This window comes from Macaca nemestrina, chromosome 6 (genome assembly GCF_043159975.1).
Source record: "Macaca nemestrina isolate mMacNem1 chromosome 6, mMacNem.hap1, whole genome shotgun sequence".
Lineage (NCBI taxonomy): Eukaryota > Metazoa > Chordata > Mammalia > Primates > Cercopithecidae > Macaca > Macaca nemestrina.
Genome location: NC_092130.1, coordinates 85,701,639 through 85,989,996, shown reverse-complemented (window position 1 = coordinate 85,989,996; position 288,358 = coordinate 85,701,639). Strand labels below are relative to the sequence as shown.

General features: G+C 37.4%; 4 protein-coding genes, 1 non-coding gene and 1 pseudogene across 9 annotated transcripts; 5 read left to right on the top strand and 1 right to left on the bottom strand.

Moving 5' to 3' along the window:
- The first annotated feature begins 47,860 nt into the window (after positions 1 to 47,860).
- On the top strand, positions 47,861 to 100,189 carry LOC105491974 (family with sequence similarity 81 member B). Of its 3 annotated transcripts, none has more exons than XM_071098700.1 (10): positions 47,861 to 47,955; positions 50,419 to 50,522; positions 53,372 to 53,436; positions 69,880 to 70,123; positions 76,180 to 76,298; positions 84,187 to 84,316; positions 86,563 to 86,669; positions 96,033 to 96,168; positions 98,034 to 98,229; positions 99,897 to 100,189. In XM_071098700.1, the coding sequence occupies exons 3-10, from the start codon at positions 53,393 to 53,395 to the stop codon at positions 100,028 to 100,030; spliced, it is 1,110 nt and encodes a 369-aa protein (XP_070954801.1). In that variant the 5' UTR covers positions 47,861 to 47,955; positions 50,419 to 50,522; positions 53,372 to 53,392; the 3' UTR covers positions 100,031 to 100,189. The 3 variants fall into 3 exon arrangements, with proteins under 3 accessions (XP_070954801.1, XP_070954800.1, XP_011757115.1); XM_071098699.1 differs by lacking the exons at positions 47,861 to 47,955; positions 99,897 to 100,189 and adding exons at positions 48,986 to 49,129; positions 98,898 to 99,076; XM_011758813.2 differs by lacking the exon at positions 47,861 to 47,955 and adding an exon at positions 48,988 to 49,129.
- Positions 88,995 to 90,688, top strand: LOC112428498 (RNA transcription, translation and transport factor protein pseudogene; annotated as a pseudogene).
- Positions 100,190 to 113,737: 13,548 nt separating the features above from the next.
- Positions 113,738 to 205,262, bottom strand: SKIC3 (SKI3 subunit of superkiller complex). Of its 2 annotated transcripts, XM_011758814.3 has the most exons (43): positions 205,178 to 205,262; positions 200,791 to 200,862; positions 198,468 to 198,621; positions 196,966 to 197,056; positions 192,788 to 192,931; positions 191,406 to 191,497; positions 190,900 to 190,975; positions 190,245 to 190,385; positions 186,653 to 186,751; positions 186,427 to 186,535; positions 179,960 to 180,100; positions 178,828 to 178,929; positions 177,843 to 177,982; positions 175,382 to 175,468; positions 175,192 to 175,295; positions 174,255 to 174,381; positions 173,446 to 173,625; positions 173,002 to 173,126; positions 171,863 to 172,116; positions 170,518 to 170,620; positions 166,934 to 167,110; positions 166,699 to 166,843; positions 166,459 to 166,537; positions 166,312 to 166,373; positions 166,141 to 166,197; positions 164,636 to 164,704; positions 163,333 to 163,407; positions 162,233 to 162,374; positions 159,311 to 159,404; positions 156,615 to 156,692; positions 153,507 to 153,631; positions 152,580 to 152,703; positions 147,864 to 148,085; positions 146,918 to 146,990; positions 144,520 to 144,573; positions 144,234 to 144,345; positions 140,827 to 140,955; positions 134,881 to 135,002; positions 132,648 to 132,806; positions 128,476 to 128,628; positions 119,986 to 120,116; positions 117,734 to 117,857; positions 113,738 to 114,544 (listed from the first exon to the last, which is right to left on the bottom strand). In XM_011758814.3, the coding sequence occupies exons 4-43, from the start codon at positions 197,053 to 197,055 to the stop codon at positions 114,470 to 114,472; spliced, it is 4,695 nt and encodes a 1,564-aa protein (XP_011757116.2). In that variant the 5' UTR covers position 197,056; positions 198,468 to 198,621; positions 200,791 to 200,862; positions 205,178 to 205,262; the 3' UTR covers positions 113,738 to 114,469. The 2 variants fall into 2 exon arrangements, with proteins under 2 accessions (XP_011757116.2, XP_024651864.2); XM_024796096.2 differs by lacking the exon at positions 205,178 to 205,262 and having other exon boundaries at positions 200,791 to 203,779.
- Positions 171,179 to 171,285, top strand: LOC112428501 (U6 spliceosomal RNA). The gene has a single exon (XR_003020477.1). It is a non-coding gene; the product is annotated as a U6 spliceosomal RNA (small nuclear RNA).
- A 79-nt stretch (positions 205,263 to 205,341) lies between the features above and the next one.
- On the top strand, positions 205,342 to 254,923 carry LOC105491976 (arylsulfatase family member K). Of its 2 annotated transcripts, XM_071098698.1 has the most exons (9): positions 205,565 to 205,646; positions 211,798 to 212,069; positions 215,867 to 215,996; positions 217,761 to 217,920; positions 232,483 to 232,765; positions 236,169 to 236,340; positions 241,484 to 241,708; positions 250,620 to 250,844; positions 253,065 to 254,923. In XM_071098698.1, the coding sequence occupies exons 3-9, from the start codon at positions 215,927 to 215,929 to the stop codon at positions 253,352 to 253,354; spliced, it is 1,425 nt and encodes a 474-aa protein (XP_070954799.1). In that variant the 5' UTR covers positions 205,565 to 205,646; positions 211,798 to 212,069; positions 215,867 to 215,926; the 3' UTR covers positions 253,355 to 254,923. The 2 variants fall into 2 exon arrangements, with proteins under 2 accessions (XP_011757118.2, XP_070954799.1); XM_011758816.2 differs by lacking the exon at positions 211,798 to 212,069 and having other exon boundaries at positions 205,342 to 205,646; positions 253,065 to 254,922.
- Positions 254,924 to 269,506: 14,583 nt separating this feature from the next.
- LOC105491977 (G protein-coupled receptor 150) lies at positions 269,507 to 271,978 on the top strand. The gene has a single exon (XM_011758817.3). It carries the CDS (start codon positions 270,110 to 270,112, stop codon positions 271,415 to 271,417), a length of 1,308 nt encoding a protein of 435 aa, XP_011757119.2. The 5' UTR covers positions 269,507 to 270,109; the 3' UTR covers positions 271,418 to 271,978.
- The last annotated feature ends 16,380 nt before the right edge of the window (positions 271,979 to 288,358 follow it).

Below are 288,358 nucleotides of genomic sequence, written 5' to 3'. Positions count from 1 at the left end.
ACACTGCAGCCAGGAGGGCAGGATGTGCCATATGGGCAGGTTGGAGTCACAGTCACAGCTGGGTCCCCAAGGAAAATATGAGAGTTCTGTTACCCAAAGAAAGGAGAATGAGCTCCATGAGGCCAAAGTAGTGGAGAACATCATAGTAGCCTAGGGTAATGCCATAGCTTAGGCACCATAATGCAGCAGAAGACCTAAACGAGGATTCTGCCCAGACTTGCAGTGGGATTTAAAAAGTGTGAGAGAGGAATTGGTTTGCAGTGAAGCACTTTGACAGTCAAAAGGAAAATGAATAATAATCAAACAAGCAACATATTGCAAATAAAATATGTTCTCATCCATACCAAGATAGATGCAGGTGCCAAATTCTGGGGGTTAGGCAGGCTTATTAATTTAAAATGCGAGTTTTGTTTTTTATTAGGAGCATGAGAACAAATGATATAAATTTGGGATAATTAAAAACTCAGTTTCTCCATCTATCATAATATTTTCATATGCTATTAGTATCGTTCCATCTGTGAGAAAAGACTTAAAATAAAGACATCTAGTACTAGTATTATCAATAAAGACATCTAGTATCTAGTATTATCAAGGCCACATCATTTTTTCCCTCCTGAAGTTAGTGCCCTTCCTCCTTCTTAACTGGTGGTTTTTAGGTAATTAAATTTGCTTTTACTTTACCTAGCTTAGTACAAAGTTTTAGGCTTTCAATCCAAGTCCTATAGAACATATTATCTTTCCAAATCCTTTGAAAGTCTTGTGCCATCATTTTTTTCTCTTTTTTTCTAATTATACCAGAATGATACATTTACTTCTCTGTTTCTAACAATCTAGCTAAAGTCTCATAACATGTAACCCAGCATACATCTTCCAGAAATAATTAGACAAAGAAGAATTTTCAAACCTAGTTTAGATAAAAACCACAGTATTACTCTTTGTTTCATCATGTTTGCCAGTCTATTTTTTCTTTTTCCTCTCTGCTATTATTAATTCAGTCAAAAGTCCTTCAATATGAATTCTCAATATAGTAATAGGTTAAGTTTGTCTCTGATCTTTCTGCTCTGATTTTTTCTCTCCCAGGCAAATGTGAAGGCCAGTCAATATCTTGATTGCTTCAAGATTATCTCCGCTCTGAATCTCCACGTAACAGTGTACTATCATTTTTTTTCCTTCAAAAAGAGAAAAAAATAATGCATAGTCCCACACATCTTCCTGCTATTTCTAATGTATTACATGAGTACCAACTTCTGTTTTGGGAATAAAGTATTCATAATTATTAAGAGGAAGATCAATTATAAAGACAAAATTTAGATTTTGTTTTTACTAGAGAAATTTGGCATTCAAAATTATTGTCAAATGTCAAGGGATACTTAATCATGAATTCTTTTAACAAATACTTGCTGATTCTCTGAAAGTGCCAGGCATTGGGATCTCAGAGCTGGCAACACATCACTAAAGCAAATATGCTAGGTTCTTCCCTCACGGAGATTATATTCCAGAGGAGGAGGTAGGAAATAAACACATAGACGACCGAAAAAAATGCCACGTTGTGAGAAATGCTGCCAAAGGAATAAACTGGGTACAAAATGACAGAGAACTGCTAAGGAAGTGCTCTCTGAGGATGTAACGTCTAAGCTGAGGCCAAGAGGATAAGAAAAAGACAACCCCACTATGGAGCTGGGTTGGGAAAGCCCTCCAGGCAGAGGGAACACATTTGCAAAGGTTCAAAGGCTGGAGAGGGTTCACCAATTAAGGGGGAAAGGAGGATAGTGTAGCTAGATCATTCTTTTCACTCATCTCGGTGATCATAGTTAAACCCAATTTGGAGACAGTATTGCTTGTATCTAATCCATCATTTTTAGTTTCTTGGTAGTAATTTCTCTTTAATAATGTCTTGTTTTTCATATGCATTAGGTAGTTTTTAGTTCTCTGAATGAGTCTCTTTAACACTTTGAGAACACTACAGATGCACTTCAATAGTCAACATATTATAAGTCAGAAAGAGTTAATACACCTCCCCAAATGCCCAGTTTACTGCCAAGAAATTTCTTATACCCTGAGAGAATCTGGCTGGATATTCGGAGCCATCTGGTATTTAAAGCAAAACCCACTGTGCTGAACTGGACAGTATTTTAAAAACATAATAACAATGAATCTGTTTTAACATAACAACCAATCTCAGCATACATCCAGTGAACCAAGCTGTGCTAATGTTTGCTTTTTAGTGCCCTGATTTCAGTAACATTTCAAACCATCTAACAAAATGTCATGTAGAAAAGTCTTACGGAGCAGGGCTTGATTGTCTCTTTTGAGCACAGCAGCATCCGAGTGTCTGTTCCATCTGTTTCTTGCAGGCACTGGGCCAATCAGGAATCAGCCAGTCTGAGACGGACACAGTGCTGACTGCAGACCCAGCTCTGCTCCAGTTCTGTGGCAAGTGGGCGAAGAGGCTTCCTTGGGGAGGAATGGGGTAAACATTGGGAGAATGGACTTTGACTTCAGGGAGACTTGAAGCACAAATTCCAGGGTTCCACTCATGGGCATTAAGATCCCAGTCCTTAGGTAACTTACATAACTGCTTCAAGCTTCACTTTTAGCAACTGTAGAAGAACTACTTATTTGATTTGTGGTGAGAATGCACATAAAGAGTGTGGCACATCGTAGGTGTTCAACAACTGCAGATACGCTTTTCTTTATTCTAATTCATAAGCTCCATTTCTCAGGTGAGTAGAGGAAGGCCTACCTCCTAAGCATCTTCTCATCCCCAAACAGACATGGCGGGTGTTGAGGGTCTATAAAATCAGCTACCTACCAAGGCCATCTTGTGCCAGTTCAATCACTACATCCCACCCTGGCACCATTGTCTAAGTCTACGGCCTGGTCAGGAGGACCTGTTGGCCTCAGGGCCCCCACTGGTGAGGAAAAGATGTAGACATTTTAGATACTTTAAATAACGGTTCCAACATGACCTTTGTACTGTGCTATGCCTTCTCTCCTAAGGTCTCCTGGATTTTCAGATGGGAGAGAAAAGTAGCTGGTAGCAATTTCCTGTCTCTAATCAATTTGAAGATAGCTCTGTTAAACCCCTGTCTCCTGAGTATCCAGTGATCTCAAGGTTTGAGAGAAATAAAAATAGATGCTTTCCTCACACAATAAAAAAGTCTAGAATGTCCTACCTTACACATAGCAGAAAATACCTGAAACTTACAAATGATTTAAGTTTTACTCACCACTTGATGGCGTTATTTGCTATTCATAACTTAGTAACAGCCGACTAGATTTATAAATTGACTTTGTTTAATCAAATCAAAATAGACTCTATTTAAAATGCCAGATTTTCTTTGAAGAAAGAATACAGGATTTGAAATATTACTTTAAAGTGAGAATATAGAGAAAAATAACTCCTAGGCATTTGAAGATTCCTCTCCTTGGCGCTTCTACCTTCCTGGATCCCTGATGATGGTTGGCAGAAGCCCCATCACCCCAGCAATGGCCCCAGTGGTCCCCACCTCCATAACCAACTGCCCTCTGCCTCCAGATGAGAGCACCAACAGGAAGCCTCCAGTCAGCTGGCTCTCTTCCAGCCGCTTATTGCCTCTTGTTGGCCTGTGATGTAAGGTTTCAGCCCCAGTTTAGGGATGGATTGTCAGAAAAGGCTCCCCAGGAGGGCATGGTCTTTGTGCCTGATATGGTTTGACTGTGTCCCCACCCAAATCTCATCTTGAATTCCCATGTGTTGTGGGAGGGACGCGGTGGGAGGTAACTGAATCATGAGGGCAAGTCTTTCCTGTGCTGTTGTCCTGATAGTGAATAAGTCTCACATGTCTGACAGTTTTAAAAATGGGAGTTTCTCTGCACAATCTCTCCCTTTGCCTGCTGCCATCCATGTAAGATGTGTCTTGCTCCTCCTTGCTTTCTGCCATGATTGTGAGGCTTCTCCAGCCACATGGAATTGTAAGTCCAATTAAACCTCTTTCTTTTGTAGATTGCTCAGTCTCAGGTGTGTCTCTATCAGCAGTGTGAAAATAGACTAATAAGGTGTCACTGAACTCACTTGAGTCTATGGCCACAACAGAGAAGACACTCCCACAACTGCCAGAGCTTCTGCCTCCCTCTGGCCTCATCTCCTGCCACTCAGCTCCTCACTCTTTCCCCTCAAACTTCTTGGCTGTCTTTCAATTTTTCTCATACAACCGATTCTTCCTTGTCTCAGTCTGAGCAAATTCTATTCTTTCTAATCATAATGCTTTTCCCCAGGACTAGCTACATACTTTGCAGGTCTCAGTGCACAGCTGAAATGTGGATGTTCTTTCTCATTATTAAGAATTTCAAGGCGGTGCCAGTTGAGCTTTACAGCAAGCATGACGCCCTGCTAAGTACAGGGCCCTGTGCAATGCCTGGGTTTTACACCTGAGAGACCTAGACCCCCTTTCATTTCTGCTTTTCACATAGCTGCCCATCATCACTGAGATCATCATTTCCAGCTATTCTCCTCCAGCTAACTTTTAAATTTGTCTTTAAAGCACTTATCACAATTCTAAAAATTAACTTATTTATTTGCTTACTTTTCTAGTCTATCTCCCTCATCCAAGCCCTTTTTAGACTGTAAGCTCTGTAAGGGCAGAGACTGTGTCTACTTTGGCCATAGATGCCCAGAGTCTAGAACTATGCCTGGCATATGTAGACATTCAATAAATATATATGTTGCATGAATGGATTAATTTATGTTCCTCTGCCTTCAGCTTGAAGTTATTTTTAATATTGAAGTCTTTAGTGTGTTCAAAAAATAGCTCTAGGCTTGTCAGAAATAAAGCAGGGCCCAACAAGAGTAATCTGTGCTTGAGTGGAATCAGTGTAATGGTATTCTCTCCTAGCTGAGAAATTGCTTCTTGTTTCCTCAGATACAGCTTGCTTTCTAGAATCGTTTAATTGCTTTTATGAGTTTCAATCTACCCAAACCTTCCTTTTTTTTTTGTATAAAGGAGACATTTCAGTGGCTCAATGAGGTGTATTTAGAAAAGAAGATGGGTTTTATGACTTCCTCCCAGATGTTTCTGAGAGAGCAAATGAAGAGTTATCTGACACCAACTGGTATACTGTGGACTGCAGCACAACTCTGATCTTAGCCACCCAGATTTAGTGCAGACCGCAAAAGTTAAAGAGCAGCATCTCCAACAAGACTGCCCCCACTTCAGACACCAGCTGCAAGTGGGGTGCCCTGGCCACCCACATGTTTGACCAACTGGCTACATAATTGAGTTCTCTGGGGAGAGTGGGGCAGGCCTCTTAAGCAGGTTTGAAATGGCTTGACAAAGCCAGGAAAGGAGATTGGCCTGGGTGGGGAGAGGAGAAGGGTTTGCCTGTTTGGGAAGGGGCCTGCAAGATTTGACTCTCCCACCTATGACAAGGAAGGGAATACCAGGCTTTCTTATCAGTTTGCCTAGATGTGAGGTCCAAGGGGATGAGGCAAGGGTGAGGCTTAAAACCTTTCAGCAGTCAAACATCAAAAAATGAAATTGGATTCCTCATCACACATATTAAAGAAGACGAATGTATCTTTAATCTATCATTAGCCCCCATGTAACCATCACAAAGCTTCAAATGTTGTAATATAATTTTTTGTTTCTTCTAAACTCCTTACCACTTCCCCACTCACATCAGATTACTTTGAGGTAACTCCTAAGTATTCGAGTATTTCATCTGTAAATATTTCACTATATATCTAAAATATAGACTTTACTTTTAATAAGTAACAATAATTATTTAATATTATCAAATATTCATTTTGTGCTCATATTTTTACAATTGGCTTATAAATATTTTTAAGTATTTTCTTTGTTAAAATTAGGATTTAACCAAGGAACATAATTACAGTTAGTTAACATGATTCTTATGCCTCTAATAATCTACAGATTTCTACTATATCTAATATTTTTTCCTTACAACTTTATTCCTGAAGAAGCCAAATTGTTTGTCTCATGGAGTTTCCATCTAACTTCTGCTGTTTGCATTCTCAAGGTGTCTTTGAACATGTTCCCCTGTCTCTTTTGTTTCCTATAAGTTGATAGTAATATTTAGAGGTTTGATCACATTCAAGTTTGATGGATGGATGGATGGATGGATGGATGGATGGATGAATAAATAATAGGATAGGTAAATATATAGAGATAAACATGCAGATGATAAATAGATAAAGATATTTTTCTTTTATTGTAGGCAAGACTAATTGATTGGTGGTGCTGTATACATCCATTAGGAGGCACATGATTTCTGTTTGCATTTTTTAAATGTAATGTCAGGAGCTGTTGATGGTCAGTTCACAGATCTGTTAATTCACTGAGGGTTGTAAAATGGTGATCTTCTGATTTTAACATTCCTTCCTCATTAGATAAAACATTTTCTAAGAAGAACTACTCTTTATCTAGTACTTGCTTACCCTCAGGTATAGTTCTTACAGGAAAATTAAGGTAGATGCTTTCTTGTATTCTTTGCCTGTATTTATTATATTTAAAATGAGTTGGTATTCTTGTATCATCCAAAGGCAATCTCTGAGTTTGTCGAAGTCTTTTTTAAAGTCATGCTTTGAACTCTTTATGCCAAAATTCTCTTCAGTGGCAGACTTCTTCACCAATTGCCTTTGCAATTTTAGCCTTGATTTTTTCTTTTCTGGAAAGACTCATTTGCTTAATTATCCAGTAACTCATTTCTGTAAGCTGAACTGAGATAGATACTCGCTACAAGAAGCCTGTGTGATTTCTTAAAGAAACTGTATTCCTTGCAGAAAACATAATTTTGAACAAAGTTTAAGCATGGATGTTTAAAAAAAGACATCTAAATGTCTTTCCTAATAAGATGCAACATTCTTTTTCTCTATTCAGGGATTTTCTTCACAGAATAGCTTATTCCATGGAGAAATAAATGTTTTAAGTTTGGATCAGTTCTCAACTGCAGAGATCTATGAGCCTCGCCACCCCCTCACAACCCCACCTCACACCCATAATTTAAAATGGTCAGCATTATATACTCTTGGTTACATTTCTAATTCAGAAAACTTTCCATTTGTAATTTCTCAGGATTATTATGTAATCAGCTAATTATGTCTACTTCAAACTTTTAAGCAACTTGGGGCTGCCAGGAGGTCCGGTCTGGCTCTCTGTGGTGACCCTGGGAATTGCTCAGCCCAAACAAGCAGATTCTGCTACCAGTGCTTTTGGCTCCATTGCCAGCATGTTTGCTGTTAGCTGACAACATTTTTATCTGACTTCTGCTAAAATTAACCTCACTTGGAATACAGTCTTTCTGTTTCATCAGTATAATTACTGGCCCTAGAACGCCTTCCCAAAGCTGTTGTTTATAATGATTCATGCAGCAGAAAATATACAACGTAGTTCTTGAGAGCCAAGCAATGACAATTCAATCCTGGGATGGGAAATGAAAAAAGACTCAGTATAAAAAAACAAGGATACATTAGATTTATTCCTCTTTAAGTGAATTTTTTTTTTTTTTTTTTTTTTTTTTTTTTTTTGGTGGAGGAAACACACACACACATACACACAAAGCCAGCACTTTAAAAAGTCTCTCATTCTAAAAATCAATGAACAACATCTATTTGGTAACTCATCTTGACCAGGTTGTTATAGACTGGGTAAGCTATATGCAAAGGCAAAATAAGGGACAGCTTCTGGTATCATTTTAAGAGTAATAAGAAGGGCCCATACTTCTCCAAATACTTTCTCTGTCCTGGTAAATAACTGTAAAGTCACCATTAGTGCTTCATTCCTTCAGCTGAAGGATTGGGTCTGGTTGAATTTCTACGACAACTACTTTCCTCTGTGTGAATGGTGGACAAGTTCTTGCCAGCATCAAGTTTAGCTTGAGGAAGCTGTTCTCAATCCTGCTCATTAAAATCACCTAGGAAGTTTTTACAAAACCCAGCCAAGAGGGCTCTACCGTAGACCAGTTGAATTAGAATCTCTCAGGTGGGCCTGGGTGTCCTTATCTTTTAAAGTTAAAGTGTCCCATGTAGCTTCTAATGTGGGACTGAGGTAATGAGGGCTTAGAGATGAGGAAAAAATGGAGCAGATAGAGGCTAGGCATAGTGTGAGGGTACAGTGTATGCAAAATGACAAACTCCACCAGTTTGTCAGGAAAGAAGGAAGAACAGTGAACCAGGCCTGATAAGGCTGTACATAAACCAGAGAGACCTGCTTCTTACTCGAAACATCCCCTTCACACTGCTCTCTGGGTTTATCTAATAGGTGGGTCCTCCTCTTGTTCACAGGGAGGGGAGTTGTGACCCTGATCTTGCCAACTGGAGTGCTGCATCTCTCTAAAATAGTGATTGGTTTGGGGTGGACCCAAACTGGGCCAATCAGAACCAATAGCCATCAGTTCCAGGGCTTTTATTGGAAGTGTTAAGAAAGAAGTTCTTTTCCCACTAAGTTGTTCAAATGGAAGCATGAGCTGCTAGTGGCCATCTGACCATACTGAGGGAAGAAGTTGCCTGAGAACGATACAAAATCAATGTGCAAAAATCACAAGCATTCTTATACACCAGTAACAGACAAACAGAGAGTCAAATCATAAATGAACTCCCATTCACAATAGCTTCAAGAGAATAAAATACCTATGAATCCAACTTACAAGGGATGTAAAGGACCTCTTCAAGGAGAACTACAAACCATTGCTCAGTGAAATAAAACAGGACACAAACAAATAGAAGAACGTTCCATGCTAATGGATAGGAAGAATCAATATTGTGAAAATGGCCATACTGCCCAAGGTGATTTATAGATTCAATGCCATCCCCATTAAGCTACCAATGACTCTCTTCACAGAATTGGAAAAAACTGCTTTAAAGTTCATATGGAACCAAAAAAGAACCCGCATTGCCAAGACAATCCTAAGCCAAAAGAACAAAGCTGGAGACATCACGCTACCTGACTTCAAACTATACTACAAGGCGACAGTAACCAAAACAGCATGGTACTGGTACCAAAACAGAGATATAGACCAATGGAACAGAACAGAGCCCTCAGAAATAATACCACACATCTACAGTCATCTGATCTTTGATAAACCTGACAAAAGCAAGAAATGGGGAAAGGATTCCCTATTTAATAAATGGTGCTGGGAAAATTGGCTAGCCATAAGTAGAAAGCTGAAACTGGATCCTTTCCTTACTCCTTATACGAAAATTAATTCAAGATGGATTAGATACTTAAATGTTAGACCTAAAACCATAAAAACCCTAAAAGAAAACCTAGGTAATACCATTCAGGACATAGGCATGGGCAAGGACTTCAAGTCTAAAACACCAAAAGCAATGGCAACAAAAGCCAAAATTGACAAATGGGATCTAATTAAACTAAAGAGCTTCTGCACAGCAAAAGAAACTACCATCAGAGTGAACAGGCAAGCTACAGAATGGGAGAAAATTTTTGCAACCTACTCATCTGACAAAGGGCTAATATCCAGAACCTACAAAGAACTCAAGCAAATTTACAAGAAAAAAACAAAAAACCCCATCAAAAAGTGGGCAAATAAATGAACAGACACTTCTCAAAAGAAGACATTTATGCAGACAACAGACACATGAAAAAATGCTCATCATCACTTGCCATCAGAGAAATGCAAATCAAAACCACAATGAAATACCATCTCACACCAGTTAGAATGGCAATCATTAAAAAAATCAGGAAACAACAGGTGCTGGAGAGGATGTGGAGAAATAGGAACACTTTTACACTGTTGGTGGGACCGTAAACTAGTTCAACCATTGTGGAAAACAGTGTGGCGATTCCTCAAGGATCTAGAACTAGAAGTACCATTTGACCCAGCCATCCCATTAGTGGGTATATACCCAAAGGATTATAAATCATGCTGCTATAAAGACACATGCACATGTATGTTTATTGTGGCACTATTCACAATAGCAAAGACTTGGAATCAACCCAAATGTCCATCAGTGACAGACTGGATTAAGAAAATGTGGCACATATATACCATGGAATACTATGCAGTCATAAAAAAGGATGAGTTTGTGTCCTTTGTAGGGACATGGACACAGCTGGAAACCATCATTGTCAGCAAACTATCACAAGAACAGAAAACCAAACACCGCATGTTCTCACTCATAGGTGGGAACTGAACAATGAGATCACTTGGACACAGGAAGGGGAACATCACACACTGGGGCCTATTGTGCAGAGCAGGGAGGGGGGACGGATAGCATTAGGAGAGATACCTAATGTAAATGATGAGTTAATGGGTGCAGCACACCAACATGGCACATGTATACATATGTAACAAACCTGCACATTGTGCACATGTACCCTAGAACTTAAAGTATAATAATAATAATAATAAAAGAAAAAAAAAAGAAGTTGTCTGAGAACAAAGTCAACATGAGGAAGCAGAGTCGAGACTGAGACAGCCAATCCCAGTGATACTGGATCTAACATATTGCCTAGACTTTACAGTTGTGTGAATTAAGCTCTTTTGCTTGAGTCATCATTTTGAGTTAAATTATTGAAAAATTATAACAAAAATTCTAAATAATAGACAAATGGACAGGCAAAAATGAGTCAAGGAAATTGTCTGGATTTCAGCATCAGATCTTGTTACAACCTCTACCCTGGAGGTAGACTTGGTTTGTTAGACAGGGGTAAAGGTTACTGTAAGACACAGAAAAGAACTCAAAATTCTCTTGTGTTTCCAAGTCAATATGTTAGACTCTTCATTTTAATTGTAAATAAATATCACAAAGAAGAGTTATAGTTATACATTTAGGTATGCTCCTAATTTAAAAAAATCCACAGTCCTTTTTTTCTTATTGAGTTAATCTGAGCTACATTAGTAATACCATTAGTTAATAACCACCAACACTTAACCTTCTATGGTAAATCAACCTCTCATGAAAAACATAGTTTACAAATGTAAGTAAAAAACATAGTTTTCTGCAACAAATACTCTAATAAATTGGGTTGCTATACATATCACAGTCTAGTCTGGAACTTACAAGTCAACATTCCTTGAAATTACTCAAATCAGCATCTCAATATTTTAAGAAAGCTGAATGTCTTCCATAGTAAACAGAGACAAATATTTGATTTTATGATGACAAGACACAGAATAAGTTTATCTTTAACTATAATTTTATAGTAACTATTATGATAATATTTGTTGCCTTACCTTATTTATCTAAGATGTAATGGTCAATTCAAGACTTATCCTCACAAATTTCATACATCAGCAGACTCCCATTCTTTCCTGGTTCTTTATGAATAATTGCTATTTGGAACTGATAATTTGTGAAATTCAGTTATACTCTTTAACTAAAGTTGATTTAAATAAAATAAGGCTTAAAATTTTCTGATTTTACAGTTTTATACTCAAAATATCCCAATCTTGTGTTTTCTCTGTGAAGCTGATAGTGTGGGATATGGTGTTAGGGGCAAGACCTGTGCTAAAGAGTGAAGGAATGAGCTTAGGACCAAGGTATGAGTCACCAAAATCCCAAATACAAGGCTAAACCATCACATTTGGGTTTCCCAGGTAAAACTAATCATCTGGTGCCCTTTCTAACTGATACTCCTTAAATTTGTTCAATATTTAGTGATGTGTGAACTACCAGCAAGAGGTTTTTGTTTATTGGTTGCTTGGTTTCATGTTGTAATTGTTGCTAATTTACACCTGAGGGTACTGATTTCTTCAGCAGGTATGGGACCAATTAATCTTTCAGGAATTATGTAAGAGGTTGCCTATGGAAACCCAAAGTAACTGGTGCCATAATTCTGACTTATCCCAAATATATATATTTTTGTCATTCTTTCCTTTTATTGTTGCTGAGAATGTTTTATTCTTACTTTTAAACAAGTCTAACACACATAGTATTTTATTTATTTATTTTTTATTATACTTTAAATTCTAGGGTACATGTGCACAATGTGCAGGTTTGTTACATATGTATACATGTGCCATGTCAGTGTGCTACCCCCATTAACTTGTCATTTACATTAGGTATATCTCTTAATGCTATCCCTTCCCCCTCCCCCCACCCCACAACAGGCCCCTGTGCGTGATGTTCCCCACCCTGTGTCCAAGTGTTCTCATTGTTCAATTCCCACCTATGAGTGAGAACATGCAGTGTTTGGTTTTCTGTCCTTGCGATAGCTTGCTCACAATGATGGTTTCCAGCTTCATCTACGTCCCTACAAAAGACATGAACTCATCCTTTTTATGACTGCATAGTATTCCATGGTGTCTATGTGCCACATTTTCTTAATCCAGTCTATCACTGATGGACATTTGGGTTGATTCCAAGTCTTTGCTATTGTGAATAGTGCCACAATAAACATACATGTGCATGTGTCTTTATAGCCTCATGATTTATAATCCTTTGGGTATATACCCAGTAATGGGATGGCTGGGTCAAATGGTATTTCTAGTTCTAGATCCTTGAGGAATTGCCACACTGTCTTCCACAATGGTTGAACTAGTTTACAATCCCACCAACAGTGTAAAAATGTTCCTATTTCTCCACATTCTCTCCAGCACCTGTTGTTTCCTGACTTTTTAATGATCGCCATTCTAACTGGTGTGAGACGGTATCTCATTGTGGTTTCGATTTGCATTTCTCTGATGACCAGTGAGGATGAGCATTTTTTCATGTGTCTGTTGGCTGCATAAATGTCTTCTTTTGAGAAGTGTCTGTTCATATCCTTTGCCACTTTTTGATGGGGTCGTTTGATTTTTTTCTTGTAGATTTGTTTAAGTTCTTTGTAGATTCTGGATATTAGCCTTTTGTCAGATGGGTAGATTGTAAAAATTTTCTCCCACTCTGTAGGTTGCCTGTTCACTCTGATAGTAGTTTCTTTTGCTGTGCAGAAGCTCTTTAGTTTAATTAGATCCCATTTGTCAATTTTGGCTTTTGTTGCCATTGCTTTTGGTATTTTAGTCATGTAGCCCTTGCCCATGCCTATGTCCTGAATGGCATTGCCTAGGTTTTCTTCTAGGGTTATTATGGTTTCTATCCCAAGTCTATCTTAACATGGCTTATAAACTAGTGACTCCACTGACATGTTTTCTTATCCCGCCTTTGACCTGTCATCCTTTTGGAGCAGGCCATTGCATAGACTGAATCTCAGTACGAGGGTAGCTATTGCCCCTGGGCCATAACTCAAAAGTTTATTTTCTCTGGGACTTCACTTTCTGCAGTGCATTCTGCCACTATCCCAAAGAGAGCCAAAGAACTCTGTCCCTGGAACACCTTCATTCCCTGTCATTCTAATATATGTCTTTTTCTCCATCCTACAGGCTCAATGAGGCCACAGCAGGTCCTTAGCCCATCTCTCACCCTGAATATTTCCCAGGAAGGAGTCAGACACCAATTCAGTGTGTCCTCCTAACTTAAGGGGACACATGTCATATTCTCCAAGAGATCCCACCAAAGCCTCTCTCTCTCGACTCAGCCTGCAAGGGAAGTACCCACACACATATAAACCTTTCCTCCTTGAGGACTAGGTGTCCAATGAAATCCTTTTCACAAATTCTCCCTGATCTTCAACAACTGACCCTTCTTTATCCTTGAGGTAAATGAGATGTGTTAGAATCATATAACTATACATATAACTACTTTTGGGTTATTTGCTTGGAAATTCCTATAGGATACTCTCACAGCTCATATTTTGATGTGATACTTATCACCTGAGGATTCAGCCAAAACTTCTATTTTAACTTTCGGTTCCCAGCAAGAACTAATAGCTAGCTTATAGCAGCACCAAAACCCCATAAAGTCTGCAAGATAAAAAAGATCCTTTACCAACTACTTTTAAGACAACAACCCTTCATACTCTCTCACCTGGAGAACAACTACTTCATGACCACCTTGTACACTATGTTTTAGTCTCTGAAGCTACATATCTTTTGGGGAGAAAGCTTGATGAACACCATTGCTTTGACTCATTCTAAACACAAACCACCTTGGCTGCCTGACATACCTCTCTCCTTAATCTACCTGGTAAACAGTGTCAGATTCATTCCCCATGTGTACTGCAGATTAAAAAGGAACCCAAGTTCAGCTCAGCAGCATTTCAAAAGTCAAAACTGCTATAAATAAATACAAGACATCTTTCCACTCTGAAGTTTGGTAATTCAAGACTATGCATCTTTGTGTTGGGGGCCCTCTAAATAACAGGGCAGATAAATCCATAGTTCAACATTAGATGAGGCATGGAGTCTTCTAAATATTTACAGAAGCAGTAGGTTCTTTAATTATTTTGGAATAGCAATTATAAAAATAATACATGCTCACTAATTAAGTACAATGCTGACCAGGATAAAGAACAGCATCTTAATTAAATACTTAAATTCTACCATCTAAAATATCCATGATTAAAAGGAGAAAAATGTCATTTCGGACACGGTTCTATCCACACAAACAAATATATGATAGATAGCTAGTTTAAATAGCTACACAGATAAATGGAGAGAAATACCTCCTTCTTTTAAAAGCAAGAATAAAATTGAAAATAGTATCAAATACATCCAAGCTTCTTTCTGAGCATTAATTACATTATACTGCATTTCATTCATTTAAAATATCAGGGCTCTGTTCTGTCTCTGAGAAGAAAATCAAAAAGGGAATCCCCTTCAGCGATGTCTGGGGAAAAGTTAGATGAGAAAGCCAAGGCAGATTCCTGTAATTTCCACAAAAGCACTGGCAGATACTGGAGCAGAGACAGACTGTGAGAGGCTGAGAGCTGAGAGTGCCTGGGGACCAGAGGAAGTTTGTGGTTATGCTTCATTTGAACAGGAAGATGGTACAATGGTATTTGATCTCTCACACTTTGCTCATTCTTGAGTTGTGGTCTTGTTTATTGATCATTGATCATTTTACTTATATTAAAGATAAAATTGTGTCTGTGAATGAATATCCATGGCCCTATTTTCAATAGCAAATGTTTCCTACATACTCTATTAGGTTCTGGAGAAACAGAGACCATCCCTGCACTTATGATATTTGAAGTTCATCATTGAGCAATGGCAGTAAGATGTGGTAAGTACTATAATAAAATGATTTACAAAGAGCTCTTAGAACAAAATGAAGAAAAAGAAGTTGCTTAGTCTTAGGCACTCCAGGAAAAGGGAGTGGTGTGTGCAACAATATAGGAAGTGATAATACATGATTTATTTCTGGAATGGGAACTAGTTCCATAGGCAGAGGAGGCTGCCTTGTCAGCACACCTGTGTGAGTTTGCTGACTCTGACGCACACACCTCTAGACTGCCATGGATTTTGTAAGTCAAATAACAAGAAAGAGGAAATATGCATGAAGAATTACCCAGGTGCCGATCAAGTAACTGACATCTTGAAACCATCCTGGTGTTTAGGTTAAACATGCACTTGTGAGAAAGCCATTTCACTTTCTTGTTTAATTCCTTAGTCAAAGAAATTATGTGACAGTTACCTACAGTAGACTGGAGTCAACTGCAACAACTTCCTCTTCCCTATTCCACCCTCAGACCCCAGCCTCTCATTAATTCCTTCCTTTGTTTCTACTTAGAGCATTCAGAGGAATAATGTTTTCAAATACATTTATTTTAAAATAAAAAGGTCCTTGAAGGTATCCTCGAATAACTCTCAGAACACTTTTCTAACAATTCTAGGAAGGAAGGGAGGGAGAGGGGAGAGGGGAGAGGGGAGAGGGGAGAGGGGAGAGGGGAGCGGGGAGAGAGGAGAGGGGAGAGGGGAGAGGGGAGAGCGAGATTTTAGAAATGTCTTTCCCTAAGCAGGATATTCTCTTTAGGTAGGTTCTTCCAGACCATCAACATCACCCGGTAACTTGTAAAAATGCTGTTGCTCCAGCCCCACCCAGACCCATGGAACCAGAAACTCTTGGGTTAGAATCCAGCCATCTGCATTCTAAGAAGCTTCCAGGTGATTCTGATAAACACATATGTTTGAGAACTATTATCCTAGAGTAATAAATATGGGCCCAGGACAGCCTACATGGCCACAAATACTTCTCAGGGAAAAAAAAAAACTTCCATTTATGTTACAAAAATGTTTATTCATTTACATTTATTCCTCGGGACCAAAGCACAAGCCTCTTCCAGTAGCCATATCTTACTAGAGGAGTTATAGCCACAGACTCAACAGACCTAGAGGGCACCTCAAGGGCTGTCTCCTCCAAACCTCTTTTTTCCCATCTTTTATTTCCATAGATTATTGGGGAACAGGTGGTGTTTGGTTACATAAGTAAGTTATTTAGTGGTGACTTGTAAGATTACGGTGAACCCATCACCTGAAGCAGTATACACTGCACACAATGTGTAGTCTTTTATCCCTCACCCCCTTCCCACCTTCTTCCCGAGTACCCAAAATCCATTGTGTCATTCGTATGCCTTTGCATCCTCATAGCTTAGCTCCCACTTATGAGTGAGAACATACAATGTTTGGTTTTCCATTCCTGAGTCACTTCACTGAGAATAAGAGTCTCTAATATCATCCAGTTCACTACAAATGCTGTTAATTCATTCCTTTTTATGGCTAAGTAGTATTCTATAATATATATACACATATATATGTATGTATGTGTGTGTATATGTGTGTATATGTGTGTGTGTGTGTGTGTGTGTATATATATCACAGTTTCTTTATCCACTCATTGATTGGTGAGAGCATTTGGGTTGGTTCCATGTTTTTGCAATTGCAAATTGTGCTGCTATAAATATGTGTGTACAAGTATCTTTTTCATATAATGACTTCTTTTCCTGTGGGTAGATACCCAGTAGTGGGATTGCTCGATCAAATGGTAGTTCTGTTTTTAGTTCTTTAAGGAATCTCCACACTGTTTTCCATAGTGGTCGTGCTAGTTCACATTCCCACCAGCACTGTAGAAGTGGTCCCTGTTCACCTCATCCACAACAACATCCATAATTTTTTATTTTTTGGTTACAGCCATTCTTGCAGGAGTAAGGTGGTATCGTGTTGTGGTTTTGATTTGCATTTCCCTGATCATTAGCAACGTTGAGCATTTTTTCATGTGTATGTTGGCCATTTGTATATCCTCTTTTGAGAATTGTCTATTCATGTCCTTAGCCCACTTTTTGATGGGATTGCTTTTTCTTGCTAATTTGTTTGAGTTTGTTGTAGGTTCTGGATACTAGTCCTTTATAAGATGTGTAGATTGTGAAGGTTTTCTCCCACTCTGTGGGTTGTCTGTTTACTCTCTGACTGTTCCTTTTGCCATGCAAAATCTCCTTAGTTTAATTAAGTCCCAGCTATTTATCTTTGTTTTTGCTGCGTTTGTTTTCGGTTCTTGATCATGAAATCCTTGCCTAAGCCAATGTCTAAAAGGGCTTTTCCAATGCTATCTTCTAGAATTTTTATAGTTTCAGGTCTTAAAATTAAGACCTTGATCCATCTTGAGTTGATTTTTATATAAGGTGAGAGATGAGGATCCAGTTTCATTCTCCCACATGGGGCTTGCCGATAATCCCAGCACCATTTGTTGAAAAGGGTGTCTTTTCCCCACTTTATGTTTTTGTTTGCTTTGTCAAAGATAACTGGTTATAAGTATTTGGATTTATTTCTAGGCTCTGTATTCTGTTCCATTGGTCTATGTGCCTGTGTTTATACCAGTACCATGCTATTTTGGTGACTATTGCCTTGTAGTATAGTTTGAAATCAGGTAATCTGATGCCTCCAGATTTGTTCTTTTTGCTTAGTCTTGCTTTGGCTATGTGGGCTCTTTTTTGGTTCCATATGAATTTCAGGATTGTTTTTTCAAGTTCTGTGGAGAATTTTGGTAGTATTTTAATGGGAATTGTGTTGAATTTGTAGATTGCTTTTGGCAGTAAGGTCATTTTCACAATATTGATTCTATCCATTCATGAGCATAGGATGTGTTTCCATTTGTTTGTGTCATCTATGATTTCTTTCAGCAATGTTTTGTTGTTTTCCTTGTAGAGGTCTTTCACCTCCTTGGTTATGTATATTCCCAAGTATTTTGATTTTTTGGCAGCTATTGAAAAGTAGTTGAGTTCTTGATTTGATTCTCAGCTTGGTTGCTGTTGGGGTACAGAAGAGCTACACTGATTTGTGTACATTTTTGTATCCAGAAACTTTGCTGAATTCTCTTCTCAGTTCTAGGAGCTTTCTGGAGGAGGCTTTAGGGTTTTCTAGGTAAACAATCATATCATCAGCCAACAGCGACAATTTGACTTTCTCTTTACCGTTTTGGATGCCCTTTATTTCCTTCTCTTGTCTGATTGTTCTGGCTAGGACTTCCAGGACTATGTTGAAGAGAAGTAGTGAGACTGGGCATCCTTGTCTTGTTCCAGTTTTCGGAGAGAATGCTTTCAACTTTTCCCCATTCAGTATGTTGGCTGTGGGTTTGTCATAGATGGTTTTCATTACATTAAGGTATGTCCCTTGTATGCTGATTTTGCTGAGAGTTTTAATCATAAAGTGATGCTGGATTTTGTCAAATGCTTTTTCTGCATCTGCTGAGATGACCATGAGATTTTTGTTTTTAATTCTGTTTATGTGGTGTATCCCATTTATTGACTTGCATATGTTAAACCATCCCTGCATCCCTAGTATGAAACCCACTTGATCATGGTGGGTTATCTTTTTGATATGTTGTTGGATTTGGTTAGCTAGTATTTTGTTAAGGATTTTTGCGTCTATGTTCAGCAGGGATATTGGTCTGTAGTTTTCTTTTTTGATTATGTTCTTTCCTGGTTTTGGTATTTGGGTGATACTGGCTTCATAGAAGATTTAGGGAGGATTCCCTCTCTCTATCTTGTGGAATGGTGTCAATAGCTTTGGTACCAATTCTTCTTTCAATGTCTGGTAGAATTCTGCTGTGAATCTGTCTGACCCTGGGCTTTTTTTGTTGATCATTTTTTAATTACCATTTCAATCTCTCTGCTTGTTATTGGTCTATTCAGGGTATTTAATTCCTCCTGACTTAAGCTAGGAGGGTTGTATTTTTCCAGGAACTTATGCCCCTTGTCTAGGTTTTCTAGTTTATGCATGTAAAGGTGTTCCTAGTAGCCTTGAATAATCTTTTGTATTTCTGTGGTGTCAGTTGTAATATCTCCCATTTCATTTCTAATTGAACTTATTTGGATTTTCTCTATTCTTTTCTTGGTTAAACTTGCTGATGGTCTATCAATTTTATTTATCTTTTCAAAGAATCAGCTTTTTGTTTCATTTTTGTTTTGTATTTTTTGTTTGTTTGTTTCAGTTTCATTTAGTTCTGCTCTGATCTTATTTCCTTTCTTCTGCTGGGTTTGGGTTTGGTTTGTTCTTGTTTCTCTAGTTTCTTGAGGTGTGACCTTAGATTGTCTGTTTGTGCTCTTTCAGACTTTTTGATGTAGGCATTTAGGGCTATGGACTTTCCTCTTAGCACCACCTTTGCTGTATCCCAGAGGTTTTGATAGGTTGTGTCACTACTGTCATTCAATTTAAAGAATTTTTTAATTTCAACCTTGATTTCATTTTGACCCAACGCTCATTCAGGAGCAGATTAATTTCCATGTATTTGCATGGTTTTGAAGGTTCCTTTTGGAGCTGATTTCCAGTTTTATTCCACTGTGGTCTGAGAGAGTGCGTGATATAATTTCAATTTTCTTAAATTTATTGAGGCTCATTTTTGTGGCCTATCATATGATCTATGTTGGAGAAAGTTGCATGTGCTGATGAATACAATGTACATTATGCAGTTACTGAGTAGAATGTTCTGTAAATATCTGTTAAGTCCATTTGTTCCAGGGTATAGTTTAAATCCATTGTTACTTTGTTGACTGTCTTGGTGACCTGATTAGTGCTGTCAGTGAAGTATTGAAGTCCCTCACTATTACTGTGTTGCTGTCTATCTCTTAGGTCTATTAGTAATTGCTTTATAAATTTGGGAGCTCCAGTGTTAGGTGCATATATATTTAGGATGGTGATATTTTCCTATTCGGCAAAGTATTTTATCATTATATAATGTCCCTCTTTGTCTTTTTTAACTGCCATTGCTTTAAAGTTTGTTTTTTCTCATGTAAGAATAGCTACTCCTGCTTGCTTTTGGTGTGCATTTGTATGGAATGTCTTTTTTCACCCCTCTACCTTAAGTTTATGTGAATCCTTATGTGTTAGGTGAGTCTCTTGAAGGCAGCAGATGGTTCGTTGGTGAATTCTTATCCATTCTGCAGTTCTGTATCTTTTAAGTGGAGCATTTGGGCCATTTACATTCAACATTAGTATTGAGAAGTGAGGTATTATTCCATTCATCGTGCTGTTTGTTGCCTGTATACCTTGTTTTTTGTTTTGTTTTGTTTCGTTTGAATTGTATTTTATTTTATAGGTCCTGTGAAATTTATGCTTTAAAGAGATTCTGTATTGATATGTTTCCAGGATTTGTTTCAAGATTTAGAGCTCCTTTTAGCAGTTCTTGTAGTGGTGGCTTGGTAGTGGCGAATTCTCTCAGCATTTGTTTGTCTGAAAATGACTATCTTTCCTTTATTTATGAGGCTTCATTTTGCTGAATACAAAATTCTTGGCTGATAATTGTTTTGTTTAAGGGCTGAAGATAGGAACCCAAGCCCTTCCAGCTTATAGGGTTTCTGCTGAGAAATCTGCTGTTAATCTGATAGGTTTTCCTTTATAGGTTACCTGTTGCTTTTGCCTCACAGTTCTTAAGATTCTTTCCTTTGTCTTAACTTTAGATAACCTGATGACAATGTGCCTAGGCGATGATCTTTTTGCAGTGAATTTTCCAGGTGTTCTTTGAGCTTCTTATATTTGGATGTCTAGGTCTCTAGCAAGGCTGGGGAATTTTTCCTCAATTATTCCCCCAAATATATTTTCTAAACTTTTAGATTTCTCTTCTTCCTCAGGAATGCCAATTATTCTTAGGTTTGGTCGTTTAACATAATCCCAGACTTCTTGGAGACTTTGTTCATATTTTCTTATCCTTTTTTTCTGTCTTTATTGGATTGAGTTAATTCGAAAACCTTGTCTTCAAGCTCTGAAGTTCTTTCTTCTGATTGTTTGCTTTCATTGCTGAGACTTTCTAGAGCATTTTGCATTTCTTTAAATGTGTTCATTGTTTCCTGAAGTTTTGATTGTTTTTTATTTATGCTATCTATTTCATTGAAAATTTCTTCCCTCATTTCTTGTATCAATTTTTGACTTCCTTAAATTGGGCTTCGCTTTTCTCTGGTGCCTCTCTGATTAGCTTATTAACTAACCTGAATTCTTTTTCAGGTAAATCAGGGATTTCTTCTTGGTTTGGATCCATTGCTGGTGAGCTAGTGTGATTTTGGGGGGTGTTAAAGAACTTTGTTTATTACCAGAGTTGGTTTTCTGGTTCCTTCTCATTTGGGTAGGCTTTGTCAGAGGGAAGGTCTAGGGCTGAAGGCTGTTGCTCAGATTCTTTCGTCCCACAGGGTGTTCCCTTGATGTAGTACTCTCCCTTTTTCCTGCGATGTGGCTTCCTAAGAGCAAAGCTGTAGTAATTGTTATCTCTCTTCTGGACCTAGCCACCCAGCAAGTCTACCAAGCTCTGGGTTAGTAGTGGGGAGTGTCTGCACAGAGTCCTGTAATGTGAACTGTCTGTGGGTTTCTCAGCTGGGGTACCAGCACCTGCTCTGATGGAAGTGGCAGGGGAGTGAAATGGATTCTGTGAGGGTCCTTAGCTTTGGTTGTTTAATGCACTATTTTTGTGCTGGTTGGCCTCCTGCCAGGAGGTGGCGCTTTCAAGAGAGCATCAGATGTGGTAGTATGGGGCAGTGGGCAGGGCCCTAGAACTCCCACAAGTATATGCCCCTTTTCTTCAGCTACCAGGGTGGGTAGGGAAGGACCATCAGGTGGGGGCAGGGTTAGTCATGTCTGAGCTCAGACTCTCCTTGGGCAGGTCTTACTGCAGTTGCTCTTGGGGATGGGGGTGTGGTTCCCAGGTCAATGGAGCTGTGTTTCTAGGAGGATTATGACTGCCTCTACTGTGTCATGCAGGTTGTCAGGGAAGTGAAGGAAAGCCAGCAGTCACAGGCCTTTCCCAGCTCCCACGGAACCCAAATGCCGATCTCACTCCCACCATGCCCCACCTAACAGTACGAAGTCTATTTCCAGGCAGTGGGTGAGCAGGGCTGAGAACTTGCCCCAGGCTACCTGCCTCTCAGCCGTGAAAATAAATAGGGCTTTCATGTTTCCCTCACCTGTGGAGTCTGCACACTGGATTCATGTCCTCCCCCAAGTTCTGGCCAGGAGACTTCTCTATTGGTTCAAATTGTTACAAACTTCAGCTGGAGGTTTTCCTCTCCAGTGGCCTTTTCCCAGTGCCTCTGGCAGCTTTCCTCAAGGATCCCTTTGAGGCAAGGCAGAAATGGCTTGCTAGGGGACCCAGTGAGCACACAGGGCTTTACCCCTGTATTTTGCTTGACTCTCTAGATTGATTCAGCTCCAGGTAAGGTCAGAATCTTCTCCCATGATCTAGACGTTCAGGTTCCCCAGTGAGAGTGTGTGTTCAGGGATGGATGATCCCTCTTTCCCACTTCCACAGTTTTTGGAGTGCACTCACAGTATTTGAGGTGTCCCCTGGGTCCTGCAGGAGAAATTCACTTCCTTCAGAAGGTCTGTGGGTTCTCTTGGCTTTCCTGATTTATTCCTGCAGTCATTCTGGAGCAAAAGTTCATGATGTGAGCCTCCACACACCACTCTGTCTGTCCAAGTGAGAGCTGCAATCTAGTACTGCCTCCTGTCCACCATGATCTTCCCAGACCTTTTCTATTATTGGTGACAAAACTGAGGCTCAGAGAGGCCAGGGAATTTGTCCAAAGTCACAGAGTCAATCAGCAGAGAGCCAAGTCTATTCTCCAGCTTTCTTGACACAAAATTTCAAGTCTGCATGATAGATGTTAGCATAACATCAGTTTGCTGGAGGAACAGAAATAAATTCAGTTCTTCTAGCAACAACCAAGGATTCAAATACATGAACCACAGAGAATACAGTTCTATTATTTTTAACCATTTTCATTTTTTCTTTCTAGGAAAGTAATACACATTCATTGTAGGAAATTGGAATTAATAAAACATACAAAGAAGACAAAAATCAACCATAATTAAAGAGATAAGTGCTATAAACAGTGTGTGTGCATGTATGTATAGATACATGGGTATAGGGAGAGTATTTAGATATAATTTATATATTTTGTGTGCATATATACACACATATGTAGAATACATTAAAAAATAAGTTTAATATATAGATTATATAATACACAGAATTTATATCTTGTTTTTTCCTTAATATTTTTGTACACATTTATGGGGCACAAAGGTAATTTAGTTACATGTATAGATTGCATAGTGGTGGAGTCAGAGTTTTCAGTGTGTCCCTTGTAGAACAATGCACATTGTACCCGTTAAGTAATTTATCATCATCCACCCACCTTCTGTCCCCTGCCACCTTCCTAGTCTCCAGTATCTATCATTCCACAGTCTGCATCCATGTGTACATGTTACTTACCTCCCACTTATAAGTGAGAACATGTGGCATTTGTCTTCATGCATCTGAGTTGTTTTGCTTAACATTTCTTTAGTTATCAAAATATCCATTTAATTATTTATTAGTATTTCATAAGAATTCATTTTTAAAATTTTCTTACCATTTCACATTTGTTTCCAATGTTTTGCTCTTGTGAATAAGGTAGGAGGGTAAGATTTGAAGTTTCAATGACATATAGGAAAGGTGCATTATTAAGCAGGCCAGGGTGGAGTACCTAAGAAGGATCTCTGGGCAGTCAGGGAACTAAAGGGTTGGATCCTGTGGAGTTTATAAAATGGGGAGGGGAAATATTCTTGGAGGGTGTGGAAGTCCCCAAGAAAAACACCATTCACAAATTTTCCCAGGCATGGTTCAGTGTATGAACATGACAATTCCAGAAAGAACACAGAAGGTCATCCAAGGCCCACATATCTACTCTTCTCCCTGTGTCTCATGACTCTCAGAGAGAAACTACTTTTCTTTTTTTTTTTTTTTTTTTTTTTTTGAGACAGAATTTCGCTCTGTCACCCAGGCTGGGGTGCAGTGGCCGGATCTCAGCTCACTGCAAGCTCCGCCTCCCGGGTTTAGGCCATTCTCCTGCCTCAGACTCCCGAGTAGCTGGGACTACAGGCGCCCGCCACCTCGCCCGGCTAGTTTTTTTGTATTTTTTAGTAGAGACGGGGTTTCACCGTGTTATCCAGGATGGTCTCGATCTCCTGACCTCGTGATCCACCCGTCTCGGCCTCCCAAAGTGCTGGGATTACAGGCTTGAGCCACCGCGCCCGGCCGAGAAACTACTTTTCAAGAAGACTTTAGTCAAGTATAATAAATCTGTACAAAGCTTCATACATCTTAGGAAAACTTAATAAAGACAGATCTTCAGAAGAATTCTTGAAAGATAATATATCTTGTTTCTAAATATTATTAATCAGTGCCTACTCTTTCATCAGAACAAAGCCAATTTTTCTAGTTAAATGCAAAAGAATTATCTCAGATACTGATGGATGACCTATTTACATCATATGAAAATGAGAGTATATTGTCTCTAACCTAAAAGGCTATGTTTAGGCTGCTCAGCTAAAATGTTCTCTACTTATAAAATATTTATAGAGTAATTTTCCTATGTTTTGCCCTTTCAACAAGTTTGAGTGGAAATTATATTTATATTTAACTAGTTCAACTATTTCCCCCAAGTAAATAGCAATCTTTTCCCAGTGGGCCCTTATTCAACATAATTTTTATTTTTTTCTTCCATCTAAATTTTAGACACTTAAGACAACAATTGTCTTAAGTGATAAAGCTTCTTTTTAAATTATCACTTGGACCTTGAAATGGCCACTTCAATGATCATATTTGCCTTTAAACCCTTTCCTTGTTTACAACATTTCTGAAAGATGTCTCATTTTAGATCTTGGATTTAAAATATTTGTTCAACAAGAGAAGTCACAAAGATTCAATGATTCAGAGCTCCAATGAAATAAGGTAATGATTATTTTCTGGAAATTCAGGTATTCCAATGTCAAACTTGGGTTTAAGTGGAAGGACTGAATTTTCTGGGCAGTTAGTATTTACACTGCAATCAGAAGAAGGTTGATTGCAGAAGAAGGTTCCATTTTGGAAATTTACCAGTGAAGATGCCATTGACTCTAAAAGAATTTCAAGGACATTCCTTTCTAAGATTTTCACTGGTATTATTCTAGAAACAAACCTTCTGGGGCAGTATTTCTGCAATTGTATTCTATAAGTCACTATATCCCTGAGATGATAACTGTTTCCCAATTTAAAATAAAATAACGTTACTTTTGAAAATAGCTAAACAAATTTAAGTAGTTTGACATGCTAAAGTACATACTGAAAAGAGAGCTAAGGCAAAAGTGTTTTCCAAACTTATTTGACCATGAGGTCTTCCATCAAGGAAAAAGTATTATATCCCAATGAATAATTTGAAGCCACTGAAGCAGCTTCAAAGGCTTCAAAGGTAAATTACCCATTCTTCTATGTCCCACTCCATCCCCCTAGGGCTCTTCAGCTCTGTATCCATCACGTATTCACATCAGCAGGGGCTCATCCACGTGCTGGACAGCGTTTTCTAGAGTGAAAGAGTGTTACTGTTCTGTTTTCTAATTTCTACAAAGGACAGGTAGCTGCTGCTATAGGTTAATATGACTCTTCTTTGCTCCATGGCACTATTTTACCTTCTTATATGTTTTCCCCAGCAGTTTTTCTCACATACAAACATATTTTTAGTTGAAATCAGTGGATTTTTATTTTTATAATTTGATTCCCTCTTCCATATTTTCAAATAGTAATGGCTTCTTCCAACAAGAACTGTGGCATACACTTTGTTTTCCATCAGGAGAAAGACTAAAATTGAATGAATAGCCAGCTTCTTGCTGTGGAGGAGGTGAGGGAAAGAAGAAACCTACTCCATAGCCAGGCATCTACTCCCACCCTCCTCCACCTCATAGTCCTAAACCTTTTCTCTGTCCCCTGAACTTAGAACTCAGGTCTGTTGATCACTGATGCCTCACCTAGCCTGGAGGAAGATTGGAAGTATGATCTGGAACCTCAACAGTAATGACTCTGTCCCTCTTTCCCTGGATCAAGGGCACCTGGAATCCAAATTAAAATGCAGAGAAAAGTAAATCTCCTATAGAAACTATGCTTTTTAAATTTTCTTCCACTGATTCTCTTTTGACCGGTGTTGGTCAGTAATATGGCATCCAAGAGAGCACCACTTCCTGCAAGGTCACTAAACACCAGGCCCAACTTCGCAGGGTTCTAGGGTGACCAACCACTGAAAAGTTTCCCAAGATTTTTAGTACTAAAACGGGGAAAGTCCTGTACAAACTGGGATTGGTCTGCCTGTTCTCAGCCAAATAGCCTTTGGCAGCAGTCTTTCCAGTAAAAGCAAAGAGTCAGAGTAGCAGAACCTCCTTTCCTGTGATTCCCAGAGTAGCAGAACCTCCTTTCCTGTGATTCCCCCTTGAAAGCATTTGCCTCAAGCGGTCCCAGTAACCAGCTGGAGCCTGATAAAGACTCAGTGACACAGTGAGGAGTCTCGCTCCTCCCCTTCCTGCCTCCTCCCCTTCAGTACCTCCAAGCTCCCCCCTAAAGCTTCCTCTTTCTATCTCTATGCCCCTCCAAGTCTTGGTCACAAACGTCCCACTGTGGTTTACTATTTCCTTCGTTATGCCTTATTAGTATCTCATTATAATGAGGAGAGTCACCTAAAGACCACATCTCTCCGCAGTCGGGACATAAGGCAGCACCGTCAGATGCTCCCTAGGGTGATACATCCATAGCTGATACATCCATCTTCTTACAGTAACCCCATGTGGGTCCTCTTTCCATCTACTTATCGTTTGTGACCAATGTGGCTAACAAGTCCTCCTGGTCTGATACAGTTCCTTCCAGAACCATCTTGCTGTCTCACAGCTTCCTGAACCCACCCTTCCACATTTACACAGAGAAATACTTAGCTATGTTCTGTCAACAGATGCTTACTGTGCAGAGAAAACACAATGCACATCTATATCAACTTCTCTCTATCCATTTTTTTCTCTCTTGCTGTATTAAGTCTCTCAGACGAGGGGCAGTAACAGACTTGAGTCAAGAGCAAGATTTCAATAGGACAAGTCACAGCTCTTCAGTAAACAAGAAAAAGAATCTCAAAGGTTAATGAAAGTTGCTGGAGGGGAAATGACTCAGATTCCCAAGACTGCTTCTCCTGTTTGGAGGTGAAAACATCAAAGGGACAAGAAAGATGAGTTTACATGAAAAGAACTGATATTCTGAACTTATTCTTTCACGACAACTTGTGGCATGCTCTTTCAGCCGTATATAATAATATTACAAGCTGGCTAATGTTCAAGTGGTTTATGATTAAATTGCTCTCCTTGAAATAGTAAAATTTTATCTATGTTCTCAGCTTAATAACTCTTGGATTAGTTGAAATATTTTCATTCCTGAAACTTGAAAAACCTGAGTTATTATAAAAGGTACAGGGAGGAAAAATAGCTTAAGTTTGTACTTTGGAGAAATTGTTCCACATCGCTGATGGTTAATATTGTCAACTTCATTGGAACGAAGGATGCAAAGTATTGTTCCTGGGTGTGTCTGTGACGGTATTTCCCAAGGAGAGTAACATTTGAGTCAGTGGACTGGGAGAGGGAGACCCACCCCCAATCTGGGTAGGCACCATCTAATCAGCTGCCAGCGCAGCTAGAATAAAAGCAGGCAGATAATGTGGAAGGATTAGACTGTTTAGTCTTCTGGCCTACATCTTTCTCCTGTGCTGGATGCTTCCTGCCCTTGAACATCAGACTCTAAGTTCTTCAGATTTTGGACTCTTGGATCTATACCAGGGATTTGCCAGGGGCTCTTGGGCCTTCTGTCGCAGACTGAAGGCTACACTGTCAGTTTCCCTACTTTTGAGGTTTTGGGACTTGGACTGGCATCCCTGCTCCCCAGCGTGCAGACAGCCTATTGTAGGACTTTACCTTGTGATCATATGAGTCAATACTCCTTAATACACTCCCCTTTATATATATATATATATATATATATATGTCTATCCTTAGTCCTGTCCCTCTAGAAAACCCTAATACCCTTAAGCACCACAGGTCCAATCCTATTCCAGCTGATTTATACAATAAAGGGATTATATATTCTATAAAACTTGAAAGTCTAAAGTAATAAAGTTTTCAAGAAATATTTGACTTAGTAGCTCAGTGAAGTCACCCAGAATCCTGTATTATTTTCATCTTTTGCTGTGTCTCTCACATTTTGTGTCATCCTAAAACTGAAGTCATCCTAAAGCTGACAGAAGTTTAGTTTTGCCCAAAACTGAATCACGTAGATGGTATTTTTGCACTGTACTGTGTGAGTTTGGGTGAAGGGTGACGATGATAATGTGAAATGATCTTTCCTACCCTCTTCAATACAGCTTCTTATTTCTGTACCACATTCAGGTGCTATAATCTCTCACCTGGATCCCTTAGCTCTTGTGGAGGTATTTTTGTGCATGGATAGTTGTTCAAATTGATGTTTTTGCAAGAGGGCAAGAGTGGGAAGTCTTATTTTCTCATCTTGCTGACAGCACTCCCTGGCATTTTCCTTTAAAAAGTGGTTACCTTCATCTGAGTCATACTCATATCCAATCTGATGAGGAAGATATCCTGAGGGATTAGAGGTCTAGAGAGTGGCAATATTTTCCACTCTGGTCCACCCCTCCCACCAAGTGTGGTAGCAGCTCCAGGTCCTTCCTACTGTGGGTGTGCCACCTGGAGGAATGTTAAAGAACAGAATCTTAATGGATAACTGATTGACTTCCTACGGCTTTCATCATTTGGTCAGTGCCATTATTGTATCTATTAAGTGTTATAATGTAAATGTCTGTTGGTCTCTTTCTCTCAATTTGGATAAAATGAAAACTTCATTATTGAATAGTTTCATTACTTAAATATATAATCTTGTTATTTATTACTTAAAGTAGGCTAATAAATAATCAATGGAATTCCCAGGGACTTTGTTGAGATATTTTAAAATACATACATACATACATACATACATACATACCAGACATATACCCATAAATTCATTTTTCTGACTTTCTTGAAAGTAGCTGAAGATTTTCCTCATGAGTATCTGTAGTATCTTTCTTCAGTTTTGTGTATATCCTTAACATTATTACCAAGATTCTAGAGCTTTTCTTAAAAGGGTTGACAATACTGTCAAAAACTTCAGCCTAAAACTGCATAAACTATCACAGATTCTACACAACCAATTTGAACTAGTTAAGTTTTTCTCCGTGTTATGAGCATAAAAAAATTCATTGATTCAGTGTTACACACCCAATATTAGATTACAAATTTGCATTATCTCCAAACTTTACATTTGTGAACTGTAGTTGTGAATATTAAAAAGTATTTGGGAAACATGGTTTAGAGGTGCCATCGGAGGCAGTGGAGACATTTGGGTAGACAGTGTGCTTTCCCATGCCAGTCACATGCTCACCCAGATCCCCCACCTCTCTTACAATTCCCGGCCCAGATCCCCATCAGATTCACTCACTGCCACACTTTACTCCACCTTGTGCATTTTCCAGCCCCACCGGATCTCCCTGACTCTACTGTGCTCCTTTGCTTTGGCTGAAGCCAGAATTACTACTGGACCCTCTCTGGGACTTACTAATAGCAAATGAAGAGCGTACATGAACATAGGCATTGTTGATTTAACAAAAATTGAGATGTAAGGCAGGGTCTCCCTGATAACATACAGGGAGCACAGTGTTTAATGAAAGTCTAAATGTTGGGAGACTAGGGGAAATGACATTATCTGCTTTGCCCATTTCATGGTCTAAATTTCACTGTTTCTAACCAAGGGGACTTTAGGGTGGACATACTATGAAATCATTCCTTGATTCCTTGAATCATCATAACTTATTGGTTATCATGATTAAAGTAAACAACAGAACAAAAAGGACAATTAAGTTTAGCCCAAAACCACCTTAAGCAAAATGGTAACAAGCAGTTGGAGATTGGCTTGCATCAGAAACAATGATGTCTTATTAACTTGTACCAATTGTTCCGCCTGACCTATATTTGATATAGTAATGGAAGATAGAGAGAGAGAAAGAAATTGAGAGAGAATTGGACTGTGTATCCACGATACCACATCAAGAACTGCCTCCTTCTACATGTTTTGCTACCACCTGAGAGATGTTTGTAGAAGAACAGAGAGCCAAGCCGCTTCTGTAGCAGAATGAGGGTGCAATGCCCACGGCTGCTGACATTTCTTTGAGTGGCGCCTGGTCACCCGCAGAGCCACTTTTTTGCCACACCCTCCCTTCCTAGTCCTTAAGTGACTCCACAGAATAAATCATCTGAAACTCACATGTTACCACCAGTGGAGGAGGCATGAGGACTGTAGTGAAAATAAATATGTAGGTATATCCTTAACATTATTATCAAGACTCTGGAGCTCTTTTGAAAGGATTTCACAACAAATTCCAAAACCCAGAGTGTAAATGAATAGAAATGCTTTTCTCTCATAAACTTCATTTGTGTATAATTTGCCTACAAAAAACTGCATCTATTTTAAGCACATAGTTGGGCCGGGTTGGATAAATCCTCTATGCTCATGTATCCACCACTAGTTCAAGCTCTAGAACATCTCCATCAGTCCAAAAAGCCTCCTGGTGTCCTTCCCTGTCAATGCCCACAGGATGATCTTTAAAGTCACATAACGTTTATTTCTGCATTTTTATTTTCTGCTTATTCATTCATTCATTCATTCATTCATTCATTCTGAGACAGAGTTTCACTCTTGTTGACCAGTCTGGGGTGCAATGGTATAATCTTGGCTCACTGCAACCTCTGCCTCCTGGGTTCAAGCAATTCTCCTGCTTCAGCCTCCTGAGTAACTGGGATTACAGGCATGTGCCACCATGCCCAGCTAATTTTTGTATTTTTAGTAGAGACAGGATTTCCCTGTGTTGGTCAGGCTGGTCTCGAACTCCTGACCTCAGGTGATCCACCCACCTTGGCCTCCCAAAGTGCTGGGATTACAGGTGTGAGCCACCGTACCTGGCCTATTTCTGCATTTTTAAACTGGAGTACCATAAAAAAAAAAAAAAAGAACCTGTTTACCTGCCAGTAACTTTAGGTCTTCAATTCTTTGTGTAAAGTCAGATAACACTTCTCTAAGTGTAGGTTTAGCAGAAGAGCTACTAATGACAATCCATTGCTACAGAGCTTCCAAACCTGGCTAACATTTGAAGTGCAATATCCACCCAAAAATCTGAGTCAAATAGGAGTGTTTTAACCTACTTGACATGTTCTGAAGTTAGAAAGGTCTCCTACCAAGGCTACATGGGTAAGAGGGCTGGAAGATAAAGGAAGTAAAAATAGTAAGAGAAAAAAAGACTCTACTAAAAAAAAAAAATCACATTCAACCATTTATGTGAAATTATGAGCTTATATATGGAAATTGAATGTAACATTTAAAATATAAAAATAATTACAGCAACCTCCCAATTCTTACAAACATTTTAGAGCTCTCCTGCTGAATAGCCTTCAAAACAGTTCTTGTTTTATGCCACATCAAATAATTTTCTCTTCCATCTTAAAAAATAAAAACAAACTGAAATCTAAAATGTATTATTGACTGATGAAAATCAAGGCTGAGATTTGGAGTGAAAAGTGCTTTCTCAGTCTGAAGCTGAACATTCTCCTCTGAAAGTGCTTTCCTGCATGCTTCACAGATCAATCATAGACCAGACAAAACTTCCCCGGTTGCTGCTTTCTAATAGATGCAGAGGATTGGGCAAGTCAGTAATCAAATCGGAATTCCTGATTCTAAACATCTATCTCTATCAGCTAGAATCTGTGAAAGCATTCTGGAATTAGTAGAAATCTTCAGGCTGTTTGTTTACTTCAAGGCAGGCTGCAGTTAGAGTGTTCTTGTGATTTCTATCATGACTTAGCAAAATGTAAAAACTGGAGTACACCATCAGATAAAGAGAAAATGACTGAAGTTTTACACAAAAAGTGACAATGGTAAGGAAACTGGAATAAAAAAGTATAATTGTACAATCAAGGAAGAGTTGTTGTTTACTCACTTTTTAAAATATAAAAAAATCACAGTAATAAAAATATGATAAACAGCCGGGCGCGGTGGCTCACGCCTGTAATCCCAGCACTTTGGGAGGCCGAGGCGGGCGGATCACAAGGTCAGGAGATCGAGACCACGGTGAAACCCCGTCTCTACTAAAAATACAAAAAATTAGCCGGGCGCGGTTGTGGGCGCCTGTAGTCCCAGCTACTCGGGAGGCTGAGGCAGGAGAATGGCGTAAACCCGGGAGGCGGAGCTTGCAGTGAGCCGAGATCGCGCCACTGCACTCCAGCCTGGGCGACAGAGCGACACTCCGTCTCAAAAAAAAAAAAAAAAAAAAAAATGATAAACTGTATATAACATTTTGTATCCTGAGTTTCCACTTAGCATTATAACATATACATTTTCCTACTATAAGTAATTATTAATAAATATTTTTTCATGGTTGTCATATTATAATTAAGTCCTACAAAAGTAATACTTTTCAGATTTCCTAGTGTTCAATTATGCAAATTCCACTTTTTGGTAATTTTAACACTGTGATGAGCACATTGATATATGTCTTCTTCTGTATTTTGCGTTATTTCCCAAGGACATATTTTCAGACCCGTAATTACTGCAATTGGGGATGAAAATTTGTTTCTTGTTGCATATTTTTAATTTGCTTTGCAAAAAATATAATAATCTCTTTTAGAGCAATTTAGCAGTATGTATCAATATCCTCACAAATATTTCTACCCTTAAGTCTATGTATTAGTCCATTCTCATGCTGCAGTGAAGACTGGTGATTTACAAAGAAAAGATTTTAATTGACTCACAGTTCCACAAGGCTGAGGAGGTCTCAGGAAACTTACAGTCATGGCAGAAGGCACCTGTCCCAGGGTGGCAGGAGGGAGAGTGAGAGCCGAGCAAAGGGGGAAAAGCCCCTTATAAAACCATCATCCCCATGATTCAGTAACTTCCCACCGGGTTCTCCCCACACGTGGGGATTATAGGAACTACAATTCAAGATGAGATTTGAGTGGGGACATAGCCAAACCGTATCAGTCCACTATTCCCTTAGAAAACAATAAGAAATATATGAAAAGATTTTGTTTACAATATTATTGGAGTACTATTTCCACAAAAAAAGACCACAATTCAAAGGCCCTGAAATAAAAAAGCAGATAAACAAAATCACATTTTCCATAGAATGTACTTTATCACATTTTCAAAAATATGTAATAACAGGTGAGAAGTCAAAATACAGCCTATCATTAAGGTTAAGTGAAAAAGGTCAAGATATAAAATTATATATAACATGATCTCAATAGATCTCATAGAAATAGAAAAAAACACATAAAAAATGTATACAGTGATTATGTCAAAGGGGATAACTACAGGTGTCCATTCCTGTATACTTCGGAATGTGTTTTCTATATTCAGAATACTAATCCTTTCTGGTATTTCTATGCTATAGGACATTTATGCTTTTATGTAAAATTATATATGTGTGAAAATTGAATATAATATTTAAAACATAAAAATAATTACAGAGATACCCCAATTCTGGGAAATAATTTTTCAAAGTTGATTTTTTTGTCTCTTTATTTTGCACAGTCTTTTCAAATTCATATTTTTTTTTTAATGTCACAAAAATGAAACGGCTTTGTAATTAATAGGTATTTCTCTGACAAAGTGCTGTGAAACTCCTCAGCAGCAATGTGGCCTCAGGGTCCCAAGTTTCCAAATAGTTTGAATGGGTTAAAAAAAAAAAAAACAAACAAACAAACAAAAAAAAAAAACAGCAGTTTTAGACACAAGGAAGAAGTACAACAGAATTTTCCACAAGGACTTAAGTTTTTATCACATATCACATTATTGACTTGAGGTCTTAAGTTTACCTTTACACCAAAGTAGAATCAGAGTTCATACATTTGCCCATGTTTACATTTCATTCGCATCTTTTTAGGCTTTGTTCTAGCACGTAAGGGCATCCACAGGACTCAAGGACTCAGTGAACACTACTTGACAACTCAGTTCCCCATCAGCAGCAGGATAGATTCCAAACTCTTTAACATGCCTACAAAGATAGAAGGCCTTTCAGAGTCTTGCCTCTACTCAGCTGTACGGCCTCATCTCTGATGGTCAACCCTCTGGTCCTGCCACCCTGCACTACCTGTTCTGGGAATGGGCATTCACTGAGCAGAAATGCTGTGTCCACTGCATGAGGCTAATTCTCACAGGGCCACACAACTCCCCTCACATGTCAAAGTTTCCAAGAAGTCTTCTTCCCTCCCTCTTTCCTGCAGGCCTCTCTGTGCTCTTCCTCTCCACCCCTGCAGCTACAGGACTTTCCTCTATAATTGCACTCACCACACTGCATCTTAGCTATCTGTGTACTTATTGACCATTCCCTTCTAGAATGTTGGCAAGGGCAGAAATGTTTTTCTGTTTGGTATTGTTATATTTCCAAGACCTAGAAAAGTGCATAGAAGATACCCAATAAATGTTTGAATGCTCGTATGCCTGAATGAATGACAGAATGAATGATTGGATGTCTTCAGTGGGGAACTTGAGTATCTAATCACAAGGTGCCTGGCAAAGGGCAGACGTGGTGCCATAAAGAAGGGGACAGGAGAAGACAAAGAAGATACAGAGAGACTACAGTGATAAGGTGCTTGGTAAGGTGGGAAGAGCATGGATTTGTCATATTTTGAGAAAGTTTCTCAGCTTGCACCTGTAAAATGGGATAATATACTCATTGAGTTGTTATGAGAATGGTTGAATTATAAATATCTGAATGAATATACACACAGAATGCCTTGCACATAGTAGGCATTCAGTAAAATGTTTGACTTGCTCCTATCTCCTTACTCTACAATTTGGCCTAGGTGTTTCTATACCTATGAAAACCAATCACACATTTCTAGGGAAAGAAATGCATCAGACAAATTATTTTTACTTTGATTTTTAAAAAGATAAGGCATGCTAGACAGCAACAATAATGAATGGAAGATGCCCAAACTCTTACAAGATAAGTAATCATGGCCACAGGGAGATGTGGGTATTTAGCCTCTACTGAAATGGGCCTTTCTTCAGAAGAGAGGGTTCCTCGGGAGTAAGTTTTGTACAGAATAGAATCATCTATTTTAATGGTGGCATAAAAAGGTATTCCCAGAACACAAGAAAACTTCTCTCTCATGGCTTTCATTATTCTTTAAATTGATGAGACAAAACAGATACAATATTAACTTCTGTCTTAGAGCCATTTTAAATGTGTAGATGTCTAGGGCCAAAAATACATCCATTGATTTTGGAATTAGAATCTATTTATATGCATTTTAAACTGATATTTCTGGTCACCTTGAAGCACAGGTTGCTTGTGTCAGGCTGGAGAGTTGGGGACACCAGTCTTGCTCCACAACAAAAATAGGATCTTCATCATTAGAGCAGCAATATAGGATGGCTGCCCACCACCAGCCTGGTCCTGGTGGGCTGATGTCTCAGGGATGCTGACTAAGGGTTTTTCAGAGCAGACTGCTGGGTCCACAAAGGCTTGCTCAGAGCCTCTCTGGCAGAACAAGAAACTTCTCCATAGGAAAAAAGATTTTTGCAGCTAGAATAAATATTCCTACTGCCATATAGTATAGATCTACTACATATAGATCTGCATATAGATTCTGTAAACTAATTTAACAATGAGCACAGCTTTTATTGGCCCCACAAAGGTCTATTAGTCCTATTCCTGGTAGCAACATAATAAATAAACAGCCACAGGAGTGGTCATTGTCTTTGAATTGTTAGCTCACCTATCTTTGTACTGCATTTGCCATCACATAAGATTTTGTCTATTTTTTAGTCATTTTTGGTTTGTTTGTTTTACTCTGCACATGTGAATATGTGTGACAGACTGTGCCAAAGACAAATACATTTCTCCAGAGTATATTTTTCCCTTGCATTTTATTCCATTGAAAATTATCAAGGTCACTATATCTTAATGCATTGCACATCTTAATTTGGTTATTCAACTCATCTGGCTGTTATTAGCCAAAGCCAGATAAAGGGCAATGGGAGTTGAAGGCAGGAAATGAAATGAGAGCTAAGGGAGGTGGGATTTAACGTAGTATCTTGACTACAAATATGTGTCTGGGGAGAAGCTTTTTGTTCAGGAGCAGGGAAAACAGAAGTGATAATAGGAAAAAAAAGAAATGAAAATAAGTACCTCACTGACAGTTGGAAGAAGGGGTAGTAGCCAGGTATAAATAGAAAGAAGGAATGAAAGCAAATTGCTAGTTGGCATAGGAGAGGGACTTCCCATAGGATGTGGTTTGGCCTTGGGAAAGATGCAGATGGTAATCAAGACCAGGGAAATTGTGTTGAAAGGAGAGATCTCCAGCATTGCTACATTATACAATTCATTCAAACACAGAATCTGAAACAGATGATAGATGGATGGGTGGATAAACAGACAAAGAGATAGATAGATAATGATAGAGTTATAGGAATATGGTAGCAATTTTAAGGACATCAAAGATGCCCTCTGGCCAAAATTAACTTCTCTATAGGCCTCCAGGGATACCATTTTAGAAATCCTTTTCTTTGAGTTTTTCAGTGTATGATCCCTGGATCTCTGGATCAACATGAGCTTGTTTAGAAACCCGTGGGGTGGAGCCTACAAATCTACTGTGTAAGCAGTTCTCCAGGTGAGTCTTATATACACTAATGTTTGAAATGCCTGGATGAAGGTACTGTCCCTTGTCAGGTATAAAGGCCGTACTGAATTGATCAGATTCTTTCTAATAGACAACTGGCTGAAAATCAGACAGGAGAGAGAATACGACAACGAATTTTTGGTGGTAAGGAGAGAGGGCTTGCCTCTCTATAAGTGTCAGTGAAGGGTCCTAGGCAGTAAGAGCTACTGGAAGTATCTTTAGGATTGATTTTGGGAGAAGGGAAGAGTCAAGCAACCATGAGTGCCATTCAAACTTTGTAGATCTCCAGCCTGCACATTTTTCAAAGTTCAGGTAAAATGCCAAATCCCCCATAATTCATGCCACATTCATCCACCTGACCTCAGAGAGAAGTCACCTGTGCTTCTGAACTCGCCTGTATAATTTGTCTACACCTTTTAAGGTTTTCATGTATTCAGTCTGTTAAAATATTTATTGAGCACGTACAATGTGCCAGACACCACTCCAGGCATTGAGGCAGAGCAGTGAAATAAAAAGACAAAAATTTTTGGTCTTATGGAGCTTAGATTCTAGCAGAGGAAAGAATTAAAAAGAAAACTAAAATGTATATTGACAGAGCAAGAGCATCACCATTTTGGACAAGCGCCGCAATTTTAAAATTCCCCATTGATCAAAAACTGCCTAAATCCAACCCAAAGGGCATCAGCCTAATGGCTAATGTCCGCATAACCATAAACAACAAATGACATCTCCAACCAGAAACATTCCAACCCTAAGATGAACCCCTCCCTGACCAGAGACATGCCAGCCCCAAGATAACCTCCCTTACTACCAGAGAGATGTCAGCCCCAGGATAACATCCCCTCCAACCAGAGACATTCCAACCCTGCAATAAACTTCTCCTCCACACAGAAACATTCCAAGTCTGTGATAAATTCTCCCACCCTGAACTCTTAAACACTCTTAGTCTGTAAGAGAGAGTGCTCCTAACTGAAATCGGCCAGAAGCCCCTCTTATGCTTATCCTCCAAAATAAACTTGTCTTTGACTGTTGAGCCATTCTTCATGTTTCTTTCCTCCTTCTTTAACTCTTACATATATTAGATAGGTAAATACTCAGAGGGAAATAGTAACAGGAAGTATGTGTCATATGAAAGGAAACAGTGGTTTTAGATGGCCAGGGAAGGACTGTCTGAGAAAGTGACATTTGAGTAAAGTCGTGAATCAAGTAAGGGGGTAAAGAGGGAGGATCTAGGGAAAGTGCATTTAAACAGAGGCAATAGCAAGGTCAAAGGCCCTGAGGCAAGGACCTGCCTGTGTGCTCAAAGAATCATAGGGAGGCCACCGTGGCTGGAGGAGAGTAAGCAAGGGAAAGAGTAGCAGGAGATGGGGTCAGCAGCAATGGGAGGACTCTGTCACATTGCCTCAGAACGTTTTGCAGATCTTAGAAAAGTTTGGTCCTTTACTCTGAGCAAGATGGAAAATCTTGAAGGATTTTGAATAGAGTTTCATATTCAGCCTTAACTTTGACCTCATTGACTATTTTGTTGAGAATAATTTATGAGAGGGGGCAAGATTGGTTTTAGAAATCCATTGCAATAAGAAATGCATTAGAAAGCCATTGCAATCATCCAGAGGAGAAAGAATGATGCCTTGGGCTAGCATAATGGTGGCTCGGACTAGCAGAGGAAGCAGCTAGAAACTTCCCAATTCTGGATATATTTTAAAGGTGGGGTAAATAAGTAGGATATCAGAGAAGGAGAGGGGTGAAGCAGGATTCCAAGGTTTGGGGCTTGAGCAAACTAGAAAAAGGCTATTGCCATTTACTACAATGGAAAACACTATGAGGGGAGCAGCTTTTCAGGGAAGAGGATTTGAGGCAACATCACCTTACAGCCATTAGGTTAGGGGAGATCATCAAGGTAGCGAGTGCAGAAGTCCAAGGACTGAGCTCCAGGGTGCGTCAACATTCAGAGGTAGGGGAGGGGTTTCCAAGGACGTGGGATTTTCAGGAAAGGTCTAGGCAACTGAGATGATGGAACAACCACTCAGAAGTCAGGGAGATGAACGAGAAATCCATGAAAAGGAGTAGCAGAAAAGTGGGAGAGAAGTAAAGGAAAAGTATCAGGGAGAAGACAGCTGTCAACTCTGTCAAATGCTGATAAGTGGGCAAGTAAGATGAGGGCTGAGAATTAACCACTGGATTTACTGATAAACAGGTCATTGGGGACCTTGACAAGAGCAGCATTAATGGAAGTTACAAGGGATAGATAGAAAGCCTCTACCTGGTGACTCAGCATCCTGAGATTCTCTAGGAGTTCTTTAAGAAGTATTCCGAGCACCTCTTAATTTAAGGCATCAATTGTGCTGAGGTCATTGAGAAATGTAAGGAGAAATATAAGGATTAAAAAAAAAAAAAGCCCCTGTCCTCAAGAAACTGAATCTCTCTGTCAGGGAGGGGGTGAGCCCACAGCTGACTCGAAATCAAGGCAGCGAGGGCTACATTACATGGTCAAACGATGTCATCATCCTGTGCGTCTTCCACTTCCTCAGACTTTCTTGACTAAACCAAACCCTGATTAAATCCACCTCTCTGCATACTCCTGCCCGTATCTGTACAGTAGAACATGGCTGGGGAAAACAGTGGTTCAAGAGTGTCTTTGTCTACTTGGGTTACCCTAACAAAATACCAAACTGGCTGGCTCAAACAACAAAAATTAATTTTCTCACAGTTCTGGAGGCTTAGAAGTCAAAAATCAAAGCACTGGCAGATTTGTTTCCTGGTGAGGCCTTCTTCCTGGCTTGCAGACCCTGTGTCTTCATATGGCAGAGGGATAGTGATCTCTCTTTCCCCCTCCTTCTTTTTTATTTTTATTAAATATTTGAGACAGGGTCTTGCTCTGTTGCCCAGGAGAGAGTATAGTGGCACAATCATAGCTCACTGCAGCTTTGACCTCCCAGGCTCGAGCAATCCTCCGCCTCAGCCTCAGCTGGGACTATAGGCACTCGCTGCCACCATGCCCAGCTAACTTCTTAAATTTTTTTGTAGAGATGAGGTCTCACTATGTTGTCCAGGCTGGTCTTAAACTCCTGGGCTCAAGTGATCCTCCTGCCTCAGCCTCCTAAAGCGCTAGGATTATAGGCATGAGGGTGAGCCACGATGCTCAACCTCTTCCTCTTCCTCCTTCTCTTCAGGCCACAACTCTGTCAGACTGGGACCCCACCCTATGACCTCATTTACATGCAATTACCTCCAAAAGACCCTATCTCCACACTGGTGGTTAGGGCTTCCACATAAGAATCAGAGGGGGCAGGACACAATTCAGGCCATAGCAAAGAGGCCACTATGAAGAGAAAAATATAAACAACACTTCAGGGAATGTTCTTGTGCAGAAAAGGAACAAATTGAGTGGTAGCTGGAAGGGGATATATTATAGGATTAAGAGAAGGTGGTTTATTTGTTTTAAGGTGAGTGAGAGAAATAAATGTATGCTTGCATGCCAATGAAAATGAGCCAATAAAGAGGGAAGAGGGGAAAATCCCTGGAGCAATGTCCTTGAGTAGTTGAGAGAGAGTGAAATCTGAGGACCACTGGGGCATTGGCCCTAACAAGGAGCACAGATCGTTCATCTGCTGAAACAGGAGCAGGCAGAATATATGGACACGAGTGCACGTAGGTCACAGATAGATGTGGGGGTGGGGGTGGAGCTTGTCAAAATTTCCTTCTGATTATTTCTGTTATCTTGCGGAAGTAAAATGGAAAGGTCAGCAGGTGACAGGGGAGCTGATGGTAGTTTGAGGTCAGAGGAAAAGGCATGAGAGTCATCTAGGCGAGTAGGAGAGTGATGAACTAAGGAAATCTGATACTATAATTGCCAGGAAGCATTAAGGACCCACTTAAGGTTTGTAGTCATAAATTTGGAGGCCAGTCAACATGGTTGCATGTTTTCTCCCAGCCATGTTCTGCTGTAAAAATACAGGCAGCGTGAGTAGAGAGATGGATTTCGCCTAGGTTTGGTTTAGCCAGGAAAGTTTGGGGAAGCGTGAGAAGCCAGGATGATGGAACTGTATGACCATATAATGTAGCCCTGGCTGCCTTGATTTACAAGTCAGCTGTGGGCTCACCCCTCTCCCCTACTGAGAAATGAAGTTTCTTGAGAAAAGGAGACTTTCAACATTTTCTTAATGTTCCCAGAACAATCAGTTCCTTAAATTAGGAGGTGCTGAGAGTTGTTCTTAAATAAATGATTCTAGAAATCTTAGAGAATTCCTTTGATGCTGAGTCAGTGGTAGAGGTTCCTAGAATGAGATTTGTGGTGACGGGAGACGGGTCAGATCCACGCACTAGGAGGGAGACTGGGGCCATTCAGAAATAGTGCATGGAAACTGGCCTCTGGCTCCTTCCACAGGCTGGGTCTTTCACGGCTAAAGTACAGTCTTACATTTATTCATTTAATAGCTATTGAGTTCCTACTAAGAAACCCACCTAGAAAATTCAATAAAACAGATGTGGTTAGACCTAAGAGAACATGAGCTAAGATTTATTGAGTGCTTACTGTGCTCTAGCCCATGTTTTAACAGCTTTACACATCTGATTAATTTCTATAATATTATATTGTTACAGAATTATTAATATTGTGCTATTATCATCATCCCATTCTATAGGTGGAAAACAGGATTATATCATTTTGCAAGACTATCCAGCTGGTAAGCAGCAGAGAGGAGAGTTGAATTTGGTAGTCTGTTGCCAGAGAACATGTTTCTAACTACTTTACCAGATGATCCATGTCATCTCTCTGAAGACTACAGAAGTCAATCACTCAGCTCGAGGGGAATGAAAATATACCCTGCCTCAAAAAATGCCCCATTCACTGAAATAGCAACCCTAGTCTCTTCACTGGGTTCAAACACAGAATGGAAGAGAATGGAAGTCAAAGCCCCACACTTGAGTGGAATTCGGTGTGATGCATCCTGGGAGGAATGGTACCAAGACTAAGGGTCAGCAGACCTGAGGTCTACTCAGTCAGAGTTTCACCAGTTTCTTCAGTGAGTCACTTGACTTCTCTGAACCTCCTTGTAATCTTATCTGTAAAATCAGGATATTCATACCTGTGCAGCCTCACTTGTAAGAATGATGAGGTGAAACACGAAGAATATCTCCTAAATATTAAGTGCTAAACACATTAGAGATTACTAGAAGGCCAGAGCAGATAAAATCAGAATAGCACAAGGAAAGGTGAGGAGCCCTAAGGGAGACCCGAAGGACACCCTAAGAGCTCTTGGGACAACAGGTAGGAGATGAGGCAAAAGTAAGAAAGAAAGAAAAGAGAGTTGAGGAGGACACAGCCTACCAATGACGACTGGCTGCTTTGGCCCATGACTAGTTAAGGCCAGTTCAACAGAGGACACCCAGGGTACTGGCTGTCAGTGGTCCAAATACAGTTATGTATTGCTTTACAAAGGTCAAACAATGGACAGGTTCTGAGAAATATGTCAAGCGATTTCATCATTGTGTGAACATCATAGAGTGCACTTACACAAACCTACATGGTGTAGTCTACCAAACACCGAGGCTATATGGTATAGCCTATTGCTCCTAGGCTACAGACCTGCACAGCATGCGACAGTACCGAATACTGAAGGCAATTGCAACACAATGGTAAGTATGTATGTATCTAAAGATAGAAAAGGTAGAGTAAAAATATGATATAAAAGATAAAAAATGGCACACCTGTGTAGGGCACATACCATGAATGGAGCTTGCAGGACTGGAAGTTGCTCTGGGTGAGTCTGTGTATGAGTGGTGAGTGAATGTGAAGGCCTAGGACTTTACTGTACACTACCGTAGGCTTCATAAACACTGTACGCTTAGGCTATACTGTATTTATTTAAAACCTTTGCTTTCTTTAATAAATTAACCTTAGCTTACTATAATTTTTTACTTCACATTTTAATTTTTAACTCTTTTGTAATAACACATAGCTTAAAACACAAACACATCACACAGCTGTACAAAAATTTTCATTCTTTATATCCTTATTTATAAGCTTTTTTCTATTTTTAAAACTTTATGTTTTCTAATTTTTAAACATTTTTGTTAAAAGCTAACACACACACATGTTAGCCTAGGCCTATACTGTCTTCCATTTCTTGTTCCAAAATATTTTGTTGAGAATTTTTGCATCTATGCACATCAGGCATACAACAAGCCAAATACAATGACATGTCAAAAAGATCATACACCATGATCAAGTGGGATGTATCCTAGGGATGCACGGATGGTTCAGCACATGCAAGTCAATACATGTAATACATCATATCAAAAGAATGCAGAAAAATATGATATGGTCATCACAATATATTCAGAAAAAACTTTTGACAAAATTCAACATTGCTTCATAATAGAACCTCTCAACAAACTAGGCATAGAAGGAACGTACCTCCACACTATAAAGACCACATATGACAAACTCACAGCTAACAGTATATGCTATTGCTCCTGAAGATCTTCCAGTGGGACAAGAGATGGAAGACAGTAATATTGATGATACTGGCCTTGTGTGGGCCTAGACTAATGTGTGTGTTTGTCTTAGTTTTTAACAGAAATGTTTAAAAATTAGAAAAAATGGGGTAAAGTTGAAAGCCGTTTTCTAAGAACTGGAACAAGACAAGGATGCCCACTTCCACAACTCCTGTTCAACATAATACTGAAAGTTTTAGCCATAGCAATTAGGCAAGAGAAAGAAATAAAGTGTATCCAAATTGGCAAAGAGGAAGTCAAATTGTCCCTCTTTGAGGATGACATGATCTTATGTTTAGAAAAACATAGACTCCACAAAAAAACTCTTAGACTTAATAAATACATTCAGTAAATTTGCAGAATACGAAATCAACATACAAAAATCAGTAGCATTTTTATATATCAATAATGAACTAGCTAAAAAAGAAATCAAATAGCTAACAAAAAAAATAAAATGTCTAGGAATAAATTTAACCAGAAAGGTGAAAGACCTCTACACTGAAAACTATAAAACACTGATGAAAGAAATTGAAGAGGATACAAACATATGAAAAGACCAATGCTCATGGCTTGGAATAATTAATGTTCTTAAAATGACCACACTCCCCAAAGCAATCTACAGATTCAATGCATTCTCTGTCAAATTATTAATGACATTCTTCACAGAAATAGAAAAAAAAAAAAAACTCCTAAAATTTGGAACCACAAACGACCCTGAATAGCCAAAGCAACCCTGAGCAAAAAGAACAAAGCTGGAGACACTACACTATCTGACTTCAAAATATACTACAAAGCTATAATAGCTAAAATAACATGGTATTGGTATCAAAACAGACACATAGGCCAATGGAACAAAAATAAATTCACATATCTACAGCCAATTGATTATTGACAAAGGTACCAAGAATAATATAATGGTAAAAGGATATTCTCTTCAATAAATGGTGCTGGGAAAATGGAATATTCATATGCAGAAGAATGAAAGTAGAATACTATCCATCACTATATTAAAAAAAATCAGTTCAAAACGAATTAAGGACTTAAATATAAGACTTGAAAGTATAAAACTACTAGAAGAAAACATAGGGGAAACACTTCAGGACACTAGGCAAAGATTTTAAAGACTTCAAAAGCACAGGCAATGAAAACAAAAATAGACAAATAGGACTGTATTAAACTCAAAAGTTTCTTCACAGCAAAGAAAAATATCAAAGGGTTAAAAGACAACGATTAGAATGAGAAAATATATTGGCAAACTATTCATCTGACACAGGATTAACATCCAGAATATATAAGGAACTCAAACAGCTCAACAGCAGCAAATCATCTATTAAAAAGTGGGCAAAGGGTCAGGTGCAGTGGTTCATACCTGTAATCTCAGTTCTTTGGGAAGCCAAGGCAGGCAGATCACCTGAGGTCAAGAGTTCAAGACTGGCCTGGCCAAAATGGTAAAAGCCCATCTCTAACAAAAATACAAAAACTAGCCAGGTGTGGTGGTGCACACCTGTACCTCTAGCTACTAGGGAGGCTGAGGCAGGAGAATCACTTGAACGCAGGAGGCAGAGGTTGCAGTGAACTGAGATCACACCACTACATTCCAGCCTAGTCAACAGAATGAGACTCCGTGCCAAAAAAAAAAAAAAAAAGGCAAATTGTCTAAATAGACATTTATCAAAAGAAGACATACAAATGGCCAATAGGAATGTGGAAAAAAAGCTCAACTGCTCAACATCACTAATCATAAGGGAAATACAAATTAAAACCACAACGAGATACCACCTCACCCCAGTTAGGATGCCTATTATCAAAAAGACAAAAGTTAACAAATGCTGGTGAGGATGCAGAGAAAAGGGAGCACCTATGCACTGTTGGTGGGCATGCGAATGAGTACAGGCAATACGGAAATCACTGCAGAGGCTTCTGAAAAAAATAAACATAGAACTAACATATGATCCAACAGTCCCACTACTGGAAAGCAAATCAGTATATCAAAGGGACACCTGGATTCCCATATTTGTTGCAGTGCTATTCACCATAGCAAAGATATGGATTCAACCTAAATGTCCATCAATAGATGAATGGATAAAAAAAAATGTGGTTTATATAACCAATGGAATACTATTTCGCTATACAAAGGAATGAAATCCTGTCATTTGCAGCAATGTGGATGAGCCTGGAGGGCATTACATTAAGCAAAATAAGCCAAGAACAGAAAGATAAATACTGCATGTTGTTACTTACATGCGGCAGAAAAAAAAATTGAGTTCATGGAAATAAAGAATAGAATTGTGAATCTGGGAAGGGTAGTGGGAGAAGAGAATGAGGACAGTATGTTAATGAAAACAAAATTACAGCTAGATAGGAGGAACGAGTTCTGATGTTCTGCAGCACTATAGGGTAAAAATGGTTAACTATAATTTACTGTATATTTTCAAAAAGCTGGAAGAGAGGATTTTAAATATTCACAACACGAAAAAATGATAAATGATTGAGGTGATGATATGCTAATTATCCTAATTTGGTCGATACACAATGTATACGTGTATCTAAATATCATTCTGTATCCCATAAATATGTACAGTTATGTGTCAACTAAAAATAAAAAAGATAAAAAGTATAGTGTAGTAAATACATAAACCAGTAACATAGTTGTTTATTATCATTAGCAACTACTATGTACTGTACATAATTGTATGTACTATACTTTTATACAACTGGCAGTGCAGCAAGTTTGTTTACACCAGTATCACTAGATACACATGAGTAATGCATTGCACTGCAATGTTATGATGGCTACAACATCACTAGGTAATAGGAATTTTTCTCCTCCACTAAAATCTTATGGGACCACCATCATATATGCAGTCTGTCATTGACAGAGCCTCACTGTACACTCTTTGTGCGAGTTAAAAATAGGTGCCCCTTTCTCAACACCCTTTACTACCATGTCGGAAAATTATCCTCTTTCTTTGTTAAAATGAAACATTTTCTTAATATATGCCTGAAAAATTATTGTAACAAATATGAAAATCTACAGTGTTACCATGAGTGCCCCAGAGAGTTGTGTAGTGCACAACCACATAGTGTTTCTGTCTGATGACCCTCAGCACTGACTAGCACCCATCACTGACCACCATGTCAGGATTATGTCTTTAGATCTATATTAAATATGTTATAGTATAAGGCCACTTTTAAGATTGAAATGGAACATTTTTAACTTCTGTGCTTTTATTAGCCCTAGATTAGGAAAGATATATGAAGATTACTGACTTCTCGGAAGGATTTTGCATACACATTTTAGACAAGTGGGAAGGTGTCTTAGTCCATTTTCTTCTGCTATAACAGAATACCATAGTCTGGGGCCTGGCACGGTGGCTCACACCTGTAATCCCAGCATTTTGGGAGACTGAGGTTGGGGGGATCACTTGAGGTCAGGAGTTTGAGACCAGTCTGGCCAACATGGTAAAACCCCGTCTCTACTAAAAATACAAAAATTAGCCAGGTGTGATGGTGCGCGCCTGTAGTTCCAGCTACTCAGGAAGCTAAGGCATGAGAATTGCTTGAACTTTGGAGACAGAGGTTGCAGTGAGCCAAGATCGCACCACTGCACTCCAGCCTGGGTAACAGAGCAAGACTCTGTCCAAAAAAAGAATACCAAAGTCTGGGTATTTATTTGGCTCATGGTTCCGGAGGCTGGGAAGTCCAAGATAGAGAGGATACATCTTTGTATTACATCGTAACATAAAAAGAAGGGAAATAAGCATGCAAGATAGAGAGAGACATACTAATCCAAACTCACCCTTTTTATCAGGAGTCCACTCCTATGATAACTAACTCATTTCCACAATAAAGGCTTTAATTCATTCATGAGGAGAGAGCCCTTATGACCTAATTGCTTCTTAAAGCCTCTACCTCCTAATACTATTAGAATGGCAATAGGCCTCGCGCAGTGGCTCACACTTGTAATCCAAGTCTTTGGGAGGCTGAAGTGGGCAGATCACGAGGTCAGGAGATCGAGACCATCCCGGCTAACATGGTGAAACCCCATCTCTAGTAAAAATACAAAAAATTAGCCAGGCGTGGTGGCAGGCACCTGTAGTCCCAGGTACTTGGGAGGCTGAGGCAAGAGAATGGTGTGAATCTGGGAGGCCGAGCTTGCAGTGAGCCAAGATTGCGCTACTGCTCTCCAGCCTGGGCAACAGTGTGAGATTCTGTCTCGAAAAATAAAAAAAAAAAAAGAATGGCAATTGCATTTCAACATGAGTTTTGGTGGAGAGATTCAAACCAGAGCAGACATGAATAATATACATATATATTATGTGCATTGTTATGTTAAAATTGAATAGCCATTTATGTTTAGAGAACAACCTACTAAAATTGTCCAATTTAGTAGGGCCAATTTTTCTAACCAAATACCATGGATTAAAAGCTGAATTTAAGAAGAGAAAGAATCTCAAAAAGTTGTTAAGCAAGGTTAAATCTAGTTCTTCTTTCTCACACAGACTCTGCTTGTGTCTATTTCTTGGATAATTGGCACCTTGTGAAATAACCACTAATAATAGTTACCTTTTAGTGGATTCCTGGCATTGCTCTCAGCTGAACACAGTAAGTATATTATTACATTTAACCCTCTCAACCACCTTATGGGATCGATATTATTAGCTCATTTCACAGAGGAGAAAGCTGAGGCTTAAAGAGGTGATGTACTTTTGTCCAAAGTAAATAGCTGGTAGGTTGAGGAGTCAGGGTTCCAACACACTCTCTCGGAATCTGTAGTCACCTGCTCTTAGTCACTGCTGTGTATCAGTGTCCCTTGGCACTATATAAAATGATGATTAGGGTAGCGTAATGAGCCTTTTGGACTGCTTGCAAACCATGAACTACTGCATCTTTGAGTTTTAAGGGCTTAGCTTAAGACTAGGGGATATGCATGGAAACCCAAATCATAGGTGTCCTTTATCTGTGGGATCAAAGTTTGTCACTCAGCATCCTGAACATTGTGTGCCTTTAAACAAGGCAAATCTGATACCATAATTTGGACAACAACTTAGCCAAAGCATCATTTCCATATATGGAGGCCAAGTAGTATTAACAAACATTCAAATTCTAATTTTAAAACTCGGACAAACATTTTACAGCTAAAGCCATCCACCCCTTTTTGGCTAAATAACTGAACAAAATTTCCCCTACAAAGGCAAAGTTCAATATTTTTATTTCTGTAAAACTCTGACCCATGTCACGTTTTGTTAGTGCTGCACTATCTGTGAAGTCACCTTGTAACCTAGAAGAGTTAACTTCCTCCCTAACATACTTGGAGAAAGAGTTGGGAATACCGCAGCATTTCATTTCCTCTTGGTCCAACTTGATGATAACTGGTCTCTTTTCAAACTGTGAAGATGAAATCAGGAGAAGAGTGTGAAATATCAGTTTAACAATGGCCACTTCCCACCCCATGAGACAAAGAAGTGAAGGGCTTAGTGATTTGTATGACGATGAGCACTACAGAAAACGCTAAAAGCTTCTAAATCCCAGGGACTTCCTGACCTCAATTGTGAGGGCCAGCCACATTGACATCACAGATCCTTCCTGCAGTCACAATGCTACTAAGTCACCCTTGGGAAGAGGCCCCAGAAACAGCAAGACCTTAGTTAGGATGCACTTACAATTCCTTGGTACTCTGGCTTCCTAAGAAAAAAGAAAAAAAATCACAGAGATTTTTTTTCAAAAATATCAAATCAACAAAAAATAAAGCTGGAAAATCCAAGCATCATGAGTTCAGGTACTTATGGACTACTCGAGGTCTCTAAATTTCTCCTACTTCACTATCTTATATTTCCTTTTACATATAAACAAAATAATGAATCCCAATGAAGAACCTCAGAAGGCTTGGGCACAACAGGGTAATAACTTAAACAAATTTACAAGAAAAAAAACAACCCCATCAAAAAGTGGGCAAAGGATATGAACAGACACTTCTCAAAAGAAGACATTTATGCAGCCAACAAACATATGAAAAAAAGCTCATCATCACTTGTCATTAGAGAAATGCAAATCAAAACCACAATGAGATACCATCTCATGCCAGTTAGAATAGTGACCATTAAAAAGTTAGGAAACAACAGATGCTGGAGAGGATATGGAGAAATAGGAACACTTTTACACTGTTGGTGGGAGTGTAAATTAGTTTAACCATTGTGGAAGACAGTGAGGTGATTCCTCAAGGATCTAGAACTAGAAATACCATTTGACCCAATGATCCCATTACTGGGTATATACCCAAAGGATTATAAATCATTCTACTATAAAGACACATGCACACATATGTTTATTACAGCACTGTTCACAATAGTAAAGACTTGGAACCAACCCAAATGCCCATCAATGACAGACTGGATAAAGAAAATGTGGCACATATACACCATGGAATACTATGCAGCCATAAAAAAGGATAAGTTCGTGTCCTTTGCAGGGACATGAATGAAGCTGGAAACCATCATTCTCAGCAAACTAACACAGGAACAGAAAACCAAACAGCGCAGGTTCTCACTCACAAGTGGGAGTTGAACAATGAGAACACATAGGCACAGGGAGGGGAACATCACACACTGGGGCCTGTTGGGGTTGGGGGGTTAGGGGAGGGATAGTATTAGGAGAAATACCTAATGTAGATGACGGGTTGATGGGTGCAGCAAACCACCATGGCATGTGTATTCCTACGTAACAAACCTGCATGTTCCGCACATGTATCCCAGAACCTAAAGTATAATTTAAAAAATATATATTCCCGATTATTTTAGAGCCGTCTGATCCTAACAAAGTTTCTAAAAGTCTTATAGAAGTATCTGTAAAGAAATGCCCTTCTAGCTAACTATAGATGTTATAGGGGTATGGGGGAGAATTGGGATAAGTGAGGAAAGGGGAAATGTAAAACAAATTGAAAGCCTCCCTTTAAGCTAAGCTGTATGTACAGAAACTTTCCTCAATTAAAAAAAAAAAAAAAAAATTAGCCGCACTGCAAGAATTCACTTGCCATAGTTCCTGACCTGATTCAGCATTCTGGTTACCTAGATACAGATGTAAACAAAAGTGCCTCTCCAACTGCGACTGCAGAGGAACAGCCAGATGAACCTGATGGCCCCCTTCCTGGCTCAGCCAATAACCAAGAAAAGAAAGCAAGTACTTTTCAATATTTACATTAAAATTAGAATACTTTGCTCAGCTTTTTTAAAGCTTAGAGTGCTCAGAGAGTTTCAGACATCCTGGAAGAATAGTTTTCCCACATTTCCTGTTTGTTCTGTCTTGGCAAAATGAGTGCTGACAACACAAGCTGAAAAGAAAAATGGCCTCGATTTACAATTTCACTAATTAGACTGATTTTTAATATATGGGGCTAATATTGTTTTAAGTTGATCATGATGTATGTTTTATGATGATTCAAAAGGAACCATGATAAACTAAAGGTGCAGACTTTATCTCTAACATGAAAAACAGTATAGCTAAATAGAATGTTTCCTTTATTAGAACTTGTCATATCTTCTCCGTTAAAAAGAACATTTTTTTAAAGCAGTGTTTTTAGACTTTTTTTTGTACTTCTCTTAACACCTCGTAATTTACATAACAAGAGGCAGATGCAGTCACTTGTTACGTAAACAACTAGCACAATATCAAACATTGATTTTTGGTATGTATTATATTGGCTGTACCACAAACTAGCTGTGGGACTTTGAAATGATTACTTAACCTGTTTCTTCTTCTGTAAAATGGGTGAATTAGGCTTATCATACAAAGTTATTGTGGGTTTGAATGAGTCACCTAAGTAAGTGCTTAGCAAGTAGGAAGGGCTATAGTATGATTATCATCATCATCTACATGATCTTGGGCAAGTCTAGTACTTCTCTGATCCTGAAGCTCCTCACCTATAAAAAATAATCATCTTAATTTCTTTCCATAATAAGGATTTCAGCTACTTAAAGTAACTAATGTCATCCTTATACTAATGTAAAGGTAATGATATCCACTTTATAGGGCATCATGTCAAATAAAAGTATGTCACATACAAGAAAGTATTTCATAGCCCATAAAACCAAAAAGCTATAATATTTTAAAGTATCATTATGAAATGGCTAAAAACTGATAAATTCCCATAGTAGTCATCAAGTTGTTTGTGAGACAATTTTTATGTATAACATCCTAGCTTATAGGAATGAGGATAAAAGAGAACTGACTCTTATGTTCAATTAGCAAAGATATAAAAATTTAAATACTGTCTTAGATACCTAAAAATTACATTTAAAAAATTGCACCAAAAGCCAACATCAATGGCTTTTGTTCTAGGTAGCAAAATTACAAGCAAGAATTTTTATTCTGTATTTTAACTTTTCTATACTTTTCCAAATATTCCTCCATCATTGTGCTTAACATTTGTCACTAAAAAAGTGTGTGTCGTAGGTGTGTTTTTAAGAAGATGCTACTTATGGTCTTTCAAATAAGACTCAAAAATTAATAAAATAAAAATAAAACATAGATCTACTTGTTACACTTCAGAAGGAGAAAGGACAAGTTAGTGCTCTTGGACACTGTATTCATCGTACACTTTAATCCTACAAATACTGGGAGAGGACTACTGTTTGCAAACATACAAGGAGGGACCAACGGGTTGCTGAGGAAATGCCAAAAATAGATCCCCCCACAGACCAGAGGGAGCGGTGGAAAGGTGATGAGGAAAGAACTGACAATGAAGTAGGTGAGGTCTCAGGACTCAGTACTGTTTCAGTGGGAAACAGGAGTGAAAACACGCTGCACGCTAGAAGGCACCAGGTCCTCTGGGACTTAGGACAGTTTCCACACTTTCTAGGGGAAGACATGGCTTAACAGCATTAGACCCATTGCAGACCCAATTCAGCAATGCGGGGAGGGTAAAAGCTCTCTCCTGGGGGCTCACGGGCTCCCTCATGAGCAGCCTCGAGCCTGTTCTGCCCGCCCACCACCAACAAGGCTGGGTCAGGAGAGACTTTGTCAGGCTTTCTTTATTAGCATCCTTGATAATGGACTTAACATTTTTTTCTTTAAGTTTTTTAGAGGAGGGAGGTATCCAATTAAGTTTCTTAAAACTTAAGAAGTAGTAATTCCTTGGGCCTTTGAAAAAGGAATGCTTTCTGTATGTGAGTCTTAACATATTCTGCCCACCATTACAGTACACAGTAACATAAAGCAAGAAAAAATATCTTAGGAATATATTTTGTTAAAGTTTTTAGCTGAGGTGGAATACCACTCATATTCTCCATATTGAATCCAGTTCAGCAATAGGCTGTTAAAATTAGGATAAATCTGTCTTGTTTTTTAAACTTAAAAGAATTTAAGGCATTTTCGAGATATGAAAAACAGTGAGTACATTGGGCATCTTCTTTCCTGTCATAAAAATGCTGCAAATTATCAACTTTCATGAAAATAGAACTTTCTAGTAGTACCACTTTATTGAATTAGAAGTTGCCAGTTAAGTGTACATATGGCCAGCTATACTTAATGTTAATAAATTATGTATATGACTGGGCTCTGGCTATAATAATCTGACATCCAGATACTTAGATAGGCTAGTTTTGTGGTTCGGGGCTTTGTGTTTGAAAATTAGCTGTTTCTCCTCAGAAATCAGCATGTCAGGAATCATTCACTCTGTAAAGACTTCTTTAGTAATTCAGTCAATAATCATTAGATATTTCATTTTTAAATTATCTAAGAATAATCTATGGCTTTGACTTTTCCAAAAAAGTTTTCTTGAATGTGATACCTAATCTATGAAATTAGATTTCATAGCTCTCTCAGAGCTCTCTCATAGCTCCACAGAACGTAATTCTGTTTTTAGTCATTAGCAGTACAAAGGGGGCATGTATAAGATTAACTGGGCTGATTATCTGGTCTATGGTATATCTTTTGTTTAAAATTAAAACACTTTAAAGATAAACTGCGTAAAAGTAATCTGCAAAGAAGCAGATGATGTATTCTGAATCTGTAACCTTTGTTTTAGGTAAGATTATCTCCAGCCAAAATGTCAACCAAGAATTCTACAGATCTAGTTGAATATGTTGACAAGTAAGTGTGTAAATTACAACTAGTTTTAACTATTAACTGCATTTATTGTGACAAATCTCACATGCAAGAAAGAAAAAATCCTGTGTTTAATTATTCAGTCAGAGATGAATGTGCCTGAATGAGACCTTAAGCTCTCTGCCTTCAGGAGAGACTAAATCATGTCAGAAAGACAAACGTGATCCTGTTCCTTTCTGATTGACAGAACAAGCAGATTTAACTACCTTTTCTTTAAATGACCTCCATAGGTTCCTGTAGATTTATGTGAAAAGCATTTTTACTTAAGTAAAAATCATTATCAACTCGTAAAATGTCCTGAATATATATTACAGGTTTTCAGAGGTTTGGCCTTAAAACCTATATGGGTATATTTACAGGTAATACTATCAGCAAAGAATAACAACTCAAAAAGTAAAAATCCAGGGACTAAAGGGGTAATTCTCAGCCAAGGAGGGAATATCTCTAGGAGCAGAGATACGCACATTCAAGAAACAGGCAGATGGGGTGTGTTTACAAAGCCCTTCCTGCCTCAGGCAGTTGGAGCAGCATCCAAGCATTATTAGTACTTGATAAATGCTAGGTCATAAGAATCCATGGGGCACGGTAAGGAGGGATGCTTTCAGTCTTTGACAGGACAATTATGGTGACATTCTATTAAAGGTAACAATTCAGATTTCCACATTTGTTCATTGATTCACAATGAGCAGATATCCACTAATTTTACAACAGGGTATTCAATGCTCATTTAAGCTTAACTGAGCAGAAAAGTACCAGAGCATTTTTTTTCTGATTCTTCTGCTGCTGATGGTGGTGGAAGGAGCACTAAAAGGACACCAGGACACCTCAGGTCTACCTTGCATCTGCCTCTAATCAGCTATATGACCTTGAGAAAAAGAAAATTTCTTCTCTGGCAATATCTGCCTATGCTATAAAATGGGGTGGGGGTTTCAAGTGATCAGTGATGAGCGCCTGCTACTTCTCAACTCTGCCCACAATTTCTCATCAACATTGTCCTGTGAAATAAAGTAAGCGGTTAAGCTTTAGGAATGTATATTATTTTCCCATGGGATTTAATTTTTAATGTAAAATCAATTCTGCCCATACATTTCTTTTTTTTTCTTTAACTGACTCTCCTGGGGGTGGGGAAAGTTTTTTTCCGTGGAATCAAATACGTTCTAAGGTCTCTTCCATCCTTACAATTCTTTGATCTTCAAAAACTGGTTGTTACCATTTACTTACTTAGTATCTATTTATTAAGCATGTGCTATGTGCCAGGCACATGCTAGGCGCTTGAAGAGACACCTGTGAACAAGTCAGACAAAGATCCTTCAAATGTGATAAGAATTTGACAAGAAGCTCCTTCAGGGAGCTATCTAATAACGCATTTGGAGCCATTCTAGCAGGAAGCAGAGAAACGAATTATTAGATAGCTGGCTGGGGTAGGCCTCATTAAGAAGTTGACATTTGAGAAAAGACCAGGAAGTGAGGATTTTGGCCATGTGGTCATCTGGGGGAAGAGCAAAGTTTCTAAGGCAAGAACATTCTTATGGTGTAGCAGCAACAGAATGGGGGCAAGGATGGCTGGGGTGAAAAGGAGGGAAATACAAATTGGAACTATGATAGCATCTGGGATCCTATTTGGAAGTCTCTAGAGAGAATGAATCCTGAGTTTCTGCTGTCCATGAGGCAAGTTCCAACTTTCCTGAACAAAAAGGAGGCCAAGGAAATGACGTTTTATACTGAAGAGTTTTCCAGGCTGGGCTATAGCCAATATATATCTCAGGAATTCTCTCAAGAGTACATTTTGTGAAGATGAGGGTCTGGCTGACAACCAAAGAGTGATATTTAAAATCTGGATACATAAAACTTTCAGCAAGTCAAATGGGCAAAATAATAAATGATTAATGACTTCCCCTCATGAGTGGAATATGGAGTTCAGGGTCTGAAAGTATTCATTTTCAAGGTTTTGCTTAGCACCATGGCAGACACTTTATTATTCCGTGATGCATTGCTTTTGTTACTACATGATGAACACAGATATTTCACACTACAATGCATGAGAAAGGAAGACAAAACTCTGTTGATTGAACTTTCTATGGATAGATCATATTAGGTTGGATGGTGCTGCTATCAGCCACAGTGCAGTCTTTTGTTCTTTCTCTTTCTTCTTTTCATGCCTCCCGTCACCTGTGATGGGCAAGGCTCTGCAGAGAGTGGGCACAGTTGCAGGGACTGGGCATTACCCATAGGGACCCCCAGTTAGTAAGGGAAGGGGCTGCCCAAATGATGCTCAGTCCCTCCCAGGAGGCTGTCTGGATTCTTGTCACATTTAAGACCTTCTGCTCAAGCGTGAGAACTCCACTGAGGTCAGGCTGATGCTGATCTCAGTTCTCTAGAGCAGAGAGGGAGCCCCCTTCAACCTCTGGGCCTCTGAGAAGACCCTTAGGACTCCAAGGAGAGATGTGAGCCAGACAGGAAAGGTGACTTGGTGAAAAATTACATGATGTTGGCAGCAAGTTACATATTAAGAAGCAGAGAGAAAGACACACCTTTCTCCTCTGAGAAAAGTACGAATGTAATAGGAAGAGCCATTAATTGGCCCAAGTAAAGCTGCTGTGATGTAGGAGAAAGAGGAGAGGCTAACTGGAATGTTTCCTTGCTGAGTGACTCACAGCCTCCAAGCCTCAGTTTCCTCCTGAGTAGAGACAAATTTTACTTATGCTACAGGGTAGTGATGGGAATGCAATGAAAATGATACATTGACTATAAGCACTAAATAGAAATAAGATAGTGTTATAATAAATTCCTTATATTTCTCCTGGGCTGGGAACTCCCTACCAAAAACTGGGTAGCTTTAAACAATACAAATGTATTACCTCACAATTCTGGAGGTTGGAAGTCCAAAATCAAAGTGCCAGTAGGATTGGTTCCTTCCGAGGGCTCTGAGGGGAATGTGTTCCTTGTCTCCCACCTAGCTTTTGGTGATTTTTGGGAGTCCCTGGTACTCTTTGGCTTATAGATGTGTCACTCCAATCTCTGTCTCCATCTTTACATGGTGTCTCCCTATGTTTCTGTCTTCATACAGCCACCTTCACATACATACATACATACATACATACAGCCATCTTCACATCGACACCAGCCATGCTGGATTAGGGGCCCACTCTACTCCAGTAGGACCTCACCTTAACTATTTATATCTGCAAGACCCAATTTCCAAATAAGGTCACATACTGAGGTATTAAGCTTAAGACTTCACCATTTCTTTTGGGGGGACACAATTCAACCCACAATACCATTTAATAATTATATATAATTGTAAGAACACATATATACAACATTGTACAAGACATGGTTACAAGACATTGCAAAGTATTTCAGGTACACATCCTTTAACTTGATCTCATCAGCCGGGTGGGAGGGTCAGGAGTCCCTCTCTCCACAGCACAGAGAGGGAGCCCTCTTCTGGGCAACCTCAGAGAGGTTGAAGGTAGCTTGTGACAGAGATAGAACTTGAACCCAGGTCCTCTGACTCCAAGTACAGCGTTCTTTCCCCTCGAGAGGAGAAAGGTAATATGGTATCTCAAGAGGGCCACAAATGCTACAGGAACTCCCAACATCATCAAAACAATTTGCCACTGCAGTTTGCATATGCTTTACTTGTAAATATGACCCAGACATCCACCCTGTCCTCACTGACACAGGGACTCTGTTTGGAACCTTTGTCAACCTTGACACCTCCACATAAAGGAAAACCTGTACCAGGCACATCACTCATTTTGCAATCTTATTAAAAATTCTACTGAACATGAGGAGTGTGCCTTATAGAGCGCATCACTTTTCACTGGAAAAGAATCACGACCAGTTCTTTCTCCAGTCTCTTCTGGACCGTGCCACTATATGGAGTTCTCCTTTTTGGGCCCTTTCTGGTGCTCTGTGATGGCCTACCCATGTTGGCCTGGTGTACTTCCTCCTGGACTGAGGCCACCAGAACTCAAATTGCCTGCCTCAGGCCCCAGAGCATTCAGCCCTACCTAAAACTCAGCAGTGGGAGCTTCTCCAGCTACAAACATCCACTTGCCAGAGTGGTTATAAACAAGCAACACAGAAACTATAGAAAATGTTTTTTTCTATTTCATCACTCCCCACATACACACTCATAGATTATTTTTGTGAGGCATCAAAATATTCCCTGAGATTTCACTTTAGATTTTTTTTTGTAGGACTCTCTGCACTCAGACCATAACTAGTCATACATTAGATCTCATAAAAATGTAGAAATCTTTCTTCAGTATGCCTTTTTGTGTTCTAGAAAAAGGTTAAATTCTCAAGTTTGATTCTCTGAGTATTACAGGTTGCCAAAATGGTTATCAGAATCTCCTCAGTAAATTTAGGACTCTATTCACAAGAACAGAACAGACAGGGAAGTGAGAGGCTCCATGTACCGGCCGATCTGCCAGCTACAGCACAGCTGGTGTAAGTCACACCGAATTACAGAAAAATAGAACTCAGAGTTTGTGGAAAATCTGTTCGGATTCAGTCGTCAGCTACATAATCAATGATCTATGTGAAGCCCAAATATCTCTCTGAAAAGGCCCCCTAGGAATTTTTCCTCTTGTGGCTGGTGACTCCATCTGTACTCGTCTGGAATATTCAGTTATTTCTTTCCTTTCATGGTTAAATTTAGATCTAGGTTCCACTGACATACATAACATACTAAGAAAGCAGTGAGGTTCTTAAGTTTACATCTTACTACTAGGGAAAGCCCTCAGTTTGTATCCCTTAGGAATACCTAATGATTTGAATAATGGCCTCGTCAGGAATCGCTCTTAGAAAATTGAGACATGCTCATGCGTTTGTTCTTCCATGGTTGATTTAGAAAGGTCAATTGGAAAACAATATTCTCTGTCCTTGTGGCAATGCAAATAGGGAAAAAATATAAGCTGTCTGTTATCTTGCAGGAACCATGTAAATAAAACCAAACAGAGCCATGATTTGGGGCTTCATTAAACCTTAAGAATTAGCAATAATAATAAGACTGCAGTTAATAGTAAATCCCAGGCCTGAAAAGAAATTTCAAAAAGGAAAGCTCTCCATTTAGACATAAAATAAAATTTTAAAATATCTTTAAAAATTAAGGAAACGAAATAACTACAGTCCAGCATTTGCATCCCACTTAATGTCTCCATGGTTGCAGACAAATAGCTTTGCATAGCAGTAGGTGATACCCTCCTAAAAGGCTTCCTTCAATGGGCCAAATAGCCACAGCATTGAAATCAGACCTGACAGACAGGACCACAGACCTGCTGGCTTGGGTCTGCCCCCTCATTGCTCTTTCTGGACATAATCTTGACATTAGCCAACAGCACCTCACCCCCAAGAGTGAGGCACTGGGACCCTCCTAACCCCAGACATATAGCTGTATGGCATTGGTTTCACCACCCTCCCTACTGCATGATTCTCACTTATTGTCTCAGAACTTACAACCACACAGCAAAACAGGCCTTGTTGACCCTGTTTACAGATGAAGCAATTAGAACACTTGGTAGGTAAGTGGTGGAGCCTGTATTCTACCCTCAGTCTACCTTGCTTTCCAACCTGCCAAGCTGCTTCTGGATGTCTGCAGAACTTGAGAGCTCATATTCCATAGTTCACTACTTTAGCACTTCATTATATATCCTGCCTTATATTATTTGCTGATTCACATGACCAATCCTAAACAAATGAGTGGTGTTTAGTCTTTAGGATACATTAGAATGACCTATGCACTTGCTTAAAATGCATATTCTTACTCTCCCTGCCTACCCTAAAATTATGATTCAGTAGGTCTGTGTTGGAGTGGAGTAATCTATATTTTAACAACTTCCCTCCCTCACTCTCCCCTGTGATACCAATTGAAGTATGAGAAATCAGAATTAATCTAAGTTCCTTGAGGAACAGAGCAATTATATTTAAATATGTAGTATTACAGGCATGGACTAGAGTAAACATGTGTATGGACTAGAGTAAATATTGTATATGAACTAGAGTAAATATTTAGTAAGTACTTAGTGTATCTTTATTTGAAATGACACTTTTATTGGTAAGTGACTAGATACACACACAATACTTTCAGCTGCACATAATAGAAGCACTAGCCAAAAATAGTTTAAATGTAGGAATACTGCTTAGCTCATATAACAAAAAAAAAATCCAGAGTTTGGTAAATTTAGTAGCTTCAGAACATCATTAAGCAGCCAGGTGTTTTTTTTATCCTTTCTCTCTACGATTTCCTTTTTCCTCATGATCACAAGATGGCTTTGGTAGTTCCAAGCATCTTGCACAGACAGGACAACATTCAGCAAAGAAGAGGGAAGTTTCTTCTTGTGTATTCCTTCTTGAAGGCAAAGACACTTTACTCAGAAGCCACATAGCAGGTTTCTCTTTGCATCTCATGGGCCAGAATTGCTTCACATGCTCTTACCATGATCAATTGCATCTCAACCCAGAAGAATGGAATCCTTATCATTAGTTTGCCCCCCAGAAGGCTATGGGGGACAGGAAGGATGAATCAAGTCAGGCAGAAGTGGGGGTGGCTGGTGGGAGGGTAACCAATGGTGTCTGCCATACTGAAAACATCTAGGAGAAAACAATTTCTAAATTTGGGGAGAAATGAAGCATAATTTATAAGTGTCTGTACAGGACTGAAAACCAGGAGATCAAATACCTTTGCTGGCAAATCTGGGCTATAGATTGTCTAGAGGCCACAAAGCAACACTGGCTCAAAGAAAATAATGAGCAAATCTGCAGTCCACCGCGAGGCTATGTGTCACCTTCAGCAGAGCCTGGCATCTTCTTCCCTTCTGCCTCTGACTCATACATCCAATCCAGGGTAGCACTGTCAGCATGGTGGGGGTTTTAGGGGAATGGATTTTATATATGGTAGGTACCATTTGGTGATTTTCCAAAAGAACATTTTTGAACCAAATGAGTGGTAAATGCAATCTGACTCACAAAACCCCTTGGCAAAGTCTTCTTTGCACCTCAGATTTACAGGTGATAGAAAAGAAGAATCTCTCTGAGTGTGCAAGTGTGTATGCATGTGTTACAAAAACAACTACCATGTTAATGAAATATTCAATTTGAAAAAAAAGAAAAGAAGAATCTCACCCATGCTGAGACTATTTTATATTGCTCAAGAGAGTAAACTATGTCTTGAGGCTCCAACGAACTGTGACTTTATGGAGCCATTTTGTTTTGTTTTGTTTTGTTTTGTTTGTCCAGTTTTTCAACGACTGAGTCTTAAGGGAACAGTCCAGGTAGAGAAATCAGTCCGTCAATCAACAAATATTTATTGACCGCCTCCTATGTGCCATGCATTCTTCTCAATGTTAGGGGACTGTGCAGAACACATAGAAAAGTGCCTCACTTAGGGAGCTCTCATTCTAGTGATGGAGGATAGACAATAAACAGAAACAAGTAAATAAGATAATTTTAGGTAATGACAAATGCTTTGGAGAAGATAAAATGGGGTATTATGAGAGAAGGCCTATGTGGTTGAATGAGATAAACGAAGGGAAGAATGGGAGGAGATGAGGTTAGAAAGGAGAGATAGGATTTTATTCTGAAAGAATGGATAAGCTATAGGAAGGTTTTAAGTAGTCAAGGGCTACCATTTACACTTTAGAAAGACCACTCTAGCTGCCGTATGCAGGATGTGCTATTTGTTAGGAGGAAAAGTGGAAAAGATAATGGTAGCCAGGATCAAGAAAGGAAGAAAGAACTAAACAAACTGTGGGTTTGGAGTCTAAGAATACTTCTGGGTGTTATTTATGCAGCTACCCTATGAGGGCACATGAGTAGCATTAAGGTCCCCTGCTTATTGTTGGAATGATGAGAAAATGTGGGAGTTAATGTTAACATTTGATTTTGGAATCCATAACTTTCAAATTGTGACCCTGACATCTCCAACTTGTGGACCATTCCTTGTTCTGCCTTGTAAATTTCCTCAGTCTGGTCTTCCAAATCACTAATTCATTCCTTAGCTATTTTTTCTGTTATATTTATCCTACCTTTTATTTTTTATTTCAATTATATTTTCCATACCTAATGGTTCTACTTGTTTACTTTTACATTTTCTAGTTTTTCTTATTTTACTAATACCTTCTATTGTCTTCTCTCTTAATATGTTTATTAGCCTTTTAAAAATTTATTGTGTACATTTTAATATCTCTCTTCTGTGGGAATCTGTAATCTAGTAGGTTGTTAATTTGTAGGTTAATTACTTTTAAAAAGGCTGTGCTCCTCAAAAGTCCTATTAATTTGGCCTTTGAACTCACTTCCCCTGGGCATTTCAGCCAGATCCTGGTCTCCAGTGGAGCCTTGTCAGCTCCAGTGAGTCCAGGGGTGGGGTGTGGATGAGCCCCAGGCACCAGAAAACCCACTCACTATTCCACAAAATAACTTCTCCTGCCAGGTCTTCACCTTTTGCTCCCAGGAAGAAGCAGGTTTAGGAGGGCAGTTGCTTTCCCACCCTGGGGACATTTAGAAGTGGAGCAAGGTGGCAGCAACTCCCCAGAGTCAATTGTTCCCCAAGTCTGTTGTTATTGTTACTGCTCCAACTCCTTACCAACACAGTCTCTCTGCCCTGCCTAATCTTTCTTTAGAGGACACCTGGAACAGTTTGACATTTCACATGAGTCAGAGCAACTGGTCCCAAGGCAACAGAGAAGAAGAGCAGACTTACTTTGTTCCCTTTCCCCATTTTATCTTCCCACAGCCCTCCCAAGCTGTCCCTTGTCCCAGGCCAACGCAGCCATCTGACTCAGGTTGGGTTACCCAGGGAACAGACTCTGAGATGGAGACTGGTGAATAGAAGGCTTATTATAGAGCACACTGGGATCAACACCTGTGGAAGGGGAGGGAAAGGAATGGAACTGAACAGAAGGAATAGTTTAACTATACAAAGTGAGTTGAGCCAACTAATTTCAATTAGTTATATATGGATTTTATATACATTAGGTACCATGGCTCCAATACTTGAACCAAAGAAGACTACAGCCAACTTCACAGGAAGCTCTGGAGCTGGGACAGCCCTTCAAAGTTGTCCAGAGTTAGACCAGGCATGTCAGGCCTTTATACCCACACACTGTCCAATCACTGAATGAAGCTGCCCCAGAAAGTGGGCAGGACCTTGACAAGGCAGTTCTCAGAGAAAGCTAACAGCTGAGGTCTGCCAGCTGGCAGCACTCCCAACAGTTGGGGGGTATAAGTCCTTCCTTCCTGAACAGGGAGCTGGGGGGCACATCGTGGCATCCACAGCACCACCCACACATGCACCAGTTTAAAATAGCCCCCACTACCCCAGGGGTTTTTCACCTTCTCCAAGTCCTTCAGGATTTTGTGAGGGAGAGAGGATGGGAAGCCACATTAATTCAACCTTTTTGTCAAAATCATAGTCAGCCCAGGAGTTTTTTAACCTCTGAATAACTGTGTAACTCATTTCCTTTCTTTCTGAACTTTGTCTGACATGAGCTGTCATATCCCTCTGGAGTCGATTTACTTTAGCTCCCATATTCTCGCTAGCCCTCAGTTCTATATTGCTTGCTCAAAGCTTTATTTTCCCAGGAGGCTGAAGCTGAGTGAGTCTTCTGAAGACTCAGCCAGAGCTGAGCAGAGGTGTGCTGGCTCTGGACACCTCTAGGCAGGGGGGATGGCAATATTTTCCATGGGGCCAAAATCTGCTCTGTAAGTCCCACAGAACCCCCCATCATTTCTCAGGTCCCAGGCCCCCACCCCACCAGACAGTTGCAGTATGTGGGATGGGGTAGGAGCCAAGGCGAGCAGTGATGGTGCAACTCTTCCTTTTGAAAGCTACCTAAGTGATTTCAAAAATGCCTGTTCTCTTTTATACACACACACACACACACACACACACACACACACACACACACACACAGCTGCCAGCTCAGGCAATCTCATTTTCTTCACCCAAGTCTTTAACTACCATTTACTTCTCTGGTAACATCCAAATCTCTATCTTCAGACACATTTCAGACTGTTCAAGGGGCATCTCCATATAGATGCCATATACAAAATCTCAAATTTGTTTTCTTCCCCCTAAACCTAACTGTTTTTTGTTTGAATTTTCAGTCTTGATGAAAAGTGACGTCATACATTAAGCTCAAATCCAAAACATCAGAATCTCTCCCGCTTTCAGGCTCATTTCCAATCCATCTCAAAGTTCTACAGCTTCTAGGTTTATAATATCTGTAGCATCTATCCTCCTTCTTTGTGTCCAAGATCACCATCTGAGTCTCAGACCTTCCTCATTTTTTCATGTAGATTACTGTCCATATTAGTTATCTATTGCTGTGTAGCAAAGTATCCCAAAACTCAGCGGCATAAAACAGCAAATATTTACCTCACAGTTTCTCAGGATCAGGAATTCTAGGATGGTTCACTTATATAGCTCTTGATAGGACACCCCAGACCCTTGCTGGCTATTGTCAGGAGTTTTCAGTTCCTCATCATGTGGACCTCTCCCTGGGGCTATTCAATATGGCAGTTGGCTTCCCCCAAAATGCCCGAAGGTAGAGAGAGAGAGAGGAGGGAAGTGGGGAGGGAGAGAGAGAAAGAGAGAGAGGTATCTGATTATCATAGGGTGAGGAGCAAACCACACATATTGAAAGGCACAACAAAACTAGCTTGCTTCTTCAAGAAGCTGATCTGTGAAGGGAAGGAGTAATAGATTAATGCCAAGAGAGGTAATCAGGATTTTTAAGTTTCTTTGCTTGTACGTGCGTACATGAAAGAGCCCTGGCCTTTGTCTTTTCCCATTTCTAATTTACTTTGTTTACTTTTCGTTGAACTTCTGACTCTTTTGCTCATCTTTGCCTTTAATCTGTGATTTATTCCATCTATTGGTAGGCAACGATCTCCTCAGCATAGAATTATCAGGTATTACATTTATATGGATCCAGAAATCATCCAACTTGGTTTGTTCGAATAGTGGGTAAATTGAGGAGGAAGCACATTCCAGGGGTGATTTGGAGGCAAAGTTTGAAGGGGACCTCTTCTCCGCATGTAACGTAGTATGAACTCCAGACTGCTTAGCTTGAATACTGGTCCACCATTGTGAGCTGAATAAAGTCGGACAAGTTATTCAATCTTTCTAAGCCTCAGTTTCATTATCGTTAAAAATGGGGTAATATTAATAGATCCTTCATGGTGTTATCATGAAGATTCAATAGATGAATAATTTAAAGTGCTAGCCACAAGGTCTGGCTTATATTAAATGCTCAAAGATATTAGCTGTAACTATTTATAAAATGCAGGAGTAGTGTATGGACATGGTGGTAACGCTTTTGACTGCTCAGTGGTGTTTTCCTCCCGCTTTCTGATTCTCAGGTTCTAGAATTATCCCAAACAGTAGCCACTGGCCACATGTGCCTGTAGAGCACTTGAAATGTGGCTAGTCCAAATTGAGGAGTTGTGCCCTAAGTGTAAAATACACACTGGACTTCAAAGACTTATTTTTAAAAAGAATGTAAAATATTCCATTAAAAAGTTCACATTGATTACATGTTACAGTGACATTTTAGATATAATGGGTTAAATAAAATATATCATTAAAAATTAATGTCATCAGTTTTTTGTTTTGTTTTATTTTGTTTTTTGAGATGGAGCTCTGCTCTGTCGCCCAGGCTGGAGTACAGTACCTCAATCTCGGCTCACCACAGCCTCCACCTCGCAGGTTCAAGTGATTCTTGTGCCTCTGCCTCCTGAGTGGCTGGGACTACAGGCGTGCGCCACCACGTCCAGCTAACTTTTGTATTTTTTAGTAGAGAGGGGGTTTCACCATGTTCGCCAGGCTGGTCTCGAATTCCTGACCTCAAGTAATCTGCCCACCTCAGCCTCCCAAAGTGCTGGGATTACAGGTGTGAGCCACCACGCCTGGCCTGTCATCAGGTTTTTAAAAATTGTTCTTAATGTGGCTATTAGAAAGCTTAAAATTGTCTATAAGGTTTACATTATATTTCTTTTGAGCAGTTTTATAAAGATGAAATTACAGAGCTACTAAATTAAAAAGAAGTAATATTTCTATATTTTCTTTATCTGCATAGCATGAGTCCCTCTTCTTCCTTTATGAGCCAACCAGTTTCTGCTGACCTTCACTGGGCAGTTGAAACCTTGCTGTCTGCACACACTGATCCTTGTGAGCAACCATCCATCACTGGGGTAATAATAATGATATCTGTGGCCAACATTTAGCCAGCTTCTGGCACAGCCCAAAAAAATTTAGCTGCAGATTAATCCTAAGACAGCAAACAACCAACAGGGAAGACACAAACTTCTTATTTTTTAAATTCTTTTGGCAGAGATACTTGATATCAAATTAGAGGTAAAAAGGAAGAAAATTGCATATGGCAAATACTACCAGTAGTCAATCCAGGAGACATTTTCTCCTTCCTCTTTGCTAATAAAAGTCCCAGTTTTTTTAAGGCTGCAATGTACCCAGTTCAAAAAAACAAAACAAAAGAAGGTGTAAGAGGTGGCTATATGACATGGCTTCAGTCAGTGAAATACAGACAAAAGTGTTATGGTGAGTCTTTTCGAAAGTCTGTCTTGATTTAAAAAAGGACGGGTGTTGATAAACTCAACAGATGCACACATTTTATTTTATTTTTTGCCTTCTGTCTTTTCTATCTGGAATGGGGACACAACACTTCAAGGTGGAACAACAACCTTGAGACCTGAGGGTAAAGGTCACACACTATGAGTGGGCAAGGAAGCCAGAAGGAGCTGGGTACCTGATGACTTCCTCGGTCAGCTGCTCTACCTCTCCACTTCTTGTTACATGAGCCAAATAAATCCTACTTACTTAAGTCACTCTCTTTGGTTTTTCAAAAACACAGCTAAACACAACCCCAGCTGAAACTTGCAGTCCAGAAAATGCTAATGTTCACAATCTAGCCCTAAAATCTGCTGTCCTGAGGACATTTTCGCTTCCAAGAAAATTTGTCACTATTGGCCTAAAGCAAATAGTTATTTTGGCTCATGCAATGGGAATAAGCATGAATTATTTGGCCTTGGCTTTTTATGATCTAGCATATATAATAGTCGTTTTAAAAATACATATACTATATATCTATACATCTACATAAGTATATAGATACAAATATATATTTCCAAGAGGGCAGGGGCTTTATCTGTCTTATTCATCATTTTGTTCCCAGGCCCTAACAAAGGCCAAATCCCCTTTTCCTTAAGGCTGACTTCTCTTTACAGTGACATTCACAACATAATTTGCTACCATTCAGAGGCGACAACATGGAAAACATCCTAGGCTAGGTTACAGGTGACGTAGAGGTAATCCTGGCCCTACTAAATAAATAGTTCTGGGACATTGAAATATTTCTTCAAATAAAAACTCGTGCAGAAATTCAGTGTACTAAGCAGGTAAGATTAAAGAGAGAAAATGCACAGCCCCTTCTACTGGGTGATAGGATAATAAGAAATCCCCAAGAAATTTAATAGCACTAAAGACAAATTTAAAGTAAACTTCTAACTCAGTTACATAGATTTGAAGGAAGGTTGTCATGTTCATGTATTAAAAATGTGACTTGGTGTAGGGTCAGAAATCAGTACACATAAGGGCTTTGGAAATAACCTGTATTTGGGGACTATATAACCAAGTGTTTTAGTGAATGGGCTTTGGATGACCGAGGACCAGTTAATTACTCCATTAATGGGTTTGGCAATCCCAAAAAACACAATCCTGAATGTCATAATACCAAGTGTGGACATCCCAAAAAGATCAAAATCCCCACAATATAATTCTGGAAAAACTAATTTAAAAGACATTTCTTCACATTTATAAAAGGAGATTTATTTTAGAAGCATATGAAAACATGACAGAGCATTTCACAGGCCACCTTACATAATAAAATAGGCAATAGTACCATGCATTTTTAGAAGCATAAACATATAGATATACTAACAACAGTCATATGGGTATAATGTTATAAGTGGATGAACCATATTCATAAAAAAAATGTCAAAATTCAAAATGTATAAATGCATAATACTATGGATGGTAGTTTTGTGCAACCCAGCTTTATAACTGTAGTCATCTGAAACACCATGACAGATAACCTAAGTCTTTTGATAAGATTGATCCAAAACTTCAATGAGTCACTATGGCATATGCAATTGCACAAAGAGCTGAGATCTTGAGAAATTTTATCTTTCACAAATGCAGTTGTACAAAAAAGGACATCTCTTCATTTATTGGGGAAGTTTAAACATCTTTACATACACGATGCTTACACACGAAGTCAATGTTGTGATAATGCACTTTTGTGGAGAAATTTATAAAATATGCATAAAACAAATTAGAACTTTCTGCAAGTCTTTATACAATTTGTACTCCAGTATTGCAAATGATGTGAAGATGAAATACATAGTATAGCAAATTGTGAAGAGTAATAATAACAATGCTGACAATTTAAGATAGTGGGAAAAAACTAGAAAGAAAATTCAACATTTGAAAAAGTATATTACAGGGCTACATTATGGGCAATTGCATGGAGGTAGTCCATTAGAGCTGGCCAACTTTCACAATCATATTTTGAAGTCTTGCATGGCAATGAATTGCTGCTTTTTTTTTTTCTTTTAAGACATGGCTCTCCTCAGAGAACATGTTCACGTTTCATTGATTTTCCACATAGCACTGCTCTTTTTGAAATTCTGTGATTCAACATACACCAACATGAGCACTCCCTATTAAATATTTCCATCTTTGCATAATTTTTCTGTGCTGTTTTTGGTATACAGAAATTCATTCCACATGCACTCATATGCAGAAGCAATACTGATAATCAAATAGTCACACTATTGTGTGTCTTCTTATCTTACTGTGTGCATAATTATATTTGAAACAGTTGGCAACTTTGCTGGCTTCTCTTCAGGCAAATGTGACTTTAATTCATTAAAATTTCCTAAAATGTCATTAGCTGGGAGGAATGCCACTGCAAACAAATGAAATATTTTTAAACCATATGGGGTGGTCAATCCACTTGTCTGAATTTTTCACCAAATGCATTGGGCTGAATGACAAAAACAAATTTTATTGATGACACCTTGAGATTCACTTTTAGAAGCCTTGATGGGACTTAATTCCAAATCTGTCATGGTTTGGGGATTCTACTAAAATCCATTTTCTTCTGCAAAGTCCACCAAATCTTCAAATAAATGTTTATAAAGTACTTCACTTTTTCCAGTCATTAATATATAAAGAAGCAGGTAAGTTCAAGAATGTTTGGATCCAGCTGGGGCATGATGGCATATAGTTGATAAGAAAGATGGGGATGATTTTGAAAGTGCCATTCCAGCCACAGTGAAGCATGCACTAGTTTGTCTATGTTAGATTTAGTGGCAAACCTAGGAAGTCTATCTTCTTTGACAGTCAAATCCCTAACTAAGAATATTTCATCATTCAATGAGTTTCAGAACACTGGAGGAACCTCTGTATTAGCAAGCGTCTTTGGTTCAGAATGCTGCTCAGTTTGTGGAATTCTTTTTATTCTCTGATGAAGAGTGTTTTTTGAAGGCAAGCATGGCACTATGTGTGAAGGGGCAGAAGTCATACATGATTGAATCATTTGGCAGGGGACATTTGTTGTATTTTCCACCTGTTTTTACTTCTATGATTTTCAAAACATTCAAAACATTGAGGATATATCTTTCTCGTGTAGTGCACTCAGACTCACACACTAATCTCCTTTGGAAACACCCTCACAGATACACTGCTTCACCAGGTTCTAGGTACCCCTTAATCCAGTCAAGAGATTTTAAACTTTAGGAATTTCAATGTTTGGGATTATGTCTTTTGGGTTTATGATTGGTATCATTCATGAACTATTTTCCCTATGTATGAAATTAGAATAATTCTGTTAGACAATATGAAAATGCACAATGGGAATCTCTAAGGGAGAGACATCATATGCGAGGTTTTCTAAGTATATTTGATCATACAATTCTTTTGTGGTGGCCTATCCTCCTGACTGCTATTCCGGGACTCACACCTTGGAAAACTCTCTAACACAGTCACTTTTGTATCTTTATAGTTATAAAAACTTAATTTTTTTCTACATTAAAGTAGAATTTTAATGAGGGGTATATAAAGGCATCAGTCTTGGAAGAAGGCTTCTAATATCTTCTTTCATGAATCCCCCTACCCACTCCTAACTATCACCAATTGGCTTGAAGCATGAAAAAGTAGATCCGCTTCTTAGATGAGACCTTCACCAAACTCTTACCATGACAGGTGCTTAAAATCCTATCAAACTTCTCACAGGGTGAAAAATAAAGGATCAGAAGTGAAGATTCTAGTTCTGATTCCTGGCTCCTCCAGCTCATTCTTGTAACGCCCCTTTTGTGTTTCCTTTTCCTTTTTCTGATCAGGAGTCATCCTTTTCTCCCCATCATTCCAAACACCCAGAGAAGTCAGCTAGAAGACAGACTGAATAACCAGGAGCGTACCATAGCTTTCCTCCTTGAACAAGCCTTCCGCATCAAGGAGGATATCTCTGCTTGTCTGCAGGGGACCCATGGCTTTCGAAAAGAGGAATCACTTGCCAGGAAGTTACTGGAAAGCCACATCCAGACCATCACCAGCATCGTCAAAAAACTCAGCCAAAACATTGAGGTAGTTCTTTTTTTTTTTTTTTTTAATTTTGTTTTGTTTTTGTTTTGTATTTTGGCAGCATTGCTTGATAAAGATTATCAACCATCAGTGTCATTTTTCAAGTACAGAAATATATCACTATTCCTTAAGTTCAGATGATTACATTTTAGTGGTCTAAGAGGGAAACAGTGCAATTTTTCAGCTGCTCATTTATGCCAAAAAGGAGAAGGAATTTCGATTCAAACAATATTTACTGTGTATTTATTTTGTAATAATAAAGACATTATGTCAGACATTGTGCTAAAATGCTTATGTTAGCTTAAATCTCCAAGACTCTATTAATGCAATAATTTCAAATAGAGATTTTCATAATGCACATCGGTAATGCTCCATTGTATAGCCATTGCAATCTGATGCCAGCAATTTCTCTGGCCCCATCTTCTACCCTTCTTTCCTTCACTCTGGCCACACTGGCCTCCCAGCTGTTCCTAGGACACTCCAAACACTTGTTAGCCTTGGGGCCTTTGCACTCATAATTCACTCTGGCTGGATCATCTTCCCTTGGATATTTCTATGCAATGTTCTTCATTCCTTCAGGTCTCTGTTCAAATATAACCTCATAAGAGAGGATTTGCATGACATTTTATAAAATAGCACCTCTACCCACATGGTTTCAATCTCCCTTAAAGCCTACTTTATTTTTTTGTCACATAGCACTCATTGCAAACTACCATGGTCTATATTTGATTCCTGTTTGTTTTTTCTTTCTGAGATATAATCTCTATAAAGGCAAAGAGTTTGTTTTCTTCATACTAAATCCCACATCCCATACTAGACAACAGTGGTGTTATAGTCAGCACTCTAAATAATCCTTAAATTGACGAGTGAATAAATAAATGAATTTGAAGGCATTAAAGTAAAAATAGAGTTTCTCATCAAAAAAAGAAAATTATTTGTCTAAATCAAGATAAACATACTTGTATAAGAGGTCTTTGAGAGTTGTTAGGGTACAAATGTACATGATGAATCTGGGTTAACAACTTTCATGCAAGGGCTGTAGAGAATGCACTTTAGGAAACTGGCCCAAAACTTGTGGAGTTATCATGAGAATCAACAACAATGCTCTCTCACGATACTTGTCTTTTTCTACTATCAGAGAGAATACTGGATGTTATTAAAATTATGGGATTGACCCAGCAATTACTTCTTCATGAATTTGTACTTAAGGGCAAGGATGTTTATTAATTTATTTTTCATCTGCAGGGTTTAACAGACCCCATAATATATCTGAGTCACTGTGAAAAGGTAAAAACCCTCAGTGAACTTTTAAAAGGCACTTTATTGGTATTTAGCACATTTTGAATTGACCTCAATGCCTCAAAGGTCAATGCCAGTCTCAAAGTGATTAAAGGTATTTCCATGTATAATGAAGTATCATGAAAGTGACAAGAGGCAAGCAGCCCTGTGCCTTTTGAAATGACTAGAAAATCAAGTAAGTATAGCATAGTGCTAAAACAAGATTCCAATTTAGGAGTCAAAACTTCTTGGTAATTGAAAAAGCCAATGACATTCTTAGAAACATCCACCCAGATGTACACTTTGACTTGTGCATTCAATACATATAAATTATACACCAGTAAAATGCTATTAGCAATAAGGAGAAAGTCTTTCTTTCAAATCTCTAGAAATCTTGTTGACAGTTTATTCTCCTATGATAATTGACTATCTTAGATTATCTCTCTGAAAAAAAAAGACAAATCCAAAACATTTTCCAAAAGACAAGGACAAAAACCTCAAAATACCTACGATCGTGTTAAGGGTTTGGCATATATAGGAAAATGAAAAGGACTGGACTGAGTTTGTGGAAATTGAACTAGAAAATATTTTAAAGGCTGTAGATAACATAGTTAAAATATTATGAAGAAGAAACTATTCGGCTACCTTTAGTAAATAACTATAAGCACTTTATAGAGAAATGGATGTTATTCAAGTATTTTAAAAGAAACTCACCTCATTAACCAGGTCAGCCCATTTGCAAGTTGGCTAACAAGATCAATTCAAGTGTGAGCTAAAGTTTGACACAGGTCTTTAAATTAAATGAAAAAAAATTTTTTTAATCTACCACAATTGCATCAAAGTGCTTGTTTCTTTTTAAAAATCAAATGATTCCTTTTTTTAAGGAGGCAGTTGATAAAAGTTTTAGAATTAATTTATTTTTAACTCAAAGAAAATTTTATATATATCGTTATTTTATTGTGGGTTTTCCCCTCAACTTACAAAAGCCATACTTGTTCATCATCATTATTTTGAAAGTTTAGGAAAAAAAATTTTTAAACTTGGGGAAATAATATCTCACAATTCTACCACCAAATGGTGATCTCTACAAATACCCAGATGAATCTCCCTCTAGTCTTTCCAAGTATTCCATTTAGGAGGCTGAGACTATGTTTGTAAGCATGATTTTTATTCTAACATTCACCCTAAACTCTATCATATCTCATTAAAATCTCTTTGCATGGTGCATACACCATGGTTTTCTTAGTTATTCTCCTGATGTCAAAATATCACTTTGGGTGGGGGCTGAGGCAGTAGGACCAATTGAGCCCAGGAGTTTGAGAACAGTCTGGGTAATATAGTGACACCCTGCCTCTACAAGAAAAAAATAAATAATTAGCTGGGTAGGGTAGCGCATGCCTATAGACATAGCTCCTTGGGAGGCTGAGGTGGGAGGATTACCTGAGCCCAAGAGGTGAAGGCTGCAGTGAGCCATGATCATGCCACTGCACTCCAGTCTGGGCCCTGTCTCAAAATAAAAATAATTTTAAAAAGAAATACCTTTGTGCATAAACATGTATTTGCATTTGGATTCTTTCCATAGTATCTATTCTTAGAAGTGGAATTACTAAGGTATGAATACTGTGAAAGCTCTTGGTACATGTTGCCAAATTGTTTTCCAGAAAGTTTATACTAATTTACACTTCCATTAGCATTATTTGAGTGCTTTTTTTCACTTTACCTATGCCAGAATTGAAATTTATTACTTTAATTTTTGCTAACTTCATAGAACAGAAATAAGATTTTTTTTCTTAGTGAAAGTGTTGAATCCACTTTTTTAAAGTGACTAATTAAAGTAATAATTTTGCCTGAGTTCTGTGGCTCACACTTGTGACCCCAGCAGTTTGGGGAGCTGACTTGGGAGGATTGCTTGAGGCCAAGAGTTTGAGACCAGCCTGGGCAACACAGCAAGAACACAGCAAGACTCTGTCTCTACAACAACAGCAACAACAACAAAAAATTAATAATAATAAAATTACAGCTTCGTTTCTTCTGCTAATGATTTATGTCTTTTGTTAATTTATCTTTTGGGTTTTAGTACTTTTAAATTTTTGTTGATTTGATGAGCTCTTTTATTTTACATATTAGAAATAATAACTGGTAAATGAGAGTAAGTGTTTAACAATCAGCAATCAGTCCTTTTCTAGGAGAAAAGAAAGCCTGGTTTGTAGTATTTGCCTATTTCTATGGTGTAAATACTCCTACTATAATTTCAAACAACCAGCAAGATGACACTGTACACAAAGATCAGAAGAGATGTATACAATCCACCTTCACAGACAGATCCAGGCTGCTTGCAGTATATCACTGAGACCATTGGCAATAGTATATGATGAAAATTTTTTTTCAGTTTGCTTTTTCTATCTTAATTGTATTTACAATGTTTTTATAAGTTTTAAACAAAGGTAAATATTCAAATATTTAGCTTTGTAATTTCTCTCATTACTGTAGTCCTCCCACCTTCATCTGTGGTTTCACTTTCTGTGATTTCAAAAATTTCCAAAAATATTAAATGGAAGATTCCAGAAATGAGTAATTCATAAGTTTTCAATTGTGTGCTGTTCTGAGTAGTGGGATGAAATCTTGCACATCCTGTTTCATCCCACCCACGGTGTGAATCATCCCTTTGTCCAGCACATTCACACTGTCAACACTCCCTGCCCATTAGTCACTCAGTAGCCTGTTGGTTATCGGATCAACTTTTGAGATGAGGTATCACAGTGCTCATGTTCAGGTAACCTTTATTTTACTTAATAATGCCCCAAAGCACAAAAGTAGTGATGCTGGCAATTCCACTATAGCAAGGAGAAGCTGTAAAGAGCTTTCTTTAAGTGAGAAGGTTGAAGTTCTCAACTTAATAAGGAAAAAAAAAAAATTGTATGCTGAGTTTGCTAAAATCTACGGTAAGAACAAATCTTCTATCCTTGAAATTGTGACAAAGGAAAAAGAAATTCATGCTAGTTTTGCTGTCACACTTCAAGCTACAAGAGTTACAGCCACAGTGTGTATGATGTTATAGTACATTGCTATAATTATTCTATTTTTAGATATTGTCAATCTCTTACTGATAAATAACTTTATCATAGGTATGTATGTGTAGGGAGAAACAATATATATAGGGTTCAGTACTATCTGAGGTTTTGGGCATCCTCTGGGGGTCTTAGAACATATCCCCCTTGGATAAGAGGGGACTACTATACTTCTCAGACTAGAAAGTTCCAAAATAATCTCCTCTATTATCTGTGACTTTTATGGTTTAATTTAAAAAATATTTTAGATTTATTTTTTTCTGAAATCTATAATGATATATGACTTGAGGTAAGGATCTAAATTAATAATTTTCTGAGTAATTAGAGACCCCAACCCACTTGTGAAATTACTCCTCCATTGATCTGTGCGTTGCATATAGAGCATATTCCTTTCTTACACTTGCCAAGGTCTTCATGACATCACAGGTAGCTATGTACCTTTACTACACTGATTTACTTATCCTTATTTTAGAAAATATTTTCGTATATAGTAGAATAAGTTTCCTTTCATCACTAACTTTACCAAAACAGAAAACAAAACACCTGCATACATGCAAAAAGACAAAAACCAAACTCTAGTTAGTGTTGTTGACACTTTTACATCTTCAATTAAGGCTTTATTTGCCCTTGGGTTGTCTCAATCCCAGTTAAAAAATGAGCAAGAGTCTGTCTGTGGTCTTTGAAATTCCTATAATTTATTTGCTATAAAAATTCTTTCTTTCCTAGTAAAATTCATAGCCATAGTTTAAACATAATTTAGGACTTTGTCAAATATAATACTTAAACTGAAATGTCTCCCCAAGTAACAGATTTGTGTTTTCCAAAGGCCTACACAGAACTCTCACTTTTTTCCTTAGTAAATACCAATTTCTTATATGTCTTCACTTTACATTGGAATTTATTTGAATGTCAAGTATAATACAATTTTTTTCTATGGACAAGCAGAATTTTTTTTATTTTTTTAAATCAATACTTATAAATGGGTACAAAAAATTAAAATCCATGGTTCTTGGGACCAATAGCCTGGTGGTACAAGAAAGTCAGTTCTATTTCCAGAACACCAAAACACAATAAAGACATGACTAACAATATTCATGGACAAAATCTGGACACGAATGAGCCAGAAATCTCTCATATTCTCTAAGTAATCTAGATAAACTCTTTTGCATTGTGTATTAAACAGGTTGATTTAGATTTGCCTGCACTATGTTAACTTCACTGTGGTTCTGGTTCAATCCATAAAAAATCTTGCCTGATGCCATATTGAAAAAAATCCTTTTTCAAACTTATGGCACCAATCGTGAAATGCATTTTTGTGAAAAGCTTTTATGTTGGTGATGGTCAATGGCAACCCATGACCATATCAACACAATAAATATGTTCTGTTTGGTCCATATATGGTTTGTAAAAGATCTTGAATAATGTGCCAATATTGTTAATTTGAGCAATTTCATATAAAATCTGGATTTCTAGCTTTCTTTAAAACACTATTGAGATATCTTTCCCACCTGGCAATAATCAGCTAGAATCAAACCACTGCTGTCCCTCAGATAAATTAGCAGAGATCAATTCTCTCTGAGCTAGGACTCTCTCACTCATTTACACCATCAGCCTAACTACAAAATGCATTCAATTAGGTAACCCCTGCTTTGAATGATGTTTCCTTATCATGTGTGATGGGAAATTAATGGGAAATTTGACTCAAAATTACAGATTTTAGAAGACCAAATAAGAGCTCGAGATCAGGCGGCCACAGGAACTAACTTTGCAGTACAGGAGATAAACATGAAACACCTACAAGGAGTTGGAGATCTTCGAGGAAGAGTAGCCAGGTGAGAAGCAGCATATTGACTAATGTTTAATGGTCAATTCTTGGCCAGTGAATTCTCATTCCCAAACAAGTTCCATGCTGTAGAAAAAAGATATTGTCTACACATTAAGCTAAACTAATGAGATGGCAGTTGAGAAAGTGTACCATAGAACTTTGAATGCTTCACGCTACCTGTGAGATTCAAAGTTTCTGTAAAGACCCCTTACATAGTTTGGTACCGATGGAAGTGACCAGAGTTCTGTCTTTACGGCCTCAACTGTCCAAATGCCAACATCCATACATAGACACACCTTCATAACCATGTACGAAATCCCCATATATGTCAAATGCTAATGAGTAAAACTTTTAAAATATACAAGGATTATAATAGTCTGACGGGATTTATTGCCAAATGGATAAAGTTTTGAATAACATCTTTTGTACAGGATTTCTAAATCAAAAGAATTGATGGTATGCAGTTCAGCAAATATGTGTAGGTATTGAGAATGGCAGGACCACTCTGGTGGACACGTCAAAGATGACTTGTGAATGGGTGACTGTGGACACCTTTCCATCTCTACATCTTTTGCCAGTACCTCATTCCTCTCTCCTGTAACACTGCTGTCTCCATCTGGTTAATCCTCTTGGAATTAGATAATTACTACCTAAGACAAAGGTCTCCTAGAGTATTTACCCATTTAATTCAACAAAAATGTATTAAGCACTCATCTTATGCCAGGCCATGTGTTAGAATTCAGCAACATGTTCTCCTTTCTATAGCTGTTCACAGTCTACCAAGGAAAACAAGCTGTATCAATAACTCATGAAGTGAATGCTATACTAAAAGTCTGGGAGGCTATGGAAATGTCCAAATCAGACCCATGCAGAAGAGAGGCTTCCCAGGGGAGGTGACACTTGAGCTGAGTTTTGAAGGATTTATAACAGTTAACTAGATAAGGAAAAGTGAGAAAGACACTTTACCTGGAAGAATAATATATGCAAAAGAACTGAGGGAAGGATCCTGTGACATGTTCATGGGCCTACCTGGGAGAATGGCATTTTGGTTATGGCATTTTGGAGCAGGCATTTTGAGAAAGTTGGGACATGAAGCCAGAGAAGCAGTCCAGACCTGGAAGATGAGGGGTCTTGTAGGCTAAGGTAAAGAGTTGGCACTTTACGTAGAAGGTTATAAATGACCATAGAGGAATTTTAAGTAGGGGGTGGCATATCATGTTTTGTGACATTCTTGTTGTAGCTGAATTGGTAGGATACAAAAGAGGATGTGGAGATCAGAGGAAGGCTGTTGTACCAATCCAGGTGAGAAGTGGCAGGGCCTAAACCAAGGCACTAGCCATGAAAGCCCAGAGCAGACGACAGACAACACAGACATTAAGGAAATAGAATCTACAGGATTACAGGATTAGTGCATGAATAAACATGGAGGATGAATTAAGCAGTGGGAGGTCAAGGATAATGACCAAAGTTTCTGGGCTTGGAGACTGGTTGAATACTCATGTTATTCCACAGAGAAGGAAATATGAAATAAGGAGCAATTATAACAAGGAAGGGGAAAGAGAAACAGGAAGTAATAAAGTGTTTGGTTTCCACCATGTTGTATATGAGACACCATCAGGATATTAACTGGAATGGGCATGGAGCTCAAAGGGGAGGAAGGGAGGAGGTGTCAAGGATGCCCAGGTTTCTGGTTGGCCCACAACATAAATGACTTAGTAGCTTTGGGAAAGACTTTGTAGTTCTGGAGTGTGGCTTCATTCTTGTTAAAAATAAAAGATGCTGTCTAGGAAATAATACGTATGTTTGAAAAACTCTCATCAAAGAAAAAAATAACTGCTGGTCAGTCCAGAGAATAAAGAGGGGAATTTATATTGTATATGAATATATAAATAAAATATATGTAGAAATATTTATTTCATTATTTAATATTTGATCAATACCAAAGAAGTTTTATAATATTTGGGTAAGTTACAAAACAAGATAACAAGACAAATATCAGCAAACCCATAACCCTATTTAGGTGTGCCAAGATTTTGCAAAGAAGATAAAACCAAACATGGTCTCTTTGTTTGTTTCTTTTTTGAGACAGAGTCTCACTCTGTCACCCAGGCTGGAGTGCAGTGGTGCAGTCTTGGCTCACTGTAACCTTGTCCTCCCAGGTTCAAACAATCATCATGCCTCAGCCTCATGAGTACCTGGGATTACACGTGTATGCCACCATGACTGGCTAATTTCAAACATGTTTTAAATGAAATATAATTCAGTTAAATTTGGTGGTATGCTGACGACACTCCTACCAACTATTTCTTCCTGCAAACCACTTACAAACCAATTATTTTATTTTTGTAAACCCTGTTCTATTTACAAGACAAAAGAGCAAATGGATCTCAAAGAAACAAAGAGATCAATGAAATTACATCAAGATGTGCAATTCTTTTTGCTCTGCTAGCTTTTTGCTTACCTTCCCCTTCAATCATAAGCAGTGATTTTAGTACAAGGTCTTATTTTTCCTTGAAATGTCTCCCTTTTATGGAAAATTTCTAAAATCTATTTGGCAATCTGAGACAGAATTTGGCTAAGAGCCATGAGACTTAAATTCACCCTCCTTCTCCTGTTCCTTTTCTGTGCCTTTGCCAGGCAAATGACTAATGGACAAGCTAAGGCAGATTGATTACTGTCTTTCCACATAGAGGGACCTCTATTCCAATTAGCATTTTGGCATAAGTAAAATTAAGTTGGTTGTTTTAACATAATTGCTAGCAAACATTTTACTGCTTCATAAATCAGTCTCAACATTTAATAACTACAATGAGATTTGAATTTTACACTTTATTTCCCATGGCAATACATTGCTGTTTAAAAGTAAGTCCTCCCAATGAGACGAGGTTCTCAAAGTTGCCAGCCTGCTTTTGACACCCTGTCCTTTATTTAATAGACTAGAGGCTTGGGTGTGTCATCAGAGAGAGAGGACATATCCCCTTAGAGATTCAGATGAAGTGCAAAAAAGGAAAAGGCGAGCATGCGAAGGGCACCCTAGGGATACATATGACTTACCATCCGTAGCAGCAGTCTGAGGTCAACTTTCTAGCCCCATTTGGCTCTTTAGGATTCCAGAAGAAACCTACATGTGGGGGGAAAAATATATATAAATTTTGTTGATTTGTGATTAAATGCAAAATCATGTTCTTTAAAGAAACAAATAGTGTGTGGATATTATCGACTTTTGACCACTTAAGAGGAAACAGTCTTGGTTACAGAGGGCAGAATAAAGACCTTTTATTCCACTCCTCTTACTTGAGGCAGCTCAATGCCAGTGAAAAAGAAAAAGGAGGAAAACAAAAACTCCATCTTTAATATAATAAGGAAGTTGCTGTAGCTAGTAACCACAAACAGAACACACTTACCAAATATTGTGACATTTGGACTGATACAGTCCTTCTCAGGTTTTAAACATAATGATTTCCCACTAGTCAACAGTCATCATTTTGAGAGACATTGGCAAAATGGAATCAAGCAGCATTACGTAGAGGCTCGGGTGGGTCATCGGAGAAAGACGACATGTCCCCTTAGAGATTCAGGTCAGCAACACTGAACAGCTGGGAGGTATAGCCAAAGATGCAACCATGTTCTTTATCATTCCTATCATCTAGGACCTCCCTCCTTGCCCACTTATACCTGAGAGAAACTGGCTGAAGTGCAACAGGCTGAGGAAGGAGAGAGATTTGATACTGCAAGCCTGAATAGAGGATGCGATCTACCTGCCACCAAACACACTCACTGATCCTCTGCAGGTAGCAGAAACATTCAAAGACATAATAGTGATTGTTGGAATGCAGTCATGCATATGAATCACCTCCACTATCATCCCCAGATAGGCAGAAGACAGATAGATAGATGACAGACAGACAGATAATAGATACACAAAAACGTAAGCAAAAGACTAGTGAATATACTTCATGAAGGAACTACCCAGAAAAGTATAGGAAGAATTCAAACCAAAAGTTCTCCCGGTTTCAAAGAAATTAAGAATGAAAGACAAAGAATTTTATTTGTTTAAAAAAAGGTTACTTTTGAACAGTCACATGTAATTTGGCCCTTCCAAAAGCCCCACTGAATCTATAGTAGAAAGGTTTTTTCTTTTAAAATATGAACCCATAGGGACTGGGGATATCAGCATAGAAGTCTTGGAACTTAGAAAGCAGATGGAAACATGAAAACTGCCTTAGCAGAATGAAGGCCAATTTTAAAGTTGTAGGATAAGCTGAGAACAACCTAACTTTATGCAACAGAATTCTCAAAAGGCTTCAGGCCCTTGCCACTAGGGAGAGGAACTGAGAGAGGCAGCGAGAGGAAGGGTCAGAAACCACTGTAGTTTATTATCAACTTGTTATTATTAACTTTCAAATTACAGGCATCTTTTACTTTGATAAAATAAATAATAATTTTCAAAGTAAGGTATAAAAAGGTTTCCCTCCAAAAGAGACTATCAGATAACAAAAGGAGATAGATAAACTGAATTGCTCAGGGATAGGTAAAAGAAAAAGTCAAGATATTATGAAGATTAATCTACCTTAGAAACTCCTAAAATAGAACAAATGCAACCAAAAATAATGAGTTATAGAAAGTAAAAACATGAGTAAACCACACTAAATGAAAAGAGATACTTTTCAATATAAAATTTATTGTAGAAAAATTGTCATATGACAGACAAGGAAAACTCATCCAACATAGAACTAATAGAAGGCCCTAAAGAAGAAACAGAACAAATTCTTCAAAAAAAAATCCTGCATATAAGAGAAGAAAGCATTCTTGAAATACAGATTTGAATCTATAGATTAAAAGGAAACACTGTAACCCTGGAAAAAATGATATAAGAACAATGAAACCAAGATATCCTGGTTGAAGTTGCTGAACAGCAAGGATAAAGACTCACAGAGCATCCAGGTAGTCAAAGCAAGTCTCATAAAAAAGGAAAGAAATGTCATCACCTCAGACTTCTCCACCTCAACCAATGCTAGAAAAGAATGGATTGATGTTTGTCATGTTCTGAAAGAAAGAAAAATATGTTATCTCAACTAAGTTACCTTTCAATCACAAGAGAAGTCAGGCATTCTCAAGCACTCAAGAACTTGAGAATTCTAGCACTCCTGAGCCCTGATTTTAAAATCTGGATGACAAACTCTGGCCAACCATGGAATAAATCAAAATAAGGATCTTAGAAAAGAAATCATGGTTTGAAAGGATGATCAATGAACGTCTAATCTACATATAAAGTGAACATTAAATAACCATAGGCATTCTAGTGACAGAACACAGTGCAAATGTCATAAAATTTAACATTTTTAAATTAGCAAGTTATTTTTTTAATGTTGAAGGCACAAGTATATAAACTTATTTATTTTCTCATTTTTTGGCATATGGTCAACGATAATATCTAAAGTTAGTAATATCTAAAGTTGGTATTGAGATGGTAGCTGTGACAAGTATAACAATTCCAATCTATGATAGCTTTTTATAGCTTCTTTTTTTAGAAAAGAAATCTCTCTCATAGTGAAGAAATACATATCTGAAACTCAGTGGTTTCTTCATTTCTCGCTACAATTACCTTTTCTTAGGTTAAAGTAAAATTAAATGTAATATTTTAAAGTTGATGCATGTAATATAATCCCAGTATTCTAAATTATGTTTCTTCCTTCCTATCTCTATGTGTGTGTATATATATATCTATAAGAACACATACATTTTAAGTATATATGTATAATGATGAACAGAATGATAATCAAATATTCATAATGTTACTTTTTAAGCAGGATTTGGGAAGATGTTAACCTTTGTTTTTTAGGCATGATATGAAATTTTTTGTAACAGTCATGTACTATTTTAACAGAAACAATAAAATCATTCTAAAGAAGGAGTAGGCAGAGGAACTCCTTTTGGAATATAGAGTGCAGCTTTGAAAAGCTATGAATCAATCCTTGACTTCAACATGTGGGATTAGGCTAGTGGGTGGTGGTTAGGGGAGGTGAGAATGAATAGGCGGCAACTCTCGAGATGAGTAAATAAATCCTAGCTGCTAATCTTATGTGGGTGCTCCCCCTGTGTCAGGCACTGGCTATATGCTTTGCATGCATGGCCTCCTTCCATCCCTAAAAAACCTACAAAGTAACACTATTCAGGACAGCCACTTACAGTTTTGAAGGCTGAGCACTCCAGGAGACACTATTTGCATTGTCAACCATGTGTTTCTGGCACCCCCGGAGTTGTGTGGTAGACAAGTTGTGCAACTGTATGCAGTGACCATGGCATCATTACCCCTTTGTTTCAGATGAGGAAAACTGAAACCCGTAGGCATTAAGAAGCTTGTCCCAGATCATAAACCTAGGAAGTAGCAGAAGCATGGTCTATCTGACACCAGAAACCACATTTTTAACCAGTGGCCTCCACTGCACAGACCCTGCTGTCCCTGAAGGTGGGAAACAAGAGAAGGATGGAAGGGAGATGGCAGGAAGTAGTGGTAGCAGCAGCCGCCACTCCTGAGTAGTTTTGGGGGCTCTTAATACGGACTCAAATCAGGACATTCTAACTAACCAACAATAGAGGTGCCATTCTGACAGTGACAGTTCGTATATGCAAAGGTGCAAAACATCTTTTGATCAGGAATGTTGTGCCTACCATCCTGCTCCCATTCTTGATCAGACTAATTCCTAGTTTTTTCTCCCAGCAGCCTCTTCGCCTCCACTACAGTCATCTTTAAGGGTGATACTAAAGGGATACCTTCAGGATCTTTTTAAAGAAATGCTCAGGCAAAATTGCCGTCTTAACTCACTTTTGCCTCAAATCTTTTGCACCAAAAACTTTAAGGAAAAAAGATTCATTCTGGGATCCTAAAAATGTTGAAGTCATAAAGCAAACAATATTTATATCACTTAGCATAATAATATGAAAATGTATTTCCTAATTAATATTATTTGATGACAGTCAAAACAGTTATTTTATAAAATGACAAATATCAAAATAATCCTGATAACTCAGATATACATAAGATAAAGTCGTTCAGTGCTCTTCAACCTATTCTTCATGCATATGTGAAAATATACAGAAACTGACCATTAATACACTGTACAACCTGCTCTCTCCCAAGAGAGTCAAGGGTAATGGCTGTGAGGGTGTGGTTCTGTGTGTTATCTTCCCTAACATACTGGGAAGATAATCTTCAGCTCACCTTACTAGCTCCTTCTGACCAGAATTCCTTCCGTAAATTATCACATGCAACTTTATGGACCAAAGCTTCATTCATATGTTAGTGCGAATTGGTTTTGTCTTAACATGGCAATGCCTGACTGAGACCATTCAAGGAACAGGAGTTTTGTTTGAGGCTAAAAGGGTGAGGAATTGGAGAAGATGGATTGGAAGATTTTGGGTTGCTGGGACACCTTTTCTTGCCAAAGGAGAATTGACAGTCCGGGGGCCAAGAAAAGCGGATAAAGAGAGGAAAATGGATTTAGAACATGATATAAAAGTGGAACAAATTTTAATTTTGCCTAACCATAGGCAGCAGCCTGTATTTCCAAAACATCAAAATTTGCTATAACTCTCTATGACTAAGTTAATATCAAGCTTAAAATGTAAAATTTCTCTCAATTTACCACAATATCCCCATCTAAACTATTTCAAGTTGGTGCTCTAGTTTGAACCAATGCATTCAACCTGGTTTCTCTCTCATCAGAAAGAGAAGAGAAAAATGAAGAGATTCCTGAATACACTCCAGTATCTACCAACTCATTCTTCAAATGACTTTAGAACTTTGGCCATCAAATGAATGTGCAGGTGTCTACTCTAGTATTACAAATATTATAAAGATATTGATCTCACACCAATTTCCATCTTGCCATTAGATGTGATTCAAGCATCGTGAAGCTTTCTGGAGACATTCACTTCTTCAGGCAAGAGTACCGGCAAATTGAGAAAGCCATTCAAGAATTCATGCCTGCCCTGGAAACCCTTTCCAAGAATTTGGACATGAAGGTAACTGAAAATAGATGGGACTCATATTATGTGTTACTGCCAGAAGTAAGATCATTATAGCTTATCAAAACGCCCAATCAGGTGGTAATTTTTTAAGAGAACTCTTTTCTTCCAAAGGGTGTACTTCTGACAGCTCACTCATGTACACCATGGGAACAGTCAATTCAATCAACAAATGTTTAATGAATTGTCTGCTGTGTTCCAACACAGTCATCTACTCTAAGCATACACTGCTTGAGTCCACCATTGCTGTTATTGTTTTACTCTCTGGAAGTAGTAAAATGATTTTTACTCAAAGACTATGGAACCAAGGAATATAAACAAAAGAATTTCCTATGGAAGCTATTATTATTAAAAGTCCAACATAAATGTGAATTGTTCATGTTACATCCCTGCTTAAAGCCCTGCAATGGGTTGTATCTCTTACAAAATGACATGTAAGTCCTTTGGTTGGTCTGGATTTTAAAGGCCATCTCTAGACTGACTGTGCTCCTTGACTCACCCTTTATGTCCAGTGATGCTGAGCTCCCTGTAGGTAGGTCCCCACTCACACCAAGATATTACACATCTTCCCCTAGTTTGTGCTCTTTTCTGCCTGAAGTGTCTCTTTTTCATCTTCCCAGTCAACGGTTTCACTAAAGTGCAGCCCAATGCCAAGTTTTCTGTGTTCCACTTTGTCACATATCTTATGCAAAACAATCACTTCTCTTCTCCTCTGAAGTCATCTGGGCAGAGCAAAGTAGAAATCCTCTGGAAATTGGGAATATGAAAGTTTGGCATTTGATTATTTGTTGGTGGGAGCCAGTTAGTCCAGAGCAGGTGTTACTGAGCACATAGTTTCCTCTAGTCTCATCTGTCATCTGGCTTTCCTTATCTACCTCTTACCCATCTTATTAGGCCCAATAATTTTTAAACTCTCTTTGTTTTTCAAGGTACTCAATCATATCAACAACATATTGAAAAAAAAAAGAATGCTGTTTCCAAGTTACATGGTTTGGTATATAAATCTATTAAATACATTTATAGTTTTTATATTTTCCTGTATCATTATTTATATTTTACTTACTTGACCAGTAAAGAGTCAAGAAAAGTCATTTAAAATCACTAATGTATTGTTACTTTTTTGCTCAATATATAAATATTCACAGCTCTCTATTTTCACAATGAGTTTTACTCTTCATTTATAAAGATGACCATCTTTGTCCCATTTTCAAATGTGTTTTGCTTTAAGTGATATTTTACCTAATGTTAATATTGCTCTGCTGCTTTCTTTTCCTTTGCCTTTACCTATAATTTCTCTTTATAATAAATTGCCTATTATTTTATTTCAAACATTTCCATCTTTAGCCTGTTTTAAGTGTATCTTTCTCCTGTAAATAGCCACTCAAGGACTGTTGGTTGCCCACCCAACACTTAACTATTCAAATCCTTCCGTTACTCCCCTCTTTCTTTCATAAGAACTCATTTTATTAAATGCCCGTTCTCCTCCATATGACCACCTTTATTAGCAGATGAATTCTGTTTGACCAAAGCCAATCATGTAGTTTCATTCTGCTTAGAAGTGACTACTTTAGGCATGATTATGGATTGCAATTCTGCATCTATTTTTTAATCCAGTTCTTTTACATAAAGGAACTTTCTCAATGTTTCTAGCAATTTGGAAGGTGCTCTAATCTTAAATTCTAAAACTAGAATTTGTTTTTTTCCTATCCTTAAATGCCCTAAGTCATTTCACTTGGGATTCATTTGTGTTCATGTCAGAATACTATCTGGAAATCTTGGGCCAGTCATGTGTGTTTTCCTCAGAGCCTGATTGTGTATTTAAACATTTATTCAATACGTATTTGTTGATCATTTACCATTGATCACCTAATGTGCACTGAGGATATGGTGGCAGTAGCATAACATATCTTGTATTGTAACTGGAGAGACAATAGAGAAGTAGAGATATAATCAAATTAACAGATTAATAAACAAACTAATGGAAATAGCATGTTTTTGTTATATCATTAGATGGCCTATGATCAAAAAGAATATTCTACACAACAGAATGGAACACTCCCTATTATTCTTTCCTTGAAGATAGCATAACTATAATACTCATTTGAACACAAGGCATTTTCAAGTGCAATCATGCTTTACGTTCAAATCTGTTTCCCGGCTCCTGAAAGGAATAAAGTATATTAATGTGAATGCTGGTGGTTTTGTTCATATGCACACAAAAAACCCTCTTGTACTTTGACTAGGTGATGCAGCTCTTAGGAAAGATAGAGACTGCCAGTTCTGAGCAAACCTCAAAGTTAAAGATGGTCCAGGGGGATTATCGCCACGAAATGAACCTTTTGGAATTCAAGTAAGTGAATAGAAGATTTTTAATTCTGTTAAGTGCATTCCAAAGAGTTTTGACTAATGAAGCATTAGCATGAAATAAAAACCTATCCCAGGAATTTGAACCTGGCCAAGAAATAAAGCAGTGAACTAACACAGAGAATATTCTACACTATAGTAATTTATACATTATTTATAATAAAAGAATTATGAAGATTAATCTTGTCATTCACTTTGACTGCACAATGTCTCAACTGAATTGACACAATCATTTTTGCCCTTCCTGTAATTTTTACTTATTATCAATTTTATATTAAAATGTCTCAAAGTAAAGCACTATGGAAAATAATTTCATTCCTCAAGATTATCAAATATTTTTAAAAATGATTTTGATACACAAGCTTTTCCTTTAAGATTCTTTCTAAGGTCCTCTATTTACTCCTTTACATTATTTCTTTTTAAGACTGGTCTCTACCCCATCTTAAACTGAATTTTTTCCTCCACTCAATGGAGAAAGCAGTAAAGGAGACAGGGCTCTACAAATGTTCAAATTACTGGCTTCCTTATTATCAAATCTCTCTTTTTAAAAAAAAAAAAAAAAAAAAAGATCATCATTTCCCAGGGTCGTGGTGCAGGCAGAGGGAAATTCTAGTCACTTGGATACTATCTACTGTCCCTTACACTCTTATTCTTTTTCCTCTATGTCTCATGCCATTTGGGTTTAATGCCTTGGTCAAATCCAGTATCCTGACAATACTCTACTTTCTCTATTTTTTTCCCATCTGTACTATATTTTATTAAATCTAAGTGCCACTGAATATAACATGCACCATTATAATTTTGTACCTGTAAGACATGAAGCTAACAATTAAACCACAGCATATCATCATTTTAAGATAGCTCTTGATTTTGGAGATGCTAAAATGTGAAATATGTGTGTCTTACAAGTTGATGTAAAACAATTGTCCTCACTAAAATTTGGAGTAGTTGTCGAGTAAACAGAAAATACCCATGTTCTTCATATTCTAAGAAAGCATTCCTACTTTCTTAAATTCTAGCACAATGAGGGTATTTGGTGAATAGCTGTGTGATACTAGATCTAATACCTTTAGCTTGGAATTAAGACAAAGAAAACTGTCCAAAGGAAAAGTAGAAAAGTAATCTGTTTCTAGATATACAGATTAAGAATTGATTGTATAGGGAAGGGATGGGATTTATAAACTGAAATGGGATGAGGTATATTAACAAGTGAAAAAGAGAGAAAAAGGAAATGTTTGAGATCCAGGGCTAACTGCTTCATTACTGATGATGCTTATTTTTTCTGTTTGGTACTGTGGGAATTTGGCTTATGGAAAGTCATCTGAGTAGTTAAATCTGAATCTGGACACTTTTATAACAGTGTAAACTTGAATCTTTTTCTCACTTTAAGTAGTGAAGTCTTAACATTTCAGTAGTATTACAGTAGGTGACAGTGAATCTATAAAGCACGCTTTTCCCCAGGCAAATAATTCTAATAATTCATTTTTACACAACTGACTTTTATATTTAAATTTTCTCCGGTTTTAAAAATTAAAAATATGCATTAATTGTAAAAACAACAACAACAACAGTGAAAAAAGAGGTCAGCATATCAGCCTTCTGTTGTAATCAATACCAGGGATGTAGCCGTCCTCAATTTCCTGCTTGTTAATATAAATATATAATAGAAAGGATATGTATGCATTACATGTATAGAGGAAGCATGGGTTTTAAAAATAATTTCTATACATATTACTCAATTCTTTGATTTTTCTAGTACATACTGGATATCTCTCCAGATCAGTAAATATTCTAACATTTTTATAGCTGTACAATCTTTTAACTTATATATGTGCCATAATTAATTCAACCATTTATCTTATTGCTGAATGGATTATGTTTAGTTTATGATCATCACAAAAAAAAAATGTAGTATGTGTATATCCTTAGATATCCTTAAATACTGGCACTTTTATTTTCTATAGGCAAGCTTGCTAGGTTAAAGAATATATATATATATATATATTTTTTTTTAAATTTCATAAATTTCTTTTTTAAAATGTTGTAGGGTTTTACACTTCCACCAGCAATGTATGAGAAGACCTTTCTCTACATTTTAACCAATGATGAATGTGTTCTCTTTTTAATACTGGCCAAAGGATGCAAAAAGCATCTGTTTTAATTTGCATTCCCTTTTACTATTTGAATTTTCTGTGAATTGCCCATTATTATTTATCAAATTTTGTATTGGGATTTTTGTCATTTTCTTATCAATGTGTAGGATTCTTTCACATTAGAGATATTAACCATTTGACTGAGATATGTATTGAAAATGTATTTTGCTCAAAGAGAAAGTAAGACAGGGTTTTTTTGTTTTTGTTTTTGTTTTTTCCAGAGCACTTCTGTTTCAATCTAGTGTACTGGATTTAGTTTTTAACAAGGTTAACTTTGAACAAAAATAAGAATAAGTAGTTCTACTACTTAAAAAAAAAGTAAATTGTCGCTAATGTTAGGATTTTGAGGTACATATAAATTTAAAAATAAAGTAGATAATGTGTAGAATTTGCTTTTTTTTAAGAAAGAAATTTCTCTGAATAAAGAGATTAACTTTTAAATAAAAGTGTTTTAATAACATTAAAGGTTAAGTTTAGTCAGGCACGGTGGCACACACCTGTAGTCCCAGCTACCCAGGAGGCTGAGGCAAGGAGGATCACTTAAGCCCAGGAGTTTGGGTCACGATGAGCTATCATTGCACCACTGCATGCCAGTCTGGATGACAGAGCAAGACCCAGTCTCTAAAAAAGTCTTTTAGCAAGGTTAAGGTTAACCTTTGTTTGGCTTGAAGACCAGAAAGTTAGACACTACAAGATTGAAGACAGGTAATTTAAGGAACATCCACAGCAGTGACTGGCCCAAGTTCTTTGAAAAGTGTCTCAGAGATGTTGACTGTCCTTTCAAGATTCAAGATCAACAAGAAGCTATTGACTGGTTTCTCTAGCTGTTAGGCTTGAATATGGAGATAATGCTGAAAAATACAAGGACTTACTACCTGATTATGCAAAAACTGCTGACAATGCAACTAAAAATGCAGAACCGTTGATCAATTTGGACGTAAATAATCCTGATGTTAAGGCTGGTGTGAAGGCTAACCTGCTTCAGATTCAATGTCATGACGATTACCTGGCAATGCCTGAGGCAATTCGAATTTTGGCCCAGGAGCACCTGACACAGGGTGCAGTTGCTAAGGCAAATCAAACAAAAGAGGGTTTGCCTGTTGCTTTAGACAAAATATTATTGGTTTTGATGCAGGAGATGCAGTTCTTAATGCAGCTGCTCAAATTCTGCAATTGCTGGATATAGAAGAGCTCAGAGAGCTACAGACAAAAATTAATGAAGCCATAGTAGCTGTTCAGACAATTATTGCTGATCCAAGGACAGACCACAGATTGGGAGACGTTGGAAGATGAACACTTTAGGACTTCAGCTTCTCACCTATTTAGTACAACTGGGAACCATGTACACTTCTGGCATGTTTGGAAATCAAACGTCACATTTTTGGGGGAGGAATCCCAGAAAAGTGACTATGTTCTAGTGCTTTTTTCTCTAATAAAGTTTAGGAAAGTAGGAAAAAAAAGAGCAGAGCTGCTGCAGGCCGGGTCCACCTTCACTCAGGGTACCTCTGTGGTTACCAGATGTCAATCATGGAAAATGACCCAGGTACCTTGAGGGTGGGAAAGAAGAAAAGAGCAATACTGAAAAGGTTTCCCCGTGCCACACCTACTCGCAGGTGTCTTGACAAGGAATCTAGGAGCAAATGCCTTCAAAATGCCGAGGTAATTCCATCTCCACCACCATCCTCATTAGCAAATTGAAATCCAAGATGATGGCTTTCGTGTCACCTCACTTGCCAAGATACAATTAAAACCTGTTAAGGCAGGTTGTCAAAATGATACCAGTGGCCAAAACATACAAAGAACCTTGGCTTCCATAGCCACCATTCCTGGCGGCTGAGCACCAGAAACAGCAGCTGAGACGCCTCAAAGTTGACATGCGCATTTTTCAAAATTAAAACTATGCATCTGGCTGGGCTTGATGGCTCATGCCTGTAATCCCAGCACTTTGGGAGGCCAAGGCAGGCGGATCAAGAGGTCAAGAGATGGAGAGCATCCTGGCCAACATGGTGAAACCCCGCCTCTCCTAAAAATACAAAAATTAGCCGGGTGTGGTGGCGCGCGCCTATAGTCTCACCTACTCAGGAGGCTGAGGCAGAGAATCATTTGAACCCGGGAGGTGGAGGTTGCAGTGAGCAGAGATCATGCCACACTGCACTCCAGCCTTGCAACAGAGTGAGACTCTGTATCTAAATAAATAAATAATAAAACTATGTCTGCAAATTAAAAAAAAAAAAGGTTAAATAGGCAATCTTCCCATTTAGAAACATTTACAAATTCAAGTTTAATGGTCAACTAAACTTATATTGAACTTAAAAGCTACAATGTTTTCTGACGGTTTTCCAGTGAATTGCTGGGATTTGGGCACTCATCACTGGATCCGACAAAGACATACATTGAACCCCTCCACTGTTCCTCCTCCTCAGAAGGATCATCCTCAGAGCTTCTGCTAAGTAATGTCCTAAGCCAACTACTTAGTGCTTACATAGCAAGAGTCTTGGCCATCAGGAAATAAAGCTGTCTTTTAACAAGGGTTTGGCAGGGGCAGCCCTTAATAGTCACTCCCTAGATACCTCTTACTGCTGATGCTTTTTTAGTAGACAGTGATTTGTAAGAAAAGAAAAAGTATTTGGTCAACAAAGCAAATGCATAGACTCAAATAATATCATCCAACTTTGAAAACACTACCACAATAGAAAGTTAAAAATTACCCAGTGCAGAGATAGGTCACATTCACCTTTGTATCTTTAGCACCCAGCACATTGAAACAGAAGTAGATGCCAATGAATGAATGAATGATTTTTGAGCACCTATATTATGTACATTGTGTTTTAGAATATCCAAACATAATCCTTGCCACTTACAGTTGGGAAGAAAAAACGTAAGTGAAAAGCTAAACACAGGAAAAGCAAAAGTTAAGACAATGTTAAATGAGATGATATATCAATAGGCAGAAATAATAAATATAGTAATTGTCATTAATGAATGCCTACCAACCACTAGCGCTGAAGATACTCAATGCACCCAGCTCTGCAGGGTAGCTCTTATTTATCCCTATCTTAAAGATGAGGATATCTACAACCATGGAGATTAATTTGCCCAAAATCACACAGCTAGAAAGTGTCTGATTCTAAAGCTCAAATTGTTCTGATCAATTCATGATGTCTCCATCTCACAATTCTATCTATTGAAAACTAATTCTACCACAGAAATTTTAAAAATGGAAAGACCACATTGACTTGGGTGGCTGGGAAACAGGCTATGAATGTATTGGGATTTGAACAATTTGGAATATCCAAGAAACAAAAGTCTTTCTATCAGAGTAGAGGCAGAATTGATTTTTAGTGTCACTAATTAGAAATCATAAAACATTAAGAAGAAATTAGTTTGAGAGTTCTATCTGTAGGTATAAAGTTAGTAGAAATACAGTATTTCTTGGAACTAATTTTTGGTTTCTGATGTGAAACTTAGAATCTTAGACTCAATCTCTAAAATAAAATAGCATATGGTCTGTCTTAAGCTCTTTTTCAAATATGATTACAAAAAACTGAAAATATCTTCTGTTTATCAGCAAATGAAAGGCCACTAATTCTTTTTACATTCACAGTTGGTCAAAGCCCTATCTAAGTTCTTGAGAGGCTGCCAGCAGTAATAGTTTCCAAGAATTCAAAATCTTGGAAAAGTTCATTCAATAGATTTTTTTAACACAAGACACTGGTTTTGGGACATAAGTGCACTGGCAAAACTGGCCTAGGATAGAGCTACATCCTCATTTCTGTACGTCATCCATGACCAAGGAAGGCAGACCCTGGCTGCCTTCACCACTAATCCTTCACTGCAGCTCTCTTCCTTGTGCTCTGCTGTGTCTGTAGATCTTCACTCAGCTTTCCTTCACTCTTTTGTAACTTTCTCCCTTGCAATTGCTCTCGGTGTATATTTTAATTTGATTAAATCAGCATAAACACTTAAAAACAAAAACATAAAAACAACCAATAGCCCTCATCATCCTAGTGAGGTCTCTAGCTATAATTTAAATGTCTGACTTTTGTGTTTTGAGGAAAAGGAAAGAAAAAGCTCTATCTAATCACCTATCTATCTACATCTAATAGAAATGCTCTTACACCTATTGAAATAGAAGATTTGGGATCTAAAATGTGAATGTTATCTAAGATAGATTCATACTGTTGACATTTTAACTGTAAGTTCTGTAATTAATAGATTATGGCAAATCATGTCCATTATGTCTGGGAAAATCCTATGCAAAGAAAAAGAGTTATACAAACCTTTATTTTACTTCTTCTTTTCATCTCTCAAGGAGATTGCTGTTTCAAAAATGCTTTCAAATTTTAATAAACTACCAACAGAGTCCAACTTCTGAGTGTTACTAGGAAAATTAATTCTCAATTGCAAGCAAATCTCATAATAAAAGGATCATAAGTAGTAATTCATTCTTTATGGCTTTAATTTCAGAATTTTAATTACTGATATGCCCTTCCAGAGATACTACATGGGCATATTTAATGGTTCCTTGGTTTTCAGAGGGAAGTTAATATTGTATCAGTGATAAAAGAGTAGATGCTCTCATTTATTTGTTATACAGTAAAGGTGAGCACTGAAGGCTGGATTCTCAATTGTAAAGCTATCTCTTGATTATCTGGGGATTTACTGGCCCCCTAAACTATGACTATTAATTAATACTTCCACCAGAGGCAGGGAAAGGAAGATGAAAACCAAAATAGATTAGATTTCTAAGTAAATTCACAAATCTATGATTTGTTATTTGTCAGCAATGCTAATAAAAGATACTTAATGAGAAAGAATGATCCATTTGTTCATTTAGCCAACTATTTATTGAACACTCATTATATTCCAGGCATTGTTCTCAGCCATAAACAATGCAAAATTCTTGCTTTCATGGAGCTTAAGTTTCAGTGGAGGAGATAGAACACAAATTAGTGTATGTCAGATGGTGGTGAGAATTTTGGAGAAAAATTAAGTAGGGTAAGAGAATAGGAAGTTTCAAATAAGGAGAAAGAGTTCTATTTTTTAAGGTGGTGTATGAATGTAAATCTGAATGAAATGAGGGCAGGAGCCAATAGATATTCTGAGGAAGAGTATTCCAGATAGATAAAACAATTGGCTAAAATCAGGGAGTCTACATATTCAGTGGCTGGGTTTACTTGTCTGAGATCCAATAGCTGTTAACCAATAGCACAGGTGATTGGAATCATAAGTAGACTAAAGAACACAAATAGAAGCCAACTCCGTCGTCTGCAGCATTGAGGTACTCAACAGTCAATCAAGATATGCCTCATATCTATGTGAAAAATATCACTCTGTGTCAAAAATAATGAGAGAATTCAGAGGACGAAGATCAGAATTTAGCTATTAGACTGTAACTAATACAACTCTTGGAAAATGAACTTACATTTCCCATTCCTTGGTTTCATCATCTGAGTCAGGTTTTCTCAACCTTGGCACTATTGGTATTTTTGGCTGGATCATTCTTTGTTGTGGGCCTCTCCTATGCATTAAGACGTTTCTCAGCATCCCTAGTGTCTACCCACTAGATGCCAGTAACATCTCTCAGTTGTGACAACCAAAATTGTCTCCAGACATTACCAAATGTCCCCTGGGGGCGAGAAGGTGGGAGGGGGCAATTGCCTCCTGTTGAGAGCCATTAGCCTAAAAGCAATGATTTCACAGAACTTGTATTTTCTAATAATTAGCCCAAACACTTTTTCCAAAGAGAAAGAGAGGCATGTACATGCAGTGTATGTCCAGGATGATTTAATCATTAATTTCCAATGATAAACATCACAAACTAAATTATATGCATATAATTTTGTCTGAAAACATCAGAGCAATTATTAATTTAACTGTCTGTACCATACATTGTAAAACAGTCTGAATACTTTCAATAACAAACATTGTTCTTGCCAATCTAAAAGTTTTACCTATTCTAAAAGGGAATTTGAAGCCGACATCTTATCACGAGCAAGTCATATGCAGAAAACACACAGAAACCACTCACAAGTCCCCATCCCTCATCCTACCTCTTCCCAGTCCCATACCTGATTTAATTCAGATTGGAATCCCCTCTCTCCTCAAACCCGCAGCCACTCTACAGTGACTTTTCAACTGATGATATATGATTCCAACCCTTTTATCCACTTCCATTTTTAAAAATCCTTCATTCTCTGTTATTTAATACTTCTATGGTGCAGCATCTTGACAGGTCCCATAGGTCCCTTCCTATACCTCTATTACTTCTGTTTTTGCCCCACATGAGTAATTCAGGGCCTCTTTAAAGGCCCCCTATAAAAAATCCACTCACACAGACTCCTTGGTAGCAATGGGGACTTTATGGAAGATTTTGCCTGAGACAAAGGCAACATAAAGTCCCCCTTGGCGCATTTCCCAGGTTCTTTGGGGGCTTTCTCCCTCCACTTTCCTGCCTCTGACCTTTCTCTCCTCTGCTAGAGAAAGGTCAGAGGCAGGTCCTCTCTGCCCCTGCTCCTCTCCCAGTCACATACTGGCACTTAGCAGGAGTCAGCAAACTGTCACCCTTAGCCACATCTACCCACAGCTAAGAATGGTTTCTATGCATTCTAATAATTAAAGAACTATATTTCATGACATGTGAATATTACATAAAGTTTGATTAGACTATAACCATACTCATTTCTTTACATACTACCTGTGGCTGCTTTCCCACTGCAATGGAGCATTGAGTGGTTGCAATAGAAAACATATGGCCCACGATGCCTAAAATATTTACTATCTGGCCTTTGACAGACAACTCCTAGCATGAGTAATAGTCCCCACCCCAAGTGAACTTATCAAAGTATTTCCTCCACACACAACCAGTGAGCCCCAGGCCATGAGAGCAATTCTGCATGGATAACGCTACATTTCAGTGTGGCTGTGGTTAGCTCCTAGCCAACAGTGCTCCTGTCATGTGTGTATGTATTTTAGGGTATGTAGAGGAGGTGTTAACAGTAGCTGGACTGAACTCAAGCTCAGGACAGGAACCCAGAGTGTACTTGCCTTGCCTCTGCACCTCCCATTATCACCCCACAAATACTTGGCTAGGCACATTGAGTCTTATCACCTCAAAAAACTGCAGACTTTTTCAACACTAATTTTTTACGTTTAAATTCACTTATTAAAATGAAACAAAACATTTTTTCCCTTAGATTTAATTCACTTTCAAGTAATCTGTATGAAGAAGTTGAGAATAATAAAAAATGGACAGAAAACCAATTTCTCAAATATAGAAAAGACCACCTGGGCCATATAAATGAATGTCTGAAGGTCCTACAGGAGAAACTGGTGAGGAGTTCTGTTATTTTGTGAAGTAAACACCTGCATGGTCCTTGTTAGCAGGGAGTAAAAGGTCTGGGAGGTTGCACTTCTACATTTATGGTAATCTTCACTGCTTCAGTCACTTTTTTTTTAAGCACCACAATAGGAGCCCAGAGGCCTGTCTTCTGGTCCTGTTTGCTACTCCCCAACTCTGCAAACCTGTCTTTCTCAGAGTGTGCTCTACCCGTATCAAAAGAATCTGAAGAGGTTTTAAAAAAAAAATACAGGCCTGTAATCCCAGCACTTTGGGAGGCCGAGACGGGCAGATCACGAGGTCAGGAGATCGAGACCATCCTGGCTAACACGGTGAAACACCGTCTCTACTAAAAAATACAAAAAACGAGCCGGGCGAGGTGGCGGGCGCCTGTAGTCCCAGCTACTCGGGAGGCTGAGGCAGGAGAATGGCGTAAACCCGGGAGGCGGAGCTTGTAGTGAGCCGAGATCCGGCCACTGCACTCCAGCCTGGGCGACAGAGCAAGACTCCGTCTCAAAAAAAAAAAAAAAAAAAAAAAAAAAAAAAAAAAAAAAAAACAGATTGCCACCCCAGCCCTAGGGAATCTGACTCTCTAGGGGCCTCCCCTGGGAATCAGTCGTTATAGGCACACTCCCCGGGTGATGTGCAGACAAATCATTTGACTTTTCTGGAGATCTGTTAGTAAATTAAAGGTTTCCAAAACTCCTTTTTCAGATCAGACCATGTAAAGACAGCGGCAAGCTTTGGGGTGAGGCTACCAAGGTACATGAGAAATATACTTATTTCAAGAGTCCCCTGTTCCACTGCAACCATCACATCTTACCCAATAGGAAGGGCAGCACAGCGCCATCACTGTGGTCAATGGCTGCCAGTCCTGCAGTTGACTAAAGATGTTTTGAGAACTTAGGTAGAGAGACTTCAGGCAGAGGCCGCTCAGGAAATAATGTCCCCAGCTCCAACCCGAGTTTGTAAATAGCTGATAGAGTTACAAAGGAGTCCAAGAGTTGGAGATGAACAAAGCTTTATCGCTGGTAAGGCTACTGAAGTATGTGTGGTGAGATCGCAGCTGCCAAGTGGGGCTGCTAGCTCTTCACTCCTGAATTAGGCAGATTCCTTTACCAGTTATAGGCGGCACTAGGTAACCATGGGGTCATCGTGCAGGCAGAAACCTCCCACCATAAGGAACACAGAGACTGGAATCCACCAACTCTTATTCCTGAGGTAGATGGGGCCAAAGAGAGGAGAACCAAAGGGGTCATACCTGCCATGCCCAGCTCCTGCTCCCAGATTCCCTGTGGAGAAGTGAGGAGAAAAGCAGCTGATCATCCTAAGGCTGCCTCTGCAGTCCCTACCTTGGTTGCACGTTAGAATCACCTGGAGAGTGCTTAAATCCTATCAGTTCTTGAGCTCCATCACAGACCAATTAAATCAGAATTTCTGGGGGCGGGGGGTATGGTCCAGGTGATTCTAGTAAATGACTGGAATGACGAATCACTATTCTAGCTGAAGTCTGTCCACATGGAGGTATAAAATTCGAAGGAGGATGTGCAAGGAGCTCAGGAAAAGTGGTATCTAAAATATCTTTGAATATTAGACTAAAATGCCAAATTCTCAAGGAATTTGGGCCACATTACAGCCCTTTTCTTTTATTCCATAACATGTTGAATTCCAGAAACTACAAATGAACAGGGCCAAAGGGATTAACTCTTATACTTATGAACACAGTTTTAGATACAAAGGAACTTGGTTTGAATTTTCATGCTCAGCATGGAAAAATGAATGTTAAAAACATTTTCTCTAAGCTGAAGGATAAATCCATGTACGTTTCAGAAGTTTTATCCCATAATCTCTTTTACAGGAAAAGTCTGAAAATAAAATGGAAGAAAAACTGCTGCAGCTTTCAAGCAAAGTAGAGAATTTCATTAACACAGAGAAACAGGAAACACAACTAAGTAAAGTAAAGCAAATGGAAAATAAATTGTCCAAAAAGATGGAACAAATGGAAAAGCAGATCTGGGGTGAATTAGAGACAATGCAGAATGAATATCAATCAGGTAGAATATCTGTCCTTTCCTGTTCAATCCCTCAGTCTTCCACTTTGAGCTAATGGTCAGGGATCAATCTTGTCATCAGTGACATCCTTATGTATTTAATCCACTTTTCTAAATATCCTATAGAATATGAGTATTATACTGGAAGGCATATAAATAAATTAACTTTCTTCACTCATACTTGGAATGTCACAGGCCTGCCATTGGCGTGAGATTTTTTTTTTTTTTTTTTTTTTAACTAAGATCATAGAATCACGGAATTGTCAGACTTGGAAAATCCTTGGAGATACCCAAGACGTGACTTGTGGGTATGTTATGAAATTAAGAGCCTAAATCAAATGCCCTTCTCATTCAACTATAAGTAATGAGCTTGGACAGATGTCAGACTGGAGACCTGACCTTTAGAAGTGAGAAAGAGGGATGAATTAGTAGAGTCCAGTATAATGACTGCTTTTCTTTTAAAGAAGCTAATGGCAGCAGTGTCAAGCTGAGCTAACATCAAAGAGGATTAATTTGAAAGGCTCTTCTAATTTGTCAAAGAGAAGGACATGGGATAGGTGCTGTGGAGCAGCCATCTGCCTTGAGTCATAATTCTGAGAGAATTACCAGGGCTCAGAAGAATTTCTTTACTAGAGAAAGTCCCAAGTAATTTTTTTTCTTTTTTCTTCTAGATCTCAGAAAAATTCATGTGTAAATTCTACCAAATTTGGTCCTGTAGAGAGATACGTTGGAGGTGCCTTGGGAGGACATGATGGTCTCAATCTGCCAGATGTTCCTGGCATATAAGTAGAATTTGCTGCCTGGAAGTTCAACCCTCACAATATACCCCTCCCACCGTCATATCAAAATAATGAATTATCTGGCCGGGAATCATGTCCCAAACTTAACTGGCCCTTCTTTTAAAGGCCCTGCTTTCTGTTTAACTATCAGAGGTTTAATTGTACTTATTCCATTAGTAAAACTTCATTCCATTAGTGAACTGAAAAGGAATATACCATCTGCAAGTTCTTTCATTTTACTAACGAGGAGGAGTTCTAGAAAGTGGGAACTTCAAATTAACGGTTTGCTGCTTTATGCCTTTAATAAAAATGTGTTGAGAAACGACTATGTGAAAGGCCCCAGTGAATAACAAATGGGTTGTGCCCTAAGACCTTGAGGTTTGATAGGTCTGTGGTCATGAGTGACTAGACGTAAGAGATACACAAAGTGCCAGGAGGGAGGAGGGCAGCAGGGGGCTGCTCTGAGGTCCCTCAAATGGGCGACTTTCAGAGAAGTTTTAAAATCTCCTCTGGGATCTTTACCTTCAATTTGGTAACAAGACTGAAAAAAAAATCACACAAATCTCTTGTCAAAGCATACGGAAAGAATAAAATATTTTAAATTTCTCTCTTGCAATATAGAATTATGCAATGTATTTGCGGAGAGGAGGAGAAAAATAATTAATTTCACAATGAAACCAGATAACCAGATATAAGTTGAAACACTATTGTGAATGAATCTTCATGACATACAAGAAACAGATTATGTACAATTTTTGGCTGGTCTTAATAGAATTTAATGCCCTTTGAATTAAATGATAATCAATTATGGTAGGACTGCCAATCAGCAACTTTTTAAAAAAAAGTTCTAATGCATTGTTTAAGTGTACCTATTCTTTTACCCTCTTACAGGATTTAAATCAATTCATGACTCTCTCAGCTCTCTCCAGCAAATACAGAAAACAAAGATGGATTTAGAGAAATGTAAAGTACAGAAAGACCTGAAGAAATTACAGCGTAAGATAGTGGAACTCCAGGAAGTATAAACCTTTTCAGTCATCTTCTTTTTCACCAGCCAATGGAGTGATTTGTTGGGAAAAGTTCTGAAGAAGAAAGTTACTATCTCTGGGATGTTTACTGCTTCTAATGTCTCCTTTTAAGGAGATGAATGTACCAGAAAAATAATAAAGCACAGAAGCTTTGGATGTCTTGCATTTATTAATGAAAAAACTAAGAAATTTCCTTATATATCTGCCTCTCTCTCGATAGATAGATAGATAGATAGATATGTATATGTGTGTATATATGTGTGTGTGTATATATATATAAATCTAAAATAACGAAAAAGGAATCTACATAAGGTATATGAGTGAAGTAGGCCAGTTGTAATACATTAAAGAATGACAGGAGCTCTGTCAAGTTGGAGAGCACGTACTCTGTCTAAAAATAATAGCTACTATGTAGTGACAGTTCATGACTAACATATATATATATATATATATATATATATAATCCATTATTATCCAAAATTCCATTTTTCAAGAGAAATCCCTCTATTTTTAAGCTTTAGCAACTAGTTCAAAATAGTTCTCAAACTATGTGAGATGCCTGTGGAGCAGATATGACCTAGTGGTCAGTTTGCAACTTCTAATCTCAATGTTTGTAGCAAGTTTAACTTATGCATATTTAAAATATATTTCCCTTGTGCTCATTATGTACCAGAATTATAAGCAATTAAGAGCCAAACCATGCAAAATAAGAGAATACAACAGCTTCCATGAAAACATATCCAGCGTAATTTGACCTAGGCGCTAAATTCAGAAGTACTTCATAAATGCTAGTTTCCTATATAATTAAAAATTGTCGGCCAGGTGCGGTGGCTCACGCCTGTAATCCCAGCATTTTGGGAGGCTGAGGTGAGTGGATCACCTGAGGTCAGGAGTTTGAGACCAGCTTGGCCAACATAGTGAAACCCCTTCTCTACTAATAACACAAAAATTAGCCAGGTGTGGTTGCGTGCGCCTGTAATCCCAGCTACTCAGGATTGAGGCAGGAGAATCACTTGAACCCAAGAGGCAGAGGTTGCAGTGAGCCGAGATCATGCCATTTCACTCCAGCCTGGGCAACAAGAGTGAAACTCAGTCTCAAAAAAAAAATTGTTTAACTTTTCTATATATAAATATTAAATGTAGAGCCTAATATTGAGCAGTAAATTCATGAAAAATAAAAACGAACTATTCATGATATGCACTCTGCTATAACAAGGACTAATTTCTAATCACATAACTTTTGTAAGCTTGGCAATGGGACCTTTGCTTCCAACTTAGGCTCCTTCCTTGGCTTAGGGAAGAAAAGTGACAACTTCTCCCCTAATACAGAACAAGTTTACCTTCTAAGTAAATTTTTGACTAATGGTCACTTCTATAATTTTTTAACTGTATGAAGCATCCCCTTTTATTGCTATTAATAACCCACATGCAGCATCATTGAGTCTATAATTGAAGGGATTTTCATAGCAGAATTTCACTTAAGAGTTTAAAATGCAGTATGTTTAGTGATGATATGGTATCCAATGAAAAAGTAAGAAATATTAAAATAATGCAATAGTAAGTGTCCTTTGTAACCAAGTATCATGCTAAGGCAAAAGGCTAATATCCCAAGCAATCCCAAATAACTCTTACAAGTAAATAAGAAAATAATCAATCAATTTTTTTTCAAAATGGGCAAAGGATATGAACAGGCAAGCCATAGAAGAATATGATAATATGAAGGTATGAGATGTCCAACTTTACTGTTAAATAAATAAAAATTAAAGAAACCTGTAGCTACTGTTTTCAAGACTGGCAAAGAGTAAAGTGATTGATAATATTGGGCTGGCAAGGGTGGAGAAAAAGTGCACTCTTATACATTATTGGCAAGTCTATAAATTGGTACAATGATTTAGATGGCAATTTGAAAACATCTGTTAACATTTTTAAATGTAAATACCTTTTGATCCTGCAATTCATGGCTAGAAATTTATATTACAGGGGAAAAATACTCCCCAAGTGTGCAAAGATATATGAATAAGAAGGCTCATTACAGCATCATTTGTTACAGTTTAAAAAAAAAAAAAAAAAAAAGGAAAAGAAACACCAAAACCAGAAAACACTCAAATATAAGGAATTGATTGATTAAATGGTATTAACCAGACCACTCCCTCCACCACCCAATGCTGGATAGCCCTTTAAAAAGAACACAGAAAGATGTCCAAGACACACTGTTAGGTGAAAAAGACAAGTTTAAAAGCAATATGGATATGATCCACTTTTGTGATAAAATGTTTTAACTAAGTTAAACATAATATGCATATACTGTATACCAAAAAAGGTAAGAATTTACAACAAACCTATTGGATTCTATTTTTTAAAAAACTTCTGTTGTCTACATTAAGGATTTATGAAAGCTTTTATATTTTTATATAATATTTTTGTTTCTACTAAAAATATTTTATAAAAACAACAACAAATATAATAGGCTGAAAGAGTCTTTGTAATAAATAAATGATTTTAGGGAGTGTTAAATTAGGAATTAATACAGACTAACAGTCAAGTCATCTCACTCCCTTTTTGCTCTACAGACATGGCTACAAAAGCAGATGACACACAGCAACTGAAAAAAATATATATATTTTCTCCTTGTTCTAAATGTTCTAAATTAATCAATCAATTAATGTTCTAAAATGTTCTAAATTAGATTGTAGTTCATATAATAGTGTAAAATCAGGCCAAAAGTTTTCCCAGAATAGATCTTTCATTGTTATTGGCCAGGACAGTAACATGTGGGGCAGTAAATCAAAGGATCAAAGAATCCTCTACCACCACTCTCCTACTTGGGATGCCAAATTGAGGTGTTCACAGGTTTGCACAGACTCTACATAGTCAAAGAACTATGCTCATTGAGTAGGTGGACCCAGGTTACTCAAGAGTCTAAAGCTTATGATGTTTCAGTTTGTTATTGATGTACTGTCCTGATGCCAGATGAGTTAGCACAGAAGTCTGTAAGAATATTCCTGGAAGCCCCTGCTACATCAGGACAGCCAGTAGTAACTCCATACAGAAGTGACTGTGAACAACATGAATATATCCCTGTAATCCAAATGTATCCCCAACTCAACTTCTCTTTGTCCACAGCCACTCCAGCACCACCTGACATCAAGGGAAGTGGGAGTGAAAAGAGGCAGCAGTCTTAATAAGTGGTATTCATCAATTATGTTTAAAATGTCTTACTTCTGTAAATTTGACAATGATCTTGTAAATACATGGCTAGGGCTAATGCAAGCAGGAGCCCCTGAAACTTAAAAGCCATTGTTTCACAGTAAATTCACCTCTGTTCAAGGGACCAGTGGAGCACTGGGCCTCCTTCCCCTTGCATTTATTTTGACAGAGATCCAAAAAGATAAATAAAACTATCCTCCTAAAGAAGCTCAATATACATGGCACTTTATTCCATATCAAGCAATATTACTTAATCCTTTGGGAAATGTCAGACTTCTTTTCCCACAAATATAGGATGATTGAGCACTGGAGAATCTGCAATCCAGATCCACACTACAGACTTGAGGCATATGTTAAAATATTCTCAGTTTTTACTTTAAGTACAAACACCATTTAAACAGTCTTGGATAGTCAAGGGTCCTGCTGCCCTTAAATTTTCTGTTGTTTCCTTCCTATTATCAACACTTGCTCTTAGAAAACATAGAGGAAAAGCCCCTTGACATTAGTTTTGACAATGACTTTTTGGATATAACACCAAAAGCACAGGCAACAAAAGTAAACAAGTGGGACTACATCACATTAAAAAGTTTCTGCACAGCAAAGGAAACAATCAGCAAAATGAAGGAACCTATGAAATGGGAGAAAATATTTGCAAACCGATTATCTGATGGGGAACTAGTATCCAAAAGCATATAAGGAACTCAACAACTCAATATTGTGCCAAAAGCACAAATAACCTGATTAAAAAATGGGCAAAGGACCTGAATAGACATTTTTCCAAGAAGATATACAAATAGCCAACAGATATATAAAAACTCAAATGACAACAGGTGTTGGTGAGGCTGTAGAGAAAAGGGAACCCTCGTGCACTGTACGTGGGAGTGTAAATTCTCTCTTTTTTTTTTTTTTGAGACGGAGTCTTGCTCTGTCGCCCAGGCTGGAGTGCAGTGGCGTGATCTCGGCTCACTGCAAGCTCCGCCTCCCGGGTTCACACCATTCTCCTGCCTCAGCCTCCCCGAGTAGCTGGGACTACAGGCGCCTGCCGCCACGCCTGGCTTATTTTTTGTATTTTTTAGTAGAGATGGGTTTTCACCGTGTTAGCCAGGATGGTCTCGATCTCCTGACCTCGTGATCTGCCCGCCTCGGCCTCCCAAAGTGCTGGGATTACAGGTGTGAGCCACCACGCCTGGCCCGGGACTGTAAATTCTTACAGCCATTAGGGAAAACAATATGGAGGCTGTTCAAAAAACTAAAAACTATCACATGATCCTGCAATCCCACTTCTGGAAAATAAAGTGAAAACAGTATGTCACAGAGATATTTGCACCCTATGTTCATTCACTGCAGCATTATTCACAATAGCCAAGATGCGGAAACCACCTGACAGAAGAATGGATAAGGAAACTGTCATCTATGTATATACATATATATATATATATATTATTCAAGCTTACAAAAGAAGGAAATCTTGCCATTTGTGACAACATGAGTGAATGTAGAGGGTATTATTCTAAGTGAAATAAGCTAGGTACAGAAAGCCAAATACTACACAATCTCACTTACATGTGGAATAAACGGAGAATAGAATAGTAGTTGCCAGAACTCATAGAAATAAACAGAGAATAGAACAGTAGTTGCCAGGGGCTGGGAGCTGAGGCAAATGGAAGATTCAGTCAAAGGATACAAACTTTAAAATGAATAAATTCTGGAGATCTAATGTACCGCATGGTGATCATACTTAATAATGTACTATCTATTTGAAATTTGCTAAGAGAGATCTTCAGTGTTCTTACCACACACACAAAAATGGTAACTATGTGAGGTGATATGTTAATTAGCTTGAGGTATCACAATGTATATTAAAAACCACATTGTTATATCTTACATATGCAGAATAAAAAATTTTAAAATTGCTCTTTGGGGAAAAATCATATAAAATTATTCATACTGAGGACTAGATGGTAATGTCCAAAGTCTTTTACTTCTGCACTAAAAATTAAGGACAAATCCCTCCCCTTCTGCCACACAGGTAACTGCTTTCGTAGCCCCATTGTGAGGTATATATGCTCACCATCTGGTAGTCAGGAGAGCAGCAAGGCCCAAGACCTTGGTCAAAGAAACAGCATTCCCAGAGTACTCTAGACACCAGCAGCACTCCCGTCTTCTAACTTTCCAAACAGAGACTCCCTTCCATTGGCTTCACCCATAGTAGCAGCAAGTAGTATCCCAAAACACCAAGAAGGAAAAATTTGATCTATAGTACACACACACACACACACACACACACACACACACGCACAGTGCACATTGTTGCCTTACAAAGGGGATCTCTAAACTTTTTGTGAAGTATTACTTTTTCTATCTTTCCAGCTTCCATACATCCATGGGTTAGGCACTGTGGATACAATATTGAACAACCTAAACACAAACCCTGCCCTTAGGGAGTTTATAGTCTAGTGGAAAAGACCAACAATTAATATTGCAAATACATGGGAAAGTAGAGTATAATGGGAGAACCAGGGAGAGGAAACACATTCCCTGTGTTTGCCAGAAACACAGGGAATCAGGAAGAGGGGTCTTCCAGAAGAAAGAATATCTAAATTGAGACCTCCAATGTATAAGCAGACATGAGTCAAGGGAAAGAGGCTTGATTGGTAGAGGTGAGGGCTCAGGCAGATTGATCAGCCTGAACAAAGGCCTGGAGGCCAAAAGAGAATGGGATATATGCCAGAAATTGCAAGCAGCTCAGTAAGTGTAGGTCAGAGCCTACACTGTGTGTTAGTGGAGGTGAGGAGTGAGAGAGAAGGCTGGAGAAGTTAGGGAAAGTGGGGTGTCTAATCACAAAAGGCTTTGTAACTCATATTGAGAAACTTGGGCTGTATCTTAAGGATCCAGAGTAGCCTTTAAAAGACCTTAAATAGGAGAGTGACAGATTTGCATTTTATAAAAAGATCCCTCTGGCTGCAGTGTAGAGAATACATCAGACGCAGTGTGGGAAGCAAATTTGGGCGGGAAAGGAGGGAAATAATACAGCAGAGAGGGGATAATGAGATGTTTTAAACTAATTGATTTTGAGGCATCTATGGGACATCCAAGGGGAGATGTCCAGTGGTTAGTGAGACAGCTGGGCCTGGAGCATGAGAGAAAGATCTGAACTAGGGATTTAGCTTTGGAAGTCACCAGCAGAGAAACGGTTACTGGAATTACTGGGGAGGAAAGCATTGCCTTGGTTAGGTGGGATAGGGGTCGGGGACATGAAGACTACAGTGAGAATTACAGACCAAGAACAACCTAACACTGAAGATACCTAACACTGAAGGAACAGCAGAAGAGTCCTGGGTGAGTATGGAGAGACGTGCAGCAGTAAAGTAGGAGAGGGAGTGTAATCATTTGAAGGTTTCAGTGTTCCTTGGGAGTTCCTGCTGGCAGATGGTGTCAGTGATCCACTGGGAGTTCTACTAGTATTACCTCAAGACCCACCATTAGTTTTCCATTTATCAAAGAGGACCCTGACCTACAGTGTCAAGTTGAAAGGGTGTATTACGCAACTCAGTGAAGAATAGTTACAAATGCTTTCGAGTCCCCTTCCATGCCATAAAATAAACATGCTGCATCTTCTCCAACGAGAGAGGGTGGTGAGCCCCCCTGAAAGAGGAAGGATGGTTGCCAGGAAAAACATTAGGCTGTTTTGGCCTCTTCCTAGTTAGGCATTTCCCTCTTCAGATTAGAGTTACACACACTTGTGGTAAGGGTTTACTATTATGTCAAATTGTTCCCTTGATGTACGGTTATAAAAATTTGACTTCATTGACTGAATTTCCATAACTCTCCGTTCTTTTGTAGAGTTTTGCTACTTCATTTCAGAAGATATTTACAAATGTGATGTTACAAATCAGAAATGATTGAGGAACTCAGCAGTACATCATAAACCAGGTCTTCTTCAACAGTCTCAAAAGATGAACACGGAGAAAAAAAAAAAAAAAAAACCCCAAACTTCTATGCTGAGAAATCTTGAAGGGCCTTGTGGTCTAACAAGCCTCAGTTTAAACCCAGTGCCACCACTCATTAGCAGTGTGACTTTGGATATATGTTCCTTAATTTCAGAATCTCAGTTTCCTCATCTTAAAATGGGGATAGCAATACCTATCTTGTAGGCAACCGAGGAATTAGAAGAAACATGTATTGAGCTATCATCATATATTAGAGACAGCTCAAAGTACTTTCCATAGATTAATGCATTTAATCTACCAGATGCCTATGACCGAGGCAAAGAAAGGTTAGATAACTTACATAAGGTCATACTGCTAGTAAAAGATGGGCAAGGATTTGAACTTACAAGAGCAGAGAACTTGTTCGTAAACATTATGCTACACTGTTTCTGTAAACCTATGTAAACCATCTAATACTAGTGTCTGATACATAGCAGGTACTGTACTTGATAAATGGTATTGATTAATACAAGTAGACAGACCTTTTTTTTATGGTAAAAGAAAGTTCCATGGTGCGCTGTCATATAACTCTGATTCAGATTAGTATCTAAAAATACTTGAGCTTAAAAAAGGTCCTTTTACTATGCATGAGAAGAAATACCTTGGCTTGCAATAATTCTAGCAATGGACAAAAGTAGAGGGAAGTACAAAATACAGATTTCTCCTGGAACAAATTATAATGAGGAATTATTCCTCTATTTTTAAAATACAATGGAAAGACAATTGAAAGCTCTTCTTTCAATTGTGCCTGGAGAAGGAGGCTAACAGCTGAAGCAACATTTGGAGATTGACTGGAGGTGCACAAGGTGCTGATGCTAATGTCCAGTGAAGGATGTTTCCTCCAAAAGTCCTGGCCATCAGAGCAAACCCAATCGCCATTACAGCCAGGTAAAAGTCATTAGTACTCATCTAGCAGATGCCTCTACAAAAAAGTAACACACTGTGTTCGTAGGCAAACATTCAAGGATGGGCTTCAAATGGGGTGGGGCCTACATGGTACCAGACAAATCCCCACCCCTGAAACCCAAAATGACTCTTACACTAAGGAATCCATCTAGTCTCTAGGCCAAAATTCTATCACTTAGCACTTAACAGCTTTTAAGTATTCATAAGAGCAATATTAAATCTTCAAAAAATGCAGGATGGATGGACAGGTAGAGGAAGAAAGAAGAATGAAGGACCCATGAGCTTTTTACCAACTATCTCCTCTACAGGAATTAGTTGATAAAGAAAAAAAACGTAAGATCCTTTGTACCTTAGACATGGATGGCCAAAAGAAAGGTGAACTCTGGGAAGAGAGGTTAGAAAAAGCCAAAGAGAAAACCAAGGGTTGGCATTTGTGACGTTATCAAGGATTAAATGATTAAATGAAACAATATGCTCACTTCAGCTGGCTTGTATCAACTTCAAAGTGTAACAAGAGTAGAGTATTCTATTCTCTATCATTACATAGGCTTAAATTTGCAAAGTTAATCCTCGGGAGGAAGTTCCCTTCTTCCTAAGCTTCCTCCTATTCAGATAGTACCAAAAGGTAAATGGCAGCATCTGAATACAGGTTGGTAGGATAACTGAGTCAGTCTCAAAGATGCACACCTCAACATTTTTACATTTCTTTGAGTTGACAGCAACCATTAACAACATTTGACAACAGTATTGGAAACTAACTTTGGGGCCAGATTCTAATTGCCTAAGAATACAGATAATTTTAGTAAAGATCATCTCTCTGAGACTTCTTTATAAAAGTTTTTTTGGTCTGTAAAATAACGATAATAGCCACTATAAAAAAATAACGTGAAAATTAAATGAGGCAATAGTGTAAAGAGCTTGGACCATGGTGGGCATTCAATCTATCCCTGGATGCTGAAGCCCTGGTGGGTAATGATTACTACCTCATAAGCACAAAAAAACTCCTCTCCTGAAACAAAGGGTGGGCTGGTGCAGCATCAAGATCCTTTGCAATACTAGATCTTATTTGGGCTTTCTTAGAAGCTACTTGACTAACACAAAAACTTTATGCTGCCTACGTATTTCCCAATATTCACAAATTATTCACCACTGTTTATGTAAATCTGGGCCCAGTGAGTTAATTCTTTACGCTGAATCTATTTCTTAGAAAAACCGTCCAACCATATATGTAACACTTGTTCTGAGGCACTGGAAGGCTGGCCTCAGGCAATTCAGAAATATATTTATCTCCATCTAATAGAAGCTGCTTATAACAATGTAATTTTGCTTTCTCAGCAATGCTTTTTCTCTCTGCCTAACCTCCTCCTTTTTTCCACACAAAAAAACCTTCTGCTCCATCTGGCTTTTCTCCTGTGCCCAGAGACACTTGTGTCCCAAACACAAGAGAAATTAGCACTGCCAGGAATATGTATAGGCAAGAAAACACATAACTCGCTCTGCAAAGATCAAACCTGTACTTGTCTTTTATTTCATGCCACTTAACTTCTTCACAGGCTAATTTCCAAACTTCTGAAGCTAGCGTGTATATAAAGACTATTTGCACAGTATTCTCCCTTTATTTATTATATTGAACAAATTAAGATTAGAACTTTTAAACCACTGTTATATAGATGTTTTCCAGAAACACTCTTGATTGTTTGATACTAAAATATGTAGGATTTCTTCTCTGAAGATTAATGACCATATTTTATATGATCAAAGGGAAGGAAATGGCAAAAGGCAGGGTCTTAGAAACTAAGTTATTTGTCACCTGGGAGTCAGATAATAAAACAATGCAAATGTTGTATTTAATGTGGGTAGTCTTTCCGTAAGAAGTATAACCTATTTGGCATACAGCAGACACCTGTAATTACTTTCAGCCATTCATAGATGCTGGCTTCCATTGAAGTATTCTCTGAGTGTAGAACAACTTTCCTTCTCAGAGTTTTAGCACCAAGAACCAAGACCTGTTTATGCATCTCTTTCTACAGTATAGGTTTCTTGGCAAAGGGGTTCTACCCTAAGAAGGGCTTCAAGTGCAGGGAGCCCCCTTGTTCAATGGAAACCAGGGTTGCTGCTTCACAGGTGCTGTACTCAGCAGTTTATTTCAGTATTTTATTTCAGCTCACTTCTGACTTGGAAAACATTGATAGCCTTAGAACAACAGAATGTTGCCATTAGAAACCTAGCTCAAGGCCTATTTTACAAATTCAAATAAAAACCAAAGGCCAAGACTTATCTAGTCTCATACCCATTCAATATTGAAACTCAGCTTGAAACATACCACTTACGTTTTGTGAGTATAATTTAATGTGGTTTATTTTAAAGAGAATTAGAGTGAAGTACTTAAAAATGGTGTTGGTGATACTATACTGTAAGTAGCATGTTGGGTGAGAGTAGTTCATACATTAGCTATTATACAAAAGAACAACTGCATTCCTTATACACGTCTTCACAAACTGGGAATTAGGGCATGAATATCTTTGTGAGCCATTATTCTGCTTACTGTAAGAAAAAGGTGCAAGATAAACATTTTTTTAATACCCACCTTATCCCTAGAAAAATTAATATAATTTAAATATGTTTTTATAATAAGCATTACATACAGGGAAAGTATATGGTGAAGAATGAAGCCCAAAATAAACTTTTTTTTAAATGATTTGAACCCTCATGACATGACAATTATTTCAACAGTCCAGTGATATAATATGAAATCCAACTCTTGTTTTGGTGGATACTCCAACTTCAGTCATCATTCTGTTGGTGCCGTTTCCCTTCCCTAAAACAGGTATTTTCAATTCTAAGTTTATAACTAATAAGAAAAAATATTTCGAATGTTTCATAACAGTTCTTGTTAAAGAGATACTAACCTTCATTTTCCTACTTCAAAACATTTTGAGGTCTAAAGTTAGTTTAGCACTTATAAAAACATGGTTGTATAGGGTATTTAGGCATACTAGGATTTAAAATACTGCTATTCAAAAAGTTTCTAATCCAAAAGAATGAAAAACCCACTATTGTAGCATAGGGACAGCTAGACACCATGAATGGTCTGGAGTTACAACAGATCTTATATGACTAACTACATTTTCTAAACCAAAAATGAGGCACATACTCTAAATGAGGAAGTTTTTGGACTTTCATTTCATCTATATAAAAAGTCTTTAAAAACACAAGTGGAAACATTATTGTACCTGTATAATATATACAAATATATCTTTTTAATGTACAAAAATAGACACAAAACAAAAAAAACCTCTCCTGCAAACTGAGGGTCAATTTATAACCAGCAGCTGAGTGCTATACCTTACAACAAGCAGCATGGCAGCCTGAGACTTTTTCTAGCCATTAACAACTAAAGTGAGTGAAAGGAAGACCTGTAGAGAGACAAGAGTCAACCTTGTCAAAACAAAGTTTCTACATTTTTTAATGTGCCATGACAAAAAGGAATCTGCAAGCCACATTCACTCATACTCCAAAATATACTTCATTTTTGTGTTCCTATAAAACTTTCCCAAAGCAGGTATCAAACTTTTTATGCAGCAACCAAATATGTATGCCTTCATATTCATACATTACAAACTAGTACGTATTTACCTTATGTTTTATACTGTTTCAAATAACCACATCTTTTAATTCCTTTAATGTGTGAGTATTTCTATCTAATCCTGTTCTGTAGAGAATTCTAAATTAAAGGAAGTTTAATAGCTCCTTTTTGTAAAGTGAAAAGAGAGCACAGCATTTTAGATTGCTTTTTCCTGACCAGAAATTAAAAGGGACACTTCATAAAAAATGACAAGTGACCCCAAACAAACACATTGTGTTCCAAAAGTTTACTTGGAAGCTGAAACATGTTTTTCCCATGGGAAATTATCAGATGCCAAACGAGTGTATAAATATCTAATTAATCAATAAAAAATGGATAAAAATAGCAGAAAATTCACTACAATTCCCAAACAAAATATAACAAAAGTAATGAAATACTAATATGGAAATTAAATACTGGTCCTTCAGGAAACAATTTTTAATCTAATTTCTCTAATTAAATTTATGTATAGAGCCAGGCGCTGGCTCATGTCTGTAATCCCAGCACTTTGGGAGGCCAAGGCAGGTGGATCACCTGAGGTTGGGAGTTTGAGACTAGCCTGACCAACATGGAGAAACCTCGTCTCTACTAAAAATACAAAAAAATTAGCTGGGTGTGGTGGTGCGTGGCTGTAATCCTAGCTACTCAAGAGGCTGAGGCAGGAGAATCACTTGAACCTAGGAGGCGGAGATTGTGGTGAGCCAAGATTACGTCATTGCACTCCAGCCTGAGCAACAAGAGCGAAATTTCATCTTAAAAAAATAATGATAATAAAACAAAACAAAAAAAATCATAAAAAAACCTTTAAACTTCCAAAAGAAATTCTGGCCACTGTTTTAGAGTTTCTGGAATCTTATAACACTGATACATCTTGAATTTCCTTTGCTTTAGGCATATTGTTTAACACCATTCACCTTTATTAATTAGTATTAAATGACAATGTTAAGAACACTTAGCTTAGCTCTGGCACAAAGTAAGCTCTATAAAAATTATGTGAGTAGAAATGATCTGAGGCTCACGGTAACTGGGCGGTGGTAATTTGACAAGAAAGCAACGAAAGTTAAGAGAGAATGTGTGCACATAAATGCAAAAAAGAATGACCTGAGACAGCATCAACTCAGGTGTTTTTCCAACCCTCCAGTCTAGAAAAACCTGCATTTGAGGTCTCTGGAAGGCAGAATTTGGCAAGGAAGTCAAAAACCCTTTGATTATGGTCCTGAAGCAAAGGGTAATCTTGTGAAGCAAGTGACACTCCAGAAAACAGATAAAGGGCAAGAACTGAATACAAAGCATTTAGGTGGATGGAGCCAACCCATTCTGGAAGAAAAAGCTGAAGTGTTCTCCTGAGGAAATGGGAGCATGGAGACGAGGGCTACGCAGGCAGTCTTTTGAAGTGCATCTGTGGCTAAGTCTGTGGACCAGGTTGTTAAAATCACTGAATCAGATTGACAGTTATGAAGATAAGGAAGAAATGAGCAGAGAATGGCATGTGTTGAACCTTGCTGAAGAAATAAAGGGAAGAATCATCATTGGAGTAATATAGTAGTTTGCAAATCTGAATAAACATTAGGATTTCTTTGGCATACCTTTAAAATGCAGAGTCCTAGGCCTGTCCCCATCCTTAAAGATTCTGATTGCATAGGTATGAATGATTATAATGTTCAGACAGATTTGGGAAATACCAGATCAAAGTTCAGTTCAATTATTAACCGCTGAAGTACAACTATAGAATATTATCAATTTATATTATCTTAAAAAGTAACATCCTGACGCCACTGCTTTTGAAAAGTCACATACATAAATCATATAACCACATATTTTCTGTGCAATAAATAATATACGTAAATGTCTGAAAATATTTTTTAAAACCACAAATCCAAAGTGACTTTCTTCAAATATGTAAAGAGCTTAAAAAATAGATAACTGTGCTTTCAAGTTTTAAAATTTGAAATTTAGAAATTATGTCTGATATTGATATTATAAAGAAAACAAGACACTGTATTTTTGTTTTATTTCAGAAAGTTCAAGTCTTTCCATCATAATTGAAGGAATTGCATGATCAATTAATTATCAGCATTATTTTCCATTAATGTTTTTAAATGCATTCACATACTTCAGTGTTTGGAATTATATAAACATATCCATTAGAGTCTAGACTCATCAACATTTATATTATGCTTTTTCAATAGAATTTGAGATGAATCACTAGATAAATAGGTTACAAGATTATCTGGATTTTATGATGAGTTGGTTTGCCGAACTTCAGAATTCATAGGAGGAATTAAATCTTTGAATTTGATTTTTAACAAAAGAAAATTGTGCATTGTGCTAATCTACTTTTGCATATTACATAGAAAATGGCTATTAAGGCTTTATTGTAAGGGATTACAGTAAAAGATATTCTATTGTGCACCATGCAAGATGCAGAAAATAATGGTTTACAAATAATGTTAAGCAACCAAGGCAATAATGGTTTTCCTTTCATTCTGGTTTTCCCAATTTTTTTTTTTTTTTTTTTTTTTTTTTAGATTAAAATCAGGTTTGGAGTTAACGGAAAATTGCATTCCTAACTTAAAAACTTCAACTTCTTTAGATTCCTTTAGAAAAGGAATAAATATAGTTTAAAAAACGTTGCTTTGGGAAGAAGTCTTGATTCATTGCTTCATTCTTACAGCTTTTTCTTTGCTTCCTTACTAAAATAATCCAATGTTATTGTGAGGACAATCTCTGATTCAGTTCCAATGCTCTTGTATCTCCATGAGTTTTGGCATTATTTACCAGCACCTATGGGAAATCACATACAGGAACATTAGCATTTTGTTTATTAACAATATCTGTATTTTGATTCATTGAAGCCAAGTAACCCAAGAGCAGCAGTCTTGAAAAGGCAACATTAAACTACACTAGGAAAAGTGACTCTGTGCAGTCTTTCAGTCACTTTTGCAGATATAAATTGTTCAAACAAAGCTAACATCAGAGAGATGCACAATTCATTCAAATTAGTATAGATGCCAACATTCCGCTTTTTTTTTTTTTTTTTGAGACGGTGTCTCGCTCTGTCACCCAGGCTGGAGTGCAGTCGTGCAATCTCGGCTCACTGCAACCTCCACTTCCCAGGTTCGAGAGATTCTTCCACCTCAGCCTTCCAAGTAGCTGGGATTACAGGCGCCCACCACCATGCCTGGCTAATTTTTGTATTTTTAATAGAGATGGGGTTTCACCATGTTGGCCAGAGGCTGGTCTCAAACTTCTGACCTCAAGTGATCTGCTGGCCTTGGTCTCCCAAAGTGCTGGGATTACAGGGGTGAGTCACTGTGCCCAGCCTGATTGCTATCATTATCAGCACCGTATAAAATTAAAGGTTTTGTTTGTTGGCTTTGTTAATAATACCATCACCTCTAAACGGTATAATAACGTCACCTCTAAAAAGACCACTTTACGCATAGAACTGTTCAAATGAAATTGCTCCCCTTTGAAACCACAGCTCAGGATCTAAGCTATAGGTTCTAGGCTTTATTAAGAACTTTTCCATGATTTCACCAATTTCACAAACTAGGAGATTCAATTTCAGCTGATCCTTCATATTAAAACATTTTTTGGTTGTTCATCGTCAAGCATTGTGAAGGGTCTGAGGTTCTGCTCTATTTGCAAGCTAACAAGTTAGCCTGCCACAGTTCCATAGATACTGCCAGAAGACACAGGATTTTCAGGTCACAGAGAAAAGTCTTCATTGCTCAAGGTATGGCAAACAGCATGAGCATCAATATATTTTCCTCTGTTCTTCTTGTCCTCTCAGCCTGCGATGTGGACGGACTGATATAGTTTCCCACATATGCAGTTGGTTGTATTTATGAGATAGGAACCCTAAACTTAGGATGCTTAATCTTTTATAATGGACAGGAATATCTACCCTTTGTTCTGGAGGGAGACACTAGCTCTGTCTTCCAAGGATGTTCACTATACGAATATCTTTGAAAAGATAGATTAGAACAAAGAGTTAATCAGGCCTCCTGCTCACAGGATATTTAGAAATGCAAGAGACCCATGCTGAACTGTCTCCCAACATTCATGAATGTTCTACCTTTTTGGTTTGGCTTATGTTGATTATAATGCCTTTCTCCAAGCATTGTTTTCTTTACTATTTCTTTAATGTAAACAGTATTTCAGAATGCTGTAGGCAAACAGTATTTCAAAATGCTGTAGGTACTGAAAAAGCTTTTCAGTGATTTTCATTGTGTTTTAAAAATTGTTGGCTAAAGCTACGAAAATTTTAACCTAATACATTTGTATATTATCTACATTATTTGAAATAATTTTGGATACATATATGTTTATATATTCAGATGCCAGAGCCATCCCATGAGAAGTAGAGTAGAAACTGTCACATGTATTTCATAGTAAAGTCAACAATAAGGCAAATAGGATAACAGAAAATAACAGAAATAGGATTCTGTTACCTCTAACTCCATCCTATCTGCCTATTTGCCTCCACTGCAATGGCCGCAAAAATACAACTAACACCTAGCAGACCAAGGATGCTGCCAAATATCCACCATTGCACAGGACAATACCCACCCTCGACCCACACCCAAGAAAAAATTGTGCATTCCACAATCTCAGTAGGTTGAGTTGAGATCTCTGAAGATGAGAAACTCTGGGTTAAAAAGACTGTAAGGCGGTGTATCATATCCCGGGTTCAGGAAAAGAGAAATATAGGCAGGCAAAAACAGTATAATTGTTGTGATGTTAATACAAGACCAGTGACAATTCATGCATGGACATTCTCTCCTTTGGTTTACCAGTTGGCCATTTTTACTTAGCCTTGCTTCTTGCTTAAATACAGTTAAAAACTTCAACTTCTTTAGAGTCCTTTCTTTAAAAAAGAAAAGTATGAATAACTATAGCTTTAAACAAATGTCGCTTTGGGAAAAAGTCTTGATTTACTGCTTCATTCTTATGGCTTTTTCTTTGCTTCCTTACTAGAAAATAATCCAATGTTTAGCAAAAACTGGATAAAATATTTTATCCATCGATTTCTAAAGAAATAACAAAGGTATATAAATAATATGAAAGAAAGTGTAGTTAAGTTGTTCCTTTCTGTCCAAAAAAGGGAAAGAAAACGTTGATTTTTGATACTGCTTTAGGTTGGATTTAGATGGTCATATATTTGTATTGTTATAAACTTCACTAGGTAAGGGCTTTAGATCAGCAGTTCGCAACTTTTTATAAACCTCAGTACATTTAACGGATGACTTTTAAACTTGTGATGTTCTCATTGGTTCAAAGATAAAGTCCTGCAATTAGACAAGCTCCTTAAAATTCTACCTTTTTCTTTCAATTAAAAAAGCTTATAGGGATGCATTAATAGAGAGATATATAAAAATATCCATGAATCTGTTATATTGTATTACTGAAAATAAAAAAGTAAAACCATTTGTCACCTATGGTTAGTATCTAATTACTTACAACATGCTTCACAACTGATCATGACCCCAAGGTTGTTGGTACTCAGAAAGTGTCAAATTTTGGAGCATTTCAGACTTTGGATTTTTAGGTTAGGGATGCTCAACCTGTACAGTTTCCCCATATAAAGGCATCTTGCACATATACAGGTTAAATCCACATTAAACTTTTTTAAAACACACGTTTTAACAGTTCTGTTATTTATGCCAAAAAGCCCCAGCTTTTGATATTCTAATATCGAAAGGAGAATTTCACAACTAACCCATGGTAAGATACAAGCTATATATTTAACCTTCAAACCATGTGCATAAATATTTCTCATTTTCAACAGATGTAACAGTAGATATTGTAGTCTTTTATTAGACAAAAAATTACACACTCAGTTTTTAAAAATTCAACCATAAAAGTGAGGTAACTTTGAACAATTAACTCTAAAACCCTTAGATCAAAGATACAACATTTTAAATAAAATCAATGCCTTAAACATTTTAAATAAAATCAATGCCTTACGTCAATAAGCTCATAGTCATCTTTGGCATATAAGTGTCTCAGCAAGTACCAACGTGCAGTTGATGCAATAGATTTGGGATACCCAGGCTGATATACCACTCTTTCCAAAAGACGCCGTGTCTCTCTGGAAAAAAAAGTTAAATTTAGTCCAAAGCATGCAAATTACCATAAGATATCTCCTATACTAATCTCACATACACATTGTCGTTCTCATATTTTTGCAGATGTGGTACCTGATTATGATTTTTTAATTCAGATAACAATAAAGGTAATAATGGCTAATATCTATTAAGTGTTTATCATGCACTAGGTACTATGCTAAATATGGTTGTATTTAATGTTCACAACCTTATTAGGTAGATAGTTATTATTCCCATATGGCAGATAACTAAATTATTCCAATTTATTCTCATTCCAAAGAGAATAGGGAGGCAATCCCTATTTTATAATCTACTTTGAGTGCTCTACCTCTAATCTTTTTGAAAAGTAGGCAGAAACTACTTAAGTCACTACTTAAGTCACTAAATAATACAAGGGTGATACAGAGTGGAACAAGAAATATTCAGCGTCTACATTACAGGCTATGTATATCATATCAGGCTTTTAGCATATGTTTTCAAGGATGTGTATGATAACGTAAACCCATGTAATAACAGGCTGATTTACAGCTGTGTTCTAACTTTTTCTTTCCTAATTTACTAGCATCTATGACTCCAAAACTTCTGTACTGCTAAAAACAACATAAACCATAGTATATTCAGAACTGCTAACCAGAAGGATCTTCTAAGTAGCAATTAGTTTGAAGCAGGAACTAAATAACTTGTCTTGAAGATGCTTTTGCAGAGGGATCACGTAGTAAGTACGTTGTTATTTTTCTTAGACTACATCTTTATTTGGGCTAGGTTTTGAAGGTGATAAAAACTATGGGAGGTGTTAACAAAGATTATTGGGATAGGGAGCGAAAGGGGGATAGTCCTCTCTAAGTTACCAACACTGAGCATGAGCAGAAGTAGTTCATTAGGAAGTTTAAATTACAGCCTAAAACATTTCTTAGTAACATTAGTCACACATAAAAATGACCCAAAATAGGCCGGGCGCGGTGGCTCAAGCCTGTAATCCCAGCACTTTGGGAGGCCGAGACGGGCGGATCATGAGTTCAGGAGATCGAGACCATCCTGGCTAACACGGTGAAACCCCGTCTCTACTAAAATACAAAAAAAATTAGCCGGGCGAGGTGGCGGGCGCCTGTAGTCCCAGCTACTCGGGAGGCTGAGGCAGGAGAATGGCGTGAACCCGGGAGGCGGGGCTTGCAGTGAGCTGAGATCCGGCCACTGCACTCCAGCTTGGGCAACAGAGCTAGACTCCGTCTCAAAAAAAAAAAAAAAAAAAAAAAAAAAAAAAAAAAAAAAAAAAAAATGACCCAAAATAAATAAATGTTAATAAATAGTGCTGGAGTTGTTAATCAGCCATATGGTCTTAATCTTCCACCATCCCTATTTTGTGATGTGTCTTTTGCTACATATTTATATGTACTAACCTCCATTTCTACCATACCTATTCTGTTCCAGTAATGTTTGCTCCTCTATCACTGCCTTACTTACAGATGCTTTGTATTATATGTAATATACATTAGAACTAGATATTTTCAAAATCTTAAAGTATTCTTGCCTGTACTTTTTAGCCATGTGATCTTTAAGTAATGTTCTTCAAATTTAAGTGCATTTCTTCCAACATATACATTGCTATAGAATTTTTATATTTTAATCAGAGCAGCTTTTGGATTTTCTAGATAGGAAACCACATCATTTATAAAAAACATGTCTCTGCCTTTTCAATATTTATTACTTTTTTCATAGCCTATTACATTAGCAAGAATTTCTGATAATGTAGCCTTGAACTGGGGTCTTTTGGTTTTGTTTGTTTCTAGAACCCACATCACACTGTTGGCGCCTCCTAACACAGTGAAGAACAAAAACTCCAAGACCTTCTTCACTGGAAATGCTATCATGCCAAATCCCTCATGCCCTATAAATATGTATCAAATTGCCTTCTTAAACAAATATAAGGCTTTATTTCTCCCTTACTGGATTTCTGGAGCCAGTTCTTCCAAAGTAGATACAGATATATAAACACCCCTCAAAGTTTGTTAAATTGATCTGTTATAAACTTTAAAGTTTATAATCTTTCCTTGTTTCCTAGAAAGATTTAAAGTGAAGAAGCGTTTATAAGAAAAAGATGAAGATTCTTCATACCTTGCCCCCATTTTACGTTTGAATTGTAATAAAGCTTGTAAAAGAACAGCCAGTGGACAAAAGCAAAGTTTTAGGGCCTCAGTTGTAGCCTCTTGAACCAAAGATGGCCAGTGATCATTGGAAATGTTAGCCTATAAAAATATAAGACAAATATTAACTCAAAGATTTGGTATATTTATTTGAAAAGTATGCAATTCAATTCTCATTTATTGAGTACCTATTTGTGCAAGTCACCATAGAAATAATACAAGGAGTATAATTACTACAAAATGATTTAAGATCTGATCCCTGCTCTTAAGGAGCTACAAAATGGGGTAGACTGGGATAAAGGAGGTTTTCAAAGAGGAGATATTTAAAAAACACTAAAATATTTGTTCAAAGAAAATGCACTATTATACTACATAGGGGAATAAAATCTATCAGTCTTGTGTCTACCAAATATACAAAACTCAATTTAACATAATTGATTCTTTAACTGGTAGTGATAAAGTTCTACATTTAAAAAATTATCTAAGGAGAGAGGAAAGGCTGAAATAAAGTATTTTAATAAACTCCCAATATAAAAAAGTACAAAACAGATCAGAGATAAAGGTATCAGAGATAAAAAATCTTTTAAAAATTTCACTTTATGGCTAAGATATCAATGCATATATTACTTGAGTTACATGCTTTATTTTCACATTAGGTACTGACTCAGAAATAGCAAAGGTAAGTATTTCTGAAGAAACAGTAACAAACTAAAGTGATGAACACTTTACTGAATTATGTAAAGAGAAAAAAATGCATTAGAAACTTTCATTTAAAAATCTCAAATTTTGACTGAGATTTCATAACCACAAGTATCTAAAATATATATTTTAATAAAGTCAATATAATGAGTCAATATAGTCTATTTCAAACACCAAATTACATAACAAAAATTAGAGCAATTATCTGAGTGAAGTATAGGCAGTAGCAATTTATATAATTAAGAGGAAGCTATAATGAACGTGAAAATAGACAACAGCGGTTATGATGCATCATCTATAAACAGCGGCAACCCTGGGATACATCTGACAAAGAAAGTAAGGCAAAGCACATTCTAATACAATTATTCTTAACATATTATTAAAAACCAGTAACATAAAACTCTCACTGGATGCTTTCAATAATGCACTCTCTAAATTCTATGAAATCATATAAAACACTCTGTAAAGTTAGCCCAAAGATGACTTTGTAAGGAAAAAGTCGCTATATATACCTGGCATATTAAACAAAGTGATCAGAATACTTCTATTTTGTTTTCCCACTACCTCTTTAACATTTATTTGAGAGATACTTTTTCTGTGTCCCTGGATGTAAATTACATTAGGCCCCATGAGTCTTATTCCTTTTTTCTTACATTCATCCACAAATATAGTCTCAATTAGAATGTCCTCTTTTTTTCTCAACACTCAGTCTTTGTTGAAAAGTAATATTTGCACATACTTCCCTGCCCCGCCTCAATTCCCCTCGGCTCCCAGGCTAGACTATGGTTACAGGCAGTAGCAGGTAGCTGGTTCCTCTTCCCCAGTACTCCCACCTCCTGTGGCTAATTGTAGCTTCAGGGCCCTACTGAAACACTAGAAGTTTGTATTTAACTGGTGCCATTGTAAGGTGGTGCCAAGCTCTCCAGGGTTGACAGATATTTAAAGCTCTTTTCCTCAACTTGGCTTTAGCAGAGACTCCCAACTTCATGGGTAATCTCTCATCAGCAGGCCCAGCAACATAACCTGTGGGGCCCAGTGCAAAATAAAGTATAGGGCCCTTTGTTAAAAAAATTATCAAGAATTCTGGCCGGGCGCGGTGGCTCAAGCCTGTAATCCCAGCACTTTGGGAGGCCGAGACGGGCGGATCACGAGGTCAGGAGATTAAGACCATCCTGGCTAACACAGTGAAACCCCGTCTCCACTGAAAAAAAAAAATACAAAAAACTAGCCGGGCGAGGTGGCGGGCACTTGTAGTTCCAGCTACTCGGGAGGCTGAGGCAGGAGAATGGCGTAAACCCGGGAGGTGGAGCTTGCAGTAAGCTGAGATCTGGCCACTGCACTCCAGCCTGGGCGACAGCGCGAGACTCCGTCTCAAAAAAAAAAAAAAAAAAAAAGAATTCTAAGATAGCAACTACAGAACATTAAATCAAGTATGACGCCCTGTGTAACTGCAGAGGCTGCATGCCCATGAAGCCAGCCCTGCTCACCTGCAGTTCCACTAATCTAGCAAATGTATTCTATTCTTCTCACTCTCTCCACATCCTCTAGCAATGTGGAAACTTCAGATTCCTTTCTGCTGACATCCCATCATCCCTCTAGGTGGCCTTACTGAACAGGATCTAGGATAACTCCTATATCAACCCACTCTCACCACTGGCATTGCTCATTTCTGGATCTAACAAACTCTGAGAGTGTTGCTGATTCCGTCTGCAGCAACTCTCCTTCATTCTTTCCTCCCTATAGCACAAACTGATACTCCTACCTACCTTTGGGATGAATCTACTGTTGACCACTCTCTCCCAGAAACATGTGATCACTTTCTAAAACGCTAGCAACTCTCCTCTTCTCTGTCCTAACACCTTCGACTGAGTGCCACAGTCTCTGAAACATGTTAGATACCCATTCATATGCTTCTAGACACATGCTTCCAGGACCCCAGAGGACACAGATTGAAGCCTCCCTCTCTCTGGTAGCACCCCTTTCCTCAACTTTGTGTGTATCTGTCTACAGAAACATGCCCGGGGGAAAATGGGCGAGGCAACAGCCCTCTCCGAAGAAATGTCTTCAAGAATCCTTCTCTAACTCCACTCTTCTGATGCTTTTTTCTTTTTTTTTAATTTCAAGTTTAACTTTAGATACAGAGGGTACATGTGCAGGTTTGCTCCACGGGTATATTGTACCCAGTTAGGGAGCATAATACCCAATAGGCAGTTTATCAACCCCTGTCCCACTCCTTCACCTCCAATGGTCCACAGTGTCTGTTGTTCCCATGTTTATGTTCACGTGTGCTCAATGTTTAGCTCCCACTTGCAAGTGAGAACATGCAGCATTTGATTTTCTGTCCCTGTGTTAATTCACTTAGAATTATGGCCTTCAGTTCCATCCATGTTGCTGCAAGGGACATGATTTTGTTCTTTTTTTATGGCTGTATAGTATTTCCATGGCAGATATGTACCACATTTTTTTTAATCTAATCCACTCTATGGGCACCGAGGTTGATTCCATGTCTCTGCATTGTGAATAGTGCAGTGATAAACACACGAATGCATGTGTCTTTATGGTAGGATGACCTATTTTCCTTTGAGTATATACTCAGTAATGGGATTGCTGAGTCAAATGGTAGCTTTAAGTTAAGAAATCTACAAACTGCTTTCCACAGTGGCTGAAGTAATTTACATCCCCACCAACAGGACATGAGCATTTAAGCATTCCCTTTTCTCTGCAGCTTCACCAGCACCTGTTATTTTTGTTGTTATTGTTTGTTTGTTCGTTTGAGACAGGTTCTCACTCTGTGGCCCAGGAGAGAGTGAGAGGGCAAGATCTCAGCTCACTGCAGTCTCAACTTCCCGAGCTCAGGTGATTCTCCCACTTCAGCCTCCCAAGTAGCTGGGACTACAGGTGCATGCCACTATGCCTGGCTAATTTTTTTTTTGTAGGGATGAGGTTTTGCCAAGTTGTTCAGGCTGGTCTTGAACTCCTGGGCTCAAGTGATCCACTCGCTTTGGCCTCCCAAAGTGCTGGGATTACAGGCATAAGCCACCACATCCAGCCTATTATTTTTTGACTTTTTAATAATAGCCATTCTGACTGATGTGAGATGGTGTTTCAGTGTGGCTTTTATTTGCACTTCTCTGATGATTAATAGGGATGTGCATTTTTTCATATGTTTGTTGGCCACTTATATGTCTTCTTTTGAGAAGTGTTTGTTAATGTCCTTCAACTATTCATTAATAGGGTTATGTTTCTTGCTTAATGATTTAAGTTCCTTATCGATTCTGGATATAAGACCTTTGTCAGATGCATAGTTTGTGAATATTTTCTCCCATACTGTAGGTTGTCTGTTTACTCTGTACATAGTTTCTTTTGCTGTGCAGAAGCTCTTTAATTAGGTCCCACTTGTCAATTTTTGTTTGTCTTGCAATTGCTTTTGGATGCTTAGCCAAAAAATTCATTGGCAAGGCAAATGTCAAAAAAGGTATGTCCTAGGTTTTCTTTTAGAATTTTAATAGCTCGAGGTCTTGCATTTAAATATTTAATCCATCTTGAGTTACTTTGTATATATGCTGAAAGGTAAGGGTCTAATTTCATTCTTCTGCAAATGACTAGCCAGTTGACCCAATGCAATTTATCGAATAGGGGAGTCCTTTCTCCATTGCTTGTTTTTGTCAGCCTTGTCAAACATCAGATGGTTGTAGGTGTACAGCTTTATTTCTGAGTTTTCTATTATATTCCAGTGGTTGATGTGTCTGTTTTTGTACTGGTACCAATGAATTCCCTCCGTATTTGCTTGCCCTTCACTTATTTAGTTTAGTTTGGTGGGATATGAAATTCTTGGTCAGAATTTCTTTTCATTAAGGATGCTTCAGAACAAGAAAATAAAGAAAAGAAAAAAGAAAAAAAGGATGCTGAAAATAGGCACCAAATTATTCTGCTTCTAGTTTGTAACATTTCTGTGGAGAGGTCTGCTGCTAGCCTGATGGGATTCCTCTGCATGTGATTTGACCCTTCTCTCTAGTTGCCTTTAAGACTTCTTCTTTTGCATTGACCTTGGTAAATCTCATGACTATGTGCCCTGGGGATGACCATCTTGTATGTCAGTATATAGCTGGGGTTTTCTGTATTTCTTGGATTTCTATGTCAATCTCTTTAGCAAATTTAGGAAAATTTTTGCGGACTAATATACATTTTTCAAGTTGCTTATCCTCTCTCAGGAATGCCAATGAGTTGTAGATTTGGTCTCTTTACATAATCCCATATTTCTCAGAGGTTTTGTTCATTTTAAAATATTCATTTTTCATTATTTTGGTGTCTGACTGAATTGATTAAAAGAACCAGTTTTTGAGCTCTGAGATTCTTTCCTCAGCTTGATGTATTCTTCTTTTAATACTTCCAATTGTATTATGAAATTCTTGTAGTGAATTTTTCAGCTCTAGAAGTTCGGTTTGGTTCTTCCTTAAAATGACTATTTCACATTTCAGCTCTTGGATTATTTTACTGGATTTCTTGGATTCGGTTTCAACTTTCCCCCAAATCTTGATAAGCTTCCTTGCCATCCAGACTCTGAATCCTATGTCTGTCATTTCAGTCACTTCAGATTAGTTAAGAACCATTGCTGGGGAACCAGTAGGCTACATTTGGAGGTACAGGGACACTCTGGCTGCTTGAATTGCCAGAGTTCTTGTGCTGATTCTTTCTCATCTGGGAGGGTTGGTGATATGGCTTGGATCTGTGTCCCAGCCCAAATCTCATGTTGAACTGTAATCCCCAGTGTTGGAAGTGGGGCCTGGTGGGAGGTGATTGGATCATGGAGTCAGTTCTCATGAACGGTTTAGCACCATTCGCCCTTGGTACTATACGCTGAGTAAGTTCTCATGAGATCTGGTTTTCAAAAGTGTGTGGTACTTCCCCCCTCTCTCTCTTGCTCCTGCTCTGACCATGTAAGATGGGCCTGCTTCCCCTTTGCCTTCCACCATGATTGTAAGTTTCCTGAGGTCTCCCCAGAAGCAGAAGCCACTATGCTTACTGTATAGCCTGTGGAACCATAAGCCAATTAAAACCTTTTGTTTATAAATGACCCAATCTCAGGTATTTCTTTACAGCAATGCAACAGACTAATACAGTTGGTATTCCCTTAACTGTGGTATAAATTGAGTATAGTCAGTTGGCTTACTTCTGGATGCTTAAAAAGAGTCAGGGCTCTGTACAGGATCTTTATGTGTAGGTGAATTCCTGCACTTGGTTTCACAGGTGTATATGTTAGCAAGATAATTTTTGGTGTTGTAATTTGGGCTGCAATCCAGTAGATAGTGCATAAGAGTAACAGTGGGTACCTAGGCTAACACTTAGCCACATGGCTCTTTTGTACTTCTTCACATTCACAGGCATTCTCTTCAGCAGTGATGGCGGGGACAGGATAGAAATGACCACCTCACCAGCTCTGTTCCAGGGCCTTAGGGGAAGCCCCCTCTGATCATTTGCTCCATGCCCACGTTACTTTTGTTAGGTGATTTGGGTTGTGGGGTCCCCTTGTGCAGGGGCTATGACAGGGAGATATGCCAAAACCTTTCTGGACTGGCCCTGCAAAGGGAGGCATGCCCCACTCTTGTCCTTGCCCAGGAACCCATGCGTCTCACCCCTCTCAGCTCTTGAGGGTAGGGACTCCTCCCCAACTCAAGTGTCAGCCGCAGATTTCAGCTCCGTACTCCTGAGTTGCATGCCACAGCCCTGGGGGCACTGGAATGTCCCATGGCTCAGGGTTGAGTTCAGGTTATCCTGGAGGATCCTATATGCTACACAGCAATCTCTCTTGATCTGATATCTCACTTTGGAATCTGATATGTAGTGTCTTAGCCAAACTGTCAGTTTTTATATGTGTCACATTGTATCACATATAATAAAACTTTCAAATAAAGACTTTTATAAATGTCTTATTTTAATATATCCATCCTCCCCATACTGCCAGCTGTTTACCATAGAAATATGGCATACCTTTTATTCCTTTATAATTACTGGATGTCAAATGTTTTTTCAAGAACAGATTGGATTGATAGCACTTTAAGGTTTACAAAGGCATGTGTAAACATTACTTCATTATTCAAATAACGCCACAAGAATGTAAAATAGGTATTCTGATCTCCTCTACTACAGAACAAGAAAAGAGCTTTAAACAGTTTAACTGGCTGAAGGTTTCACAGGTAGTAAATGGTAGAACCAGAACATGGGATCTTAGAGAAAATAATTCTGTGGTGTAGTACTGGTAGAGGTGGAGTGGGGGAGTGGGGTGGGGGGACAGGTATACATGGGTATTACTGAACTGCAAGCTAATTTCTTCATCTGTCAAACAGGGTTATTATTATTAAATAAGTTAATAAGAGTAAAGCACTTATAACAGTACCTAGCATAGACTAAGTGCTATAGTTTGCTATTATTACAACTATTATTAATTTGTTCTATTCCAGGTCAGATTTAACTTCCCAGCATTAATAAAAATCAACAAATAATATTGAAAAGTAATCCATAATAAGTTAGGCGAAAAGAGTGTCTACTTCTCCAGTTCACAAACTGTAGGGCATGTTATAGGTACTATGTGTGGCTTCTATGGCTCACTAGTTACCAAGATCATAAAGACCTTTGTTATATATAAAAATGGGGCAAACAAAACAAAATAGTGAACTATAATTAGTTGGCCACATTATTATTATTTGTCCATTCATTCAAAACCATTTATAGAGAACCCCCTATGCACAAGGCACACTGACAGAGCAAGGAAGCAAAAATGAACAGAAATAGCCCCTGACATAAGAAGCTCTTAAATCTGCTCTACAGTAATGGCACCAAAGCCAAAAATAAGTCCTAATTCTATATTTCATTATCAAAATGCCTAAAGTGAATAACTAACATTCTCATGGGTTACTATGGTAAAAACAAGAGTTACTTTAGCTGTGTAGGATAATTTCTTCTAACCATATAAAACTGAAATAATAACAGTTTAACAAAATAATAAGGATATGATAAAAAAATCCAAACACCATCGAAAGATACAAAATGAAAAATTATCCTCTACCATCCCTTAAAACCCCCAGTCCCCTTCTCCAAATAACTGCCATTATATTTCTTATATATCTTTCCATATAATTATATCTTTGTGCTTTCAAGCATCTGCACAAACACATATGGTGTATTTAGAGATATACATTCTTAAAAATTCATACCACATATATGAACACTCCATTAGAATTATATCATACATCTTGTTCTGCAGTTTGCCCTCACTCTCACTTAAACATGTATCTTCACAAATTTTCCCTACCAGCATGTAAAATTTTCAGATTGATATATGTAAATTGGTATCAGAAAATAGCTTGTTAGGTCATAAGTTACTAGAAATCCCTCTTAAAGAATGCTGAATTGAAATGAGAATGACTGAAATGTTCACTATTACCATTTTTGTCACAGTTGAGTAGCTAAATTTAATTCTAATACAATTTGTTTCACCAAGAAACAAAAATGTATATCCTACTATAATTCAACTTTTAAAACTGTAATCCTTTTCCCCCAAACATTGACAATGTTCTGCTGTAGTCTATAGATTTATGTTGCTCTATGTCCATCACAAACCCAAAATACAAAGTGTATCAAGAAGCCACACTAGAAGACAATGAAACAACAGGAATTCAATCAAATATTACTATGTAAAAAGACTTCATGTCAAAGAAAGATAAAATATCAATTTTTCATGATCATAATTATAACATGATCTTACCATACAGACTTTTAATGCAAGCAGTGCTAGTCTCAACAGACTTGAGAGCTTCCCACTCCAACTGCCCTGCTGAGATGCCACTTGTAGACTCTTTCTGTAACACATCTCTGCAGCTCTCATCATTCCTTGGGACTGATACACATGTGCCAGCCACTAAGAAACAAAACGGGAGAAGGAGGCAAAGGATTTTAGTTTACTATGCAGTCTGTAACCCCTATTCCAACAAATTCAATAAACTTTGATGTAGTAAAACTATGTTTTTAGTTATTGGTAAGTTCTGTGCCCAAAAAACAATTACAGGTCAAAAAATTGTCATATTGTCAATTCTTTTAACAACAGCTATTAACAAATCAATTCCAGCAATATATAAACACAATAATATATAATGATCAACTAGGGCTTATTCTGAGAATGCAAAGTTGGCCTAATATTTGAAAATCAATGTAATCCACCGCATTGACAGAATAAAGAAAAAGATTAATAGATGCCATAAAAAAGTTTTAATAAAATTCAAGACCCATTATTTTTTAAGAAAAAACTCTCTTAGCATATTCAAAGTAGAATCTTCTTAATCTGATAAGGATATTTATACAAATCTCTAGCAAACACCATTCTTAGTAATGAAATAGTCAATGCTCTCTACCTGAGGTAAGAAGAAACAAGAATGTTTACTTAGCACCACTTTTAACATTGTATTAAAGGTTCCAGACAGTACAATAAAGCAGAACAAATAAACAAAAAACCTTAATATGTAAATATTGGGAAGAAAAAGGTAAAAGGGGCATAACTCTCTATATACAAAATCCAAAACCTTTCAAAGAATAAGTGAATTTAGCAAGGTGCTCGAAAGTCAACATATAAAAATCAACTGAATTTTTAAATGTTTGGAGATAATTTAAACACACACACACAATGGAACAACAACAAAAAATACCAAATACCTAGAAATAAATTTAACACAAAAGTATAAAAGACCTCTAGGTTGAAAATCGCAAAACAATGCTGTGAGAAATTTCAAACTTAATTAAATAGAGGAATATACCACATTTGTGGACAGAAAATCTTCAGTAGAGTATTACTTCATCAATTGTCCCCAAATTAAACTGTAGATTCTAAACAATCTCAATTAAGGTCCCAGCAGAGCTTTTTTGGGTGAGAATTAACAATTTACCATAGACTCTCCCCTTAACTGTGGTTTCAGTTACCTATGGTACAATACAATAAAATACTCTGAGAGAAAGAGGGAGACCACATTCATATAACTTTTATTATAATATATTGTTATAACTGTTTTATTATTATGGTTGTTAATCTCTTATTGTGCCTGATTTATAAACTTTATCATAGGTAGGTATGTATGTATAGGAAAAAATAATAGGTATTTATATACACACACACACACACACACACACACATATATATAGTTCATCACTATTTGCAGTTTCAGGCATCTACTAGGGGTGCTGGGACATCTCCCCTGCAGATAAGGTGGGACTACTGTATTTGGCAATGCAAAGGACCTAAGACAAACTTGAAGGAGAACAAAAAGTTGGAGGTTTTAATGTTACCACATATCAAGACTAATTATAAAGCTATACTCAAGAATAAAAAACAAAAGAATAAACAAATAGACCAACGGAAAATAATGAGGCCTGAAAGACCCACACATTGATTTATGACAAAGGCATCACCGTGATTCAATGGGGACCAAGTAGTCTTTTCAAAGATTGGTACTATGTTACTTATGGGTAAAAATAAATCTTAACTCCTGCAATATTCACAAAGATTAATCCAGGATAAATTATAGACCTAAATATGAAAAGTAAAACAATAAAATTTCTAAAACAAAACATAAAAAAAAACTTCATGAACCTAGAGTAAGCAAAAAGTTCTTAAATAGAATATCCCAATAAAGCATTAACCATAATCAGACTTCATTAGAATTAAGAACTATTCATCAAAAAATAACATAAATAAAGGCAGCCATAGGTGTAAGAAAATATTTTCAATATAAATATCCAAAAATGTGCTTGGATTCAGGAAATATCATAAATTCCAATAATTCAGTAAGTAAAAAAATGAATGGTCCATTAAAAATTATGCAAAGCACTTTACACAGAGGATATCCAAAGGCTCAATAAGCATATGAAAAGTTGTATGATGTCATTAGATATCAGGTAAATACAAGTTAAAATCACCAAAAGATATTATTACCTACATATTCACCAAAATGGGGGAAAAACACAACAATCTGGCAATATCAGCACTTGGAATTCTCATGCACTGCTGGTGGAAGTGTAAACTGGTGTAACCATTTTAGATAACTCTTTGGCAGGATCTACTAAAGTAACCGTACATATACCCTATGTCCCACCAAAAAGCATGTCCAAGGATGGTCACAACAGCATTCTTCATACTAGACAAAACCTGGAAACACCCAAATGCCCATCAACAGTAAAATGAATAATTATAGTATGTTCATAAAATGAAATGAAATAATTATGGCTACACAAAACCACCAAATGAATCTCACAGACATCCTGTTGAGTGAAAGTAACCAGATACAAAAGAGTACTACTCCACTGACACAAAGTTCAAAAACAGAAAAAACTAAATAGAAGTCAGAATAGAGGTTTTCCTTGTATTGGGGTGGGGGAAGTCAAGCAAGGAGATCAACTGACAGAGGCCTGGGGGAGGCAGTTGGGTTGTTAGAACTGTTCTGTATCTGGATATGGGAGGTGTTAAACAGACATGTCATATTTAATGAGTAGTACTTCAAACATTTTTACACTTTATTCCTTGTGAATTATATCATAACATAAAAGAAAACACACACATACACACACACATGCAATCTCTTAAGACTTTACTTACTGATATGGTTTGGCTGTGTCCCCACCCAAATCTCATCTTGAATTCCCATGTGCTATGGGAAGGACCCGGCAGAAGGTAACTGAATCATGAGGGGAGATCTTTCCTGTGCTGTTCTCATAATAGCGAATAAGGCTCACGAGATCTGATAGTTTTAAAACGGGGAGTTTCCCCATACAAGCTCTCTCTCATGTCGGCCACCATGTGAGACACGCGTTCTGCCTTCCATCATGATTGCAAGGCCTCCCCAGCCACAGAGAACTATAAATCCATTAAACTTCCTTCTTCTGTAAATTGCCCAGTCTTGGGTATGTCTTTATCAGCAGTGTGAAAATGGACTAATACACTTATGATATAATTTATCCTTCAATTTTTCCCTTTTAGTTTGACAATGTATTTCTCCCTTTGATAATGAATATGAAATCAACAACATCTAGCTGTTGATTAAGTATCTAAGGTCAACTAGATGTTCTAAGGTCAACTAGATGTTGATCTTAAATCCTAAATCTCATATGGAAAACTTACTCTAAGAAAGTGGAAAAAAGAATTACAGTAAAATGGAGGCTTAGTTTTCATAATCTAGTAATTTTAGGCCAAATAATTTTTTCAAATTATCTAAAGCAGGGATATAAAAAAGCTGGCATAATAAAAGATCAGAATAAAAAACAAATTATAGTAAGATAATAAGCTTCTATAAATCTGTATCAAAAAGCGCCTTTGATACTTTCTCTGGGGCACAGAGAAAATATAATTGTATAAAATAATTATGTGCTTCCTTGTATTTTAATATCAATAAGAACAAAGTACACAGTGATCATTGTACATTTGTCACTGTGGATAACCAGAGCCACCTGAAAGAGCAGATATCTGTTGATTCAAGCATCAGTCCTGAAAATAATTATTTCTAAAAGCACTAAATACAGGTTATCTGTAAAGTAGCTAGGGAGAAACTATACGCATCCCCTCTAAAGGCAGAGTTAAACACCATTATGATACCCTTATTATAAAATGTCTATAACATATCAACTCATATAAAAGACAGTATTTTCATCACTGTTTTAAAGTGAGAAAATTTATAATCAATAACTTAAGAAGCTTTAAATCATCATTGTAGCAGATTCTACATTAGTATTAAACTTCCTTAGCTCCTCTAACCACAATACCTTTTTTAGACCTTGAAACTGAGAGATAACATGGTGAGAATGACAGCAAGTCAAATAAAGATGGAGCATAGCCCTGACATTAACTAATATTATGAAGTGCTTTAATTGAGGACTCAGGAAAGAAAGGAGAAAACTTACCTGCCAAGCTGAAACAGAGGTTGAGTTGGACATGACTGTTTTTTGTAATTCTTCAAGTACAGCATCTGGGAGTGGCTTTTGTGACTCCAGGAGTGGTTTACACTGAACTTGTCTCAAAAGTAAGATAACGGCTGGCTGATCAGGGTTACTTTTTAAATTCTAGAAATCAAATCCCAAATAGGAATACATCAAATAGGTTCTTAAGTGTTAAAAGTAAAAGGCATATTCTCTAAGTTGGGAAAATAAAATTCTGAATGTTTATACCTTTTCTTATTAAAGAGTAAACAACTGCAAAAACTAAATAAAACAATGAACAGCTTGTAAACATCAAACTTTACATTTAAATAACCTTTACAATCAGTAACACTATTATTGTAGTCTACATATATTTCCCTTTGACTTAGTTTACTCTTAAGTGATATCCTGAAAAATTTAGGTTCTGAATGTAAGTAAATAGTTGAACTAAGAAAATATAAATATAAAATTAAGTGGGAAGGCTATCACTATTCCATACTGGAAAAAACTGCACTATGTAATAAGAAAAGAGGCATACATTTTTTTTCTTTCTTAACTTAACAAAGATATTCACTCTACATGTCCTTCTTCTAGGCACAGCCTTTTTGAGTACTTCGAGTAAGAAAAATGACCTATTTTCCCCATTTCCTTAAGCCACTATTTATATCTTAAAATACTTACCTACATACATACATAAATGTATTGTATATATTTATATCCTCTGTGTGTGTATATATTTATATATATGAAGAATTTCTGTAAACAAGTCCTCCCACTATTGTTTCAAATGTTTATCGCTTGTCCCTCAACAGCATACTTTTCTGTTTTTTACTCATTAGATCTTAAATGTATTTCTAAAATGTATTTGATTGCTTTCTTCTAAGTAAGAGATTGGAACAACAAACTGACAAGGAAAGGTTCATAAGGCATCACTTATGCTATCAGAGAGCACATAGCAACTGTCAATTTATGCTTAGTAAGCACTTACTGAGTAATACCCTGTCCTGAACTTATCTCAGATGGAATTTAAATAAAAGAAAAAATGTATTACTCTGCTTTTCACAGAATTCAAGAACCAAAGAAATCTTCAAAAGTCCATTCTTCTTTCTGTGTAAAATGTATACTGATCTTTTAAAAAAACATTACACAACCTCCATGGTAAGCAATTATGAAATATGATGTTTTCAGGAAAAGCTATGTTCAAAACTCTCTTTAACCATTACATTATTTCTAAGTGAGCTTTGGAAACTCATTCATTCATTCAGTAAATATTCGAGTCCCTACTATATTCTAGGCAAGGTACTACACATTTATTCACAGAGCCTGCAAGCATAGAGCCCTACAATTCTGACATGTAAAAACAGACTACTGAGTAGGTTCCAGTCACCCACTCGACAATCTCCACAGTCATTCTATGTGATCCAGAACTTTGGAAAACTGAAAGGATATTGGAAAATATAGCATTAAGATGGAAGCAATCAGAAATTAAAGGAAAATGCTGTCTCTCTAATGGCACCCAAATAAAAAAAAATTTTAAAGACCTTTAATGAGAGCTTGAGTCCTAGAGTCAGACAAATGTGAGTTCAAATCACAACTCTATCCATTCCTAATTGTGAGCTCCTATGCACATTACTTACCCTCTTTAAGCCTTAGTTTTCCTCAACTGTAAAAATGAGGATAATAATAAATACTTATATCATAAGATTGCTGTGAAGTTCAAATACAAAATGCTAAATGCAGTGACTGGTTTGTGGCAAGTAGAGTAATCAATAAATTTTAGTTGTTAACATCATAATTGTCATCACCACCACTACATGCTCTTTAAATAATATGCATTCCTCCTTTTTTTTTTTTTTTTGAGACAGGGTCTTGTTCTGTTGCCCAGGCTAGAGTGTAGTGGTGTGATCACAGTTCACTGCAACCTCAAATTCCTGGGCTCAAGTAATTCTCCTGCCTCAACCTCTCGAGTAGCAGGAACTACAGGCATGCATCACCAGGTCCGGCTAATTTTTTAATTTTTTGTAGAGACGGCCTCTCGCTATGTTGCCCAGGCTGGTCTCAAACTCCTGGCCTCAAGTGATTCTCCCATCTCAATCTCCCAAAGTGCCAGGAATACAGGAGTGAGCCACTGCGTCTGGCCTCACATATTCTATTTTTGAAGTTATTTTCCAAGTAAGATAAGAATCCATGAGTTTCAATGCACATTCCATAATAATACCTTTGTGCAGAGAGTTTCAGCTTCAGATATTCTTCCTGTGTCTATTAGACCAGTGACAGCTTGTGACAGAGACCACTTTTCAAGAGACTGGTTGTAATTTTCAAAGAATTTTTTGTCTTTAACTGTAAACAAAAAATGTCAATGTTACTTTATTCTGCAATTTATAATGTGTTCTCAGAGGAGTAACTGGTTCCTAAAAAGTTACCATTAGACTTATCATCCATACACAGTTTTTCAGTTACATGTGCCACATGTACCATAGACTATCCTGACAAGAGGCAGGTTTCTGAAAAGTTTCATGGCAGGAGTATTTGTGGTTAAATAACTCAAAGCCTCTTATAATTGTGACTTCTAAAGAAACAATAAAATAAGTTGCTGAAAACATGTAAAGATTTACTGTGATATAACTGATGTAAAGTAAGCTGTACATTTTCAGTCTATACAATTTGATATTTGACATGTATATCAGTGAACCATCACCACAATCACGATAATGAACATATTCAGCATCATCAAAATTTTCCACTTCTCCCTTTGTAACCACTTTTGTCCCCAACCTACTCCATCCTCCCCTAGCCTCTGTCCCCAGTCAGCTCCTAATCTGTTTTCTGTCACATAGACCAATCTGCATTTCCACAAATTTCATATAAGTGGAATCATATGGTATAAACTCTTTGGCATCTTTCACGGGTGCTAATATGGCAAATTACATTCATTTTCAAATGGTACATCAACCTTGCACTCCTGGGATAAACCATAATTGATCATGATGTATTATTATCATTTTTATGTATTGCTGGATTTGAATTGCTGAAGTTTTGTTATGAATTTCTCAATCTACCTTCACAAACAATGTTGTTCTTTGCGTGGTTTGGGTATTAGGGTAATGCTGGCCTCAATAGATGTTAGAAGTGTTACTATCTTAGATTTTCTGAAAGAATTTGAGTAGAATTGGTATTATTTTTCCTTAAATGCTTGGTAAAATCACTAGTAAGTGAATTTAAGATAGCTATTCAAGATAGCTGATTAGATGCATTTGGTGCTCGCCTCATCCATGGAAAGGAACCAAATAGCAAGTAGACAATCACATTTCAGATATATTATCTGAAAAAGCACACTGGACCTCAACAGAAAAGTAACAGGAAACACCAAAAGCAAGGAAGGAGAGGGGAGTGAGGTCGTCTGCTCAGCTGGGATCATGTCACGCTGAGTCCCACAAACCCCTGAGTCCTAAGCAGCTAGAGTGAGGCACTATTTTGAGAGCCCAGCCCTCTACCAGGCTGTGTCTTGCCATGCAGCCCAACAGCCCCTGTATCTCCACAGCCCTGCAGCCCCACTGATATTCCCTGCCCACAGCCACTGCTACTGGAGCTGAGGAGAGCCACTGTGAACCACCATGAGCTGCCAGTAAGGAGCAGCCATGCATATTCAAGTGCCCTGAGAACAAATTCCACTGCCCTGTAGTTATCACTGCATTGGAATACAGCAGAACTGAGGCATGACTGAAGCCTGTAACCCCCACAACCAGCTGCCTATGGCTGCTCACACTGAAAGCAACCCCACCCTACCCAGTAGCAGGGTCACAGAACAGCAGCTGCTGCTCCCAACAAAGTATTTCCTGGCAGCCCAGCATCACTCTGCCCCTGCCTATCACAGCCAGGGCCTGCATGCACCACCAGGGAGCCTAAGGACAGGTCTACCTGGCCTGGCTCCACTCCCCAGAGTACCCAAGCATGCCCTCCTGGGGCCTGGGGATTGCCCAGCTTAGACCATCACCATTAGCATTTGAGCACTCCTCTGGGGTCTGAGGTCAGGCCCATCCAATCTGCCGCTAACACCGCAGCTGGCACTCACTCACATGTACCACACGTGGGCCTGGGGACTGGTGCGCTCAGTCCATTGCAGCCACCACTAATGCCAGTGTGGACTGCTTGGGTCCCAGAGGGTCAGTCCCACTGCTACTGCCATCATCCACACCATGCCTGCTGCCCAGGGACTCAAGAACATACCCACTTACCCAGCCTAATTTTGAGGGTTAATATTGAGTGTCAACTTGATTGGACTGAGGGATACAAAGTATTGATCCTGGGTGTGCCTGTGTGGGTGTTGCCAAAAGAGATTAACATCTGAGTCAGTAGGCTGGGGAGGGCAGATCCACCCTTAATCTGGTGGGCACAATCTAATCAGCCTCCAGCAAATATAATGCAGGCAGAAAAACACGAAAAAGCGAGACTGGCATAGCCTCCCATCCTACATCTTTCTCTCATGCTGGATGCTTCCTGCCCTCAAACATCAGACTTCAAGTTCTTCAGTTTGGGGCCTGGGACTGGCTCTCCTTGCTCCTCAGCTTGCAGACAGCTTATTATGGGAACTTGTGATCATGTAAGTTAATACTTAATGAACTCTATATAGATATAGATATAGATATAGATATAGATATCTATATCTATCTATCTATCTATATATCTCCTATTAGTTCTGTCCCTCTAGGAGAACCCTAATACACCAATGCTGCCATTCCTAGAACCTGGGCAATCCATCTACAGAGGCACAAGAATGGGCCTGCCTAAACCCACTAACACCAGTGCCACTGTACATTGCTCTGGTGTCCAAGGACAGGCAAGCTTGGCCCACTGCTGCCACCACTGGGTCCCAAAGACTGGCCTATCTGGCATCCCAGGCCCCACCAAAACTTCACCAAGCCTCCACTAACAAGTGTATCCTAACAAACCAAAGAAATCACAAATATCACTGATGCTGTCTACAGCCAAAGAAATCAGAGACTACATTCAGAATCAAAGCCAAAGTGACCTACCCAAACAACACCATGGATATACATCTTCAGGAAAAAATGCTCCCCTATGAAAGAAAATTCCAAAATTGGAAGGGACTGTTAGACTAGATGTGCATATATCAATGTGAGGACAAAGAAAACAAGAAAAAGCAAGGCAATATGACACCTCCAAAGGAACATCATAATTCTACAGCAACAGATCTGAATCAAAAAGAAATTTATGAAATCCTAGGGGAAAAATTCAAAATACTGATAGTAAAGCAGTTCAGTAAAATACAAGACAATACTAAAAACCAGTACAAAGAAATTACAAAAAGCAATTTAGGATACTAATGAAAAATTTACCAAAGAGATGGATATCATCAGAAATAACCAAACAGAAATTCTAGAAATGAAGAATTCATTGAACGAATACAAAATCCATCTCAAAGCTTCAACAACAGACTAGATCAAGCAGAAGAGCCTCAGAACTTGAAGACAGATCTTTTCAAATAACTTAGTGAAACAAAAGTATAAAATAAGCAAAGCCTACATGACATATGGAACACCATAAAACATCCAAATATTTAAATTTTCAGTGTCCTAGAAGGCAAAAATAAAACATAATTATTTTGTTAAGAAAAACTATTTAACAAAATAATAGATGAAAATATCCCAATTCTAGCAAGAGATTTACACATCTGAAAATATGAGGAGGCTTAGAGATGCACAAATATTTACAATTCCAAAAGATGTTCCCCATGGCACACTACAGTTAACCTACCAAAAGTCAAAGACAAAGAGAGAATACTAAAAACATACTACTTATAAATGAACACCCATCAGACTAACAGCAGATTTGTCAGTAGAAACCTTCCAGGCCAGTAGAGAATAAGATAATATATCCAAACTGCTGAAAAGAAAAAAACTGTCAGTCAAGGATACTATGCCCAGCCAAGTTTTCCTTCATAAATGAGGGGAAAATAAAGTTTTCCCAGACAAGTAAAAGTTGAATATCACCACTAGTCCAGTCCTATCCTAAAAGAAATGCTCAATGGAATCTAAACCTGAAAGAGAACAGACAATATTTACCATCATGAAAACACACAAAAGTAAAAACTCACTGGTAAAGCAAACATACAAATGAGGAAGAGAAAGGACATGAATGGTACCACTACAGAAAAATCACCAAAATACAGTAACATACAATAAAGAGAGAAAGAAATAATGCATATACAAAAAAAAAACTAATTAAACAACAGAAATAAGGCATCACACATCAATGATAACCTTGAATGTAAATGAATTTTCCATTGAAAATATATAGATTGGCTGAATAGATTTTAAAAATTATCTAATATATGCTGCCTACAAGAAACTAGTCTCACCTATTAAGACACATATAGGCTGGATGTAGTGGCTCACACCTGTAATCCCAATACTTTAGGAGGCCAAAACAGGAGGATTGCTTGAGCCTAGGAGTTTGAGACCAGCCTGGGCAACATAGCAATACCTCATTTCTAAAACAAAAAAATTAGTTTGGCATGGTGACTCCTGCCTGACTTGGAAGGCTCAGGCGGGAGTATTACTTGAGCCCAGGAATTTGAGGCCAGTCTGGGCACACAGCAAGACTTCATCTCTTAAAAAAAAAAACTAAAATAATGATAGCAACAACGTATTTGATTATGTGTGCTTATGTGTGTATGGATGTACACAGATTTGTATGCTTATGTGCAAGCAAAAGAGCAATGACATAAAGGACAATAACTAGGATTGTTTTACTCTAAGGACTTGCACTATCCATAAAGCAGTACAGTGTTAGTTGAAAATGGAGTTGGATTAATTGTAAATGTATATTGCAACCAGTAAAAAAAGGGCAACCAGTAAAAAAGAAAAGTAAAAAAGAAAATATGACTGACATGCTAACAAAGAAGAGAAAATAGCATCAAATAAAACACACAATTAAAACTACAAAACACAGAAAAATAGTTGGACAACAATAGAAACAAAGAACAAGGGCAACAAATAGAAAATGGTAAAATACATGATAGATACTAAACCAATGATATCAACAATCACTTCAAACACCTATAGTCTAAACATACCAATGAAAGACAGAGATTGTCAATGTGGATAAAAAATAAAAATAGGTAGTTCTTTCTTTTAATCTGAAGAGTATGGCTTAAAAATAACTATGTTATAGGTATTTCTGATTTACCACTTAATAAATTCATTTTATTAAAATATTTCAATCTTATATAATCTAATACCATTAAACAAAAGCCTACTTTTCTTAATTTGCCCTAGTAGTCAAAAGACTGGCAGTAATGATGCTTAACATTTACTAAACAATGTTTAATAACCTAAAATTAATTCAGTGAAAAGTTAAGGTCCCAAGACAAAAGTAGGCTAATCTATTTATTAATTTAAGTAGATTAATCTATGTCACTTTTCAGTGAAGAAATTTATAGATTTACAATACAATGTTAACTAAATTTGATTAGATTAACAGCTTATTCTGACCAAGATTCCCAGGAGGAATCATGGGACAATTTCAATGCAGGTTTCAGTAAAGGATTCTTTCCAGGTCGCCTCTATCCTAAAATGCTGGTAAAGTCTCAAAGTAAGTAATGCTACAAAAGAAAGATTTCAGCTAACAGAACCTATTGGGCTTTTAAGCTATCTGGAAGAGAAAATACATATGCTTATCATACTTTTGTACAAATATTATACTATGGATTTTTAATGAATATATATATATATACACACATATTTTTTTTTTAGACGGAGTCTCGCTCTGTCGCCCAGACTGGAGTGCAGTGGTGCGATCTCAGCTCACTGCAAGCTCCACCTCCCAGGTTCACGCCATTCTCCTGCCTCAGTCTCCAGAGTACCTGAGACTACAGGCGCCCGCCACCATGCCCAGCTAATTTTTTGTATTTTTTAGTAGAGACAGGGTTTCACCGTGTTAGCCAAGATGGTCTCGATCTCCTGACCTCATGATCCGCCCGTCTCGGCTTCCCAAAGTGCTGGGATTACAGGCATGAGCCACCGCACCCGGTCTAATGAATATATTTTTTATAACAATATGTGCTGAAGCTGTTTGTATTCCGGATTTAACCATTCAAGAAATCTGAATTAAATCATGTATAAAGAAGCTTTTTAAAACTTACTTGAAGCAGAAATAGCAGATAACAGTGCCAAGTATAAATCTATCCTCTTTGGCTGAGTCTTGTTCACTAAGGCCAGTTTATCATCAGCATGACAGGCTGCCATTAGCCCAGCCCAGATAGCAGGATCACCTAAAAACAGGAAACACACAGTGGTAAGTCTTGTTAAAATCAACATGTTGCTTAAAAACTATCAAAAATGAGACTAAGAGTTTACAAGTTAAAAAAAATTGTATCTAAAAAAAAATTTCACTTTCTCAAAGGAAAACTAAATTGCACTTGTTTTCAGAAACACATTGCTACATTCATCTTTCAAGATTTGCCAATTTTTCCAAACATATCAGAGGATGAGAAACATCCTATTAAGTTCTTCTTCCATGGCTGGTTAGCTCAGCTGCCGAGAGTGCTGTATTACTGTAGAAAGGGCAATTAGATTCACTTGCACTGAACACCAAGGATAAGTCTCACTCATCTTCGTCACTTAGTAGTTGCCATTTTAAAGACTCAGTCCTAGGACAAGGAAGATAACACCAGTTCTCAAGAAAAGTTTAAGCCAAAGGAAAGACTTAAGATTTTAATTATATTCTAATAGGCAAGCATGAAAGTAACTTCATCATTCCAAGTGAAGCATTTATATGACTATATATCCTTCATTCATTTGATCTTTCTTTCTTTCCTTCACCCTTCACAGCAGCTTCAGGGGAGGGAAAAGGAGAAAAGTCCAACAGCAGTGAGTTGGAAGGTAACTTTCTATGCATAGAAAAGATTATGTATAAAGACTTCTCTTTTTAAGAAAGTTGTGAAAAAAAACGTGAAGGGGATTTGGAATTTAGAAGTTTTTTCTTTTCATTTGTTTGGTCATTTATTTTTATAAATCTTATTTTGCCCTTTACTTCAACAAGTTAGTATTTTAGTCCTGCTACCCTTAAAAAACAAATGAACGTTTTCAAAATCTCACAAGGGGGTGCTAGTTAACAATATAGTCACTTGATCATACTTTTTAGCTTTAGTTTTCTATTTTTTTTTATCTGACCACCCCACCCAATATGTTTCTTATCAAATATCTGAAATATATATCTACTTCAGTTATAGGTGACTAGTATTACTGCTAAAAGTACAAAAATCAACAAAATTACAAGAATCATTAAAGTCTTATGCAGATCAAATACTTTTACAAAAAGTTCAATACATACCTCCATATAATGAAACAATTTCCACTCCAAATAATGACTACCTTATTTTAAGTAGCATAGACATAATCAAATTCCAGAATACACAAATGGGGACTATGTTCTAGAATTTATGATAAAATCTGATTACTATATAAATAAAGGCACATGACAGCCTTAGATGTGGGTGTCAGGTCTAGCCATGCCACTAATTAATGTGTGGCAGTTCTTCCTTTAGGATTCATTTTCCTATAAAACAAGACAACTAAACTAGATAATAGCTGAGGTGCCATAGGGTCTTAAATTCTATGATTCCAACTGAAGTGGACTCAATCTCTGAATATTAACTTAATCCTAAGATTAAGGGGATAGCCCCTTTAGGGATCTTACAGTATTGTATAGTTTGGATTTCTGATTGGAGAATGGACAATAGCTGGCAGCAATTTTCTCTATCACAACACAAAATAATTACTGTTTCCATGAACTCTTCCACAGATGACCAGCAAACCAAATTCCCTATAAAACAGAGTGACTCTAAGATAATATATAAACTACAAACCCCAAAATTTTAAAGTACAGCTTGCTAAAAATACCTCTTAGTATCACAGAAGCACTAATGTAGCAGAAATTGGAATTTTTTCCATTCAATTCTAAATTCTTGGAATTATCTTTAAATTCCTGACAAGATCCCCCGGAATAACATCTATCAAAACTGTGCTTTGTTCATCCAAAGATCTACAAGGACTAGGTGTACAGCCACTACACATAACGACAGTTATATTCATTTTCATTGGACTCTAAGGACAAGTCTCAAACAGGCACTCATCTTTGCCACTAAGTCACTGTTCTAGCATCTTATGTGATGTCTCTGCTTCCTTGAGTATGTATTTATCCAGATAATCCGGAAACATCAGAGATCATTAGAGAGGACCTAATCTGGGCAATCTCACCTTTCTAAAGTTTTTGTCCTTGCACAATCAAAGGCTAATAGATCTTTTATCATTCTGGATCCACAATAAGAATTATTGAGAGTAAGTTTATCTAATATCTGCTTGAGAACTCCAAAAATAAAAAACCTACCAATATATATATAACATAGACAAATCAAAATGTTTAGTCTCTTTGTTTCTATGTCAAAATGAAGGAAAACATAAACAACAGAATATTGATTTTTTAACTTAGTTTACAAAATAATCCCTGAAATGTTAGATATTTTGCAGCTTAATGAGAGTCTTTACAATTTATTGTCAAGGTAACACTGAACTTGTTCTTGGTATAATTTCTTTCCCAACAGTGCTTAGCCAAAAGCAATAGCATTCTGATCTAACACATCTGAAGAGTTAAAGGAGAATAAATTTCATGCATTATTTCATATTTAAAATACTGTATTATGTAAAAATATACCTTACAACCCTATAATGCTAGACATTCCAGTCTTCTACGGCATTTTTCCAGTAGTAGTGATGGAACACGCTTAAGTAACATTCCTCAGTACCTTTGTGATCAACAGCCTATATATGACACAGTTAGCTCAGGTGAGGCCATAACTGTGGCATTTCTAACAGTTACCACACAAGATACATCCCCATCCTTCAAGAAGCTAACTACACATAAAAATATCTAAATATGTATGTTAAATAATTTAGCAACTATAGGTGAAACTCTTTAAACCATATTGATGCAAAATGGAAATAAAACTGTTTCTTGAAAATACATGTATAGTTCAGATTTTCAGTAACAGGTAATAATAAAGAATCATTAAGCAGACATTCCTTTAGGCCTATTTCGATAATTGATGCTCTCTTAATTATCAGTAGCCAAAAGCAGATAATCAAATGATATGCAAAATCTTGAAATATTTTCTTAAAATTCCCTTTTGACTTATTTCATGGAAATATAAACTTTGCTCCTATAAATCACAAATAAATGCAAGATTGATAGAATCCAAATTCAAGAATATAAATGTACTGAATTATCACATGCACCTTGAAACTATGTGAATCTATAATGCATTATTTAAAAAGTCATTTCTGATAGCATTATATATTGCATTAAACACTTACATAGTGCAAAATACTTTAATCACTCAAACTCCTGTTGTAGAAGATCTAAATTACACACATTTTTGTCTGGTATAAACAATGCCAATAAAATATATATTGTGTGCAAGATTTTTCCCCCACTTACAAAATATGTATTTAGAAAAAAAATTGGAATTAATGAAATAGATATTATATGCACCTGGAGAAAGGAGAGCTGCCTTCTGAATGGTCTTTAGTGCAATATTTTTTTCATCTTCTCCTGAACTGCTTCCCATAGCCAACTGATTTACTGCAGTGTACAGTAACGCCTTCTACATAAGAGAAAAGAAGTATGTTAGCCAATTTTCCTTATAGCTCCCTCTCGTTCAAACTGACTAAAAGACTCCATTTGATATGATATAATCACTAAGGCTATGAAAACTATTATTCCTTCATCAGTATTATTTAATAAATTCAACATTTCCTTTGTACTAGGACAAACTAACCTTTCCGTGATTTGAGTCCAGGATATGAGCCACATTTCCTGCTACCACACCTCCCTAGAACAGAAAATATTGATGATTTATACAAATGCAAAAACTTTCATGAAAAAGTAAATTTAAGATTGATAAGGCCTTTCCACTAAATCACTGGAAAGGTTCAGTTTTACCACTTTCATAACTCCTAACCTTCTTAAAAGTATCAATTTATTATTACTGTTTGAAAAGACTAATAATCTTGTGAAAGGAAATCTTTTCTATTGTGACCAACTCTTCTTTCAAAATATTGATTTTATAGGCTCACAAGTTACGTAATTTTACCAACCAAATGTATACATTTTCTAATAATATAAAAGATTATAAAGACTGAGAGAGATCACAAAGATAAATTAACATGGCTTACTATATGAAAATACATAGTATTTTCAAAACTTACATACTGCAGTAAAATAAATAAAGTTCAAGGCACCTCATCATTGCTTCAATAATCAACTCAATACTAAAAATAAGAAAAATACGTGTAGCATCACAGGGTTTTCATTAGCTCAATTTGAAATCTATAACTTTAAATAATTGCAGCTACTTCATATGGTTGTTGAGATTATAAAAATGCTGATAGCTGACACATAATAAAGCACTTCATTCAGGTAATTTTGGAGTCGAATAACAATGGTCTTCCAGGTCCTTTGAGCCAACTCACTCATTAAAAATAACAAAAAATGTGAAATAAAACCCTGCTGCTCAAACTGCGGCTTGTGCCTCTGCAGTGTCCACACTCTCTAAGAGGTTGTTAGATGTGCAGAATATTGGGTCCCGTCTCAGGCCTACAGAATTAGAATCTGCATTTTCACAAGATCACCAGGTGACTTCAGTTGCACATTAAAGTTTGAAAAGCACTGAGATAAAAGATTTTAAAAACATACTCTTAAAAGCACTGAAAGATTGACACGATATTAAGGACTTACCAGGTCAAAATTGAAAGGGAAAACTGGAATTCAGAGAGACAAGTGAGCAGGGAAGCCGCTTCGGCCGTTCGCAAATGCTAACAATTTCTTTTCTTTTTTTTTTTTAGATGGAGTCTTGCTCTGTCGCCCAGGCTGGAGTGCAGTGGCACAATCTCAGCTCACTGCAACCTCCGCCTCCCGGGTTCAAGTGATTCTTCTGCCTCAGCCTCCCAAGTAGCTGGGACTACAGGTGTGTGCCACCATGCCCAGCTAATGTTTGTATTTTTAGTAGAGACAGAGTTTCACCATGTTAGCCAGGCTGGTCATGAACTCCTGACCTCAGGTAATCCACCCTCCTCGGCCTTCCAAAGTGCTGGGATTACAGTCATGAGCCACTGTGCCTGGCCCAAATACTAACAAATTTTAATTTTAATCCTGAAGGACGCATGGGCTGGTAGGACAAAAATTAAGGCCCAGGTTAACACAAGGAGGGGAGTATAGAGGAGACCTACATCAGAATAAGCTGAGACCCCAACAGGCCACACCCTAAGATTCAACGTGAATCAGAATTAAGCCAGGTCTCAGGAACTAGCAACCCAAGCACAAAGTAGCCTGCTTGGTCCAAAAACCCCAAGTTCTAAACTTTGTATAATGTAGTCCCAGATTGGTGGACCTCCCAAGCACCCAGCGGAAGCAAGTACAAATTACTTCTGTAGAAAGGTACCTTAATTCTAGGCCTCAAATTATTCCTAGAAATAATTTTCAAGTACACACAATTGGGTAAACAAAGAAACAAAGCCACCAAGAATGAAATTCCGTAGGAATAACAAACAAGACTCACAGACGTCAAACAAGTGTGTGGGTCTTGTAGATTTCAGATACTGGAATAATTAGTCGTGGTAAGTTGTTGAAAACATTAGCTATTACCATTATGTTTACCAACTTGTGAAGTGAACTATGAGAGGACATATTAACCACAGAAGTTAATAGAAGAATACAGACTCCTGAAAATATCTGGCTGTTAGAAACTAAAATGTAGTGTATAATCCTTTATAGAATGTCAATGACTTCATATTTATAATTACATAGTTGTATATTAGCAGTGTTCTAGTTCTTACTGCCTTATCTTTAAGATGATTTTAAATAAAATTATCTTTTGGGATTCAAAAACACATAGCTAATGCTTACTATTGGCAGTGTTACATTATTTTATCACATATCATTACCATAATCTGTATGTGTTCAAAAAGATCTTCCTACTTCTTTGTAGCTCCCACAACATCTGGAGAAAACTCAGTCTAGTATTCGTTGGATGACTAATGGAAAATTTAGCTAATAACAGAACTTTCTTCATTGTATAAATTATCTTTCAGAAGAATAGTGTCGTAGTTTAAAATTATCATATTTACCACATCACAAGTTATTTTATCTTTTTGCTAGAATTTGAAACATTACTTTACCTTTGCATTTCGTTGAGCATACTGTGCAACAACTCGAGACAACAGAGACCAAAGAGCAGGGTCACCAGGGTTGCTAAAGAGATCATCAAAAGTAGCAGGCTTAGGGACAAGTTACTTTAACCACAAAATGTACAAGCAACCAACAATTTATTAAGTTTAAAACCTTTTAGACATCTAAAACAAGTTCATATTAATTGTGCATGTTTGGTTGAAAGTATTTTTAGAAAACATACTTTATATCACTTATATACTCCAACAGTCTTTATGAAAATAAGAAGAAAAAAATCAACAATGGATGATTATAAAGTCATGAGATAATTAAGAAAAGTTAAGGAAATTTAACACACTGTGTTCAAACACAAAGAGATTACAAATTATAGGATAAGTAATATTGCATGGCAGGAAGATGACTACTAATAAAAATGACATAAGGAATAAGCTTTATATTAAAATAACTTTAAAAAACCCCAGCAGATTGTTAATAAAAATGAACTCCGAAAGGAAAAGAGACTACAGACACGATACTTTACTGCTAAAAATAAATATAATAATTAACCACTGCTGCTAATGACAGCTTTCCTTTTTTCAAATTTTGAAGAAATTAATGAATCTTTAAATGGCTGAAAATTACTAAAACCATCAATCTAGACAGTACCAGACAACAGACTAAGAATATTACAAACTTGGGAATTAAGAGCTTTAATAGCAAAACAAAGTTTGGGCCTTAACCTGACTAAGGGCCAAACTTATCAATTGAATTAAAAAAACACAATCCTTATAGGTAAAATAATATATATAGTCAGGTCCTGCGTAAAATTGCATAAAACCAGGGTGTTGTTTTCAAATGTATATTCTTACCTTATTTTATAGTATTAATAAAGTCCAAATGTCAAATGCAATGATATCAAGTATAATTAGGTTCCAAGTTCACAAATACAGAATTTACCTGTGAACAGCTTTAGATACTTGTTTTTGCACTGCCACACTGCGACCTTGGAGTGCATAAATCGCTGATGTAAGAAGGCACCTCTGATAATTACTGTCTTTGTGTTTGGTGTGCTTCAGTAACTCATTAAGTGCTGCTTTTGACAGTGTAGCATCCTGCATTGCCAACCCTAGAGCACACAGGGCTTGAAGGCTTTCTGTGGTTGGTTCCTTTAAGATAGAGCTGTAAATATATTTTAAAATTACCTATTAGTTACGACTAGAGTAGTCTTTTTTTGTTTGTTTGTTTGTTCGTTTGTTTGAGAGGGAGTCTCGCTCTGTCCCCCAGGCTGGAGTGCAGTGGCGCGATCTCGGCTCACTGCAAGCTCCGCCTCCCGGGCTCACGCCATTCTCCTGCCTCAGCCTCCAGAGTAGCTGGGACGACGGGCACCCACCACCATGCCCGGCTAATTTTTGTATTTTTAGTAGAGACAGGGTTTCACTGTGTTAGCCAGGATGGTCTCAATCTCCTGACCTGGTGATCTGCCCGTCTTGGCCTCCCAAAGTGCTGGGATTACAGACGTGAGCCACCGCACCCGGCCTATGACTACAGTAGTCTTTATCTGTAACTATTAAAACATTATTTAGTATAAAAAGCAATTTATATAAAGATTCACCAAACTAAACTCAATTTTAAGATTAATATAAAAGCAAATTTCTTGGTGTTTACAGATAGCAATTTCCCTGATTGAAGCAGTTAAAAACATCAATGACTTTTCACAGAGCAACAAAAGCCAAACTTATTTTCTAGTCATTATATCTAAGTGATATGGTTTGGATCTGTGTCCCCGCCCAAATCCCATGTTGAATTGTAATCCCCAGTGTTGGCAGTGGGCCTAGTGGGAGGTGATTGGATCATGAGGCAGAGTTCTCATGAATGGTTTAGCACCATCTCCATTTAGTACTGTATAGTGAATTCTCACGTGATCTGGTTGTTTAAAAGTATGCAGCGCCTCCCTCTCTCTTCCTCCTGCTCTGGCCACGTAAAACATGCCGGCTTCCCCTTCACTTCCTGTCATGATTATAAGTTTCCTGAGGCCACCCCAGAAGCAATGCTGCCATGCTTCCTGTACAACAGCCTGCAGAACCTTCAGCCAATTAAACCTCTTTTCTCTGTAAATCACCCAGTCTCAGGTATTTTTTATAGCAGTGCTAGAACTAACTAACACATTAGGTTTTAGAAACAAATATAAATTAGCTTCTTTGAGTTTCACTTCTAGGTAAGTAATTAGCACAATTTTGCTAAAATATTGAGTTCCAATAATATATTAGAAGGTATAAATAATAAAAAACTCTTCAATTAAAATATGATTTTTATCATTCCGAAAAAGATTTGTCCTATTTGCTCTATGGTATTGAAACTAGCACTTTACATAATAAGTACAAATTGTCTCTATATCCACTATACTCCAAATGAGTATTTTTATAATTTAAGGAGAATTTAGATTTTATAGGTAAACATCTAGCATTTTTTTCCTCTTTCAACTACAATATCTGACTTAGCCTTATGGAGGAAAATCTATTAATGTTTAGGAATCCCGGTTAATTTAAATAAAGAAAATCTTAGCTCTCCACTAACAATCAAACTTATAAGAATTATTATGAATTTTATACTGCAATAAAAATAAAGGAATTTTTTTAAACTTTTTTTTTTTTTTTTTACTTAAGTGGTTTTATTTTATGTGCAAATAATGAACAGATCTACTTTCCAAAAACAGGAGCTTTTTAAAAGAAAACCACATAATAACTTTTAAAAGGCACTGGAATTCCTCTGCTTCTAGATCATTGCTAGGCGAGAAAAATAAAGTTTGTTGTACCAGGAATCACAAGTTAGGACTGAGTATTCTCCAAAGTGGAAATTCTAGAGTGTAATGTCACTCCAGGCAAAGACTATTCAGTTCTCATCCCCAAATTCCTATCAGAAGGGTTAAACCAGGTCAAAACAGTCCAGCATAATTAGGCTTCATCAAACAATGTCATTATGCTCTTCTAAGATGCAAGTAAACCAAAATAGGAAATACTAAAATCAAAATAATATTTGACACTGTCATACAAATTGTTAGTTCTTTGTTGTATCCCTCCTTCTATAACATTAATAAGGGGAATATTTTACTCAAAAAATATTTTATTTTATACATCGCTAGCCATGAATTTTTGCCATTAGTTATTATACAGATGCTGCCTAGTGCCATTATCCAAATGGCATAACCATTTTACGTTCACAATTCACTTCTATAGTTACAAATAGAATTTTCATGATTTACCTAAGTACATCTATCAGTGAAGATTTAACACGGAGATGCAATCTAACATCCATAATATCTGATGTTGTGTAGATGGCAATGCAGGAAAGATATATTTTAATTACTTTTCATTTAAGTGATCTTATATAAAAAATAAACTAATAATTTAGCAGGTCCAAGTTTTAAACAATGCTCATTGAAATATAACAGAAATATTTATAACATTATAAAATGTCACATATCTACCATTACCTCTTTGGACTATTTTTGGAAGGGGGAAATTAAGAGTTTTATACTTCATTTTGACAAGCAGGTATGAAATCATGAATTTTCTGAGGCAGCTCTGAAGTAAATAGCTTACGTAAAGTATCCATAGTAACTCTTTTTACAATAAGAGTTAATACATATGTGTCCAAATATGGAAGTATGTCAGTCAGTGTCATGTCTAGCAAATAACCATATGGCTAATGGGTACAACTAAAAAAGCCAAAAAGCAAATAGTAAAATACAAATTTCAATATTGATAACAAAAAAAGAAATTCTAATTTGTGCCTTGCTCAATGGAAAAAAAAACTACCTAATTTAATACTTATTAATAAACAAAATCTAAATTATGACTGAAATGACTACATTCTAATATTAAGCAAACACGTGCTGAATGCTCAATACCTGTATGTTGTATTTTACCATGTTCTCAGGATTTTACACATGGTTATTTACTATCATAAAGTGTATAAAGTTGGTAACCAGATTTTTTTCCCATAATGAACTAAATCCTGTTCCTCTTAAATCAGTGCCTAGAACACTGCTCAGTTCCCAACATATGAATGCCAAACAGCAGCAATATAGGTTAAGTAACTGAACTTTTCATAGAAAGAAAATCAAAGAAAAGAGTGCCAATGGGCAGAGATGGAAGCAGTTGGTAGTGTCAAGCTTGGGTGAAGACACGCAGAAAATCAAAAACAAAGAAAGAAACATAAAAAACAAAAAAACTAGGCTTGGATCCAACAACATAAAACGTAGGGGTAAAGGTTTTCCTTCACATAGGTGAAGGGGAAAAAAAGATTACATTGTTATTTTTTCTCCCACTTCCATTTCCTGTCTTAAGCAGTAACCAAAGACAAATCTAATGACTCTAATATGGGGTTACTTTTGCCCTTGATAACTGCAGTCATCATTAGTATCTATGATTCTTGTCACCAAGCCATTTGCAAATTTAAGTTCTCAAAACATGTTATATATAACCATAGATACATGTTAAAAGGATATAGGCATGTAAAGTGACAGGATTTTCTTTTAAATGGGTTGGTTTTTCCTAACCAGCAAAGAGGAAGAAAAAAAAATTGCTTATTTATTAGACAAGGAAATGACTGTAATGGCACAGGATAAGGCAAAGGCATTACATCAGATAAACGCATGTCAAGTTTATCCTATAGAACTGGTTCTCAACCAGTACCATCTAACCATCTCTATCCCCCCACCTTTGGAGATGAGGTAGTTACAGAGGCAATTTTTTTGTTGTCACAATGACTGAGGGGTGCTAATATTACCACTTAGTAGGTGGGAGGCAAGGATATAAGCTTTTTGCAATGGGAGAATATCTCTGTACCATGAAGATTAGTACCACTCAAAAATGCCAATAAAACACTCATTGAGGCCACTGTTCAATAGCATGCATTAATTACTACTGCTTGTGAAGGAATTAAGGCCAATTTTCTAAAAAACTAATCTTCAAGAAGTTAGAAAATATTATATAAGTAACCACAAATAACACAGGTCGTTATTTTATTAACTTACTCCAAAAACACAGAAATAATTTTAAGTTTTGTTACTCGTTTTTAAAAAGATTCACATTTTTTTTTTTTTTTTTTTTTTTTTGAGACAGAGTCTTGCTCTGTCACCCAGGCTGGAGTGCGGTGGCCGGATCTCAGCTCACTGCAAGCTCCGCCTCCCGGGTTCACGCCATTCTCCTGCCTCAGCCTCCCGAGTAGCTGGGACTAAAGGCACCCGCCACCTCGCCCGGCTAGTTTTTTGTATTTTTTAGTAGAGAAAATGAACCTTTTAACAGGTTATCGTGAAAAGGAAAGAAGAAAACATCTCTTTGGGAATCCAAGAAGCCAAAAAACAAGGCTTCATTACAACTATCTTCATTAAAATTTTAGGATACTACTTATCAGGTGATCAGATTATCTTTAAAAAAAATACGCAACAGAGTATAGGACAGTTTTGAAAGATCCAATAGATCAAGGGCTAAGAATTAAATTACAATCTGTAGCTCCACCTGTGACTATCAATTCAGAACCAGGTGGGCCCAATCCCTTTTGTTCACCCAGAAGTTCCTAAAGCATTAAGAACTTCATTTTACATTACTCCAAATCTCAACCCAAATATTTAAGTATCTGGTCATGTTAAATGTTGATGTCAACTATACATACCATTTAAATAGCAATGTCTTGGCTACATCCATTTTTCCTTGTTTATATTCAGTTATTGCCAGAGCTGTCAAGATATGCGCTTTGTCTTGCTCTGATTCAACAATAGACAAGGCTCTCTCATAGGCTGTTACATAAAATTGAAAACAAACAAAACAATATAAAAGCCATCCTGATTGATGAAGCATGGGATTTTTTCTTTTCGAATCCTATTTTTCAGAAAGGTCTAAATACAATTACATCTTTGTATTCTCCTGTTCTCAAGCAGATAGAATAAAAATTTATAATAATCTAACTTGTTTTCAGTGTTCCAAGGTGATTCTCAGGTATCATTAGGATTATTATGTGACAACCTCTAACTTCTACCTTCAGAATCTATATGGGAATCTAGGTCACTGTCTTTAAAGGCCAAAGCAGAGGCCTGCAGCCACTGAGATATCACCAAAATTCCCACGTGCAGCCAAGCAACTCCATCAAGCAGTAGATACTTAAATGCTCTATACACATGTGGGCTAAGCCCATACATGTGAAAATGCATCATTTAACATATTTGGAGAAATCAAAATATATTACTAACATGGTTGAGGTCTTCATTTATCAGAAATTATTATCTAAGTAGTGTAGAGCAGTAAACATTTGCTTTCAAATGCTAAGTCACATATTTGTCATAAGTGATCTTGGGCCTCAGTAGCCTCATTTGTATAATACTCAGCTCATAACACTACTATAAAGACTACTCATCATAACAACATTCTAAATGAGGTAACAGATAAAAAGTGCCTAGTATTGTTCCTGACTCCTAGTCAGATTTTAATAAACATTGCAACCCCCACCCCATCTCATTATTACATCTTTCTGTATGTATGCTCATCATGATTAAACTCAACTCCAGAAAAGACATGTCCTTTAGCTTCAGGGCAATATTCTTACCTTTGCTGCTCTCTTTATAAAGCCCCTTCATGAATAAAGCCAAAGCAAAACCTATGATGTCTTCTAACTCTTCAAGGGGTGTTGACTTAAAAGCCTGGATAGCTTTATCATATTCGCCAATGGAACTAAGAAGTAAAACACAACTTACTTTTAATATCAAAAGTAATTCTGGCATGTATCATCAAAATACAGAGATACAATTACACTAAGTTGGGCTGGGCGCAGTGGCTCACATCTGTAATCCCAGCACTTTAGTAGGCTGAGGGGGGCGGGGGTGGATCACAAGGTCAGGAGTTCGAGACCAGACCGGCCATCATGGTGAAACCCCATCTCTACTAAAAACACAAAAATTAGCCCGACATGGTGGTGCATGCCTGTAATCCTAGCTGCTCAGGAGGCTGAGGCAGGAGAATCGCTTGAACCCGGTAGGCGGAGGTTGTAGTGAGCCAAGATTGTACCACTGAACTCTAGCCTGAGCAAGACAAAGCAAGACTCTTCTCAAAAAAAAAAATAATACTTTACACTAAGTTTCTTCTGATAATTTCATGTGTACTTCCTTTTTTATAGTGGTCTACTAAATTACAAATTGTCTCTCCCTTTTTTTTTTTAACAAACTTTAATTAAAATCCCAAATTATAAAAACAATTTCAAGTTGACTTTTATATGGATCTCTAATTTTTTTAAGCTTAATACTTAATTAAATATTACCCTATGAGTATGGTTCTAGTATCTTTGCTAAGCTTAACAAGTCATAAAATGCCTAGTCAGAATCAAACCTATCTTTTGTGTAAACTGTTTATCTGCACATTTTTCTTTTTTGGAGGGCATATAGACACACTAAAATTCCATGAACAAAAATATTATTCTTTTTTGTGTTTAAGAGGGAGGAGGCCGGGCGCAGTGGCTCACACCTGTAATCCCAGCACATTGGGAGGCCGAGATGGGCGGGTCACTTGAGGTCAGGAGTTCAAGACCAGCCTAGCCTGGCCAACATGATGAAATCCCATCTCTACTAAAAAAATACAAAAGTTACCCAGGCGTGGTGGTGGGCGCCTGTAATTCCAACTACTGGAGAGGCTGAGGCAGGAGAATCACTTGAACCCGGGAGGCAGAGGTTGCAATGAGCCGAGATCAAACCACTGCACTCCAGCCTGGGCAACAAGAGAGAAACTCCATCTTAAAAAAAAAAAAAAAAAAAAAAGGGAGGAAAATATAAACTGTAATATATACTAAAGTGCAATACTTATTAATAACAGAAAAATAACTTGTTTTTGCTTAAAGATAAAAGGAACTTGTATAAGCTCAACCGCCATCATCTGAAGAGATTTAAGATTCTTCTTTTTGGTATCCATCACCATAATCTGAATCTGTTTTTATTTTTAATATGTTGTGGAAATCTTTTTACAAAATCTTTTTAATCTTTGAGGATATGAATGGGGGCTAAAAATATAGGCAACCTTCACTTATAAATAAGTTTTTAAAAAGTGAAAGAACTTACAAAATCAATACTTAAATTTTGATAAAGGAAAGAGGACTACCTTAGATTGTTTATGGATACATACATATATATTGAAAGTATTTCTTTAAATGAACACTATCTTCTAAGATGTGCGTGCTTTTGTGGAGAAAAGAATGGAACTATGGAAGGGAATGTGGGTGCTTCAATGAATCTATCTGAATTTTTTCTGGAAAAAGTAACCTAAAGGTTGGGCGCGGTGGCTCACACCTGTAATTCCAGCACCTTGGGAGGTCAAGGTGGGCGAATCATAAGGTCAGGAGTTCGAGACTAACCCGGCCAACATGGTGAAACTCCGTCTCTACTAAAAATACAAAAAATTAGCTGGGCGTGTTGGTGGGCACCTGTAATCCCAGCTACTCAGGAGGCTGAGGCAGGAGAATCTCTTGAACCCTGGAGGTGGAGGTTGCAGTGAGCCAAGATCATGCCACTGCCCTCCAGCCTGGGCAACAGTGCAAAACTCCATCTCAAAAAAAAAAAGAAAGAAGAGTAACCTGAAACAAGCTGACAGAATTTTAAGATATAATTTGATTGGTGAGTTTTTATTAAATTATTCTATTATTCACTGCATGTTTGCAAATTTCATACATTTCATAAAAGTAAATTTTAAAAAAACAGATAATCTGTTTTCAATTGAAGGTATACATTTTCTTCTAAAATACTTACATTAGTACTTAGATTATATAAAACATCAAAACTAAAAAGAACAGATACTTTATTCCATACAATATATCTGTCCTCTACTTCAAGAAAATCTTGGAACTGACAGCTCTTTCAACTTTTAAATATTTTTTCAACTTTTAAAAATTAACAGTTTAAATGATTAAAAGGAGATGCAGTCAGAACAGTATAATTTTCCAATTCTGGATATTTTTCAAGTACACAGTTATAAAAGAAAATAACCGGCTACCTAAGGTCTACCATGTAGCTCCTTAAAAGATGTGGCACTAATCCTAAAGCATCAAAGTATAGTTTTAACAGTGTTTTGCAAACTGCACCATTCAAGTTTAGAGTACGCTAGGATGCTGCCTTAACTTGAATCAAAAACCTTCCTCCTACAATACTTCCATCCTCTGGTGTTAGTTCTACCCTCTAAAACAATTGGTTCTTAATCTTTCTTTCTTTTATTCTTTTTTAGAGTTAGAAGTCTCTGAAAAACTGAGGAAAGATATAGAGCTCCTTCCTCATCCCCAAAAGGTACCCACACAACAATTTTTGTGTACTATTTCAAAGGGGTTACTGGACCCCTAATGTCCATCCCCAGTTTAAGAATATATAGCAAATTAGAATAAATCTAATTCCTCTTCCAATTAACTAGACTTCTACTATTACAGATGGCCACTACCTCTCTTCCAAATGTTCTCATCTCCAGTCAACAAACCATGAGTTCTAAATCTGCTCCATATAAAGCACACCGGGGTTAGTTAGCATTATAGGTACAGGAAACTGTTAACGGAGCCTGTTTCTGTGGAAATTATGTATCCTACATGTCCCACTGTTCTGGGAACTAGTCAGCATATCACCAGTTCTATAGCTTTCACCAGAAAAATACAATCAATTGATAGACTTAATGGAGAAAAAAATATGCTTACCATAACAATCTGCCGTAATTTCTTACCGCAACATTATAAGTATCTTGGTCTTCTGCACTCTGTAACAACAAAATTGCCCTTAAAAAAAAAAAAAAATCAAGGTATTTTAATTTATCTCTGTGCAATAGCATTCTGTTACCTTCCTCTTTAGCTGAATCCACAGATATTTGTTCATTTAGTTCTACTAATTCTTTGGTGCTAGTTATAATAGCTTATTCATATTTTATTAAGTTGGTACAACAAAAGAACTTACAGATATTTAGATTTTAAACTGTTGGGAAAATAATATCTAAATGACCTCTTAGTAAGTGAAATTATTTATTACATTTGAGCTCTAAATATTCCAAAAATCTAAATATGGGAAATAACTATGTCACAGTTTAAAGTTTTGACATATTTGGAGTTCATAGACAACACTCTTGAAACTATTTATATATTAGTAGTTTGAGTTAGGAAGCCAGGAAATTGAATGCTTTCATGCATCCTTGCTTGTACATACAGAAAAAATATTTAGAGAAAAGTAAGTTAAGGGAAGAGGACTAGTCACTAGAAGTCCCTCAAGGATTGGAATAAATAACCTGCTGACAACGTGTATTTTCTTCTCATGCTCAGTTCCCTATGGGCAGGCAGGGAAATGTCTTAACGACTAAAAAGGGTTAGATATTTAACAAGATTTTTGGTTTTTATTTTCATTCCCATTTAAAGAGGACCGGCAAGGGAGAAATAGCCAATAAAGACTTTCTATCTCCCTGATGTTGCATGAAAAACAAGAATTTGCTAGAGAAGCCTAAAGACAGTATTACAGAGATGAAAAACTATACCCCTATTTAGATTTATGCCTAATTTGTGGTTTCAACCATCAAATACTTGTTTAAAGCAGAAAACAGCAGTGATGATCAGTCAAGAAAGTGGTACACACACCCAAGTGACTGTGGAGATGCCATTTTAAGCCTAAGGTGCAACCAATGTTAAATTCACAATATCTGCAATAATAACGATATGTCGTTTTTATTTATGTCATTTATATATATGTCATTTGCTATTGCAAAAAAAAATAGCAAACACCCTAGCTGCCTAGTTTTCTCTGTTTAAAAATCTTGCTCACTGTTGCAGTCTGTCATATTTATAGTTTACTGTTAAGTTTGTTGGCTTTGAAAGAAGCAAAATAGTGGTTTTTCATATACATTTATTTTCACATACTTCTTTCCATACACACCTGGAAAAATAACTTCTTGATTACACAAGCTCCAGTACCATCTAGTGATTACTCCTTTGAACTACAGAGAGATCCATAAAAGGATATGGGAAAGCATTCAGGACACCTCAATTATTTTTCACTTGACAAGGCTTCCTGTAAATATTTATTTAGATTTAGGGCAATAATGTGCCTCAGAGATTAGGCAACCAGGTCTTTTTACTTTTCATCTAGTAGTTGGTCATGAGATCAATAGTTATTTTCTTATCACCTATCCATTAATTTATATAGAAATTTATGTAGATTTCATTTCCTACCACTCTCCAGCTGGTCATTCCATTGTAGCACACTGGCTTTCTTATTCTGTAAATATGCCAAATCTACTCCTCCACTTCTCCACTTCTCTTGCTGCTCCTTCTGCCTAGAATCGTCCTGCCCAGATAAACAAGTGGCTTGTGGCCTCAGTTCACTGAAGTCAGGCCTCAACTGCCTCCTTAGTTAATCTATCCATTCTTAAACTCACCTGAAATGTCACTTCCTGCCCTGCATTCTCTGGCCCTTTACCCTACTTTAATTTTCTTTCTTAGCAATTATTATCATCACAGATGTTTATTAGCTCATCATGTCTCTTCAGCCACAGAACACACGTTCCATGAGAACAGGGCCTTTGTCTTTTTTAATTTACTGCAAAATAGCCAGTGCCAAGAACACTGCTTGGCACACAGTAGTCAACAAATATTTATTAAATGAATAAATACATAGTAGATATTAAAGTCATTCAAACAAACACATCACAATGTTCTTATTTCTTGTCTCACTGAACACATTTTCAAATCTAATAAAGTTAGATAAGTTCTTAAAAGACAGACTTTTCTAAAAATCTGATACTTTTTTGTTTTGTTTCTTGTTTCTTTTCTATCGATTTCTCTCTCTCAATTTCTCCACCCCACCTCCTTAAGATGAGCAACAAAAACCAAAATATAGCTGAAAATTTGGGATCACATCTTTTCACCTTCTAAGATGTAATAATAGTATACAAGGAAACATCAGGAAAGGAGTCAAAACAATTATTTAGTACCTTCTTCCTGAGAATGAAACTAACATTTGAAAAGCTAAATGATAAACAATGATTGCATTGCAACTGAAGTAGAACTTTGTTCCTTAGTTCCGCTAAAACCAGGTCCTTGTCACACAAGCAGGAAAAGTTAGGCATGCAGACACACTGAAGGGTGAGGGGAACGGATTTATTGGATGAAAAGGAAAAAAGAAAAAAACCTCTTAGCAAAGCGAGAGAGGTTCCTGCTAACAGACCCCCGTCTCACAGATTGATTCCAGGCCACACACACAAGAAATGAAGAGGCCAGGTTCCTCTCTGCCTGCAAATGGCATGAACTCCCCCAGGCTTCACTCCGTTCTCCCAATGCAGAGGCCAGTCAGAGATTCTCCAGGAACCCCTCCCCTCATCTTCCTCCTGCATCTATCACAATTAAATGTAGTTTACCTTTGGTATGCATTTGCTGCTTCCTTTTTGAGTTGCAGATGTTCGTTTAAGTAACCCAACATTGTGAAAGCTGGAGCATAATTCTGAATTCTTTCTAGAAAATGAGAAATATCTTCATTTTTACATATGCATACTGATGGCATTAACAAAATATTAGTTTTATTTTTTCAGTATCTTAAATACCAGATTACCTCTTGAGATCACTCACACTGTTAAGAATAGTGGCCTGATTTTATCTTGAATATAATATGGCAGTAAAAACTTTATTAACTCTTCTAATCACTGAATAATGTTTAATAGTTATATTTGATTTTAGTTGTATTAGTTTTAGTTGTATTTTAGAATTTAAACATTTTTATGCCCAAAGGTATCATAACTTGAAATTACAGTTCTTGTTAAAACCAGTCATGAGATTTATAAAGAAATTCAGTTCTTTGGCTAATTACTTAAGCCTTCCTATGATTAAATTAAGCAATAATTTCTCTTGGTGGTTCTGTTCCAACACATATGTATTTAAAAAAAAAAAACAAAGTCAGTATTGTACACTAGAAACAGAAGGTAAGTTTAGTAATTTCAGTGCAGTATTTTGAAATTTGAATGTCAAAAAACATCATGTATCTGAAACCACCATTTCAAAATTATAACTGAAACAGTGACAGAAATCTGACCTAACTCTATCTTGCTTCTAACCTCCATGCTGTCCTCATTCATTCCTGGGTGTAGGCTAAACTAAAAATAGGAGGAACTTGGTTTATAGTTTATAGATAGAAACAAAGATGACAACAGCCCTTTCCCAAAACAAACTCCTTGCCTGGGGACTAGACCTGCCTTTGCAGGACCAACGAATTAGTCAAAAGATTAATTATGGTTTAGGAGTCCTGCAGCTGGAGGCTACAAGATTCTGACCCTCCCCAAATTGCTCCTGGGGATAACATCACTATTCAGAGCCTGCACTTGATGGATCAGCTGGCATCACCCAGATTGATAAACTGGCTCATCTGATCTTGTGGCCCCCACCCAGGAACTGACTCTGCGCAAGAAGACAGCTTCAAATCCCTGTGATTTCATCTCCGACGCAACCAGTCAGCACTTCCAACTCAGGGCCTGTCCACCACCATCCACCAAATTATTCTCAAACATGCTGATCCCCAAATGCTTACTCGGGGAGACTGATTTCGGTAATAATAAAACTCTAGTCCTCCGCACAGCCGGCTCTGCATTAATTACTCTTTTTCTATTGCAATTCCCCTGTCTTGATGAATTGGCTCTGTCTATGCAGCGGGCAAAGTGAACCCGTTGGGTGATTACCTATCGAAGAAGGTGAAATGTAGAAAAAGAAACATATCTGATATAATCTACTTAAAAGCAGTAGTGGAAAGTAAGCCTTCAAATCCTTTAGATTATTTAACAAAGTACACCGTAACCATATCTTATGATTGTTAGGTTCTAAGATCAACAACTAAGGTTAAAATCATATAGTCATAGTTATTCTTGAAAAATCCTTCAAGTCACAACAGAAAGAGTCAACAAAACTGAGTCAAAATAAGCATGAGGGCCAGGCACAGTGACTCACACCTGTAATCCCAGCACTTTGGGAGGCTGAGGCAGGTGGATCACGAGGTCAGGAGATTGAAACCATCGTGGCTAACACGATGAAACCCCGTCTCTATAAAAAATACAAAAAATTAGCCGAGCATGGTGGCATGCACCTGTAATCCCAGCTAAACGGGAGGCTAAGGCGGGAGAATGGCTTGAACCTGGGAGGCGGAGGTTGCAATGAGCCGAGATTGTGTCATTGCACTCCAGCCTGGGTGATAGAGCGAGACTCCGTCTCAAAAAAATAAATAAATAATAAATGAGCATGAGGAGATCCATGCATTCACATGCCACACCCACCCTAAGGCAAACCTACCCTAAGTGCTGATGTTTGTAAATTAATTGCCTAGTCTACTGCCTCAGGCTAAATGAATGCAGAGTGCCACAATCCCCACAATATCTACAGTGAGGCATTTTCTCTCCTGTTTTTCACAATTTGTCTGATTCTTTATATTATTTGATTGTCAATATTTACTGTTTTCAGTATTCCTGCTTAAACTCCTTGCTTCTTTATTAGTATTTTGTCAAAAGTTAATGAAACTAACATTTTCTTGAGCATCTAGGATATGCCAGGCACTCTGCATAACATTTTGTACAAATCACCTTATTTAAACACTAAGCAATAAATACTTTCCTGTTGAGAATTTTGGTAGCATGCCCAAGGTTTCAATCAAGGCTACTAATTGGTGGAGCAGAGATTAATAACCAAAACCAATGGTAGTTTTATTTTAAAAGGCAAGAAATTATTACAATAGATGGTTAATAAAACTTCATCACTCTGTCAACTTCCTAAACCTAAACGTATTTTTCCAGTATCTTCAAGAAAAATTAGGTGTTAAGTGGGGAAGCTACAGTCACTGGGTTTGGTACTTCATTTATATTTTCTCACCTAGTTCTCACAACTCTACAATCCAGGTATTGTTGTATCCACTATCCAAGCAGCAAATAGAAGTTAAGGGAGGTAAAACACTTGGCCTAGGACTGCAGAGAAAGTAAAAGGCAAAGCTAGAACAGCAGCAACTGTTCTAGTGTATAGTGTATAGTGGACAGTGTATTAATACACTCCACTATAATACACTCTCCACTATAATAAGGAAATTACTTTTATCTTGCATCATTAGGTAACAATTATCTTTCTTCAAAAGCCTTTAGTAAAGTTTACAAAGTAAAGACTGCTTCGCCACTGCAAAAAGGCAAATTCATGTCTTAAAGAACACCAATATTGAATTTGAAATTAATTAAATTAAAAAATTTTACTTTTAAAAATTATTTAAATTATTTCAATAGTTATTCAAATATCTTGCTATTATATAACAGGTAACTTACCTACGTATTTATTCAAAACAACTTGTGCTGCTGGAATAGCATTCATCTGGAGGATGTTGTACTGGTACAGCTCTGTTTCTCTGTTGCTTTTATCTTGTAATGTTGTGCAGACCCAATATGCATAACCTAAAGCTCCTTCAGTCTTTAAAAAGCCAATGTTAACAAGCAGACATAGAATAATAAATATGTCAATAAAAATTATAATAAATAAAACAATGCACTTCAATACAATAAATATCCTAGAACACATCTCAGTGTTAAGTCAACTATTAAAAGTACCTTTAAATGAAGAGTCTCTATGATAAAACACAGCAAAGAACATATTGAAATTACTTGTTCCAATCCTAACTAGAAGAATGAAAGAGGATAAAATGCAGAAAACAGAGCCTCGCCTGATGGGTTGGCTTTCCCCTCCTCAGCACCATTGCCAAAGGTCAAACCAAAAAAAAAAAAAGAATTCTAAAACATTTTCATAAATAATCTAGAAATGTCTACCATGCCTACTCCTTATCTCATGTCTATCTTTTTCCTAGAGTCTCAGTTTCTATTTTATTAATATATGACTGCTACTATATCTATTAAATCTCAATGTCATGTCATTTCTTCACCAGCTCTTGAAAGTTGGAGAAAAAAGAAAAATGGTAGTTCTTTAATTCAAGACAACTGTTTCTAAGAAAGAATAAATAATTAAAACAACTGATGTCATTAACATCTAATACCACTATCTATTCATTTTCTTTTTCCTTTTCTTAGAGACAGAATCTTGCTCTGTTGCCCAGGCTGGAGTGAGATGGCATGATCATAGCTCACTGTATCCTGAAACTCGAGGACTCAAGCAATCCTCCTGCCTCAGCCTCCTGAGTAGCTAGGGCTACAGGTATATACCATCACACCTGGCTAATTTTTAATTTTTTTTTTTTAAGACAGGGTCTTGCTATGTTGTCCAGGCTGGCCTCAACCAATCCTCCTGCCTTGGCATCCCAAATCACTGGGATTACAGGCGTAAGCCACTATGCCTAGCCCAATATCTATTCATTCCCTTAACAAGGATAATACTTTTCTCATTAATGAATACTCAAGAAGAATGTTCAGATTCTTACATGCATATTTAGTTCTGTAGTGTGCCTGAAGAGATCCATAGTGTCATAACTTCCAACTGCCTCAGCAATAAGAGCCTACAAAAGGAAAAAAACAGACTCTTAATGTGTTTAAAAGAAAATAACAATAATAATAAAAAATGAAACTGTCTAGAAGAACCAAAGGTTTACTAGCAGAGCTTAAAAGCAAAGTTAACCAAAGTTTTTCACTTCTATTGTTATTTTAACTAAATCTTCCAGTTACCTGCTAAAATAAATTATTTTTAAAACCAAAAATACTTTTAAAATTTAAAAAAAGTGATTCTGATAATCATCTAAGATCTACTGACCTAGAGCAGTACTACGCGAAGTGAGGTCCCTTGGACCAGCCTCACAATCATCACTTGGGAGCAGTTAGAATGCAAATTCTTGGGCTCCCTGGGTTCAATGGTTGACATAGAGGTTAGCATAGCAATGCCTCTGCTCCCAGATGCCACCACAGTGAATGGGAACAGGAGTTTGCCTTTCGAGCTCTGCTTGCTTCACCAATTAACTAGAATTAGGCCCAAGAGTCTAAAATACAATAAAAGATCTCTAAACCCTGATTAATAATTTTCTAATATGGGTGATGCTCCTACTCTCTGAACCAAAGCAACTGACTGCTTACTAATTCATTATAATTCCTCAACCAGGCAAGAACTTTGAGGCCACTCAGTCTAATCTCCTTCTTTTTCAGGTGAGAAAATTAAAATCCAGAAAAGTGATATGCAAAGGTAAAAAAAGAAAAAAAATCAGTAGGTAACAGACTCAGACTAGTAACAAAGTATCCTGATTCCTATTTGGCATTACAAAAATCTAAATTTTGGGGGAGGAGAGAATACTCATAAACAAGTGACAAATCAAATATGAAGATTTTACAGAAACCTAATACTCAAAATAATCTTTGTAAATGTGCATTTTCTTTGTACATGAGAGTTACACAATACAGTTATGGGTTTATTTTTTAGGCACAGTAATGTCAGACTGCTAAGTGTTCAGAGGCCCCCCCAAATCAGAGTTAAATCCTTACAAGCTATGTGGCCTTAAGAACGACACTTAGGAACTCTGAGTTTCCATTTCCACAACTATAAAGAGAGTATAACATTAACCATATTTCAAAGAATTGATGATAGATTAACTGAAATAGTGTATACAAAGAGCTAAGCATAGTGACTGGCACAAAGTAAGTCCTCAAATGCTATCCGTTACCATTATTATCACTATTATGTATATCAGTCAGTTACTTATATCAACAAGCTTATTAGTAACTATATGTTATATATCTTACTTGTCCAATCCAGCACATTAAATAAGATGGATCAAGGGACTGGGCCATTTTGAAAGCTTCATGAGCTTGCTAGGAAAAAAAGGCAAAAAATATTACAGCAAGTCATTTTATAAACTTATTAAACCGCTTATGTTTAAAAAGCATAAAATAAGAGAATAAGTCAAACCTCTCATCATAAATATGTATGAACATAAAACTTCACTGTTTAAGCATAATTAGCTTAACTGCACAGTTCTAGAACTCCTAGGTGCAACAGATTTCTCCCCAGGTTAGGAGTTCTGAACCCCAGCAAAAGGGGGTTCTACCTTGTAGTCTGCAGAACTTTTAACCAACCAATCATGTGCCCATTAGCTAGCCATAGGTTTGAAGGCAATGATTAAATAAGGCTATCTATTCCCCTTTCTTTTAGCTTAACTGGGAGGATAAGAACTCACAACTAATGAAGTCCTAACCAATGAAGTCCCAGACATGTATTATACTGCCACTAGAGAAGGAGTGATCAACAACATAATTCTGCATTAAGCAATGAGGAAACTTCAAAAATATCTAACTTGGACACATTAACTTTGATGCTTTTTTTTTTCTGCCACAAAAAATAACTTTTTATTACATACTGCTTTATATTATTTTCTCAATAATCTATGTATGGCAGGAAACAGTCTTATTTTTCCTGTTTTTAAAAAGTAAGCTCATGGGTAACAACTATCCCATGCTACAATAAAACCACATCCATAGCTTACTAAGACATTGTTTTATTTAAAATTTTTAAAAATTTTTATTTAATTTTTTTAAATGTATTTTAAAATCCAAATTAATATTTTATTTAATCTATTTACAATTTTCTAAATCCAGTCTTTTTTGCAGTGACTTAATGTATCCTTGAGAATATTGTGAAAGCTTTTTGGAATGAGACTCAATATACTGGCTGAAACACAAAACAGTTCAGACGTGGTATTACCTATAGATTTGTGGAAACTTTCCAAACATGACCTATAAACATGCTCCCAATCACTTTAGTTGTAATTGCCTAATGAATAATTGCTCAAGTATGACAAATTACACTTGCTATTTAAAGAGATTAACATCTACTAAAGCCAAAATGTGAAGTACCCAAGCAAAGGTTAAATTTAAGCTTCTAGAGATTACTGTCTCCCTTGCGCTTATCCACTCCACCTCCAACACTATCTACACAGGACTTCTCTTACATGTGTACAGATAAAAAAATGCCAGATTGATTCAGAATAGAACTGTCTTAATCTCTAAATGAAAAACCAACATAATCATAAAACCACAAGTTTCTTGAAGGTCATAAAAAGGAAAATAAATCTTACACATTAATTATTCAACATAAATTGAGTATCATCAATTAACTAGCATACTGGAGAGCATACTGGCTAGGTAACGATATGCAAAAACATTTCTCCACAAGAAGCTGAGCTATTGGGGAGATAATAATATAGAAAACATTTTTTATTTTAAATATGACAGACAGGCAACATATTTACCTCAATATTTTCATTTGTGAGGTATAACACTCCCAAGTTGGTCCATGCAACAGCATTCTAAAAAACATACATTTTTTTTCTTAAAATATGCCTCTTGTCTACTTGAAAGTCTCAGAAAATTAGTAATACTAAATTTTGAAGTTATTTTTTATAGACGCATAGAATACTCACAATTTGTTCTGACTGGATTGATTTGATGAAACAGTGCTGAGCAAGGGCATAATTTCCAATACCTGAAAAATACAGAACTTGATGAAACTGAACTTTGTTTGAAATACACAATCTTCTAAAAATATTGAAGTGTTACTCAATTCTCACCACTGTAACATGCAACCACACCAAGAGCATTCCAGTATAAGTGATTATTACTGTCGAGTCTCACTGCTTTTTTCAGACACTGAAAAGAAGTTAAATTAGATTAATTTTTATTTCTTGGAATAGCAGCATGTATATCAAGATATATGTGGTTTTATGTGAAAACACTATTTACTTCAAAACATCTTTGAGAAAAGCATTTAGCTTTTTAAAAAGTTTACAAAAAATTTATATAAACCATACATGTAAAGCTTTCTCCAGCAACTCCTTAAGATCATTCATGTTGCTGCCTGTTTCTGCTAGATGTTTTGCTTGGCGATAATAATTAATTCCAAGATCACACCATGTATGAGACGTAGACATCAGTTTTAATGCACGACCATAACACCTATGGGAATACAAAAGTGAATGTTATGGTTTTTGTTATAATGCCTTAATTCAATTCAAATGTTATTAATTGGCAATCTTTGCAAATTACCTTCCTCCAAGGTGGAGGAGCTCATTTTTCTTTAATACTTGTTTTCCTTCTTTCTGACCTAGAAGGACTCCTAAAACATGAACATTCACTTTAGATGGTGAGACAGCATACAGACAGGTACAAGCATCCCCAGCTAGCTTCCAGAGGCAGGACACATCAGCTCGATGCTGTAGAGCACTAAAAAAAGAAACAGTGTGATTCTTATAAATTATTTATAAAAAGTATGAAGTTTATCTCCTTGATTATTACTTAAAACAGAAAAACTGTACACTAAGCACTGCAAATGCTTTACTAATCTCCTCTTAACTGAATTATATCATACCACCTCCCTAATAGGAAGGGAAGAAGAAAAGGAGAAAGGGAGGGAGGAAGGGATTACTTTAAGTCCCAGAAATTTTGTGGACACTTTTTTTTTCTTACTCTTCACCATTTTTATTAGAAGTAGCAGCAATCACACAAATAAATAAATAAGTTTTCCAGGACCAATTTTCTTTTAATATTAAAATGTTAAAACTATGCTTTTTGTGTTTAAGCAATGACTAAGGCAGTAAAGTTCGTAACTCTCTTACAACTGACCATTGTAAACTCAGGTTTTTGCTTTTAGATCTTCTCTCATGCTGTGTAGTTTTGACTACGTCCCCACAAAGTTCATGAGTTGAGAACTCAATCTCCAGGGCAACAATGTTGAGAAGTAGGACCTATAAGAGGTGATTATGTCATGAGGGCTCTGCCCCCCAAATGGATTAATACTGTTATTGTAAGAATGGGTTAGTTGTCACAGGAGTGAGCTCCTGATAAAAGGGTAGGTTCAGTTCCATTTTTTTTCTCTTGCATTCTGCCCTTCTGCCGTAGGATGACCCTCACCAAGATGCCAGCACCATGCTCCTGGACTTAGCAGCCTCCAGAACCAAGTCAAATAAACTTCTATTCTTTGTAAATTAACCAGTCTGTGGTATTGTTATGGCAGCAAAAAAATCAATGAAGACACCTCAAATAAAATGTACCAAGTATATTTGGTAAGATCTGAAAGATTTTTATAAATTTTATTTTTTAATTGGTATAACTATATATATTCATGGGGTACAGAGATTTTTTGATACATATAATGTATCGTGATCATATCAGGGTAATTAGCATATTAATAATCTCAAACATTTATCATTTCTTTGTGTTAGGAATGTTCACTATCCTTCTAGCTATTTGAAACTATATATTATTGTTAACTACAGTCATCCTACAGTGCTACAGAACACTAGAACTTACTCCTTGTATCTAGCCATAATTGTGTGTCCTTTAACAAATACTACCCATATATCCCTTTCCCCTACCCTTCCCAGCTTCTAATATCTTCTGTTCTACTTTTTACTTCTATGAGATCAATTTCTTTTTTTAGCTTCCACATATGAGTAAGCACATATGGTGCTTAACTTTCTGTTCCTGGCTTATTTCATTTAACGTGATGTCCTCCAGTTCTATCCAAGTTGCCTTAAATGATAGAATTTCATTCTTTTTTATGGCTGAATAGTATTCCATTGTATATAAATACCACATTTTCTTTATCCATTCATCTGTTGTTGACTATCTAGGTTGATTCCATATCTCGACTATTGTGAATAGTGCTGCAATTAACATGAGGGTACAGATGTCTCTTTGATATAATGATTTTCTTTCCTTTGGATAAGTTCCCAGTAGTGGGATTGCTGGATCATATGGTCGTTCTACTTGCAGTTTTTTGAGAAAACTCCATACAGTTCTCCACAGTGGCTATACTAGTTTGCATTCCCATAAACCATATGAGTTCCCTCTTCTCCACATCCTTGCCAGCCTTTATTTTTTGTCTTTTGAATAACAGACATCCTAACTGGGGTGAGATGATACCTTACTGTGGTTTTGATTTGCATTTTCCTGATGATTGGTGATGTTGAACATTAATACTCTGAGACCAAAAAAAAAAAAAAAAAAACCAAAAATCTAAACATGAAAATCTGAAGAACTACATTTATTGATACAAGAGCAGACTGAATGAACAAGCTCAAAAAGCAAAGAGAAATATTAATTATGGTGACAGAGGGCAATTCCTTTTAGAACGAGAAAAACTTCAGCTATACATTTCTCTTCATTTTTCACTTCTCAAGATCTTATAAATAAAACATGGCAATTTCATTTAAGCCAAGTCTCAATAATCAGCTATCACAAGCTGCTATGTTACTGGCAGATGGATAAGCAGATGGAACATTTTTCATAGCCTTTTCTACTCATGGAGTCCAGCCAAAAATCATTTTCCAATGTCTTCCTAAGAAATAATATTAATTATTGTGGTCATGACTGAAAGCCTACTGAGAATCAGAAGGAAGGGCAATATGATTTGGAGTTCCTTTGCCTAAATATCTTAGCAAAATTTCTAAGATTGACAGCAAAAAATGAAAAAAGAGGGGAAAAGTAAAACAGAGGCAATTTTAACAGCCTAAATTCTTATTTTAAGTTCAATAAAAATAAAATATCTATAAATTGAAGTAACATATCACTCTTACACAATAATTGTGATAGTATTAATGCCTTGTAATTCTAGAAGTAAATATACATTTGGAGATAATAACTGTTTTATATGCCACCTTCTAATGGGTTATGTTACATGTTATCCAGAATAATATATCCTAGGCTCAGAAAGGCAGTATTTGTGTAGCTAAGGTACTGTCACCCAAAGGTTCACATTTACTGTTAAATACCAGTTCAAATAAAGCATGCCCTTTACACAGTAACCTTCTCTTTAGAAAGAACTATATTATGTGAGACTTGAAAAGAAGGAATAAAATTCAGTGAGATAAAAAAGGGTTAGTTTTCATTTCATATTTGGTTCATATGAAAAGCAATCCTAGAACAACCAATAAATAGAAAACAGAGGAGAAACCAAGCAGGAAAGTAGGGAAGGTAGAAGATTTTTAAGAGTTACAAAAAATTCAAATGTACATCTAACTTGTGGACTTTTGGAAGTCATCTACCACATGTAACACTTTTTCTGACCTAACGAATGAATTCACACTTCTATAAAATGCCAAATCTACTCGAAATTTTCTGATTCCTTTCTTGTTATTAGACACATCACTTTTTTCCTTCACAGTTTCTCTTCAGAAGCAATCAGATTGTCATTTCCCCTTACCTTCAACACCTACTAATAATCCTACAATTGGCTCTTACCACTGAATGTAAAGTGTATTGAGCACCTACAGCCCTATTTCCCAATTGGTTCCAATTAAAGATACTCATTTCCAGGCCTACTGAAAGAGAACACTAACACATGGTGTCAGAGCTGCTGTTCCACAAGCAGACTGCTCCTTCCTTCCTATTCTTTCCTATGCATCTAGGATGCCAGCCACTACTAAGAGCAGAAGAAATTACATCTGTTTCCCCAAGTGCAAAATTAATACAACATGTATGTTACAGAATGAATTGGCTTGTCTGTTATTCTTTATGTTTGACATTCTGAGTAATTGCTTTATCTAGCAGAATACACAAAATGATCTTCTAAATTTGGCTTCATTATAACATTACAAAAATAAACAATAAATAATAAGAATAATACGAACCAAGTAAAATATTCCAGTGCTTTTTCTATGTAGTCTACAGCTTTTCCATCAAGATAATCAACTAGAGCTTCTTTTGCCATCATAAGATGGCATTCACCCAAACCTAAAATCAGGTAAGTTTGTCACTGTTATTAAAACACATAAAACAAACACTTAAAATGAACTTCAAATAAATTTATTGGTGTTATTTTAAAGCACTTTCCAGAAAATAAAACTTAATGGTATGTTATAAAATTATCTTAAAGCATGATCCTACATTGATTCAATAAGAAATTCAAATGGAAGAGTTCTGTTGGCGTAAACATGCACTAGAAGTTATTAAAAAGTTATCTATGGAACCCAAGAATTTCCTTGTTTTTGGGCAAGTTACTTACCTGGTAAAACTTTGGCTACAAAAATGCGGATATTATCTGTATGTTACTCTCCATCATATTACTACTTATTAACTATTGTGAAACAAGATATGATCTTTTTATATTAAAATCTGTATAGCAAGCTATACTATAAGAATTAAATGAAATAGTGATTTCCTAAAGTGCCTAGTAAAGATTTCATAAATGTGAGTTCTCCTTCTCTTGAGGAAAGAGTTTTACAAAATTAAAAAAAAAGTTTCAAGCCCTAAGTTATTTGTCACTTATAATATACTATTTACACTATTTATGTGCTCACTTCAGAGGCACATATACCAAAACTTGAATGATAAAAAGAAGATTAGCATGGCTACTGAGCAAGGATGACACAAAAATTCGTAAAGTGTTCCTTAAAAAAAAAAAAAAAAAAAAACAAAATAAAAAACAGTTTCTTTAAAAAAAAGAAGGAGGAAATGGAGGAGAGTAAGCACATATAATGAGCTCCCAGTTTTTTAATACAATCATTAAAAATGTAGGTTATATATGGATGGTGGTATTTTATTTTATACTACCAAAAATAGATAACTATAAAACAAAGCAAGATGTCTCTAAAGTTTAAAAAAATTTTAATGAGCTTATATAACTTACAAAGTAATGAAAGGTATTAAGATATTCTGGAGACATAATGAATTAATTATCAAAATGTAAGAATAGGGAAACATGTTTTAGAGATCGTTTTTTAGATCTAATAGTTATACTGTTTGTCTACAAGTTAAATCTCTATCATATTACTATTTATTAACTTATGAAACAAGATTTGATCTTTTATATTCAAATTTTTATAAGTTATACTGTAAGAGGTTCATACTGGATGCTTGCTGTTGACTAAAGAAGTCCTTTTTTCACATTATTCAATACATTTAGGCAGGAAATCTACTCAAAGATTTTATACTTCAGGATCATAAAAGTCAAAGGAGCTATTAAAAATTAATTACCTTTTAAAGCAGGCACATAATCTTCTGTCTTTTTAACGATCATCTGGTATTGAGCTACAGCCTCCTTATATTTGCCTAGGATCTGCTGTATTGCTGCAACCTTAAACACACTGTATGTGGATTCTGGGTTCAGCTCACTGGCTTTCGTGAAGGACTTCAAAGCTGTTGTGTAGCCTCCTCTGCTTAAGTATGCCTCTCCTAATGATTCCCAACAATTGAAGTCCTTTGGGTCTGCTCTTAATGCTGCCTGTAAACTAAAATTTTAAAAAACCGTAAGAGAACTCAAAGTTATAGAACTATCTCCAAATCTGAAAGGAAAATATAAAATAAATAATTCAAGTAATTGAATTGCATACATATCTGTGGCTCCTTCTACTTATAAAAGTGCTATTTAAAGTAGGTAAATCTGTTCCTTTTATGATTAATTTTTTTAATACTAAGAAATGTTAATTTTGGAACAAATAAGAATAAAATGCTTTTTTTGAAAAAGTGCTGAACAAAATTTCTTTTCCTTGATTATCTCGAAGAACTCGAGTTTTCTATCCTACCAGGACAGGTGTCCATCTCAGTTTGTCTCATCAGTCCATAATCCCCCACCAGCAATCCTTTTATCAAACAGAAATACCACAGTTTAAATACGGAAACAATAGGCATGCTTTAAATATCTGATCAAATTCCATTTCCGTGAAAATGCCTGTACTCTAGATACTAACATAAACCAGAAACAACTTTATCTTGATCCAAATACATTTATTTACAAAGTACTGTTCAAACCAAATGACTCAAATTGATCATATATGAGCTGCTCCCAATGCCCTTTAGGCAGCCAAATGTCTCCCTTGCCAAAAACAATTTATGTCAGCAGAACAATAAAGATATGTACCTCAGCTTCTCATCACTAAAACTTCTATTGAGAACTACTATACATATTTATTAAGACTTCAATTCACTAATCTGGCTATCTCCTCAACAACAGGACATCATGTAATCCATCTCTGCAGTTCCACTGCCCTATAGACAATAAACACCAATCAATCATAAAGAGACAATCTGTAAAGTTCATTTGGGGTATAAATAATGCTTAATTTAAGGAACGTTATGCTTGTCTAACATAGTTTAAATACAATAAGGTGCCTTACTCAGCCACTGCTTGAGAATGCTGACCAGCTTTCAAATAGTATAGTCCTCGCCTAAGCCAGGCCCATTTTGCCGTTCCAGCACTTGCCTTTTGAGTTACTGTTGTTAGGATAGCTAAAGCAGTTTCCTAATGAGAAGAAAATACTAATATTAGATATTTGAACATTATAAAAAGAACGCTCATGTAAAGTACACAAATATATTTTCATTTCCCACTTCTGATTTTTTAAACTTACACTGGTATACGCCAAACTACAGTTTCAACGACAACTGGTTAGTAATTTAATATCCACCAATGGAAAAAAATTTTACTTATAGAAGTGAAAATATTTATATTGCACCTATAGAAAAAAAACTAATAACTTTTAAATATACATATATAAAAATATTTTCATTTATATACTCAGGATAAAAAAACAAAAAGCAAAAGTGGTTATTAGACATACCATATCTTCAAGCTCCACACTTAAGTCAACTGCTGCAGCTCCAGATTCAGCATCAGTGTCATCTAATTCAAAGGCTTTCCTATAACATCCACGAGCTCTGTTTTTATCTCCCACCACATCTCTATAATAATGACCTAAATAGCAGAAAACTTTGCCCATATATGTATCCAGTCTTGCAGCCTTTGAAATAAATATTGATAATACCAGGATATTAAAAGTTCATTTAATGAATATCTTTACAAATACAAAAGATAAATACACAGATTAAAGAAAAAAGAAATAATTTCATTAAACATACAAAAATATGCCAAAAATCCTTTAATGTAAGATTTAAAACAGACAGGAAAGCTGTCCCTCACTGCTTATAGAAAGTAAACGGAAGTATACAAATATTTTCTTTTTTGGTAAAGGAAATGTGAAATTAGAGCTGCTACTGAATTAATCTGCTCTTACAAGTCAAGATAAGAATGCACGACTTATAGATGTGAAACATCTAAAAAAACAGGAATTTAAACATCTAACTTGTATGCTCATAAAACTACAGTGAAAATTACCTAAAAAGTGTTGTTTACCAGAGATAATTATGTCTCATTTTCTAGAACACATGCTTTTTAAAAAGTAACTTTTACCTTTTATGTTTTAACTTTTTCCTTGAAAACCCATATAACACCATCACAAAACCTTACGTACGAAAAATAAAGCACAAAAAACAGTTCAGTAAGGAGCAACTGTAACTAACTTATATGATTATTATTTATGATTTTATAATGCCATTTCAACTAGGAATTGAATTGCAGCACTTGCTTTACCTTCAGAAAGTGGGTAAGAGCCTTTGTTTTATCTTTTCTTGTCTCTTCACCCATGAACCAGTATGTTAATCCAAGTTGGTAATGATATTCTGCAACTTCAGTATCTTTCTCAAGAGCTGTCTGAAAACTAAGTCACCAAAGGGTAATAAAAAGAAAGAGTAAAATAAATACACACACACACACACACACACACACAAAATATAGGCAACTCCTAGTTGGAACAATCAAAGTTTGAGTGATTCAGAGGTGCCAAATTAGAAACAAATCATTACTTTATATTATCACCAGGAAAGAAGTGATTTGTTTTTGAAGAAGAGGAGCTTAAAAAAGCACAGTGGCCTTTTAGCACTACCATGTGCTAAGTGTTCAGACTATATTGAACATTACATCTGCTTAGTGAACACGATGATCAGCTAATTAGATTTTTTTTTTTTTTTTTGAGTCCGAGTCTCGCTCTGTCACCCAGGCTGGAGTGCAGTGGAATGGTCCTGGCTCACTGCAATCTCCACCTCCCAGGTTCAAGCAATTCTCGTGCCTCAGCCTCCTGAATAGCTGGGACTACAGGCATGTGCTACCACACCCAGCTACTTTTTGTATTTTTAGTAGAGATGGCATTTTGTCATGTTGCCCAGGCTGGTCTTGAACTCCTGGGCTTAAGAGATCACCTGCCTTGGCCTCCCAAAGTGCTAGGATTACAGGTGTGAGCCACCATGCCCAGCCAAGATCAGCTAATTAGATTTGAAACTCCTCATGTAATTTTTTATAGCTACTGTACAACATGCTAAATACATTTCTTAAAAATACTAAAACTTAAAAGCCTACAAAGATCAAATTCATACAAAATCAAATCTTCATCAAGCCTACTCATTTTGAATTTTTGAGAAATACAAAAAAACTAAGAAGTAAATGGTTCTATGAGCAATCTATATATCCTTACCATTTTTCTGCTTGTAGATAGTCCTTTTTGGTGAAATGAATCAAAGCCTCAAGGGCATGAACTTCAGCTAGGTCAGGGTAAGAAGAGAGAAGGCCTTCCATAATCTATAAAGTAGACACCTGTCAATTCTATACCCAAATAAAAATGACTTTTAACTCAAAAAATGCTCAGTTTGAATAAAAAAGCCAACCTTTGTAGCTTCATCTAATGAACCTTTGTTCCGACAGGCCAAGCTTTTGAGAACCAAAAGTCCTGGGATATTATCTGCATCAGAAATCTAGAAAATAATTGTGAAGAACTGCTATAAATCTCCTTCAACACAACCACAGCAATGTTTGCTTTAATTAAAGAATGAACACAGAAAAGCAGGATCCTAATAGAATAAAGAAATAGAGGTCCTGATTTCTATCACTACTAACACATCTTCACTCTTTATAACCTTTTTATTAGGGAAAATCTCATATACATAAAAAATTACAGAAACTAGTATAATAAACCCACATGTACCCATCATCCAGCCACAAAACCACAAACTCACAAGCAATCATTCTTTTCATCTATACCTCCACCAATTTTACCACACTTCTGCTCAGATTATTTTGACACAAATCCCAGATATTGTAACTTTTTATCTGTAATACTTCAATATCTATATCTAAAAGTTCATTTCTAAGTTACATAACCACATTACCATTATCATACTTAAACAAAACCAACAAACATCCTTAACATCATCAAATTTCTCACTTGTCTCATAAAATATTTGAACAATTTTAAAAATCAAAATCCAAAGAAGATATATACATTTCAACTGACTGATATGCCTTAAGTCTATTTTAATCAATAAGGCCCCCTTCCTCTTTTTTTTCTTCCTTACAATTTAACTGTTGAAAAATATGGCCTATTTGTCACAGTTTCTCAGAGTCTGGATTTTGCTAAATATATTCTCAAGGTGTTTAACATGTTCCTTGGTTCCCCGTATTTTCTGTATATGAGTAGTTGGGTTTAGAGGTTTGAAGATTCCCAATGATACCTTAGGTCTTCAGGTGTATTTGCATTTGTTTGTGTCTGATTGTCTTTTTTTGTTTGTTTTTTTGTTTGTTTTTTTTTTTTTTGAGACAGAGTCTTGCTTCAATGCCCAGGCTGGAGTGCAATGGTGTGATCTTGACTTGCAACTTCTGCTTTCTGGCTTCAAGTGATTCTCCTGCCTCAGCCTCCCAAGTAGCTGGGATTACAGGTGTGCACCACCAAGCCTGACTAATTTTTGTATTTTTAGTAGAGATGGAGTTTCACCATATTGGCCAGGCTGGTCTTAAACTCCTGACCTCAAGTGATCCGCCTGCCTCGGCCTCCCAAAGTGTTGGGATTAGAGGAATGGGCCACTGTGCTCAGCCTGATTGTCTTTTTGTGATGTTAGTAGCCACTAACCCTTGACACCTAGATCTGTTAATTCACTGAGGATTGCAAAATGGTGATTTTCTGTCATCTTCTCTTATTAGACAGAATAATTCAACAGACACATTTCTCCTCCCTTCATTATTTCATTATCCTGAGGAATGATTCAGATAGAAAAGGCAGGATAAATGCCTTTATTCTTCACAGTTGGGTTTTTAGCATCCTCCCAAAGATTTGTTTTCTTGAGGACATTTGCTGATTTTTTGTTTTCTGTATCATCATGAACACATGGATTTAACATATTTGATGTGTTTCAATATACCACATTAGTAATGCCCTCTTTAGCCAGTAAGAATCTCTTTATGCTAGCTCCTGTGAGCCCTTTTGTAGTCTGAGCCCTTTTATAGTTTCTTGCTTTCTAGCATGACAAGGTGTTCTTGGTTCATCTTGTACACTTCCTATCTCAGACCTAGACTCTGCTAGTTCTCCAAACTAGTAGTCGTTTGTCTTTTTGTAAAAACATTATTTGAAAAACCTTTATAAAGCATTCACACAAAATACACTATTGGTGGGACAGCAAAAAGAAAACAAGAAAATATTAATTCTTGAAGGATGCTGACCACGGTTCTGATTTGAAAGAAATATTATGAAATACAAAGCCCTTTGAAATATATAAAACTGATTTAAAAACTCAATTTTAATTTTAAACCAGTAATAGTCTTTACCTGACAAAAATCTTTAGGGCATAATGTTATAATTCTTAATTTACCAGTTACAGATTTTTTTAGTATGGAATTTCAAATTGCTTGAACTCAAAACACTAAGAAATTGGTTTCATTATGAAATATCAATCTTTCTTTGAATGAAACAAACATTCTCTACCATGAAGCTAACAGTGTCCTTAATTATTCTGGTCAAATCTGCAGAATATTTCCTGGAGGAAAAAATTTAGAATCTCAAATTAATAATAATCAAGTAGCAATAACCTAAGAGGGCAACAGGAAGAAAGGAGAATGAGGTCTAGAACTAAAGAAATAGTCTTGTATGATAAGTACTGTAAGTCCTTAATCAAAAGGCAAACAAATCACTCTAGAAGTGCCCAAATGTATGAATGACTTATGAAAGTGCAGATGTGGTGAATTCATACCTCTAACACAAAATCTGTATAAGTAAATATTCGTGGTAGGCATAGAATGGTTGTTGCCTGGTTGACTGGAAACTAACTACAGTTGAAGAAACAAACTTGGTAAGACTACCTGATCAAGAGTACGAATTGCTTCCTCTGAAGAGTCATAATCTGAGAGTTTAATCAAAGCCTCTGCTTTCAAACGAAGACAAAGATTCCTCTGATAAAGACGGTCACCAGACGCACGAAGATTATCTATGATCTTCAGAGCTGACAAAATTAAGGGTATCCAAATGAAGACAGCCATATCACTTCAGTTTTTTTTCTTTTTTAAGGATGACATATAATAAAGTGCAGATACAATAAGCATAAATTTCCAAAACAACATACATGAAGAATAACTCAAAGTTAAATATGAATTCTTCCCTGAATTCCTTATGGAAAGACCTGAATTTAAAACAGAGCATACCTGAATTTAAAACCTCTATCTTCACACAACATATAATAAAACTGAACATCTTAAAAAATGACAATGACTATCTATATCTGCTAAGCAATAAAGGTTAGCCCATAACCAAAGCACCTGTAACAAATATAAGAAATAAAGATACTGGAAGGGGAAAGCAGCTGAATTAGAATGGACCAAGGTGAACTATTTCTCAGTGACAGAGGGCAAGCTACCAGGTGGGTCAGAAACAGTGAACCACTTTCATGATTTCCTGTCCCCACTCCTCACCCTGTCACATTCAAATAGGCTTCCAAGATGCCTAAGGTTTCCCCTCTCTATAACCGAGAAATTAAAAACTCGTATGTCTTGAACACACCAGAAACTTCCTTGTTACAAAGACAGAGGACCTCCACACCCAAGCCTAAACTGACTATGTCGATATTCCAAATGCAAGAAAATGTTGCTAAATATTCATTGCCAGTTTAAAAATAAACACACTAGTATACACACATGCAGACTTTTATTTAACCTCAGTGAAATTAAAATTAGCAATTTAAAATACAAAATATAGCATTTTGGTTTTTAAAATCACTATATTTGTCCTTTAAGATAAAAACAAATAGGGTTGGTCACCCTTATGTGTCAACCCAAAAGGTATCAAAAATACCTTGACTGCATGAAAGAATAGCTTCTTTAGGTCTATGCATTTTGACTTGGGCTTCTGCCAGATGATACCATCCACTTGTGCAGACAGGGCTTTCCTTTAACCCTAAAAGGATAAAAACAACCACAAAAACCAAGGTTTCTGTGACTACATAGATGAATGGCACCATTGCCTACTCTCTAAATCAGACTCCTCCCCTCTTCATCTCTGGTATCTTATCAGTCACAAAGTCACACTGATTCTCTGCCTCAATTCATTCCCCTCCACACATTTTTCTCCATCTCTACCAACACCACTTCAGTTCAGACCTCAACCATCTTTATCCCAAATCACGGCAAGTGCTTGCCATCCACCCCAATGCATTCTTTACACTGTAGCTAGAATATCTCTAAAAATACAAATCAGATTATAACATTCCCCTGCTAAAAATCTTTTACTTATTCCCCACTGTTGTCAGGATAATGTGCAACCTACTTACCAAGGTTTAGCTAGGCCCTTCTACTATTTCACTTGTTGTCCCCTCCTGTGCATACACTTCATTCTCAAACCCTGGTGAACTACCTGCAGTTCTCTGAACAACAGCCTCTCAGTTCAGGCTATTTCACAGGTTCATCTCTGCCTAAAATGTTCCTTCCATTCTCTTAAACTACCTACCTGGCTTGTATTTACCATTCAGATCTATAATTTGAATGTAGGTTCTTCCAGAAACATCATACCTAATAAGAATAAATTAAAGCCTAGGTTCCTAAGGCATATATATCTACATATATGCCTTCCTGCCTTCCTGCCTGCCTTCCTCCCTCCCTCTCTCTTTTCTTTTCTCTTCTCTTTGCTTTGCTTTTCTCTTTCTTTTCTTTCACTTTTTTTCTTTTCCTTTTCTTTTCTTTATATATAGATATCCCTATTTTACAAATGAAAACACTGACACGCGGAAAGTTTAATTAACTCTTCTGAGGTTTTGAAATTAGTTATTAGCAGAGTCAGAGTTCAAATCTAAGCAGAGTTCAAGGTATGTAGGTACATTTTTTCCCTTCCACCTTAGATATACATTCCTTAAAGAAAAGCTCAAAGATAAATGCTTACTGACTGATTAATAATTATACTTCATGTTACATGCCATACACTGTACATTTACCTTCTGTTAGGTTCCTAACAGCATCTTCATACTTTTTGTTTTGCAGTGCTTTAATGCCTAAGCCAATGAGGCCTGGACCACTTTTTGAATCCATTTCCACTAATCTACAACAATACTGCTGTCCCTCATCAGTAAGATTTCCTGGAATTAAAAGAAAAGGTTATTTGTGTGTGTGTGTGTGTGTGTGTGTGTGTGTGTATATATACATATATATACACACATATATCAAGTTTCTAAATGCCCAAACCCATATTCTTAAATCTCAAAATCTGCCTTTATATTCTTATGCATTCTTCACCACATGCTGATTCCAGAAATTCAACAATTAAATAGACCAGCAAATGCAGAAAATATTAACGCTTAAATTAAAAAATGATGCTTTTTTATCTTCTTAAATACTGGAAGTAGAAACCACTTTAGGATTTCAGACAAGAAACCTGCTACTTGCCAGTAGACTAAGTCACATAGCCTACTGCTTGCCAGCTGTAACAATTTTGATTGTTAAATGAAGGAACCCTTGTCAAAGCAGAGTATCTTCCTCAAGTTCTCTTCCTAGGCAACCACACACTGCTAGAGACATGGCAGTCAGATCCAGTGGACTCTTCCAGCATCCAAGGATCACAAGATAGGCGGGTTACTCATCAGGACACTGCACAAAGACTTAGTCACATTCCGCTTAAGTCTACAAATTCACCAGTACATTTCCACATTTTTCTAAGACAATCTTTTTCTATATAAGTGAATTGTGACACTTATGAAATAGTCATCCAATGCCTACATTTATTTTATTTTCAAATTTATTTTGGTAAAATAGTTTAGAAAACTTTATATATTTTGTAATATTTCCATTTTCTCCAATCTCAATCCCAGAAAAGCTTAAAAACAAACAAAAAATTGGAATTTCTGTTTTTAGAATAAATTGTGAATAGCATTCACAACTTTAATAAATCATTTAATCATATAGGAGAATTCTTAAAAAGACAGACTACAACTTGAAGCAATAAATATGGGGGAAAAAAATTTCTGAAAACAAAGATCCAATGCTTTAATAACCATATAAAACATATAAGCCCAAACCACATGTAGAACCACTGTTTCAGTCACAGATGTCAAAGGTAAATTATTTGTATAACACCATCTAGCTTACATGTTTCAAATTTTTGAAAACCATTTGCAAACCAATGTATAATCCATTAGTAATATGTAGTAATATGTTATACACTGATTTAGAAATCCAAGTTAGCACTAAAAATCAAAAGACTTCATAATGACTAAGGAGTTAAAACTTCAGTACTGTTTGGCAAAATACAAAAACAAACTGGAAGAAATACTACTTTGATCAGTAAGCCAGTGAAAAAGACACAAGCCTGCTACTATTATGCTTCCAGGCATGAACTTCCTCGTCAATATGTTCTCACCATAGCTTCCATAAATATGAATCCAAAAATAAATATGCCTAGTTCCATACACCCTATATCCTCCCAAGAAAACTAGCGGATTTTTCCCTTTTGATCCAGTGGTATTGTCTAAACTAGACATTGTCTGCACTATCACAATCACTTGGAAGACTTGTTAAAACACAGTCTGCTGAGCCCTATCCCTGAAGTTTATGGTTCAGTAGGTCTGTTTAAGACCTAAGAGTCTGCATTTCTAAGAAGTTACCAGGTGATGCTGATGCTACTGGTCCAGAGATCATACTTAAAGACCACAGGTCTATAATATTTGCTAATACCATATACCACCTTTACTATTAGTCTTATAACATGTATATTCTGCCTTTATTGCCTCTGTGGCTAAATGGTAACCTCTGGAGAGTAGAGACCAGCATGGCATCTGATACATGGTAGGTGTTCATTAAATTTTGTGATGATCCTTTAAAAATACCATCATGACTGATGTTCAAAAAGGCTTAGTCTGTTAACAGGTAACAGCTGAAAATTACTATAAAAAATTAAAAATCTTCACCATCCTAAAAAAAAAAAAAAATAGCTACCAAACTCTTACCTTTTATCTGTACCCATCTGAGTCTAAACACTCTTCCTCCATAGAAACATAGTTTATGACAGACTACCTTGACTACATAAACTGCCTGTATTACAGGAAATATACCCGAGATGAAAATAGGAAAGAAAAATCATGCATCTCTCCAATGAACATCCATATTTAGGGTAGTTTAAACAACACACAGGTCATCAAAGTGTGGGTTGGTACATGAAAATAGTTTCCAAAAGGCTGAGATGAACATAAACGACTTTTAAAACAAGGTAAATCTTCCCAACATATTTCCTTTGCTAAAGCCTGGGAGCATAGCAATAAAAACAAAATAAGATTTGGGGAGACTATGTTCATGTTCGGCCCTGGGTAACAATTCTCTGCATATGACCCAGTGGCACTGAGAGGACTTCTCTATAGTGTTCTCAAAACTAGCAACAGTAATAACAACACTAATGATCTTTGTATAAAGAGACAAGGAATACTTCAGCTTCAACTCTCAATCCTTCTCTTCTTCATACTTATTCTTGTTGAGAATATTAGCTAAATAAATACCTTGGTGGAGGACAAAAACAGAGGAAATAGAATTCATTGCTTTTGAATTCTATTCATTGCAAATGAATAGAAAATTATTTACTTATCTGCTCTTTTTAACATTTAAAGGATTCTAAGGTTCCAGATTTAACAACTTTAAAACAGTCCGACAATATTATTTTTATTTCTCAAAAAAACAAGCCAGATTTGGGGCTAATGAATGTTAAAATTCCAAGGATAGAGGGTATTCTGAAGAGGTCCATGTTGGATGCTAAGTAATAACTATGAAATTCTGTTTCTTAAAGTTTACTACAAAAACAGTCAGTTTTTAAAAAATTCATTTCTGACATCCCAAAAAAACTATCTAATTTTTCTTTTAAATAAACCTAGCTTGAGAGGGAAAAAAAAAAAAACATGTACAATTTGGTGGCATTCATATCTTTATTTTCACCTGGATTTTCTAATAGTTTTAAAGCACAATATCTTAAACCAGCTCTTTTCTGCTTGAATTTGAAGAACCAACCTTTCTAATCCTCCCCCATTTCAGTAACAAAGCAAAATAAGATAAATAAAAAAAGTCATTTAGCATGAAAAAAACATTTCAACAGATGACAACTGTGAAAGCCATTCACTACTTGTTATATGAAGCTTTACAAACTGAGTCATTTTGAAAATGAATATTCAATTCTCAACAGGCAAAGCAGGACAAAGGAGAAAGAAATACATTTGTTCTCAGTGGAAGAGAACCCAGTAATTAACTGCTGTAAAGTAGCAAATTCTGTACATACTGAAGTACTTTGTGGGAGGGTGGCTCAGACTTCAGAGACCTTACAATTCTCAGAAGTTCTTAATACACTAAAAAGTTGGGTTTAGAGGAGCAGTAAAAAGAAAAAGCATAGCAACCCATTGTCCTACATTAACTATTGAACTTCCACCTCAAGCATACTACTTTACCTTGAAATATACCTAAACCTAAATTGCTCAATTCCACAAATTCCAGCAACCAACAATTCAGAAAGGAAAGAACTCTTCCCTGGTTTTACCATATGTGTAAATATCCACATATACTCTTTTCTGCTGTGATACAGACCTCCTTTTCTTTCCATTCTACATGATACGAATCTATAAGCTTACTCAAAAATGATTTTTTTTCATTTAAACCAAGACACTTTCTAATCAATCAGTATAATCCCTTCACTATCTCTTTATTAGAGAACTTTGTCAACTACTGAATTTATGTGCAAAACTCTGTAGCCTATTTGTTGATCCTATTTTTTCTATTATTTTGTAGGCTTTTTAGAATATAAGGACAAGTCTACATTATAGTTACATTTATGCTTATTGAGAAAGCACTCCATTAGTCCTCAAAAAGAATTTTCAAAGTATTCACTGTGTCATTTGGCATGTGAGCAAGCCAAGACTGAGGTAATGGTGCAAACCATAAATAGCTGAATAAGAAATAAAGAGAAAAGAGTGAACACCAGCCATTAATTTTTCAATAACAAGAGTAGCAGCAGAATAGGGAAAAATAATTGGTACCAGGGGCCATACAATAAAGAAAATCAGCCTACTTATCTTTGGAACACACTGAGTCTTACATTAAAATTGGAAGGATCTGGGTAATTTTGGAACTAAGCTTCCTATCAGGAAAAAAAAAAAAAAAAAAAACAAGACTTCATAAGTATGCTCCTTGTGCTTGGTGTAGCTCATCCTCCTCAGTCTCAGTGCAACACTCACAGTATTAACTAAGTAACCTAGGAACTCTTTCTTCTTACACCACTCCTGCCAGGCAGCTATTGCAGTTCTTCTCCCACCCCTCTAACAGCTTACTGTCCCCTCTGCGGGCTTCACTTTCTCATCCTACTACTCCCTAATGCACTTGGTCAAGTCTACTTTCCTTCGTATACCTGCCTTTTCCTATTCTTTCCCCATCACTGTAATCTAAGCTCTAATTCAATCACTTTCATTTAAAAAGATAGCCTTAATAAAAAGCCTCACAATCATAAACTCAGTTGGCTTAATCTGTCAAGACAAACCATAATAATCTTTCTGAAATGCTCTTTCCCTGTCATCTGCGCTGTTTCTCATCAAAGTCCACCTTCTTCTCTGACCTCATCCCTTCTCTTTCTCTACTTACTCCCTTTCCCTTTTTCATCTCTTTCCCTCCAAGCCAGCCAGCATTGCCCAAAGTACAGTTCTCAGTATTTTTCCCTTTAGTCCTCCTCTGATGGCAACCATTCCATGTCATTTTCACCTACATGCAAATTACTTCCAAACCATATGTCTACCCTTAGTATCGATCTCTCATCTGCAAACCACTGATGGGCATTTCCCATTGACTGCCCCCTTAACATCTCCTCTCAATAACCTACATTTCATACAAATCATCAGGCCATATTGAGCCAACTTTTCAGAAGAGGTGAAAGTTAAAATTGATATTTGCCTCTTTCCCTCTACGAAATCACTTTCATTTTTTCATTCATCTGTTCCTTTCTATCATCACTATCATACTCCTCATTCATTCAAACCTAGTGTCACTTAGTCTACTGGAGCTAGTCCACCTTCTATACAACCTGTCCTGCACACCATGTTAGTTTAAGACTTTATACTCTGCTCACTATTTATGTTCTCTTTCTCCTTATGGCAGTAAAAAGCACTCTCCTAAATCTATCTTTGACTCAGTTAAAGTAAGGCAAAGGGCATCTGCTTCCACCAAAACCAGAGCTGAAGGTAACAGTGTTTTTTCATTCAGACACCAGGAAAAAAAAACAAAAAAGTAAAAGAGGACTTAAAAGGAGAGTTAAAGTGAGGAGAACTGAGATAGGTGCAATGGTCATTTTCTACCAAGGAATTTTCCTCCACAGTTATCTCTAGCAGTAGTTTTCAACCCTTTTTTCACTATGACACACGTAAGGGTCATTCATATACAAAGCATTCTCATGTATACACTCATTTAACAACAAAGTGAAAAAAATTAAATGGATTAGTAAAGCTCCGCAATAACTGACAATCACTACCACACTGGTGTATGTACTAATATTTCTATTTCAGTGACTGACTTCTGTGAACTTGTTCACCTCAAGAGAATACAGACATGAAATTCAGGTTATTAAAAAAAAATGTATTCAGCACAGATACTGACCAAAAGGAAAGAGGCTGGTGGGAAAAACCAATATAGCCAACCTCTTGTAAACTGGTGGACTACCACTCCTGGACACAAGACATCCACAGCTACAGTTCTGCCAACTCCGAGCAAGCTAGTTGTCATCACTTCTCTCTTCCCCGCAAAGAAAGTACATGAAGATACAAGAGCATGAAGCATACACAGAGACAAATTCTCCCACTTGAATTTGCTCTATTTCATTAAAAAAGGAGATTCAGGAATTTAATTACTTTATAATATTACAGTATTCATAACAATGTTCTTATGACACTGTGATATAACATCAACACTGAGGCAGCTAAACTTTCCAAAAATCCTTTCTGTGATATTTATAGCTCTGTGTAATAGAGCCTGACCTACTTAGCCAAAATACATCTTAGTTATTTCTTCCACTATACTAAGCAAACCTATGTTACCATTCCTAAAAAATGCACCCAGCTCCACATCTCTGCTCATGCCAGCTGGAGTACATTTCCCCTACTCCTGTTTATCTAGTATCTATAAAAAAATTCAAGACACCCTCCAATTCCCACCATTAAAAAGATTTCACTGATCAATAATATATCTGGCAACTCATAATTCTTCTGTATTACTGTACTTTCCTATATTCATTAGACTTTTCATGTACACAAAGACTACACATTATACTTCCTTTTATGTTCAGAAACACAGAAACAACACCTTAAACATGGTAGACACTAAAACATGTTTTGATTAATACCATCACTCACATAATCACACACCTCTAGGACACACACTATAATAAAGAAGAAATTACCTGATTCAATTAAATGCAAACAAAGCACTTCTAAGGGATACTGTACAGTAGGATAGATGTTTATCATTCCTTCACAGGCCTTCTTCAATCTAGCAGTCTCATGAGGCAACTTGAAAATATAAAAGCAAAATATACTACATTCTAGTAGTAGTAAAATGTATTTATGAACACTTTCCTAATTAGAAATACATACAAGTCACATTAGAGATTTAAAAAATCAACTTACTTTGGATAAACTCTGAATGAAATGCCTATAAAGCACTTGGTGATCTTCACTAGGAATCTTATCTGATAATCCCAGTGCATTCTCAAAAGCAGTTAAAAGCTGAAACAAATACAAAAGCTATCATCTGTATCATACTTAAATGACAAACGATTAAATGTATAAGACTCTCCTACACAAACTACACCTTCAAGTTAACTGCAAATGTATTCTACAGTCTGACCCTGACAACTCCAATGAGGAAAAAAATGTATATGCAAGTTTTGGAATGCATTCTAACTCCAATTGGCCAGCAAACTGCACTGAACTGGTAAGTAACAACTATGCATTAACAACATTAATTTAACAAAACACACTTCCCAGTGCCTGCTGTCTCCTACAAAGTAGTCAACCAGAGTATAGTCTTATATGCTAGCATAGCTGCTACTGCTCACGTATCATTTTTAAAACAATTCTTCGGAAATCACTAGCATGTTCTTTGAAATATCTTCAATGATAGCAAATCTTCAACCTTTAAAAATAGTTAAAAAGTTAGGTGACACTTTTGGCAAAAGAAAAGCAGAGATATGACTGAACTGAAATGAAACCACTTCTCTTATGCAGTATTAGCTGACTCTGAAGAACATTCCATCACTTCTCTTATGCAATATTAACTGACTTTGATGGCCAACAGGCCTTCTAAATATGTCTTGAATAAGAACAGAATACTAGAATCCAAGGCACGTGGTATAAAGCACTTCACACCACTCAGTTGGCTACACATTCTGCATTTTAAAATGAATACTCATGACTGAACACCAAAAAGCCACAATGTAGTTCAATATCTCAAATTTTCTTTGGAAAGTATGGTATAAAGTCTATACAAATAAGTAAATATTTGCTGCCCTGATAAAGTTAACATAGCTCAAAACAGCCTAGCATAAAAGATTTTTTAAAACAGTAATAAAATTATTCCAAATGAAAAATCTGTGATACATTTTTTTCTAAATACTTAGTATTCAAGGTAACAATAAATCCCCCCATTCTTTTATCTGTTGTTAACAGTTAGAAATCAATTCTTAAAATCATAAGTACAATTAATTCTCTGTCATGGAGGAGGGTAGGATAGACAATCCAAAAAGTTACTTTACTTATTTTGGAATGTGTTTGATATTCTGGTAACCTACACTATTTTAAGGAAAATAATGAAGTTATATTATGATATTATATAATTTAAGAGAAACTGCTAAGCTACCTAATTTTGTCACTGCTCAATTTTTTCCACAACTGAATATATGCACAGATAAATCATGTTATCACACACAAAAAAGAAATCTTATCCTCATATTTTTATCCCCAGCTCTTAGGACACTGCCTGACACATAATAGGTAGTCAATAAATATTTTCTGAATAAACAAATTAATGAGTGAACAAATGAACACATATACAAATAAATGAACTTCCTATCCTATATAGGGCCTATATTTGTTTATTTAAAAATTCCACTCAGTTTAACAAGTGTACATTAAGTAGCTATTTACTATAATAAGAAATTAAGTTGACTTTTAAAGTTACAAATAAAAAAAGGAGAATGATAGATATATTTTCCAAATGTGGCTCAAAACCAATTTTTTTTTAGTCTTTCAAAAAATTCTTTTCAATTACTTTAAAATCTGCACCATAAAGACTTTTTTTCTAGGCATAAATACTCTAAATATTAAATATAAATACTCTAAACAGTGGAATTGTTAAACCTCAAAGTAATTCAGTACTCTTAGTTCAGAAGTGTAAAGAAACACACCTTTAAAGGTACTACTTTTTAGACACCATAAGCAGTGTTGTGAAAGTCAATTTTCAGTTTATTTTTTATAGTGATTAAGTTACTGATGTATTGCAGATTCTTATGAACACAAGGGAATGAAATTCTGATACCATGAGTACCACCAATTCCACTCCATCCAGACTCTGCATGAGACTCAGGCCAATAATTCTGACTTTATCTAGAAGAGCCTCTATGAATTTAAAATTATACATTTACAAAACACCTAGTCTAACATACAATCCTTTTTTTTTTTTGAGCATCCATTGAATCATCATTGAATGTCCTATTTCCAAGGTAATTCATGTACTAATATCCAGAATCTATAAGGAACTTAAACAAATTAGCAAGAAAAAAAACAACAATCCCATCAAAAAGTTGGCTAAGGATATGAATAGAAAATTCTCAAAAGAAGATACACAAATGGTTGACAAACATATGAAAAAATGTTCAACATCACTAACGATCAGGGAAATGTAAATCAAAACCACAATGCGATACCACCTTACTCCTGCAAGAATGGCCATAATCAAAAAAATAAAAAAATAGATGTTGGTGTGGATGAGGTAAAAAGGAAACACTTCTACATTGCTGGTGGGAGTGTAAACTAGTACAACCATTACGGAAAACAGTGTGGAGACTCCTTAAAGAACTAAAAGTAGGCTAGGTTCGGTGGCTCATGCCTGTAATCCCAACATTTTGGGAGGCTGAAGTGGGCAGGTCACTTGAGGTCAGGAGTTCGAGATCAGCCTGGCCAACATGGTGAAACCCCATCTCTACTAAAAACACAAAAATTAGTCAGGCATCGTGGCACATGCCTGTAATCCCAGCTACTTGTGAGCCTGAGGCAGGAGAATTGTTTGAACCTAGAAGGCAGAGGTCGCAGTGAGCCGAGATTGTACCACTGCACTCCAGCCTGGGTGACAGTAACACTCTGCCTCAAAAAAAAAAAACTAAAAGTAGAACTACTATTTGATCCAGCAATCCCTCTACTAGGTATCTACCTGGAGGAAAAGAAGTCATTATACAAAAAAGATACTTGTACATGCATGTTGATAGTGGTACAAGTCACAACTACAAAAATATAGAACTAGCCCAAATGCCCATCAATCAACGAGTGGATAAAGAAATTGTGATATATATATATATATATATATATATATAGACACACACGACACACACACACACACACACAATGAAATACTACTCAGCTATAAAAAGGAATGAATTAATGGCATTCGCAGCAACCTGGATGGAACTGGAGAATATTATTCTAAGTGAAGTAACTCAGGAATGAAAAACCAAACATCATATGTTCTCACTCATAAGTGAACATATGAATAGAACATTGTATGTTCTCACTCTAAGTTATGAAGACACAAAGGCATAAGAATAATACAATGGACTTCGGGAATTTGGGTGAGGGTGAGGAATAAAAGACTATAAATTGGGTTCAGTGTACACTACTCGGGTGACAGGCGCACCAAAATCTCACAAATCACTACTAAAGAACTTACTCATGACCAAATACCACCTGTGCCCCAAAACCCTATGAAAATTAAACATAAAAAAAAAAACTCCATAAAAAGAAATAAACTCAGTAAAAAACGAGCAATGATGTGAACACACACTTCACCAAAGAAAATACACAGGTGCAAATAAACACATGAAAAGATGCTCAACATTACTAGGGAAATAGAAATTAAAATGACAATGATCAATTATGTTTCTATTTTCTAAATTCAATTAAATGATCAATTTTCATGAACAAACTTATGGAATAAATGAGTCAATACCATTTGCTGAGTTTCATTATTCTGGTCCTCCGTACTTTCAGCCAGGAACTGAGTCAATTTTCTCCATAGTTGATGAAGCTCTTGGTTGTCTGCACCTTCTTCCTGCCGTGTTTTTATCAACTTGTGCCATGTTCGAGCCACCTATTAAAGAAGGAGATTTTAAATTATTTTGTCCAAAATGTAAAAATGTCAATAAACATGTAAAATCTGCAAATAAAAACATTTTTATCTGTTAATATATAAAAATCGCAAAAGCATAGAACCCCATCTATTTTTTTTTTATTTTATTTTATTTTATTTTATTTTATTTTATTTTATTTTATTTTATTTTTTTGAGATGGAGCTTCGCTCTTGTTGCCCAGGCTGGAGTGCAATGACACAATCTCGGCTTACCACAACCTCCACCTCCTGGGTTGAAGCGATTCTCCTGCTTCAGCCTCCTGAGTAGCTGGGATTACAGGCATGTACCACCATGCCCAGCTAATTTTGTATTTTTAGTAGAGACAGGGTTTCTCCATGTTGGTCTGACTGGTCTCGAACTCCCGACCTCAGGTGATCTGCCTGCCTCAGCCTCCCAAAGTGCTGGGATTACAGGTGTGAGTCACCGCGCCCAGCCCATCTATTATTAAAAGAAGTCAGAAAATCATTCACCAACCTCTAGGTGTTTCTTTTCTTGGTAATATAGATCCACAAGTTTCTTGCAGACATCACACCACTTCTGTTTGTCAACACTTAGAACAAAACAAAACACACACACAAAAGGATTTTTGAATCTGATTAATAAAAATAACCAAGGACTTAAAACACTAAAATTTAAGTATTCCAATAATAATTTCAGGTACTATTTTAAATTAGAACATATCTTCTTTCATACTACAGTAAAATTTTCTAAAATGAGCTCCTCATAAAAAAGAAAAGGTCTAAGAAATATTATCTTCTATTACATTGACTGAAAATAATATCAAAGTTCCAAAATTAGTCAGTCCTCTTACTAGTAGTGTTTTGATTCTACTTCAATCACAAAAGATTCTGTGACAAATGTTTGAAAGAAAAAAGCCTCCCAATTCCCAGTAAATGTTGGAATACTTCTATATGAATTTTAATCAGTTTATTAAAATTCAAGCTTTGAAAGAAACTGGCCTTTCCTCATACATTTCTTACCTTTCATAAAGATCTAGGAGCTTTTGGTAAACACCGGGTAAGTCATCCTTAGCATTTATGTGATTATATTTCTCATACAAGTTTGCTAACCCCTAAAAGAAGAAGTACTCATGATTATTCTTTTTCCTAAAACATTTGCTGTTCTCACATTCATTTATTTTGCCAAATAATATGATAATCTATAAAGATTATTTATGAAAAAGATTATAATTTACAAATGAAATGATCTGTCTAGGATTTGCCTCTAAATATAATAACTGGGGGTCTGAGGGCACAGGTAAAGTGGATATTGTTGAGTATGGGTGACAGGAATAAAGAGGTATACCATTCCCTTTTCTTTTGAAAATTGATTTGAAGTGCTTCACGATAATAAATACTTTTAATGGCTATTTCGCAATCTTCCCATGTAAGACTACTATAAGACACTATTTTTTTTTAATTTCAGCATGTGTTTTAAAGTGTTTTATTGCAATATCATTGACATATAAAAATTGTTTATTTTTAAGGTGTACAACTTGGTATTTTGATATATGTATTCACTGTGAAATGACAACCATAATCAAGCTAACTAGCATAACCATGCTACATAATAGCATTACCATTGGTGGAGAGGGTGAGGGGAGGTAAGAAGATTTAATTTTAAGATCTATGTGACAATACTTTTATATGATATAATCAAACAAAAAAAAAAAATCAAGTAGTCTGTGAAAATTGTCACTTTTGCTTTAAAGAAGGATCAGATATCCTAAACCACTCAGTCCACTATAAAAGCATCAATTTCTCTAAGTTTGTTACCAGATATCCTCAAGTTCTTATTCACATGAACCTAAGACAAACAGGTTCATACTCTCCAGGGCCTACAACATTGAATTCATCAGTTTCAAAGGTGTGATTGAGATACCAAACAAAGTTATTAAATGTGAAAAAGTTGGAGAATCTACGTAAAAACATTAAGGCCACTAAGCAAGAAAAAAGAATTTAACTTGCATTCAAAGATAGAAACATTAAACATTTTTATATTATTTTATTTTTCGGAAACATTAAAAAAACATTTCTTTTTCCTCAGGTAAGCATGAAGAATGATATTATGGACAAGTCTTTTATATGCACATATAACTAAAGTAGAGATTTATATTTGAGTGCTCACATTTGAAATAATCTATTAGATAGGATGTTAAATAGTGTTAAACAACATCCTTCGCACCACTTTTTTTCTAAACTAACTTTTAGGTTTAGAAAACCAATAAATTTAAATTTTTTCTTATATGGGGCAAATGTAGGTTTAAATGCTTAGTTTAGTGTTGAAACCTGTATTTTGAAAAATGTGAAAAAAAAAAAAAATCCATTCCCATAATACAGAAAAAAAATTTTTTTCTACATACCTGCCAAGCTAGTAATTGATCTGGCTCTAATTCAGCAGCTTTCTTATAGGCACTCTGGGCCTGATCAGGTTGTTCTAGTTCTGCTGCAGCAACACCAATAAAAACCCAGGCATTATAGTTATTTTTCTCTTGTTTTAACACTGTCTGATTTAAAAAAATAATAAAAGAGCAAGTCAGTAAATTTTGGAAGCAAATGAACTAACAATAACAGAAAGTCTACTTATGAGTCAGGAAATCCGTATCTACCACTAACAGGGCAAACTTCAGAATGCCATTTAACCTATCTGGTTTCAGTTTCCTCAGGGGAAGGAGCTGGACTGTATGAGTGACCATAATGGCTTTGAAATAACAGGTGGTTTTTTTAAAGCTGCCCAAGTGATACTGACACCTCCACCAAATGCCTCCCCATGCTCTTTGACAATACTGGGTATAAAAAGAACAGTAACTACTCAGTCATCCTGCCTGTCTCCATACTGCTACTAGTCAAACTCACAAAACTGTTCTCCATCTCATTTCACTTCATTTCCTTCACCATGATAGTTTCCCCATATTAGACACATGGATTTTTCTCGGTTATAGACTAGGAAAGTAGATTCACCCCGATGTGACCATACCAAATATGTTCAAAATAAATAGTGGCAATGAATGTTTAAACAACACATGCCACCTGGAATAAAAATTATATGTAGAGATAATTGCTTTCAGAAATAACAACTACTTGCTAAGGTAAAATAAAATAGCTTGAAGCAGTTAGTTAAGTATATTCTAGGGAAAGAAAAACAAAACCGGTAGCTGAAATGAAATTAACTTCTTAAGGTTTTACATTATTCTAGAGAAAATAAGAATATTTCCATGAGTTAAGCTAGTCATATTATTTGACTTGAGTGCATCCACATAACACTTCTAATAATCTGTCCCTAATATGCAGTACAAGCTCCATTCTATTTGTGAACACACTGATTACACAAATTGGGTCATTCTTGTCACCTGACTAAGTCAGAGTAAAGGGAACACCGGGGAAAAAGGCACTCAGGCCTCATAGCACCTGCTCCAAGATTTAAATTTTCCAAAAGCCCAGCTGCTGAGAGGGCCTGCTGTAACCCTAAGATTAGTTTTCCCCGGTAGCTGCCATGACTCTAAGTCTAGTTTTACCTACCATCGTCACTCACCAATCAGAGCCTGCCAGCTCCCAAAAGCTTCTCTAGTACCAGTGAGCTTTCTTTCAAAATAATACACAACATTTTTCTTTCCAATAAAATGGCCAACCTTCTCTTTGTTCTTCAGACATACAAAAGACCACTTAGCCTGTGTGCATATGCCCGAAATTGCAATTCTTGCTTCCCAAAATAAAATTCAATTTAAATATTCGTGTCTCTATTTATTTTGACTTCAACATAATAATGCTGCCTCCTAACAAACCACAACAATGATGCAACTACCAAAGTTAAGCTCTAAACGCTGGCGCCTTATTAATGCTTATGTTCCCAACACCAGCTACAATGGCTGGCACTTAACTGCTGAACAAAATGCAATAGTCAACCAGCAGTTAGTTAAATACCGACTATCTGCCTCATGACCAGATTCTTTTCAGAATCTGAAATGGATGTTTAAGAAAATAATTATCGGCTGGGCGCAGTGGCTCACGCCTGTAATCCCAGCACTTCAGGAGGCCGAGGTGGGCGGATCACCAGGTCAGGAGATGGAAACCATCCTGGCTAACACGGTGAAACCCAGTCTCCACTAAAAATATAAAAAATTTGCCAGGTGTGGTGTTGGGCGCCTGCAGTCCCAGCTAGTCGGGAGGCTGAGGCGTGAACCCGGGAGGCGGAGCTTGCAGTGAGCCGAGATCGTGCCACTGCACTCCATCCAGCCTCGGCCACAGAGTGAGACTCCGTCTCAAAAAAAAAAAAAATTATCAACAATGTGACGAAAGCAGGTATGAAACTCTGAAAGAACACAGAGAAAAAAGAACGGAACTCTGCACAAACTGGAGAAGGCTTCCCTGAAGAGACACTCGTATCATGTGATAAAGAGCCAAAGGCAGACAAGGTGACGATCAGACAAACCCACAGCAAATGCAACATTCCTTTACTCAAAAATGCATTCAGTCTCAACCAATATTCTGGGTTACTGCACATTAGTAATCAGGCATTTAGAACTGATCAGCTATCCATCTGCATTTTCTAATTGGGTCTCTCTAGTATAAATTATTAACTATTTGGTGTAATTCGTATCTGAATTTTGCAGAAAGCCTACAGAAAGAAGACAACTATGGTGGTGCTGTATATAATAACTGAAACGTGCATCAATTAGATAAACCTAGTGCTGAAGGAAACAGTCCTTCTTCCCTTCTTGTACTCCATCCACAACCTGTCCCCACTTGGAACACACGGCCTACCTTCTTCTAAATCAAGATGAATACTATCATGGCCTTGCATCCCTGCTAGGCTCCATCAGTCACCACCAGAAACCTAAACCTCACAAGGGTATCCTTTATCTGTTTACTCCTTAGACTCATCCTCATATTGCCATGTATACTCCCTAGTCTTGCCCAATTCCCTCCCTACCACTCTCCTAAATTCTTCATTGTGCCCTCTGAAACTCCCAATCTGGATCAGCCAAGTTCCCTCCATATTTTTAACCTTTCTTTTAACCACACCAAGTTCTGCCTCAATGAAAACATGGCTAATTCCCCTATAGATCCTACAGATTGCAGCTGACTTCTTTTACAGCTCACATGCCACAGGCCTAGGAGATGAGAAGCGGCTTCTCCTCGCTCGCACTGTCACCTACAGTCCTCTTCTGCTCCTTCCTCCTTCAGCAACCCCACTGCCTTTGAAGCTCAGGCCATCCAACTATACTACTAAAAACAGCCTTCTTGTTGCTACAGTCTACCAACTTCCTAACTCCCCTTTCCTTCAGTGAAAATTCTGTATCCTTCTTTTCCACCTCAGTGCCTGTATTCATTCTAACCTTCATGTTGATGTCCCATTGAACACTCTGGCCTCTCAGTTACATGACCTCCACGCTACTCACCCATCCAAAATCTGAATTTCCAGCACGGTACTCATCTGCTCCTCTCCTACCGTCCCAGGTCAATTACTGTAGTGGACCCATGGTAACAAATCTTTAACCTTTGATTTCTCTAATATTTTCTATCCTAACCCCTTTTTCCATTGCCTATCAGCCCACTTCTCATTTCTCATTCCTCCTTACCCAGCTTAGACTCCAGGACTCACCACTGTCATCAATCCCTTGTCATCACAACCTCAACTCCTTTGCATGTCTTTCCTCTCATCTTTCTCTCCATCCACACTTGAACCCCATCATGCCCATCTCCAAACCTGGGAAGCTGAATACGAAGAGAGAAAACTACAGCGGAGTTCATTAATTTCACTTTAATAGCTCGAAACTTCAAATGGGCAATCACTAGGGCCTGCTAATCTTTCCAGTCCTTACTAGCATGTTTGTTTTCCCACCACGAAAAAAAAAAGAAAGAAGCTATTTCATACCTTCTTTTATCTCAAACCTCCTAACCAAGTCTTCTCCCAGTCTCATCTTATACTTCGCCAAGAAAATAGAAGCCATTCGAGAAGAAAGCTTTTCCCATCGCCAAATCTACAAGCCCAACACTGTATGATGGGCACCTATCTTCTCTCCTGCTAAGATGGAAGAAGGATTAAAGGGCTCCCTCAAGCTCTGGATCCCAGTGTGTCTCTCACCTACTGATGACTTTACTCCTACCACTACCCTCTGTCTCTCCTCTGCGTCCAATTTCTCCCTCTGAATGGAAACATTTCCATCAACATAAAAATAAGCTTTATAATCTTGATTCTCTCATCCACAAACCAAATAGAAAAAGAACACTAACATGCCATTAAAAAATGAAAACTTTAAGATACAGTAGCATTCCATGATACAACCATCAAAAGACATTTATGGGATATTCAGGTTTTCAGAACTTGGTTTTGGTAAGTTACCAATACAGAGAAAATTAAGTTTGGCAAAGGTAGTTTATCCTGCTAATTGGAAGCTAAATGTCTAACCATTCTAATGGTTCTACTAAATGGCCTTACCCCTTTTGTTGTTTGGACAGTAAATAATTCACATATTACAAATCAACAATGTTTATAAATGGGTAACATACTTTTATTGTGGAAGAAAAAAATACTGGTTACCTTACAGTGTTTCAAAGCTTCTTTGTATTCTTTGTTTCTGATTGCATCTCTAGCACTTTTTAGAGCAGTCTTCACTTCCTTGCTGGACATTCTGTCAAGGCAGAAAGCCTGAGTGAATCTACAGTAATATCTACCCGCCCGTAAAGGTTCCAACAAACTTAGTCATCTGGAAAGGGAACCTGGAAAGAGAAAAGACTCCTTCTATCTGGAACAGTCTTCCCTCTAGCATATACACAGTTTATTCCTTAACCTCTTCAGATTTGTACTCAAATGTCTTTATTTCCTCAATGAAACCCTCCCTCTACATGCTATTTTAACATTTTAATCTTGCCATCCCCCTACTCTCAACAACCCAGTATTTCCTGAACCCCTTTCATTGCTTTATTTTTCTTGAAAGCATTTGTCACATTTAATATACTATATATTCTACTTATTTATCCTATTTATTTTCTGGGTCCCAACCCCCACAAGAATGTAAGTTCTATGCAGGCAAGAATTTTTTTTTTCACTGCCGCATCCATAGAACCTAGTATCTTACAAATTACAGATGATCAATTAATAAGTGTTGAAATTGAGTTATATTTTATTTACATCCATTCTCCATATATTTTGGCTAAAATACAAACGATCTTCTTGATCAGAACTCAAAATACATACCAATCTCAATCCAACTCTCCCACTCTATACAAAGTAAGATCCAGTAGAATAAGCCCAAGTCACAGATCAAACACCAACACAAATAATTTCAGTGACTGTGATAGGAAAGTTTAAGAAAGCATTGTTTTAATGCTAGTTTCTGTGAAACATAAATCAGGATATTAACTTTCTTCACAATAAGGATTACTGTAGGATTATTACCCATACTTTCTCTAAAGAAAAACAATGTTTAAACTTGAATGGAAGCAATGGATAATGCAAAAGAGTTGTACATTAATTTCAGTCATAAGAAGATATTTTAATTAGTAGATAATTTCTTCATTTAATCTTAAGATATATTAATTTTAAATAAACTAGCATATTTTAAGATTTCACAACTTATTCTGGCTTACCTGTAAACAAGTCTAATTCAATCATAATTCAATGTTGAAAAAAAGAAACATTTGTATTTTCTGTCAGTTCCTCTAATCTCATAGAAAGGTAAAACAAAGCTGGGGTAAATATTAAGTATTTATAGGTTTCAGATGCTCAAGGGAGTAAAATATACCAAAAAGATGAATCACTGACATGGTAAACTGACAGTCCTTTATATCCAAAGAAGAAGCTAACACAGAAGTATGAGACCAAAGAAGCTTGAGAAGTTAGATATATATTTTTTAATCTTTTTGACTTAAAAAATGTTAGGATTCAAAATAATAGAAAAATTAAGATACCATAAAATCAATTTATCTACAGCTAGAACCAGATTTCCTAAATAGGCAGATAAGTAACTTTTTTGCCGAGTTACAATAATTATATAATTTAAAGCACCATATTTCATATGTTCTTGATTTAGAAACTACTACCTTATCTGAAATTATCTTGGTATATATTTACAGGTGAAACCTTCAGAACTTTTTTTGTAGTTTGCAAATCTTGATTGGAGTAGGTAACAAATTTCAATGCTGATTTCACAATTTTCTCAAACCAGTTTCCTTTGGTTTAAAAAAACCCTGCAGACTAAAAAGAAGAAAATAACATCAAGGATGATGACAACTGATCTAGACCAATAAAAAGAGACAAAAAGAGATACTCAAGTAAAAAAATCAAAAGATGTCCAAGTTGAAAAGGAACAAAAACAGTCTCAAATTAAAAACAAACAGAAGACCACAACCATTACATAAGGAGGAAGTTCACCATCTCTTCTATCACCCAACATTCAAGAGGGCACGTATACAAACAAGGTAGAACCAACCACTACTAAACTACATGCAGCCCCCAAGCTATTTGCTATGCATGATATAAAAAATACATAAAGAATATAATCTAAATCAAGAGAAAGACTTAAGACATATAAGTCATTCAGTAATCAAATGCTAAACTAAGGGTAATGAGTGGAAGTGCAATAGGAATTTAGAGGAGGAAAGGTGTGTGGCGTGATGTTATTAACAGCTACTATTAATAGAAGAAGACAAGACTTAAGAATGGAGGGAAGAAGGAAAATTGCTCTACTCAGAGGCAAATGCATTAGCAAAGTGAGAGAAGTGGGAATGAGTTGTGGCAAGTATAGGAAACAGTGAGAAAGCCATGCTGAATGGATCAGAAGGGACTTATTAAAGAAGAGAAGAAAATTAGGTTGGATAGGTCAAACAGAGCCTCAGATTACAGATCCTGAAAGTCAAAAAGACAAGTATGAACTAAAATACAGCAGCAAATAGGAAGCCATTAGGAATTTTTAAGTAGATTGTTTTTAAAGACCACTATATAGAAACAAATACCATTTTTCTCTTGGTAATCAATTCTAATATTAAATATCCTTCAGTATCTGTGTGTCTCCATATGTAATTACAATTCTTCATGCTACAATGGAATCCTCTATTCTTCTCTTCCAATTCCTTCTTCATTTGATGCAACATTTAACATAATACGCTAGCACTGAGGTCCTCTCTCACTCATGCATACACACATATATGTACGTATGTAAGTTTCAGAAGGTTAATTTCTAAAAAGACAAAATAATCTGCCCCTTTTCAACCCTAAAAGCTACTTCCTCCTTTTTTTGAGGGGGTGGGGTGGAAGGGAAAGGTCCATTCACCAATTTTCTAAACAAACCCTTATTGAGATCCAACCACCTACTAGGTACCACTTAAACCCATTTTCCTTCCAAGGGTAAAAACCTACTACCCAAAATGATTCCACGTAACCCCATACTCCTCTATTTTGGATATTTCCCTTGATTGTAAGGATTTCTAACATTTCAAAGAAACACCTAGCTCTCTTGCAAGAGAGGGAGATGTCTTTAACATTCTTCCACAACACAACTCCCTATTAATTCTTCCCTCTTATACCTCTCCTCCCACTTTTCTTCTCAATCTCAACTGACTTTTTTTAAACAAGAGTATTCATTTTGTACGTTTTCACTCAATTTTTTCTATTACCAACCCAAAATATATATACATATTTTTGAGATGGGAGTCTCGCTCTGTCCCCCAGGCTGGAGTGCAGTGGCGCGATCTGGCTCACGGCAAGCTCCGCCTCCCGGGTTTACGCCATTCTCCTGCCTCAGCCTCCAGAGTAGCTGGGACTACAGGCGCCCGCCACCGCGCCCAGCTAATTTTTTGTATTTTTAGTAGAGACAAGGTTTTACCGTGGTCTCGATCTCCTGACCTTGTGATCCGCCCGCCTCGGCCTCACAAAGTGCTGGGATTACAGGCGTGACCCACCGCGCCAGGCCAACCCAAAATATTTTTATCCGACATAAATCAAGCATAAAAAGTGGCAACAATGGCACTTAAAAAGAGTTAGAAAGTGACAGTCATGCCATAAAGGCAATGATATTCCTCAAAGACAACATATATATGTAAGTGAACTGATATGTCCTACTGTCCCCAGTTGAGGCTATGAAACCTTAAATAATATTCCAATATGCTCATATAAAGATTCCACAAAGCTAAAACAACAATAACAATAAATAGTAATGATAATGATAATGGAAGCTAATTACAGAAAGGAAAAAAAATGATACCTTTAAATCTAATAACAAAAGGTGTTTTGTGATGACCCATAGTCTGACATTAAAAAAAAAAAAAAAAACCTATGCCATTAAATCTTTCTTCTGAAAGCAATGAGTAAAAAAATCATGAAGTAAAAATAGATTCCAATTTATTATTTAGCATTCTAGACACTTACCTTTTACCTATTATTACTACCTCTATATTCTTCCCGAATTGAATTTCAGATTGTTCCTTATCCATTTTCCATCTAAATTAAATAAAAACAAGTATGAGACAGTCATATAAAAAGATGACACCCACAACCCAAAACCTTCTAAACTTTTTAAAGCATCAGATTCAATTTTCATAATTCATAATTTAAAACATGAGAAATAATTATGTACGATTTTTAGTACTTGTATTCTTTCCCAGAGAGATACTAATCTTAATCTCCAAATTTCTAAATTGGTCTAAACTATATTCCTAGGGTCTCAGATGATAAAAGGAAACCTCTATAAGAGATCAGAAGGATTCTGAAAAATCATTTCAGAATCATTTTGACACTGATGTCAATATAAAAAATGGAGCCAAAAAAGAATATCTACTATTTCTGTGCCATTTTTGCTTTGAATCAAGGACATCTACAGACAACTAAGGGTACTTATTTACACCCAATTTGCAGCCTAATTATATTAGAATAGAACTTTGTTCTAAGGAACATAAGGAGTATAATACAATTATATTAGTTCGTAATCTAATGAAAACAGAGAAAAATTTTTAATGTTAATAATGCATTTAAATAGTCATTAAAAATAGTAACACAACTAACTACACATCTACAAGTTCTAAGAATATTTTGATAGCATCCCTGAAGTGGCTTCTGTCAAACAAAAAATAATCTAGAATGGTCCCTGGAGAGAATGGAGGTGGTTTTGAAAAGTTGAATAAAGTGAAAAAAACATGCTACTTCAGAACTAGGAAGTAAACAATGTTTAGGCAAGGCAGGTAGGGATGAACAACGAATGAAAAGTTTCCCTAACCAAAACACTCATTAGTGATCTACCTAAATAGAAGTATAAGTTCAACAGTAAAAAGTCTTACTGGTAAGAAAAGAAAGTATAGTAATCCAAACAATGTTTAGGAAAGTAAGATAATAGTTAAAAAAGAAAAAAAAGTACCAACTTGACTATTTCACTGGCTTCTTTAGCCCTGGTAACACTTGGCTGCCCTCCTCATCCAATCTAGTTTTAATTTATCACTCAGTCACTTCAGCTCTGTTCTTACAAAATACCCTAGATCCTGTCAGCCCCGTTACTCTGTCATATCCACCCACCAAGGCTTACCCTAGTTGAGAGTGAGCTTAGGAAATCAAATAGATCTAGGATCAAAGCCATTAGGCCTTGGGTACCTGACTTCATTACTCAAAGCCCGTTTCCTCACTGGTAAAGTAAGAATTGCATCACTTACCTGACATAAACATAGATGGAGTACTTGGACATAATCTATACTAATAATGTCCTATCTACTGTTAGTCTCTCAATCAACTTCACTACTTGCCATTCCTAAAACAACTAGTGGGATAACTCAGTTACTAATTTTCTCTACACATTCAAAATCCCCAACCCTCTCTGCAACCTCCTTCTTCCTTGCTCTCTCAAGAAGTAAACTTCTTACCTATACAAATGGCCCCTGACTTACAAATGGCTGAACTTACAATTTTTTGACTTTAGGATGTGCTTATCAGGATATTAAATGCATTTTGACTTACAATATTTTCAAGTTAAAATGGGTTTATCATGGTGTAACCCCATCATAAGTCAAGAAGCATCTGTATTCCTCAAAAGACAGCTATCATCAAACATGAGTATCCTCTTCAAATTAGTTACTACACTACATGAATACTAGAGTACAGCCTACAACAGGGATCACTTCCTCCTCCAAACCACTTATTAACTGAGCTACTCAACTGCAACTTAACAAATATTATTTTTATTATCTTATATAGACATAACCTGTCTCCCAATTCAATAAATTCTTAGATGTAGATCTTATATTTTCAGAGCTTCTTAAATACCCAACACTTACTGAATAATACATATTCAATAAAGAGCTAATGATCTTCCAGCTTCCAAAGCTTACCAGTGTTAACAAAAAACTGAGTGACTGAGGGAAGTGTCTCAATCAGTAGAGGTTTATCGAGTCACACTTTGAGGACGCTCCTGGGGAAAAACAAGCCCACAGAAGCATCTGTGACCCGCACTTTCCAAAGAGGGCTTTGGCAACTCAGTATTCTAGGGGAGAGCATGCAGAAGTGAAAAACGGTGGGAGGGAAGTAGGCAGTGAGGCAAATGGTTACATTCTCCTGAGTACCTTTTCTGATAGCATAGTTACTGATTAGCAAAAATGTTATATGTTCACAAAAGAGTAATCAAAACAATGAGGGAACCTGAAATTATGAGAACTAGCTGAAAAAACTGGGGACTAGGAAAAAAATAAATGGTGGAGAGGGAGTGAGGGGAAGGACTGTTGAAAGGGAGAGATTATCCATGTAAAAGTGAAGAAAAATGAACTAATGAATGGTTAAAAATAGAGGAAGATTAACTTCAACTTAAAATAGGAACTTTTAATGAGACCTATTTAAATGTGGAATGAGGCGTTTAGTGGAAGTGCTTCCCATGGCTGGAGATGAAAAAGCACAGGCTGAACAATCCACTCAGCAGGAATGATTTAGGATAAACTGAATGTCAGATGGGAAGTAGGACTAGAAGCCTCTTAGATTCTTCCAGCACAATGTCTCTAAGGCTCTAAAATATCTGTCTTGCTCCAAATCACTGCAGCACCTGCTCCTATTGACACTGCCAAGGGGAGAAAGAAGAAAAAGATGTATTCTTGTAATTCTGTCATCAGAGTACATATCCTGTGGAAACAAGGCTGTAGAGAGTAAGTACAGTTTATGGAATCAGACACAAAGTTAAATATAACTTTTATGAATTCAAATGTCAGTCAATATTGTCACCATGGTAGAAAATACATCCTACATTCCAAATAAATTCGAAACAAATTTGTGTTTATGAGGGAGTCCACTTGTATCACCTTCCACGCTGTATTATTATTTCATGTATGCTAGGTTTTGCTTCCCTGAAGTCTAACCTCGTGTAAACCGAGACTATTGTTTAGGTTCTTTTTTTTTTTTTTTTTTTTTTTGAGACAGAGTTTTGCTCTTGTTGCCCAGGCTGGAGTGCATTGGTGTGATCTCGGCTCACTGCAACCTCCGCCTTCTGGGTTCAAGCGATTCTCCTGCCTCAGCCTCCCGAGTAGCTGGGATTACAGGCGCCCGCCACCACGCCCGGTATTTTGTGTATTTTTCGTAAAGACGGGGTTTCACCATGTTAGCCAGGCTGGTCTCAAACTCCTGACCTTAGGTGATCCGTCCGTCTCGGCCTTCCAAAGTGCTGGGATTACAGGCGTGAGCCACCGCGCCCAACACTGTTTACGTTTTTGCGTGACCCGCAGATCTTTATCACGCTGCTTGAGTAACAATTCTGCTACACTAACAGATAAACTCAGTAGACTGGCAAGAAATTTTGTAATTAACTGCAGACAGAGCATTTAGTGAGTTACGGCACAGACTCTTCAATTTTCAGTCGTGCTCTGACTGGCTCCCTGTGTAAACTCAGGTCAGTCATTTAACCTCTCTAAGCCTGTTTTCCTATCTGCAATATGGTGAAAGTGAGGATCATGGAAAATATTCCATATAAAAGTACCTGGCATGCAGTAGATGCTCAGTAAATGCTTAGTGTAACGCTCAGCACCTAAGTGTCATGTGAGTATTAAATAAATCTGTTCCTTATTACAATTATCTTATGCAAAAAAAAAAAACCTGCCAGCATTCAGTTGAATTATGTTAAGTAGTACAACTCCTCTTTTTACTATCAGAATATTAAAACTACTAGTGTGATGTGCAAATTATATACTCGAAACTAGATACTGAAATTGGAATTTGGCTTTGGGACAGAAATCTTCTTCTTCCAGAACTCTCCAAAGGAATTCAACAGTCAAAAGAGACCGGTTTTTATTCTGCAGCAAAACAATGATATTCTGAACCTACGCCAACTAACTGAATACGTCGCAGAGCCCATTTCCCCCTCCAGTTTCCCTTGCCTCCTTTGCTCTCTGAAGGCAAGGAACAGCTATGCTTTCCCCCGCCTACAGCCTGAAACTTCTTACTAGGCCCCGCTCCTCGTCCCATGAGAGCACAGTAAATCCTGACTGCACAGGGTAAGAGAAGCTATAAGATGAGACAGACGAGAGATTTCTTTGGGAAGGTATTCGAGGGGCTCTAAGGTATTCACGGCGCACCTGAGGCGGTCCACCCAGAGGCCCCACAAGGAACCGCCCTATTGAACTTAAGTGACAGCCGCGCCGCCACCTCATCGCCGCCCAGTTCACGCTCTCGCCGAACACTCAGTCACGCTTGCGCGGCCCAAAACGAACAGCCCCGGCCCCGATCCTTTCTTTCGCTAAGTACCATTTCAATCGCCTTTATGATCCCTTGTGCAAAAGCGACAGAGATCCGAACCTACCTGGGACAGATGCTCCTCTTCTACAAATGCCGAGTCTGCAATGAGAGCGCATGCGCCTTTCCCAGGCATCATTCACGTGACTGGAAGTGGCTGGGTTCTGATTTGCTCGGTATTTGATTAAAAAGCCTTAATGTGGGTAAAAGCGGGGATTTCTCTGTTGCGCATGTGCGCGCTCTCAGCCTGATGGGAGTTGTAGTTCTGCGGGTGAAGCCCGACGTTACTATCAAGAAACCAAACTGCAAGCTCTGGGAGTTGTTCGCTGTCCCTACCCTGCTCTGCCAGGGAGAGAACGCCAGAGGGAGGGGGCTGGCCCGGCGACAGGCTCTCAAAACCGCTACCAGCGATGCTACTGCTGTGGGTGTCGCTGGTCGCAGTCTCGGCGCTAGCGGTACAGGCCCCCGGAGCAGGGGAGCAGAGGCGGGGAGCAGCCAAAGTGCCCAACGTGGTGCTGGTCGTAAGCGACTCCTTTGTAAGTACCGCGAGGCAGGGGAGGGGCCCCCGCTAGGGACCGGAGACCTCCCCGCCGCCGCCTGTGCTGCAAGCTTTGGGTAGCAGAACCTGAGACATTTTCAAACACCTTTCACCCCGATGCAAAAAAAGAAATACATTTTATGTGAGGCCCCGTGTACTCACAAGCACCCTATGCAGGCATGTAAAACAATAGTGAAATACTGAAAACATCTTTGCAGATTTTTTTTTTTTTAATACTGACCTCGATTCGCTAAATTATTTTACCACTACTAATGAACTTTCAGTCCATACCCCGGTTTGGTTTAATTGTGTGGTAAAATAACATTCTGCATCTCCATAAAAGCGTGTTAGCTTTCCAAAAGTCATTTCCCAGTTCACCTCAGGTTTGCAGGAATTCATGTTTGGGTGAGAAGTGAAGAAAGTTTATTTTTATTATCCAGGTTTGTGATAATCCTGTTAGTGCTGATTCAAATGGAGTCGTTGGTATAACTTGATTCACTCCCCCGTATTCCAGAAAAATTTTGCGTGTGTGTGTGTGTTGGTAATGTGGCCGAATCCCAAACTTAAACAGTTTCTGAAACTTTCCCAAGGCAAAGGTGCTACTGTCAACCTTACCGAAGCTTTTAGGATGATACATGTTTTAAAAAGTGCTGCTTAGACAATTGTTTGGTTATTAATTGTAATATTAGTTTATTATCACTCGGTGTTACTGTGGTCACACAGAGGTTGGTGTTAAGCATATCTGGCACTAAAGAGTGTTTGCAATCATATGTTGTATTCCCTTTCTCATAGATTAACCCGTGATGATTAAAATTGCATAGTCTGGATGTGCCCATGAGATTTTTTGAAAATATTAAAGTTATCTTTGTGATTTAAACTTAGAGAATGGGCGGTACTGGAAATTGACTAGATGGCATTTTATTACAGAGTGATCTTGTAATCAAAGACAAATGAAGGAAGCAGGATTGTGCAGAGGAGAAGCTGAATTTTGTTGCTATCTTATTATGACAGTTCTCAAAACTAATATGGTGCTTCAGACCTGCTTTCCAGTTGGAGTGAGGGGAACAGACCTTTCTACCTGCATGTTGGATGGCCACTGATTGTGGGCTGCTCCTAGAATGGGGCATGATGTTGGGCAAAGCAGCTGTCTTCAGCAGAGGCAATTGTTCATTCCTAAAAGGGAATTCGGATGTGGATCACAACATCCCAGAAACTTCTAAAGATGACTGAGATATTTAGGTTTGTTACTTCTTTAGTATAGTATGAATGCATAGATTTTTCTATATTTGCTTACATTTTTGGCATTCACATACTTGTTAGTATTCAAAGTGTCCTATCTTTGGCCAGTGGAAGCCCCTTCAGGTGGTTTTGAGTCCTTTTGACCCATCCCCCTTAGTATTTGACAGCTTGCTTTAACAGAGTTCAGTGTCCACAATGCGTATTTCCTGCCCCATCTTGTATTTAGAGACCACAATCTGAGTGTTAGGGTTTTCATTGCATCTAGACCTTTCCAGTGGACAAATCTAGAAAGTACATATATTTTAGAAAGAGAAAAATAAATTGTGAGATTATACTGATACTTTCCATTCAAATTTATGAGTTCATTCTTTAATTTTTATACTTATATCTTTTTTGTCTTATGCCAAATATTTTGGTCTAAACACATTAATACAATTACTTATTTGCTTTTTCCAAACATATAATATGTATATATCAATGTGTTTGAAAATAAGACAGTAATATTACTAGAAATAATGCTAGTCCTGAGTGGAGCTTACAGTTTCTTTGAAGTTTTTGTTTTAGGTGTATTCAACTATATAGTAAAAAGATTGGTCTTTAAACTTAAAATAATTCCTCTGTCTATGATTATACCAGTTTGGTATGCTGTTAGATTCTTGACACTGATTTATCATTTCTAAAACTCTACAGGCTAAGATAGAGCAGTTCAGCTGATAATAATTGTAGGAAGAAGATAGCACATTTGTTTTACATTCAGGATAACAACGCAAGAGCTTTGCAGACCGACTCCCAAGAAAACAAGCAAAACAAATGAAAACACTTTATACATAAAAACTATTAAATATTTGAAACATTTAAAGTGTCTGGAAATTGTCCTAAGGGCATACACCAAATGAAGAAACATTTATTCAAGAAAATCCACTAAAACTTGGTAAGAACAGCAAGAAGAGTCTGTGGCAGTGAACTATGGCTTTGACAGAGGTTTCACTCACGTGGGTGTGGCCAAGAAGATAGGACTCCTCCCCACAGCTCCCAATGACTGGTTATCATATCTCACTAGAAGGGACAGGCTGTGAGGATTTCTCATCTTCTCCTAATCCAAGTTGGAGAGGTTAAATTCCTAATGAATGCAGCTGAGAAGTTGAGGGCTCCCTTACTTCAGTCAGCCCCCACTTACAGGACAGAGGCTTTATGCCAGGTGCGGAAGCTTGAGAATACTAGGACCCTCATTGCCCTGGCCCTAGCTCTGAGGTAGGACAGAGGTTCCATACCAGGAGAGACAAGCTGAGAAGATCAAACAAGCTTCTGCAAAGCAAGCAGAATGGAGGAAATAATAAGGATTAGAGCAGAAATTAAGGAAACAGAGGATGGAAAAATAGTAGAGAAAATCAATGAGACAAAAAATTGGTTCTTAGACAAAATCAGCAAAATTGACAAACAGTAGCTATGCTGAACAAGAAAAAAGACAAAAGAGCTAGATTGCTAAAATCATGAAAGAGAATGGATACATTACCTTAAGAAATAAAAGAATTACAAGGGAATACTTACATATAACAACTGTATATCATCAAATTAGATAACTTAAATGAAATGGACAAATTGCTAGGAAGGCAGAAACTACTGAAACTGACTCAAGAAGAAATAGGCAATCTGAATAGACTTATAAGAAGTAAAGAGAGTAAACTGGTAATTTTAAAACTACCAACAAAGAAAAGCACAGACCCAAACAGTTTCACTGATAAATTCTACCAAATACTTAAAGAATAATTAATATTAATTCTTCATCTCCTCTTCCAAAAATTAGGAGAGAACACTTCCAAACTATAAGACCAGTTTGACCAGGCGCAGTGGCTCACACCTGTAATCCCAGCACTTTGGGAGACCGAGGTGGGTGGATCACCTGAGATCAGGAGTTCGAGACCAGCCTGGGCAACATGGTGAAACCCCGTCTCTACTAAAAATACAAAAATTAGCCAGGTGTGGCAGGCATCTGTAATCCCAGTTACTCGGGAGGCTGAGGCAGGGAGAATTGCTTGAACCCAGGAGACAGAGGTGCAGTGAGCCGAGACTTGCCATTGCACTCCAGCCTGGGCAACAGAGCAAGACTCCATCTCAAAAAAACAAACAAACAAAAAAAAACAGTTTTTGCCTGATTCCAAAGCCAGGCATACATCACAACGAAAGAAACCCACAGACCAGTATCCCTTAGGAATATAAGAGCAAAGATCCTCAACAAAATGGATTTGGCCCTCCATATTCACAGGTTCTGAATCTGCAGATTCCACCAACCTCAGATAAAAATATATGGTATTTATGGGATGTGAAACTCACAGAACTTGACTTTTCCTATCCATGGGTTCCTCAGGACTGACTGTGGGACTTGAGCTCGCAAAGATTTAGTATCCTAGGGAGGTATTGGAAACAATCCCCTACAGATACCAAGGGACAAATGTACTAGGAAACCAAATTCATTCGTATATAGGAAGGATTATTCATTACCAAGTGGGATTTATCTCCAAAATGTACAGTGAGTTTACTATCTGAAAATCAATTAATGTAATACATCATATTGACTGAATAAAGGACAAAACCCATGTGACCATCTCAATAGATGCAGAAAAAGCATTTGACAAGATTTAACAATCCTTATGCATTCAACTGGCTAGAAATAGAAGGGAACTAAAAGGCATCTACAAAAAAAAGCCAGAACTTTACACTGAATGGTTAAAAGAAAAAAAAAATCAGTTTTCTGACTAAGATCAGAAAGAAGACAAGGATGTGTGTTCTCACCACTGCTATACAGCATTGTACTGGGGGTTCTAGCCACAGAATTAGAAAAAAAGATTAAATAAAAAGCATTCATATTGGAAAGGAAGAAGTAAAAGTATCTATACTTGCAATAATCTTGTATATAGGATTCTACAGATCCACTACAAAACTATTGAACTAAAATTAGTAAGGCCGTATACAAGATCAGTGTACAAAAATAAATTATATTTTATACACTTAATTGATTAATACACTTACAGTCAAATTAAGAAAACAGTTCCATTTAAAGTAACATCAGAATGGATGAAATACTTAAAATAAATCTAATCAAAGAAATGTAGTTCTTATACTCTGAAAACTACAAAACATTGTTGAAAGAAATAAAAGAACATTTAAATAAATGAACAGACATCCCCTTTTCATGGATCAGATTTGATATTGTTAATATAGCAGTACTCACCAAATTGATATACAGGTTCAATTCAATGCCTGTCAAAATCCCTAGAACTTTTTTTTTTTGCAGAGATGGAAAAACCCATCCTAAAATTCATATGGAAATTCAAGGGACCCAGAATAGCCAAAAATAAATCTTGAAATAAAAAGAACAAAGTTGAAAGACACCTCCCAATTTTAAAGCTTACATCATAACTACACCAATCAATGTAGTATGTAATTGCCTTAAGGATAGATGACATACAGATCAATGGAATAGAATCTAAAGTCCAGAAATAAACTTCATGTTTATAGTAAATTGATTTTTCAACAAGGGTGCCAAGACCATTTAATAGGGAAAGAATGATCTTTTAAACAAATGGTGCTGGGAAAAAAATAATATGAAAGAAGTTGGACCCTGCCTTGCACCATATAAAAAAAAAAAAAAACAACTTTAAATGATTGATTAAACAAATTACAAATTGTAGTAAAACTACAAAACTCTTACAACATAGGTGTAAGTCTTCGTGATTATGGATTAGGCAATTAAAAGATGGGCAAAAGATTTTCTTTTTTTTTTTTTTTTTTTTGACGGAGTCTCACTCTGTCACCCAGGCCAGAGTGCATTGGCATGATCTCAGCTCACTGCAACTTCCGTCTCCTGGGTTCAAGCCATTCTCCTGCCTCAGCCTCCAGAGTAGCTGGGACTACAGGTGCATGCCACCACACCCAGATTTTTTTTTTTTTTTTTTTTTTTGTATTTTTAGTAGAGACGGGGTTTCACCATGTTAGCCAGGATGTTCTCAATCTCCTGACCTCAAGATACACCCGCCTAGGCCTCCCAAAGTGCTGGCATTACAGGCATGAGCTGCCACCATACCCAGCCAAAAGATCTTAATAGACATTTCTTCATAGAAGATATACAGATGACCAATAAGTACATGAAAAGATGCTCAACATCGTTAATCATTAGGGAAATGTAAATCAAAACCACAGTGAGACACCAGTTACACCCACTGGGATGGTTATAATGGAAAAGACAATAACTAGAGTTGGCAACAATGTGGAGGAATTACAACCCATACACTGCTGGTAAGATCATGCAACCATTGGAAAACAGTTTGGCAGTTTCTCAAATGGTTAACCATAGAGTTGCCGTATAATCCAGCAGTTTTACTCCTAGGTGTATATCCAAGGGAAATGAAAATATGAGTCTACACAAAAACTTGTACATGAATGTTCATAGCATTATAAATGTTCAGTATACATAATGGCCAAAAAGTATAAACAACCCAAATGCCCATTAATTGATAAATGGATAAATAAAATTTGGTAATATTATTCAATGATAAAAAAATATGGTACGTGCTACAATGTAGATGAAACCTGAAAAGATTATGCTAAGTGAAAGAAGCTAGTCACAAAGGACCACATAGTGTGTGATTCCATTCATATGAAATGTCCAGAGAAAGCAAATATATAGAGCCAGAAAGTAGATTAGTGGTTGTCTAGGCTTCAGGCAAATAGAGAGTAATGGCTAAAGAGTGCAGAATGTCTTTTGGGGATGATGAGAACATTCTAAAAATTGACTATGGTAATGGTTGCACAGCTTTCTGAATATACTAAAAATCATTGAATTGTACACTTTAAATGGATGAGTTGTTTAATGTGTGAATTATACCTTAATAATCCCATTTTTTTAAAAATAGAAAACATGCCATGTACGGCGGCTCACACCTGTAATACCGGCACTTTGGGAAGCCAAGATGAGCAGATCACCTGAGGTCAGAAGTTCAAGACCAGCCTGGCAACATGGTGAAACCCCGTCTCTCCTAAGAATACAAAAATTAGCCAGGCATGGTGGTGGGCACCTGTAATCCCAGCTACTCAGGAGGCTGAGGCAGGAAAATCGCTTGAACCCAGGTGTCAGAGGTTGCAGTGAGCCGAGATTGTGCCACTGGACTCCAGCCTTGGCGACAGGGTGAGTCTCTGACTCAAAAAAATAAATAAAATTTTAAAAATTAAAGAAATAAATAATAGAAAACAAGCATCTCTGCCTGGGTCCTAAAGGACATAGGCATCTTCTGCATCCCCACTCCTACTCCTACGTCTATCCCCTGCCACTGCACCTGTATCAGTTTTAGTTTTGGTGAGGTTTCGGGAGTGGCAGGGGAGAGTAGGTACAGGAATGTTCACTACAGAGTCTAGTGAGAATCTCATTCAGTCTGATGAACAGATCTAGGAAGAACACTATAAGCAGTCTTGCCATGCTAACATGACAAATGAAAGTTGCTGTTACATCCTTTCATTAGGATGATACATTCAAATCTAAACTCTGATTCTGCATGGCCCATAATGATAAGGAACCAAGTACAAGTCATGGTTCAGAAGGAGCAATCAAAATCACAAAATCATATCTACCAAAAGGCTCACCCACCCCAAGGGGGAAAAATGTACAGAGCCCTGAGAATTAATTAACAAGAGCAGAATGCAGCAACTAAAGGCAGTTGGTACCATTTCTGTCACTTTTGCAGAAAGCCAATTAATGGGTCATTTTTATTTTTTAAATGCCCAATTTTAGAGTGCTTAATTTGTTTGAACCATAGGAATGGCTTTGAGAAAATTGAAACGGGCTATTAGTAAATTATAGAAGTTATCCCAAAAGCAATTCTGTAAGATTTTCTCTCCCAACTAAATTTGACAGAACTGTGTTTTCACTTATAACTGGCTATCCGTTGTAAACCACATTAACATAATATGGAAAACTTACTTTCTCTGTTTTTCATCAACCAGCTGTGTTAAGATGCCTTTCAGTTCAGAATGAAATATTCTATGGACCGTCTCCCATTGATACCATTATCAGCAGTACTAGTAGTAGCCTAGTTTTTAAATGATTCATTAGTGTGTAAAAACTACGTGAAGTCAAAAACCAAAACTTCTAGAAGATTTTTAAATATTTTCTCTATTAACATTTTGGTCTTCGTTTAGAGTATTACTGATATTTTTCACATTGCGAATATGTATATCATAATTTAAATATTTCCTAGGAACCAAATTTTGCTATTGATATGCTTAATCCAATTTATTAAGCTTTGCAAAAATATACTGTTGAATTTTGAGCATAAATTTGTCTTCCTTTTTAAATTGAACAAATCTCTAGATTAGAGATTCATTTCATTTCATTCACTAAATATTTGCATCCCGCTCGCTGCCTTATATACATCTCAGACAGTTGTTGTAACATAGATCACCTTTCACTGATGGAATTGTTGGTAACTTTCCCACATGAGGGCAGTCACCCCCTCCATTTCTGGTTACCTCTGCCATTATATTTCAAAGAGTCCTGCTTTCCAGCCTGCTTTTGATACAGATGATGTCCCTGTACTAGTCATAGAAATGAATCAGGAAATCACTAACATGGATTTTAATCTGACGCACTAGTTATTGATATGCTGCGGTAGTCATTTGCAGTGGTCGTTACACCAATTTGAACCTAGCCTGCAGGACTTGGAGTCCAAATCCCAATATTTAAATTATATAGCACCTTTAAGACAGTTCTTCTACCTTGTGACCTCCTGCTCCATCCCCCAACCAGGTAAGCCTGGGTTGTCTGGATTCTAGGCAGTGGACACAAATTGTTATCTCCCCATGTCCAAAAGATTGTAAGCATAAGACATATAGACATTTGGAATTTGTAAGGATAAATTTCTGAGAATTTGAATTTAAGGGCTTAAAGAAATTCTCATGAGGGAGGGCTATGCACCTTTTTTTTTATTTTGAGATGGAGTCTCGCTCTGTCACTCATGCTGGAGTGCAGTGGTGCCATCTCAGCTCACTGCAACCTCTGCTTCCCACATTCAAGTGATTCTCTTGCCTCAGCCTCCCGAGTAGCTGGGATCACAGGCACCCGCCACCACGCCTAGCTAATTTTTGTATTTTTCTTAGAGACAAGGTTTCACCATGTTGGCCTGACTGGCCTTGAACTCCTGACCTCAAGTGATCTGCCTGCCTCGGCCTCCCAAAGCACTGGGATTACAGGCATGAGCCACTGTGCCTGGCCTCTATGTACTTTTGTCTTTGGCTTTCTAGCTCATCATTGAGGAAATCCATAGTTATTTGCTTAGCATTCAGTGATTACTCTTGCTAGAAGTGGTAATTTATTTTGACATAAGACATGCATAATTTTCTCCATCTTAAAAAAAAAAGAACTGACTTTAATCCCACATTTTCTTCCAGCTAACACACCATTCTCTAACATCGATCCTGTTTTTCTGTTTCACTTTGCAAAATAACTTCTTAGAAGAGCTTTTCTTTTTTCCCCCTGCTGCCTCACTTTCCTGCCTCCCATTCCTTCCCCTTTCCAGTTTAGCTGTTCATCTTTACCGCCCATTGAAAGTGCTCTTGTCAAGGTCACCAGCTGTCTCCATACTGCCAATTCCAATGTGCATTTTCTGGCCTCATTTCAGGTGCATTCTCAACACAGCAGATGTTACCTCTTTCTTGGCACACTGTCTTCTCTCAGCTGTCATGGCACTCGGTCTCCTCACATCTTCCTCCCTTGGCCATTCTTTCTCAGTTTCCCATGCTGCTTTCCCCTCTTATTTGGGACTCCTTACAACTTCTTCTAGACTCTTTTCTTTCCCCTCCTTTCCCTCTCTCCCTAAAAGGTTTTATTTAGTCTCACAGTTTTCAAAACCATGAATATGTTAAATACTCCCAAGTTTTATTTCACCAAGATAGACTTCTCTCAACTCCAGATTCCTGTCTGTATCCAACAGCCTACTTTATGTCTCTATTTAGGAATCTCAGCTATCCCAAGGGTTTAGATATATTCTGTATTTTGGGTTGGCTCATGTTTTAAACTGGAATTTATTTGTACTTATGTTGAAAACATGTAATAGAACTCCAGGACTGGAATATTCTTTTTTCTGTTCTTGCTCTTTACCAAGGTGAGTTCTTCAATTCTCAGTTCATCTCCAAAATGCATATCTCCAGCCCAAACATCTCCTAATCTTCAGACTCATTTATCAAGCTGCCTAATTTTTTTTGTAGAAACAAGGTCTCCCTATGTTGCCCAGGCTGGTCTTGACCTCTGAGCTCAAGCTATACTCCCACCTCAGCCTCCCAAAGTGCTAGGATTACAGGCATGAGCCACCACACCCCACCCCAGCTGCCTAATTGATATCACCACTTCCATCTCACAGATACCTCAAACTTTGTATGTCCCTTAAATTCTTTGAATAGCTGGATCCTACTCATTCTTTAGGTCTCATATATCCCAGAGAAGACTTCCCTGTCCACACTGTCTAACATAGGTCTCTCTTGTCCTTCTGTATCTCAGATTTTTTTTCAAAGCATACATCATAATTTGTAATTATTCATGGCTTATTTGCCAGTATACTTTTTGCCTCTCCCACTAGACTGTAAGCTTCATGGGGCCTAGGACTGTTTTATTCACCATTGCATCCTCAGATTTTGCACAGTGCCTGGCACATAGTTAAGTATTCAATAAATACTTAGTTCATCATCCCCCAAAAGAACGTTCTATGAAGTCCTTTATTTACTGTATTCAAATGAATCCAAGCGTAACACTGCGTTGAATTCTAGATATTTATGTACCAGATACTGGGAACACTCTCTATACTTGTTTTGTTTTTATCTTTGGAGGATTCTTAAAATCATATTGAAGTCTTCTGCTATTGTAAATTTTATGGTTAAAGAAAATAATTTTCTTCTTTGGTAATGCAATCAATGCTAATTAAATTTCCTTATTTCCAGGATGGAAGATTAACATTTCATCCAGGAAGTCAGGTAGTGAAACTTCCTTTTATCAACTTTATGAAGGCACGTGGGACTTCCTTTCTAAATGCCTACACAAATTCTCCAATTTGTTGCCCATCACGTGCAGGTATGAATATCCTTAATATGAATGGGAGAAAGTGGCTACACACTGAAGCTATATTCACAGTTTAAAAGATTATAACTAAAAGTAGAATGGTTATATTTGGCTTCAATAAAATTGTTTTAATATAAAAGATGTGCATTTTAAGGTATATATTGGCTATTGGGCGTGTTCAAATTGTATTTTTCAAGAGTAGGAATTTTTATCATTTAGAATGGTGTCTAGTTCATGTGTTACCATTTTATTTCCTTGTGACCGGGGACTAAGAATCTCTTGACCATCCAAGAAAATGAGGGAATACACATATTTCCTAGAAGAGTTCTGTTTCCAGGGAAATTTTTCAGTAACGCTATAGGTAATGGGGAGGACTTCTATGAACATCAGAGTATACCATAAAGTAGTTACAACTTATATTTAGATTTACCTGAATTTTTTCTTATTATTTCGGATTATATACTTTACCTCTTTCTTTCAGTTTCAATTCACTTTTATCCCAAGTCAAATTGTTCACTTTTATTATAATAATTTAACAAATAGACATAGTTTTATTGGCAGAATGTCAGTGACATTAAGCCATGAATGATTAACAAATAGGAAAAAACTGCCATTTTTATAAATTCTATCTATTGTCTGATAGTTGTTTTCCTTTTCCCCTGTCTTCTGGTTTATGATTGTTGCCTTGGAACCCATAAATGGCACTCAGTGATTTGGTTTGTCTGTAAATGAAATGATTTTCTCTGCGATTTGAGTTATAACTTCTCTTTTTATTTTCAACACTAACAACTCTATTATTACCAGTGATTAAAAGAAAACTAAACTATATTGAAAATGATATTTCAATAATGAAGGACCAGCATATTAAAAAACAGTTTTGTTAACTGTAAAGTAGAATGAGCAGTGGGCTAGGGTGAGACAATGACCTGGATGCGAATGCTTAAGCAAGTCACTCAGTCTTCTTATCTGCCAATTGCTGTGTATACTGTGTACCTCACAGGGTTGTTCTGAGCATCACATTAAATAATGAATGAGAAAGTGGCCAATGAACCCTAGATGTCTCAAAATGTCAGATGTTATTTTTCCTGGAAGAAGTATATTTTGAAGAATAAGCAAGGTTAAATAATTTGTCAAAGACTACTCAGTAACTGGTGTTATTGGGAGTCAAACCCAGGTAATCCCCCATCCCAGCTCTCAGAAAACATCTTGCTAGATGAAAACGGAAAGCTTATTCTAACTTTCTATTTATGTACACAGAAATGGGAAAATAAGTATTGATTGAATAAGCAATCATAGTTGTAGAAAATGAGAGATAAGGCATAGCACACTTACATTTTTTGTGGAAAGCCAGCAAAAGGACAGGGAATAAGGGAAGATCCTTAAGGATATTGGGGAAATGAGATCTGTACTTCAATTGTCTGATTTAGAAAGTTAACCAACGAATACTTAGGGATTATTTTTGTGCTTGAAAGAGGCCTCTAGTCACACACACTTTTTATTTAATTCCAGCTGTATTTACCTTAAGTAACTTAACCACTAAGCATTAGTCAACTCATCTGTAAAATGGAAATAGTAACTCCCCACAGCGTATCTCCCTGATAAAATGAGGTAACAATCAGAAATGTTTGCTAAAGCACCTAATCTGGGTACGTTTGATTGCAGAGCATGAGCTCTACACTAGTGGACTGCTCTCTCAGAGTAATTGTCCTCATAGTTAAATTGTTAAGCGTTACCTTAATCCCAATTCCTTTTTTTTTCTCTCTCTCTCTCTCTCAGCAATGTGGAGTGGACTCTTCACTCACTTAACAGAATCTTGGAATAATTTTAAGGGTCTAGATCCAAATTATACAACATGGATGGATGTCATGGAGAGGCATGGCTACCGAACACAGAAATTCGGGAAACTGGACTATACGTCAGGACATCACTCCGTTAGGTAAAAAATGAAACAAAAATAATCTTCATGGACTGCCCTCTACCATAGCGTGTACATGTAGTCTTTTTTACTTTAACTTTTTTATTTTTCCACAAAGGTGAAAGTAAATATCTTAATTCCTTCATTGTGTTAATTAGGCTGAAATTTTAGCTTTCTTTCATCTTCCTAAAACATTAAAATGGCTAATATACTAGTCATTTTGTTTTTCTTAAACAATAAAGGTCTATAAGTAGTGTTTGTAAAGTTGTTTAGCCCGTGCTTTATTTTCATTGAATTTCTTTTAATGGCTACTGTATTATTAATTTTAAAATCTGTTTTTAAAACCATAGCCTTCTTGCTGCTTTCCTTGGTCAGTTCTCTCTAACTTGAGTCTATTGTAACTTTGTTTTTCTTTCATTTTACTAAGTCCTCAAAAACCAGGCAGCTAAGCATAGTGGTTAAGAGTAGAGGTCAAGAATCAGATTGCCTACTTTTGAATTATAGTTTCTGTTTACTACTAGCATTGTAGTAGTCTGATCTTGGACACATTGTCTAAATGTTGACACTGTACTTTAATTTCTTTGCTGTGAGGATTAAATGTATCAATAAGTTCAGCAAAGAGCTAACATAGGAGACCTGAGACTGCTCTGCTTAGAAAGGCTTGCTTGGAAGGTTGGCCCCTGTCTAGCATCTAGGAACTTGGATTTCTGGAGTATTCCCACTATTCCTTAACTGATAAGAGCGGCTTATTGTGTGCCTGGAGCATTTGTACATTGCGGTTTATGCCGAATATCAGCTTTCCTTCCAGGAGTCTGGAATTTTGGTATGTGCTAAGTAGAGGGCGCTTATATAATCAGCACCCCCTCCTAAAAAACTTGGGTACTGATTCTCTAATGAGCAGAAACAGCACTTCACATGTGTTGTCGCAATTTGATGGTGGAAGAATTACGTCCTCTGTGACTCCATCTGGAAGCTTGTGCCTAGTTTCTTCTGGACTTCACCCTATGCACCTTTTCCCTTTGCTGATTTCGCTGTGTATCCTTTTATGTGATAAACTATAGCCATGAGTGCAGCTGTAGTCTGAGTCCTGCAATTCCTCCCACTGAACTTCGGTGTGATCTTGGGATCCCCCAACACTTGTGGACCCCAACACAAATACATATTGGGGATTAGAGTGCCTCTTTCTTACCTAGGCAAGTGCTAATTGAGGGTTATTGGTAATGGTTGTTGTGATGATGACGATGATACAAATGATGATAAATAATAAGAAAAAATTAAGTTAATAAAAATAGTGATGAATGTAGTGAGTTGAATAATGTTCCCCCAAATTTTGTGACCACCTAGAAAGAACTTCAGAATGTGATCTTATTGGAAAATAGACCCTATTTGCAGATGTAATTAGTAAGGATCTCCAGATGAAATCATGACTGCTGTCCTTACTAGAAGAGGAACAAGGACATAGGCACACACAGAAGAAAACAATGTGAAGACGGAGGCAGAGATAGTAGTGATGCAGCTACAAGCCAAAGAATGAAAGATTGCCAGGAGTCACCATAAGTTAGGAAGAGGCAAGGAAAAATTCTGCCAGAGCCTTCAGAGGGAATGTGTCTCTGCTGACACCTTGATTTTAGACTTACAGCTTTCAGAACTGTGGGAGAACAGGTTCCTGTTGTTTTAAGCCACACAGTTTGTAATAGTTTATTCTGACAGTTCTGGGAGATGAATACAGTGAGTTTTGGGTAAACAGATACTAAAATAATCTAAAATAATCTGAACATTAAAATTGATTTGCTAGTTACTGTTTAATTTCTTTCCTTTTCTGTCCTCCAAAATCTAAAAGATGGCAGTACAGGAAACGCAGAAGCAATCCTGACATTCCTATTCTTTGCTCTGTCTTCTAATGCATGGCCAAATGTAGTCAGTTCTGCTTCTGAATTATTTCTCCAATTTACTCACTTCTCACTCTCTCCACCAAGCTACTGTCATCTCTTGCCTAAACTATTAAAATGGGCTTCTACCTGGACTCTTCGTACTCTATCGGACCCATTTTCTATAGGCAACTGGAATGATCTTTCTTAGATATATGTCTGATTACATGACACACTTGCTTAAAATCTTTCAGTGGTTTTTCTCTTCAGGTTAGTTAAAATCCCAAATCCACATCATGATTTATGAGACCCTACATGATCTAGCCCCTGCCTACCTCCAGTCTCATTTCATACCACTCTATCCATCCCTCAGTATGCACCTGGTCTTTTAAAACGTTCCTTAATATGCTTTTTACTACATCTGGACTGTTGCATGAGCTAGTTTCTCTGTGCAAAATCCTGTTCCCCTACTCTGCCCTGCTAATATCAGAAAGAAAGGCAGGGAGAGGAAGTACATGTAGGAGGAGGAGCACAGCTTTGTGTCCACCAGAGCAGTCAGATACCCAGCTTCCCTGCTTACCATCCTTGTAACCTTGGGCAAGTTACTTGATATTGAGTGTCAGTGTTCTGTAAGAATTCTTGGGCAAGTTACCTGGCATTACGTGTCAGTGTTCTGTAAGTTACCTGTCAGAATTATGATTCCTACCTTGATGGATGACTGTGTTTTATATGAGTTAAAAGATACTATACAAGGAGTAAGCAGAATAATATAAAATATTTAACAGTGTCTGGCACAGAGTAAGCATTTAGTCAATGGAAAGATTATTATTATGAAAATGGCTTAACCAGAATTGCAGTCTAACATTTATATAACCATCTTTTTTTTTTTTTTTTTTTTTTTTGGGACAGAGTCTCACTCTGTTGCCCATGCTGGAGTGCAATAGCTTGATCTCAGCTCACTGCAACCTCCGCCTCCCAGGTTCCAGCAATTCTCCTGCCTCAGCCTCCTGAGTATCATAGGCATGCACCACCACGCCCAGCTAATTTTTGTATTTTCAGTAGAGACAGGGTTTCACCACGTTGGTCAGGCTGTTCTCGAACTCCTGACCTCATGATCTGCCTGCCTCTGCCTCCCAAAGTGCTGGGATTACAGCCGTGAGCCACTGCGCCCAGCCATAACCATCATTTTTCTAAAGTGCTTTGCATTACTAGTTACTTTATGGAGTTTCACAACTTTCTCTTTAAAATCTTTCTCCTTTTTAGAATGCAAGCTTAATCTAAAGTAAAATACAACTGTTTATAATAAAATAAATCTACGATTGAATGCCATATATCCCCTGTAACTTTTATTCTTCTATGTGACACAGTTAAAATATGACCTGACTTTTATTCCGCAGCAGGATAATTATCCATGCAGAGCAAGGACCTTATCTCTTCTTCTCTTCTTTATTCCCATTTGCCAGCATAGCACCAGTACATTGTAGGTTCACAATTAAATTTTTGATGAATGAATGAATGAAAAAGTTATTTTGAAGTACGTACAGTTTATTATTTGATAAACATTGATATTCTGTGTAATGCAGGATCATGTCACTTATTCATTATTAGTATTTTTTACATATCTACAATAGAGGATATCCTGTTTTTAAGTTTTTTTAATTTTTAAAATACTAATATTTAGGAGTTCGTTCTTCGTCGTGTGGATTTCTAAAATTAGTAGAGGAAAAAAACCACTTAGATGTTGATATTTGGTGTCAAAGATGGTTTTCAGTGCAATACTTTCTTAAAGCTTATTTTCATTTACTCACACTCTCATCAGAGCTTAGGAAATTGAAATAAGCCACCAGGAGTATTTTTATGAGCACTGTATATACGCACACAGACATTTGGCTGAGAAGTAAGTCAAGGTTGCTATTAATAGCATGTCTGAAGGTTATATGAATTATAGCACATTATTTTTCAGTGTAAGCTTAAAAATGGGTCTCAGAACAAAACATGGTCTCACAATATCAAATTTCGTAAATAGGGGCATTCAGTCTTGTTGATAGATTGACTTTCAAAATCAAAATGCAAGTTATTATAACTCTTTATTACTGAAATTGGCCATTTTTGAACCTGCTTATATTTTCAGCCAGAATTACAGGTTTATTTATTATTATAATACTTCTGTCTGTCTTTTTTAGGCATCAGTGATGCTTCCTTCTTGTACCAATTTAGGAACACTAATTTAAGTAAGTGTCCCTTATTATATATGACACACCACACCGTACTAGGATCTCTGGGTTGTTTCATCTGTACAGGTGTTAAAAAGATACCGGTAGTATTACTCATAAAAATGCCATTTACTGATGATAAGACCTTCAGCAAGTAATTTATCTGCTTAGAATCCCAGTTTAGTCAAATGAGCTTTCACTACGTGACCTTTAAAGTTCTTCTGCTCTGCAATTCTGTAACTCCAATGGAGTACAGTTAAGTGGTTTCTAAATTTCTGATACTCATCTGTCCCTTCACATTGTATGTATTGAGTTGTAATAGGTTTAAGTTCAAATTTGCTGTCTTCTTATCAATTGAAAGAAAACATTTTTATTTAATTCATAGGATATTTTGGTTATTTTTGCTTTCTGTTAAATTTTGTTGCCTATATATTCCCAATATCTAAAGTAGTGGTTTTCAACTGAGGGCAGTCACCCCTCCCCTCATCCCATATATCCCCACCTCCACCTCTTGGCTGCCAAGAAGACATTTGACAATGTCTGGAGACATTTTTGGTTGATAACACCAGGGTTATTTTGCTGGTATCTGGTGGGTAGAGGCCAAGGTTGCTGCTCAGCAGTCTATAATGCACAAAACAGCCCCTTCCCTGATAAAGAATGATCAAGTCCAAAATGTCTTTAGTATAGAGATTGAGAAAACATGTCTAAAACTAGATATTTTATACTTGCCAGCCTGGTCTTAGGAATGTCATACTTAAAATAATTGCCTACATTTTAAATATTGTTTATTCTTTCACATTCTAAGGGATCAAATCCACTTGACACTAGTACATCAATTTAGTTTTTAGAATTAACAAAAAGAAAATGTATAGAATTGTGTATACAAAGTGTATAGAATTAGGAGGTAATTGATTTTATATAGAATATTTTAAAAACTAAATTTCTAACATCAGTATAATAAAAAATTTAATATTAAGTAGAATTCCTTAAAGTACTAAGACTAGAAGATGACCCTTTTTAAGTTACAAAAGTAAAATCAGGTATTTGTAGTATCCACTAAGCTAATATTTTTGAGCCAGCTACTATGTGCCAGACATTATTTTTAGATGACGCAAATACAATAGCAATCACAACACACAATTCTCCAGTGTCATGGAACGTACATTCTAATGCTATCAGAAGAGAAATTAAACAAGCTGCTGTGTTGTTTTCTCCAGTGTCATGGAACGTACATTCTAATGCTATCAGAAGAGAAATTAAACAAGCTGCTGTGTTGTTTTTCCTAGCTTCTATCCCGTTGAAAATCTAAAATCAAATTCCCTATCATTTCATCTTACCATTGTAATTATGTATGTTGTCTGCTCGTGCAGGTTAATATTTTTCAAAATAAGCAATGTTTTTCATTGTTGTATGTGCATAGTAAGTATATAGACTTAGGGAGTACAGGAGATATTTTGATACAGGCATATAATGCGTGATGAAAACATCAAGGTAAATGGAGTATCCGTCCCCTTGAAGCATTTGACCTTTGGGTTATAAACAATCCAATTATACTCTTTTAGTCATTTTTAAATGTACAATTGAATTATTGACTATGCTCACCCTGTTTTATTGTCAAATATTAGATCTTATCCTTTCCATTTTTTTTGTGTGCCCATTAATCATTCCCACTGCCCCCACCCCAACTATTCTGCCCAGCCTTTGGTAAACCATCATTCTGCTTCGATTGTTTAATTTTCAGCTCCCACAAATAAGTGAGAACATGTGAAGTTTGCCTTTCTGTGCCTGGCTTATTTCACTTAACATAATGACCTCCAGTGCCCTCCATGTTGTTGCAAATGACTGGATCTTATTCTTTTTTACAGCTGAATAGTACTCCATTGTGTATAAGTACCACATTTTCTTTATCCATTTGTCTGTTAATGGACGCTTTGGTTGCTTCCAAATCTTGGCTTATTGTGACTAGTACTGTAATCAACATGGAAGTGCAGATATCTCTTTGATATCCAGATTTTCTTTCTTTTGGGTATATACCTAGTGAGATTGCTGGATCTTATGGCAACTCTATTTTTAGTATTTTGAGGAACCTCCAAACTGTTCGTCATGGTGGTTGTACTAATTTACATTCCCACCAACAGTATATGAGGGTTCCCTTTGCTCCATATCCTCGCCAGCATTTGTTATTGCCTGACTTTTAGATAAAAGCCATTTTAGCTGAGATGATATCTCATTATAGTTTTGATTTGTATTTCTCTAATGATCATTGTTGCTGAGTATCTTTTCATATACCTGTTTGCCATTTGTATGTCTTCTTTTAAGAACTGTCTGTTGAGATCTTTTTCCCGTTATTTAATCAGATTATTAGATTTCTTTCCTGTTAAGTTGTTCGAGTTCCTTATATATCCTGGTTATAAATATCTTGTCAGATGGATAGTTTTCAGATGTTTTCTCCCATATGTGGGTTGTGTCTTCACTTTTTTTTGTTTCCCTTGTTGTGCAGAAGCTTTTTAACTTAATGTGATCCCATTTGTCTATTTTTATTTTAGTTGTCTGTGTTTGTGGGGTATTACTCAAGAAATATTTGTCTAGTCCAGTGTCCTAGAGAGTTTCCCCAATGCTTTATTTTAATAGTTTTATAGTATGAGGTCTCAGATTTAAGTATTTAATTCATTTTGATTTGATTTTTAATGAGTTAAGAGAGAGAGATCTAGTTTCATTTTTCTGCCCATGGATATCCAGTTTTCCCAGCACCATTTATTGAAGACACTGCCCTTTCCCCAATGTATGTTCTTGGCACCTTTGTCAAAAATGAGTTCACTGTAGGTGTATGGAGCTGTTTCTGGGTTCTATGTTCTGTTCCATTGGTCTTACGTGTCTGTTTTTATGCCAGTGCCATGCTATTTTGGTTACTAAAGCTCTGTAGTATAATTTGAAGGCAGGTAATATGATTCCTCCAATTTTGTTCTTTTTGCTCAGGATAGCTTGGGCTACTTTGAGTTGTTTTTTGTTGTTGTTGTTGTTTGTTTGTTTTGGTTCCATATAAATTTTAGGATTGTTTTTTCTATTTCTATGAAGAATGTTATTGGTATTTTGATATAGATTGCATTGAATCTGTAAATTGCTTTCAGTAGTATGGACATTTTAACAATATTGATTCTTCCAGTCCATGAACATGGAATATCTTTTCAGTTTTTTGTGTCCTCTCAATTGCTTTCATCAGTGTTTTATAGTGTTCATTGTAGAGATCTTTTACTTCTTTAGTTAATTCCTAAGTATACTTTTGTACCTGTTACTTTCTTCATTTCTGAAGGATTACTTCATGGGATGGGATTACTTTCTTCATCTCTTTTTCAGATTGTTTGCTGTTGACATATAGAAATGCAACTGATCTTTGTTTGTTGATTTTGTGTCCTGCAACTTTACTGAACTTATCATCTCTAATAGTTTTTTGGTGGAGTCTTTATGTTTTTCTAAATGAAAGTTTACATCATCTGCAAACAAGAATAATTTGACTCCTTCCTTTTCAGTTTGGATGCCCTTTATTTCTTTCTCTTATCTGATTAGCTAGGACTTCCAGTACTATGTTGAATAACAGTGGTGACAGTGGGCATTCTCGTTGTGTTCCAGATCTTAGAGGAAGGGCTTTCAGTTTTTCCTCATTCAGCATGATACTAGCTGTGGGTCTGTCGTATGTGTCTTTATGTTTAGGTATGTTCCTTCTGTACCCAGTATTTTTTGTGGTGGTGGGGTAATCATAAAGGGATGTTGAATTTTATTGAAAGCTTTTTCAGCATCAGTTGAAATGATCATATGGTTTTTGTCCTTCATTCTGTTGATATGATGTGTCGCATAAGTGTATGCACCCTCCACCTCCCGGGTTCAAATGATTCTCCTGCCTCAGCCTCCTGAGTAGCTGGGAATACAGCTGCACACCCCCACACCTGGCTAATTTTTTGTATTTTAGTAGAGATGGGGTTTCACCATGTTGGCCAGGATGGTCTCGATCTCCTGACCTCGTGATCTGCCCGCCTCAGGCTCCCAAATTGCTGGGATTACTGGCATGAGCCATTGTGCCCAGCCAAGTGTATATTTTTCATGTCATCTATTCTGAGACTTAAAAATTGACTGAGATTTTCACTTAGTACTCTCAATATGGTGATTATTTTCATTAAGTTTTTTGGATTAGGACCAGGCGCTGTAACTCATGCCTTTAACCCCAGCACTTTGGGAGGCCAAGGCGGGCAGGTCACTTGAGCTCAGGAGTTCGAGACCAGCCTGGCCAACATGGTGAAACCCTGCCTCTACTGGAAATATTAAAAAGTACCCAGACTCTGGGTCTTCTCAGCTGTATCACTTCCAAACCCAACTTTGACCTGCCACACTCTTTTTGGCTCAAGTTCCATCTCCTTTGTGACTGTCTCTACCTTGTAGCTGCATCTTAAAAACCTCCAGTTTCTGGATTATTTTCTTTCTAAATTTAAATTCTATAAATAGGGATGATAGTCCTAACTTATATTTCATGCAAGACTCCATCATAAGTTAAGTGCTGGCCACGTTAAGTGCTAGTGTTTAGGTTAGGTGCCCACACCTGGCCAGTTGACAGGCTAGAAAGGGAGATAAATCCTACATAATGTGGCCAATTAGGTCACTCCTTCAGCAAGAGCTGTGGATATGGTGATGTGTCCACTGTAATGACTGCTTAGTAAGTTCTATTAACAACAGATAATCTGGGAATAACCAACCTGCTTTATTTTTTCAGATTTGATGACATTTTGTCTGGGTTACATTTTCTGTATAATATTAAAAAACAAAGGTTTACAAAAATTGTAAATGTTATAGTCAAATTGATATGTTAATTACTGTAAAAGCATAAGAAAAATCATCTCCTTTTGGATATAAAATGGTGAATGTGATCTAAACCATTTTTAGATTCATAGCTGAAGTATTTTATTACAGTTGTTTTTTCCATAAAATAGCCTTTGGCATTTATTTTTAAAAGTACAATAGTAGGAGGGTTTTATGTCTGAGTGGATATGAGGTGGAAATACCAATTTGTTAGCTTAGCAAGTCTCATTAAACACCTGCCTAGATCAATGTCTTGCATGTAGTACGTATTCATTATTTCTTTAATTGAATCAAAAAGGCTGCCTTTGTTTAAGCTCAGGCTACATTAAACATGTATACCCTGTCAAGGGCTATAGTCATCTAGGAATTCAAAGTTGTAAATATTAGTGCTTCCACAATGATGAATTCACGAGCGGACCAGAAAATGGCTAGATGAGATTTCATAAGATATAATCCCTGAATACTCACCTCCACACACACACTTGCAAAGAAAACTTTTCTTTGAAATATATTTACTATTATTATTATTACATAACCAATATAATTTGTGGTGTAATTAATGTTACTGTTTAATAGAGAAAAATCTGTGATTTTAATCATATTTACAAAGAAACCCATGAGTAAGAAAAGATTAAGGGGCACCAGCTATTGTAATTTTACCAAAAAATGAAATGGTTGGAATTAATAAAACTAATAAATGTGAAAGCATGCATATTTTGAGCATTTAAATAATGTGTGTTTAAAAATGATGTCCCAACCTGAATTTGCCAGGGTAGGTGTTATTCGTTCAACTAAAACAGATTGCTTTTGTGAGTGATCATATGTAAAGAAGATGGATGACAGCCTTGTAAATCCTTTTAAAAATTGTATGTGTGTTTCTCTCAAATTTGAGAGAAGAGTTTTGTTTTGTTTTGTTTTGTTTTTTAAGAGATGAGATCTCACTTTGTCACCTAGGCTGGAGTAAAGTGGCAGGATCATAGCTCACTGCAGCCTCAAACTCCTGACCGTAAGTGATCCTCCCCGGTCAGCCTCCCAAGTAGCTAGGACCACAGGCACATACCAACATGCCCAGCTAAAATTCTTTTTTTTCTTTTTTGGTAGAGACAAGGTGTCACTATGTTGCCCTGGCTGGTCTCAAACTCCTGGGCTCAAACAGTCCTCCTACCTCGGCCACCCAAAGCCCTGGGATTACAGGTGTGAGCCCCCACACCAAGTCCAGAAAAGAGCATTTAATGGGAATGAATATAGATTCCTTTTTCTCCTACAGAATTTATTAGGTCAATACAGAAATTTGCAAGGGAATTTTTCAGAATCATCGTTTTTCTAATTTTTTTATTGTGAGATTTACCAGAAACAAATTAGCTGCTACAATCTCATCAACAATGAGAAAAAGAGAGAGATCACAGAAGTCTAAGTCTGAGATAGTTAATCATCTTCAGTAGACTCTTAGGAAGCTGAAGGTTTATGTTTAGGCCCCTACTTCATGTGGAAAGAAAACTGTCATATTCTCATCATCAATTTTAAGGTATATTTTTTCAGATATAATTGTTACTATGTAAACTAATCCTGTACTACTTGTAAACTGATTGTATCCAGTATTTTAGCAGTAGAATTTAGCACACTGCCACAGAAAACCCACACAGTAATGCCAAATATACAAATTTATGTAATAATTAGTTGGTAATGTGTTAAGTAGTTTTGTTTTTCATTTGTATTAGTGAGGAGTTTTTTGTTGTTAAAAATAATTAAACTGCTGATTGTTGGATAGTATATTTGGCTATCAACTGTTTTCTGGAATTGAACCAAGGTAGAATAATTCTCCTATTTATAGGCTACTGTGGAAGCTCCATTTTGATTATCTTCCATTTTGATTGAATTTTGATTAAAATTTGAGGATTTTTGCAGAAAAAAATTCTTAAGCTGTGCATCTCAAGCCTTAATATACATACAAATGACTTGGGCATCTTCTTAGATGCCCTTTGTGATTCAGTGAGTCTAGGATGGTTTATTAGTCTGTTCTCATGCTGCCGATAAAGACATACCCAAGACTGGGTAATTTATAAAGAAAAAGAGGTTTAATGGACTCACAGTTCCATGTGGCTTGGGAGGCCTCGCAGTCATGGTGGAAGGTGAAAGGCATGTCTTACATGGCAGCAGGCAAGAGAGAATGAAAAATCAAGTGAAAGCAGAAACCCTTTATAAAACCATCGGATCTTGGGAGACTTATTCACTGCCATGAGAACAGTATGGGGGAAACTGCCCCCATGATTCAATTATGATGAGTCCCACCAGGTCCCTCCCACAACATGTGGGAATTATGGGAGCTCCCAGGAGCTGCTGATGTTGCTGGTCCATGGACCACACTTGGAGTAGCAAGGATATAAAGAACTGGACCTCTGGTGGAAGTAGGACAAGGTGTAACAAATTGTGACTGTCTTTATCAGCAATGCATGATTATTATTTTTATCCCTTTGAGAAGAAAAGCCCCTCTTACATTTCTATAAAGAGTTGAAGTAGACATTGGGCCACTCAAGAGGGGCATGATATAAGGAAACATTGAAGCCTCTCTAAGTTTATAGAAGACAATCTTCCTTGAGATAGATATACTTCACATCTGGGCTCCTACCTCAGGATAGAGCAGAGTGGTCTCTTTCACTGCATACTGTATGTAATGAGAGAATGAGAATGAAAAAGGTAAATATCATCTTGCTGTTATTATGACAATAGTTTTGACCTCATGGGCTCGCTGAAAGTGTCTTGGGAATCCTCAGGGATCCCTGTACTATACTTTGAGAGATGCTGGCATAGAGGAAACTATGCATTGTATAGCTGTGCCTATTGGAAGCAGCAGGGTAAATTTATATTGAGAACAGCCACTGAATCATAAAATATCTGAGCCCACAGGTAGTTTTGATCCTTCTCATTGATTCAAGCCCCTTTCAAGTGTCCTGATTGAAACCATAGTCTTGGTATTCTGGACAAAATACATAGAAATGGAATGGTAAAAAATTGGTTCAAAATACTCCCAGTGGTTAAGTAATTAGAAAGCTTATATTTGGAAGAAGTTATAGCCATTACTGGTGGCAGGAAAGAACACTTAGAACAATGAGACAAAGAAGTAGCTCTGAGAATATGATCGAACGATATGATTTCCAGGTGCAATGGTTTAGCCTGATTAAGAGACCATCACTCTTATAAGAAGGGTCTGGATACACTGGTTAGTAGAGAGAATTATAATGTCAAAAGAGTTATCTTATTATTGTAATTGTAATAGATTATGAAGTTGCATATTCATATTCTCATTCCATATTTTACTCGTCGGACTCACGGACTGGAAGCTACCTTGGACCGGAAAGAGAGACTTTCTGGACTAAGAATTGCTGCTCCTGTAGCAGCCTACTGCTTAGGCTGCATCTACTGCTCGTATTGTGCTTCATGATGGCCCAGGAAGGTTGGGCTGGCCCAGGGAGTAGTGAAAGTAGAATGGAGAGTCATTAATTATAATTATTAATATTTTTGAATACATTAAAAAGTGCTAAATGATTTTAAAGTACTGTAGTATATTCATCTACTGAATACATCACTTTATACTCATGTTCTTCCTCACTAAGTTGTAAAGAAATAAATTGTTATTTTACACTTTAGGCACAGTGAACATGGGTCAACTAATCAAAGAAGTGAAAAAATTTGAGAAAGGTAAAAATACCTTTTACCTTTAACCATAATCTTGTCTCTGCTGCCTTAGCAGTGTTTGAAATCGCTTGTTATAACTCTACTTAAGTACCAGCAGTTATGGGAATCACGCTAAAGCCATACTTAGGAAAAGACAAGGGAGGATACCACTAAGATAATAGAGAAATCACATATTATTTAGTTAGAGGACAATCGCATATTGTTTAGTTATAAAGCCAAGTTTGAAATCTGGCCATAATGATTAGAGTAGGCCAAAAGTAATTTGATTTGAGCCATTTTACGCTTAAGGGGACCTTGGTTAAAAGAATCTCAGGAACACAGTTAAAAAAAAAATAGGGAGAGGGCATAAATTTATTACCAGAAAGGTTAAATGATGTCACACTTAATCACTGTTATAGCAAAAGATGCAGCAAACTGGGTTCAATATAGCCGTCTTTCAAGGCTTGAAAATCTTTCCTTGACATAGCCTAGGCTCGCTCATGGTCTAGACTACATCGTGAAGTCCAGTGGTTAGGTCAGTTAGCGTAGTCAGGACAATAGTCTAACCTGAGTTAATCCAAAGAGTGGCAACTAGTTAGGTTGTATTAAAAGCTTGCTTGTTGTAATAGGTTCTCAGCCATATTTTCTCATGTAATATTCTTTGACTGAAAAGAAAGTACTTTGGTTCCTAAACACACTATATAAATCTCAGTGTCCTATTCCTTCTCTCAGAATCTGAGTTCTACCACACATACTGCTGGTGTTATAAACCCCTAAAATTCCACCTCTGCAACAATAGTAATCGTCACATATAGTAAGAGTTTAGCTGTGATTTAAGCAAAAGATGAGACACCAATGTCAGATTGTTTTGGTAGTGTGATGAATACAAAACTTCCTATTTTAGGGTTTCCCATCTGTTAGAATTAATTAGGATCTGTTAGATAGATATAATTCTGCTGAAATTATGGTTTTTATTGTTTTTATCAAAATATATTGAATGTCTAAAAGAAAAATGAATTTTTATTGTAGCTATTTAAATTTATTTACCTGCATTCAAAAGGCAGGGTATAAAATTTTTCTATTTTAACTTATGTATGGGTTGTTAGTCATTTTATATGGATTGCAATTTCTCTTAAGAGCAGTATTATGTTTTAGTATAAAATATTTTTTGTTTATGAGTTGGTATCTGGATTTTTAAAACACTTTTCTCTATTGATAGAGCACTTCAGAGATACTTATCTCAACAGAAACTTAAAAAGCAAACTTTCTAGAAATGCCTAGGACTGCTATCCAACCAATTATGTCAGCTACATATGCTTAGAGCTTGATTGAGAAAAATCAAGCAGTCAGATAAAATAAAGATTGAGAGAAAGTGAATTAATTGAATCATTTAACTTGTAAATCAGTAATAAAGAAAATATCTCTGGTTTATAATGGATATGAAATTTATATCACTTTTAGCTTAGATAGCTCAGATTATAGTTAAAATTGTTCTTTTAATAAGAAAAGATAGAGCTGGAAACAATTTTAAACTTGAAACTTCAGCAACACATGAAGTATACATGGTAGGTATATTTTTAAAACTATAAATATTCAGTGATAAAAGGAAATTATAGTAGCTTTGGTTAGGAATAATATCTTCTGAGCGAAAAAATAAAAATGTTAGAAAATTTAGTAAAGAAGAAATACTAGAAATCTGAAACATTTTGTTTAAATATCTTGCTGTAAGAAAAGTTAACCATTCTACCTAATCTTTCGTAGTTTTAAAGAACACATAAGTGAATATTCGATTCTTGGCTTTTTTTCTATTTTTTTAATCTGTAATGCTCAATAACTTTCTTTTTTAGATCTAATATAGTTATTCTGAACATGTACAAGACTGAACCTAAAAATTGTTTTCCATGTTGTTTTCTTAATGTATGCTTAGTACGATTTTAAAACTTTTTAATATACCTGACAATATACGTGTGTTTTTGCTCCCTCAGTAATCGTGTGGAAGCATGGACAAGAGATGTTGCTTTCTTACTCAGACAAGAAGGCAGACCCATGGTTAATCTTATCCATAATAGGACTAAAGTCAGAGTGATGGAAAGGGATTGGCAGAATACAGACAAAGCAATAAATTGGTTAAGAAAGGAAGCAATTAATTACACTGAACCATTTGTTCTTTACTTGGGATTAAATTTACCACACCCTTACCCTTCACCATCTTCTGGAGAAAATTTTGGATCTTCAACATTTCACACATCTCTTTATTGGCTTGGAAAAGTAAGTAACTACATTGTGTGTGCTCAAAATTAGATTTAAATATGTGGCTTATGGGTATTCACCCATTGTTTCTTTTATTATCACTTTTAAAGAAAAAATTGAAAATTATGTATTCAAACTTAACCAATAACTAGTTAGATAAAAACTAAAGGGACAGTTTTACAGAAATAAAATAAGTGTTAAAAGTCAGAAGCGTACTTCTGGATTGAATACATTTGCCAAGGATATGTCTATAAAAAGAGAAACTAAAAGGCATTCTCTTAGAAATGTAGGCCGTCCTCACTTTGCACTGTTCCAGATTGTAAAAATGACCATGCAAGCTGAAACCATATAAAACAACTTTAATAAATGGGAAAATAAATGGGAAAAATGACCATTTTCTGGCACCTTTAAAAACATTTATCAAAATATTTTAAATTGTGTTACTTTTGGTTAAAAATGGAAAAGAAAAAATAAACTAATATTTATGTAGTACATAATAATGAAAATGCTAGAAACACTGAGAATTAAAGCGGGAATTTTTTTGGTTAAAAAAACTTACCAGTAGATTGAAGAGTGCTTGCCTTCTCATCATAAAACTTACGATACAGAGAAAGCATCTTCTCTAAGACTTGGCAAATTGTCATTATTTCTTTCTAAATTTGGATTACCTTCCAACATTTTAGCTTTTGCACTTTCAATGTAATGATATATCTCCAAGTTCCTTTAATGTGAAAAATTTTGCCAATATTGCTTTCTGTGGTACATCTTTATCTTTTTCTTCACAACAACCTTCCTCATTTATGCTGGTAAATCTGCCTTCACTCAGTTCCTCTGGCTATATTTCTAATGTCTCTTGAATGACAGCAGTGTCAACATTCCCAGCTCAGCTGTTTCTTCTATAACTTCATTTACATTAGATTTGAATTTAAATTCCAGCCTTGTCACTTTTCCTTTTTTTACTGTATGTTCATCTTTGTTGACTTCTCTTCATTATCCCTTTCTATAAAGTGTCACATTAATTTATCACTAGGATACAAGTACATGTTTTGTTGTCTTTGCATGTACCAGATAACTAATCACTGACACATTTTAAAAGAAACAACATGATTAGTCACTGAATGGCATACGTATCTGTTGTATACTCAGTGATTTATACTAAAGAGCTAGCAGCATATCAGTGTGAAAGTTTGTACTTTTTGCGGTTAGTCACAGTTAACATACCCTGGTAACTGAAGTCTACCAGAGTAATTTTGTTAGGGGACTGCTGTTATTTAACAAAACTGTGACAACTGAAATTCATGCATATCAAACCACATGATGCGTGGTCTACCTGTATTTTGAAATGTGTAATCTTAAATCAATTTTAAGTTGCTTTAAAAACTAATCAGTTAATTCAACTAAAAACCTTCAGAGCAAAAGAAATAATCAGCATAGTAAACAACCCACAGAGTGTGAAAAAATCTTCACAATCTATATATCTAACAAAAGACTAATATCCAGAACCTACAAGGAACTCAGAGTAGCAAGAAAAAAAAAAACCAATCCCATTAATAAGTGGGCTAAGGTCATGAATAGAGCTGGGTGCCGTGAATCACACCTGTAATCCCAGCGCTTTGGAAGGCTGAGGCGGGTGGATCACCTAACGTCAGGAGCTCGAGACCAACCAGACCAACATAGTGAAACCCCATCTCTACTAAAAACCGAAAATTAGCGGGTGTAGTGGTGTGCACCTGTAATCCCAGCTACTCGGGAGGCTGAGGCAGGAGAATCACTTGAACCTGGGAGGCGGAGGTTGCAGTGAGCCGAGATTGCACCGTTGCACCCCAGCCTGGGCGACAAGAGCGAAACTCCATCTCAGAGAAAAAAGAGGACATGAATAGACAATTCTCAAAAGAAGATATACAAATGGCCAACAAATATATAAGAAAGTGCTCAACATCACTAACGATCAGGGAAATGCAAATTGGAACCACAATGTGATACCACCTTACTCCTGCAACAATGGCTATAATCAAAAAAATAAAAATAAATAGATGTTGGTGGGGACGTGGTGAAAAGGGAACAATTTTACACTGCTGGTGGGAATGTAAACTGGTACAACCACTATGGAAAACAGTGTGGAGATTCCTTAGCTAAAAGTAGAACTACCATCTGATCCAGCAATCCCACTACATAGTATCTACTCAGATGAAAAGAAGTCATTATACGAAAAAGATACTTGCACACACATTTATAGCAGCACAATTCACAATTGCAAAAATATAGAACCAGCCCAAATGCCCATCACTCAACCAGTGGATAAAGAAATTGTGGTGTATAGACCATGAAATAACTACTCAGCCATAAGAAAGGAATGAGTCATTTGCAGCAACCTGGGTGAAATTGGAGACCATTATTCTAAGTGAAGTGACTCAGGAATGGAAAACCAAACATTGTATGTTCTCACTCCTAAGTGGGAGCTAAGCTATGAGGACTCAGAGGCGTAAGAATAATACAGTGGACTTTGGGGACTGGTTGGGGGAAAGTGGATAGGGGTGAGGGATAAAAGACTACAAATTGGGTACAGTGTATAATGCTTGGGTGATGAGTGCCCCAAAATCTCAGAAATCACCCTAAAGAACTTATTCATGCAGCCACACCTGTTCTTCAAAAACTTACAGAAATAAGAAATAAAAGTTAGTCTAAAAAAACTACTCAGAAACACTATTTAGTCCATCCTATTTTAAATAAAATAATGTCAGTGTTTTAGATACTTTGTATCTTCTTTAAAAGTTCTAAGTGGTTTCATTTTCAAAAATTTGTCTGGAGTTATTACTAGCCAAATGAAATCAGTTCAATGACTTTCAACCAAATACTAAGTAAATGAACTTTTTGAAAGTTGTGTAACTAAAATATAAATGTGAATTAAAGATCTAGTTTAATTGCTTTTTACCAGCACTGTAAGTAAGCATTTATATGTGTTTAAAAGTCATATTTGTTTTTGACAAGCACTTGCGTATCTCACTAGATATTGTCATTCTTACTAGTGAATTATTAGAGAAAAGGAGTCCATGTTCTTAGGTTGTTGATTCTGAAGTTTTGGTCACACAATTGTATATTAAAGTGCTTGGATACTTTTCTGGACTAGCATGTACTGTCTAATATAGCTCATATTTTTCGGTGGCCTGTATAATTTTTAAAAATTTTACCAGTACCTCATGATATATATACAGATATTGATATATACTTTCTGTTGTTATGATAGTATTAACAATTTGTTCCTAATTTATGTATTGATTTACTATTTTATTTACATATTTACAGCTGTTCTTTTCTACTATTCTAAGTAATTAAACATTGTTGATTTCACCATACATACTTATTGGAGGAAAGAAATAGCACTATTTTGCTAGCATAACTAAGTTTTTTCTCCCATTTTTAGGTGTCTCGTGATGCTATCAAAATCCCAAAGTGGTCACCTTTGTCAGAAATGCACCCTGTAGATTATTACTCTTCTTATACAAAAAACTGCACTGGAAGATTTACAGAAAAAGAAATTAAGAATATTAGAGCATTTTATTATGCTATGTGTGCTGAGACAGATGCCATGCTCGGTAGGTGGTATAATTAATTAGCAATTACATGAAGAAAAAGTATAATATTTTTCCAACAGTCTGTGATCATGCTGCTTGGTGACTTGCATGAACAGCCTCAGATATTTCTTACAACAGTTGCTTATAACTATAGGAATCTTGACACTTATCAAAACTTGATAACTGGCATTGTTGACAGAATGAAAAGCTCTTTATATCTTAATGATTCAGAAATTTGCAGATTCATAAATGCTTAGATTTATTCATACATAAAGAAAGGGTCACAGAAGGCTATCATCTACTTGAAACGTTTTACTGTCCTTAAACAGGAATCAGTATTCAGCCAAACACAGGTACACATGTGGTAAGTATTTGTAAGGCAACTTAGCTTTTTAGAGATGATAAAATTTACTTGTAGAATCTTGTGACTCCCCCAAACTTATAATACCCATGAAACAAATTCTTTCTCCCCAAGCCCTTTAGAGCATGGCCTAACTAAAGTTTCTCCATGTATATTCTGGTCCAGAATCATACTGAATTTTCTTCCCTCATTCAAGCTCAAGACCAACTCAAAACTAAACCTGCCTTCATCACATGACTGTCAAGAACGTTTTGCCTGTTCACTTACAGAGCTATGGAAGTTTCCAGTTCATGTGTGGAAAAACCCTGGTTTAAAAATCTGTTTTATAACAAAAGCTATTTTCATAAAGTAGTGTCATTTATTTTGCTACTCTTAGGAATGAAGCATAATTGTACTAGTGAAGTGTAGGTAGCACCTCTTCTGTACAGAGTAAACTTTGGGAGTGACAAGTGAATGTTTTTTGTTAAAAAAAATTCATTGGGTAAAAACAGAAAAGTATACAGCAAGAAGCAAAAAGGCCATGTGGGCAAATTATCTATAATATAGCAAGTATAAAAATGTATTGGCCAGGTGCGGTGGCTCATGCCTGTAATCCCAGCACTTTGGGAGGCCAAGGCCGGTGGATCACCTGAGGTCAGGAGTTCGAGACCAGCCTGGCCAACATGGCAAAACCCTGTCTCTACTAAAACACAAAAATTAACTGACTGTGGTGGCACGCACGTGTGAGCCCAGCTACTTGGGAGGCTGAGGCAGGAGAATCGCTTGAACCCGGGAGGCAGAGGTTGCAGTGAGCGAAGATCGTGCCACTGCACTCCAGCCTGGATGACAGAGCAAGACTACATCTCAAAAAAAAAAAAAAACAAGTATTCCAAGTACTCAGTGAAAATAAGATTTTAAGTAATTTTCTTTAATCATGAGCACATCTGTCAAATTGTATTTCATTGATATTCTCTGATGTTAGAGAATGTTCTCCCGTTTGCACACTAGAAATTGCATTTGAAAATTTATAGCCATTCATTCATCCATATCCATTAAAATGAAAGAATGTTGCTGTAGGGAGTGTGGGAATACTACTCTTGAAATCTCTTCAGAGAAGAAAAATATGTAGCAGCTTGCTTACATCAAGTTACAAAGTTTATGGAATATAGTACCTTAATTTTTTTTTTTTTTTTTTTTTTTTGAGACAGAGTCTAGCTCTGTCTCCAGGCTGGAGTGCAGTGGCAGGGTCTCTGCTCACTGCAACCTGTACCTCCTGGGTTCAAGCGATTCTCCTGCCTCAGCCTCCTGAGTAGCTGGGATTATAGGCACACGCCGCCATGCCCAGCTAATTTTTGTATTTCTAGTAGAGATGGGGTTTCACCATGTTGGTCAGGCTGGTCTCAATCTCCTGACCTCATAATCTGCCCGCCTCAGCCTCCCAAAGTGCTGGGATTACAGGCGTGAGCCACCGCACCTGGCCTGTATCTTAATTTTTAAATCTACACCGGTCTTGTCACCATATAGTATTTAATACTGTTCATTGTGTTTGTTAACAAACATTAAGTACCTACTAGCTGTCAGGCACTATGTTGGGCACTGGGGGAGTATAGTATGTTGAATACTATTAAGAAATCACTCATTAATTAAAGATATTTGTGGCTCACGCCTGTAATCCCAGCACTTTGGGAGGCTAAGGCAAGCGGATCACAAGGTCAAGGGATCAAGACCATCCTGGCCAACATGGTGAAACCCCATCTCTACTAAAAATGCAAAAATTAGCTGGGTGTGGCAGTGCATGCCTGTAGTCCCAGCTACCTGGGAGGCTGAGGCAGGAGAATCACTTGAACCCAGGAGGCGGAGGTTACAGTGAGCCAAGATCACGCCACTGCACTCCAGCCTAGTGACAGAGCGAGACTCCGTCTCACAAACAAACAAAATTAAAGACATTCTAGGGTCTTTTCCCACCTCAGGGTCTTATATTTTCTGTTTCATCTGCCTGGAACACCCTTCCCTTTGCTTTCTACATGGCTGGCTTATTCTGTCTTTAGCTCTCAGCTCAGTTGTTACCTCCTCAGGGATGTCTCCCCCAACCACTCTAACTCAGTGTGCCAGCTCCATCATTCTGCTTGCTTTATACCTTGTCATGTTGTTTGCGTAGTAATACTAATTATTTCATCTGTTTACCATCTGTCTCCCTTGAAGAACACAAGCTTCATGAGGGCAGGGACATTCTTTTATTTTTATTTTAAGTTCCAGGGTACATGTGCAGGGTATGCAGGTTTGTTACATAGGTAAACGTGTTACATAGGTAAAAGGTGGTTTGCTGCACCTAATACCCATCACCTAGGTATTAAGCCCAGCATGCATTAGCTATTTTTCCTAACACTCTCCCTTCCCTGACAGCCCCCAGTGTGTATCGTTCCCCTCCCTGTGTTCATGTGTTCTCATTGTTCAGCTCCCACTTATAAGTAAGAACACGCAGTGTTTGGTTTTCTGTTCCTGCGTTAGTTTGCTAAAGATAATGGCTTCTAGCTCCATCCATGTCCCTGCAAAGGACATGATCTCTTTTCTTTTTATGGCTGCATAGTATTGCATGGTGTATATGTACCACATTTTCTTTATCCAGTCTATTGTTGGTGGGCATTTGTGTTGATTCCATGTCTTTGCTATTGTGAATAGTGCTGCAGTGAACACATGTGTGCATGTATCTTTGTAATAGAATGACGTATATTCCTTTGGGTATATACCCAGTAATGGGATAGCTGGGTCAAATGGTGTTTCTGGTTCTAAATTTTTGGGGAATTGCCACACTGTCTTCCATAATGACTGAACTAATTTACATTCCCACCAACAGTGTAAAAGCATTCCTATTTCTCCACAAACTCTCTAACATCTGTTGTTTCTAGACTTTTTAATAATTGCCATTCTAACTGGCATGAGATGGTATCTCATGGTGGTTTTGGTTTGCATTTTCTAATGGTCAGTGATGTTGAGCTTTTTTTAAATATGTTTGTTGGCCTCATAAATGTCTTTTGAGAAGTGTCCATTGATGTCCTTTGCCCACTTTTTAATGGGGTTGGTTGTTTTTTTCTTGTACATTTGTTTAAGTTCCTTGTAGATTCTGGATATTAAACCTTTGTCAGATGGATACATTGCAAAAATTTTCTCCCATTTCATAGGTTGCTTGTTCATTCTAATGATAGTTTCTTTTGCTATGCAGAAGCTCTTTTGTTTAATTAGACCCCATTTGTCAATTTTTGCTTTTGTTGCAATTGCTTTCGGTGAATTTGTCATGAAATCTTTGCCTGTGCCTATGTCCTGATTGGTATTGCCTAGATTTCCTTCTAGGGTTTTTTGTAGTTTTGAGTTTTACATTTAAGTCTTTAATCATTCTTATTCAACATTGCATCCTAGGTGCTTAGCATCGTATCCGTAGTGTTTGGCATATAGTAAGCACTCAGTGAACATTTATTGATTGAGCATAAATGCTAAGAATTACAATATGTTGTAACTACAGTAATATGCAAGTTGTAGGCATCCTGAAGAACAAAGTGATTTCCTCTACCTAGAAGAGCAAGGAATGATGCTTTGCCAGAGAGATAATGCATGTTTGAGCTGGGTCATAAAGGAATAATAGGAATTTTTGAAGTAGACTGTGGGAGAAACAGCATTCACCATAGATGGCAGAGTATATGCAGAGGCAAGAAAGCGTGAACTAATATGGTGTGTGTTTACGGGGTTCTGAGCAGGTTAGGATTGCTGAAAGGTAAAAGTCTAGCAGGTAGCCGAGGGCGCTGAGTATGGAGAGTGGACAGGGGCCTTGCTTGTTATGCTAAAGAATTCGACAATGGGCAGCTGTGAAAAAGTTTGAAGCAGGGATGTGACACGATCAAGTGATTAGGTAATTTAGAAAGATAGACACCAGGATAGTACAAGGAGAGGAAAGAGGAGTAGAGGCAAGACCGATTAGGAAGTAATTCCAGTCGTCTAGTTGAAAAATCAAGAGAGTCTCAATTCTGCGAATAACTCCATAGAGCAGTGAGTGTCAATCCTGACTATACCTCAGAATCTGTAGGTTTTTAAATTAATATAGACTCTTCTACCCAGATTCAGGAACTGCCAAAACAGGGATGACTCCTCTCTCTGGCCTGTGCTTTCTTGTGATTCTCTTAATTACAGTAGGAGAAAGTTTGAGAACAGTGAGACTGGAACTGGTCAGAGGAATTTTACTGTCCCATTATTCCCTATCCAAGAAGGTGCTAAATCAAACTTGTACACTGTCTGTCCTGCTTCCAGCCCTTCTTCAAAGGTGGGATTTCCATAATCCTCAGCCACCTTTATGAGCATGATCATTTGGGAGAAAAAGTAGCAGAAAAGAGGAGTTCTGACTGCTCTTATCACTTCCTGTTGCACAGAAACTGTGGGTCAGAGGTGATACCAATCTTTTTTATCATCTGAGACATGTGAAGTACTGATATCTGACTGATCTTTCTTTTCTCACTCAAGGCACTAAGGGGAAGATTTTTTTCCCCTATTCTCTGATAGAAACCTAGAAAGCAAGCCAGCATAATCTCCAGATAAGCAGCTTTGAGCAAGAGTTCCCATGGGTATTATATTTTCTTCTTCCTTACTAGTCAACTGAAGAGCAAGCAGTAGACAGACCACTGTCAACTTGAGACTTAACTTGAGAACAGTAGGTAATATTCAGATGTTAAAAAGCATAGTGACAAACCTTTATAGGGTAAAGTTGTTATCAACTTAATGTGATACAATAAAACATGAACTGAAAGCTAATTAATAGTTTTATCATGATTTCTATTGTAGGTGAAATTATTTTGGCCCTTCATCAATTAGATCTTCTTCAGAAAACTATTGTCATATACTTCTCAGATCATGGAGAGCTGGCCATGGAACATCGACAGTTTTATAAAATGAGCATGTATGAGGCCAGTGCACATGTTCCGCTTTTGATGATGGGGCCAGGAATTAAAGTCGACCTTCAGGTATCAAATGTGGTTTCTCTTGTGGATATTTACCCTACCATGCTTGGTAAGTGATGCAGTTCTGTAAATATTTATTTGTAATAATGCTGGAGAATGCAACTGAAGAGGTCAATTAGTCAGTCTTTCAGTTAATAGTCAGAGGTCCTGCTGACTTGTTTATAACCCTGAGCAACTCATTTAACTGTGAGTCAAATCTGTACTCTGAAGAATGAAGAGATTGTTTTTCATGTCCCTGTGTCCTTCACTTACTATAGTGATTTTCCCTCAAAAGATTTGTATTCAGGATATGACTGTAAAGTAAGCCATGTAAGACATTCAGGTTCATAACCTTATAGATATGATTTGTACATCATTTGATTCTCTACCACCACCTCCCTAAAATGTAAGCATTTCCTTTCTGAATTATTCTATCCACTTTGAAACTAGTATGAACATATTCCTCCTCAGACTCTTTAGATAGTTCTGTACTATTTGCTTTACTAGCTTCTTAATGTCTACAAGCATAGCCATATGTCTAGAAAAGCAACATATGGATAACGGTAGTTAGCAGTTTTTGTTGAAGATACTAGAATAACGACATAATCAAATTCAAAGGAAATCATAGAACTAACTTCTAGTTTCTATCTAATTTAGCAGAGTACTTTAAATTCACTAGCATTTAAACACCAGTTTCTCTGTTCTAAGGCACCATCAGTTGCAAAACTACCATCAATTCATAAATTTTGGTGAAAGAAAATAGCACAAGATATATTCTCTAATTTCAGAAATGTTAAAATGTGAAAGAAAGATGCATCTTAAAATCAAAGAAATCAGAGTTCTTTTTATCTCCTTCCTTCTGCCGCAAAGTTCTTCGCTTAACTAAATTTATTTAGAGTCAATTTAAACCGGCGTCCTTTCCTTTTCTCTTATTTCATATCCTTCTCATATAATTGAACATACTTCTTTCCAGTTCCTTGAACTTTTTTATTTTTATTTATTTATTTTGTGTGCATGTGATGGAGTTTCTCTCTTTCACCCAGGCTGGAGTGCAGTGGCGCGATCTCAGCTCACTGCACCCTCCGCCTAACAGTTTCAAGCGATTCTCCTGACTCAGCCTCCTGAGTAGCTGGGATTACAGGCACCTGCCACCATGCCCAGCTAATTTTTGTATTTTTAGTAGAGACGAGGTTTCACCATGTTGGCCAGGCTGGTCTCAAACTCCTGACCTTATGATCTGCCCACTTCAACCTCCCAAAGTGCTGGGATTACAGGCGTGAGCCACTGCGCCCGGCCAGTTCCTTGAATTTTTAATCTCTCCTGTTTCTTAGTCATCATTTGCTGGTTTCCCTTTATCCCAAAGTAATGATCACACTCAGCCATATCTTGGCCACTTTCTCATTCCGTTAGTTTCTAGCCGATCACTATTACTTTTCCTCATTTCTGTGTTTTTTAAAGAAGTTTATATAGAATTATGTATATTTGGGTCTCTGCTATTAGCATCTTTAGAGTTTTATGAATATATGCCTATATTCTTTACAGTTTCCTTCCTTAATTTTTCTTCTTGTAGAATTCTCTCTACCCTCCCCATTCCCAAAGAAAATCTTGCTAGGGTCATCTTTGCTTGACTTTTTAGCCTCATTCTGTTTTCTTAAGGTATAGTGACCAGAACTGCAAGAAGGTATTGTAAAAGATTATGGAAAGCTGGGGTGATTCTTTCTCCACTTTTCCCTCAATATATTTCATAGTGATAGTTGCCATTTTATCTATTTGACTCTAGCAGCTAAATAGTTAAACATCTTTAGGGAGTTGTCTACAGTGAGCCCTATTCAATTCTTAGACATTCTGTCATCATATATGTCAGTTAATTAAAATGCATGGTTTAAATCATTTTTCTTTAAACATTATTTTATATTTGCCCACAATGCAAATTTTGTACTCTACAATTTTGAGAAGATGCCACTATTACTTCTTGCCATTTTATACATTGTAAAAGTTAAAGGTCATCTGCAAACTAGCAGATTTCATAATTTAACAGGTCAGATAAGAAAATGCTAAATAAAATTTGTTAGAATGGGGAAATTCTCATACATCCACCTATCACTGCCTAATTTATGTTACTTGCTAATAAGAATTTCTCTAGCTAAGAAAACACTGTCTCAGAAGCTCCTCTAAATTCCATCCCTACTCTTCTGTAAATGATGTAAATTCCCTGCAACTGTAGGTTTTTTCCTGCAATTTGTCAATTATTTTAGAAAAAATAATTTTCTAAAACTATAGTTTTGTATAGATTGTTATTTTTCATAAGATTCTTGGTAATAGACTCCTTCTGAGTCACAGTTCCCTGCAGAATATGTTTTATTAACAGCATTTAGATCATGTGTTGATTAGACCTCCCCAATAAGAGTAAAGGAAATAAAGTCAAAAATAAATCTCTCCAATTCTAAACTGAAAAATTAACATCTTCATTGCTTAGCACAGTTTATAATGTGTTTCACAATAAATATTATTTTTATTATCAGATGAAGGAAAGCTACATTTAAATGATTTTTTTTTAGTTGGGGAAGAGTGAGTGGAGGAGAATACCTATGGACGGGTCTGTATATAAAACACTGAAACATTCTATTAACCAGATGTTAACCAGTGATAAAGGTAGAAAGAGAACAATGCAAAAGAGCCTTATGCTGGAGCCAGGAGACAACATTGTAACACAATTATTTACTTAAGTTAATCTTTTTATAAATGATAAAGGTGTAATATTCATAGAGCTCTTATAAATCTGTAAGAAGAAGAAGAATACCTTATTAACAGATGGATCAAAATAAGCAATTCACAACAGAAAATATACACAAATGGCCAATATATTTTTAAAGAATCAAAGTCAGTGGTCATAAAAATATTAAAAGAGAAAAATATTCTTCTTTCACATATAAAGTTTGCAAAGGTTAAGAAGAATTAGAAAATCTTATATTAGAAATAGTCTTTCTCATGTGCTGCTACTGGGAATATAAACCGATACAAATGTTTTATAGGCAAATGTGGCATTATGTTTCAAATTTCTGAGAAATGTGCATACGTTTTGACCTAGAAATCCTAATTTTAGGAAATAACCTGTAGATATACACAAGTATTTATCTCCATGGATATTTATTACTATATTAAGAATTAGAAACAATATGAATATCTAGTAGTAATGGATTGGATAAAAAATAGGCAATTCTAATGCAAATCAAAACCACAATGAGATATCATCTCGCAACAGTCAAAATGACAATTATTAAAAAGTCAAAAAACAACAGATGTTGGTGAGGCTGCAGAGAAAGGGGAACACTTATACAGTGTTGGTGGGAGTGTAAATTAGTTCAGCCACTGTGGGAAGCAGTTTGGAGATTTCTCAACAAACTTAAAACAGCTACCATTAGACCCAGCAATCCCATTACTGGATATATACCAAAAAATACATAAATCATTCTACCAAAAAGACATGCACTTGCAGCACTATTCACAATAGTAAAGGCATGGAATCATCCCAGGTGCCCATCCATGGTGGACCAAATAAAGAAAATGTGCCACATATACACCGTGGAATACTACAAAGCCATCAAAAATTAAATAATGGCCTTTGCAGCAACATGAATGGAGCTGGAGACCATTATCCTAAGAAAATTAACACAATAACAGAAAACCAAATACCGGATGTTCTCACTTATAAGTGAGAACTAAACATTGGTTACTCACGGACATAAAAATGCCAACAAGAAACACTAGGGACTACTAGAAGGGAGAAGGAGGGAGGGAGGGGGCCAGAGGGCCAGAGGTTGAAAAACTGTTGGGCACTATGCCCAGTACCTGGGTGATGCAATCATTCATATCCCAAACCTCAGCATCAAGTAATATACCCAGGGAACAAACCTGCACACATACCCACTGAATCTAAAACGTTGAAAAGAAAAAGTCAATTAATTTTAAAAAGTGAAATATGTGAAAATTGCCCCCATGTATTAAAAAGAAAATGAAGGCTTTAAAACTGTACAAATTGATGTTTGTGTTTTGTTTTGTTTCCTTTTTAGATATTGTGTCCATCTAATTTACTGTCCAAATTAGCAAGTTTTTTGAGTACTATTAACAATTGAAACAGCATTAACAGGCAGAAAGTGAGGCTGTTCTTTATTTAACAGCCTTAGGAGCCAGCAAAACAAAGATCATTCTGACGGTCTGCGTTTAATCTGATGGATCATTCTACCTTTTAAGATAAAATTCCTCAGTGCTGGAAGAGTTTAAAGCTACTTTATTAGTGATTAACTCTAAAATTAGACCTGTGAGACACTATGTTCTACTTCTGCTTAATAAACAAACTTATACATGTTTTGATAAAACATCTACAAAGGACTTCTTATTTTGTTCTAACCAATTAGGAACTTAAAATAGATATAAGCCAGTATCTATTCTTAGAGCTCCCAAAGTCCTTTCTTATTAGCTTAGCAGTAGCTATATTATTTTGTGTGAATCCCATTTACACACACACAGAGGAGAAGCTTATAAAGAAAAATGATATAAAGAGAAAAATTTGTTTTGAAATTGATTTTTCAAGGATAAACTTTGCTTATAGTATATTTGAGTTTTAAAATATTTGAGTCTTCTGGAAACTAAAAATGAAATTAAAATCCTGAAATGTCTGTTGAACAGAAATAAACACTTCTGGTATCAAAAAAAAAAAAAAAAAAAAAACTCAACCCAAAACCTCAAGCGTTATTTCCTCCTCACTTCCATTCTATGCATCTTAGAAATGTATAAAAGATGGTTATTCTACATTCAATAGAAAGATACTGAATAGGAAAAACCAATTGGAATTCCTGTTTTAATAAACCTACCTTACTATCAAGAGGCTATTGAAATTTAAGATGCAACAATGCTTTATTTAAAAGTTTGAATTTACAAGTCATTTTTTAAAAGGTATTTTAAAAGAGTGGTTTTTTAAATAAAATATTTTATGATAAATTAGGAAGAATGTCCTTAGTTTATTTGTGCTTTTGGATCAAATAAACTAATTCTATCACTAGTGTGATAGGATACTATTACATTATTATTTCCTAATACCAGCAGAAAAATGACATTTATGAATAGGAATTCTTTATAATATTAACGTTAAAGTTGATATTATTTCTGAGATTATTTAAAAATTACTTCCCAAAATATTTTCTTCTCTAATACCTTGTATCAGCATCCTTTAGCTCAGTAAGAACTAAAGGTGTCTCGTTTTGTAGTTAAAATTGTTTTGATTTTTATTTTTAAGCTTATTTTCATGTGAATTGTTTTCTGTAATAGTCTTTCTGTAAAACACCTGCCTTTCTCCACTTAAAAGATAAGTCTAGATTTCTTTAATTTTGAGAATGTGATTATATAAAAATGCAGTTGTAGTTAAAAGAATGTTTCATTGCTAGTGATTTAAATTTCAAAACCCTTCTTGTTACAGGACCTTAGTGGAAGCCTGGGGGTTGGCAGGTGTTTTGCATAGATTCTTGTGTTTTTATTGGCTGAGGAATATTATGAAGTTAGCTAACTACAGTGAGGCAAGTCTTATGGTGTAGTATTAAACAGTACAGATATTGTAAGGTCAGACTGCCTAAGTTCAAACCCCTCTTCACTCATTACCAACTGCGTAACCTTGGGCAGGTTACTCAACATGTCTGGTCTTCAGTTTTCTCATCAGTAAAAATGGGGATAGGCCAAGCGTGGTGGCTTACGGCTGTAATCCCAGCACTTTGGGAGGCCAAGGTGGGCAGATCACTTGAGGTCAAGAGTTCAAGACCAGCCTGGTCAACATGGTGAAACCCTGTTTCCACTAAAAATACAAAAATCAGCCGGGCGTGGTGACGTGTGCCTGTAATCCCAGCTACTCAGGAGGCTGAGGCAAGAGAATCACTTGAACCTGGGAGGCGGAGGGTGCAGTGAGCCAAGATCGCGCCACTACACTCCAGCCTGGGTAACAGAGTGATGCTCTGTCTCAACAAAAAAAAAAAAAAAAAAAAAAAAAAAAAATGGGGGTCATAGTGGCTATTTCATAGCTCAGAACAATGCCTGGAACATAGTAAACAATTAAATGTTAGATATGGTTATCATTAATATGTTTCATTCTTTTTAGGTATGCTCTAAAAAATGTGTATATTAGTTTGCATCATTGCCATACCACTCAAATCCATTATGTACTGATATGGTCAAGAAGAAATATAATATCATCTCTCTTCAGGAGATCATTACACATATCCAGGCCTGCATTTTTACCATTTGTTTACTGTTTTACATTTAAGTCACTTTCTTAAGAACCCTGCAGTTACTTCTAGTCTGTGCTTATACTCCCACGAAAGATGAAACTTATTTAAAATGGAGTTAGAATGACAGGTTTGCCAGGAAAAATAAATATGAAAAATGATTTTAAATAAAAATCAAACAGCTTTTTGAAAAGCAGTCTAAGCTAAAGTGTTTTTAAGGAAATTATTGATAAATATATGAAAAATGAAAACCCAATTTTCTGAGGCACAGAAAAACCAATAAATACTTGAAGTATTTATTAAATATTATGGATATTTCACATGGGTTTTTTTTCAATTTACAAAGTTATTTTATTCTATCAATAATAGACTGGAATCCTGAGTTCCCCTTATCTCTTGCCTGGATTCCTGCAGTAGCTTCCTAACTCTCTCTGACCTTCTGCCCTTACTGACTTTTAGTCAATTCACCATTCCATAGTTAGTGTCAGATTGTCACACCTCTGCTCAAAACCCTCTACTGATTTCCCATTTCACCTAGAGTAAAAATTCAGTGTCTTTAATTACGCTCTGAGAGTCCAACATGATCTCTTCTCTTCCCCAACTCATCTCTTATAATTTTATCCCTCACTTACTCTGCTCCAGCCTAACAGTCTTGCTTGGTGTTTGAGGAATAAACCAAGTAGTTTCCTGCCTTGGGGACTGTATACTTGCTATTCCCCGGGGGGAGTGCCCTTTTGCCAGATAACTGTGGGGCTCACTCTAACCGCTCCTCAGGACTCTGCCTAAATGTGATCTTCTGAGTGGGGCCTTCCCTGACCACCCTATATAAAACAGCACATACCCACATGCCTGTCATCACTCTCTGTCTCCCTTACCCTGCTTTCTTCTTCTTCATTGCACTTACCACCATCTGACACAGCTGTTTCTGTCTGCCCACGTTAGAATGTTAGCTCTGGGAGAGCTTTTCTGCGTTGTCCAGTGTCGTTTCCCTACAGCTAGAACAGCACCTGGTTTGCTGAATGAATTTTAAAAATGAACACTTGAATGGACTCTTACCCAGTTTACTACTGACTTCTCATAAACACAGGAGAAACGTAAGTTTCTTAGTCTTCCAAGCTTCCTTAGGAAAATTAAGAATGGTCCTAAAATAAGGCATTTCTAAGTATTAAGAGTTATTAAAGTGCTGAATACAAGAACTCATAGTCATGAGTATGTGCCCGTTGGTTCCTGCTTCCCAAACTTCCTTCAAGACTACTTCTCTCTCTTCCCATGCCTTGCTGGTGGTGCCTCCTGGTGGCTGACACACAGACCACCCTTACCCAGCCTCTTCCCACACCGCCTTCTTTCCACTGCTTGCAGTAGGTAGTCTCTGTGTCTTGGAGCACAGTTAGTTTGACCCAGGCAACGCTTCTCTCCCGGGCACATCCTCTTTAACCTCTTTTCTCCTCTTTTTGTTTTTAACCAGTCATCTCTGAAATACTCCTCTCTTCTTTCTTTCCTTATCTCTGAACAACAACAAAAAAGTCACTAATTTTGATTGGTTGGCAGAAAATTAATACTTGTGATAGTCTTCTTCCAAGGAAAATGGAATATACAAACTTTTTTTAATTAAGTTATATATGAAACAACTACCTTCAGAAGATTTATAGTGGTCTTTGTCTACTTCCCTATTATCCTTTAATTAATCTGTTTTTGTCAAAGACAGTCAAGTTAAATTAATTTTCTTATTCAACTTTGTTTCATTTCTAACATTATAGATATAATGCTATTTTTCATTGGAAATATTTATGCATAAAATATGAACATTGAAACCAGAAAAGGGCTGGGGAAGACAACTGCAGACTCATTTTGAAACAGCCCTGACTACGCAGACATAATTAATGGTAATTTTTCTATAGGAAGAGGGAAGTTTAAGGTCCAGTTACCTTGAAAGCAATTTTTTAAAGTATAAGCTATTTTTCAGTTGAGCATTTCTCATGCTATTGTTCTATATGTCTATATCTGGTAAGTTAAAAATAATTTTTCCCTTTATAAATATAATCCACAGTTCCTCAAAGTATGTTTTTCAAGATGCTAGTCCCTCAAGATGCTACTTCAAAGTTTAAAAAGCTCTGTTATCAAATAACTTTGGGGCTCATGGTATACTATATAACCACTCCTGAAGGTTTATCATATACATCAGCAATAAATTTATATCTACAACAAATTTATGTATTTAATTTTGTTTAACCATTGTTTTGCAAACATATATGACTACTAAACCCCTTTCTTGTGTAAGTCTTGTTAATATCTCATGAAAGAAACTTTGAGAAACAACTATGATTATTTAATCATTTAGAGGAAAAAGGACTAGTGATATTAACTATTTGTTGAAGGCTCCTATCTGCCAGGCATTGTTCTCAGAGTTCTTAGAATTTTACATAAAGTATCTTATTTAAACCTAAAATGAACCTAATAAATACAAGTACTGTGGTCATCCCCTTCTTACAGACGAGAAAACTGAGGTTGAGATAAGTAAATGCCTTGCTGAAGTCCACATGGCCAGTGGGGTAAGCATGTGAATCTTGGCAGTCTGTTTACAAAATCCATATACAATCTCCAGTCTCCATGGCATTTAATGGTATGAAAAAAATGTGGATGATGCCATTTGTGAATGTTCAGCTAATAAAAGGATGAGCTATTTTAAGATATTTGGTTATTTTTGTTACATAGATATTGCTGGAATTCCTCTGCCTCAGAACCTGAGTGGATATTCTTTGTTGCCATTATCATCAGAAACATTTAAGAATGAACATAAAGTCAAAAACCTGCATCCGCCCTGGATTCTAAGTGAATTCCATGGATGTAATGTGAATGCCTCCACCTACATGCTTCGAACTAACCACTGGAAGTATATAGCCTACTCGGATGGTGCTTCAGTATTGCCTCAACTCTTTGGTAAATGTGTTAATAGATTTTTAAGTGTAATATTATGTGTAATGAACTGCCCTATGTAGCATTGCTCAAGATATCCAATAATCCTTGTTAAATAAATGAATATCATCTGCTGCTTGTCATGCTAGGACTATCTACAAAGGGTTGCCCATGTGAGGAATAGCCTCTTTGCAGATCAGCAGCTGAATTTCAGAGAAAGCATCCTAAGGCTTTTGATCTGGGTCTCATAACTGAAACCAGTTTCCTCTGATCAGGGCATCTTTCAGTACTCATGGTTATCTTTCCCAATTAGAAGTCAACACCTCATTGTACCTCATTGTTCTGAAGGATTAACAACTATCTTATGAAGGCTGACATTTTGCATATATTATTTAATGTTCACCACAACCCCACAAGATAGTGCCATTATCCTCATTTTACAGAGGAGACTAGGAGTCACAGAAATTTGGATACCTGTGTGTGGTCTCATAGCTAAGAAGCAGCAGAACTGAGATTTCAACGAAGCTGTAACTGCAAAATTGATACTTCTTATGACTTCTAAAAAATGTCTGCCAGCTTCACTACTCTATGAATTAATTTTTAAACAGCATTTTTAGATTTAGGGTTTTACTTATCCTTTGCCCCATTTGGTACATAAAATATGTGCTAAAGCCATTAGTAATATTTATTTCTCCCTAAGGCTCCTTCCCAGTTACAAATAGCAAAATTATTATCAAAATAATACTTTGGGAGCCAAACTGGCCAACCCCCTTCACTTTAAGAGTGGAGGATTCTTGGCTGAAAAAGGAAGTCTTGACATTTTCATCCTGATGAATAATGTGCATCTCTTGCTTGTTCATTGGCCATTCTCAAATGAAATTTATGGGAGGCCATTGTTTTGAACTGAGTTCCTACACCAGGCTCAACCAACCAAGTCAAACCAGAATGGGGTCACTGACAGTTAGGTGCCCCATAATCAAACTGAACTTTAGAGCGGGCCACTTTAGCAAAAAAAAAAAAAAAAAAGGAGAATCACAATAACCAACCTGAAGGGGCTTATTTTACCTGAACCAGCATAAGGAAGTTTCCTCTGTTTTTACTGGATAAAGTAACACTATAATGATGAATCTGCTTTTTGTTCCATGTTTCTGGGACTTTTTCGTCAGCCTTTTTCTTCCTATAAAGCCCACCTCCTCTGCTCAGCTCATCAGAATGCCTTTTCTAAATCTTCAGATGGGATGCTGCCCAATTCATGAATCACTAAATAAAAGCCAATTTGATCTTTAAATTTGTTGAAATTTTGTTTTTTATACCATATTCTACCAAAAAACTGATGTGACTATCAAAATGTCAGAAGTGGGGAATCAGCTTTTCTGTACTTTTTAGGGCTTATTGATTCCCCTTTCCTAAAGAGATATGCCATCTGAAATTACCTAGCAAAGTCACATATCTCTTCAGGGGCCTCTTGGCTAATGTACTTAAGTAGGCCACAGGGGATTTTCCCTCAACATACAGTGTTCATTTACTATCTAAAGTTAATTGTCATAAGATCTCTGACTTGCTGTTTTTCCAATTAGATTGGTATCCTAGTTATATCCCTGTCTTCCTACACAGGGATAGGATATCTGTGTAGGAATCCTTTTTAGGATATCTAAAAAGTGTATTTATGGATCTGAAATATTTATCATTATTTTCTTGTGGGCAGTGATTGAGAAGTTTGTTTTTCCATGGCTGTTTGTTCAAATGGACCGTACTGATGAATGTAACTTTCAAAACTCCAAGCATAAGATACTAATATATAAAGAAAACTAGGAGTAAGTAAAGTTGCAGGAACATGATTTGTCTATATAAAGAATTTGTAGAAAGTTTGAGGCTGTTGAAACAGTACAGTATAAGCATTACTATATTCATTTCTGCCCGTCAAAGTAGGCAGGACATCAAAAACAGGAAGAACTTGTTCTAAACCAGCTTACTGATGATAAAAGGTTGACTTTTTCTGGCATTTGAGAAAAGAAAAAAGAAGCGGGATAGCTGGACAATGGTAGGAAGGAGGGAATTTGGGCATGCAACATAGGGTGTTTAACTCCTGGTATGTTATTTTACCATTTATACTGTCCTTCATTTTATTACACTAACAGGAACTGAAAATCTTTTTAGAAATCTAATACATTACCTGTCATGATGACATTCTAAACTTTTTTGGCAGGTCACTATTTTGACAGATATTTAATCTTTTTCTTTCAGATCTTTCCTCAGATCCAGATGAATTAACAAATGTTGCTGTAAAATTTCCAGAAATTACTTATTCTTTGGATCAGAAGCTTCGTTCCATTATAAACTACCCTAAAGTTTCTGCTTCTGTCCACCAGTATAATAAAGAGCAGTTTATCAAGTGGAAACAAAGTATAGGACAGAATTATTCAAACGTTATAGCAAATCTTAGGTGGCATCAGGACTGGCAGAAAGAACCAAGGAAGTATGAAAGTGCAATCGATCAGTGGCTTAAAACGCGTATGAATCCAAGAGCAGTTTGAACAAAAAGTTTAAAAATAATGTTCTAGAGATACATATATATCACAAGATCATAATTATGTATTTTAAATGAAACAGTTTTAATAATTACCAAGTTTTGGCCAGGCGCAGTGGCTCACACCTGTAATCCTAGGACTTTGGGAGGCAGAGGCAGGCAGATCACAAGGTCAAGAGATCAAGACCATCTTGGCCAACATGGTGAAACCCCGTCTCTACTAAAAATACAAAAATTAGCTGGGCATGGTGGCACACACCTGTAGTCTCAGCTACTCAGGAGGCTGAGGCAGGAGGATCACTTGAACCCGGGAGGCAGCGGTTGCAGTGAGCTGAGATCACGCCACTGTACTCCAGCCTGGCGACAGAGTGAGACTCCATGTCAAATAAATAAAAATAAAATAATAATAATTACCAATTTTTCATTACTTTGTAAGAATGTAGTGTATTTTAAGATAAAATGCCAATGATTATAAAATCACGTATTTTCAAAAATGGTTATTCTGTATACCTTTGTATAACTTCTAACAATTTAGTGGAAGTATCAAAAGGATTGAAGCAAATACTGTAACAGTTATATTCCTTTAAATAATAGAGAATATAAAATATTGTAATAGTAATAATATTTATCATAAAACAGTTGTGTGTGAGCATTTGATGGTGCTTGATGAGTTATTTGTATTTGATGGGACTGTTTGAATGTATTTCATGGGAGTATCTGGAGTATTTAACGGGATGTAAACCCTGGATGTACCTGATTTTACTACTGTTTTTTTTTTAATAGGTAATATATATACAGGGTAAAAACTTCAAATGGTACAAAAGGGTTAACAGTGATCATGAAGTCTCTATCCTTTCTGTCTTCCCTGCCATCCAGTTCCCCCTCCAAGAAGCAAGTACCGAAACCACCTGCTTACACATTTTTAGAGATTGGCCACAAATTTATAACCAAATGTATATATTCCTTTCCCCCTACGCAAACGGTAACATACTGCACACATTGTTCTGCGTGTTGCTGCTTTTTCCTTTTTTTTTTCACTTAACAGTAGATATCTAGAGGTGAAATTACTGAGTCAAGACTGTATTTAGCAAAATTACACTAGATACTACATATTACCTCTAAAGAAGGTATACTAACTAATAAGCTCACCATCAATGCACGTCTTCTTATCCTTTGCCAAATATTCTGTTTTCATTTTTCTTATGATGAGTAAGGTAGATCATATTTTCATGTATTTAACAGCCATTGGAATCTGCTTTACCATGGCCATTCCTATTTCTATTCTTTGCCTATTTTTCTGTTGGTTGTTGGTCTTTGTTTTGTATTACAGGCGTGCTTTAGATATTAGCTTTTTGTAAGAGATCCTGCAAATATTTTCCTTCCAGTTTGTCATTGTCAATTGTCTTCTGACTTTGTTCTGGTATTTTTTGATACGTAGAAATTTTTATTTTCATGTAAGCAAATTTATGAATCTCTGTACCCCATAAGTATATACAATTATGATTTGCCAATTAAAAATATTAATGCAAAATTTACAAATCTTTGCTTTTGTGGCTTTTAGGATTTTATATCATATTTAGGATGGCCTTCTCCACTTGGGTTTTTTTTTTTTGTTTGTTTGTTTTTTTTTGAGACAGAGTCTCGCTCTGTCATCCAGACTGGAGTGCAATCACGCGATCCTGGTTTCAAGTGACTCTCCTGCCTCAGCCTCCCTAGTACCTGGGATTACAGGCACCCACCACCACATCCGGCTAATTTTTTGTATTTTTTAGTAGAGATGGGGTTTCACTGTGTTAGCCAGGATGGTCTTGATCTCCTGACCTGGTGATCTGCCCACCTCAACCTCCCAAGTGCTGGGATTACAGGTGTGAGCCACTGCGCCCAGCCTCCACTTGTCTTCTCTTAGAATTTTATTTTTCACCTTTGGATCTTTGACCCAGATGGAACATATTAAACATATTAGAAATCTAACTTTAGTTGTTTTTTTTTAATATGCCTACCCATTGATCTTTTATTGAGTAAACTGTCTCTTCTCCCATTGGTAAAAATGGCGCTTCATCATATAATACCTTTGGTTGAATACATTATCTTTTCCCCCATTGATTTGCAATGCCATTTTTATCTATACCAAAGTCCCATTTATACTTACACCATTTCTGAACAGTTTATTTTGCACTGGACCATTCTGGTTTTTTGTTTCTGTTTTGTTTTTGTTTTTTTTGAGACAAGGTCTTGCTCTGTCACTCAGGCTGGAATGCAGTGGCACAATCACTGCTCACTGCAGCCTCAATCTCATAGGCTCCGGTGATCCTCCCACCTCAGCCTCCTTAGTAGCTGGGACCACAGGCACACACCACAAAACCCAGCTAATTTTTAAAATTTTTATAGAGACAGGGTTTCGCTATGTTGCCCCGACTGGTCTTAAACTGCTGAACTCAAGCAACCGGACTGCCTCAGCCTCACAAAGTGCTGGGATTACAGGTATGAGCCACCACACCCAGCCAGACCAGTCTATTTTTTTAGTCTGGTAGGACTAGTCCCTTTGCAATAGTTTTCTTTTTTCAGAATTGTCCTTCCTAGCAACTCTTGATTTTTCCATACAAATTTAGAATAAGTCTGTCTAGTAACAAAAATGAAAAGTTCTGTTGGCCTTTTAAATGAAATCATTAAATGTATAGCCTACTTTAGAGAGTATTTAATTCTTTATGATAGTCATTCTAAAGAATTAGTATGTTTTTCCCTTTATTCAAGCCTTCTTTTATATCCCTCAGTAGTAGTCTAAGTTTTCTTCATATAGATCAATTTTTTTGTAAAAAAATTTGAAAAGCAAGGACTTTAAAAAATACCCTCTAGGCCCTACGCTATACCAGTTGGTTAGAGCTTCTGAGAGAGCCTGGGCCTGCTGTTCTATTACTGTTGTCTTGCTGGTCAGTCCCTCCAGCCATGATTCTAATGTGCAGCCAGAGGTAGGTTTATTTCCAGTTGTTTTATCAGTTACTGTAATTTTAAGTGAATCTTCCTTCCATTATATCCTCTAAGGGAAGATCTTGTTGTTTATATGTGCACTCCATTTCCACATATTTATTTTGTGCTGAACCACTTCATAGTAAGTAATAGTTTTTCAAGTGATAGATTATTTTCCATGTAAAAATCTTACCTGCAAATAATTATACCCAACTTAATACTTTTTCAAACTGTCTTTGAAGTTTTCTTCATGAGTCAGTTCATCTCCTTATTTATTTGTTTATCATTCTTCAGTGAATTTATATGAGCTTACCTTTGTAATTATGAATTTCTGGGAAATAATTTTACTTTTGAACATATCTGATTTTGATTACATATGTATATACACATGCATACACACACACACACACACACACACACACATACACACACATTCTGAAGTGAAACCCTTAATAAGAAAGACTGAGTATTAAGGTTAAAATTAAACTATACAAATCCACCATCCATCTCCTAATTAAGCCTAATGAACACAAGTAGCTAACGTATGGGTGTATATGCTAATAATAGAGAGAAAAGCAATAATAATAGAAATGTGGTCCTGAAAACAGGCTTGTGACGATAAATCTGCTTCATTCTACCCAAATCCTTTAAGATACACATTCATTGTAAGAATTTACCAAGCATCTGCCATGTTTTAAGCATATTAAGTATAGGATCATAATTAGGTACAATTGAATATTCAGGACAATATCTAATTCAGAATGGTATCTAACAATCATGAAAATCAAAAATTAAGAAAACCTTACAAAACCAAGACAAATATGCCAGAATCTGAGAGGAACTGACACTAATTAGAAGCTGGAATGAGAATAACCTTTGGGCTTCCATTTTTACTACCTCCGCGACTCACTTCTTGTTCTAATCTACCATGACCTGTGCTTGGAATTTTGCAGTTGACTCTTAAGAGGTCTCCATGAGTCTGTCCTTGGCTTTCTTCAGTCTGTTCTCAACAGCAGCTGGAGTGAGCCTGTCAAAATACAGATCACACCCCTGGATACTCAAAGCCCCCACTGGTTTCCCATCTTTTTCTTAAAAGCCAGAGTCATTACAATAGCCTATGGGCCCTAAATAATCTGGTAGCATGTTCTCTCTAAGACCGCTTGTCCTCCTACACTCCTGCCTGATTTACTGTGCTCCAGCCACATGCGTCCCTGTTGCTTTCCAGACAGACACACCAGGCATGCACCACCAAGACCTCTTTGCACGTGTCAGGTTTTTCTGCCTGGAGTGCAGTTCTTCCTTCAGATTTTTTCATGGCTCACTGTTATTTCTTTGGTGACATGGCTCAAATGTCACCATCTCACAAGGACTTTCCTGCTTTATTTTTCTCCACAGAAATTATTACCATTTAATTTAGTGTGTCTTTTACATAATTAATGTGTTTGAGCTGTCTTTCACCCTTCCTGACACTACTAGAATAAAAACTCCTAACAGTCATGGCATTTTGTCCCTTTTCTCCATAAAGTATCTCAAATGCCTAATACATAGTAGAAGCTTAGTAAATACTTGTTGAATTAATTTGCTGGGAATTACAGCTTTCCAAGTATCACATTAGTTTAGAAAAACAACACATTTGGGCTGTAGCAGGGTGGGGAGTAAAAGGGAGTAGCCTTTTTTTTTTCTTCTTTTCTTTTTTTTTTTTTTTTTTTTTTGAGACGGAGTCTTGCTGTGTCACCCAGGCTGGAGTGCAGTGGTGCCATCTCAGCTCACTGCAACCTCCAACTCCTGGGTTCAAGCGATTCTCCTGCCTCAGCCTCCCAAATAGCTGGGACTACAGGCATGTGCCACCAAACCCAGCTAATCTTTGTATTTTTATTAGAGATGAGGTTTCACCATGTTAGCCAGGCTGGTCTTGAACCCCTGACCTCAGGCAATCTGCCAGCCTTGGCCTCCCAAAGTGCTGGGATTACAGGCATGAGCCACTGAGCCCAGCCAAGGGAGTAGTTTTCTTAATAAAGCAAAGCCTTCTAGAAACAGTAAACTATAGCAAAATCTTGCACAAAAGAGCTAACAAATAGACTCTATCCCCCTTTGTTTTATCTTTTTAAAATCGACACATGTTAATTGTACCTATTGGCTGGGTGCAGTGGCTCATGCCTGTAATCCCAGCACTTTGAGAGGCCGAGGCTGGCGGATCACCTGAGGTCAGGAGTTTGAGACCAGCCTGACCAAACCTCTCTATGTCTTAGTAGAGACATGGAGAAACCCTGTCTCTACTAAAAATACAAAATTAGCCGGTGTGGTGGCACATGCCTGTAGTCCTAGCTACTCGGGAGGCTGAACCAGGAGAATCACTTGAACCCAGGAGGCCGAGGTTGCTGTGAGCCGAGATCGCACCATTGCACTCCAGCCTGGGCACAAGAGCGAAACTCCATCTCAAAATAAATAAATTAACTAAATAAATAATTATACCTATTTATGGACTACAGTATACCTCCATACATGTATACAAGGTGTAATGATCAAATCAGGGTAATTAGCATACCAAGTACCTCAAACATTGATCATTTCTTTGTGTACATTCAAAATCTGTTCTTCTAGCTATTTGAAAATATATAATAAATTATTTTTAATTACAGTCACTCCATAGTACTATAGAACACTAGAATGTATTCCTCCTATCCTGCTGTACTTTTGTATTCGTTAACAATCTTTAGTTATTCCTCTGTCTCCTTACCCATCCCCACCTCTAGTAACCACTATTCTACTCTCTACCTCCATGAGATCAATGCTTTTTTTAGCTTCTACTTATGAGTGAGAACATGCAGCATTTATCTTTCTGTGCCTGGCTCATTTCACTTAACTTAATATTCTTCAATCTCATCCATGTTGCTGCAGATGATAGAATGTCATTCTTTTTATGGCTAAATAGTATTCCATTGTGTATATATACCAAATTTGCTTTATCCATTCGTCTGTTGATGGACACAGATTGATTCCATACCTTGGCTATTGTGACTAGTGCTACAGTAAACATGGGGTACATGTATCCCTTTGATGTACTGATTTCCTTTCCTTTGGATATTTACCTACTAGTGGAGTTGCTGGATCACATCATAGTTCTATTTTTAGTTTTTTGAGGCATCATTTTACTGTTTTCCATAATGGCTGAACTAATTTACGTTCCCACCAACAGTGTAAGAGTTCCCCATTTTCCTCATCCTTGCTAGCATTTGTTATTTTTTGTCCTTTTGATAATAACCATTCTAACTGGAGTGAGATTACACCTCATTGTGATTTTATCTTTTTCTATTGAGAAAAAGGCTAGATACTAAATATTTTAGTCTTTGTGAGCCATACGGTCTCTTTCACAACTACTGATTTCTACCGCTGAAGTGTGAAAGCAAGCAAGACAATATGTAAACAAATGAGCATGGCTGTGTTCCAATAGAACTTTGTTTCCAAAAATGCAGGATTTGACTTGTGGACCAGCATTTGCTTAATGCTGGGCTAGAACGGTTCACAACTTTGCTGCAAATTGGAATCACCTGAGGATGTTTAAAAACTTTTATTGCCTGGCTCCTACCCCAGGCTGCAGGAGTTTTAAAGCTTCCCAGCCTGTAATCCCACAACTGTGGGAGGCTGAGGCAGTCAAATCACCTGAGGTCAGGAGCTGAAGACCAGCCTGGCCAACATGGTGAAACCACGTCTCTACTAAAAATACAAAAATTAGCTGGGCATGGTGGCCCGTGCCTGTAATCCCAGCTACTTGGGAGATTGAGGCAGGAGAATCGCTTGAACCAAGAGGCAGAAGTTGCAGTGAGCTGAGATCACACCACTGCACTCCAGCCTGGGTGACAGAGCAAGACTCTGTCTAAAAAAAAAAAAAAGCTTCCCAGGTGATTCTAATGTGCAGCAAAATCCGGGAATCACCAGTCTGGGACCTTGTTATTCAAACTACCATCCTCAGAAAAGAAGCATCCGTATCTACTAGGAGCCTTATCTGCTTTTGTTTTTGTTTTTGTTTTTTCAATGGATTTTGTGTTCTTTCTATTGTTTGTGGTTTTTCAACTTATTAGACCCAGAAGATCCTCATAACTACTAGAATAGATGCAATTTGTTAAATAGCTGCATATACAAAAATTAACGACCAGGCGCAGTGTCTCATGCCTATAATCCCAGCATTTTGGAAGGCTGAGATAGATGGATCACCTGAGGTCAACAGTTCAAGACCAGCCTGGCCAACATTGTGAAAACCCATCTCTACTAAAACTACAAAAAATTAGGTGGGTGTGGTGGTGGGTGCCTGTAATCCCAGCTACTTGGGGGTCTGAGGCACGAGAATCATTTGAACTCAAGAGGCAGAGGTTGCAGTGAGCCGAGATCGCACCATTGCACTCCAGCCTAAGCAATAAGAGCGAGACTCCATCTCAAAAAAAAATCAACATATATCTATAAAAGGAATCACTAGGTAAAAACAAAAATTAGAGAAAATATTACATTCATGTTATCCTATACATATGTATTTATTTGTTTATTTACTTATTTATTTTTGATACAGCGTCTTACTTTGTCACCCAGGTTTGGAGTGTGGTGGTGTGAACATGGCTCGCTCACTTCAGTCTCAACCTCCTGGGCTCAAGTGATCCTCTTGCCTCAGCCCCCTGAGTGGCTGGGACCACAGGTGTGCATCACCATGCCCGGCTAATTTTTAAGTTTTTTTGTAGACATGAGAGTCTCACCATGTTGGTCAGGCTGGAAAATAAATTTTAATGAGAGGTATACAAACCTAGATTTTAAAAACTATAAATGTCTATTGAAGTATATAAACAAAATATGAATATGCAATGACAACAGGTTCTTGGACAGGAAGATCTAATCTCTAAATATCTCTTCCCCAAAATTAATGTATAAATTTTGTGCAATTCTGATTTTATTCCAGAAAAGAGATATTTTTGTTTGATTTTTTTAAAAATTGAATGAAACGGTCTTATAGTATTTATGGAAAAATGAATGTCTGAAATAAGTAATAAAATTATGGGAAAATAATATCAAGGTGGGATTAATATTACTGGCTACTAAAACATACTATAAACCACTGAATCAAACTAAGAACTTGGTAATGAGGGGCCATGAAGCAAAAAAGAAACAACTCAACACAAACAAGGTAGAAGAAACTCATGTGGAAAACAGATCATCTAGACCCGTGTTAGAACTATTATCCCTCTTCTACATTGGCCATACGCATTTGTGTGTGTATACATATATATTGTTTATAATTATGTATGTATTATTTACAATTATGTATATTAAGCTTTCATTAGGTAGAATTTTTACCACCAAAATTTGTTTTGGAGACAGGGTCTCACTCTGTCACCCAGGCTAGAATGCAGTGGTACAATCATAGCCCACTGCAGCCTTCCATCTCCCAGGCTCAAGCAGTCCTTCCACCTTAACCTCCAAAGTAGCCAGGACTATCAGTGTGCGCCACCATGCCTGACTAATTTTTTTATTTTTTAGAGACGGGGTCTCCCTGTGTTGCCCAAGCTTGTCTCAAACTCCAGGACTCAAGCAATCCTCCTGTCTCAGCCTCCCAAAGTGCTCAGACTACACGTATAAGGCATAAAGGCTGGCCTAACCCAATTTTTTTTAAAATGTTGCCATTAAAAATCTGAGTCTTAAATAATTATTGGGTCAAAAAATTATAATTATATGCTATTTTAAAAGTAATAAAAATGAGAAAATTTAGATCAGTCATTTAGGATGGCATGGTTACAGACAAAAATAAGAACATTTAGAAAACTATATGATACAACCAAAACTATACTCAGAATAATATTCTTAGCCTTAAACTTTTTATTATTAAAGGAAATTTTAAAACTGTTCAATGTTAAAAGTTAGAAAAAATATCCATAAATTTTGCAATATTTACGGTGAAGTTTTGATATACTTAAATAATGGTTTGAGATCTGTATTTCCACTTAGAATAGACAAAGATGCAAAGGAATACGGCTCCCATGTTAACAACCACAAAAAGAAAAACATAAAGCCAGGAAATCTACAAAATCAAAACTTTTCTTGAGCCTCTCAGAGAAAGGAGATTGCCAGGCAACAGGTGAACTGAATTCAAAAAGGTGGCAAGCACCTCCAAGGACAGGTGAGACCGTTTGCAGAACACAGGAGGAAAAACTTGTAGGCAAAAAAGGGGGTAAAAAAGCAATTGATGCTTTGACATATACTTAAAGGCCAAATGTATATGAAAATAACAGTAGAAACTCTGGGAACCCCCCACACATGGTGTGCCCACTGACTAACCAGCTTTCTTGCACGGACTCAACCTGGTACTTAACGAGAAAGATTGGGACAGAGCAGAAGACCTGATGGAGCTCCCTTAGTGGGACGGGTGTACAGACAGAGAGTGGCTGCCTCTTGAGGACAAGCACAAAACCCAGGACTTTTTGTCATACAAAGTAAAACACATCTGCCACTGGGGCAGATCAGAAAACCCTCTCACCCCCAGTCCTCAGCAAAAGGTCAACTGTCACTGGGGAGGGGTAGATTACAGCAAAAGCTGTCGCTGCTGGGGAAGATGGAGAAACCTAATCATGCCCAGCATCTTCTACAAAGCAAAGATTTCTCACAAAAGGGACAAGACCAGGAAACTTGCTCTTGGAAGTTAAGAGACAGAATTCAGCTGCCATAGAGGGAAGGGACAGGATTATGGAGAAACTCCCACGCTTGAGGCTCAGGCCCCCAGGGCCTACGTAAGACAAAGGTTGGAACAGGAAGGCCGAGAAAGCCACCCTGCCCCCATCATGGGCAACAAACAGCACAGGACTTCTGGGAGAGTGGCAGAAGCCTGGAGAGAAACATCCCCATCCCCTCCGCCACTCTGGTGGCCAAGTATGAAGGGCCAGCTGAAAGTTGAGGATGGAGCAGAAACACTGAGAAACACCTTCTAGCATTCTAGGCCTCATAGGAAATGCAAGATGTCAGTATGGAGGAATATGAAGTCAGTAGAATAATAATGATAACTATAGCAACAACAAAACTTAAACCTAGCTCAACTACTGATTAGATTTACCACCCTGGTAGCCTGATGGGTGAAGAGGCATGGCTATTTTCAGAAGTAAACACTATTTACATCAGTCACTCTTATTCTTTTACATATAATGTCTGGCATTCAGTAAAACTTACAAGGCAAAAGAGTAAAAAAGAAAAAAAAAAAAAATGCCAATTTTCAAGCGATAAAGCAGTAAATAGAACCAGACTGAGAGATGGCCCAGAGGCTGAAACTGTCAAAGTAACTTTAAAAATGCTCTGATTAATATGTTAAAGGATATAGTGGAAAATGTGGACAACATGCATGAACATATACAGAATTTCAGCAGAGATGTAAACGATTTTAAAAAGAATAAATTGGATACGCTAGAAATGAAAAACATGTTGTTATGGATGAGGAATTCCTTCAATTGCCTTATCAACAGACTACACATAGAAGAAAAAATTAGTAAACTTGAATACAGGTTAGAATAGAGCAGTTTCAAAATGACATCCTGAATTTCAAAAGGTGACAAGCCCTTCTGAGGAGAGCTGGAACAAGAAAAGGGAAAACAGAGAAAAAGAAAAAGTGGAGAAAAATAGAGCAGCCAAGAGTTGTGGGACAGTATGAAATGGCATAATACACATGTAGTTCAAGTCACAGAAGGAGAATGGAAAGAGATAGTGTTGGAAGAAATAATTGAAAAGATAATTGCTGAGAATTTTCCAAAATTAATAAAAGACAACAAATCACCAACCTAAATGTTTAGAGAAGTCCAAGCAGAATATATACAAAAGGCCAGGCCTGGTGGCTCACTCCTGTAATCCCAACATTTTGAGAGGCCACGGCTGACAGATCACTTGAGGTCAGGAGTTTGAGACCAGCCTGGCCAATGTGGCAAAACCCCGTCTCTAATAAAAATACAAAAATTAGATAGGCGTGGTGGTGCATGACTGTAGTCCCAGCTACTTGGGAGGCTGACGCATGAGAATCACTTGAACCCAAGAGGCGGAAGTTGCAATGAACCAAGATAAGAAGAAAATCTTGAATGCAAACACAGTAAAAAAGAAACATTCCAAAAAAAGAAACCTGCCGGGCATGGTGGCTCATGCCTATAATCCCAGCACTGGGCAGATCACCTAAGGCCAGGAGCTCAAGAACAGCCTGGCCGGGTGGTGGCACTCACCTGTAATCCCAGCTACTTGGGAGGCTGAGGCACGATAATCATTTGAACCCAGGAGGCAGAGGTTGCAGTGAGCCAAGATCACACCACTGCACTCCAGCCTGGGTGACAGAGCAAGACTCTGTTTCAAACAAATAAACAAACAAACAGATAAGAATTACATCATTACAAAGATGAGCAAAATGTATCAAACACTATGCAAACTAGAAGACAACAGTGCAACTTCTTTCAACTACTGAAAGAAAAACTCATCCTAGAATCCTATATGCCCAGCAAAAGTATGTTTCAAAAATGAAGGTGAAATAAAAACTTTATAAGACAAAGAATAAAAATAAAAATAAAACTAAGAGAATGTGTTGCCAGCAGATCTGAACTATAAAAAAAGTTAAAGGACATTCTTTAAGCAGAAGGAATATGATCCCAAATGAGAAACTGCATCTACACAAAGGGAGAAATTGGAAAACTCATACATGAATGGTGGGACTGGCCCAGACTCTATGGAAAACAGTTTGGCAGTTCCTCAAAAAGTTAAACATGAAATTCACATATGACTCAGCAATTTCACTCCGAGGAATAGACTCTAGAGAACTGAAACAGGCATTTGCAGAAAAACTTGTACACAAATATTCATAACAGAATTATTCACTATAATGGAAACAACCAAAATGGAAACAGCCTAAAATAGAAAAAACCCAAATATCCAACAGCTAATGAATGGATAAACAAAATTTGGTGTATCCACATAATGAAATATTATTTAGTCATAAATAATGAAATACTGTTACATGCTACAATGTGGATGAAACTTAAAAACATTATTCAAAGCAAAAGAAACCAGAAACAAAAGCCTACATTATGTGATTGCATGTCTATGAAATGTCAAGAGTAAGCAAATCCATAGAGTCAAAGGAGACTAGTGGTTTCCAGGGGCTGGGAGAGGAAAATAATGTGTATGGGTTTATTTTGGGAATGATTTAAAAGTTCTGGAATTAGATAGTGGCAGTGGTTGCACAAACTTGTAAATACACTAAAAAGCACTGAATTGTATACTTTAAAATTCCAGATTTTATGAAATATAAATTATATCTCAATTGTTAAAATGAAGAAATAATGAAATGTTTTCATCTATGAGGACGACAAACGCTAATGATGCTCATATTGTTTTGTGGCTATGGGGAAAAAAGACACATACATTGCTTGCATCCCTTGTCGAGGATAACTCAGTACTATATGTTAAAACGCTTTAAAAATGCACGTGCTCGGCCTCAGCAATTCCAATGACAGGATTTTATCATAAGGGAATAATTGAGTGCGTGTGCTAGGATGTAGGTGAAGAGATGTTTTTCACAGAATTATTTATAAAGTGAAAATGAGAAAACTTTTGTCTAAGAATAGGGGGTTATTTAAATAATTGTAATCCATTCAACATTAAACAGATAATTATATCATATTTTCACTGACATGGGAAGTGATCCAAATACAATCTTAGGTGAAATGAAAGCAGGATATAAAATGTTGTATGCAGTGTAATCTATTTCTGTAATATATAGATCTAGTCATTATAGTCTAAAGTATATATCACTGAGTATTAACAACAGTTTGAGCAGTATGTTGTGTTTTTTGTATGTGAATATGTATTGTCTAATTTTTCTGCAATTAATATGTACTGCTTTTTTAATTTAAAACTACTGAATTTTCAAAACATATACGTCAAGCTTAATATCATCTATATTGAGACAAAGTGGCATTATGTGCCCCTGAAATGATGCACTGATGACAGTATTACCTATGTAATGTTTCTGCCAGAAAAGTCAAATCCAAATTTAATTATGTGGAAACAAATACAATTTTAAGGATATTCTGCTAAACATGTGTCATGGACTCTTCAAATGTCAGCATCCCAAAAAGAAAGACAGGCTGGGAGACTATTTAGGTAAAGGCCACTAAATAAGTATTACAATTAAATACAATTCATTATCTTTGATTATGTACGGCACATTAGATAAAAATAAACCTATAGAAAAACACATTTTTGTAAAATTGGCTAGAAAAAAGAGAAGAATAATAAGCTTCTAGAAAGGAAAAAACAATGATCATATCTAAGCAAAACATGAATCAGATGGCTTCAGTCTTCTCCACACAAACACTTAGAAGCCAGAAGGGAATGGAGCAATGCCTTCAAAATTCAGAAGGAAAAGATTTTCAAAAATAGGATTCTAAACCCAACCAAATAATCAGTTAGGCAATAGGATAGAATAAAGAAATTTTCAGACATGTAGGATCCCAAATAGTTACCCTCTCTCAAGAAGTCACTGAAAGATGCTTTCTTCCCAAGCAAGAAAATAAACCAGGAAAGAAAAAAAAAAAATCCATTAAATTAGAAAATAAAAGAACCAGCATGAGATAAAGGAATCCCTAGGACGATGCTGATGTGAAATGCCAGGATGACCACTGGCCTAGAGGGCAACATGTCCAGACAGAATCTGCATGACTCAAAAAATGAGGACAATGAGGTCTCTTACCACTTAGTTCTCAGGCTTTGTACAACCTTGTAAACCTTATGAAATATTAGATGATGTGTTCTACCAAAAAGGAAGAAATCAAGGAAAAAGACCAGAGATCCAAGAAGCAGGAACTGCAACCCAAGAGAAAGGCAAAAAGTTTCAATAATGACAACAAAGGCAGGTCCGCAGATGGTAGTTCTGCAGTAGACCTCGGGAGAAATTAGCCCAAATAAGAGAAAAATGAAAGTCTCTGGTAAAGAGGTTTCTGGGAAAAAAAACTAGAGCTGCTATATTACGTTATGAAACTGACCTTGTAGAAATTGTATGGGGGGCTATTTGAGGGTACAGGAAGAATTAGCTATGATAACAATGAAAAGTAAGAAAAGGCAATTATTAACTTTAAAAATAACAAAAAAATTATATTCACAATATACAACACTCAACTGTGAATATTTTTATTTCATAATAATATAAACACCAAATGTAAGTCTAACCCAAAATTACAGTATTGTTCTAATGGTATGAGAAATGGAAACAGTAGTGACAGAGGTGTGAGAAGTAAGTCTTTATCTAGTAAGAAGTTAACGGATAATATATCAATTTGTTTAATCAATAGATAGCATTACACAAATATGATTTACTATTATGAATTAAGTCAATGCCAGAAGAAAGAACAAATAGAGTCTAAATCAGTTCCCACTAGAAAGAGATAAAGAAGTGGAGATGTGTGGAACAGGAAACTCTTTATTAGCCTTCTAGTTCCATTTGACTTTTAAAACTCTGTGCATGTATAATTTTAATAAGAATTAGTTTAGGCCAGGCCCAGTGGCTCATGCCTGTAATCCCAACAGTTTGGAAGGCTGAGGTGGGCGGATTATTGAGCCTAGGAGTTTAAAACTAGCCTGGGCAACATAATGAAACCTAGCCTTTACAAAAAATACAAAACTTAGCTAGGTGTGGTGGTGTGTGCCTGTAGTCCCAGCAACTTGGGAGGCTGAGGTGAGAGAATCACCTGAGCCCAGGAAGTCAAGGCTGCAGTGAGCTATGATCATGCCACTTCACTCCAGCCTGGGCAACAGAGTGAGACCCTGTCTCAAAAAAGAAAAAAAAAAGAACCAGTTGAAAATCAATGTTGTATCAGATCTTACTAAAGTTAAGTTCTGTGAAATGTAATTTCACTGTAGTCATTTTGAAATGCTAATATACAAAAGCATTTCAACAAATTTGAGACAAATGATAGACTATCTTGAGAAACACTGAAATGATATTAGCTAGGAAAATCACTGCATGATGAGCATTGCTCAGAGAAGACTCCCTGGAAGAAGTGCATTGTAAACTGGGATGATGTGTGTGCATAGAAAAAGGCCTTGGACAAAAACTTCTAAAGGCAGAGTATGAAAATCAAACCAGATTTTCCAAGGCTATCACTGTAGCTCTTTCTTAAATGTCCCACCAGGAACACTTATTCCTATGTCTCCACAGAGCTTCCTTGGGCTCCTCTGGACAATACTGGCATAGTATAAAAGGAATTTTTTCTTAGGTGATAGATTTATAGTCAAGACAGGAATTTATGCTCGAAGTTATCTGAAAAGCATCATATATCCACTAATTCATCAACTCAACACATACCCACTGATAACTACAACGTGTCAGACCAGAGCAAGGCACCACAAAGATGATGATGAAAATAAGCAAGGTTTCTGGCCAAAGGACAACAGCTTGGGAAATGGGATTCCTACAGCAGCTGGCAGGACTATCATGGAACCCACCAAATCTTCCTATGCCATGAATCTTAGAGTTCCAAATGTTTCCTCAGCCTGGGAATGTGAACCCCAGAAAACACTCATACCTCCCTGGCCCCCAGGCCAGGAAGTACAGGAAATTCTACTTTCACCATGATTAATGTGGAGGGTGCATAAAAAGACAAATTGATGCTTGCAACAGGGAAATTAAAATGTGTTTGTGAGGAGGCAAGGCTAAAATGAAAGCAACAACATTTAATCTAAACCATTTCCTGTGACTTGGATTTCTTTTTTTAAAAAATTGGCCGCCTTATCACTTTCTTAGTCACCTTTTCTCTAGGCTTATTGGAGGCGTAGCCCCTCCTAGCAACTTCCCATCTGGTGGAAAACAGAATCAAGAGAATGAGGAGTGGATGACGCATCCTTCACTGGATGAAAATATTAGGGGAAAAGCAATAAATGCACTGTCATTTGCATAAAACCTATTAATGCCCTCTTCAGACTAATGAAATGAATTTTACATCACCAAGAAAGCAGCTGTGACCCACTGCTCCTAGTAATGAGAAGTATTTAGAACGATCTGCAAACCACTGCCATTCCTAAAAGCAACATCATTGACTTTAGTACTCTCTAATTAAAATACTTTCATTCTTGGACAGAGAAGACACATCTTGATCAAAATTCAGCTAACAGGTCTCCTCTTTGCTCAAAACGCTGTTAGGTTTCTTGTGTTCCTGTTTTTCTCATGCTCATGCAGATCCATGGCATTTCAAACCTTTAAAATCAAAACTAATGTCTTTTCTATTTTTTTCCTACTGGCAGTCACATTGGAGTGGTGGGGGCGGGTGGTACAATCTCAGTCAAGAGGTCCTTTCTCGTGTGGGTGCTGGGATAACATGGGCCGTATACAATGATCAAGCAAAGCGACCTTCTGTCCTGCTGTGTTCTACACGTAAATAGAGAACGGATGAGGTTCTCAGAGCCCAGGGGTCCGCGGCTTCCGCGAGGGTAGCGTCGGGGGGCACTGCAGAGATCGGAAGAGTATCCGCCGGGAATGGGAGGGAAGACGCGGAGAAGGTGGAGAATAGGAATCATGTGTGTTCCTCGAGTGTACAACCCACATTTGAGTGACAAATGACGAGGACAATCGACAAAAACAACTAAGCGCAAAGCCGCCCGAATCCATCTCCCTCTCTGTGCGTGTGCCTTTTCAACTAACTTTGGGAACTCGTAGACCTAGCGTCGCTCGCCGCGCCGCCTCGCCTCCACTTTGGTTTCCCGCGTCCTGCCCGCCCTCTTCGGTGCCTCCTCTTCGTCCGGGGCAAGGATGGAGGATCTCTTTAGCCCCTCAATTCTGCCGCCGGCGCCCAACCTCTCCGTGCCCATTTTGCTTGGCTGGGGTCTCAACCTGACCTTGGGGCAGGGAGCCCCAGCCTCTGGGCCGCCCAGCCGCCGCATCCGCCTGGTGTTCCTGGGGGTCATCCTGGTGGTGGCGGTGGCAGGCAACACTACAGTGCTGTGCCGCCTGTGCGGCGGCGGCGGCGGGTCCTGGGCGGGCCCCAAGCGTCGCAAGATGGACTTCCTACTGGTGCAGCTGGCCCTGGCGGACCTGTACGCGTGCGGGGGCACGGCGCTGTCGCAGCTGGCCTGGGAACTGCTGGGCGAGCCCCGCGCGGCCACGGGCGACCTGGCGTGCCGCTTCCTGCAGCTGCTGCAGGCATCCGGGCGGGGTGCCTCGGCCCACCTCGTGGTGCTCATCGCCCTCGAGCGCCAGCGCGCAGTGCGTCGTCCGCAGGGCCGGCCGCTGCCCGCGCGTGCCCTCGCCGCCCTGGGCTGGCTGCTGGCGCTGCTGCTGGCGCTGCCCCCGGCCTTCGTGGTGCGCGGGGACTCCCCCTCGCCGCTGCCGCCGCCGCCGCCGCCACCGTCCTCGCAGCCCGGAGCGCCCCCGGCGGCCCGCGCCTGGCCGGGGCATCGTCGCTGCCGCGGGATCTTCGCGCCCCTGCCGCGCTGGCACCTGCAGGTCTACGCGTTCTACGAGGCCGTCGCAGGCTTCGCCGCGCCTGTCACGGTCCTGGGCGTAGCTTGCGGCCACCTACTCTCCGTCTGGTGGCGGCGCCGGCCGCAGGCCCCTGCGGCTGCAGCGCCCTGGTCGGCGAGTCCAGGCCGAGCCCCTGCACCCAGCGTGCTGCCCCGTGCCAAGGTGCAGAGCCTGAAGATGAGCCTGCTGCTGGCGCTGCTGTTCGTGGGCTGCGAGCTACCCTACTTTGCAGCCCGGCTGGCGGCCGCGTGGTCGTCCGGGCCCGCGGGAGACTGGGAGGGAGAGGGCCTGTCGGCTGCGCTGCGCGTCGTGGGGATGGCCAACAGCGCTCTCAATCCCTTCGTCTATCTCTTCTTCCAGGCTGGCGAGTGCCGGCTGTGGCGACGGCTGCGGAGGCGCCTGGGCTCTCTCTGCTGCGCGCCGCAGGGAGGCGGGGAGGACGAGGAGGGGCCCAGGGGCCACCAAGCGCTCTACCGCCAACGCTGGCCCCACCCTCATTATCACCATGCTCGGCGGGAACCGCTGGACGAGGGCGGCTTGCGCCCACCCCCTCCGCGCCCCAGACCCCTGCCCTGCTCCTGCGAAAGCGCCTTCTAGGTGCCCGGTGGTCAGAGACGGGTCATCTGTCGCTGAGGCGCAACCTCCAGGGAACTCGAGGCCTGCCAGGGTCTGTCCAGATCACAAGGGGCAGGAGAGTCTGTGAGAGAGTGACACTGAAGTTGTCCCCTTCCTCCACTCTCCTATTCCGTTCTCATGTTTACATTTCCCTACGCTCTTCCAGTTTCTCTTCTTCCCTACAGTTCCTCTCATATCTCCCCATTTGGAGACAGGGAGACACTGGGAAGTTGTAAAAATAAAAAGTTATTTTTGCAGTTTTCTTTCACGCATTTATAGTGCTCTGGATAAGACCATTTATTTTTGCTAAATTACCCAACTTTCAGTATTTGCTGTGTTATCATCTGTATTTACTTATTTTGAATCGTGCTTAAATCAAATGTACCTTCGGCACCTGCAAGTTTGCCTTTTCTTTCCAGGACGAAAATCCCCACATTGCTCTCCCTGGGGAGGCTGAGAATTATACCAGTGCTGTCAGAAATGTAATCATGCTGTCATTTTAGAGCCACAGAGTATTTGTAAAATAAAAACCTTCCCAACGGAGCAATTGGGACTTTTTTTTTTTTTTTTAACATGGTAATGTGTTTTCTCAGAAGAAAATCACTGTGGCCTTTATTTCCAGTCTAGTTTCCACTTCAACAGAAGCTGAGGGTGTAGGAAGGAAACATAAAAGCTTGACTTTGTGTCTTTCAAATATACTTGGTTTCTGTTGGAAATCGTCCCTGTGCCCCCAGCAGCCTCTAAAGGTATAATGCTGTGCCCGGATGTAGGCTCTCCATACAAAGTCCCCAGCAAACCAGAGAAAGGAAGCTTCAAGGTGGTGCATATGGGTGGGGCTCAATGTCCCAGATGGAGCCTCAAAGAGATTTGCAACTAGGAAGGAAGTCTAAACCTCAGAATGCTGCATGCATATATAAAATTCCCTTGTTAAAAAAAATGAATTCAATGCCTATTGGTGTGAATAGCTGAGAACAAGGTCAAAGAGTGGATTTGATCAGTAACCTCTTCCTCTCAACTGTTCTTGATTCTAGACAGAAGTGGCATCACTTATGAACAATATATCCATGTGTTTATCAGTGACTTTTATATGAGGATCTAAAGCTTTCCATTACAATGTTTCTTGTTCATGCACAAATGCAGGCCTAAGATGCACAAAGGAGAAATGATTGTTTAAAGCTCTTTGTAGCGCCAATGCTCTCTGAGGGCTGTTTTGTTCACTAATATATTCCAAGTGCTTAAACAATGCTTGACATGTAGTAGGCTGTCAGTATATATTTGTTGAATAATTCATCATACGAGTTAGAGATAGAACAGATAAAAGACATATGAAAGAAAATCTTTACTAAGCTTGGTTTACCTTCCTCCAAAATTTTGACAACATATGTTACAGAGTTGTAGCTTTTCCTTCCTCTCTTTGCTCCTCCTTACCCTGTTGAGGATGCAGTGGTCTGCAAAATACCAGGAATAAATCAGCCAAAGAGAAGATACAGTTGTTTTCATGAACCCAAGTCTAGATTATAGCATTATTTATTCATTAATAAACATTTATTACCTGCTTATTTTGTGCCAGTTAATAAGCCAAGCATTGGAGATGCTGAGATGAATAAGGCACATTTTCCCCTCAAAAACGTTATAGTCAAATGTAGGAAACGATCTGACAATTACACAACAGTGTCACCTGTGTTATAACAGGGGCATCCAGTCAGGGTGCCGGAAGCACTGAAAAGGAGAATCTGACAATCTTGGGGGACTATGAGGGGACATTAGGAAAGACACGCCAAAAGAAGCTCTTGAAGGCTGGTTTGAGGGTGACCCTTCAAGTCAGGAAACATGTTCTAGGCAATGGGAATAGCACTGCAAAGCATAGGGGAGACAGAATATAGCATAGTCAAGTAATGATAATAGCTTTAGGGTGCCTTTGGGGCCTGACCTAATGAGATATGTGGTCAGAGAAATTCAGCCTGGACCCAGTGAAGACAGGTCTGTGTGCCAAGCCAAGAAAGCAAAAAGTAGCCTTTGAAGAATTTAATCAGTTATAATTTGACCAAATTTGAATTTTAGAAAGGTCATCTCAATGATAGCATGAAGGATCACCAAATGGAACGGTAGAGGGGAAATCTTAGATGCAGAAATCGAGGCAGAATCTCAGAGTCTTCAAAATACGATTCCTAATGTTGGACCACTTCGAATGCTCTCAACGGAGATAAAAATTTAAAGCAGCTGAGACACGTTTTCTGTTTTCTGCAGTTAAGACTACCCTAACAGAAAAGCTGACTCAACTGGCTTCAACTTATTATTTCACATGACAAGAAGTCTGGTGGTAGGGCTGTGCCAGCGTTGGTTAAGTAAGTAGCTCAACTTCATAATCAAGGGCTGTGATGGTTAATTTTATGTGTCAACTTGACTGGGTTAAGGGATGCTCAGATAGCTGGTAAAACATCATTTCTGGATGTGCCTGTGAGGGTGTTTCCAGAAGTAATTAACATTCAAATCAGAAGACTGAGTGAAGATCAATCCTCACCAGGGGCGGCAAGCATCTGTTGAGGGCCCACCCAAATAGAATGAAAAGACAGAGGAAAGGTGAATCCTCTCTCTCTCCTTGGGCTGCGACACCCATCTTCTCTTGTCCTTGGCAGTTCACTCCTGTTCTTTGGCCTTCAAACTCCAGGATTTATACCAGCAGCACAAACCTCCACAGCCCCCATTCTCAGGCCTTCAGACTCAGACCAAACTTTACCACCAGCTTTCCTGGTTCTCCAGTTTGCAGACAGTATATGGTAGGACCTCTCAGCCTTCATGGTCACATGAGCCAATTCCCGTAATACATCTTCTCTTATATATCTATATGAATGCTATTGGTTCTGTTTTTCTGGAGCAGCCTCACTCATACAAGGGCTCAGATCCTTTTCCTCTTTCCAATATGCCGTCTTGAGTGGTGGACTTGACACTCAGGCCAGTTCCCCTTGAGGTCACAAAATGGCTGCTGCAATTCCAAGCATCACATTCAAATGTAGCAATGTCCAGAAGAAGAAAGATTTCTCTTTTTTGTACCCTTTATAGAAATGAAACAACATGTCTCAGAAGTCCCCAATAGACTCTCCTAAATTACTTATTTGCCAGAACTATATCACATGTCCATATTTAGACCTATCATTGCAAGAGAAATGGAGCCACCATGATTGGCTTGAACATGGAACTGAACATATGAATTGCATGGAGGGAGGGATGAAAAAACTGAGGCTCTACAGTAAAGAAAGAAGAGGAAATGCCAGTTAAAAAGTCAAGACTAAAACTTTTAAACTATTGCAAAAGTGTTATCTAGATTGGTTTTTACAATACAACAGGTATTCAGCTGATTGTTACCTAGAAATTTTGAGAATTCTTCATCTGGGTTGGAAATATAGAATACCAACTCAAGAAGTTAATTTGAAATCCCATTAAACTGATGTTTTCCTAGATTTTGTAGATTTAGTCAAGCCTAATTTATATAGAAATTCTTCTCTTCTATAAATAAGGAACTTCCTCTAATTTTAGCCAAATCTGAAACTTGAATATATAACTAGATGACTTGGTTCCCATCCCTAGAGGTTAGGAAATTTGTAGGTTAGGAAATTTGAGACATTTTCCCTCAGGATGGCCATCCTATTGGTGTTAACCCTAATCTGCATTTCTACAGGCAACACCGAGATTCAGTTCTGTCCTAGTCAAGGAGGTCCCTGAAGGTTATTCAGATTTAGATTCTTGCTAGAGTAGAACATACTATTCACATCACACAGCAAAGGCACATACACAGGTTGACCCCGAAATTTCCCTCCTTTCTAGGTTATCACTCAAATAGGAAATGACTAGAAGAGAAACCAGATCTACATACTTGCAGTTTGGAAGAAATCAAAGTTCCCTATAAAATAGAAACAAACCATCCCTCTATTCTGTACATTTTTTGGAGTTAGATTTTAACCAAACTACTGCACACAGGACTTCAGGGAACACTTTTCATATAGATGAAGATGTGAACATTACCAGCAGAGTTGAACGATGTGGTGGTCCTGATTTTATAGAACTTGAAAGACTAAATGCAAAGAATTCTACATCTTAAAAAAAACCTCAGTAACATAAGGCCAAAATAAGTAAATATGATTTATGATGTAATTTGAAATGGAAAGAATGCAGAAAACACCCAGGAGTAATAAACCACACTAGTGATTAGTTATAAACAATATACAAAAAAATAGAATAGTCTGGCTCATTTGTGGAAGACAGATTTAAAGCATTTTTTTCCTAAGGTATGTCCTAAGAAACACAGAAGATGTTAGAAAATTTGAGGAGTTTCCTTCTGTTCCTAAAAATGTTCTAACTTGATCAAAGGGAAAATATTATAATAAAAATGAATGGTCTTCTTAAATTAAAATATATTTTGCTGAGTTGGGAGGCAATATAATATAGTGAAAAGAGTAGAATATTCAGAATCTAAAGACCTGAACTTGACTTTCATCTGTACAGTTAGTAGCTGGGGGACTTCTGGTGGTTTGCTGAATATTTTTGAGTCTTGGTTTTCTCATCAAGAAAATGGGAGCTAATACTATGTCCTTCATAGGATAATGTGTGTAAAATAATTGATTGGGTGGAGGTGAGGGGAATCTAAGTTTGTTTTTTCAGATTCCCTCAATACATGATAGCTAATGTTATCTTCTAACACTGGGCCATGAGGGATAAAAATCCAGTTGAATAATATTACATGAAGGAAAGCAATAGATCTTGGAGAATTGTCATGGAAAATTAATGCAGCAACAGTGGTACTTAAAAGTAGGGAGTTGGGCCTTACAGAGGAGTAGTGGGCATTGTTCATTGCCTTCCTAGCATTTATTTCTCCTTTTCTGACAGTTCTCAGATTCTTATTACAATGTCTATACCTTTTATAAACAGTCAGCACTTTGAGAAAACCCCAGTGCTCTCCAACTCCAAGACTGTGACTTGATTAGTCTATGCCATTGGAGTAATTTCTCATCCCTCTCACCACCGTATCTTGCTCAGGAATGGTCATGGGATACAATGAGAGGGAGAGAAGTTTTTCAGGGAATCTAGGAAGGAACCTCTTAACTCTTCTGGGAAAGCCATAGAAGTTTGCATGTTCAATGTCTCTCCACACTAAAGGTAAATGAGGGAGCATGTAACCCTAATGGCTGCTGGCAGCCACTTCTCACCAAGAGGGAAGCCAGCCACAAGATGAAGTCAACATCATGGATATGGCAAAGTGGAGAGATGAAAAGAACTTAGGTCCTTAATGAACTCACTGTGGTGACAAGACCAAATGCCAGAGGCCTGGCTATTGGATGTCATTGGAAATAAGCCAATACAATTTCTTATTGCTTAAAACAGTTGAGTTGAATTTTTTGTTATTTGTAGCACCAAGCAATCTCTAACTGAAGTAGAAGTTTGGCAAGAAAAAGAGAGTCCCATTTTAGCCTATTGCATAATGGCTTATGTTCTTTATCAAAAAATAGGAATATTCCAAGTGTACTTTTATTTAGTCCATCAACGAGTATGTACTGAGGCACTACATTGGACATACTATATAGTGAGTTATTTCTCACTATATAGTACCAAGGGGGGATGGCTTTAAACCATTCATGAAAACTCCACCCCCATGATCCATTGGGCACAATGGGGCAAATCAGAGAAGATCACAGTTACAACTCTCACATTTTAAAAACTATGTATTCTACAAAGAACCATAATTTTTATGGTAAGCACTTTGTTGAGAAACCTCAATCTACAATTATCATTATTTTTATTTTTAGAGACAGGGTCTCACTGCCACTCAGACTGGAGTGTGGTGGGGCAATCACAGCACACTTCAGTCTTGAACTCCTGGGCTCAAGCAATGCTTCAACCTCAGCCTCCTGAGTACCTTGCAAGTGTGAGCCACTGTGCCTGGCTTCAACCTACAATTATTAAGGTTACAGAATATTATTTGCAAACTCTTTCTATTGCTAAATTTGTTAATTAACTCATTCAATTATTTGATATTTATAAAGGATCCATTCTATGCAAAGCACTATATGAGCTTTATTACATACATAGATATATATCACTTATCACAGATACATGTTTCATTTAAAATAGCTTTTGAGTGAAAACTTAGGACCAATTATTGTTATTATGCTGCCCTTTTCCATGGATAGATTGGAAAGTGACAATAATAAAATGTGATGGGGTAGTGTATTAGTTCATTCTCATACCACTGTAAAGAAATACCTGAAGCTTGGTAATTTACAAAATAAAAGAGGTTTAATTGGCTCACAGTTCTGCAGGCTGTACAGTGAGCACAGTGGCTTTGCTCCTGGGGAGACCTCAGGAAACTTACAATCATGGAAGAAGGCAAAGGAGAAGCAGGCCCATCTTACATGACTGGAGCACGAGCAAGAGAAAGAGTGGGGGAGGTGCTGCACACTTTTAAACAACCAGATCTCATGAGAACTCATTCACTATACAGAACCAATGGGGGATGGTACTAAACCATTCATGAGAACTCTGCCCCCATGGTCCAATAACCTCCCAGCAGTCCCCACCTCCAACACTGGGAAATATAATTCAACTTGAGATCTGTGGTGGGAACACAGATCCAAACCATATCATTCCACTTCTGGCCCCTCCAAATCTTATGTCCTTCTTACATTGCAAAATATAATCATGCCTTCCCAATAGTCCCCCAAAGTCTTGACACATTCAAGCATTAACTCAAAAGTCCAAAGTCTCATCTGAGATAAAGCAAGTTCCTTCTGCCTATGAGCCTATAAAATCAAAAACAAGTTAATTACTAGCAAGATACAATAGTGGTAAAAGCACTGCGTAAATATTTCCCTTCCAAAAGGGAGAAATCAGCCAAAAGAAAGGGACTACAAGCCCTTGCAAGTCCAAAACCCAGCAGGGCTGTCATTACATCTTAAAGCTCCAAAATAATCTCCTTTGATTGACTCCATGTCCCACATCCAGAAGCACATTTGATGCCAGGAGTGGGCTCCCAAGGTCTTGGGCAGCTCTGCCCCTATGGCTTTTCAGGATTCAGCCCCTGCAGCTGTTCTTAAGGGCTGGCATTGAGTGTCTGTGGCTTTTCTGGGCACAGGGTACAAGCAGTCAGTGGCTCTACTATCCTGGGGTCTGGAGGATGGTGGCCTTCTTCTCACAGCATTAGCAGTGCCCCACTGGGGACTGTGTGGAGGCTCCAACCCCACATTTTCCCTCTGCACTTCATTAGTAGAGGTTCTCAATGAGGGCTTTGTCCTTGCAGCTTTTCCGTACATTGTCTAAAATCTAGGCAGAGGCTCCCAAGCCTCAACTCTTGCATTCTGTGCACTTACAGGGTTAATACCATGTGGAGGCCACCAAGGCTTACAGTTTGCACCCTCTGAAGCAGCAGCCTGAGCTGTATCTGGGCCCCTTTTAGCCACGACTAGAGCTGGAGCAGCTGGGATGCAGGGAGGAGAGTCCTTAGGCTGTGCAGAGTAGGGGGGCCCTGAATCTGGCCCAGGAATTCATTCAGTCCTCCTAGGCCTCTGGGCCTGTGATGGGAAGGGCTGCCACAAGATCTGAAATGCCTTTGAGGCCTTTTCCTCATAGTCTTGGCTATCAGCACTTGCCTTCCTTTTAGTTATGCAAATTTCTGCAGCCTGCTTGAATTCCTCCCCTGAAAATGGGCTTTTCTTTTCTGTCACATGGCCAGGCTACACATTTTCCAAACTTTTACACTCTGCTTCCCTTTTCAATATAAGTTTCAGTTTCAGGTCATTTATTTGCTCATACATATGAGCATAGTTTGTTAAAAGCAGCAAGGTCACATTTCTAAGTTGCTTAGAACTTTCTTCCGCTAGATATCTTAAATCATTACTCTCAAGTTAAAAGTTTCACTGTTCTGTAGGGAAAGGACACAATGCCTCCAAGTTCTTTGCTAAAGTATAACAAAAGTGGCCTTTGCTCCAGTTCCCAATAGGTTCCTCATTTCCATCTGAGACCCCTTCAGCCTGGACTTCATTGTCCATATTACTATCAGAATTTTCGTCACAGTAATGCTTATTTAAAAAGTAATTCCTGACCATCTCTTCTCACCTTGAGACTGTAAGCAGTTTTTACTGCAGGTTTCAAATATGGTAGACAGGCCTGAGGGACTGGCAAGGGGCAATCTCCCAGAGCTTATTTGCATAAGGGACCTTCAGGTCAAAATTTCCTCCTAAGGGAAGAGAAAATAGAGACAGGTAATACGAGGACCCAAGGTTGGAGAAGTGAGTGAGTCTAAATCAGTTCTATGTCTGTTGGTCAAATTGGGCCCATCCAGATCCACCATGGTATCTTCCTTGAGTGTTTTAGTAAAATATCTACAGAACCCCAAGACAACAGTATTAGAGACACACAAGCCAGCCACAGATACATGTTACTCCACCTGAGTTTATCAAGCTATTTTTTGGAGGAATTTAAAGGAAAGCTAGTATTCCCCAAGTGGTGAATTTGGGCTGGAATGGCTAAGTAGATTCTTTAATAAATTTTTTTGTTTGTTTTTGTTTTTGCAACTAGACTTATAGGGCTGAGGAAACACGGATTAGCTAAAATTTACATTGTAAAGTACAAAAAGCAGGATACTTTCTCCTATAAACAGCTGCAAAATTCCATGAAGATTACGTTGGTAATTATAATAATAATGAAAGAACATTATTTTTCCCCCCATAGTGGTCATATTAATTACAGTTCTTAATTCTATGATTTCATCTCTTTTAAATGTTTTTACTATTATCATCACTATTATTTGGCTATTTGAAGAATCAGTGCTTTTTTTTTTAAGTCACAAAAAATACTGACTGATACATTCAAATTTTGTTCTGAAATTGAAAATTTCAAATTTAGTGACTTTTTTTCTAAATAAAGAAATAGAGATGGAGTTTCTCATGTTGCCCAGGCTAGTCTGGGACTCCTGAGCTCAAAGGATCTGCCTGCCTCAGCTTCCCAAAGTGCTGGGATTACAGGCATGAGCCACCACACCTGGCCTGTCACCAACTCATGCACCATCATGCCTGGCTAATTTTCCGATTTTTTAATAGAGACAGTCTTGCTATGTTGTATAAGCTGGTCTTGAACTACTGGTTCAAATGATCCTACCACCTCAACTCCCAAAGTGCTGGAATTACAGACATAAGCCTAGCCCAAATTTAATGACTCTCTAAGGGGAAAATAGAAGAGAGTTTTCTATCTCTTCCTAATATATCTCAGGGCTTTTTGGTTGTCATGAACAAAAATCCAGTCAACCTGACTTAAACCAAAAGGAAATTTATAGGTTCTTGAAATCAAAAGGTCCAATAACACAAAATAGCTTCAGGCAGAGCTGGATCCAGGTGCAGAAAAATATGTCATCAGGAATCCATCTCTCCCCATCTCTTAGGTCTCCTTTGCTCTTGGTTGGCTTAATTCTTAGACAGTCTACCTCCCTAGTGATGAAGGGACTTCCAACAACACATACAACCAGATTAATGAAACCAATAGAAAGGAAGTGCCTTGTTTCACATAATTTCAGCAAAATATCTAGAATTGACTGCACTGAATTGGGTGCATGGTCAGATCTGCGTTATGTGAACCTCTTTTTATAAGAAAGGGTGGGGGCAGGGGTGTATATGTGGCCCACCTAGACTACGTAGAAGTGTTGCCCAAGAGGAATTCCCTAAAAAAAACTTTACCAGAAAAAGAGAAAGTGAATGACAGCAGAGTCAACTATACATCCCCAAATCTCCACTGAAGGAAATCAAATGATACACATTTATAAATGCTATGGATTCAGATTAAAATTATAAATAATAATTTTATTAACCTTATTCTGTGTACTTTGCATCAATTATGCCTGCAAATTTTTCTTTACATCTCTTCCTGAAAGTGCTCTGAGTGATCTATTATTTCCTGTAGTTTTTTAAGCACAGAGTATACAGATGATTAAAACTTTAGGGCCGGGCATGGTGGCTCATGCCTGTAATCTCAGCACTTTGGGAGGCTGAGGAGGGTGGATCACCTGAGGTCAGGAGTTCAAGACCAGCCTGACCAACATGGAGAAACCCAGTCTCTACTAAAAATATAAAAATTAGCCGGGTATGGTGTGCACCTGTACTCCCAGCTACTTGGGAGACTGAGGCAGGAGAAATGCTTGAACCAAGGAGGTGGAGGTTGCAGTGAGCCAAGATCATGCCATTGCACTCCAGCCTAGGGACAGAGTGAGGCTCCATCTCAAAAACAAGAGCAAAAACAAAACAAAAAACAAACAAACAAAACTTTAGCCTGGATCATCATCCTTGAGGTTATACTAAGAGAAACATTTCGGGTTAATGCCTACTAGACATTCAGGAATCATTGAGCAAGCTTTGACCTTCATCTTTCTGGTCAATGAAGTCACACCACTATGCCAAGAGCATTAGACCTGCTCTTTCTGAGTTATTGAGATGGGCTTTTAGAGCGCATTTTGAATTTTCAAGAAGATTTTTATTTTTCACTTAGCATTTATCATTATTGTATATTTTTAAATATAGCTACTAAGAACTTGTCCTAGTCCCAGAGTGTACTCTAAGAAGCAGAAGATGCTTCAGTATTAATGTTATTGTAAGGGGTAAAAAAGAGTTTCAGAGTTAAATGTTTGGAACACTAGGTTAAATATGCTTCTTTAACTTCTTATTATAAAGCTACAGAAAAGCTAAGAGTAACACAAAAGAACACCCACATATTAACCACTAAAGTTCAGCATTGTTAACATTTTGCCATCTTCATTTATATATATGTATATAGTTGTTGTTGGTGGTGAATAACTTGAAAATCAGTTGCAGACTCATGATAACATTACACTTTGCCTCCAAATACTTGAGCATGCATCTCCTAAGACATTCTTACATAACCACAGAAGCATTATAACACTTAAGAAAATTAACAACAATTTTCCATAATACCATGTAATACCCAGTCCATGTTCAAATTTTCCCTTTTTTTCTGAATACTACTTGTATAGATAATTTTTTCTTTTGAAATAAAATCTAGAGTTCACACATTGCATTTGATTGTTATGTCTGTCTAGTGCCTTTTATTTTAAAACAGTCTTCCTGAACTTTTTAAAAAGAGTACTGTGTTTTTTATGAGACCAAGCGAGTTGTCTTGTATTAATAGAATATTCCACATTCTGGATTTTTCTGAATGTTTTCCCATGACATCTTCTCATTTATTCTTCCCTTCCCAACCAGGTTTCTTTACAGCAGAACCTCTCAGAGTCTTTAAAGGTCAATGGGCAAAACTACTCTCTAAATGAACACCTTCTAGCAGCCTCGGCTATCTTCACAATAACCTTCCACGCTCAATGAAGCACACACGTGCCAGAAACACCAGCCCTAGCAGAGTGTCAGATGGAAACACACATGCCTTACCCCTTGAGTCTCACGTGAAAGGACTTCCATTGGACTCCCGCTCCTGGACACTCTCCTCTGTTGGGATTAGAGGAGCCCAGTTAAAAATGAAACAACAACAACTAAAAAACAAAAACCAAAAACATCATATCTGGGCTCTAAACTAATGTCTGGGGGAAATTGAGGCTGAGAGATTAAATCCTCTTGCAAGGTAAAGCCCAAAGCCATCAAAATCTGAAGGGTCAAAGTTCGAAAATCAAAATTTTCTGTACTGCTATGAAAAAAATCAGAACTCTTCGTATTTCTGATTCTGTACAGCCTCAGCTGGGGGACTCCTGAAGCCTTCAGCAGTTGCATCTACAGTCTATCTCTGAAGCTGTATTTGTTCATTTTCCAGTTTCTGATGAGCCTCACTCTTTTTTTTTTTTTTTTTTTTTGAGACAGAGTTCACTCTTGTTGCCCAGGCTGGAGTGCAATGGCACGATCTCAGCTCACCGCAACCTCCACCTCCTGGGTTCAAGCGCTTCTCCTGCCTCAGCTTCCCAAGTACCTGGGATTACAGGCATACGCCACCACGCCCGGCTAATTTTGTATTTTCAGTAGAGACGAGGGTTTCTCCATGTTGGTCAGGCTGGTCTCGAACTCCTGACCTCAGGTGATCTGCCCACCTTGGCCTCCCAAAGTACTGGGATTACAGGCGTGAGCCACCACGCCCAGCCGAGCCTCACTCTTTTAAAGAGTTAAAAGTCTTAGCAGAAGCCAGAACATTATTGTAGCACTAGCCTCTCACCTACCCACCAAAGTTAGGAAACAAACCATTCTCTGTCCCTGGAGCAACTGCCAAATAAAGATGTACTTCTAGAACCCAAAAACTCTAGCATAGGCTTAGAATCTGAGAGGAGAGACTGTGTCTCAACTTCCTCAGGGTGGCTGTCAGTCACTCAGTGCAGGAAATCCAAACCTATACCCTGTGCAGGTAAACTATTTGGGAGAAATCTTTTCATAAGAGGTTCGTTTGGGCATCGTGCTGAACAAATCTGGGGGACGGAGTGGGCAGAGGGTGAGCCATTCACAGACACAGGCAATAGAGTCATTCTGCCTTCCAACAAGTTTAGAAATTTACAAAGGTGAAGCCCCAGTCTCCACGTGTCTTTCACTTCTTATCAATTAAAATTTTCTTCATCGCCATTTCCATTCTGAGCTCTTGTACTTACTTGAGCAAGATCTCTGTCTATTGACATGGAGCTCTCTTGGGATCGTGTTTTCAATCCTGTGCCTCAGTGGCTGTTTTCAGTGGCAGGCTAAACAATCTGCCTTGAGCTACGCTTTCTCCAGAGCTCTCTTGACTCCATGGATGATGTGGAGTGACTCTGAGCATGTGGACGTACTACAGGAATCTAAGGTTTGTCCTTCCACAGTTCCCTCTCTGCCAGAATGCAGAATGAAATCTGAAGCAGTGCTGCCTACTCATCCCTACATGGGCAATTTCCAGTTAGGCACACGCGGAGCTCAGCCGCCTTACAGTTTAAATGCAGCTGGGTATAGATTTAGGTGACAATGTGGGGAAGGGTTCTCTTTAAGAAAAAGATACAAAACAATACATTTAAAAATACATAGCGAATATTTAATTAGAATGATTAATCACAAAAAATACAAATAATTTTAAAACAGCCATAATAGCAAACATCAATTGCCAGACACACCTCTATAATAGCTTTTGCCTACAATCTTGTCTACTTACTCTCTAGCAATCCCTTCACACAATAATTTTATGATAATATTTTATATAAATGGAACAAATAGATAATTCAATCTTTCCTACAGTATTAATCTTTTTTTTAATTGACGGGAAGCATAAAACAAACTTAGTTTGTAGACCCAGTACAGGTTTGTGTACTTTAGACATAGGAATTCTGATAAATTCTATTTCACATGATTCCCATCAAAAAAGATGTGGTGGGTTTATAGTTTACATGATGTTATTACTAAGCACGTTTCATGTGTACTGTCGATGAGAACAGAATCCCACACTCACAACATTACCGAACATCTGATGATGGAATTTTCTACAGCCTAATTTCTGGCTCCATCCATTTCAAATCTGGCTTCTGCTCTAGGACTCACATATTTCCATGTCCGGCACTGTCCCACCTTCACATTTTGAGAGAACCCTGGCCCTCACCCTCATTTGGGCATGCAGGGAGAGTCACCACAGTGAGCAGTTGGAGAATTCTTGGAAGCTATAAACCATACAACTATATCCCACTATACCCAAACTAAATGTATTTCCAACTCAGAAGGCCCTTCGCCAGGTCCCCAAAATGTCTGAGTGACAGAAGGAAAACAGACAATGGCCTTGATCCACAGAAGTTAAGTTACCTTGCTTTTACACATTTTACAAAAACATTATTATCATTATTCCTCCCTGTCTTCTTTCTCTTTTCTGAACAATTCAGTCCTAAAGCCAGCAGGTGGGACAGAGCGGGGTAGACACACATGCTAGCTAGGGAGATGGGAAGGAGGAGTGACCACAGTGGCTCCCAGAGGAGTGTCAGAGCCCTCGTGGGATAGATGGCAACATGGCGTGGTGATGTAGCGCAGCCAGCTCAAGCCCAGTGGGAAGGGAATCAAGGCGCAACCTACAGATGCTCAAAGTCCAATCTCTGTGATGTGCTTTCATTACCCGAATCTAATCAGGAGGAAACATCAGACAAACTCAAATTGAGGGACATTCTACAAAATGAATGGCCTGTAATCTTCAAAAATGCCAATATCATAAATGTTAAAGAAAGACGAAGGAAATATCTCAGACTGAAGAAATCTGGAGACATGACAACTAAACATACAATCTTGATTCTGAACTGAATTTGAGGATTGGATGGTAGTGTGTCAGTGTTAACTTCCTGATTTTGATGGCTGTATCGTGGTTATGTAGAAGAAGGTTCACATTTGGAGAAAATGCATACTAAAGCATTAGGGACTGACGGGGCATCAGATTGGTACTATACTCTCAAATGGGTGTTCGGGAATAGAGTTTCCCTGTACTTTTCTGTATTTTCGTGCATGTTACCAAATTATATATAATTATATATATGAGGGGTGGGGTGAGAGAGAGCAAGAGCACATGACCATGTGAACACATTACTAGTGTCCCTGAGGACCTCAGGATCTTGGAAAGGCCCCACACAAGTGTGGGAACCTGAAGCTTCAGTTCCATTAATATCATTACCTCTAACTGCAGCAAACTTGACTCTACCCACTACTGTCTGAAAGGCCCAAGTCCTTAAAGACATAATTTAGTCCTTGTCTTAATTATACCTGCTCTCTTAGGTCTTTGTGGCCTCCCTGTCTCTGTTAACACTCAGCGTAGCAGAATGAATATGTTCTGAATGTTGATCAAGGTCATGGAGCAGCAGCTTGCACCCGAGGCCCACATCACCTAAAAACCTCTGGGGTTTGCCTTTACTGGGCCCACATAGCTCTGTTGTGTGTGTTTGCTAAGCCTGACTTGGTTCAAATGGCCAGTGTTTTGCTTCAGGCTCAATGCAGGGTCAGTGGTGTTTGCTGATCAGACTCTCTTCTCCACACCCCTACTTACGTCAGCTGTGTATCATTTACTTAATGCTCAGGACTTGGCGTCCCACCAGGCAGGTAAAAATCAGGAGTGAACAAGAAGTGTTTCAGCTATTCAAATCGCCAACCTTCACTCACTTCTCCTGGTATGCTCAGCTTAGCTCCTTTCTTCTTTCTACAGATTTGTGTACCCGTAGAGAGGGTACAATCTAGTCTGTCCTCTAGAGAGGACAGTTTTAAGAGAGTTTTGATACATAAGTTTAATTCAGGAGGCTGTCAGTCCCTTTGGCTGCACATTTAAGCCACCCCAATTGAGATGTTCATAATTAAATAAAGTTCACACCTTGAACTCTTTCTGTGTCTCTCAATTGGTTCCAAACTCAGGCAGAAAATAAAAGAAAGGTGTTATTGGGCCCTCTCAAAGTCCAACACAAATAAAAGATGATGGCATCTTCAGGGTGGTGATAGCAGATAAGGTAAGAAGCGGTGTAATTTCAGATACATTTTAGGAAGAATTGGCAGGACTCAGTGCTGGATTAGATATGGGGGGATATCAAGGGGTCCCTAAGACACCTTCACATTCAGAGATTCACTAGATTCTGGGACTCATTACAGTTACGCTATTACAGAAACAGTAAGGATACACAGCTGGATTGTAAAGAAAAAGACAGGCAGCGCATGCAAGACTTGTGTGTGCAGGATTCCTATGTGTTCTCCCTCTCACGAGGGGCCACACAGACTGCACTCTTCCTCCAGAAATGGAAATGTAGAAACATGCCTGCAATGTTTTTGCCCAGGAAAGACTGAGACTCAGCAGCCAAAGTTTTTATTGGGGGTTGGTCACAGGCACCTCTGCTTAGCAGGTACCAAGTTCTAGAATCTCAGAAGGAAGGCAAGGGATCAGCATAGAACACATTGTTTGTACAAATAGCTTAGGCACAGTGAGTCACTTTTATCATTTAGGGAAAGCTTTATATGTGTAGGTGTAGGTGTCGGGTAAACTCACCTGATAGCAATAATTTATGCATACCCTCAGAATGACCCCGTATGGCAGATGCACCTGAATGCATGTTCTGAGCTAGGAAATCTGGGAGTAGCCAACCTGGAGAATAATTCTTTGTCTATGAGAAACATCTAATACAGGGAACTGAGGCCCTGAATTTTGGGATACATGAAGGTTGCCAGGTGGAGATTATTAGGGGGAGGGTATACAGTGAAAATACCATATAAACTGCATGATGGTTGCAGGCGGTTGCAGTTTTCCTGCCCAGCCCACCACCACTGGACTCTGTAAGCACCTAATAAAACACTAAGTTTTGTTTGCTGGCTCTAGGTCTGTTCTTCGGCCTCTTGAACCTGGTTCCTTTCCTACTGAGGTTAATGGGGCTTTGGCACAACAGTAAGAGACTGTTTACCTGCCAAGTTCTCACATGTCAGTGAAGGGCCAATCTTGCTAGCAGACCTTTTTAAGGATAGCAGTCTCAGGTCAGCTATGTGAACTCCTTTCTGCATGGGCGGGCAAGAAGGGGTGCGGTAAGGAAAAGGGAGGAGTCAAGGAAGACATCCAGATTTCTCCCTTAAGCCTGAAGATGGACAGTGTTGTCACTTATACAGATGGAGAAGACAAAGAAATGCAGATTTATGGGAGAGAACTAATATTTTGATTTTGAACACAATGAAATTAGAGATAGCTATGAATTATCAGGTCACACTATTGTATGTTATAAACAACCTTAAAATTCCAGGGGCCTTAACATAATAAAAATTTATTTCTCACTTAAGTTATGTGACTTTCACGGCTTAGTGGAAGTTAGGGAATTGGTGGGGGGATGTGGTCTCTGTTCCGCATAGTCACTCAGGGACCCAGGCTGGTGTAGGCTCCACCATGCAGAATGTTGTTAATTCTTATGATAGAAAAAGAGGCAACTGGAGAAGTCTC

Coding starts and splice junctions, on each gene's coding strand:
- LOC105491974 (XM_011758813.2), top strand. Junction 50,523..53,371: donor CCAATAACCAAGAAAAGAAA/GCAAGTACTTTT, acceptor CCTTTGTTTTAG/GTAAGATTATCTCCAGCCAA. Junction 98,230..99,896: donor GCAGAATGAATATCAATCAG/GTAGAATATCTG, acceptor ACCCTCTTACAG/GATTTAAATCAATTCATGAC.
- SKIC3 (XM_011758814.3), bottom strand. CDS start 197,055: ATGTCCAGCAAGGAAGTGAAGACTGCTCTAAAAAGTGCTAGAGATGCA. Junction 175,469..177,842: donor CAATTCGTACTCTTGATCAG/GTAGTCTTACCA, acceptor ATTATTTTCTAG/ATTTCTGATGCAGATAATAT. Junction 170,621..171,862: donor TTATGTGCCTGCTTTAAAAG/GTAATTAATTTT, acceptor ACCTGATTTTAG/GTTTGGGTGAATGCCATCTT.
- LOC105491976 (XM_011758816.2), top strand. CDS start 205,521: ATGCTACTGCTGTGGGTGTCGCTGGTCGCAGTCTCGGCGCTAGCGGTA. Junction 236,341..241,483: donor TGAGACAGATGCCATGCTCG/GTAGGTGGTATA, acceptor TTTCTATTGTAG/GTGAAATTATTTTGGCCCTT. Junction 250,845..253,064: donor AGTATTGCCTCAACTCTTTG/GTAAATGTGTTA, acceptor TTTTTCTTTCAG/ATCTTTCCTCAGATCCAGAT.
- LOC105491977 (XM_011758817.3), top strand. CDS start 270,110: ATGGAGGATCTCTTTAGCCCCTCAATTCTGCCGCCGGCGCCCAACCTC.